This window comes from Lampetra fluviatilis, chromosome 18, assembly GCF_964198595.1.
Source record: "Lampetra fluviatilis chromosome 18, kcLamFluv1.1, whole genome shotgun sequence".
NCBI lineage: Eukaryota > Metazoa > Chordata > Hyperoartia > Petromyzontiformes > Petromyzontidae > Lampetra > Lampetra fluviatilis.
In genome coordinates this window covers 10,599,098-10,838,504 of record NC_136292.1, presented here as the reverse complement: position 1 = coordinate 10,838,504, position 239,407 = coordinate 10,599,098, and the positions used below count along the sequence as shown (strand labels likewise).

Sequence of the window (239,407 nt, the reverse complement as noted above, 5' to 3'; positions counted from 1 at the left end):
GAGCCGGGAGTCCCAGAGTCCCACCACTGGCCCGCACAGCGACCCGGCCCTTGCAAGGACAAGCGGGGCGAGGGGGTCCAGGGTCCGAAACTGGCTGGGCTTCTGGCTTCTGTCTGCGACTTGCCCAGATCGGCTGGGGAGAGGGTGCCCTTTTATGCCCCATGCCCATGTTGGGAGGAGGGCTTAGCTGTGTGGGATCCTGAGCCCCCAGCAGCCCCTCCCCTCTTGGGCTGGCACTGCAGCCCCTCCCCTCGCCCTTGATGGGCCCCGTCCACCATTGCAGGTAAGTGCGGCCCCATCTACGGCGCTACACAGTAAACACATTCCTCCTGCGGAGGGAGCTGGTAGGAACGTTGGGGGGTTGCTCGGTCAATGGCCTGCAGGGTCAACGGCGGCGTGGTGTATTCCGCAAATATGCCCGACTGTGAGGGCGGACACAAGCCGGCGTGAGTCGGTTAAACGTTGAGTTTTATAAGGGCACCACGGGGTGACTTAGCCCCTCCCCACCCAGCCCCTCCCCACCCTCTCCACCCAGCCCCACCCCTCCCATTTTTGGATGCACGACGGACGGACGGACACAATAATCCCCTGTGGGCTGGTGGAACCAGGAGGCTCTTACCAGTACTAAGCAATTGTAGTATGCGCCCCTTTCGACGGAGGAGCATTCGCAAACAATAAACACGCTTCCCGGAGCCCTCTTCGTGGCGAGCAGAGCTCGACGTCGGCATAGAGATCCCACGGCGGCAGCGCCATACGTCAGAGTAGAATTGCTAAATTAATTAGGGGCGTCCATAAATGACGTCACGAGATTTTGGACGATTTTTTACCCCCCCCCCCCCCTTTGTCACACGGCGTCACAAAAAGTCAGACCCCCCCTCAAATATGACGTCACAAAGCTCTGCCCTCCCCCCCAAAATAAAACATGCTTCAAATCGCTTTAAACTATTGTCATTGTAGTGCGTATTTAATGTGACGCTGCACTCTGAAGTTGTAGAAGAAAACAATTATTATAAAGTCTATTTAATGAAGTAGAACGTGTTGTCTATTTTATTTAAAGTTGCGCATTTTTATGTGACGTCACATTTTTCAAACCCCCCCCCCCCCATCGTCACATCGTCACAAATGTCTGACCCCCCCCCCCTACTAGGTGCGTGACGTCATTTATGGACGGCCCCTTATTCTGCTCTTTCTCTGCTACCTACTACCCGCCTTTCACCAGCCCGCTCTGACCAGCCTGGTGCAGTATGATGGTTCAACAGCTCCTCGTGGTCTCGCACAGAGGGTCTTCATCCAGTGGCCCTGCCAAGGCAACCGCAGGCGGGACTCGAAATTCAATAAATCTTTAGGAGCAAACCTGGGCAAGCAGTTGCGAGTAGCAGCAACATCATCAATACCGGCTAACATCACACGCCTCGCCAAAAGAGAAGCAGTTCCAGCCATCGCATTAGGGGCAAGTTAATTAAATATTTGACCAAATTTCACGGGCTAAGTTTTAAGTTGATCATTTTGTATGGCCCGTGAATAATGTTATAAATATCCAAATGGCCCTGGGCAGACAAAAGCTTCCCCGCCCCTGCACTGAGCAGTGGATTGCCGCAAGGAGTTTTTGCAAACGGAATTTTCGCGTGCCAGAGACATCCGCTGCATGTCACGCTGTCGCACGGCAGGTGGCGCTGTTGGCCAACACAATCCCAACACAGACGCCACTCGGAGTTGGCCTACTCTTCCACGAGGACTGTACGGCTCGGAAGAGGCGGGAGGTCCCCACACTTTGCCTCACCACGCGTGGCTTGCCGATCTTCGGCCTCGTGCCAAGTTGCATTATTTGGTGACGCTGCTTGCTGCGTTATCGGTGGTGCACATTTTGTAACACACTCGTCAATAGCAGGAGGCTTCATCTTAAAAGCGAAAATAAACAACTGGCGACGTTTCGGACAATGGCCCTTAATGGATTTGCTATGAAGAAGGGCCATCGCCCGAACCGTCACCTATTAACATAGTAGAGTATCAAGTTGAACGCGTGCTCGGCTTGCCTAATTAACAAACATGAGCCGGCGTCGAACGGTCGGTTCCGATTGGCCGATTTCACACGACCTACTTAATAAACATGAGGCTCTCACTTGGAGCTGTCATCCCATTGGCGTACAACGCGTCGCGGGCGCCCCCATGTCAATATGTTAATAGCTATCTGAAAACCAGCGCTCCTATTGGCTGGCGGTCTCCTCGTAGGCGGGGCTACAGCCTTGGTGGGCGGTGACGATTTTGTTGCGCAATATTGTCGATTTCTCGTGAGACGTATTTATTCCTGCACAGGGAAATTCAGTTTTCAGGTCCATACGGCGTACAGCCGTTTCAATACGGGCAAACAATTATCTATTTGTTTGTGTTTCTGCCTTGCGATGAGATGTTGCAGGATGAACGTTGAGATTTATAAAGGGCACGGGGTGACCAATAAGGTCTGAATTGGTCTGTAATAAAGTGTGGCACTGATAAGGGGTTGACAGGCACGCGCTATCTCGTGTGCTATGGTCTCATTTCTTTTCGCTTCCTTGCTGTTTGGGCCCTGACACCGGAACGACCACCGCCATCGATTTGCGCGGCGGTTTGAACTTACGACGGCTCGAGGTTCCGACAAGGCAACTCGAGATACAGACAGGTTTGTACTGGTAGGAACCACCTGGTTCCACCAGCCCACAGGGGATTATTGTGTCCGTCCGTCCGTCGTGTATCCAAAAATGGGAGGGGTGGGGCTGGGTGGAGAGGGGAGGGTGGGGAGGGTGGGAAGGGGCTGGGTGGAGGGTGGGAGTGGGAGGGGTGGGGCTGGGTGGGGAGGGTGGGGCTGGGTGGGGAGGGAGGGGCTGGGTGGGGAGGGTGGGGCTGGGTGGGGAGGGGTGGGGCTGGGTGGGGAGGGGCTGGTCATCCCGTGGTGCCCTTATAAAACTCAACGTTTAACCTACTCACGCCGGCTTGTGCCCACCCTCATAGTCGGGCATATTTGCGGAATACACCACGCCGCCGTTGACCCTGGCCATTGACCGAGCAACCCAACGTTCCTACCAGCTCCCTCCGCAGGAATGTGTTTCCAGGAAAGGGGGCGGCAACAAAGCGAAACCGCACGAGGAGACAGCTGCCTGCCGAAAAACGCACTTGGCACACACGCGGTACACACACAAGCGGTACACACGTGGCAGTTCGTAAACGAGGAGTCTCTGTATTTGTGCTTTTGCGGTTTCGGTGGCCCGGGTGACTCTCGATTCGGATTGTAACATAGCAGCAGTCTTTGCTCCCTGGCAGAAAAATGCCCCCCCCCTCCAGGTGACTCTTGCAAACGAGACCTGGTCTCTTGAGTTTTCTCACCTGGTGAACACAATCAGACTTGGGGCTATTGTCATCGACGGGACCACACGTGTGACGAGATGTTAACTCCCTCGCCTGGTATGCAGGAGGTCCTGCGAGTTGTTTGCGTAGTCTCCCCGTGTTCCCCCCGTGGTCGCGTGGATTTTTCTTCGCGTCCTCCGGTTTTTCCCCCTCCACATTTAGAATCAACATCACGCGTCCAGTTGATTTGGCTGCTGTAAATTTCGACGTGGTGATAAGCCGCCACATCGTTGAGCAATCAAATTGTGGCCGGGTCGCTTCTGAAAAAAAAGGTAGATAGCTCCAGCGGACCTTACCTGGTAAAATAAAAAAACATGTTTATAGTTTTTCTTTGGGTCTTTCGGCGAAGTCACGTAGATAGGTTCAAAGAAAATAACAAAAAAAATACTAAAAACGACGACGTTTCGGTGGCAACACAAGCGGTCGTCATCAGGACGTCATGCGACCAAAACGTCGTCGTTTTTTTGTTATTTTCTTTGAACCTATCTACGTGACTTTACCGAAAGACCCACAGAATATTAATTCCTGCAATCACGAAAGCTTCAAGTCAATATTTAATTGTTCATAGCTTGAGTAAATGCAGACAGGATCGCAAGGTGGCGCAGTGGTGACACGTGTGCCTCATAGCAAGTCAACCAATGTTCCACACCCCACTCGGCCTTAAATAAAAAAAATTAAATAATAGGTGACGTTCAGAGAAAATGGCCCTTTTGCACAACACATCAATGTTACCGTGGGTATGTTGAACTTCTTTCGCACCGTACGTAGCACAACCGTGCTGATCGGAGGTGCGGGGGAAGGACAACAAACTAAACACAACAACAAGCAGTTCTAAAGACATGAGTTTGCCAATCTAGACGATGATGATTTAAAAGTGAATAGCTCCAGTGGCTTTCTAATATTGGATGGAAGAGCGTTCCAGACGGCCGCAGAAGCGTATCTGAAAGCGCCACGCGACGCGGTGAGACCGTCTTGGTTCGATGGCCAGCCAGAATCCGCTGCTGCGAGGATGACCGCAGTTCGCGTGACGATGGTTTCTTCTTGATTTGAAGCTTTCGTGACTGCAGGATTCTATACTCTTTGGTTCTTTCGGTAAAGCCACGTGGGTAATAAATAAATCAATAAAAATCACGACGTTTCGGGCGCAACACAAGCGTCCGTCATCAGGTGGGACAGCATGGTCTGCTGATTTATTTTGATGATTTGTTTTATTTTATACCTACGTGACTTTAACGATGGTTTATGCTCCTTGACGAGATCAGCAGCGATGTATTGTGGCACATTTGTGGCGAACACTTTGTGTGTCACGAGTGCGACCTCGTTATAATGTATTGGGTTCGACAGCCGCAAGGCAACACAGCACGGCAATGTACTCAACATTTCACAACAATCCCAAGGCGAAGCAAACCTACCTGAAAATCACTCAAATGGCATTATACACAGCAGAAGCAGCGACATCATCCGCCACTGGAAAACAACAACAACAGCAATTAGGATCCGATTGAAATACTAAAATTATAGTGTTGTGACTCGCATACCTGTCAACCCCGTATCACAGACCAACTCAGACCTTGTTGCTCACCCCGTGCCCCTTATAAAAATATCAACGCTCATCACACGAAGCACCATCGCGAGGAGGAAACACAAATCGACAAAAAAAAAACACATTTGCCCGTATTGAAAAGTGCGTATGGACCTAAAAAAAACTCAATTTCCCTGCACAACAATAGGGGTGATCAAACCGCATGGGTTGACACGTTATCACGGACCCGTTAAGGCGTTTCCCGGACAGAGAATCGAATTGGTAGCCACGATTTAAAGCTAAAAAAAATTATTTAAATGATAGTAATAGGTTTTTACCCTTTCAACTGGTACCAAAACTGACACCTTTATACAAGACATCATGTTTGCAATAACCACAACACAAGCAGTCAAAATGCAAACAAAAAGAAACAACTCTGATAATGATTCATTATCAGAGTTGTTTCTTTTGTTTGCTAAATCTGAGTCTGTCTGTGTGAGTCTGTATAAAGGTGTCAGTTTTTGTACCAGTTGAAAGGGTAAACACCCATTACTATATTTTGCCACTGGTAAAGGAGATGTCTCAGTGTACATCTTTAAATTATCCCTTACACCCCCCCCCCCCCCGGAGTGAGGAGGGCGTGGTCACGAGATCGCGGGGGGAGAGGGAGGGAGGAGGAGGGGAGAGGGAGGGAGGAGGAGGGAGGGAGAGGGAGGGAGGAGGAGGGGAGAGGGAGGGAGGAGGAGGGAGGGAGAGGGAGGGAGGAGGAGGGAGGGAGAGGGAGGGAGGAGGAGGGGAGAGGGAGGGAGGAGGAGGGGAGAGGGGAGGGAGGAGGAGGGGAGAGGGAGGGAGGAGGAGGGGAGAGGGAGGGAGGAGGAGGGAGGGAGAGGGAGGGAGGAGGAGGGAGGGAGAGGGAGGGAGGAGGAGGGAGGGAGAGGGAGGGAGGAGGAGGGGAGAGGGAGGGAGGAGGAGGGGAGAGGGGAGGGAGGAGGAGGGGAGAGGGAGGGAGGAGGAGGGGAGAGGGAGGGAGGAGGAGGAGGGGAGAGGGAGGGAGGAGGAGGGAGGGAGAGGGAGGGAGGAGGAGGGGAGAGGGAGGAGGAGGGGAGAGGCAGCGGAGACTCCCGGAGCAGGCGAGCCCGGAGGAGCGACCGGGTCCCGCGACCCCGGGCGCTGTCCCCGTCTTCGTTGTGGGGGGGGGGAGGAGGGGGGGACACGAGCGGGGACATGAACCAGGTTGAGTGCAGCCCGGCACGGCCATGACGAGCGTCAGGGTGGTCGTCAGGGTGAGGCCTCGCAGCAAGAAGTGAGTTGTGGAGGAACACGTGCGTGTGTGTGTCTGTGTGAGTCTGAGTCTGTGTGAGTGCGTGTGTGTCTCGTGTGTGTGAGTGTCTGTGTGTGTCTCGTGTCTGTGTGAGTCTGAGTCTGTGTGGGTCTGTGTGAGTCTGTGCGTGTGTGTTTGTGTGAGTCTGTGGCTGTGAGTCTGTGTGAGTGTATCTGTGTGAGTCTGTTGCTGTCTGTGTGAGTCTGTGTCTGTGTGAGTCTGTGATTCTGAGTCTGTGTGAGTCTGTGTCTGTGTGAGTTTGTGTCTGTGTGAGTCTGTGTGAGTCTGTGTCTGTGTGAGTCTGTGTGGTTCTGTGTCTGTGTGAGTGAGTCTGTGTGAGTCTGTGTCTGTGTGAGTGTGTGTCTGTATGGGTCTGTGTCTGTGTGAGTCTGTGTCTGTGTGAGTCTGTGTCTGTGTGAGTCTGTGTCTGCGTGAGTCTGTGTCTGCGTGAGTCTGTGTGGGTCTGTGTCTGTGTGAGTCTGTGTCTGTGTGAGTCTGTGTCAGTCTGTGGGGGTCTTTGTCTGTGTGAGTCTATGTCTGTGTGAGTCTGTGTCTGTGTGAGTCTGTGTCTGTGTGGGCCTGTGTGGTTCTGTGTCTGTGTGAGTGAGTCTGTGTGAGTCTGTGTCTGTGTGAGTGTGTGTCTGTATGGGTCTGTGTCTGTGTGAGTCTGTGTGAGTCTGTGTCTGTGTGAGTCTGTGTCTGTGTGAGTCTGTGTCTGCGTGAGTCTGTGTCTGCGTGAGTCTGTGTGGGTCTGTGTCTGTGTGAGTCTGTGTCTGTGTGAGTCTGTGTCAGTCTGTGGGGGTCTTTGTCTGTGTGAGTCTGTGTCTACGTGAGTCTGTGTGAGTCTGAGTCTGTGTGTGTCTGTGTCTGTGTAAGTCTGTGTCTGTGTGAGTCTGTGTCTGTGTGAGTCTCTGTCTGTGTGAGTGTGTCTGTATGATTCTGTGGCTGTGTGGGTCTGTGTCTGTGTGAGTCTGTGTCTGTGTGAGTCTGTGTCTGTGTGAGTCTTTGTCTGTGTGGGTCTGGGTCTGCGTGAGACTGTGTGAGTCTGAGTCTGTGTGTGTCTGTGTCTGTGTGAGTCTGTGTCTGTGTGAGTCTGAGTATGTCTGTGTGAGTCTTTGTCTGTGTGAGTCTGTGTCTGTGAGTCTGTGTCTGTGTGCGTCTGTGTGAGTCTGAGACTGCGTGAGTCTGTGTGAGTCTGAGTCTGTGTATGTCTGTGTCTGTGTGAGTCTGTGTCTGTGTGAGTCTGTGTCTACGTGAGTCTGTGTGAGTGTGTCTGTATGATTCTGGGGCTGTGTGGGTCTGTGTCTGTGTGAGTCTGTGTGAGTCTGTGTCTGTGTGAGTCTGTGTCTGTGTGAGTCTTTGTCTGTGTGGGTCTGGGTCTGCGTGAGTCTGTGTGAGTCTGAGTCTGTGTGTGTCTGTGTGAGTCTGTGTCTGTGTAAGTATGTGTCTGTGTGAGTCTGTGTCTGTGTGAGTCTGAGTATGTCTGTGTGAGTCTGTGTCTGTGTGAGTCTGTGTCTGTGTGAGTCTGTGTGAGTCTGTGTCTGTGAGTCTGTGTCTGTGTGCGTCTGTGTGAGTCTGTGTGAGTCTGAGACTGTGTGCGTCTGTGTGAGTCTGTGAGTCTGTGTCTGTGTGCGTCTGTGTGAGTCTGTGTCTGTGTGAGTCTGTGTGAGTCTGTGTCTGTGTGCGTCTGTGTCTGTGTGAGTCTGTGAGTCTGAGTCTGTGTGCGTCTGTGTGAGTCTGTGTCTGTGTGAGTCTGTTTGAGTCTGTGTCTGTGTGAGTCTGTGTCTGTGTAAGTCTGTGTCTGTGTAAGTCTGTGTGAGTCTGAGTCTGTGTGAGTCTGTGTTTGTGTGAGTCTGTGTGAGTCTGTGTCTGTATGTGGGTCTGTGTCTGTGTGAGTCTGTCTGTGTGAGTCTGAGTCTGTATGAGTCTGTGTGAGTCTGTGTCTGTGTGAGTCTGTGTCTGTGTGGGTCTGTGTAAGTGTCTGTGTGAGTCTGTGTCTGTGTGAGTCTGTGTGTGAGTCTGTGTCTGTGTGGGTCTGTGTCTGTGTGAGTCTGTGTGGGTCTGTGTCTGTGTGGGTCTGTGTCTGTGTGAGTCTGTGTCTGTGTGAGTCTGTGTCTGTGTGAGTCTGTGTCTGTGTGAGCGAGTCTGAGTCTGTGTGAGTGAGTCTGTGTGAGTCTGTGTCTGTGTGATTCTGTGTGAGTCTGAGTCTGCGTGAGTCTGTCTGTGTGAGTCTGTGTCTGTGTGTGAGTCTGTGTCTGTATGTGAGTCTGTGAGTCTGTGTCAGTCTGTGTGTGTGAGAGTCTGTGTCTGTGTGAGTCTGTGTGTGTGTGAGTCTGTGTCTGTGTGAGTCTGTGTGTGTGTGAGTCTGTGTCTGTGTGAGTCTGTGTGTGTGTGAGTCTGTGTGTGTGTGAGTCTGTGTCTGTGTGAGTCTTTGTGGGTCTGTGTCTGTGTGAGTCTGTGTCTGTGTGAGTCTGTGTGTGTGTGTGAGTCTGTGTCTGTGTGAGTCTGTGTGTGTGAGTCTGTCTGTGTGAGTCTGTGTCTGTGTGAGTCTGTGTGTGTGAGTCTGTGTGTGTGAGTTTGTGTGTGAGTCTGTGTGAATCTGTGTGTGTGTGAGTCTGTGTGTGTGAGTCTGTGTGTGTGAGTCTGTGTGTGTGAGTCTGTGTGTGTGAGTCTGTGTGTGTGAGTCTGTGTCTGTGTGAGTCTGTGTGTGTGAGTCTGTGTGTGTGTGAGTTTGTGTGTGAGTCTGTGTGAATCTGTGTGTGTGTGTGAGTCTGTGTGTGTGTGAGTCTGTGTGTGTGTGTGAGTTTGTGTCTGTGTGAGTTTGATGCGCGGGGAGCGGCGGTCGCAGCGGTTAGCAGCGCTGCGACCAGGCCCCCCGAGTTCGATTCCCACTCACGGCCAACACCGGTGACGATTATATCTGAGCCTGCCCCTGCTAGGTCGTACCTGGTGTAGCGGTGTGTACAGCAGAGGTGGGACAAAGTCATTGTTATGCAAGTCCAAGTCGAGTCGCAAGTCATCAAATTCATGACTCGAGTCTGACTCGAGTCCAAGTCACATGACTCGAGTCCACATCTCATAGGTGGGACAAAGTCATTGTTATGCAAGTCCAAGTCGAGTCGCAAGTCATCAAATTCATGACTCGAGTCTGACTCGAGTCCAAGTCACATGACTCGAGTCCACACCTCTGGTGTACAGACATCGCCACCGGGGAGACAAAGGCGGCCGGGCGTGCTGCTGGCCACCCACCCTCTTCGTGTGCCTTGCCGGCCTTCATAGATACTCGCTAAAGAGCACCTGCCCCTGCAGTCTGTTAAGGCTATACGGGGATCTTTATCTTCTTTATTTTTTTCGTGAAAGTCACGTCGATCGGTTCAAATCTTCGTCTTTTGTGTGAGTTCGTGATTGTTGGAGTGACTTTAAATTTCGATTTAAAGCTTTCGTGACTGCAGGGATTCATCTTCTTGGTTCTTTCGGTAAAGTCACGTAGAAGGGAAGTAATAAAATAATAAAAACAAAAATAATAAAATAATTATTTTATTATGTTTTGTTTTTATAATAAAATAATGATTTTATTACGTTTTGTTTTTATTATTTTATTACTTTCCTTCTACGTGACTTTACCGAAAGAACCAAGATGTTGGAGTGACGTCACAGTTGGATCTGAGTTGATCGATCGCTTTTCACTCATTGCAGCGATCGATCGTCGTCAGCGGCGCACTTGAAGCCGCGTGGTGAGAGAAATCGTGGTTCCGAAACTCATCATCATCATCGTCATAAAGCGCCATCGAATGCTCGAGCAGCAACAATTTGAGTTGAATTGATTGTTCGAAACTTCACGCTCGTCACCGTCACCCGTTTTCCATCACCATCTTCTGTCGGTTGTTGTAACCAACACAGTTGAGCTGAAATAATGATGATGCTCATCATCATCCCATGTTCCAGACCGCACCATTCATCAGCCGGAGTCGACTGATGATGGTCGGTTGCTCCAGCAGCACATGCTGAGCCTCAATTGACTGTGTTCCAAACTTTATAAGTCACCGTTGTCATCATCATCATCATCCTGAAAATGCTAATTGCTTAATTATGAACAATTTTGCTGGATTGATGAGAATGTTTCAAACTTCCAGACATCACCAGGCAGGCTTGGTGCCTCGTGAAAGGTGTCTGTTTGGTGTTTGAACATCTTTCACGACTGTGTTTCTTGCCGGGAGGGGAAGAAAAAGCAGATTCCATTTCATCTTCTTGGTTCTTTCGGTAAAGTCACGTAGAAGGGAAGTAATAAAATAATAAAAATAAAACATAATAAAATAATTCTCACGACGTTTCGGCCACAACGCAAGCAGCCGTCCTCAGGTTAAGAAACAGACCTGTTCTCAGGTGCGTTGTGGCCGATACGTCGTGAGAATAATTTTATTATGTTTTATTTTAATTATTTTATTATTTCCCTTCTACGTGACTTTACCGAAAGAACCAAGAAGATGAATCCCTGCAGTCACGAAAGCTTTAAATCGAAAGATTCAATTTAATCACACTCATCGGTTTGCTCAAGCGGCGCAGATGAGCTGAGACGATCAGGTTCCAAACTTCGTAATCAGCATCAGCATCATCCAGTTTCCATCATCATTTGTCGAACCAACAGAGTTGAGCTCAATTCATAACTATCATTATGATCTAATCATCAGTTGTTTCAGCAGCACGGATGAGTTGAATCATCATCATCATCGTAGTCGTGGCCATCTGCACGGTTAGTGGTTTGTGTGGTTCGCACGGTTGGTTACGTACGGTGCGAAAGAAGTTCATCATACATACGCGTGTGCGTATCGTGAGAAGCTTTGCAAGTTAACATTGCAGCGATTTCAAACTGTCGGGCGTTGACTCAGCCCATCATCGTCATTCCTCCAGGGCTGATAAAATACTGTCATAAGCATCACTTAGTGATGGGGGGAGTGGTTGTGTTGTTCTGTGGATAGCCTGGCACCCGCCACGGGAACGTGGAATTTCCAGTGATGATGAGCGCCTCCCCAATACTCGCTTGGGCATTTATAATCTGGTATTTGTCCTGCGTTATGGTGCCGCGTCCTATGTATGCCCCCCGCCTTCATCAACGCGCGCTGTGACACACCAGCGTGGTGAAGTATGGTCGGATAACCCCCACGAGTCGTCGGGCGCGGGGAGGCCCTCATCCAGCAGTGGATTGACAAAGGTGCCTGGCATGTTTGCGGAGTGTGCACGATTCCTGTAATATGACATTGGGTCAACATGAAGATCAGGCGAGTTAACCATCGTCGTGTCGATGTTTAGATGTTATTGCTTTGCTCGTCGCCGTGCGCAGTTCCGACGCCGGTTCTGTGGCAGTTGTGGAAATTCCACGTTGCTATGACGGGGGAGTAGGCATGCCACAGAACCACTTTTGACTGAATTCTCACAAGGGGATGCTCTCGGTATTTTATGCGCCCTGGAGAGATGATGAGATGAGTCGACCGCTGATGCTGATTTGAACTTAACAAAGACAAAAGATCCCCCCTGTAGACGTTTTCACACTGTTGGGGCAAGTGCCTGTTGTACCGTGTGTACATTAAACTTCTTTCGCACCGTACGTAGCCAACCGTGCGGGGGAGGGACAACAAACTGAACACAACAAGCAGTTCTAAACAAATTCCTTTTTAATCTAGAATGAGTCTTCAATCTAATTGGTTGTTCCATACATGTAAGCATGTCATACAGTGGCGAGCTGTTGACTGCCTTTCCTGGTATGCAGGAGGTCGTGGGGTTTGATCCCGGCCCTGACGGCTGTATATTTGGAGTTTGCATGTTCTCCCCGTGGTCGCGTGGATATTTCTCTGAGTCCTCCGGTTTTTGCCTCCACATGTAGAATCTACATGAGTTTCGAGTATTTGGCTGTTGTAAATGTACACGCGATAAGCCACTCTATTGGGCTATCATTTGTGATAGCCAGGTCGCTTCTGAAAGAGAGCTATATAGCTCACTGGGCCTTACCTGGTCGAATAAAAAATTGCTTACTTTTTAGTTTAGTATAAATGTGGGGTTTTTACAAAAAAAAATATGTTTAGTTTAAATGTGTTTTCTACTTTTTAGTTTGGTTGAAATGTGTGTTTTTAACTTTTTAGTTTAGTTTAAATGTGTTTTGTTTACTTTTTAGTTTAGTTTAAATGTGTTTTTTTTTACTTTTTAGTTTAATTTAAATGTTTTTTTTTTACTTTTTAGTTGAGTTTAGATTTTTGTTTACTTTTTTTTTACTTTTTAGTTTAGTTTAAATCTGTTTTTTGTACTTTTTTGCTTAGTTTAAACTAGTTTTTTTGTACTTATCCCTGAGAGATGCTGCTGTTGTCCCTTCCCTGTTGTTCCTGTTGACAGGGAGGTGCAGTGCACAGAGGAGGTGATCGTGGACGTGAAAGAGAACGTGCTGTCCATCAGAAATGTCAAGGTACGCCACACTGCTCGCGGACAGTGCGAAGGAGCGGCCACCACTGCTCGCATCACCGCATCTTTCACCACCATCTTTCAACGTGACAAAGGTCGCACTCGGTACACGCAAAGTGCTTGCCGCAAATGAACCACAGCACCTCGCTGATCTCGTCAAGGAGCGTAAAGCATCATCACGCGAACTCCCGGTCAACCTCACAGCAGCGGCGTCTGGCTGACCATCGCCGCATCGCGTCCTTTCAGATGCGCTTCTGTGGCCGTCTGGAACGCTCTTTTGATATTAGGAAGCCACTGGAGCTACACACTTTTACATCGTCCAGATGGAAAACTCATTTGTTCAGAACTGCTTTTTTTGTTTAGTTTGTTGTCCTTCCTCCGCACCCCGATTAGCACAGGTTGGCTACGTATGGTGCGAAAGAAGTTCATCATCACCATCGGTCATGCTCTATCCACTGCTGCATAAAGGCCTCCCCAAAGCTGTCGGCTATCTCGGTCCTGCGATGTGAATAGCTCCCCCACTCCGTATGGCCTTAAACAGACTGCGAGGTAATAATCCATCCTGCACGAGTTAAATTCATCGCTCCAGCTCCACGACGGACGTGCTGCCACGTGCGTTCACGAGCTGGAATCATCGCTCCATCTCCGCGGTGGACATTGTCTCGGGCGTGTTCCGTCCTTTGGCTGCCACTCCATCATTTGTCGCCACGGTGGCGAGATGTTAACCACCTCGCCTGGTACGCAGGAGGTCGTGCGTTCGATCCCGACCCTGACGCCTGCTGTATATTTTGAGTTTGCATGTTCTCCCCGTGGTCGCGTGGATTTTTCTCCGGGTCCTCCAGTTTTCTCCTCCACATTTAGAATGCATTTCGAGTATTTTGCTGCTATAAATTCCCACGTGATAAGCCACTTTTTTGAGCTATCATTTGTGGCCAAGTTGCTTCTAAAAAAGAGCTGTATATCTCGGTGGGCCTTACCTGGTAACATTTAAAAAGTTTAATTTCGTCTCGGCCTTTGCGGGGTCATGCGTTGTGCTTACGCTGCTTCAGCGAGAAGTAAAAAAATGTCGCTCAAACGAGCAATGCGGCGGCACTTGAGCCAGTGGTGGAAATTCCACGTTCTCATCGCGAGGACCAGTACATCCACACAGCACCCGCTGTTTCCTTTAGGGATAGCACAAAAAGTAAGCTCTCGACATAAACAAAGCATTTTATTTGATTTTGAAATCTTGAAGATGCTGGGGATTGTTTTAAGTATTTATTTGGGCACTCGCCGTTGATGATTTGTGTTTGACATTCGGACTTGGAGCAATGGCGCAAAAGTAAACCCCTCGATATGAGCTCAGTTTTATTTGAATATGCTGTGAAGAAGGCATATTAAAAAAAGTATGTAAAATCAGCGACGTTACCCAAAATGTCGCTGATTTTACATACATATTAAGGCCACAGTATTATTGACTCGTGTGTTCAGATTTTTTTTGTCAGTTGTGCTTGTGCACCACTGACAAAGCAGCAACAGCAGGAGCATCACCGACCAATTTGTTCAGCTTTTGTCATGATGTAAAAATTCCGAGATCCCCGCGGCTTATCCTCGTGTTCTTTGCTCTCCCCGCCCGGCGCGTTGCGACCGTCGGCGACCGTGGCTCAGCCTTCCCGGTGGAGCGGCGTCGGCAACGGTGGGAGCCGAGACCTCGTCACTGAGTTCCCCTTCGACCGCTGCTTCTGGTCCGTGGAACCGGCGGCGCCGGACTTCGCCACCCAGCACACGGTAATGATCGGCGGGCGCGCGAGATCGGCACGCGGGTTCCCTCGTGGTGCCGGACCGGGGAAGTTTCCTCTGCTCCCTTTCGCGCCGCTGTAATCGACGCCCTCTTCGCCGCGATGTCTCGAGTGCCGCGATGGGTTTACCCTCGCGCTCTTCACCTGCCCGTCTCGCCGCGCCCTCCGCGGTTATTCGACAGATCTCTTCTATTGAAGGGACTCTCTCCTCCACGCTGGAGGCAGGAGCTTGACTTGAAACCCGTCTCTCTTGAACAAAGTAAGCTGTTGGTCACGCGGATTGGTACGCTGGATCATAATGCGGACTTTTTATTTTCAGCGCCACGGTTGGAATGTTAAGCTGTCCAACCAATATTTTGGTTTTCTGAAATCACCGTTCATTCATTGAAAATAAGCCATGTGAGCCCCTGTGTGCCGAGCATCGTTCATGCTGCCTGTGCACACCTGCGAGTGTTATCCCCTGGTGTTGTTTTGGGACTTGTCCCGTTTCTCCGGTTTCCTCTCGCATACGACAGGCGCCTTACAAAGGGATTGGCCAAACATTGCAGTGCAGGATCCTCTTCAAAATGGGGTTTTTTTTGTTTAAATCACCGCAGCTTTTCTGTAAAAACACAGGACGGTTTGAACTGCTATATATTGTTAAAATGTAGTTTTAAACGTAGAAGCGAGGGGTATGCCGTAAGTTCTTTGCTTGCTGTGTTTCGTTTGCCACGCGCGATGCGGCCACCAAGAGCAGTGAGGACAGAGCCTCTGTCAGTCGAACTGTAAAGCTGTTCCCACGCTGAATAGTGCCTTCCACATTCCCACGACAAGGCCCAGTCTCATCTTCAGAGCCACGCGGTTTATTCCCCCGCTCACCTATCGCAGTTGCGTCGTATGGAACGAGAATCGGAGTCTTTATTTAGACTGGAGGAGGAATCCGATGAGCCGTGAAGCTCTTTACCCACAGATGTCCAGTATGGACGGGACAAAAAGGTTACAACAGCGAACCAATACAAAAACAACGATAGGAGTGCGAAATAGAGAAAATGTTACGCAAGTCACTAAATATGAACAAAAAAAAATCTATTTATTAAATAAGATTGAGCAAGGTAGCAAAAACAACAACAAAACAGTCCCAGACCACACTTTTACAAGTTACGTTGTGTGTATGTACAGTTTACATTCGGCTTTCTTTCGCACAGCGCAGCGGTAAATAACAATGGCAGGCGACGAGGAGCGCCTGGACGCGTGCCACGTTCCCACAATGCTCCCCCGCAGCCCCCACCCCCTCCGCACGGCCCTTCTCCCGAGCGGCTTCACCTTTGGAATGGTTGTTGGCCACCGCCGTGTAAGACCGGGCCTGGTCAGGTGGTGGCCGAGTTTCTGTCTGACCGATGGCGCCGGCCGGCAGTTCTTCGTGTCGGCGGTCGGCTGGCGGGTGGTGGGAGTCGGGATAACCACCCCTGAGGTGCCACAACAACAACAAAATACCTGGGACATTAAACTAAACAATTGTATTTTTATTTTTTACCCGTTAAGCCCCACTGAGCTACACTGTAAAGTTCCTTTGTCAGCTCACAGAAGTGGTTCGCCACGTGGCCAAATACTCCGGATAAAAATGCCACGCGACCACGGGGAGAGAGACACTCAAACTCCAAATATACAGGGTCATCGCGGCGAGGAAGAATGAGTAGAACATCTCGACACCGCCGGATGAGGGCACGACGGTCATTTGACAGTGGGCAAGGCGGCATCATCGTGAGCAAGCCCCGTCTCAGTCATCACTTGATGGTCACCGACTGCACGGCGTCGTTTGGCTGAAGTAAAATAATGTACATGGGACACATCGCGTGATGAAGAAGACCATCTGACGGATAGATACCGGAAGAGGGGAGGAGCTGCATGTAAATGCGTCGTCCGCGGAGTGCTTTATATGCTTTGCACAACTTGCAACAACAACAACGAGAAAAAAACAACCGGTGATCTGTGAATGTCCCGGGACAACTCGCAGACGATGCTGGGTAAAGCAGAGACACAGGTGGCAAGCTCAAGGTCTCCGGAGCCAAGCGCCGGGGCTTCTATTGATGTTTAGCGTCGTCGGGGAGGGGAGGGGGTGGAAGAGGGGGGGGGAGAATGCACCGCTGGGATGAGATTTGTGACGGTTGAGTCCCAGAAGGGGACCGGTCCGTGCCTGCGTTTGAAAAGTGCTTTGTGGTGTTGCCGTTGCCGTTGGAGACGACCATGTGGCCACGGCGGCTGCCGCTGCTGCGCGGATTCCGGCGTGCAACTGCAAAAAAAGAGAGAATTACGCCAGTGTTGCTGCGAATTACATTGAGAGACCAACAAAAACCAACCGCACGTTCAGAGACGTCGCGTGGACGAGTTGGGATTTGTACGCGGGCGACGGCAGGACACCTCGCGAGACGTAGCGACGGGAGCGGCACGCGAAGGAGGGGCGACGCACGCGGCGGGACGTCCACCGCGGAGACGGAGCAATGAAATCAGCTCGTGCCGGATGGATTATTTATTACATCGCAGTCTGTACCGGGCGGGGCGGGGGGGAACTATTCACATCGTAGGAGTGAGAGAGATGGCGACAGCTGTTTGGGAGGCCTTCATCCAGCAGTGGATGGTTCGTGGCTAATGCTCAGAATCATTATATGTATTGACACTGGAGTAATATGTCGAGCTATAGGGGCGGGTAAGAACGTTACGACAACAAACAATACGAAAACACGATAGGAGTGCAAAGTATGGGAAAGGTCAACAAATTACTTAAAAATATACAAGTAAAACTGATCTGATTTTTTATCTTACCAGGTAAAGTCCACTGAGGTATTAACTTATTTTTCAGAAGTGGCCACAAATGATAGCTCAACAAAGTGGCTTATCACGTGGAAATTAACCTCAATGCGTGTTTCTAAATGTGGAGGGAAAAAACCGGAGGACCCGGAGGAAAAAAATCCACGCGACCACGGGGAGAGAGACACGCAAACTCCAAATGTGATGATGACGATGGCGTTGCTTGGGATGACCTGGAGCTTAGTGCCACCTTGCCCCGGTCTGCGAGCAGCAGCGGTGACCGTGTCGGCCCTCTGCGCCGTACACGAGGTTTGTTGCGAGTGGCAGCTGCTGCTTGTCGCCCTCCGACGTCAACGTGAAACTTGACCCTCAACGGGCGACGCGACTGCCCTGCACGTGACCTTGTAGCAACCGTCGAATGTTGCGTAACATCCTCCTCCATTCGACACTGCAACTCTCTGGCTGTCGCTTGATGAGGCTGGTTGTAATTACCGGCGAAACGTCGCGGCGCTCGAATTGTAAATGTTGTGGGTTTACTCTCCAAAGCACCGGTGTGCAGAACTAGTAACTGTTTTGGCATGTTTTGTCTACGTGACAAACCTTACTAAATAGCTGTCGGGTGGTGGCAGGCTTAAAGACACAGTTATATTCATGCGATCTAACCCCAAAAAAACGCATATTATGGATAATATTGGTCATGAACGCCTACTTGTTAAACTGCAACTTTGTTGCTTGTTTTCAGTGCAGTTGTACATTTATCGGGGCGTTAAACTCAGTCGCAGCCCGTGTTGACGTCTAACAAAATGTATTTTTCACGCGTACTGGCGTTAAGCGGCGAGTCGATTGTCGTCGGTGTTTCGGCTCGCCGCCGAGTCGAACGGCAAATTCTCACGGCCACGTTTAGCACTCGGATACGCGACGTTCCACTTGCAACTGCGCCAAGCATCTTCAGGACAGAACCCAGGCAGTAGGAATTCAAATCCAGGAAGTCGGAAAAAAATCCAGGAAGCCAGATCATTTCACGGCCGAACCCTACAATCTCTTACGAGTCGATAAAATATTGTCTGCAAAAACCTACGCGTTAACTTAGGATTGTGTGTGCGTGTACAAGCGCATGCCAAGACTCTCTGTACACCAACCCTGTCATAGACACAGCCTAGGGATGTCACCATGCATTTACATCTAAATTGAAAACATTTATTTAGAACTTGCTTATTGTGTTTCGTTTGTTGTCCTTTCGTCGCACCTCCGATTAGCACGGTTGGCTACGTATGGTGCGAAAGAAGTTCAACACACATACACATCCCATTATTCACGAGAGATGTTTCTATTTATAACCAGGTGAGATTGCACAGGAGCAGCGCGGTGGTGTCACCGCTTGCTTCTTGTCGGCGATCAATACCTCCATTTATATATAACCGTGCTCCAGCTCCAATGAGTCTCTTCTTCTCTAGGGAGACCCGGAGTAAATTACAGGCAGATGGAACATATTACAGAGGGGGAGAGAAAAAAAATCTGATTTAGCAGTGGTGAATGACAACAATGAACACCGGGAACAGAGTCCAGTGCGGATCATAAGCGATCACATCGCCCGAGGTGAAGCGATGTCGGAGTTTAAAAGCAGCTGTCGGCTTACCAGCTGTGAGATGGTCGATGTTTCGCTCGGCATTGCTCCGGAGGAATTTAATGATTCCCCCTTGAGATTTTGATTTTTTAAAAAATGTTGGGGCTCCTGTTGCAATTGAAGAATGCATTCCTTTTTTGTAAATCAAAATTTTGTAATTTCATTTGTATTTTTTGTATGGAGTTTGTTTTATTTATACAGTTTTGTTAGCCTGAATACAGACGGTATCACATCACATCATTAGCAACAGTTCCAGCCCTCTTGTTAATCTAGTTTGGAGGAAGACCTGCCCCATGTCAATTCATTCAGCTGTACTTCACCATGCCCATCAGTGTGAGTTGGTGAATTGGTGAAATGGGGGGACGAAGGGGGGGGGTTACTCATGACGAGTACAGAGAGATGTCACTTGCCACCGATGTGTTAGCCCTGGCAGTGATTCAAACTTGGGCTTGTATGTTTGTCTGTATGTTGAACTTCTTTCGCACCGTACGTAGCCAAGCGTGCTAATTGGAGGTGCGGGGGAAGGAGAACAAACTAAACACCAAAAACTTTTCGAAAGAAATTAGTTTTCAATCTTGATGATTTAAAAGTGTTTAAGCTCCAGTGGCTTCCTCATATCGGAAGGAGCGTTACCAGACGGCCGCAGAAGCGCATCTGAACGTGCCAGATGCAGTGACCGTCTTTGTTCAAAGGCCACTGCTGCAAGGATGGCTGGAGTTCACGTGATGGTTTATGCTTCTTGGCATAGCGCAGTGGATGTCTGTTGAACTTCTTTCGCACAGTACGTAGCCAACCGAGTCTGCGCTAACTACTGTGCCACCGTCCCTCCCTCGGTGAACATCTCGTTCTAACAAGCAAGAGATTCTCGTGTACACGTTACTCTCCTGCATATCGTGAGCATCTTATTTTCTGAGCCACAATTCCCGCTTTTGCCGACTTCCGTTATATATTAGAGTATAACCCCGTCTTTTAAGCCTGGCTGCTTCGGCCCTGACGTCAGGGTCAAGCACGTAATAATTAATTGTTTTTTTTAATTGATCCTTGTCCTGCCACCACGGTCCAAATGTGTATCCAGTATCGGGCACGTGATGATCACAGGGCACGTGATGATCACAAGGCCCGGTCTGTGTCCCTGGCGACGTCCACGAGGTTTTGCCTGGCGACGCTCGCTAGCTAGCTATGCACGCGAGCTGCTGCAATCCTCCGGGTTTCCCCCCTGCATATTTAGCATCAAGGGGCCGTCCATAAATGACGTCACGCACCTAGGGGGGGGGGGTCAGACATTTGTGACGATGTGTGACGAGGGGGGGGGGGGTTTGAGAAATGTGACATCACATCAAAATGCGCAACTTTAAATAAATATAGACAACACGTTCTGCTTAATTAAATAGACTTTTTAATAAATGTTTTTTTCTACAACATCAGAGTGCAGTGCCACATTAAATACGCACTACAATGACAATAGTTTAAAGCGATTTGAAGCATATTTTATTTTTGGGGGGTGGGGGGGGCAGAGCTTTGTGACGTCATATTTGAGGGGGGGGGGTGTCTGACTTTTTGTGACGCCGTGTGACGAAGGGGGGGGGGTCAAAAATCGTCCAAAATCGTGTGACGTCATTTATGGACGGCCCCCAACACGCTTTGAGAGTATTTGGCTGCTGCTATGAATGTCCCACGTGATGAGCCCACTTGTTGATCGCCAGGTCGCGTCTGACAAAGAGCTACGGGAGCTCAGCGGGCCCTTACCTGGCGAAATAACAAAACAAAAAACGTAGTCTTAGTTTTATTTTTGCGAAACTCTCCATCCCGTGGGTGTACGGTGAGGATGCCGCGTGCCCTGGCTCGCCAGCAGAAGGCGGCGGACAGCGAGTGTGGACCCGTCTTCACGTTCGTTCACGCCGCACGGGATCGAGTGTTGCACCCTCGCACGTGCGGATTTTCTCCGCTGCGCTTCATTTTCCTCCACGCAAGTTGTCTTCGTCAGTTAGACGCCGCCGCCGCCTGCCCCACTTTGTTGTCCCTCGCCGCCCGCACCTCCGATGAGCACGGCGGGCCACGTTGCTCGTGCCTCTGAATCGCCCCCCCCTCTCTCTGTGTGCGGGTTCGGGAGAGGGAGATATCGGGGGGATAAAGCAGAGGGGGCATGGGGGGGGTGGACCAGGAGTCTCATGTCGCAGCTGTGATGGTTCGTCGCAGCAGCGGCAGCTGCTTCACGAGCACGCCCCTGAGCAACGGGCGGCACTTGTGGTGGTTGTGGTGGTGGTTATGGTGGTGGTGGTTATGGTGGTGGTGGTGGTTATGGTGGTGGTTGTGGTGGTGGTTATGGTGGTGGTGGTTATGGTGGTGGTGGTTATGGTGGTGGTGATATTTGGTGGTGGTGGTGGTTGGTGGTGGTTATGGTGGTGGTGGTTGGTGGTGGTGGTTATGGTGGTGGTGATATTTGGTGGTGGTGGTGGTTGGTGGTGGTTATGGTGGTAGTGGTGGTGGTTATGGTGGTTGGTGGTGGTGGTTATGGTGGTGGTTGTGGTGGTGGTTGGTGGTGGTGGTTATGGTGGTGGTGGTGGTTATGGTGGTGGTGGTTGGTGGTGGTTATGGTGGTGGTGGTTGGTGGTGGTGGTGGTTGGTGGTGGTGATGTTTGGTGGTGGTGGTTGGTGGTGGTTATGGTGGTGGTTATGGTGATGGTGGTGGTTGGTGGTGGTGGTTATGGTGGTGGTTGGTGGTGGTGGTGGTAGTTGGTGGTGGGTGGTGGTTGGTGATGTTTGGTGGTGGTGGTTGGTGGTGGTTATGGTGGTGGTTATGGTGATGGTGGTGGTTATGGTGATGGTGGTGGTTATGGTGGTGGTTGGTGGTGGTGGTGGTAGTTGGTGGTGGTTGGTGGTGGTTGTTGGTGGTGGTGGGTGGTGCCAGTGGTGCCGCGTCGCTGGCAATGCGGGGCGACAACGCCGTCTTTGTCTGCCCGTGTCGAGGTCGAGGCGGCGATGTTGACTTGGCGCGGGGCGCAGCGGGTGGCGACCGCTCAAGGTGTCGAACCCCCCCCCCTCTAACCCCCCCCCCCCCTGTAACCCCCCCCCCTGTAACCCCCCCCTCTAACCCCCTCCCCCTCTAACCCCCCCCCCCCTCTAGACCCCCTCTCCCCGCCTCTCCTCCCTCTCCCTCCCTCTCCCTCCCTCTCCCCCCCTCCAAGCGTCCGTCTCCAGGTGTGGTGGTGGTGGTGGCGGTGCACTCTGCAGCAAACCCAGCGAACCTGAGTTACATTCCGTCTTCTTCTAACTTACGGCTGCTGATGTTGACGATGCTAGACGCAGAGTGGCGACTCCAATTTGACGTCCAGGGTGGTCAAGCCGAGATAGCTGCGCCAGGAGCCGCTGAGTGGCATCGCTGCGATGTCTCCTTCGCGTTTGCGGATCAATTCCTGACGACGGCGACATCAGTGGCGATCATCTGAACTGGTTCTGCCACTCCCCCCCCTCCCCCGTAGGTCACATCAGTCTCAAATGAGTAGCCCGATGTAAACTGCACCAGATACTCATTCAATCACAGCAGACAGAGCGGTTGAGATGGCCTACAATGAGCTCTTCATGTCCTCAAACACGCAGGACAGCGGCCCTCTTCATGATCTCCGTGAAGGAATTCACACAAAGACAAAGATACACACACAAAGACAAAGATCCCTCGTATAGCCTTAACAAACTGTCGGGGCAAGTGCTGTTAGCGAGCAGCACCTGTGAAGGCCGAAACGGCCCAACAGGGGGTGGGTGGTCAGCACCACGCCCGGCCGCCTTTGTCTCCTCAGTGGCGATGTTTACACACCGCACCAGGTACTCATTTGAGGCTGAGTCGACCTAGGGGAGGCTCAGGACCGGTTCAGATATTCGTTACTGGTGTTGGCCGTGAGTGGGAATCGAACTCCGGTCGCCGGGTTTGTAGCGTAGCGCTCAAACAGCTACACTACCGCTCCCCCCGCACACAACCACATACACAACCCCCGCACATACATACAGACACACATTGCACACAAGTCGACGTAGATCCACATTCTGTCTTGGAGACTGTGAAAGTGATTGCTGTTAGTGAGCACCGGGCGAGGCCTCTGGCACGACGCGTGGTGTGGTTGGTGGGGTGGTTAGCAACACGCCTTTGGCCGCCTTTGTCTCCCACAATGATGATGTGTACACGCCACACCCAATACTCATTTGAGGCTAAGTTGACCTAGAAGCGGCCTGACCTGAAAAGGCTCAACAAACACCACTTGCCAATGATGTTAGTTTTGGCCGGGAGTTCATCTCTTGTTGCAGAGTTTGCAGTGAACTCTAACACACAAAGACAAGGATCGCCTGGTATTATAGCCTTTACAGACCGTTGGGGCAAGTGCTGTTAGAAAGTCTCTATGAAGGCTGATTAGGCACACGAGGGGGAGGGTGGCCAGCACCACGCACGACTAGGCTCTGCAAAAATAGCAAGGAGGAAACCACCGTCTCCGTGTTGGCCCCGTGCTGGCGTGGCTCTGTTGTGCCAGTGGAAAACCACCCATCTCCGTGATGGCCCCGTGCTGGTGTGGCTCTGTTGTGCCAGTGGAAAACCACCCATCTCTGTGTTGGCCCCGTGCTGGTGTGGCTCTGTTGTGCCAGTGGAAAACCACCCATCTCCGTGTTGGCCCCGTGCTGGTGTGGCTCTGTTGTGCCAGTGGAAAACCACCCATCTCCGTGATGGCCCCGTGCTGGCGTGGCTCTGTTGTGCCAGTGGAAAACCACCCATCACCGTGTTGGCCCCGTGCTGGCGTGGCTCAGTTGTGCCAGTGGAAAACCACCCATCTCCTTGTTGGCCCCGTGCTGGTGATGCTCCGGTGTGCCAGTGGAAAACCACCCATCTCCGTGTTGGCCCCGTGCTGGTGTGGCTCTGTTGTGCCAGTGGAATCCACCCATCTCCGTGTTGGCCCCGTGCTGGTGTGGCTCTGTTGTGCCAGTGGAAAGGGAAATATTTGACATCATATCGAGAACCTATCGAAGAACCGGTGCAAGCTGGCTCGTGTGTCTGTTTCGCTTTCATATTTTTTCTTTTTAAAAGTGCGTTTGTTCGCTGCGGCAGCGTGCGGCTGTGAACGAACCCGGTCGACTTCACCGAGAGCGAATGTAGGGCAAAGAAAAATATATAATTAATGGCTCCCCTTGCCTATGCTCATTCCCCACCCCTCCCCCGCCAACTCTGTTTCCAGCCAAGACGACAGCCTTCCTTGGACCCCAACCAGCGCAGGTTTATGCTGTGCGTGGCCGCCTCGCTCCCCCCAACAACACGGGCGACGAAGCAGCGCCCGCGAGTCAGCTCGCTTGAGCTCAGTGCAAACGTTTATTTTGCTTTACGCAGTGGAGACTCGGAGAGGTTTCCTTGTCTCCCGCCTGCAAATGAGACATCGCAAAGCAACGTCGGGTAAACTGTGGGAGTATTGTTATTATTGTTCCGGTCTTGCTGAAGTTCAAGGTGCGCCACGGTGGCGAGATGTTAACTACCTCGCCTGGTGTGCAGGAGGCTGTGGGTTCGATCCTGACCATTTATGCCTGCATATTTGGAGTTTGCATGTTCTCCCCGTGGTCGCATGGATTTTTCTCCAGGTCTTCTGGTTTTTTCCCTCCACCTTTAGAATGAACGTGCATTGAGTATTTGGCTGCTATAAATTTCCACGTGATAAGTCGCTTCGTTGAATTATCATTTGTGATAGCCAGGCCGCTTCTGAAAAATAGCTATATAGCCCAGTGAAGCTTTACTCGGTCAAATAAAACATTTGACCGAGTAAAGCTTAAATTTCGATTTAAAGCTTTCGTGACTGCAGACGCTGTCTTTCCGACAGACCTGTTCTTCACCTGAGGACGGCTGCTTGCATTGTGGCCGAAACGTCGTGAGAATTGTATCTTATTATGTTTTATTTTTATTATTTTATTATTTCCCTTCTACGTGACTTTACCGAAAGAACCAAGAAAACAAGTAAAGCTTGTTTAGTTTATTCTATAAAATTGTTTCTATTTTGTTAAACCAAGTGAGACCTCTAAGACACCAGGATGAGTCTCATTGACAACAATGGGGCGTTAGTTTGCCAGCAGTAGTAGGGGAAGGGGGGTGATTGCTGCTATGCACAATCCCAATTTAGTAATTTGCGGTGTAATTTTAGAATTTGGCAAAAATGTGGACTCTGACGCCGGCACCCAGTATCCGACTCGCGCGAATTACATCAGCGGATCTTTAAAGTTCGCTGAGCAGCAGGCGGTGAGTGAGCATTAAGAGCGGCATTGCGAGCCATATTGCGAGCCATATTGCGAGCCATATTGCGAGCCATATTGCGAGCGGTATTACGCGTGGTATTAGGCGCGGCATTATCGCGGTTGTAACGACCGTGGTAGTACTCTGGGTGGACGCTGACTTTTTCGTTGGAGTTGAGTTTCTCAACCTGATTTCGATTTAAAGCTTTCGTGACTGCAAGGATTCATCTTCTTGGTTCTTTCGGTAAAGTCACGGAGAATGGAAATAATAAAATAATACAAATAAAACATAATAAAATAATTATCACGACGTTTCGGCCACAACGCAAGCAGCCGTCATCAGGTGAAGAACAGGTCTGTCTGGAAGACAGCGTCTGAATGAAACATCCCAGGCTTGGAGCGTATATTTAAGCTGGGTTGGAGGGGGAACGTCGTGAGAATTATTTTATTTTGTTTTATTTTTATTATTTTATTATTTCCATTTTACGTGACTTTACCGAAAGAACCAAGTAGATTTCTCAGCCTGGTTCGCGATGGCGGTTCACGATGACCCTACCTAATTTTCACGGGGTCAGAGGTGTTCATTTGTGAAGGGGGTGGCGGTTGGCCGTTAACGGCGCTGCCCAATGGGAGTCCTGGTCGGTTCTTATGCTTCTGGGTCGCGATATGATTCTGGAGTTGATTCTCTTCAAACCCCGCCCCCCCCCCCATCTTTACTCCACCAGTCTAGATGTCACATTAGCATCTCATTTGCATGTTATGATCACGAATCATAAATAAATCGTCGATTCCCATATGCAGCGCACATATCGTGAACGTGACCCAATGTTTGCACCCTACTATGCTGCCTCGCCTATGCTGTCCACCCTCACAAACCCACCATGACCAGAACGGGGAAGTATAGTCAAACGACCCCCACAGACCAGCACGGTGTGTACGTCGTGAGTAGGCATCGCGTGTACGTTGCTGTTTGTACATCGCGCGTGCCTCGCCATCACAACGACACCGGGACGTGGACTTTGCTATCACCTCTCTCTCTCTGCGCGTGTAAGTGGCGGTTATTTAGTTTCATCGTCGGGAATTGTGAAAACCTGTGCAGGGAGTTGAGTCTGCGCGTCTAAGGTTCTGTGTGCGGCCGTTTGTTTCGGCCTCTGCTGGTTCTTTATTCTTCTGCTGCTTCTTCTCTCCCCGTGCCCCGTAAAACCCCGTGTCTGTAATCTCACAAATTGGCTTGCGAGTCTGCACAGCTGCGGATGCTTCTTCTGGTCGGGGGAGAACTAATAGGGGAGCACTGTGTTACGTGTGTGTGTATCTGTGTGTGTGTGTGGGGAGCGGTGGTGTAGCGGTTAGCGCGCTGCGCTACGAACATGGCGAATGCGGGTTCGATTCCCGCTCACGATTCCCGCTCACGGCCAACAGCGGTGACGGTTATCTGAACCGGTCCTGGGCCGCCCCTAGGTCGACTCAGCCTCAATTGATTACCTGGTGCAGTGTGTAAACATCGCCACTGGGGAGACAAAGGCAGCCGGACGTGGTGCTGGCCACCCACCCCCTCGTGTGCTGTTCTGGCCTTCATCGGTGCTCGCTAACAGCACTTGCCCCAACAGTCTATTACAGGCTATACGGGGGATCTTTGTCTTTGCTGTGTGTAGGGTATAGCGGGGAGCGGTAGTGTCGCAGTTAGCGCACTGCGCAACAAACCTGGCCACCCAAGTTCGATTCCTGCTCACGGCCAACACCACTGAAGATTATCTGAACCGGTCCTGGGCCCCACCTAGGTCGAGTCAGCCTCAAATGAGTACCTGGTGCGGTGTGTAAAAACATCGCCACTTGGGAGACAGCGTGGAGCTGGCGACCCACCCCCTCGTGTGCCGTGCTGGCCTTATAGGTCCTGCTCGCGAACAGCACTTGCCCCAACAGCCTGTTCAGGCTATTCGTGGGATCTTTGTCTTTTTGTGCATGCACGGAGGAGTGGTGGCGCAGCGGTTCAGCTCAGTTCAGCTGGATTAAGGCCTCCCCAAGCCATCGCCACCCCTCACATTCCATCTTCTACTAGCCGGTTGGTTTAATCGTAGCTGATGTGATTCCTAGCCTTGGGCCAGACTCAGGATAGGTTCCAATATCACTCACCACTGATGTGTTAGCCCATGGCCAGGAATCGAACTCAAGGCTCACGTGCGCGTGTTGATATCCCGCTACGCCACCACTTCCCAACCAACACACAACAGAGACTAATACAAAGATGACAAACACTGTTGGGGCAAGTGCTGTTGGCGAGTTCCAAACACCGCACCCACACAGAACACAATCGCACACAAACTAAAATAGATTTGTTTCCAATCAAGCCCCGAGTGCAATGGCCCAGTGCCCTAATTCTGTGACGCGGCCTCTCCACCACGCGCCCGCCTATGGAACGGCTGGAGGCAGCTGTTTCCTGTTAGTGTCAGTGAGGTCTGGGCCCCCCACTCCTCCCGAACTCTCTTATATTCACCTCCCACCCCCCCTTTCACCTCCCCCCACCCGGCTTGCCCAAGCCAGGCGTGGATTTGATCTTCTACCCCAGAGACAACCACACGGCCCCGGATGAATCAACTGAGCATCACACTTAGACTTGGACCTCCATCCGAACTGAACTTCGCAGAATTATCACCGCTGGTGTCGGCGTGCGGTTACAGCACACGGGGGGCGGGGGGGGCAGGCGTGGCACAATTTGTCCGCTAATCATTTTCAGATGGTCTCCGCCGCGTCGACGGCCGGCGCCGTTTGTTTGGAGGCGCAAAACAAAGGGCGTCTTTTGTGATTCCCTCCCCCGTCGGCAGCAGAGGCGATGGACGGTATCTTGTTGCCGAAGGTCGGGCAGTAAAATGAAATGGGGCGGCGGCGTGTGCGCTAGGTCTGCGGTCGGCATGCTCGCCGATGAGCGGTCAGCGGTTCGATCCCCACAACTGGCAGCCGATGAAATTTCGACGGACGTTGCTGGCTGCGATGTAGCTCTAACCATCGATTCACATTTTTTTTTCGTGCGCTCGTGAAACATTCGCCCGATTGTCCTCGCGAGAAATAGTTTCGTCCGGTTTAGGATGCTCATTATTCACAGGGTCCGGATCAGCGAAGCGTCGTGTAAACTTAAGTACATTTTGCTCGCTTTTCTGCAGAAGTGCTTTTTTGCTGTTAAACTAAAATCCGGAGGAACATTTCCCCCTGAGACGACTCGGTTTGTTTGGCCGTGTCGGGTGGTGGAGGGCACATCGCTGCCATTGGCACCTACCCACGCGATGATCTAACCCGAACAGAAACTAATGGTGAACCACGAGGAGGCAATGAATGAATGGATTCATGAATCGAATCGTGCCCGCGGGGGAGGGATGACCTAGAGAGGTGGTAGACTGTCAGGCGAGATCTTGGAGGTGGCTGTGTCCACTCGGCAGCAGATGTGGGATCTGGCGGAGGGTCGGAAGCGTTGGCGGTGATGTGTGGTGGGGGTGGTGGTGGTGGTGGCATCAACGGCGTTGGAAACGGTGACATTGTGATCTTGACTGCTTTCTTGTTGAATTGTCGAATGTTTTGATTGGAGTTCATTTGGAAATTGCGTATTTTGATTTTGTGAGCCTATTGGATTCCGTGTGATACTATTTATCTCTAAGTGGTTGCGTTTCGAGTATTTTGCTGCATTAAATTTCCACGCGATAAGCCACTTCGTTGAGCAATCGTCTGTGGCCAAGTCGCTTGCGAAAAAGAGCTGCATAGCTCAGTGGGCCCTCTGCGTGTGAAGCCACCGCCCGGCGCGTTCCAGTGGGTTAGACCTGCGGTTGAGTTTGTGGCCTCCTCGACCCCCGGAGCCACGGACCCGAACCGCCACCGGTGACCGCAAGCGTTGTTTACGCTCCGTCAAGATCGTGAGACGTCTCCAAGTGGCGCGTTGTCCGACTTGAGCGATGGCCCCACGTCGGTTGTGTGCCGCGAGGTCCGGTGGCTTTGCGCACGGCCAAAATATTTATTTTAAAACACACCTGGCGGCCAGCGTTGGGGGGGTGTAAACACAAGAATATCGGTTTAGAGTTTGCATCTCTCTCTGAGGTCGGGGAGCTCGTCTCGTGAGTCTGGCTTCCTGCGCGTGTTTGGGTTGAGGGGAGGGGGGATTCCTGGCAAAGAGGGGGAGAGAGAGAGAGCACGAGAGCGGAGGGAAGGGACGTGGGAACGAAGGAGAAGCAGAGAGGAAGATGAGGTGTGGATGGAGGGACAGCGAGGATGAGAAGCGAGAACGAGAGAGAGATGTAGAGAGTGATGGAGGAATGGAGAGAGCGATTGAGAGATGTGGAGAAGAATGGGAAGTAACAAGGGAGGGATGTAGAAAGGAGGGAAGGATGGAGGGAGCAGGGAGGGAGGGAGAGACGTGGAGGGGATGGAGGGAGCAGGGAGGGAGGGACGTGGAGTGGATGGAGGGAGCAAGGAGGGAGGGAGAAACGTGGAGGGGATGGAGGGAGCAGGCAGGGAGGGAGAGACGTGGAGGGGATGGAGGGAGCAGGGAGGGAGGGACGTGGAGTGGATGGAGGGAGCAAGGAGGGAGGGAGAGACGTGGAGGGGATGGAGGGAGCAGGCAGGGAGGGAGAGACGTGGAGGGGATGGAGGGAGCAGGGAGGGAGGGAGAGACGTGGAGGGGATGGAGGGAGCAGGGAGGGAGGGAGAGACGTGGAGGGGATGGAGGGAGCAGGCAGGGAGGGAGAGACATGGGGAGGATGGAGGGAGCAGGCAGGGAGGGAGATGATGGAGGGATAGAGAGAGAGAGTGGGCCAGGGAGGGAGTGGGGAGCGTCAGTGGTCGGGGGAGGCCGTTACACAATGGCCGCTTTTTGGCTGGGGGTATCCGGCTTGGAGAGCCCGGAATTTAAACGGCAGCAAGCAGCCAGCCAGCGCCCAACGGGGGAGAGCGAGAAAATGTAACGAAATCCAGGCTTCGCGCACACACACGCACACACACACTCACACACACTCAGACACGCACGGTCACACGCACACTCACACACACTCACACACACGGTCATACGCACGCTCACACACGCACGCTCACGCATGCTCACACACACTCACACACACACGCACACACACGGTCACACGCACACACACGGTCACACGCACACACACTCACACACGCACACACACGGTCACACGCACACACACTCACACACGCACACACGGTCACACGCACACACACGGTCACACGCACGCTCACACTCACACATATGCTCACACACACAAACACGCGTGCTCACCTGGGAGTCACACAGACCACATCACAACAGATGGCATTGTGACATTCCAATAATTGAGCCGGTGCAAGGTCACGCCCGGTGGAACCACGCCTCGCGGTTTCCGGTTTGGGAATGAACTTAAAATAATTCTACGTGGTAATTTTTTTTTCCCCCTTGATAATGTTTATCCAAGGAGGGGTGAGCGGTGGCGCAGCGGTTAGCGCGATGCGCTGTAATCCCGGGACCGGTTCAGATGTCACTCGCCACTAACGTTAGTCGTGAGGCGTTGGCCGGTGATCGAACGTCGTCGGATCGACGGATTCAGGAGCGCAGCGTGGCAACCACCCCCTTACCCCGCATCACGCGGTGGCATTGCCAGATCAATCGTTGTGGCACTTTCACAAGAGAACTTGATGATTATTTGACGCGACTGCGGTTTTTTTTTCGGCTTGTTTGCAAATACGACGGCTCGTAATTCTTTTGGAAATCTATTCAAGTTTTGCGATGAGAGCGGATATGGAACTTGTAGCCCTGACATGCTCCCAGGCTGCTGTATGAGCACAGAAGTTATTTCCTGTTCACATTTTTCAGGCTGGGTTTGTGACGACCCCCCACCCCCCATAATTTAAACTCACTCTCTTCCCCCCTCTCTTTCTCGAAGTCGACTTGCCGCTCGAGAAAAAAAAACGACCGTCATTCTCTTTTTGAAAAATTATTAAGAGCACGCAAAGACCCCCCCCCACCCCCGTGTAGCCTTAACATACTGTTGGGGCAAGTGCTGTTAGCGAGCACCTATGAAGGCCGGCACGGCGCACGAGGGGGTGGGTGGCCAGCACCACGCCCGACCGCCTTTGTCTTCCCAGTGGCGATGTTTACACACCTCAACAGGTACTCATTTAAGGCTGAGTGGACCTAGTGGTGGTCCAGGACTGGTTCAGATAATCGTCACTGGTGTTGGCCGTGTGAGCGGGAATCGAACTCGGGTCGTTGTGTTCATAGCGCAGCGCGCTAACCGCTACACTACCGCTCCCCACACACAATTCACGCACACACACGCTCGCTCGCGTTGACCCACCCACACTACCGCACACACATTCACGTGCACACTGCCTCTCACGAGGTCTCCTCTTGCATCTGCTGCCCACACGCTCACAAAGCGCGAGCTTGTTAGACGCTGCGAGGCCCTCCTCGCTCGCCCGAGCGGCCGATTCGATCCGCGCGGAGCCAGGGAGGGACCCCCGGCTGGTTCGGCTGGGTTGGGTGGGGGGGTGACCGTGGGTGACCATTCGGCCGCACGTCCACTCCACTCCACCCCCCACCACCCCCTTGGACTTGGAATAAACAAAGCGGGTGGCTGTGAACTGGGGCGGCACGAAGCCATGTGCAGTGGTGGTGCTGCAGCTATGGGGGGGGGGGGGGCGGGGGGGGGGGAGCTGCTTCAACTTGTAAATCGAAGGCTGCGTTTGTGGAACGTTCAGAGGCGTGTGGAGTCCCTCGCCCGCTCTCTCTCTCTCACACAGGAGGCGAGCGATGGTGGCGTTGCTCATCGGCTTTAACACGTGGCCCTGAGTCGGTGGTCGAAACTAAATTCCACATTCCCATGATTGGGGGCGGGGGGCAGTCCTCCACCTCTGTAAGATGAGCGCTGTTGGCTGTCCGAGGTAAAGGAAAGTGGTCGCAGTGGAAGTCGTTTTCGATGCCTTCCAAGGAAGGGGGCGGCAACGAAGCGCAGCCGCACGAGGAGACAGCTGCCTGCCGAGTAACGCACTCGGTACACATGTGTGTACCACGTGGTACACACACAGTACACACACAGTACACGTGATACACACACAATACACACACTACACACGTGGTACACACAGGGTACACACACACAATGTTGTACCACGTCCGACTACATAGCCGCACCTCCGATTAGCACGGTTGCCTATGTACGGTGCCAAAGAAGTCCAGCATACCTACTTAGCCGCGTGTGGAGTGAATTCAAACCACATCGTCGAGTGAATTTTGGGTAGAATTAGGTGAGCCCAAAATGGCACAAACCGCACCGGCATAGAGCCAGGGAAAGCTGTACCAATTATATTGGCGCCTAGAGCAGAGGCACGATGAACTTGAGTCGGCTCTTGACTGGGATTGAACTTGTATCCAACCGACTGAGTGCAGTTTATTTTTACGTGATCTCACCCAAAAAAACCCCTTTATTATGAGTGCAGTGTTCCGCCAACAGTACTATTGTGTCATGCAGGTTTTTTTTTTGTTTAAACTTGTATTTCCCGAATACCGGTTTAAAATATTGAACCGTGTAAAATGAAATACCAGTTATCCGGCCCGTGGTACTGCTTTGAGTTCAAATCCCATTGTGTGTGGGGCTACTCATCACCATCATCACCATCATCACCATCATCAGCTCTCCAGGCTTGATAAAAACAAACGAGTACCGCCTTTGTGCAACATCGACAGACAGCGGTGGTTTCATCAGAGGCTCCATCGCCGGAGGAATGGGGAGACCGCCGCGGTGGGTTGTGGGAAAAAAAACTGTCTCAAGCCCCACGAGTCACTGACAATTTAGTTGCTGCAACGTTTTCTCTCTAAAAACAAAACAAAAGTGTGTGTGGGGTGAGCGGCCCCTTCTTCATCTTCTCGTACGCTGGGGACCAAAGGCTTGGAACTCAATTCCCAGCAAACTGCGTGCCGTGCAAAAAAATCTAATATCTTTAAGGAAAAAAAAGCCGTCTGAAATGTTACCTTTTCAACCTGGCTTTGAATTCTCAGAATGAATAAAGTGGCGCGCTGCTGCGGCTCTGTATTGTGAACAGCGCAATGTAAGCGGTGACCGTTGCATTTCCTGTTTCTCGACCCGCAGTCGTGGGTTTCAACGCGGGTGAAGGGGGCGGGGGAGGGGGGAGCAGAGGCTGCGGCGTGGACACTGTGCAGGAGAATCTTTTTTTAACACGCGCTACGGGGAACGTCAGCACTACGTCGGACAGCGCGACCACGCAACGCGAAACAAATGCCCCCTACTAACGCGGAACACGCACGCGCGCGCACACGAGATCAAACAAAATGCCTGACTAACACAAAACGTGCACAGCACGAAACGAATTCCTTTGCCAACGCCGCATTGACTGGAGGTGGAGACGTGTGACTTTCTCCCTGTGTATTGCGGCCTTCCTAACTTGGGATTGGGGGTGTGGGTGCGGGGGAGGTGCGTGGGGAGGCACCTTCACAACAAGGTCGAGAATCACTGCCCCTTGTTCTCGACACGCAACTCTTGTCATTTTATACCGCTCGTGTGACACGCTGCCGAGGCCGCTGCCGAGGCCGCTGACGGCGCGTTTGCCGCCTATCGCTGCCCTCACGTCTTCCCGAGCGCATCGTGAGCCTCTTGGGCTTTGTTTCAGATGTTTCACGCCGTCGCTTTGGCTGTGCGCGGAGTGTGCGCGCGTGTGCGTGGAGTGTGCGTGGAGTGTTTACGCCTCCCTTGGTGGCTGCACATCGCGATGACTCCGGCGACGCGTTCCCTTTAAACTCGGCGCATCTCTCCGCGTTCCCAAAAATGGACGCGCCGATGATTGTTTCTCGTGTGGAAATCACCGTTTCCGCCGATTTCTCTCAGCCGCCCCCCCGACCGACCCCCCCCCCCAACTTCTGAGATCCCGAGAGGGCCCAATTCGTCTATTTGGGAACACAACTCAACTTCAACTCCGGGCAGCACAAATAACAACACGCGAGCTGGAGGCGGAGGTGGACCCGCGGAGTTTGGGAGCAGGAGCCGTGTCGTGTTGTGAGGTCGCCCGTGTGCTCACCTCCGATTAGAGCGGTCGCCCACGTACGGTGCGAAAGAAGTTCAGCACACATACGGTGGATTTATACGGCGTATAAGTACAACCGCGCGTACCAGATTTCGATCATCGGTGTCGCCACCATCCGTTGCGATTCATTAACAGCTGACATTTTAAAATTCCCTTTGGGGCGAAAGCTGAAAGTTCAAGGAGTCCAGCGGAAGGCGATGCTGACGACAAGAAGAAGAAAACCAGTTTTCTACCGAGGTTTACGGAGCCTGATGTTTACGGGCATCTTGGGAGATGGGGAAGGCGGCGATGTAGTGTTGTTGGGGAGGAGAGCGCCGGCCATTTGGGATAGTTACGGAGTGTGCAGGCAGTGCAACTGCACCGAAACCCTCGGGCCGAACGGTTACGAAGAGAGAGAGGGGTGGGGGGGGGAATTGAACAGGGCGATGCCCATTTCATTCCTCGCAAGCAGGACCCGTGCCAAACACGCTGCGCCCCAGGGTATGGGGTGTGAGGGCGCGCGACAAGACGGGGAGAAGAAAAGCCGGCGGTGCTGGGGAGAATGATGCCTCGTGTTGCGCAGTGCAGTCACAGGCGGAGGAGCAGAGGAGGAGGGTCTTGGGCCTGGCCTTAAGTAGGGCGAGTGAGTCGACTGACCACTGTTTCATTGCTTTTATGGCTTTGTTTTGGTGATTTTCGAAAAGTTTTTTGGTTTGGCCATGTTTGTTTGTTGTAGTACAGAGTTAGACTGATGGCCTTAATATAAGTTGTCTCGTGATTGTTGTTGTTTGACTTGCATCCCACTGGGATATTTGCACAGGGTTGGTGTACGGTGATTTTTTCTGCAATATTTTGTTGTCTTTTCTTGGATTTTCTGTTTGCACATAGTCACTATAAGATGTTTTCTTGTTTATGTTTTTGTTTTTTGTTTGTTGCGGTTGCACCAGATTCAAGAGCTATACCTAATAAATGAACTTTGAAACTTTGACTGTGAACGACCACGATGAAGGGAGTTCCAGACGAGAGACGGAACGACTTCCCCTCCTTGGGCAGAGGCTGGCAGCTGCGTGTCACGTGCGCGCACCGCCCGAAGCGCCGTCACGAAATTTTATCCGCGGTTGGATTTTTTGCTTGAAACTCTCTCCTGGAGACGCTCGAGGGCAAGCGGAGGGGGCGTGTGAGGGAAGGGAGAGAGGCAGATGCTGCTGCTGTGCGCGCGGAGGGATTGCGGTTAGGAGTTGGCTGACAGAGACAACCTTTCTTGAAATAATTGAATCGGCGAGATTGTGTGTAAACCACGCAGGTCTGGCCACGAGCGTTGGTTGGAGTTTGAAGCAGTGAGTCTCAGGGTGAGTGGGTGGGTTTAGTAGTTAACATCTCACCACAGTGGAAAGATGTTAACTGCCTTGCCTGGTATACAGGAAGTCGTGGGTTCGATCCTAACCCTGACGCCTGTTGTATATTTGGAGTTTGCATGTTCTTCCCCGTGATCGCGTGGATTTTTCTCCAGGTCCTCCGGTTTTTCCCCTACACATTTAGAATCAACGTGCGATCAGAGTATTCGCCTGCTGCTATACATTTCCACGTGACCATAATCCACTTCGTTAAGCTATCGGTTGTGACAACCACGTCGCTTCTGAAGCACGGTCAACCAATTCCCCCAAGTGACCCCAGGCGGCGCCGGGAGGCCTCGCTCTACGCGACGGGAGCGTGCGTCGTGAAGAAGCGACGGGAGCGTGTGTCGTGCAGAAGCTACGGGAGCGTGCGTCGTGAAGAAGCGACGGGAGCGTGCGTCGTGAAGAAGCGACGGGAGCGTGCGTCGTGAAGAAGCTACGGGAGCGTGCGTCGTGCAGAAGCTACGGGAGCGTGCGTCGTGCAGAAGCGACGGGAGCGTGCGTGGTGAAGAAGCGACGGGAGCGTGCGTCGTGAAGTAGCGACGGAGCGTGCGTCGTGAAGAAGCGACGGGAGCGTGTGTCGTGAAGAAGCGACGGAGCGTGCGTGGTGAAGAAGCGACGGGAGCGTGCGTCGTGAAGTAGCGACGGAGCGTGCGTCGTGAAGTAGCGACGGGAGCCTGCGTCGTGAAGAAGCGACGGGAGCGTGCGTGGTGAAGAAGCGACGGGAGCGTGCGTGGTGAAGAAGCGACGGGAGCGTGCGTGGTGAAGAAGCGACGGGAGCGTGCGTCGTGAAGAAGCGACGGGAGCGTGCGTCGTGAAGAAGTGCGGTCGCCACGGCGCGGGCAGTCCGCTCCGTGCCGCACCAACATCGCCACCAACGCGGGGAGTTGCAAGCAGCAGCAGCGGCTTTTGGAAGACTTCGTCTAGCGGTGGATTGAATATGGCTGATTGATTATGATGTGTGTTGGACTTCTTTCGCACCGTACGTAGCCAACCGCATTAATCGGAGGTGCGGATGAAGATGATGATGATGTGAAGTGACCTCGAATGGACGGACAGGTGGACATAATATTACCCGAGCTTAATAATAATCGCCTCTGGAGTCCGTGAAAAAAATGAAACGATAGCATTTTAGGGTGGTGGTTGTTTTTGTTCCTTTAATCAAAAGGACGTTTACCGGGTAAACCTTCAGCCGGCCACCGTACGAACGGGCGGACTTTTGTGTGGCTTGCCGTGACAATTTGTGTTCAAACGCAGCCTTCCACCCCCACCACCCCCGATCCTTTTAAAAAAACAAACAGGTTCCCTGCGCTCCAGGTCGCCGTGGCGTTGAGCTCGCCGTCACCGCTGCACGCGTGCCCGCGCGCTAATCCCGAGGTTTACAAGAGAAAGACATAAACCCCGTCCGCGTGCGGCGTTCAATCGGTCGTGGAAAACCCTTTGGGCGGCAAACGCAAACGAGCGGAGTTGCTTGTGTGTCAACGACAGCGGGCCGAGCAAATCCGCCCTGCGTTTAATTCCATCGTTGAAACTTTTTTGTTTTGTTTGTTAGGGGGCTCGGGTCACGCACATTTACAGAAGCGCCATCGGCGACGTTACGAAAGGGAAGAAACAATGTTACGGAGGTGCCGTGCGTACGCAGCAGCTGCGGCTGTTATCGTTGCGCGCACGTTCACGGAGATTTGGATTTGAGCTCGTACGGGCTTGTGCTCGTGATCACGCGTTTGGGTCAACACGAGCCACACGAATGGGGGTGGTGGGGCGTTTGCAACGCACATACAGATATTGACTTGCAACTTTCGTGACTGCAGGAATTGATATTCTTTGGTGCTACAGTCTACATTATAGATTGCCAGTACACTCACTCCGATTAAGAACGAGGCTACAGTCTACATTAGTGTTTTATTATTTTTTATTATTTTTGTATTCACTTTTTTTTAATTATAATTTTTCTATCTACGTGATTTTACCGAAAGAACCAAAGAACACACACACACAGATCTACAGAATCATTGTTCCCTGTGTTTAAAGAGACCTGTGGACATGTGTGCATCTCCTTAATATGTGTATAGGGATATGTTCAGAGATATTGGCCTGTATTTGCAAGCTTGTCTGCCTCTGTATGTGCCCGTATGTGAGTGTGTGTAAGTATGTGGGTGTGTGCGTATGGGGAGCGGTAGTGTAGTGGTTAGCTCACTGCGCTATGAACCTGGCGACTCGGGTTCGATTCCCGCTCACGGCCAACACCAGTGACGATTGTCTGAACCGGTCCTGGGCCTCCCCTAGGTCGACTCGGCCTCAAATAAATACCTGGTGTGGTGTGTAAACATTGCCATCAGGGAGACAAAGGCGGCCGGGCGTGGCGTTGGCCACCCACCCCCTCGTGTGCCGTGCCGGCTTTTATAGCTGCTCGCGAACAGCACTTGCCCCTACAGTCTGTTAAGGCTATATGGGGGATCTTTGTCTCTCTGTGCGTGTGGGGAGCGGTGGCGGAGAGGTTAGCGCGCTGCACCTCGAACCCAGCGACCCGAGTTTGATTCCCGTTCATGGGCAACACCAGGGATGACTACCTGAAGCTGTCCTGTGCCTCCCCTAGGTCGACTCAGCCTCAAATGAACACTTGGTTCAATGTATAAATATCGCCACTCGGGAGACAAAAGGCCGAGTGTGGTGCTGGCCACCTACCCCCTCGTGTGCCGTGTCGGCTTTCATAGGTGCTGCTCGCTAACAGCGCTTGTCCCAACAGCCTGTTGAGGCGAGAAGGGGGATCTTTGTTTTTGCTGCGTGCTCGTGGTTTGTGCTCTATGGTAACATCCTGGCGACATGGGTTCAATTCCCGGCCATGCACCGGCAAAGTGGCGTCCAAACGTGCCGTTCGGTGAATGCCGGGCGCGGCGTGCAAACATCAAGCGCTGGGGAGACAAAGGCAGCCGTGGGTGTTGTGCGGCGTTGCCCTCAGTCGGCGGCTCACTAACAGCACCTGCCCGTACCTGCCCACGTGGCGATCGACGGGGGGAGCGTCGTCTGTGTGCGCGTGCACCGTTTGTCCACGCGCCGCTCCCCAGCCCAGCGACACGAGATCGATAATATGATTATTACCAGCCAAGCACTCGGGGAGACAAAACGTGGCTGGTGGCTGTTCCGGGGGGGGGGGGGCAGTGGGGGGGAGGTCGGCAAACCTAAATATTTATTTCGAATTTAATCTTTCAAGAGCGGCAATGCTTTATTCAGAATCACCGAGACGGTGGTGGCCCTTAGGGAGCCGCAAGTTGCCGAAACCTCCTGGGCTACGCCATCTCCGTCGTGTGCCTCGTCGGCGTTAATCGGTGCTCGCCCCAGCGGGGGGGGGAGGGGGTCTCTGCGATGCCTACATTGGGGATCGTCGGCTTCATGCGGAGCGGGGCGTTTGATCGACGGTTGTAGTGTCTGAAGGTCTTCACTCGGCAGTGGATGGCCGACGACGACGACGGTGGTGGCGAGTGGCACAGCGTTGAATGCACCGTGCCACCTTCCTGGCCAGCTGGGTTCAATTCCGGACCCGTGTTTGCGTGTGCATTTTCCGCGGTGGCAACGGCTATCCGAGTCTGATCTGGAGTTTGCCAGTTCAACTATGCCTTTGTACGAGTGCGGCAGCAAAAATTAATAATTTCAGATAAGACAGTATAGGGCCTTTCATAAAATCTCAGGGCGCTTTATATCAATGGCAATGGGGGTGTGGGGTTGGGTAAGAAGAAGTGGCTCAGAGTTAAAATATCAAACGCCGACTGAAAGAGAAATGTCTTTAGGTGGAAGGAGTCTCACAGTGCGGGTGACAAGGGAGAGAAGGCCCAGACAGTCCCACAGTGCGGGTGACAAGGGAGAGAAGGCCCAGAGGGGTTCACAGTGCGGGTGACAAGGGAGAGAAGGCCCAGACAGTCCTACAGTGCGGGTGACAAGGGAGTGAAGGCCCAGAGATCGCGTATGAACTTGAGCTTCAGCGTGGGTGCGAAGATCAGCTCTGGGGAGACAAAGACGGCTGAGCGTGTTTGGCGTTAGCTGCAACTCGCCACCCCCTGCTGCTCTTGCTGCTGTGGCGGCAGCAGCAGCAGTAGCAGCAGGCGCTCTCCAACGCGCCCCGGCCGCGTGCGCTTGCTGAAAGTGAGGCTCTTTGTTTTCTAGTTTTCACAACTGCGTAAAGTACGGACAGCCCGTGGTGCGGCTCCCGTGAAACCCGAACGAAAAGGATCTGCCGCGTTTTCTCTCGCTTCAACAAAAAATACAAGAAAGAGGGTCGGTAGTTGAACTGATTCAGAATCAGAATCTTTATTTTATTCCGGAGAAATCGGATGAGCTGTGAAGCTCTTTATCACAGATGTCCGGCAAGCGGCGGGGGCAGAAAGTTACGACAACGATCAGTGGGAATAAGAAGAAAAAAAACGATCGCAGTGCAAAGTACAGGAAAGGAAAGAAAATCGGTCAAAATAAATCCGTGTGGCCCCCGAGGTGTGGAATTCACTCCAGTCCAATATTATATTGAAATCCCACCCTAGGAATTTTTTTCTCAAAGGCCCTTTCTCCATGTTAATTTGGTTATGGGTTTTGGGAGTGTGCCTGTGGAGGGGGTGGGGGGGTTATTTGTATCCGTGCTTAAATCATGAGCCCGCGTGCTTATGTTAGGTTTGAGATTTACTTTTAGTTATATACTTGCTTGCTTTTAGCTCTGTGCAGTGCCTTGCGACCTGTGGGTGAAACGCGCTTTATAAGTGTAAATTATTATTATTAAAGTAGATAAAGCACGTGGGCTTTAAGTACACCCCATTCAGAAGATTGAGTAAGGCAGCAAAACAACAGCAAGAACACACTCTTTGTTTTTTTCGGTAAAGTCACGTAGGTGAAAACTAAATAAAATAAAACAACTAAAATAAATCACGACGTTTCGGATGACGGATGCTTGTGTTGCTTCCGAAACGTCGTGATTTAATTTAGTTGTTTAAATTTTATTTTATTTAGTTTTCACCTACGTGACTTTACCGAAAAAACCAAAGAATATGGGTCTTTGCAGTCACGAAAACTTCAAATCTAGAACAGCAAGAACAGTCCCAGACCACACCAAGACACCACAACAGTCAGGACAGGTTGGCCAGGAGGGGCAAGGGGAGGCAGAATAGTCTAGATGTCACTCGCCACGGACGTGACAGCTGTGGCCAGGAATCGAACTCGGGTCGCCGGATTAATAGCAGCGCAGTGCGCTAACCACTGCACCACCGCTCCGCAGACCCGTCGGTGCCATCCTGTACAGTACAGATCGTGACAAGTCCACGTGACCGACACCCAGGGTCTCCTGGAGCTGCTGACCCTAGAAAAGAAGCCAAGCATCTCTCCCACCAAGTGTTGTATTCAAGTGTCGTGAAGTGCCTGCCAGGCTAATGCACATGCCCTTTGACTTGAGTGTCAGACATTGGTCCTCGGTAGCAGTTCTACACAAGAGGCCTCGTCAAGTGCCTTATCTTCAATGTATCAAACGCAACGGCGTCCTATGTGTGAGGTTTAAGCACAATTGCTTTATATCGCGAGCAGGTTGTAATTGCCGTCGATAGCCCGGTAGTAAACGCTGCCCAAACGGTCCGTCCCGATCACGTAGAGTAAGTCGTCGCTTGACGCGTGTTCACACAAAGCGTTGTCGCTACAACAACGCGCTTCTTCTATTCGGGAACACTTTTTGTTATAACGGGGAACGCGCGCCGTTATAACGGGGATACGGGACGGAGTGTACCCTCACCTCAGTTCTTCATCCCGCCATCTCGCTGCGTGCGCGTACTTCTTCGTATATTTCTCACGGGGAAATAGCTTTCGCTTAACGCGTTTGCGCTTCACGCGACACTCTTTCAGGAACGCATCTCCCGCCTTAAGCAAGGAATTACGGTGTTTAGCCTGCCGTAGGTACCACTTGGGATGTGCATAACTGAGTTGTTTTCTTTCATGTACAATTTAACAATTAACGTGACGTATGTATGCGATAACTTCCGAACAGGTAGCCTCATCCTAATGGAAGGAAATCAGGACCAGTGACGTCTTGCCATTTCAGGTTATATTCGTTGTTTGTGTGGCCCAGTGGCAGATCCAGCGAGCAAAGCTCGTGCTGCAGCACGGAAACTGTCGCACACTTTTGAAATGAAACCGATGCATTGCGCCTCATTGACTTCCTTACAATGTCATTTTGGGGAACACCGTTTTTAATGTTCAATAAAAATGAGCAACCGCTCGAGGTCAAGGTCGAGAGGGCGCCCACTGGAAAGGTGCAGCGGTGAGGCCAAGTTGAGCGCGAGCTGTGCTCCGTCTTCCTGTGTCACGCTGGACTAGGAAACGTCTCCCCGTCGCGGGCCTGGCCAGCGCGGGTTCCACGCTCCGCACGCGCCACAGGCGGGCTCCTGTGTGGGCGACGATGCGGGCGAAGTGGGGAGGCAGCCGTGCTGTGAAGTGATAGGGCCCTGCCCTACACAGAGCCGGATTGTCTTCTGAATGTCAGCCATTCCTACGGCGTGGGTTGGCGTTGATTTTTTTGGCAAATTTTTATGATTTGTTTCATAGGCCAGGTTCTCTCGGTTGAGCTGCACGCAGCTCATTCATAAGGAGGTCCTTGTGTAGGCCGCACGTGCGTGGAAACCAAATGACATTTATTCCATGAGGTTACGGTCACCTTAAAGGATAATGTTTTGCCATTGACTTGTTTATTAACCCTTTCCCGTTCTGAGAGGTCCGCAAGCTACAGGGTGGATGTCCCGTTTACCACTGAATATCGGTACGCACAAGCGCTTGGGGTTAATTTTATTTAAAGAGGCGTACTGCTCTTGTTTTTAAAGACGTTGTACTCACAGCAGAGAACTGTAGCGACACGACCGCACTCTACGATAGCTGGCGACAGACTGAGCCACACGGCCTCCTGCGCGTGGCCTCTTGTGAGCCTCGGTACTTCTTCCGACGTGAAGACGTACGGATAAAGTTAATTTAGTTTAGCGGAACGGAATCTGAAGAAAAACCGTTGACGTACACGTCCGTCATCAGACTGGGAAAGGATTAAGAAAGACAACGGTGGACTGGTTTCGGTTTACTACGTCTCATCAGCAAGGTGTGTTCTTATAAATAATTTCTACAAGGTAGCTTAATATTCTTGGTTCTTTCGGTAAAGTCATGTAGAAGGGAAATAATAAAATAATAAAAATAAAACAATCAATCGTCATCAGGTGTGGTTTTGACACCTGATGATTAAATTTATTATTTCCCTTCTACGTGACTTTACCGAAAGAACCATGAATATGAATCCCTGCAGTCACGAAAGCTTTACATTGAAATTTAAGGTAGCTTAATGTTATGGATAGGAGGGGTCATAACAATGGCAGATAGCTCTTTACATGCACTTGTGAAGGGTGTTTTAACGAGCAATAAATGAATAAGTGGCTTGGAGTGGTGATGTGGTTGTTAGAGCATTACACTATAAACCCGGTGACCTAAGTTCGATAGCTGACATCAATGGCGAGTGGCGTCTGAACCGTTTCTGACCTCATCCCTTGTCAAACTGCACTCACCAGTGTGGTGAAGTATGATCAAAACTCCCCCATGCCTTAAAGGTGTAGGGAGGCCTGCATCCTTAAGTTATGATTATTATGGACCAAAGTTTTCCTAACCGCGTTATTTTAAGCTGCCAAACTCTGAATCGGTTTAGACTTTCTGAGTCTCATCCGCAGAGGAAAGCCTGTTACACTAATAATAATAATAAAGCACAAAAATATTTCACAGACATAATTTACCCAGGAGCCAAGCTCAGTGTCACTCGAAAGCTTAGGGCGAAAGAGATGTACGCTGAACTTCTTTCGCACCGTACATAGCCAACCGTGGCTAATTGGAGGTGCGGCGGACAGGACAAACAAACTAAACACAAGAAGCAGTTCTGAAGAAATGAGTTTTCAATCGAGATTTGAAAGTGGATCGCTCCAGTGGCTTCCTAATATCGGAAGGAAGAAGAACGTTCCAGACGGCCACAGAAGCGCATCTAAAAGCGCGCGGTGTGGATTGAACGCTGCTGCTGCAAATGTGCAGCAGCAGCAGGAGCATGGCCGGGGGCTGCCACGGAAAAACGACGCCCGGCAGTGACGGGTCCCCGGCCCTTGGTGTGGAGAGGCGGTGGGGAGCGGGTTGTGTGAGCCGCACTGCGACGTTGCCTGCTGCCACGGGCAAGAACCCTCCGCGAAAACCCCGCGGGGCCTTCACGGAGCAGTTGCCGCACGGCACCTTCCACAAACCGCACGGCCCCGTCGTTGCGGCAAGTCGCGCATGGCCGTCACGACCGTGGCTGGAGGAAGCTGTCCGACTTGCAGGCACTGTGCCTGCCTGGCTGCACAGTGTTCCACGACCCCCGTGGGACTTGTGGCGTTTGTCATGCGATACGCGATGACCTCGTCGCGGCTGTGTTGCCGCCGTGTGGGATCTAGCGGATGCGCCGTGCAGTTCTCCGGCGTGTTGTCGGGGCAGTGCCCGCCATGCGGTGTTCAGCACGATGTTCGACGTTTCGCTCCCAAGTGCTGGGAGCTTCTTCAGGAATTGAATCGAGCAGCTCGCTTTCCCACCCCCCCGATTGCTTGCCTCCAACGTTGGAAGTCTCTCCGGGTAGAAATCGGCAACGTTCCATGAACCTCATCCTGTAAACCGCAAACCCCAGGGCCACCACGATCGTGAGCGCACGCGCGCGCTCAAGCGGCGACAACCCTCGACAGGGGAAACAGAACAAAAAAAACCTCCCTAAACGTTTGCAATTTCCTTAATTGTTTTATCTAAATTGTATTTACCTCTCCAGACATCTACTCTTTAGTTTACTTTCGGCGTGGCCCGCGAACCCCTTGGCAGTCCACAAGGCACGGGCGGCGGGGTGCGGTGGGGGGGTGCGGCGGACTTTTTCGAAATGGCCGCTACCGATGTCAGCGGCGCCACTAAATGTCACGGCGGCGATTGTGAGCGGCGATTCACGAGCGGCAGATTTGCGGCGCAAGATGGGGGAGGGGAGGGTTTGGCCACGGCGGGGTCAGCGCAACCGCGAATCGATCTCCCGCTATCCGCCGCCACAAAAACCTTCGCCTTGGGCCACGCTCCCCGCCCACCGCGTTCGCCCGTAAATTAGCCACCGACGCGCACCCCCAGACCCCGCCGCAGAATCCCAGCCCCTCGTTTGTGTTTTTGTTTGGGTCCCGGTCGTTGTGGGCGCATAGCCCGGAGTTGTCGAGGCGACCCCCCCTCCCCGCCCCCCGTCCCCTGATATTCAGGGATTGACGTCAATTTGTTGAAAGGAATAACGCGGGCGCGGCAACGCACGGGAACACAAACACATCTATACGCACGCGTAAATAGAAAACAAATATTTGCAGAAGAAAGATAAAACCGTTTAGGAAAAGTGAATATGAGATGATCCCCGGGGCTATCGCGTGAAGGGCACAATCGAGTAACGCGCAGCGTGTTGAGTTTGAATCGGTTTTGTTTGCGATATTTTTGTTTAAGTTAGAAAAGTTTTCATGATCACTGTAAAAGACATCAAATATTGAAATCGTAAAAAAAAAATGTACAGCTCTCGGTGAATCCACTGCCGGATGAAGGCTTCCCCACGTCACGTTCGGGTGATGGGGGGTTTTATGACCATACTTCACCACTCGGGCCATGGCGAGTTGGGAAGGCGGTGGGTGGGGATTGGGGTGCCCAAGACTGGTTCGGATATCGATCGTCGCTCGCTGGAAATTGAACTCGGGTCACCGGGTTCACAGCACATCGCGCCAACCGCTGCAGTACCGCCACGAGTCTATCTTACGCTCTTGATTTTGCCGTAACTAGATTTAGATCAAGTGAAAACTATTTGGTGGTGCAGCCTTTGGCAGTGGTGCACAAACCCAACTTACAAAAAACTCGAGCAAAAAACCCTTGTCCACAGCGCCACCACTCCCCCCACATACTTAGACGTACGTAAGCAAGTAGTGTAGCTACGAACCTTCCCAGTTGGATTATAATGCGGTTCTGTTCTTGCATGTGGCAGCAGCAATACGGCTCGGGAGCTCGATGCCAATGACGAGAGGGCTTCAGCAGAGAGGGAAAGAGAGTTCGTGTCGTTTTGCTATTCCTCCTCCGTTGAAGGGGCACAGACTACAGCGGTATTCACGAATGTGTTGACGTTTTTAGATGTTAATAAAAATGTACGAAACAAGCTTGTGAAATTGCCACATGTAATCTTTATTATTGTCCACCAGTAAATGTTAAATTTGTGCCCATTTTTTGATTGCCAAGATGTTTAAATTCACTCGCCGAAGCCCTTGCTGTCCTGAGTTAACTACCGCCGGTTTTGAATATCAGGCTCCCCCCCCCGCTCCCTATTCGCTTCATTGAACTTACTTAGCAGCATCCTCATACCTTTGTGTGCGCATGTCGTGCTATAAAACCACAGCGCGTTCCATTTGAGAACAATTTCGGGCTCAATAGGTTCCCCTTAATGCGCCCGCACGCGCGTTTGTGCGGGCGTGCGCGTGTGTGTGCTCGCGACTCCTGCGAGCGGATATCGAGGAATGTGGCAGGAAAACGTTATCGACAAATTCGTCCCTTTTGTTGTGTGAATTTGTCACGGGGCAGAGGTCCCATCGTGATTTTAAATCACCGAGTCGGGGCCGGCAAAGAGAAAGATTGGTGTGGCACTTGAATGCATCTGGGTGGAGCGGTGGCGCAGTGGTTAGCGTCTCGCCACTCGTGAACCTTGACGAGCCGAGTTCGATTCCCGGGTCGTCAGCGAGTGGCGGGGGATATCCGAACTGGTCCCGAGCCACCCATTCACAAATCCACACCCAGTGTGGTGAAGTATGGTCAGATAACCCTCCATGGCAATGCCTTCATCCAGCAGTGGACTAAGAAAATACAAAGTTAGTGACATGCTTTTCTGGTTTTTTTGTTTTAACTCCCGGTGGTGGAAAAAAAAAAACATAGCTCATTTTATTCGATTTAAAGCTTTCGTGACTGCATGGATTCATATTCTTGGTTCTTTCGGTTAAGTCACGTAGAAGGGAAATAATAAGATATGTTTTATTTTTATTATTTTATTATTTCCCTTCTACGTGACTTTACCGAAAGAACCAAGAATATACCTCATTTTATTCGATTAAATGCCATTCGGTGTTCTTCTGCCGCAAACCGTGGTAGATGCGGACGCTTGATGCGTGAATGGAAAGTTAGGAACTCTGTGGCGTCACCCAGAACACACCGCGAGACGTGGAACGACTCGGTGCCCGATTCAAAAGCACGAAGGAGGCATCGTCGTGGCAAATAAACTCTGGCTTAACCACCTCGGTGTATAACTAGAGTTAGTTTAACACGTCGTAGTAGTAGTCGTGGGGCTTTCGCGACCGATATTCTCTATAATAGAGTTTTTTTTGGGTTAGATCGTGAAAATATAAATGTGTCGTGAAACCCGCCACCACCCGACACAGCTGATTAGTAAGGTTTGTCATGTAAATAAAACATGCCAATTGGATACTAGTACAGCACACCGGTGTGTTGGAGAGTAAACCCACAACATGTACTCGAATTGTAAATGTGGGTTTACTGTCCAACACACCACTATGCTGTACTAGTAACGAATCGGCATGTTTTATTTACGTGACAAACCTTACCAATTGGCTGTGTCAGGTGATGGCGGGTTTAACGACACATTTCTATGTTTACGCGATCTAACCCAAAAAACCCTCTCTTGTGGATAAAGGGATAGTTGTTTCTGTACATCAACATTAGCCATACGACGAAGAGGTGTTCCTGTATTCCAGGATTGTGGGCTTCACAATTGAATGTGGGATCTCATAAATTAGAGGCTGTTAAAATTAACGGCCAGACAATTTGTTTCAAAACAGCCACCTGCTATGGAACCTGCGCTTTAACTCGATTCCTCACAACGACTGCACGCCCTCTGCGGCGAATGGCATTTAAGGTATGGCTGTCGGGCTATTCTCTCTCTCTGTCTCTCTCTCCCCCTCTCTTTTGTTAGGATGACATTTTAGGAGCAGGATTCCACCTCAGCTATGAGCTCTTGAATAACCGGATCCGTTGGAATGTCGGATTAGGAGGGAGATTTTTTCCTCTGGGATGTGCGTCCGGCCGTCTGTTCGTTCTGTCCGTCCGTCTGTCCGTTTGTCTGTCCGTCTGTCTGTCCGTCCGTCTGTCCGTCCGTGTATCCGTCCATCCGTTTGTCCGTTCGTCTGTCTGTTTGTCCGTCCGTTCGGCCGTACATTTCGTCCGTCCATCCGTGTGTCCGTTCGTCCATCCGTGTGTCCGTTCGTCCGTCTGTCCGTCCGTGTGTCCGTCCATCCGTTTGACCGTTCGTCCGTCCGTCTGTCTGTCCGTTCGGCCGTACGTTTCGTCCATCCATCCGTGTGTGCGTCTGTCCGTCCGTCCGTGCGTCCTCGCCGCCTTTGTGTTTCTTGCTCGTGAAAGCGCTGGGGCTGGAGGAATGAGACACCGGCCAGCCGAGCCTGTTGAGCCACCTTCATCAATAGCTGACGCACTTTGTAGGGGGGACCACACGAGGAGGAGGTGGTAATGGTGGTGGCGGCGGTGAGGAATCTAACAAAAGGAGGAAGGATAGCGATATAATCCTCCGAGCGTTCACCTTTATAGCGGCTCTGGAGCTCCTCGCTGTGTGTGTACGTGAACGCCAATCCATCTGTCCAGACGTTTAGTTCGTGGCACGAATAAATGCTCTCAAGTCGATTGTAAATACAAGGCATAACCTGCAAGCCACAGCACCACGTTTGATTCCTGGTGAAGGGCATTTAAAACAAATTTCTGATTCCCTTTACCATGGAAATCATCAGCGAGTCTCAACGCGCTCTGTGAGTAAATCGAAGACTCTCTTCCTGTGTGCGACCCGGGGCTATGAACTCCAAACCACGGACCGCATAACCTCGCACTGCCCCAAATATACACGTGTGAGGGTGGTGAGCAGGTGGGTGGGTTGGCACATCTGCCTTTCAAAACTCTCAGACAGAGCAAATTGAATAGCTCAATCGCTGCCAACTCTGTCTCGCGTAGTTGCTCTTCATTGGCCGTACTGAAGGAATAAGCTAAAGGGTCCGGCATTAGGAATGTTTGTCCAATACCCGGAGAAAGCCCACACATCTTTGTATGTACGTATGTACATGTTGAACTTCTTTCGCGCCGTACGTAGCCAGCCATGCTAACCGGGGGTGCGGGGGGGGGGGGAAGGACAACAAACTAAACACATAAAAGCAGTTATAAAGAAATGAGTTTTCAATTTAGTATAGTGGTGTAGTATATAGTGTAGTATATAGTAGTGTAGTGTATAGTATAGTGTATGTATGTTGAACTTCTTTCGCGCCGTACGTAGCCAACCATGCTTATCTGAGGTGCAGGGGAAGGACAACAAACTAAACATAAAAAAGCAGTTCTAAAGAAACGAGCTTTTCAATCTGGATTTAAAAGTGCATAGCTCCAGTGCATGTTTCAGTGTGGGTGGAGCAGTGGTATAGTGGTTAGCGTGCTGTGCTCTGAACCCAGCGAATACAAGTTCGATTCCTGGCCATGGCGCTCCACCTCCTTCACCAAATACGAGTGGATATATTGTGTGATCTGCACGGATAGATTCAATAATCCATTGCTGTATTACCATCTTCTGGTGACCTTTCATCCCAAATACATGTAAGAGTTATGGGCTGAATTCTACTTTGCCACTTCCACTTTGCCTGCTAGCCATCGAGCAAAGACGGTCATGGCATCGCACGCTTTCAGATGCGCTTCTGCGGCCTTCTGGAATATCCAGATTGAAAAACGAATTTCTGAAGAACCGCTTTTTGTGTTTAGTTTGCTGTCCTTCCACCCGCACCTCCGATTAGCACGGTTGGCTCCGTATGGTGCGAAATAAGTTCAACATATCTATACTCCCTGCCTTCACCAACCGGCACTGACCAGGGAAGTATGATAGAATAACCTCCACCATCAATACGGCGTGGGCAGGCGCTCATCCAGCAGTGATCTGGCACAGCGGGCCGTACGTGTGCACGTCTGATGTACGTAACTTGCAACGTTGTACCCGTGGCACCACCACCACGGGACGGGGAGTAGAGTCAAGGATGGGGAAAAGGAGAAAATGGGAAAGGGAAGAGGGAAAAGAACGATTGTGAAATGAGAGGCAAAGGATGGAAAATGAATGGGATAACGGAAGCAAAGGGTCAGGAGAGGTGAGGATGGGGAGGAAGAGGCTCCACAAGCGCCTCGACGCTGCTGCACGGAGGAGTAGCGGCGTCTGTTTTCACAGTGGGCGGCGGGGGGAGGGGGGAGGAGGGGTTTGGATTGGGGGTGGCCTCGCACAAGCCGCGTGGTTTGCGGGAGGCTCCAGCTGGTTCAAGTACAGAGATGGACGCACGTCAGCAGCAAGATGTTTCAGAGGATGATCGATTCTTGAATCTAATTGCAACGCTGAACTGTGACGATTCGCCAAAATCCTCGTGGAGGCGATTGGATCACTCCACCGTTGCTAGCAACACTTGGCCCTGCGGCTACAAGGCTTAAAGTGCATGCGCGTGTGTGTGTGTCTGGTCAACTCAACCTTAAATGGTCGACTCAGCCCTTAAATGGGTACCTGGTGCGGTGTGCGAACGTCAGCACTTGGGGAGGCAAAGGTGGCCAGGATGTTCCATGAGCTGGGCCTGCCCGTGGTGGAGTGTTGGCCACCGACGCCCCTCGTGTGTGACATTGCGGCCTGCACTTGCCACCAACATTGTGTTAACGTCCACCTGGGGGATCTTTGTCTGCGTGTTCGGTGTGCGGGGCAGATGTTCCAGGAGCTGGGCCTACCCGTGGTGGAGGCCGCCGTGACCGGCTACAACGCCAGCCTCTTTGCCTACGGGCAGACGGGTTCCGGGAAGACCTACACCATGATGGGAACACCGGTGAGGTCATCCCTCCAGTCATTCCTCCATTATATTCATTCACACGAAATAATTATCATCATGATCGTGATCAACAAGCATAGCCAAGGCTGCGATTTTGGCATGGTCATTATTTGGCGAGGTTTTTCGGCCGAGGTGTGTGGAAAAAACAATAATAATAATAATCTCGTAATAATGGAATTATTTGTATCGTGCGCAGATTTCGCGAGACAGACACATCGCTGTTTGATAGCTGGATTGCTTAATTACCTCGGCAACTCGAAATGGCCTAGAACTCGCCTCCTCTCAAACATATTAAGGGCGCCCGGTGTGTGTAGGGACAGCCCTAGGCCCCTCCCAGCCTCATCCCCCCCTCACCCCCCACCATCCCCGTGGCACTCACACCGTCCCACATCATGACCTACGGAATGTTTGAAAGGAAGTAAAGAAAGCGCCCACATTTAATGCGTTTCCTAAGCCAGTTCCAAGATTTCTCCGGCAGACTTGATTCAAATCCACGATTTCCGTGACCGTGACCTCCGTTGCGATTTCGTAGCCTCGGCCGTGACGTGATCCATCCACTGCTGGACGAAGGACTCACCGAGCCCTCGCCCGTGGTACACTTCTGCGACGCGGCAATTGCGCCCGGCACCCGCGCACGAGTTGATTCAATCGCTCCGTCTCCGCGGAAGACGTAACCCTCCCCCACGCGGGCACGTTCTCTCTCGCTTGGCTGCGGCTCCATCGTAAATTTGTCGCGCTCCGGCCGCTGTCCCCTTGGGTGGGTAGCTGTGACGTGTCCCCCGCCCGAGCCCCCACACGGAGTTTTCTTGACGGTCAATAATTGTCGTCTCTGACCTGTGTGCACTCCCTGCATCCACGCATTCATCTTCCTGCCTCGCATAAATTAACGCAATTGCGTTATGTCCCGAAAGTAGATACTGGCGGTTTGGAAATTGTTTTCTGTTACTCGGATGTTCCTCGTACGTGGTAACAATATTGAACGTGTCGAATATTTCAAAACAATCCCTGCCCAGTGAGGTTGTAATGTGAAAGTTAGGTTTGTTGCTGGGCCATTATGATTGTAATTGCTATTTCATCAGTGAAAATTATCTTCCTGGAAATTAAGTATTTTTTTTTTATTCACGCTTTGTTATTGTAAAGGCCCACTCGTGGTTAATTTCACGTCAACAGTTTTTGTGTCGCTAGTTTTGTTTCGGGACAGAAATGGATTGCGGATGTTTTATTCATCCATTCTGTGCTCCGTTTATTTTACAGGAGTCGCTGGGCCTGATTCCACGCATTTGCGAGGTGATTGTTTCAATTGTCGAAATTCAACAAACCACTTCATTCGGTCTGACGCGTACGGCTTGAAACGTGGGGCAGCGCGTTCATTGTTGGAGTGTGCCATGTTGGAGTGTGCCACACGTCGGCAAAGATGAATGAGGAAACTCAACGAGAACAAATTATTTGGTGACGCTGCTGCTGCTGCGTTGCTGGTGGTTGTGCACAAGGACAATTAACAAACAACATCAAAACAATTTCTAACAGACAACGTATTTGGGCAATCGGCCTTCTTCATAGCACATGGGAAGGGTCATTGCCTAAAACGTTGCCTATTATATGCTTGTCCTTTCAAGGCCACACGCTGTGTTATTGACGAATGTGTTGGGTTTTTAAAAGAAATCTAAGAGTTCAGTTTGCTAACAATATTCAGAAAAACGTCAACGCCGAAGGTATAATAATCCTGGATTTAGAATTCCCGTAGCGAATGCTATGAATTACAATCGATTATTGTGAATCTTAACACTGCTCCTGCAGTTATATTGAGCACGAATCGAATAATTAGAATAAAAATGACATTTTCGAAAGCACCGTAACAATGCAAGCCGTTGCAAGACCCCTGATCTCATACTGGCCCTATGCATTGAACTACTTAAATAACTGCTATTTGTAATATCGTAACTACCGCTACTACTGATGATGATGATGGGAATACACCTTCCATGGCTATTATTGACATCACTGTGCGATGATATTGCTTCTAAAACTACAGCAATGATTATTATCGTTGGGAGTTGTTTCGTCGGGCCTATGAGGAACCCTGAGCCTAGCTGCGCGGAGCCTCCGAATCGTGACCGGGTATCTGATGATTTGTGAAAACGTGCACGTTATAAATAGTGGCGAGATGTTAACTGCCTCGCCAGGTATACAGGAGGTCATGGGCTCGATCCTGACCCTGATGCCTGTATATCGGAGTTTGCATGTTCTCCTGGTGGTCGCATGGATTTTTTCCGGGTCCTCCGATTTTTTCCTTCCACATTTGGAAACATGCATTTCGAGTATTTGGCTGCTATACATTTCCGCACGATGATAAGCCTCTTCGTTGAGCTACCATTTGTGGCCAGGTGGGTTCGGAAAAAGAGCTACATAGCTCAGTGGGCTTTGCCTGGTAAAATAAAAAAAATTGTTTATACATTATAGCTTATGCATTGTACGGCTTCGAATCGATCTCAGAGCATCTTCCTTTTCCATTGCATTCTGGGCCGTGTTTGTGTCTGTTGACTGCGACCGTCGGTTTAATCGGCATTTGTGATCCCCATGTAGGGCCTCTTCACACGCATCGAGCGCGACACCAGAGCCACAACCACCTACAAAGTGGAAGTGAGGTACTGGGTTTTGTAAATACTGTTTGTGCACACACGCACTCGCACGTATCAAAACGAGACGAAAATCCGCCGTAGAGCCTTATGTGACTGTAAACTATGTTTATTTTACCAGGTAAGCTCCGCTGATCAATATAGCTGTTCTTCAGAAGCGACCTGTCCACAAATGATAGCTCAACGAAGTGGCTTATCGTCATGTGGAAATTTATATCAGCCTAATTCTCTATACGCATGATTCTAAATGTGGACGGAAAAACCGGAGAAATCCACGTGACCACGGGGAGAACATACAAACTCCAAATATACAGGCGTCAATGTCGGGATTGAACCCACAACTTCTTGCATACCAGACGAGGGAGTTAACATCTCGCCACCGTGGCGTCCCCAATAACAACAATATCAACTGGCGCGTTAAGCGCTCGTACGTGTGACGGTGTTAGTTGTTCGTGCTATGTTGGGTCGAAAGATCTCGCGACAGAACTTTGGCCAGATCACTGCGTGGCCTCGCCCAAAAGCTCAGTAATGGATCGCAACGCCGGGCCGCCCTGTTGCGTGAGCGTTGACCGCACGCGTTCTCTCCCCCCGCCCGCGTCTGCGCAACCGCCCCTCAGCTTCGTGGAGATCTACAACGAGGCCGTGCGCGACCTCCTCAAGCGGCCGACGCGGCGGAGAGCGGGGTCGAACCTGCGCGTGCGCGAGCACCCCGAGCGAGGGCCCTACGTGCAGGGTGAGCAGGCCCCCGCGGCCTCACGCCCCTCTCACCTCCCGTCTCTGGCCTCCCGTGTCTGCTGATCATCCTGTCTCCCATCTCATCTCCTCATCAGCAGGTCGCCCATTTTCTGTCTCTGACATATTCTTCTGCGGCCCTCCACTTCTGTCTCCACTTCCCGTCTCCTGTTTCCTCTCACCCATGGTTTTGTCTCTTGTGTCTGTCCCCTGTCCCCTGTCTGCTGTGTTTGTATCCGTCTTCATTCCTCGTCTCCTGTCCCCCGTCTCTCGTCACTCCAAGCTCCTGGGTGGCGTCGCCTTGTCTTTGGCTGTCCGTCGCCTGTCTCCCATCGACGGTCTCCCGTTCCGCTCTCTACGGCCCCCACGCAGCCTTCCGAGCGGCCGCCTGCGTTGCCCGCAGTGGCGCCACGCGCCGCCGACTCGGTCGAAACACGTCGAGTTCTCGGCGATCGTCACCGCTGAGGCTCCTCGCGGTTGTTCTCCACGGTGTTGAGGATGTCCCACGGCCGGCACGAAGGATCCTCACTCACGCTGTTTGTTGGTTTTCCTGTCGTAGAAATTTCGCAATTGATTACAGCGCCTCACAGGCAGTTGCTGACGGCGGTTCAGGTCTTAGCTCATGGTCGACACTAAGCCGCATCCACTGCACAACGTCCAGAACGGAGACCGCACGACGTGTGACAACGCAACGCCCCGACCCGCTGCTTTGAAGCCCCCGCGGGGTTGACGCTGTCCCCCTGCCTCGCTGTGTGCGTGCTGCTCCCTCGCCAGGTCTCTCGCGTCACCTCGTGTCCTCCTACGACCCCGTGGCCAAACTCATCGGCGACGGCAACGCCAACAGGTCAGAGGCGCTCTCCCACGCCTGCCGGTAGTAACCTATAGCACCTGTTATTGTTATTTTAAAAAGCATTTTTTTGTACGGAATTGCTAAACGCAAGCAAAGGACGGCACAATCGAAGTTGGAAGTGACAAGGAGTGTATCACGTGCATTCAATCTATCGCGGTTATTACTATTACTATTGTAAGAGATTGGGGAATGAGAACGATGGGGGCAGCGAATTCCAGAGTGGGGCAGTGTGAGCCAAGAAGCAGAATAGGGAAGTGTTGTGATCTGCGGAGTGGCGAGTGAGTGGACGAGCGGGATGAGTGAGTAGGTGAGGAGTGTGTGCTTGCTACCCGCTGTGTAAGTGGTCGAAAGCGGTGTGGATGTTGTGGCATGGTGGTCGTCTACCCAACCATTGTTAACTTTTTATTTTACCATTTTTATTTGACCAGGTAAGGCCCACTGAGCTGTATGGCCCTTTTTTCAGAAGTCACCCGTCAACAAATGACAGCTCAACAAAGCGGCTTATCACCGTGTGGAAATGTATAGCGGTGGCCAAATAAACGCGTGACGTCGATTCTAAATGTGGAGGGGAAAAACCGGAGGACACGGAGAAAAATCCACACGACCAAGGGGGGCCAACACGCACACTCCAAATATAGATCGTGCAGACTCGTTCCTGCTCGGCTTCCGAGGTGTGGCGAGCTCGGGGGCAATCAAGGGTGGGTTGCTCGCAGGTGGATTGCACGTGAATCAAATAATAAATTTGAATGCCCCCGAGAGAGCGAGAACCATGAACCGTGCACACTGTACACCACGCAGAGCTCCTAACGTGCTGCAGACCGAACGGCACGGACCGTGAGCGTCACACCACGCGCTGTAGAGGAAGGTTATTGAGTGCGTGTGCTTGCTTGTGTGCGCGTGTGGTGCAAGCCACCCACCCCCTCGTGTGCCGTGCCGACCTTCCTAATTTGATGCTCGCCAACAGCACTTCTTTCCCCAAGAAGTCTGCTATGGCTATATGGGGTATCTTTGCCTTTGGGGAGCGGTGGTGTAGTGGTTAGCGTGCGCTGCGCTATGAACCCAGCCACACGAAGTTTGATTCCTGGTCCTGGGCATCCCCCAGGTCGACTTGGCCTCAAATGAGTACCTGGGCTTGATGTGTAAACATCACAACTCAGGATACAAACACAGCCACGCATGATATGGTACCGGTCACCCATACCAACAGTCTGTTAAGGCTATACGGGGGATCTTTGTGTGTGTGTGTGTATATATGGGGAGTGGTAGCGTAATGGTTAGCACGCTGCGCTACGAACTTGGTGACCCGAGTTCAATTCCCGCTCACATCCACCACCAAGGACGATTATCTGAACTGGTCCTGGACCTCACCTACGTTGGCTCAGCCTCAAATGAGTACCCAGTGCAGTGTGTAAATATAACAACTAGGGAGACAAAGGCGGCTGGATGTGGTGTTGGCCACCCACCCCCTCGTGTTGCCGTGCCGGCCTTCATAGGTGCTCGCTAACAGCACTTGCCCCAACAGTCTGTCAAGGCTATACGGGCGATATTTGTCTTTGTGTGCGTGTGTCTGCCTCAGGATGATCGCGAGCACCCACGTGCACGAAGCCAGCAGCCGCTCCCACGCCATCTTCACCCTCCACTTCACCCAGGTTAGCGCGGTTGGCTGCGTACGGTGCGAAAGAAGTTCAGCGTAGGCACAGGCGCGCTCGCTCCTCGCGGGAAGCTTCTGGCGGTGGCTGTCGAGTGTGCAGGCGGCGCGACCGCACCCGGGCCCAACGCTTCGGAGGCACCCGGGCGCCGGGGCTACGAAGTGCAGGGAAGGCCGCGGGGCGAGCGCTGTCGGTGGGGGCCGGAGGTGCCGGCTTTGGCGTAGGCGGCGTAGCAATCTGCCGAGTCCGGTGGCAGGTAAAAGTTGAAACTCTGGAGGGTCGAGTCCTGCGGTCGGGCGGCCGCGATTGGAGGGCGCGCGTCACGCGACTTGCTCACGTGACACAGAGACGCCTCGGCCGTGCGCGCGTGCAGAACGCGCCATCGGCGGCACGCGGAGCCGAGCGGTGAGAAGGCGATAACGGTGGACCAGAGTTGGGGGGGGCGGAGGAGGCCCCCTTTAATTCTTGGAAGCAGGGCCCATGCCAACCGCGCCACCGCCGCGGGTGGCGCTGGGAGACTCTCACGGCGTGGCTTTGTTGCAGCGGCGGTTGAAAGGGTGCCACTGAGACGCGGGCAAGTCTTAGCGGCGGGGACGGATTTGACGACGATGCTGTATCCGTGTCCGCCCCTCCCCCCCGCCTCCGCCTCGTGTGCTGCTTTAGTTTTTCCCATTGCAAGTGGAGACCGCCGATCACCGGGTTCTCGCTCGGACACGTTCACTCGGTCGATGGTCTCAGCCAAGCAGCCAATGACTGCACTAAACAAACCGTCAAATTTTACAACTTATTTTATAGGCTTGGCAAAGATTAAAACAGACAAATCAGATGCGTCGTTGGATTCTTATAGGAGTTTGTTAGAAATGTCCAGAACTCGAACAGCAAACTTAAGCCATGTATAGATAGTATCCTTGGAATTCTGTCGAAATACCCAAAACTCAACATAATTGAAGTGACATTTTCAACATTCTTAGGATTCAGTGGAAACACCCAGGACTCGGATAACCAAAGTGACACCTTTCGGATGTTATGATTAAATTATGAACAAGCAACCACATTTAAATAAGCCCAAGGATTCTACTGGGCGAGTGGAAGGAACGGCTTGCACCAGCTTCCACGGCTGTCTTGTTTTTCTCGCCTCAGACCCAAAAAAACAAAATGATAAACTAAACAATTTTAATATACCAGGTAAGACCCACTGACCTGGCTGCCACAAATGATAGCTCAACGAGGTGGCTTATCGCATGGAAATTTACAGTGGCCGAAATACTCTTAAACACGTGATGTTGATTCGAAATGTGGAGGGAAAAACCGGAGGACCCAGAGAAAAATCCACACGATCACGGAGAGAACCACACCCAAACTCCAATCTATACAGCAGGCGTCAGGGCCGGAATCTAACCCACGACCTCTTGCATACCAGGCGAGGTAGTTAACATCTCGCCACCGTGGCGCCCCTGACTTGCCCAGGATTCATGAAACGTCAAAGGCTCGAGCAACCAAAAACGCAACTGAATAGCATCATCAAGGAATTCGGGGCGGGGGGGGGGGAGAAACGGCTTCCGCCGGCCCCCACAGGATGCCTTGCTTCTCCTCTCCTGGCCGCTGAAGCGCCAGCACGCGGAGCCACGTGAGGTGCGCGGGGGCCTGCCGAGTGCCTGTAGCTGGAGGGGCGCCCTCCACAGTGCCGGCGGCCGCGGCTGTTGAGCTCGCGCCAGGGCGGGCGCGACCGCCCGCAGCTGAGGATTCGTTGCGCTGAGTGGCAACTCGATAAGCGGCGGCTGCTCCCTCTTATCAGTGCCGCCCCACGGCCCCTGACAAGCCCGGGCTTGCACTTCGCGCGCGAGAGAGGGGGGTTTGAGCCCCTTCCTCCCTACTCCCGCCGTTGACCGGGCGCCACTTGCGGGAAACAAGCGTTGGGGTTCGAGGGGGCAGTGTTAAGGTTGATGCGTGTGATTCGTGCGTCGAATCGCCACGCGTTACAATTTATTGTAATTCGTGTAAAGGATATCGCTTATGTGTAGAAGTCACCATTTTAGGCTACTGCAACGAACAGGCCGGAGTACACAAGATGAGAATATATGACACTCTGTTTGGCATTTGACTTGTTTATGGTATGTAAAGCTGGTGAACTGCCATCAGTTAACAAATTAACAACTTAATAAACAGATAATGGGTTGCTTCATTGATAAAAATAATAATGCTTTAGTTCATCGACTTCTGGGCCGTCTGGACCAATGCTTTCCGTAGCATTTCCTTATTAAGCAGCAAAAAAACCCTGCACCGGTTTCAACTTTTAGGTCTCATGGGATCGGTGTTTTTTTGTTTGTTATCGTACTCAAGAATTTTCACTTCGAGCTTTTATCTGGCCCTCCCAGACCCCCTCAATCCCCTTGGGAATGGTCCCATTGCCCTTGTTCGCAATATACGTGCCGGCCTCAGAGGCAGATTGGAGGAGGCACCTGTTGCCAGTAGCCCGAGGCCCTCCGGGTCAGTGCGTAAAGAAGCGTGGATTCAGAGAACCACACGCAGGTTGGATGCAAACAGTATTGACCGTTAAGGATTCGTAGGCGGGTCTGCGGTAGGACACGTCCACAGAGAAGGGATTACGACCAGTGGGTCAGACTCTGAATCGGAATCGGAATCTTTTATTTCTCCTGGAGAAATCCGATGGGCTACGAAACTCTTTTTCACGGACGTCCAGTAGGGACAGGTCAGAAAGTTACAAGAACAAACAGTACAACAACAACAAACAGTACAACAACGAGAACGATCGGAGTGCAAAGTGTAGGAAAGGAAAAAGCAAATCGCTTACTTAAAATAATGGCAGAGTGGTGGCCAAAGAGAGGGTGGAGCGATGAGCTCGGCCTGAGTCCTGGACCGTTCGCGGTGGCGACACCTCGGTTGAGGCCTTCATTCAGCAGGGGATAGACCATGGCCCCGTGGCGATGACGACGATGACGACGATGAAGATCGGTGACCGCCGTCGCTGACTGCCCGTTGCCCTTGCTTGGGCGATGCTGCTGTTGAGCGTAAATGACGATTTTGTCAAAGTAGGGAAATGAGACAGCGGGAGGCACACGGGGCCCCACCCTGTCGGCACACAATGAGGGCGGCCTCAGCAGCGGAGGCACCTGGCACTGGGGCGCCGATAGCCGCCACCCTCGTGCTTTAAAGGGCCCCTGAGAACAAAAGGGCCCACGCCCAGAGGTGTTCACTGCGGTGAATGAGCACATTCCTACGTACATCCCGATGGCTAGAATTGCTTAATATTCTAGGCCGTCTTATCAGTCCATGCGTCCATCAGTCGGTCGGTCTCACGGTCTCAAGATCCTCCACGGACTCGCCCCTGCCTGCCTCTCATCCCGCTCTGTGCTCCCCTCCACACTCTGTCCGCTCCAGCAGCCAAGGTTTTCTCTGTCGGAGTTCCCAGTCAACCTTCATTCAGTGGGGGGTCACTTATGCTCTTATGCTGCCCCCAGGGTCTGGGACATCTTTTCCCCCCGGCCATCCATTCTGCTCCTCCACCGCCCTCCTCTCCCCTGCCCATAAGGATCGTGAATTTAAGAACCGTTCGGTGCCGCAACCTACCCGACTCAATCCGAGACGCATTGTAGAATTCGGCACCAAGCATTTGACGGAAACATCCCCTACTTTATGGGGACAATTTAAGACTAAACTATTGAGTGTCCCTAAGGGCGGCGGAAGTGAACACGACGACCCAGCGTGCCGGGCTGCTTTGTGTCCCATCCCTCGGGCTCATTAAACCGGGCCTGGCCAGACTAGTCCCGAACTCCGTGGAATGCCTCCGTAGCCCTGTTGTGCCCCGTTGTACAATGGGGTCTCCAGCCAAAGGAGCCGTTACTGCCGCAGGTTCCTTTATTTCCTGGGCTGCACGAGAGTGGGGGGCTCCCCCCGGCTGGGTGGCCGGTGTACGGAGCCAATTGGATTGTTAATGAGCGGGGAGTTGGCGACCCTCGGGCTTGGGTGGAGATCCTCTTCATCGGAGCCTAAATGATGGGGATCAGGGAAGTAATGAGCCGAGTGCCCCCCCCACCCACCACCGCCCCCCCACCCCACCACCGCCCCCCCCACCCCCGCCCCCCCACCCCACCACCCCCCCCCACCACCGCCCCCTCCACCCCACCACCGCCCCCCCACCCCACCACCCCACCCACCACCGCCCCCCCACCCCACCACCGCCCCCACCCCACCACCGCCCCCCCCACCCCCGCCCCCCCACTCCACTACCCCCCCCCACCACCGCCCCCTCCACCCCACCACCGCCCCCCAACCTCCGCCCCCCCACCCCACTAACCGCCCCCTTCACCCCACCACCACCCCCCCACCCCACCCCCGCCCCCACCCCCCCCCCCCGTTTGTCCTAATGACAGGATGCGTGGACCAAAACAAAACACGATTTTAATGTAAAAGCTGGCATGCAGTTACAGGGTCTCGGCCGAAGCCTCGCTAATAGCGGGCGTGCGGCGAGTAGCCGAGTAAAAACCGATCCTCGACGCGAACGCTGCAGTACGTGCAGTCGTATCGGGGCTGTGAGAATCGAGTACATCTCCGTGCAAAATCGATGCGACCGTTTTCATTCAGACCAATGTTCGGGATGAATGAGACGACGCAACTGGGGGCAATGAGATGGTTCAGATGAGACGGCGCTTACAAGACGGAATCGATGATGAGGTTTCTGGACTATAGACGAGACGTACCGGTGTCTGATGGAGTCTTCAAGATCTATCACTCCTGCCGTCGAGTTCCAGTGGCTATTCCCCACGTCTCTGTGTGTGCGGCACAGGCGCCGTGGCGATGTCACTTCGTGGCGAATGGCGCCGGGTATTGGTATGGGTCGCTGTCGATATGACGGAGAGGCCAGGACTTCGGGTCTCGCTTTACGTACCTTCGGTCTTCATGCTTGCGGTCGGCAAGGACCTTCACGAGGGTGTGTGCAGGCCTCTGTAAGGCTACTTGTGCAAGGAGCTAAATCCGATACCTGTGCGCCTTTATCGTGTGTTAAGATTGTCTTTAAACTCACGGAGCTTCAGTTTAACAGGGACAATAATCAAGCCAGGCGGCGTCACCTTCAAAATAGCTTGAATGCTGAGTGACACCCAATGTGCGTGTGTATTCAACAAGCATTTCCCATGTAGCCTCTATGGACCGTGGGGGCAAGCGCCGGTAACGAGCGCCTCCTAAGGCCGGCGTGGTGCGGCAACATCGGCTACACCACCACCACCCCCTTGGCTAACGGTGCTTCTCCCCCAGTGTTGCTTAAACTCTGTGCGAGGGGGGGGGGTCGTTGTCTTGGTTGTTAAGTGTGCACGTGTCGACTTGTGAGTGTGTAATTGCAACGGGAAGCGGTTGCGCAATGGTTAGCACGCTGCGCTACGAACCCAGCGACCCGAGTTCGATTCCCGCTCACGGCCAACACCGGTGACGATTATCTGAACCGGTCCTAGGCCTCCCCTAGGTTGACTCAGCCTCAAATGAGTACCTGGTGCGATGTGTAAACATCGCCACTGGGGAGATGAAGGCGGCCGGGCGTGTTGCTGGCCACCCACCCTCTCGTGTGCCGTGCCGGCTTCCAAAGTCGCTCGCTAACAGCACTTGCCCCAACGGTCTGTTAAGGTTATACGGGGGGGACCTTTGTCTTTTGTTTGTGTGTAAATGCAGGCAAGCCTGCACAACAACCTGCCTTCGGAGATCGTCAGCAAGATCAACCTCATTGACCTGGCGGGAAGGTGAGTAAACGGCGTCAAATTCCGATTCCCCTTGCTAGATATGCGACTCATACTCGCGATTGCCGCCTTTCTTACAGGAACATTTTATTTTTATTCTTTTGTTCCAGTCCTTTTAGGCCGTTGGGCCACAATCGTTTTTGTTTCTCTCCGCTTGTTTACCCAGGACAACCTCACTTCTCGGGAGGGTCCTGCCAAGTTTTCACAGTGGGGGAGAGATGGTTGCTGGGTAAACTCCAGTGGAGTAAATTTGCGGCGTCGTTTTCGAATTTGGAGAATGTGGACCCCGACGCCGGCGGCGCGTTGCCCGACTCCCGCGACTTACGTCCGGGGATTGCCAGAAAGGGTAAAACCTATTCCTATATTTGATACTGGCGAGGGAGTTCCCATGATACGTCAGGGGATCTCTAACGCCAGTGGTTATTATTAATATTACGGTATTAATCGGGGTGGCCCCTGGATTCGAACCGTGAACCTCTGCAGCCAGCGGCGTACGTGCTTCCGCCGGGGAGCTTCACGTTCCCTTCACTGCCGTCCCCTGGCAGTGGTCGTCCCACGTCCGATTGTCCGTCCCACGTCCGATTTGTCCGTCGCTGCGTCTATCAACGAGACGGCTGTAACGATACGAACCCGGAGACCCAAGTTAAATTCCCGCTCGCGGGCAAGTCTCAGTGACGATTATCTGAACCGGTTCTGGGCCTCCCCGAAGTCGAATCGGCCTCAAATGAGTACCTGGTGCGGTGTGTAAACATCGTCACCGGGGAGATGAAGGCGACTGGACCTGGTGCTGGCCACCCACCCCCTCGTGTGCCTTGCCGGCCTTCATAGGTGCTCGCTTTCCAGCACTTGCCCCTACAGTCTGTGAAGGCAACGCGGACGCTACATATAAAGCATCCACTTTGTCTGCTACTTTGACCGTCGCTGCGTCTGTCCACTGAGACGGCTGCAACATTACGTCGCTTCCATGGAAAATGTTCCGCATTGCGACGACCATGAAGAAGCTGGAAGTCCCGTAGCTCGTGATTCCGGCCGGACATTGCGCCGGCAGAACTCCTCCATCAGCAAAATGCAGTGCCCAGAAGACGACGGCAAGCGTAAGCCTGAGGTCGATTGATCCTCACACCGGGGCACAACGCTGGCCTTGGTTCAACGTTGCCACAAGCACGATAGGAAAAAAATGCCACATCCAGACTTATATTCTCAGGTTTTTTCGGTAAAGTCACGTAGGTAAAAACATTAAAATTAATGAAAGTAAAATAAAACAAAACAAAAATAAAATTCACGACGTTTCGGAGGCAACACAAGTCTCCGTCATCAGGTGGGACCGTCACAGCCGAATTAGCTGCATCAAGTGAAGCAATGATTCAAGATGTAATCCCTTATAAGCAAGTTGAAGGGAGGTGGAGAGGGGGGGGAGCTTATCAGGCTGTGGTAGCCAATGAATGGAAACGTATCGGGAGGGAGGAGGAGCGGTGATCAAAGACTGCACGCAGTGCTCAACACAATGAATGGAGACGTGTCGGGACGGAGGGCGAGCGGCGATCAAAGACTGCACGCAGTGCTCAACACAATGAATGGAGACGCGCCGGGACGGAGGGCGAGCGGTGATCAAAGACATCACGTAGTGCTCAACACAATGAATGGAAACGTGGCGAGCGGTGATCAAAGAACAATGAAGAGATTACTGTTAAACACTGTGGATGTTAACACTCGGTGAAGTAAATTAAAATAGTGCCTGTCAGATAAGATGGTCCAAAAAGTGTAATTAAGTCTTTTTTGCGTGGTTAATAACATCTTTCCAGTGATTACTGAGTTTGTACCCATCATCACGGTTGAAATTATGTCTGTGTTTGTATATTTGTATGGCTTCGTGTACAAACCTTTGATGGTAGCCCGGAGGTTTGCAGAGAACCTTGGTCTCGGAAAAGACAATTTCATGAGAGCCCGCCGAGTTGTAGCAATGATCGGCAACGGCCGAAGAATCAGTTCTGCCGTGTTTCAGATCTGACTTGTGCTCGCGGACACGATCAGCAACATGACGTTTTGTTTCTCCAATGTAGCAATCACCACAAATGCAACTCAATTTGTAGACTCCAGGATACTGTAAGTCAGGAACGACATTCTTCACAGATGGAATCAGATCACGGATTTTATGCACTGTACTGAATCGGACTTGGATCTTATGTTTGTTTAGAATTTTGGAGATCTTTTTGGTCACGCCTGCTATGTATGGTAACGTGATAGTTTTGGTCGGAGTTTCATGTGGTTGTTTCTGTGTGGTGGGAGAGACAGCTTGGCGGATAGTGCGGTCAGAGTATCCGTTCATCCTGAGGGCCCGATGTACATGTCTTAATTCATCAGTCAGGTGGTGTTGGTCAGAAATGCCATGAGCTCTGTGGTATAGCGTTTTGATGAGAGAATTCTTTTGAGATGGGTGGTGGTGGGAATCCGGTTTCAAGTAGGAATTTGTGTGGGTGGCTTTCCTGTAGACAGAATGTCCCAAGGATCCGTCAAGCCTCCTCTTAAACAGAATATCCAAGAATGGTAGTTTACCGTCTTTCTCCACTTCCATGGTGAATCTGATAGATGGGTGTCTAGAATTGATGTGGTCCAAGAAGTGGTTCAATTCTGGGAGGCCATGTGGCCAGATGACGAAAGTGTCATCCACATATCTCTTCCACAGGGAAGGACGCAGGGTGGATGTCTGGATGGCGTCTGATTCAAACTTTTCCATGAACATGTTGGCTATAACTGGTGACAAGGGGGAGCCCATAGGGGTACCCTCATTCTGTTTGTAGAAGGTGCCATTCCAGGTAAAATAGGTGTTGGTGAGGCAATGCCTAACCAGCACAGGTACATCAGAATTCAATCCATGTTGGACTAAGTCCTCAATTATTGTTAGGGTGTCCGGTACTGGGACTTTGGTAAACAAAGATACTACATCAAAGCTGACGAGGATGTCATCAGGAGATAGTACCATGTCCTTAACCATAGAGACTAATTGGGTTGAGTTGAGTACTGCCGAAGAGGTCTTGCCTGTGAAGGGGAGCAGAGTATCTGATAGAAAACGGGCTAGTTTGTACGTCGGAGAGTTTATCGTCGACACGATGGGTCGTAGCGGGGTGCCTTCTTTATGGATTTTTGGAAGACCATAGAGTCTGGGAGGTCTTGCCGCCGATGGTTTTAGAGAGGGACGTTTGCTTGGTTCGATTAGGGAAGTCGAACTCGTGATGATACTGTTGGTTTTTGTCGTTAGGCTTTTAGTGGGATCATTTTTAATTTTGGAGTAACTCCCATCATTAAGCAGGTCCAGGATTTTGTTGTTGTATGAATCTTTATCCATGATGACCGTGGCATTGCCCTTGTCTGCCGAGAGGATGACTATATCATCTCTCTTTTTTAAATTCGCGAGTTCAGAGCGTTCGTTTTTGCTGATGTTACTAGTGGGTTTCTTAGCATTCTTAAGAATAGTAGCTATTTCAGCTCTTGCTACATCCGCATGGATGTGTCCTATGCCTCTGAGGGCTACATCAATCTGAGAAATCATATCCTCTACTGGTATATATTTAGGGGTGACGGCGAAATTTAGTCCTTTGGCCAGTACCGTTTTTAGATTGTCAGAAATTGGAATGTTACTCTGATTAATCACGGTTTTGTTAACATCCAGCTTTGCGATGTGTGGCTCTGGTTTCTTTTTAGATAGGAGGTTGAATTTAGAAATCAGGTTAGCTTTGCATTTGGCTGACATTGAGTCAGCAGAAGCAGAAGTCATGTTATCAACGTGGTTCCAATCAGAAGGTGACATTTTTTGTGTTAACATTAGATGTGTTTGTAAGAGAGTCTTGTCTAAATTATCGAGTTCAGATCGGAGTAACCTTATTCTCTCCGAGATTAGTGATAGGCTAGCTTTAAATAAGATCTGTTTGGAGTTCGGTGAGGACACAGCAGCGGATGTCAGTGTGAAAGCGATGGGTATTACCTTGTTATCGCGGCATCTCTTGAGGAAGGCCAGCGTCTCGAGAAGCTGTGACTTCTTGTCTCGTTGTCTGTTAAAAACTCTAACAGATAGGTGGAATTCCTCCCCGTAGAGGGCATTAATTCTAGATTTGAAGCTTTCGTGACTGCAATGATTCATATTCTCAGGTTTTTTCGGTAAAGTCACGTAGGTAAAAACATTAAAATTAATGAAAGTAAAATAAAACAAAACAAAAATAAAATTCACGACGTTTCGGAGGCAACACAAGTCTCCGTCATCAGGTGGGACCGTCACAGCCGAATTAGCTGCATCAAGTGAAGCAATGATTCAAGATGTAATCCCTTATAAGCAAGTTGAAGGGAGGTGGAGAGGGGGGGGAGCTTATCAGGCTGTGGTAGCCAATGAATGGAAACGTATCGGGAGGGAGGAGGAGCGGTGATCAAAGACTGCACGCAGTGCTCAACACAATGAATGGAGACGTGTCGGGACGGAGGGCGAGCGGCGATCAAAGACTGCACGCAGTGCTCAACACAATGAATGGAGACGCGCCGGGACGGAGGGCGAGCGGTGATCAAAGACATCACGTAGTGCTCAACACAATGAATGGAAACGTGGCGAGCGGTGATCAAAGAACAATGAAGAGATTACTGTTAAACACTGTGGATGTTAACACTCGGTGAAGTAAATTAAAATAGTGCCTGTCAGATAAGATGGTCCAAAAAGTGTAATTAAGTCTTTTTTGCGTGGTTAATAACATCTTTCCAGTGATTACTGAGTTTGTACCCATCATCACGGTTGAAATTATGTCTGTGTTTGTATATTTGTATGGCTTCGTGTACAAACCTTTGATGGTAGCCCGGAGGTTTGCAGAGAACCTTGGTCTCGGAAAAGACAATTTCATGAGAGCCCGCCGAGTTGTAGCAATGATCGGCAACGGCCGAAGAATCAGTTCTGCCGTGTTTCAGATCTGACTTGTGCTCGCGGACACGATCAGCAACATGACGTTTTGTTTTTCCAATGTAGCAATCACCACAAATGCAACTCAATTTGTAGACTCCAGGATACTGTAAGTCAGGAACGACATCCTTCACAGATGGAATCAGATCACGGATTTTATGCACTGTACTGAATCGGACTTGGATCTTATGTTTGTTTAGAATTTTGGAGATCTTTTTGGTCACGCCTGCTATGTATGGTAACGTGATAGTTTTGGTCGGAGTTTCATGTGGTTGTTTCTGTGTGGTGGGAGAGACAGCTTGGCGGATAGTGCGGTCAGAGTATCCGTTCATCCTGAGGGCCCGATGTACATGTCTTAATTCATCAGTCAGGTGGTGTTGGTCAGAAATGCCATGAGCTCTGTGGTATAGAAAGATGTTATTAACCACGCAAAAAAGACTTAATTACACTTTTTGGACCATCTTATCTGACAGGCACTATTTTAATTTACTTCACCGAGTGTTAACATCCACAGTGTTTAACAGTAATCTCTTCATTGTTCTTTGATCACCGCTCGCCACGTTTCCATTCATTGTGTTGAGCACTACGTGATGTCTTTGATCACCGCTCGCCCTCCGTCCCGGCGCGTCTCCATTCATTGTGTTGAGCACTGCGTGCAGTCTTTGATCGCCGCTCGCCCTCCGTCCCGACACGTCTCCATTCATTGTGTTGAGCACTGCGTGCAGTCTTTGATCACCGCTCCTCCTCCCTCCCGATACGTTTCCATTCATTGGCTACCACAGCCTGATAAGCTCCCCCCCCTCTCCACCTCCCTTCAACTTGCTTATAAGGGATTACATCTTGAATCATTGCTTCACTTGATGCAGCTAATTCGGCTGTGACGGTCCCACCTGATGACGGAGACTTGTGTTGCCTCCGAAACGTCGTGAATTTTATTTTTGTTTTGTTTTATTTTACTTTCATTAATTTTAATGTTTTTACCTACGTGACTTTACCGAAAAAACCTGAGAATATGAATCATTGCAGTCACGAAAGCTTCAAATCTAGAATTAATGCCCTCTACGGGGAGGAATTCCACCTATCTGTTAGAGTTTTTAACAGACAACGAGACAAGAAGTCACAGCTTCTCGAGACGCTGGCCTTCCTCAAGAGATGCCGCGATAACAAGGTAATACCCATCGCTTTCACACTGACATCCGCTGCTGTGTCCTCACCGAACTCCAAACAGATCTTATTTAAAGCTAGCCTATCACTAATCTCGGAGAGAATAAGGTTACTCCGATCTGAACTCGATAATTTAGACAAGACTCTCTTACAAACACATCTAATGTTAACACAAAAAATGTCACCTTCTGATTGGAACCACGTTGATAACATGACTTCTGCTTCTGCTGACTCAATGTCAGCCAAATGCAAAGCTAACCTGATTTCTAAATTCAACCTCCTATCTAAAAAGAAACCAGAGCCACACATCGCAAAGCTGGATGTTAACAAAACCGTGATTAATCAGAGTAACATTCCAATTTCTGACAATCTAAAAACGGTACTGGCCAAAGGACTAAATTTCGCCGTCACCCCTAAATATATACCAGTAGAGGATATGATTTCTCAGATTGATGTAGCCCTCAGAGGCATAGGACACATCCATGCGGATGTAGCAAGAGCTGAAATAGCTACTACTCTTAAGAATGCTAAGAAACCCACTAGTAACATCAGCAAAAACGAACGCTCTGAACTCGCGAATTTAAAAAAGAGAGATGATATAGTCATCCTCTCGGCAGACAAGGGCAATGCCACGGTCATCATGGATAAAGATTCATACAACAACAAAATCCTGGACCTGCTTAATGATGGGAGTTACTCCAAAATTAAAAATGATCCCACTAAAAGCCTAACGACAAAAACCAACAGTATCATCACGAGTTCGACTTCCCTAATCGAACCAAGCAAACGTCCCTCTCTAAAACCATCGGCGGCAAGACCTCCCAGACTCTATGGTCTTCCAAAAATCCATAAAGAAGGCACCCCGCTACGACCCATCGTGTCGACGATAAACTCTCCGACGTACAAACTAGCCCGTTTTCTATCAGATACTCTGCTCCCCTTCACAGGCAAGACCTCTTCGGCAGTACTCAACTCAACCCAATTAGTCTCTATGGTTAAGGACATGGTACTATCTCCTGATGACATCCTCGTCAGCTTTGATGTAGTATCTTTGTTTACCAAAGTCCCAGTACCGGACACCCTAACAATAATTGAGGACTTAGTCCAACATGGATTGAATTCTGATGTACCTGTGCTGGTTAGGCATTGCCTCACCAACACCTATTTTACCTGGAATGGCACCTTCTACAAACAGAATGAGGGTACCCCTATGGGCTCCCCCTTGTCACCAGTTATAGCCAACATGTTCATGGAAAAGTTTGAATCAGACGCCATCCAGACATCCACCCTGCGTCCTTCCCTGTGGAAGAGATATGTGGATGACACTTTCGTCATCTGGCCACATGGCCTCCCAGAATTGAACCACTTCTTGGACCACATCAATTCTAGACACCCATCTATCAGATTCACCATGGAAGTGGAGAAAGACGGTAAACTACCATTCTTGGATATTCTGTTTAAGAGGAGGCTTGACGGATCCTTGGGACATTCTGTCTACAGGAAAGCCACCCACACAAATTCCTACTTGAAACCGGATTCCCACCACCACCCATCTCAAAAGAATTCTCTCATCAAAACGCTATACCACAGAGCTCATGGCATTTCTGACCAACACCACCTGACTGATGAATTAAGACATGTACATCGGGCCCTCAGGATGAACGGATACTCTGACCGCACTATCCGCCAAGCTGTCTCTCCCACCACACAGAAACAACCACATGAAACTCCGACCAAAACTATCACGTTACCATACATAGCAGGCGTGACCAAAAAGATCTCCAAAATTCTAAACAAACATAAGATCCAAGTCCGATTCAGTACAGTGCATAAAATCCGTGATCTGATTCCATCTGTGAAGGATGTCGTTCCTGACTTACAGTATCCTGGAGTCTACAAATTGAGTTGCATTTGTGGTGATTGCTACATTGGAGAAACAAAACGTCATGTTGCTGATCGTGTCCGCGAGCACAAGTCAGATCTGAAACACGGCAGAACTGATTCTTCGGCCGTTGCCGATCATTGCTACAACTCGGCGGGCTCTCATGAAATTGTCTTTTCCGAGACCAAGGTTCTCTGCAAACCTCCGGGCTACCATCAAAGGTTTGTACACGAAGCCATACAAATATACAAACACAGACATAATTTCAACCGTGATGATGGGTACAAACTCAGTAATCACTGGAAAGATGTTATTAACCACGCAAAAAAGACTTAATTACACTTTTTGGACCATCTTATCTGACAGGCACTATTTTAATTTACTTCACCGAGTGTTAACATCCACAGTGTTTAACAGTAATCTCTTCATTGTTCTTTGATCACCGCTCGCCACGTTTCCATTCATTGTGTTGAGCACTACGTGATGTCTTTGATCACCGCTCGCCCTCCGTCCCGGCGCGTCTCCATTCATTGTGTTGAGCACTGCGTGCAGTCTTTGATCGCCGCTCGCCCTCCGTCCCGACACGTCTCCATTCATTGTGTTGAGCACTGCGTGCAGTCTTTGATCACCGCTCCTCCTCCCTCCCGATACGTTTCCATTCATTGGCTACCACAGCCTGATAAGCTCCCCCCCCTCTCCACCTCCCTTCAACTTGCTTATAAGGGATTACATCTTGAATCATTGCTTCACTTGATGCAGCTAATTCGGCTGTGACGGTCCCACCTGATGACGGAGACTTGTGTTGCCTCCGAAACGTCGAGAATTTTATTTTTGTTTTGTTTTATTTTACTTTCATTAATTTTAATGTTTTTACCTACGTGACTTTACCGAAAAAACCTGAGAATATGAATCATTGCAGTCACGAAAGCTTCAAATCTAGAATTAATGCCCTCTACGGGGAGGAATTCCACCTATCTGTTAGAGTTTTTAACAGACAACGAGACAAGAAGTCACAGCTTCTCGAGACGCTGGCCTTCCTCAAGAGATGCCGCGATAACAAGGTAATACCCATCGCTTTCACACTGACATCCGCTGCTGTGTCCTCACCGAACTCCAAACAGATCTTATTTAAAGCTAGCCTATCACTAATCTCGGAGAGAATAAGGTTACTCCGATCTGAACTCGATAATTTAGACAAGACTCTCTTACAAACACATCTAATGTTAACACAAAAAATGTCACCTTCTGATTGGAACCACGTTGATAACATGACTTCTGCTTCTGCTGACTCAATGTCAGCCAAATGCAAAGCTAACCTGATTTCTAAATTCAACCTCCTATCTAAAAAGAAACCAGAGCCACACATCGCAAAGCTGGATGTTAACAAAACCGTGATTAATCAGAGTAACATTCCAATTTCTGACAATCTAAAAACGGTACTGGCCAAAGGACTAAATTTCGCCGTCACCCCTAAATATATACCAGTAGAGGATATGATTTCTCAGATTGATGTAGCCCTCAGAGGCATAGGACACATCCATGCGGATGTAGCAAGAGCTGAAATAGCTACTACTCTTAAGAATGCTAAGAAACCCACTAGTAACATCAGCAAAAACGAACGCTCTGAACTCGCGAATTTAAAAAAGAGAGATGATATAGTCATCCTCTCGGCAGACAAGGGCAATGCCACGGTCATCATGGATAAAGATTCATACAACAACAAAATCCTGGACCTGCTTAATGATGGGAGTTACTCCAAAATTAAAAATGATCCCACTAAAAGCCTAACGACAAAAACCAACAGTATCATCACGAGTTCGACTTCCCTAATCGAACCAAGCAAACGTCCCTCTCTAAAACCATCGGCGGCAAGACCTCCCAGACTCTATGGTCTTCCAAAAATCCATAAAGAAGGCACCCCGCTACGACCCATCGTGTCGACGATAAACTCTCCGACGTACAAACTAGCCCGTTTTCTATCAGATACTCTGCTCCCCTTCACAGGCAAGACCTCTTCGGCAGTACTCAACTCAACCCAATTAGTCTCTATGGTTAAGGACATGGTACTATCTCCTGATGACATCCTCGTCAGCTTTGATGTAGTATCTTTGTTTACCAAAGTCCCAGTACCGGACACCCTAACAATAATTGAGGACTTAGTCCAACATGGATTGAATTCTGATGTACCTGTGCTGGTTAGGCATTGCCTCACCAACACCTATTTTACCTGGAATGGCACCTTCTACAAACAGAATGAGGGTACCCCTATGGGCTCCCCCTTGTCACCAGTTATAGCCAACATGTTCATGGAAAAGTTTGAATCAGACGCCATCCAGACATCCACCCTGCGTCCTTCCCTGTGGAAGAGATATGTGGATGACACTTTCGTCATCTGGCCACATGGCCTCCCAGAATTGAACCACTTCTTGGACCACATCAATTCTAGACACCCATCTATCAGATTCACCATGGAAGTGGAGAAAGACGGTAAACTACCATTCTTGGATATTCTGTTTAAGAGGAGGCTTGACGGATCCTTGGGACATTCTGTCTACAGGAAAGCCACCCACACAAATTCCTACTTGAAACCGGATTCCCACCACCACCCATCTCAAAAGAATTCTCTCATCAAAACGCTATACCACAGAGCTCATGGCATTTCTGACCAACACCACCTGACTGATGAATTAAGACATGTACATCGGGCCCTCAGGATGAACGGATACTCTGACCGCACTATCCGCCAAGCTGTCTCTCCCACCACACAGAAACAACCACATGAAACTCCGACCAAAACTATCACGTTACCATACATAGCAGGCGTGACCAAAAAGATCTCCAAAATTCTAAACAAACATAAGATCCAAGTCCGATTCAGTACAGTGCATAAAATCCGTGATCTGATTCCATCTGTGAAGGATGTCGTTCCTGACTTACAGTATCCTGGAGTCTACAAATTGAGTTGCATTTGTGGTGATTGCTACATTGGAGAAACAAAACGTCATGTTGCTGATCGTGTCCGCGAGCACAAGTCAGATCTGAAACACGGCAGAACTGATTCTTCGGCCGTTGCCGATCATTGCTACAACTCGGCGGGCTCTCATGAAATTGTCTTTTCCGAGACCAAGGTTCTCTGCAAACCTCCGGGCTACCATCAAAGGTTTGTACACGAAGCCATACAAATATACAAACACAGACATAATTTCAACCGTGATGATGGGTACAAACTCAGTAATCACTGGAAAGATGTTATTAACCACGCAAAAAAGACTTAATTACACTTTTTGGACCATCTTATCTGACAGGCACTATTTTAATTTACTTCACCGAGTGTTAACATCCACAGTGTTTAACAGTAATCTCTTCATTGTTCTTTGATCACCGCTCGCCACGTTTCCATTCATTGTGTTGAGCACTACGTGATGTCTTTGATCACCGCTCGCCCTCCGTCCCGGCGCGTCTCCATTCATTGTGTTGAGCACTGCGTGCAGTCTTTGATCGCCGCTCGCCCTCCGTCCCGACACGTCTCCATTCATTGTGTTGAGCACTGCGTGCAGTCTTTGATCACCGCTCCTCCTCCCTCCCGATACGTTTCCATTCATTGGCTACCACAGCCTGATAAGCTCCCCCCCCTCTCCACCTCCCTTCAACTTGCTTATAAGGGATTACATCTTGAATCATTGCTTCACTTGATGCAGCTAATTCGGCTGTGACGGTCCCACCTGATGACGGAGACTTGTGTTGCCTCCGAAACGTCGTGAATTTTATTTTTGTTTTGTTTTATTTTACTTTCATTAATTTTAATGTTTTTACCTACGTGACTTTACCGAAAAAACCTGAGAATATGAATCATTGCAGTCACGAAAGCTTCAAATCTAGAATCCAGACTTATGTTTTCAGAACGGAAAAATATTTATCGGCATCGTCATTCGCAGGCATCGTTATCGTCATCTTCAGCAGCAGCAGCAGCAGCTCCACCACCACCAGTGTCGTGAGCAGTAGTAGTAGGAGAATCATAGTCATCATAGTCATCATTATCAGCAGCAGCAGCAGCAGCAGAATCATCAGCAGTGACAGGATTATAGCAAGTAGGTCATAAGCGGCAGCAGCAGAATTCTCTTCATCCTCATCATCTGCAGCAGCAACAGCGTCATCAGTAGATGCAGCAGCAGCATCTCAGCAGCAGAATAATCAGCAGCAAAAGAATCATCAGCAGCATCATCCCTTTCAGAAATGATTCCGAAGAGCGATTCCCAGTTCACGCAGCCGAAGCACCGCAGTCGCTTGTCCCAGGGACAAGACGTTTCGGAGCGGACAAACCACAGCAATTTAGCAAATCGTGGTGAAATACTTTTCAGAGGTGACAAGAACCCCCCACATCCGAACAACAGAAAGGGCTCTGAAGGCAATGGATGGCCGTGCCTTTGCCAGCGTCCCGGTTGTTATGTGGGATGCATGCCGGTGGGGGAGTGCATCGTAAATTACATCGGCCGACTGGCGTAACAATCAATATTGGTTTGCTTCTTGTTTGTCGAAGGCATTTGCTTACAGACTCGGTAGCGTCCCCCCCCCCACCACCACCTCCTCCTCCTCCACACATCGCGCCTTAGCAACCGAAAGCTTCGTCCCCCAATCGCCGGCACCCACAAACTGTGCAAACAGACGCGGTAATTCTGTTAGGTGCCGGGGCAGTAAAACTTGCCTGGAGTTGAAAGTTCTGGGAGGAGGAGAGGGTGGGAGGGATGAGGAGGGAGGAGGAGGGTGGCTTGGGTTGAGCAATTGCTTGTGTTGGAGAGCTGCACCTGCACTCACTGCCAAGGAGGCCTAGGTTTGAGTCCGGGTTTTCAGCCAGCTGTGGCTGGACCCGGTTCTCTCTCGCGTTCGCGAGGTGGCGATTTCTACCACCGCCACGAGGCTTGCACGGGTAGTCAAGCGTCGATTGGTTCGTCGGTCCAAATGGATTGCCACATTCACAGACACATGCGTCTATTACATCTCCCACTTGGGACAATCGTACAAACGAGACGTGAATGTTCCTGTCAGGCTACTGGAATCGGCAATAATGCCTGTAGAGACAAGATCAATGAAGAAACACTGCAAATGAGATGGTCAAAGCGAGACGGTGCTGAATCTTGAACTAAATTGAATCCAGGCCACAGCTGACGTGGAGAGGGATACCTGTGATCTGGTCTTAAGATGCCCCCTTCGGTAAACCCACACTGGCCTGCGTGGTGAAGTATGGTCGAATAACCAAAGTGACTGTCATGCACTACAAACCCGGGCACCGCGGTGGTGAGATGCTAACTCCCTCACCTGGTATACAGGAGGTCGTGGGTTCTATCCCGATCCTGATGCCTGCTGCTGTATATTTGGAGAATGTCTCCCTGTGGTTGCGTAGATCTTTTCCGAGTCCTCCAGTTTTTTTCTCCACATTTGGAATCCACGTGCGTTTAGAGAGTATTTGACTGCTCTACATTTGCACGTGCTAAGCCACTTCGTTGAGCTATCATTGTGGCCAGGTCACTTCTGAAAAAGAGATAAAAGCTGAGTGGGTCTTACCCGGCAAAATTAACATAGCAGTAGTTAGTACCTCAGTTCGATCCCTGCTCACGGCCAACACCAGTGACGATTATCTGAACCATTCCTGGGCCTCCCCTAGGTCGACTCAACCTCAAGCTAGCACCTGCACATTTGTGATGGACAGGACTCATAAGAGGCGTAAGCGAGTGCGATGTGTTAACATCGCCACGAGGGAGACAAAAGTGGCCCACCTCATCCTGTGCCGACCTTCAGCGGCACTTGCCCCAACAGTCCGTTGAGGCCGAACGGGTGATCTTTGTCTTTGGAGGCCTTCGTCCAGCAGTGGATTGACAAAGGGATGTGATAATTGTTTTTTTACCCTTCTCTCTGGCAACAAAACTGACACCTTTTTTTACAAGGAGTCATGTTTGCATAGACCACAATACCTGCAGTCATAATGCAAATATGACTTTGTAAAAAAAGGTGTCAGTTGTGTTGCCAGATAGAAGGGTAAAAAAACAATTATCATATTTTTTACTGGCAAATGAGGTTCCAATGGTGTAAAGGGATGTGAATGTTTATTTTGTGCTGTATATTCGGCGTGTAACGGCTCGCTCCCCAGCGGTTCGATTGCCATGTGTTTGGAAAGCCGCGATAACAACCCGGCGATCTGTTCTTGCTTCGATGGTGGCCGTCTCATTCGTATAATTTGTCATTATTTACATCTCGTTTTTACATTTTATTTCCTCCTTTTAAGCGGAAAATTTCCACAAAAGCGTGGAGATCCGAAGCGTCTGTCGCGAGTGCGGGAATCGATGATATTTTACAATCGACGTGTCCATACATCGTTGCGTGCCAGATACATAGTCGGTATACAAGTATGCACGCAGCGTACACATAAACTTAACGCACGCGTGCCAGCTCACCAAACCGGCATTTAACGCACATTATTTGACCTCTTGGTGTCAACGATTAATAAACGTTGAGGGCCCGACCGTCTTTACGTTGAAACCTACTGAGAGATGCGACCACCAACCGACCCCCCCCATTGCAAACGCGGCATCGCCGCCACTTCATTGGCATCCGCTCTCAGGGATCCGTCGAGTGTTTGTTGAAAGTACGCGTTCGATCCAGCGTGTCGTTGGAAGGAACTTGCGCAGATTTTTTTAAAACAAATTATTTGCTGCTGCTGCTGTTGCTTTGACAGTGGTGCACAATCACCGATTAATGATAATAAAAAAAAAACTCAACACATTCATCGCTAACGCTGTGGTGCCTTGACATAAGAATATATAATAGGCGACGTTTTTGGCAATGGCTCTTCTTCGTAGCACTTTAATTATCTGCAAAATGAATAATTTATGCACGATGTAGAAGGTACATTTCCCGAAACGTCGCCTATTATATATTTATTGTTCCTTTTCATGCCACACACAGTGTTATTGACCAATGCGTTGAGTGTTTTTTTCTCCCCTTTCAGAGTTAAGGTTCTTTGAGTTGACGGTCCCTGTGTTGCACTGGCCCCTAGTGGTCAATGCTGGGAATTGGTACCAATACCAACACGTGGGTTGAGGTGGCTCCGTTGTCACAACTTGCCTTGCGAATCTCAGCGGTGACAGAGTCGCTCATCAGCTGGTCCAAGTGTCGCTCAATAAATATGCACTCGGAGTGGCCTCTGCGCTGCACGTGGCCTCTCAATGAGACGAGACAAGGGTTCTCTACCGTATCGCACAACCTGTGCACGGGGGCCATGTTCAGAAAGCTGAACTGAGCTCCTGGAGATTGCCCCCCCTCCCCGTTCAACTCGTGACAATGCCCACAGCGGCACATAGCGTAAACACCGTGCTGGCCACCCACCACCTCGTGTGCCGTTCCGGCCTTCGTAGGTGCTGCTCGCTAACAGCACTTGCCCCAACAGTCGGTTAAGGCTACACGGGGGATATTTGTCTTTGTGTGTGCATTGACAGCGAGAGAGCGGACCCCAACTACAACAAGGAGCGCATCACCGAGGGCAGCAACATTAACCGCTCGCTCGTCACCCTGGGCAGCGTCATCTCTGCCCTGGGTCAGCGACTTGTCGCAGCACGCACAACGAGCGCGGAGCCAGCTCCCAAGCACCATCCACCTTCAAGCAGCAGCTCCAGGCCCTCACCTGATCAGGCCCTCACCTGTTCAGTCATCAGTCTCTAGCCCGTCCAGGCCCTCACCCATCCAGACTCTCACCTGTCGAGGCCGTCACCTGTCAAGGCTCTCACCTGTCCAGGCCCTCACCTGTTCAGTCATCAGTCTCTCACCCATCCAGGCCCTCAGCCGTCCACGCTCTCACCTGTACAGGCTCTCATCTGTTCAGGTCCTCACCTGTTCAGGCCAGCACACGAATGACTTTCTTGTACTGTGCACTATTATCGTGTGTTTGTATTGTTGTTGTTGTTGTAACATTCTTACCCACCCCTCCTGGACGTCTGTGAAAAAGAGCTTTATAGCTCATCGGATTCCTCTAGCATAAACAAATATCCTGATTCTAACAGCCCCGCCTCCGCCTCCGTCTCCCCCCACATGCCCTCCCGGTACAGCGGAGAACGCAGCTCTGGGTGGTGGCGGCGGCGCAGCAGCAGCCGACGCGTGGGGGGCGGCGCTGAGCGAGCCGGAGTCGGGCAAGCTGAGGGGGCCGTCCGCCGGTGGGGGGCGGTCCAGGCCGGGGGGCCCCGCGCGGAGGGGGGGCCGCCTGTGCCACGTGCCCTACCGGGACTCGGTGCTCACGCGGCTGCTCAAGGACAGCCTCGGCGGGAACTCGCGCACCGTCATGATCGCCAGTGAGTGGTCGTGGTGTGTGTGTAGTAGTGGAGTGTGTGTAGTAGTGGTGTGTGTGTGTGTGGCAGTGGTGTGCGTGTGTGTGTGGCAATGGTGTGAGTGTGTGTGTGTAGTAGTGGTGTGTGTGTGTAGTAGTGGTGTGTGTGTGTAGTAGTGGTGTGTGTGTGTGTGTAGTAGTGGTGTGTGTGTGTGTTCATGACGGTGCCAGCAGTGGTCCTGGCGGTGGAGGTAGCTGCAGCAGCGGTAGTGGTTTTGTTGCTGTGGTGGCCGTGGCGGTGCTGGTGGTGGCGGTGTTCATGGTGGTGGCGGTGTTCATGGTGGTGGCGGCGGTGTTGGTTGTGGTGGTGTTGGTGGTGGTGGAGGCAGCGGTGGTGGCGTTGATGGTGGTGTTGGTAGTGGTGGTGGCGGTCGTGTTGGTTGTGGCAGTGGTGTTGGTGGTGGCGGCGGCGGCAGTGGTGGTGGCGGCGGCGGCGGCAGTGGTGGTGTTGGTGGTGTTGGCAGTGGTGGTGGTTGTGTACTCCCAGGGCCTCAGTGTCCACCTCTGCTCCTTGCAGCTGTGTCTCCGGCGTGCAGCTCGTACGGGGAGACGATGAGCGTGCTGCGCTACGCAGCGCGCGCCAAGAACATCGTCAACCGACCCAAGATCAACGAGGTGCGATCCCTCTCACCGTGCCAAGCCGGCAACACCGAGATCCTGGGTTCCATTCCGGCGATTCGGCCGCTGCCCACGGCTTAACCGGGTTCTCGCGTGACCCGAGTTGATGGTGCCAGCCCGGTCGTCAACGATGCCACGAACAGCCCACGGCATTCAGTTTGGAGCATTCCTTCATTGAGATAGATTCCATCTCTGAGTAATCGCAGTGGTTGAGCGGGCGGGTGAGAAAGTGTCTCTGCTGCTGCTTGCTGTGTGAACCAGTGCTCACTTGAAGGGACCTCAAGAGGTGGCTCTGTGGTGTCCACTTGTGCAGGCCGTGACATGACACCGGTCGCACAATTGGGACAAAATTCAGGAAAAAGACTACGAAAAAACGTGGAAAACAGCTTTCCTGCCCGCTATTACCTACCTGGGTGACATGGTGGCGAGTGTTTAACTGCCTCGCCAGGTATACAGGAGGTCGTGGGTTTGATCCCGACCCTGACGCCTGCTGTATATTTGGAGTTTGCATGTTCTCCCCGTGGTCGGGTGGATTTTTCTCCGGGTTCTCCGGTTATTCCCTCCTCATTTATCAACAAGCGTTTAGAGTATTTGGCTCCTGCCATACATTTCCACGTGATAAGCCACTTAGTTGAGCTCTCATCTGTGACAGCCAGTTCGCTTCTGAAAAAGAGATATATAGCTCAGTGGGCCTTACTTGGTAAAACAAAAAGAATGTGTTTGTTTGTTTAGTATCTCCTGCTGTGAAGTGAACAGTTGTTTAGCCCCTCCCCGTGCGGTACGGCAGTCGTGGATGTGTGTAAGCTCACCATCGGAAGCGGCGATTTCAAGTTCTGCTTGGCGGTTGATTTGGTGCCCCATTACCCACCTGTCCAAGCGGCACTGATTTGCGGGGAAGTCAGTGGCGGTTGTCCTATGGAAAGAACTTGTATTGGTTCACCGGCCCCTTAAGCCATCATCCAGTCAAGCCCTTGGACCTGAAGTTGCGTATGTGCGTGTGTGCGCGTGTGTGTGCGTGGGGAGCGGTGGTATAGCGGTTCGGCACACTGCGCTATGAACCTGGCGACCGAGTGCGATTCCCACTCGTGGCCAACACCAGAGACGATTATCTGAACCGTCCGTGGGCCTCCCCTAGGTCGACTCAGCCTCAAATGAGTACCTGTGTAAATATCACCACTGGGGAGTCAAAGGCGGCCGGGGATGGTGTTGGCCACTCCACCCCCTTCGTGTGCCGTCCCGCCCTTCATAGGTGCTACTCGCGAACAGCACTTGCCCCAACAGTTTGTTGAGGCTTTACAGGGGATCTTTGTCTTTGTGCGTGTGTAAACGTACGTGGCTGTGACGCGCGTGTGCCCTCGCGCTGTGCAGGACCCCAACGTGCGCATCATCCGCGAGCTCCGACAGGAGGTGGACCGGCTCAAGGCCATGCTGCTGAGTGTGGAACCGGTCAGTGCACGTTTTGGGCACGCATCACCATCATCATTGTCATTGGCGACAGCAGTATGTATGTGTGTATGTTGAACTTCTTTCGCACCGTACGTAGCCAACCGTGCTAATCGGAGGTGCGGGAGTAGGTCAACAAACTAAACACAACAAGCAGTTCTAAAGAAATTAGTTTTCAATCTAAATTATTTAAAAGTGCATAGCTCCAGTGGCTTCCTAATATCGGAGAGAAGAGCGTTCCAGACGGCCGCAGAAGCGCATCTGAAAGCGCGCAATGCAGCATCATCAATATTATAACTATAATAATAACATATTCTTGGTTCTTTCGGTAAAGTCACGTAGAAGGGAAATAATAATAATAAAATAATAGTAATATTGTTTTATACTTATATTATTTTATTATTTCCCTTCTACGTGACTTTACCGAAAGAACCAAGAATATGAATCCCTGCAGTCACGAAAGCTTTAAATCAAGATATAATAATAAGGTTTTATTTAAATATTGCCACGCTCATTGACGCAGGTGGTATCTCGGAGGGCTTCGCACGCGATGAGCGACTCGCATCACATCTCGGCACACTTGACAGGGCCACCCCCAGTGGCAGCTGTCTCTGTGTGGCCCAAGGCGACCCAGCGCCTGGCCTGTGAGTGGCCGTTAGCCTGCCACTCGTGGGCGATGATTGCTGTCTGTAATCCGGAATTTAGTCATTTGTGGTATACAGTATTCCATCGTTATTCGTGAGGGATATGTTCAGGAAATTCTCACAGATAATGATATTTGCCTATGAAAAGCTATCTTTAAAAAAAGAAATGACCTTAAATAAATACGTAAAGAATCACTTGATCTCATCACTTTCTTTCTCTCGCAGTCGTGTGGAGTTCTCCAGATGTTATTCGCAGATAGCTAAAATCGCGGATCTCAAGTTCTTGACTAACGAGGGAATACTGTAACGTTACGAATTGAGAAAGTATGGCCCATGGCACTGGCCCACGGTGGCCTACCCGGTTCGAATGACGTCAGCGGATCTATAACGTCCACGTTGAAGCAGACGACGCGAAGTATTTTACTTGATAATACACACTGCAGTAATAACCAGGGCAGCCTGCTGGATTAGAACCGCGAACCTGTGCAATAAGCGGTGAGCGCGCTGCTGCCACCACTTCTAGCAGCCGCGTTGTTATCGTCATCACCAGTAGCACTGTCATCATCGCTGTCACGAGCAACGGCGGCAAGATCACCATCATGATGATGAGCCGCAGTAGCCATAGTAACTGCATTATCATCATTGGCAACAGCAGCAGCATAATCATCATTATCACCAGCTGCCGCAGTAAATGTTTTCACTTCTTTATTGGAAACAGCAATGAAATCATCATCGGCATCACCATCATCACCATCATCATCGGCTACCGCAGCAGTAGCAGCACGCTGCAGCGTCACGATCGTCGTCACGATCGTCTTCACAATCATCGTCACGATCGTCGTCACGATCGTCTTCACAATCATCGTCACGATCGTCGTGACGATCGTCTTCACAATCGTCGTCACGATGGTCGTCACGATCGTCTTCATGATCATCGTCACGATCGTCGTCACGATCGTCTTCACAATCATCGTCACGATCGTCGTGACGATCGTCTTCACAATCGTCGTCACGATGGTCGTCACGATCGTCTTCATGATCATCGTCACGATCATTGTCACGATCGTCTTCACAATCATCGTCACGATCGTCGTCACGATCGTCTTCACAATCATCGTCACGATCGTCGTGACGATCGTCTTCATGATCATCGTCATGATCATCGTCACGATCGTCTTCACGATCATCGTCATGGTCGTCGTCACGATCGTCTTCACGATCGTCATCGTCACTTGATCAGAGTGGGAGTTTGGACCGGGCCCAGCGGGCTGCCTCTCACTCCCACCATAGCCCAGGGCTCGGCAACCCGCGGCAACCCGGAGCCGCACGCGGCGACTCTGGGGCTGCGTGACCCCATTATTTATTAAGGGACCACCACCGTCACGTGTCCCCCACAGTGCATTGCGGCTCTTGAAATGTGTTCATACCGAACGCGGCTCTCCTCGCGACTTTGGTTTTGCCGACCCCCTTTGCCCTTAGAGGGACCTGGCGCCGTTGCTGAGCGAGGAGCGCGACAGCAGCCTGGCCGAGATGCTGCACGAGAACGAGATGAAGGTGAGCGGGGACGGGGTCCACCCTCCCCCTCCTCCCCCCTCCTCCCCCCCTGTCTGTCTCTCCCGACGAGCCCCCACCACCCCCCCCCCTTGTCACCAGCTCGCCCCACTCGCACGGGGCCCAGTCTGTTTCTGTGCAGCAGCCCCGAATGGAGCTGCGTTGCAACGAGTGAACGGAAGCCTCGTTCCGGCTTCTCGCCGGGGCGCCGCGGTGGCTATGAGATGTTAACTGCCTCGCCTGGTATACAAGAGGTCGTTCGTGGGTTCGGTCCCAATCCTGACGCTGCCTCTATAGTTGGAATGTGGGCATCTCTCTCCCCGTGGTCGCGTGGATTTTCTCTCCGGGTCCTCAGGGTTTTCCCTCCACTTTGAGAATCAACATCACGCGTTTAGAGTATTTAGCTGCTATAAATTTCCACGCGATGAGCCGCTTCGCTGAGCTCTCATTCGTGTTAGTTGGGTAACTTCTGAAAAAGAGCTTCATAGCTCAGTGGGCCTTACCTGGTTAAAAAAAAATAGTTTAATAGTTTATAGGACAAGCTTCCACCGGCTTGCATTAGATTTGTAAACGGTTAAAACGTATGCTGCTCCTGCCCTTTAGCGGTGATCTAATAATAGTAGTCAATTATTAGCCCCTTTGTTAATCCACTGCTGGATGAAGGCCTGGCCCTGTGCAAGCCGCTCTGTACGGTTTTGTGAAGAGGGGAGCACAGGACCAGTCCAGATATCGCGCACCGCTGGGGTTAGCCGTGGCCAGGGATGGAGCTCAATTATTTGGGTTCTTCGCGCAGTGTGATCACTGCTGATATAATGATACTTTATGTTTTTTGTAACCTAGGTCAAACGTTATTGGACGTACAAAGTTTACCATCAACACCATAGGTGGTTGGTTCGACTGATCAGAATGAGCCCTCACGACGAAAATGACAAAAATTCCATAATATATATTTATTTTATAATTTCGCAGCAACCTCGCATCAGAGAATAACTTTGTTAATCCACTGCTGGACGAAGGCCTCTGATTAGCACGGGGTTGGCTACGTATGGTGCGAAAGAAGTTCAACATACAAAAAAAGACAAATATCCCCCGTGTAGCCTTAACAGACTGTTGGGGCAAGTGATGATAGCGAGCACCTATGAAGGTCGGCACAGCACACGAAGGGGGTGGGTGGCCAGCACCACGCCTGGCCGCCTTTGTCTCCCTATTGGCGATGTTTACACACCACACCAGGTTACTCATTTGAGGCTGAGTCGATGTAAGGGAGGCCCAGAACCGGCTCAGATAATCGTCATTGGTGTTGGCCGTGAGCAGGAATCGAACTCGTGTCTCCGGCTTTGTAGCACAACGCGCGAATCACTACACTACCGCTTCCTATACACAACAACAACCAGCATTCGCCACTATGTGGCGGTGACGTCACCACGACGCTTGTGCCAGGCTAGATGCACGTTAAGGCCACGCGAAGTGTCGAACACCCGCTGGCAGGAGGTCACGGGACAGACCCAGGTGCCACGGGTCGACTGACTGAGATGACTGCCCAGAGCTCCCCACGCACGCACGCACGCACGCACATTCAGAAGCCGACGTCATGGAACTATACTCTTAGGTTTTTTTCGGTAAAGTCACGTAGGTAAAAAATAAAATAAAAATTAATAAAAGTAATAATAAAAAAAATCACGACGTTTCGGAGGCAACACAAGTCTCCTTCATCAGGTGGGACCGTCACAGCTAGATTTACTGTATCAAGTGTATCAAGTAGCTGTGACGGTCCCACCTGATGACGGAGACTTGTGTTGCCTCCGAAACGTCGTGATTTATTATTTCATTTCATTTCTATTATTACTTTTATGAATTGTATTTTTTACCCACGTAACTTTACCGAAAAAAAAACCTTAGAGTATGAATCCTTGCAGCCACGAAAGCTTCAAATCTAGAGTCATGGAACTACTTTTCAAAGTCGAATCGCCCCCCTCCGGGGCCGGGCGCAGGTGGAGCGGCTGACGCGCGACTGGTCGGACGGCTGGCGCGACACGCGGGCGCTGCTCGAGGAGCACACGCTGGGGATCAACCGCCTACGCGCCGGCGTCGAGGTGGCGTCCCAGCTGCCGCACCTCCTCTCCACGGACGGGGACGTGCTGAGCACGGGTGTCACCATCAACCGACTGCGGGTGCTCGCACGCACGCACGTGGAAACGCACGCACGAACGCACACGCGCACGCACGCACGCACGCACGTAGAAACGCACGCACGAACGCACATGCGCACGCACGCACGCACGCTCGCACGCATGCACGCACGCACGCGGAAACGCAGAGATAACCCCCCGCGTGTAGCCTCGACGTGCTCCTGGGGGCACGTGCTGTTAGCGAGCACCTATGAAGGCCGGAACGGCACACGAGGGGGTGGGTGGCCAGCACCACACCCCACCAATTTTGTCTCCCCAGTGGCGATGTTTACACACTGCACCAGGTTACTCATTTGAGGCTGAGTCGACCTATGGGAGGCCCGGGATTGGTTCAGATAACATACGACAACAACTGCAGGCTAACTTCGTCACCACAGCGCTCGTCACCGCTGATGTCAGCCAAGGCTGTGAGTCAAACCTCAGATTGCTGGGGTTCAGAGCGCACTGTGCGAATGACTGTGCGAAAGACTCCACTGTCGCCCTGCCCGGAGTACGCATGCCTGTGTGCCAGCGTGCGCGAGTTCGTTGCCGTCCTGTCGGCGTCAGGCGTACGGCACCGCCGCACAAGTCCCTATTCTGTGCATCTCCGATGAGCACCGTTGGCTATGTCGGGCGCGAAAGAAGTTCAACAGACGTACATTACATCTGACCGGCTCGTCGGTGTTGTTTCAGGAGGGAAGGACAACGATCGGGAGGAGCGATGCGCCCACCGAGCAGGACATTGGTAAGACGATGCGTGCAGATGGGCCGCACGCGTACCGCCCGCTGGCCTGTTCGAGAAGAGTGCCCGCCTTGGGAAGGACTGCTCATTCAAAATAGGAAATGCCGTTGTGGTTCGTGCTCCGTTTAAAGGCCACATGCGAGTTCCTCTCACTCGTGGTCATGCACAACTGGCCATATTGCTGGTTTGCTTATTTGCCATGCTTATACTATTTCCCTTGCTGTTGTTCTAAGCAGCCCCTGTAAAACCCTCCCTTCCCATGTCGCGTGCTGGCTACCGTCGTACCAGACGTCCTATGCGGCCCCTGTAAACTCTTCCCATGTAGCGTGCTGGCTACTGCATGAACCATTTTGGCCGGGTCGCCATTGAAAAAGAGCGTTTTATCTCCGTGGGCCCTGCCCGATATCAACTGATGGACTGACTGACTACGCTATGCTGCTATCGTTGCATTCCATAGATATTTGTAGTGCAACCTGGGCAGCTGTGGGAGTCTTACTGGAGTGCTAACTCTTGGGCTACTTTAGATAGATTGTTCCAACAATGTGCTTGTTCCAACAATGTGTGCACGTGCATAGATTCGATTCTCAGCCACAGGTGGAATTTCTGAACCTGTCCTGGCCATTTCGTCGGACGACTCAGCCTGAGATGGGTAACAGTTGCGTTATCCAAACCTCAGGACTGGTGAGACAACGGTGGGGCCACTCATGGTCCCGGCCACACCACACCCTTGTGCGCCATTCCGGCCTTAACCGGTTCTCATTAACCTCAGCAGTCCCAACAGTCTGTGGAAGTGGCAGTGTAGCGGTTAGCACGTTGCACCACGAACCCGGCGGCCCTACTTCGATTCCTGCTCACGGCCAACACTCGTGACAATTATTTGAATTGGTCCAGGGCCTCCCCTCGGTCGACTGGTGCAGTGTGTGCCACGGAGGGCGTGGTGCCGTCCAACCACCCCCTGTACCGTGCCGGCCTTCATTGGTGCTCACTAACAGTCTGTTAAGGCTACATGGGGGATCTTTGTGTGTGTGTGTGTGTGCCACGCAGTGCTGTGCGGGCCCTGGATGGAGCGGGAGCACTGTGTGATCGAGAACACGGGCGGCGACGTGACCCTGCTCCCCATGGCTGGCGCCACGTGCTGCGTCAACGGCCGCGACGTCTCCCAGCCCTGCCGCCTGCACCAGGGTGCGCGACGTCGCTTGGCCCTGCTGGGCCCCAACCCCGCCCTGCTGCGTTGCGCCGCGTCACCTTGCCTTGCCTGGTGGTGCCGTGTTGCATTGTGTGGTGCGCTGTGTTGCCTTGCCTGGTGGTGCGCTGTGTTGCATTGTGTGGTGCGCTGTGTTGCGTTGTGTGTTGTGTTGTGTGGTGTGGTGTGCTGTGTTGTGTTGCGTTGTGTGGTGCGCTGTGTTGTGTTGTGTGGTGCGCTGTGTTGTGTTGTGTGGTGCGCTGTGTTGCGCTGTGTAGTGCGCTGTGTTGCGCTGTGTAGTGCGCTGTGTTGTGCTGTGTAGTGCGCTGTGTTGTGTTGTGTGGTGCGCTGTGTTGCGCTGTGTAGTGCGCTGTGTTGTGTTGTGTGGTGCGCTGTGTTGTGTTGTGTGGTGCGCTGTGTTGTGCTGTGTAGTGCGCTGTGTTGTGTTGTGTGGTGCGCTGTGTTGTGTTGTGTGGTGCGCTGTGTTGTGTTGTGTGGTGCGCTGTGTTGTGCTGTGTAGTGCGCTGTGTTGCGCTGTGTAGTGCGCTGTGTTGTGTTGTGTGGTGCGCTGTGTTGCGCTGTGTAGTGCGCTGTGTTGCGCTGTGTAGTGCGCTGTGTTGTGTTGTGTGGTGCGCTGTGTTGTGTTGTGTGGTGCGCTGTGTTGTGCTGTGTAGTGCGCTGTGTTGCGCTGTGTAGTGCGCTGTGTTGTGTTGTGTGGTGCGCTGTGTTGTGCTGTGTAGTGCGCTGTGTTGCGCTGTGTAGTGCGCTGTGTTGTGTTGTGTGGTGCGCTGTGTTGTGTTGTGTGGTGCGCTGTGTTGTGCTGTGTAGTGCGCTGTGTTGCGCTGTGTAGTGCGCTGTGTTGCGCTGTGTAGTGCGCTGTGTTGCGCTGTGTAGTGCGCTGTGTTGTGCTGTGTAGTGCGCTGTGTTGTGTTGTGTGGTGCGCTGCGTTGCGCTGTGTAGTGCGCTGTGTTGTGTTGTGTGGTGCGCTGTGTTGTGTTGTGTGGTGCGCTGTGTTGCGCTGTGTAGTGCGCTGTGTTGTGTTGTGTAGTGCGCTGTGTTGCGCTGTGTAGTGCGCTGTGTTGCGCTGTGTAGTGCGCTGTGTTGCGCTGTGTAGTGCGCTGTGTTGTGTTGTGTAGTGCGCTGTGCTGCGTTGTGTGGTGCGCTGTGTTGTGTTGTGTGGTGCGCTGTGTTGCGCTGTGTAGTGCGCTGTGTTGTGTTGTGTGGTGCGCTGTGTTGCGCTGTGTAGTGCGCTGTGTTGTGTTGTGTAGTGCGCTGTGTTGCGCTGTGTAGTGCGCTGTGTTGTGTTGTGTGGTGCGCTGTGTTGCGCTGTGTAGTGCGCTGTGCTGCGTTGTGTGGTGCGCTGTGTTGCGCTGTGTAGTGCGCTGTGTTGTGTTGTGTGGTGCGCTGTGTTGTGTTGTGTAGTGCGCTGTGTAGTGCGCTGTGTTGCGCTGTGTAGTGCGCTGTGTTGTGTTGTGTGGTGCGCTGTGTTGTGTTGTGTGGTGCGCTGTGTTGTGTTGTGTGCCGCTGCGAATCGTGCCGCATTGCGTCGCGTCATCTCGTGTCCTTGCTTCGTAATGTCTTGTTGTTGTTGTTGTTGACTCAGGCTCCGTGATCCTGCTGGGCAGGACCCACATGTTCCGCTTCAATCACCCGGCACAAGCAGCCAAGCTGCGGCAGCGTCGCAGCGTGAGCCGCCCCCCCCCACCACACTCCTCGCGGGGGCTGCCGTGGGCCTCGGTCCAATGAGTGAACTGTTGGGCCCCGACTCGAATTCCCCTCCTCTACCTCTTTGTAGCGCGGTGCCTGGGTCCCTCCATCCCGTGGGACCCCCGTTGCATTTGGGCCCAGCGGTGGTGCTGGTTCCTTCTGTGTGTGTTGAACTTCTTTCGCGCCGTACGTAGCCAACCGTGCGAATCGGAGGTGCGGTCAGAACTCGCGGTACCTGTCACGACACGTGCCCTTCCTCGGGGGCCCTGAGCAGAAATACACTTTTAGCGGCTCTTCTTTCACTTTGTAAAGTCCAGTGGTGACTCTGCTGCTGCACGTGGCCTGGAGTCCAGCATTGAGGGCATCGAGGTGCCACGTACCATGGCTCGCCAGCAGAGGGCAGTAGAGCAAACAAAAGTGGATTCCACCTGTCCCATCTGTGTGCGTGGATTTTTTTCCGGTTTCCTCCCACATTCATCATCAAGGTTTTTGGGTTAGATCGCGTGAGAACAAATGTGTCGTAACCCTCCACCACCGGACACAGCCAGTAAGGTTTGTCATTAATTGGTCAATAACACCCCACTATCTAGGGGACTGCAGAGCTTGGTCGAGTGTCGATAGCGCCGGCTCCTCGCGCCTCCTGAGCCGTCGTCTCCCTTCGAGAGGGAAAAAAATGCTGTGCTCATTTCAAATTGAAATTATCATTGCATAGTCTAGAAGATAGGAGATGTGGTGAGACTGAGTGACAAGGGAGATGCAGACAATATAGATATGAGAGACATTCATTGGTTTTTTTAATGACTATCAGCTTGTTTTTTGCGGGATTTGAATTTGAGCCGACGTTTGATGATGCACCCACACATTTGTTTCACGAATCCCCGGGGCCCCCTTGAGCTGCCAGGGAGGGGGGGTGCCCTGCTGCGCTTGGTTCGCTTACGCGTGGCGCTGCCACCGGTCACGCACCGCCTGCACCCTCGATAGCCACCCCACTGACCCCCCCCCCCCCTGCCAGCTTTAAATGCCATGAATATGTCACAAAGACAAAGAACCCTCGTAGAGCTTCAACAGACTGTTGGGACAAGTGCTGTTAGCGAGTAACACTGATGAAGCCCGGCACGGCACACGAGGGGGTGGGTGGCCAGCACCACGCCGGGCCGCCTTTGTCTCCCCAGTCGTGATGTTTAGACACCGCACCAGGTACTCATTTGAGGCCGAATCGACCTAGGGGAGGCCCAGAACCCGTTCAGATAATCGTCACTGGTGTCGGCTGTGAGCGGGTATCGAACTCGGGTCGCCGGGTTCGTAGCGCAACGAGCTAACCGCGACACCACCGCTGCCCACAATAAACAAATCACCACTCGCCCATCCCACTGCGAAGGCCGGGCAGGAAGGGGGCTGTGATCGTGCGTGAGGGTGTGTGACCGGGTCTACAGCAGCATCACTCACTCACCTACGCACTTAACCCCTCCGATTAGCACGCCTGCTCGTTGCAGTCGCCTCAAATGGCGACATCTGCTTAGAAGCGATATCCCTGACACGAATTACAGTCAATTGTGACGCGAGGCGATTCGACGCACGCATCGCACGCATCAATCTTTACGAGCTCCCCCACCCCCCCGGCCCCCTCCCCACACCGCTTGGCTCACATGGCCACCGCTTTGTTTTTATTTAACGGCCGCGTGCAAGCGACACGCGGGCAGTGTTCCACAGTGGATCGCGATCCCAGCCCTCGGAGTGACCTGTCTCTCCGAGAGCTCGGCCCAGCATCTGAAAGGGGGGGGAGGGGGGGTTGCAGGTTCACATCTCGAGCCGACTCGGGTCCATCTTACATTCCGCGGTTGATATTTGACGAGTACCGTTCCATGGACTGTGGTAGGGTCACGATATTTTAGAAACTTCGAGAGAACATTTTTTTTCTGCTCACGTTATTTGTTTTTCTGCAATTTGCTGTCCCGGAAGGCGCCGGAGCCCCGCCGACTAAACTGTTTTTACGCGGAGAAACAAAGTTTGCCTCGCTACCATTATTTCATTAGCCATAGTCCTTCACGATGGGTGGAGCATTGGTGCACTGTGAACTTGCTGGCCTTGAGTTCAATTCCCAGCCACGGCTAACACCAGTGTCCAATGATATCTGAACCGGTCCTGGGAACTTCCCTTCACAAATCCACGCTGACCAGTGTGGTGAAGTATGGTCAAACAACCAACCAGCGACCCAGACGGAGGTCCTGGTCCAGCAGTGGATTGGCAGTGAGATTGCTGCTGTACACGGCGGTGTGTATGCTGTTGCCCACCCCCTGTGGTGCTGTGCCGGCCTTCAGAGGTGCTACTCGCGAACAGCACTTGCCCCAACAGTCTGTTAAGGCTACACGGAGGGTCTTTGTTGTGTGTGTGTGTCGTGGGGAGCGGCAGTGCAGTGGTTTAGCGCAATCCGGTCCAAACCCGTCAACCCGAATTGGATTCCGGCTCAGAGCCAAAATCGGTAACGAATATCTGAACCATTCCTGGGCCCCTCCCCTAGATGGACTAAATATTGTACCTGGTGCGGTGTGTAAACATCGCCAGTGGTGGAGACACGGGCGACAGGGCGTGGATCTGGCGACCCACCCTGTCGCGTGCCGTGCCACCCTGCATATGTGCAACTCGCGAACAACACTTGCCCCAACAGTCTGTTAAGGCTACAGGGGGATCTTTGTCTTCGTGTGCAGGTGGGAGAGTTCCCGCAAGGCAGCTGGCTCTCGCTCATCAGCTCGGGCTCCGGAGACACCTGGGACGGGGGGGACTGGTGGCCGGGTAGCCCCGCTTCAGACTCCAACTTGTCTTCCCCGAGCCTCATCGCCAGGTGTGTGGTACACGATGCGCATGCGTGGCTGTGTGTGTGTGTAGTAAGGTGCACAGGTGGTGCATCAGCCAGTCGTCTAAGTCATCTCAGTCAGTCGACCCGTGGCACCTGGGTCTGCCCCGTGACCTCCTGCCAGCGGGCGTTCGACACTTCACGTGGCCTCAAGGTGCACATGGCCTGGCACAAGCGTCGTGGTGACGTCACCGCCACTTAGTGGCGAATGGCGGTTGTTGTTGTTGTAGTTGTAGTAGTGTAGCGGTTAGCGCGCTGCGCTACGAACCTGGCGACACGGGTTCGATTCCCGCCCACGGCCAACACCAGTGACGATTATTTGAACCGGTCCTGGGCTTCCCCTCGGTCGACTCAGCCTCAAATGAGTACCTGGTGCGATGTGTAAACATCGTCACTGGGGAGACAAAGACGGCCGAGCGTGGTGTTGGCCACCCACCTTCATCGTGTGCCGTGCTCGCCTTCATAGGTGCTCGCTAACAACACTTGCTCTTGTGTGTTCAATGCTATATGGGGAATCTTTGTCTTTGTGCACGCCAATGTTTTAGGGTGAGCGGTCGCGTGGCGCTTAGCACGCTGCGCGATGGGTCCGGCACCCAAAGTTCCATTCCCGGATGCCGTTAACATGGGTGGTGGATATCCGAACCCGTTCTGTGCTTCCCTTAGGTCGACTCGGCACTAAGCGAGTACCTGGTGCGGTGTGTAAACACGAGCACTGGGGAGACAAAGGTGGCCGGCCGGGATCGGTGCTGGCCAACATTGCCCGCCTGTGTGCCGTGCGCCCTTCATAGGCGCTTGCGAACAGCACTTGTCCCAACAGCCCGTTAAAGGCTACACGGGGGATCTTAGTCTGTGTTTGCGTGGGTTACTGGATGTGAAGAGTGCTACAGAATGTGGTGTCTCTGCTTCGGCCGGTGGTTACGGCTGTGTCGGTTCATCGATTATGACCGATTGGCACGCTCGCTAAACGCGTACCCGTCGACTCAGTGGCCATTGCCCGACGATTCGGGCAGTGTCCCTTCTTCATAGCACATAAACAGGCTTCAAGGCAACTCGTCTCACTGAAGGGGCGTAATCGCTGAGTCATTCGGCTGCTTGCTTCGTTTTTTGTTGAGCGCATGGGTGAAAATTCCACATTCTTATGATGGGGGGGGGGGGGGGGTAAAATGTATCCGTAGGACAACCACCGTTGACGTCGCCCACAAAGCAGTAACTATTTTATCAACCTCGCAGGGATGATGGGCTGAGCCAAACCGCTGAGCCACCCAGCCGGATCATTTACCCCGAGTTACTATAAAAGGGTAAAAGAGATGAAAAACGGCTAAATGAAGCACAGCTCTCCGCTGCCAAAGTTAAAAGTTGTTAAACGCCGCTTCGAATGCCGAGCGCGTCTCTCCGGCGTGACTCAATCATACATCTTGGCAAATCTTCCCGAGGGCAGCGAAGAGTTCCCAACGTGCGGTTGCGTGATGCAGGAAGGTTCCACCGCCCCCTGCATCGCCGCCGTTGAAACCGCACGTCCCCGTTGTCTCCGTGTACGGAGCGGGCAGAAGAGCTCGGGCTCGTTCAGAGAGATCGCTTGCGAAGAAGCCTCCCTCGTAAGCCGAAGGCGACCGCGTCCAAATCACCCGGAATACGCCCCGGTCTCATCGCATCTCCAAAGCCGACGTGGGACTGAGCCCGGGTGGCTTCTGGCGTGTACAGCCGGCGGGCCTGAACGGGTGTCGCGGGCTCGCCAGGCTCGGCAGGCTCCGTGTGGTGTATAGCAGATGCCAGTGCAGCCAAATCCTTTGTTGCATTGCGACTGCCAATGCCTGCCGTGTCTCCTGCAACCCGGCCTTCTACCGAGCTACGCGTTGCCAGCGTGGTTTAATTATGGTCAAGCAAGCGCACGTGGCGTGGCGAAACCCCGATCCGGCAGTGTGTTGGACAAAGGGGGGCTGTGTGGTACAGTATGCGGATAAGGTGAAAGCAATAACCTTGAAATGCGCACAAATGTTGAGCTCGGAGGCAGCACGGCTAGGCCAGGGCTGGAATAACCTTGGCACCTCTCTTAGAGTTTTTGTTCAAGGTCCGGCATTGGCATTTGCACGACTCGTTTCCGGGACAAAGCCTTGGCAGAGATTGCAATAAGAAGAGCATCATGGGGGGTAGGCGTCTGGGTGGCTCAGAGAGTCGAGCAGCCCACGCTGAGGCCCCGGGGTCGTATCCAGGCAGCCGCCTGTGAGTAAAATCGGGGTCTCCGGTGCACTGGGTGGAATGGTCTCAGCTCTCGTCACCAATGATTGTACAGCAAATCCCCCCCCCCCCATCACATTAAGCTTGGTTTTGCGCTCAATTTGGCCCGATTCCAGCGCTGAGGCTTACAATATCAGTTTGGCAGTCATGCGACAGATATTGCTGTCCTACGCAGAGCGGGTTGTGGGAAAGTGTTGACCTCTAACTGTGCGGAGCAGGGGTCGCTGTAAGGGATCTCAGAGGTAGCTCTTTGACATCCGCTGCTGTGGGCCATTGTCGAAGACGAAGCATTGTGCTGCTGTGCGAGAGATCCGAGTGGATACTCTGTCCCGTTGTGAGATTGATGGCGATAGCACAACGGGGTAAAAGCGAGCAGAAATTATAAAAAAAAACTAAAAACACAAACTTCTAAAAAAACGTTTAAAAATTTTACCAGGTAAGGCCCACTGAGCTATATAGGTCTTTTTCAGAAGCAACTTCGCCCCAAATCATAGCGCAACGGAGTGAGTTATCATGTCAAGATTATAGCAGCCAAACACCCTGTGCGCATGTTTCTTTATGGGGAGGGAAAAACCGGAGGACCTGGGGAAAAATCCATGCCAGCACAGGGATAGAGACACCACAAACTCCAAAATATTCAGTCATCGTCAGGGTCAGGATAGAACCCACGCCCTCCTGTTTACCAGGCGAGGGAGTTAACATCTCCTAGCCACCGACACGAGCGTCCCACCTGACCAATTAGCGGCGATGCTTGCCGTGCCCTCGTAACGCCACGGCGTTCTCAGCAACAGGCACCACGCCAGCATGGCCGCGTTCGTGCCCGTGAGCGGCGGGACGCCCCCCACTGGAGCGGGGGTCCTGTTCCGGCCCCAGATTAAATGCACCGTTTGCTGGCGAAGCGTTCGCAATGCCAAACGGTTGAACTCCCCCCCTCCCCTCCCCTCCCCCCAGCCCTTCCCGATTTTAATTTGGCCTTTGGACTTTGCGTTGCATTCACGAATGGGGGAGGTTGCTCTAGCCGCCACGGTGGGGGGGCGGCTGTCGTCAGCTTTCATACCTGGGCTGTTTTAATATCCCCCCCCCCCCCCGTTGCCGTTGCTCTTCCCCCGAAGCCCACTGTGGCAATTTTTGCCGAGCTGGTGGCTGCACTAGAAACCTGGCTACCTGATTTGAAGCTTTCGTGACTGCAGGAATCCATACTCTTTGGTTCTTTCGGTAAAGTGACGTAGGTAGAAAATAAAATAAATCACGACGTTTCGGGCGCAACACAAGCGTCCCACCTTATGAGTCTGGCTACCTGAGTTCGATTCCTGGCCACGGCGAACAGTGTACCAACAAGGGATATCTGAACGGGTCCTCGTATCTGCCATCACCAATGCACACTGACCGGCGTGGTGGTGTACGGTCAAATAACCCCCAATAACCCACGCTGTGCTGGGAGACCTCCATCTAGCAGGGGATTGGTAACGGGCAGTACGTACAAATGTGACCTTACGCATTCGCAGGGCGGCGACCCCCAGAGCTACTGAATCGCGGTACGAGCGCGCGGGGGTTTAGTCGCGCGGCATTAACCAGGTAATGTGATGGGCAGAGCCACTAAGCCTCTTAGCGATAAACACCGAGCTACTTTAATTACGACACTGGGAGGCCGACGGCACACACACCACCGCCGCGCGTGTTTCTACGCGCCGAGCGCCCGCTCGCATTTTAACTAATTTCGCCGACGGTGAAAAACACGCGCCGTTTATACACCGATTGAAGCTCTCGCCTGGGAGTACTTTGCCAACCCGCACTGGCCAGCACGGTGAAGTATGGTCAAACAACCACCCCAGGCTTTCATCCGGCCACGAATTTCCACACGACGATATGCCGCTTCGTTGAAGCCATCGTTTGTGACAGCCAGGTCGCTTGTGAAAAAAAAGAGCGATGCAGCTCGGCGGGCGCTTACCTGGTAAAACGAAAAGAGTTGAATTTTAATTTAAAGTTTTCGTGACTGCAGGGATTCATATTCTTGGTTCTTTCGGTAAAGTCACGTAGAAGGGAAACAATAAAATAATAAAAATATAAAACAATACAAATTCTCACGACGTTTCGACTGCAACACAAGCAATCATCTTCTACGTGACTTTAACGAAAGAACCAAAAATAGTTTAATTCAGTTTTAGTTTAATCATTCGGGAGCTGGATCACTGGGGTCATTTAAAGGGGACGTGAAAAGGCAACGCGCCTTGGGTGGAGCTCATCTCCATTGAAGGTCTCCGTGCCGGTGGTGTGAAAGTCCACATTCTCTCCAGAGGACACCCCCCCCCCCCCCCCCACTGTTGGGTTTGGATCGACCCCAGAAGAATAAATGGTCGAGTGAACCTTCCCATCGGGGTTCAACAAATTACTCGGCGACGTTGCTACCGTTGGCGGGTGCTGCGTGAATGTAAATAACAAAAACAACTCAACACGATCGTCAACAGCCTTAAAATTATGTTTTTTTCTCTTAGGTGACGTTTTGGGTAATGGCCCTTGTTCATAGCACGTAAAATCCTTCAAAGCAGATTGTAATGTGTGTCTCTGAAGGAGCGCCATTGCTTAAACTTACAGCCGGTGGGTTGGAGAGCAAATCCACAACATTTACAATCTGAGTACAACGTTTTGCCAGTAATTGATTGTAAATGTTGTGGATTTGTGCTGTACTAGTAATGAACTGGCATGTTCTATTTACGTGACAAACCTTACTAATTGGCTGTGTTGGGTGGTGGAGGGTTTAACGACGCATTCATATTTACGCGATCTGATCTAACACACAAAAACCTCTTATAGATACAGCTGATTGTTTCGTTTCTTGCTCAAACGAGCATTGAGGCAGTGCTCATACTTCATTTTCAGGCGGTGTTATTGGCGAATGTGAGTTTTTTTGTCGGGATGAGTCGAAGCATTAATTGATCTTTCATTTGGAAATCAAGAGGAGCGGTGGCACAGAAGCTCATGCACGGCACTATAGCCCTGGCGACTTGAGTTCTATTCCCAGTTGGTGATCCACAAACTATGAGGCCATCGTCTGAACCAAGTGACCTGTATCTCTGAACGTGATTAAGACGTAAAATCAACACACGTTCAGGGCATGCCGCCGTGGTGTAACGGTGAGCCCTCTCGTCTTGCAATTCAGAGGTAGCCAGTCCCATTTGATTTTCCGGCGTGGTAGTGGAAACAATGGTGCAAGCTTCTTCAGTCCACTCCGCTACCGCTTCTGTCCACCCAGCGGTGTGGTTTCACCACAGTCGATCGGCAGGTCGCGTTCAGTGCGGTTGTGAGGACTCCCACCTGCTCCTAGTCTAACGAGTTGTTAATGATTATTTTTTATTTTACCAGGTAAGGCCCACTCAATACCCCAAATGATGGCTCAACGAAGTGGCTTATCACGTGGAAATTTATAGCAGCCAAACACTCGAAACGCACGCGTCTAAATGTGGAGTGAAAAACCGGAGGACCCGGAGAAAAATTTGCACGACCACGGGGAGAACATGCAAGCTCCAAATATACAGCAGGCGTCAGGGTCGGGATCCAACCCACGACCTCCTTCATACCAGGCGAGGCAGTTAACATCTCGCCAGCGTGTAAGAGTAGGACCGATACTCTTAGAGGGGGGACTCTAATAGCTCCCTCACCCTCCCACCAGCGGTAGCGGGAGGAATCAATCGCAGGTCTGCACCTTTATCTTTAAAAGAAAAGTATATATATTTCTACAATTGGTAATGGCGAACCTCTACTTCTGTCGGGACTCTGACCTGGACGTGCGAGCGCCGATTGTCCCGTGTGCCGGCGAGTGGGTGTGAGGTCACTGCGGTTTTGCCTGTGATCCCCTGTGATGCCGCCCTCTCGCTATTTTAAAGAGAGGATGAAGTTGGTGGAGGGGATGAAGGGGAGGTGGCCAGGGCCCTGTGGGAGGGGTGGACGCCCCAGGACTTAACGCTTCTCAGCACCGCGAAGCCGAAACCGTTCTCCCCAAGCGCAAGGGCCAAGTCACCCTGAACGCGCCCGATGTCCTCGGATCGCCGAAGCGTGGCAGGGTTGAGCCTCGTTGGTACGTGGGTTGGAGATCAGAATCTTTATTTAGACTGGAGGAATCTGATGAGCTATGAAGCTCTTTGTATGTTTGTATGTTGAACTTCTTTCTCACCGTACGTAGCCAATCGTACTAATCGGAGGTGTGGGGGAAGGACAAGAAACTAAACACAAAAAGCAGTTCTGAAGAAATTAATTTAAATTCATATTGAAAAGTGCATAGCTCAAGTGGCTTCCTAATATCGGAAGGAAGAGCGTTCCAGATGGCCGCAGAAGCGCATCTGAAAGCGCGTGATGTAGTGACCGTCTTTGTTCAATGGCCAGCCAAAAGTCACTGCGAGGATGACCGGAGTTCGCGTGATGGTTTATGCTCCTTGATGAGATCAGCAAGGTATTGTGGTTCATTAGTGGCAAGCAGTTTGTGTGTAATGAGTGCGACCTTACAATGTGTTTGTTCGGCAACCCGAAGCCAAAGCAGCTTGGCGGGCACTGGACGGACATGGTCAGATCTTGCAGTAAAATATCTTTCACACATTTTTTCGCAGATGTCCAGTCGGGGCGAGATGGCCTTAGGGGATATCAGGCTGCGAGCTGGCCAGGAGATTAGAGTACACAAAATGATTCATGAATATGGTGCAGAACTTGAAAAAACGTTTGAGTGTCACCCTCACACGTGAGGGTTTTCTCTGGGTATTCTGTTTCCTCGTTCATGGCAATGGCCAAACATCCCAATGCAGGGCCCTCCTGAAAAAAAACAGTCCTGAGACTTGGTCAACTTTATTCCATCCGATGAAGTCGGAGAAGGCAACACGTGGACACAATGGGTGTGAGACATCAATCTGCTGGGCAGTGAGATGAGATGATTCACGTGGCAGTCAGTACAGCAAGTAGGTTGCTAACAAGGCATCTGTGTGAGTGAGGGGTCGAGCGTTCTCCCTTTGCACGCCTGGGGCATCGCAGTTTTCTTCCACATTCAAAACGTCACAATCGGGAATTTGGCCCAATTTCCCAAGTACGACTCGCTCCCTTCAAGTGGTACATAGGGTTACCACTTCTATGGTACATAAAACTGGGACATATCGTAGAAAGATATCGCACAATACCGGAATTGGAGACTGCATGTCAATGCGTCGTCTTGAGCGCTGTATTTTCATGCAAGTGACAAAAACAAACGGGACATTTGATGTCTAGTGGAAGATGTACATATTTCTCAGAACAATCCTGGGAAAACCAGGACAGGCGGGAACCCGTAGTGGTACACACGTCCAGATTATTGTAGAGTGCAATATGAAGTTGCATTGATCCGCACTGTAAAATCAAAGGGAGTTTTAATTTGTGCATTTGGGTTCGATTCGCATTGCGGGGGCATGCAATTCAATGCAGATTCGCATTGCAGCTGCAATTGCAATTGCAAGTGCAATTGCAGATGCAAGTGCAATTGCAGGTCCATCGCAGGTGCAATTTGCTCATTGCATTGCAAGTGCAATGCAGATCGCATTCAAGGTGCAGTTCCGTCTGATGTTTTGTGAATATTACTAAAGCCCACCCCCTCTCCCCCTTGACATTACTGTTACGCGTCATCTGTTCTTTTTAATTATATCATATTAAAAAAAAAACTAAAACAATAATGCTCCGCGTGTCTCCGACGGTAGTCCAGGTTACCTTTCACAGAGTGGGGCTCCGTTCGGTTTTTGTTCGTTTCCAGGGGGGGGGGGGCGGGTTTGTGTTCACGGCGAAATGCTCCGCTCGTCGCACGACTCCCCGATTTGTTTTCCCCGAGTGATTTCACGGCCTAGTGGGCGGCGCGCTTTACCTTGCCTGTGGGGGTGCGGAGGTCGGTGTGCTCGGATACAACCTCGGGAGCGCACGAATAATCGTCGGCGGCTGTGCGCCGCCGGTGTTAGTCGCCGCAAGATTGTTGATGTTTGCGTGCAACTTGCGCGAGAGACGCCGGATTTACTCAGCGGCCGAGTGCGATCGTGCCCCGAGAAGCGGCACAGCAACTGTGGGCGGATGTATTTTGAGTAAAAGAGGCAGTCGCTGGTAGGTAGAGGAGAAGAGGAGGCAGGGGGTCGGTAGCACGCACGGCTGGGGAGGTGACAGTTCCAGGCCACGGGGGCAGCACCGTCGAACGAGCGACGTCGCGCGGACCTCCCGCCGAGGTCGTTCACTCGGGTTTTAACTCAGAACGGTTCAACCCGGTATTGGCGCGTCGGATTAAACGGAACAAACACGCGACCGGGCGGACGGACGCGGGCAAATCTGGCGGCCGTGAATGCGGATCCCGCGCGGGGGAGGGTTAAGCCCGATGCCCCGGGAGGGAGGGAGGGCGGCGAGACCCCCACGGCAGCTGCCACGGCAGCCACGGCACTCGCAGCGGCGGCGGCGGCGGCGTGCGTGCCGCACTCGGTTCGATGAATAACTCGCCGCTGTGTTGTCCCATTGCCCCGGACGACAGCGCGGGGGCCGAGAGGGGAGGAGGAGGCGGAGGAGGAGAGCGTGGGCCGGCGTGCGCGCGGAGCGGAGAGGAGGGCGGGGAAGAGGAGGAGCGGCCGGAGCAGCAAGCGCTGAACGGCGGTGGCAGGTGAGAGAGGGGGAGGAGAGGGCCTCCTCCCGGGGCAGGGGGCTTCTCCGTGCTGCGGGCCCCTTGTTTGTCTCTTGCGTGCGCGGCCCCATGCCGTCATTTCACCCTGCGTTGCCGTAGAGAATCTCTGTCGCGTTGTGCGTGAATGCCGAGCTGCCGTTAGCGGTTGCTCTGTTGTCGTTTACTTTTTCCCCTCGGCCCGGGTGTTTATATCGTGTTGAGTGATAGCTTAGTGATCGCCCGCCTGTCGATGTCGATCCATTAAAACTGTCCTTTATTTAGCCTAGGTGTTATTGGTTTTCTTTTCGATGATTAGCATAGGTGTGTTATGTTTTTTTAAGTAAAGCTAATTTCACGGCGTTCGTATAAAAACAAAGTTTTACGACTCGTATAAGTTTGCGATACGTTGCAGCGACAACTTGGTGAGTTGGTTCATCGCTTGAGAAACGACGGATTAAGCACAGGAGGCATACGCCTCTCAAGAGAAACAGAATGCGGTGCGGAGCGAGTGACAATGAGTTGCAGGCCTAGCGGGGGGGGGGGGGGGGGGTCAGTGGGGGGCCAGAGCGCTAAACGGAGAGAATGCAAATGATGCGGAGCAGTGTAAGGCGCCGACACGGATAGCGACACAAAGACCCGAGCGACGAGAGGGAAAGGCTGCTCAGCGTCGCAGAGCGCGGCACGGAGAGATCGCGACCGCGACGAGAGTTTGACGCGTGGACGATCGGGGACACGGCGTGGGGTCGGACAAGGAGAGAGGCGGGGGAAGGAGACTGTGGGCGCCACTGACGAGTGGCCGACTTAGGGGGGGATGTTCTCGGCCGCGGATGTGACCATGTCTTCTCCGCGGCGGTTCGTAAAGTTGGGATCCAAGTGGCTCATCCCGGGAATGCTGCACTTCCAGGACTGGCTGTCACACTTCAGGTGAATGATCCCCCTTGACCTTCGCGATGCCGCCGCAACGCACGTCGCTGCGGCCTCTCTGCGCGCAGTTGTTCGCTAGCCGCCGGATTTTATCATGAGCTTTGTTTAAACTTGTGATCATCAAAATAATTGTTTCGCCAAACAGTTTAAAGGTCATTGCCCTTATGCATTGTTTCAATAATTGATTCAGTGTGAGATTCTTTTTTTTATTTAACTTGCCCAGATTGTCACTGCCGCCTTGCTATTTGCTTTTCCTTGTATTGATCAGAAGCACAAGGGAGGTTGATTGGTCGATGCGTGGTCGTGTTCAGCCAATCGTGAGCAAGAGCTATTGATGATCTTGTCGACTTTGTTCAGTCTGTTCTTGTGCGTGGCAATCTGTTCTAGAGCTAAATTCCAATGCCCGAGGTCTTCAGGCCACGACGAGAGGGCTTCGGGGGAGAGTTCCCGCAGTTGCTGCTATTCCGTGACTTTCAGATGTTGGGGAAAATGGTTTTCGGTCACATCGTCAGATTGTTGGCCACTACAAATAACTGATTTGTTTTAAGGTCACGGGCTGCTAGTCCGGAGCTATGCAGTGTTGGGTGATCGGCTCTGAAAAGCACGCGGACTCCACGCACACTCCACGCACACTCGCACGCTCACTCGCTCATGCTCCCAGGACATGCACTGGAGGATTTATTGGTATCCAAGTTGCCCTTTTTTTTTCAAGGGAGACCTGTGCTTGTATGTATGTGTGTTGAAGCTCCGTGGGACGCGGAGCTTATCCGTTGGTCACTGGCGTGACAAAGAAGGGTAGATAGAGCCCTTTGAGGCGGCGAGGAGTACATCTTTCAAGGGAGATGAACTTGTGAGTGGGAATAAAACGGTGATCTAATGTGTTATTCTAAAATTAACAAGGATTGTTTGGCATGTTATGAAACGAACAGCCCGAGCGGTTCTCTCCTTAGCCTGTGGTGGTTCCCAATTGAGCCTTTTCCACGTAAAGGTTTCGCTGCATGAGTCACTGCACAAAAAGCAGTTTTAAAGAGATGAGTGTTCAATCTCGATTATTTAAAAAAGCATAGGTGTGGAGTCGCTTCCTAATATCGGAAGAGCGTTCCAGACGGCCGCGGAAGTGCACCCGAGAGCGCGCGACGCTGTGACCGTCTGTGTTCGATGGTGAGCCAAAAGCCGCTGCTGCGAGGATGACCGGTGTACTTGTTTACAGGAGCGGTGGCGCAGTGGTTCACGCACAGCGCTGCGAAACCGACGACCCGAGCTCGATTCCCGCTCAGTGGCAGTGACTATTTAAATCTGTACGAGGCCTTCTCTAGGCTGACTGCTATAAATAAGTAGCTAGTTTTGTTTACGACTGTTTAACACCTCGTTTGTTCGTTATGCAATGTCTCTGAAGGACCCTGCTGTACTCGTGCTCTGCAATGTTGATGTTTTTGTCTTTGTGTTGCTGTGCTCACGCAGCACCACGGATCTCCCGTGTAGAAGAGCCGAAACGTCGTGAGAATTATTTCATTTTATTATGTTTTATTTTTATTATTTTATTACTTCCCTTCTACGTGACTTTACCGAAAGAACCAAGAAGATAGAGCTCGCGTGTTTCGTAAACATCAGCACTGGGGAGACAAAGGTGGCCGGGCGTGGTGCTTGCCACCGTGCTGGGCTTCATAGGTGCTCGCTTAACAGTGCTGGCCCCAACCGTCTGTTGAACGCTATTCAGCCGATCTTTGTGTTTGTGCCGCATTTCATGTCATTCGAGGCTTAAGAATTTTAATTTCAAGATTTTTAAGTAAAAATAAAACTGCAAATGTTCAAGGTGGCCCGCGAGCTCAACGCACCCCGTTTACGAAAGCACTTTGAAAAGTCAGGTGACATTGCATCGTGATGAAGAGGTTGTTGATGACGGACCGTGCCAAGTTCTTGTTATTTTATGCGCTCGTGGCGCCGCGCTGCCAACGCAGTTTGACGACAGAAATTCGTTGCGTTCGTTTATACAACGAAGACCGTGGCGTTGCCGCCTTTCTCCAGCGCAGGTTCAGTGCGGGGCACACGTGGCGGCCAGGTTTGATCGATTCTCTTGCTCCCGTCACGAGGCCGAGTTCTGGTGGCGAGTGCGATGCACGCCAGGGAATCCCGTGGCCGCCACCGCTCATCCCCTCGTGCTTGCTGCGGCAGGCGCTGTGAGCGAACGCCTATTCCAGACCAGCGCAGCCCATCCCAGTAAACGTTGGTTGACGTTGGGGCAACGTTGTTGTTGTTGTTGTTTTTTAGGCGAGCCATAAAACAAAGACGGCTACTGCATTACGCTTTGAGGTGCGCTTCTGTGGCCGTCTGGAACGCTCTTCCTTCCGATATTAGGAAGCCACTGGAGCTTTGCACTTTTAAATCATCATCTCGATTGACAACTCATTTCTGTAGAACAGCTTTTTGTGTTTCGTTCGTTGTCCTTCCCCCGCACCTCTGATGAGCACGGTTGGCTACGTACGGTGCGAAAGAAGTTGAAGGGTTGTTGTGGTCGGCAGAATGCCTGGCCATCTTTGTCTCCCCCGGTGGTTATAGTGACACGTACCGCCCTCGGTGAATCCACTGCTGCATGAAGGCCTCCCCCACGCCGTGTCGTTTGTCGTGCGGGTTGATCCTACTTCTCCGTGCTGGTCAGTGCGGGTTGAAGGTGGGGAGCATAGAATTACAGTAAAGCAATGGGGTTGGCCGAACTTCTCAAAACGTAGCAGCCTGTAACATGATAGTCGCCCATCCGAGCATTATCCAGGCTCAAATTTTTCTTAGCATTCGAGGTCTGATGCGGTCAGCCTGTAACATGATAGTCGCCCATCCGCGCATTATCCAGGCTCAAATTTTTCTTAGCATTCGAGGTCTGATGCGGTCAGCCTGTAACATGATAGTCGCCCATCCGAGCATTATCCAGGCTCAAATTTTTCTTAGCATTCGAGGTCTGATGCGGTCGGATGCATTCTGATATGCAGTTAATAATTATTTAGGGCTGAGTTGACCTATAAAAGGCCCAGTACAGGTTTAAATACCACTTGCCAATGATGCTCTCGGTGGCTGGAAGTCGTACTCTGGTTCCCGGGTTTGTAGTGGGATGTTGTTAATGCACAAACCTCTCTCCACAACTACACAAACACAACAAAGATCCCCCACATAGCCTCAACAGACTGTTGGGGCAAGTACTGTTAGCGAGCACCTCTGAAGGCCGGAACGGCACACGAGGGGATGAGAAGCCAGCACCACGCCCGGCCGCCTTTGTCTCTCCATTGCTGATGTCACACACCGCACCAGGTACTCATTTGAGGCTGAGTCGACCTAGGGGAGGCCCAGGACTGGTTCAGATAATCGTCACCGATGTTGGCCGTGAGCGGCAATCAAACTGGGGTCTCTGAATCAGAATCTGTATTTATACTGGAGGAATCCGATTAGCTATAAAGCTCTTTTTTTACAGATGTCCAGTTGGGACGGGTCAAAACGTTACGATAATATAAAAACAGGATAGGAGTGCTAAGTATAGGTTGGTAAACAAATCACTGAAAACTATATAAATAATTCTAGATTTGAAGCTTTCGTGACTGCAAGGATTCATACTCTGAGGTTTTTTTTCGGTAAAGGCACGTAGGTAAAAAAATAATAATAATAAAATAAAGTAATAATAAATGAAAACACTCACTTTATTATTATTTATTATTATTTTACCTACGTGACCTTACCGAAAAAAACCTATATAAATAAAACTGAACAAAGTTTTATCTTAGCAGGTAAAGCCTGCTGAGCTATTAGCGTATCTGTCAGAAGCCACCTGCCCACAAATGATGATAGCTCAACAAAGTTGGCTTCATCACGTGGAAATGTTTAGCAGCAAATTAATCGCACGAATCTGTACGCATGCTTCTGCCGGTTTCGTAAGCGCAGCACGCGAACCGCTTCACTACCGCTCACACACACACATACAACCAAAACACACACAACAACAATGATTTTTTTTTAAAAGGTCTCTCTTGACTATGCGTTCCAAACCCTGGGGGAGCAACTTCCTCGCATTGTAACCCATTCGTCGGTTTGTGAGCAACTCACCTCTCTGCCGAGACAATAACCTTGGTTGCCAATAGACCCCACGACCCTATCACCCCCCACGGAACCAGAACTAAAACGGACCCACGAACATTATTTTTTTTCTAGATTTGAAGCTTTCGTGACTGCAAGGATTCATACTCTTAGTTTTTTTCGGTAAAGTCACGTAGGTAAAAAAATAAAATTTAAATTAATAAAAGTAAATTAAAATATCACGACGTTTCGGAGGCAACACAAGCTTCCGTCTTCAGGTGGAACCGTCACAGCACGATTTCTGTATCAAGTAAAGAGTGATTTTTTTTATTTTACTTTATTTTACTTTTATTTTACTTTTATTAATTTTACTTTTTTTTTTACCTACGTGACTTTACCGAAAAAACCTAAGAGTAACACTCTTTTTGTTCAACGCCGGACATACAACCGGGCCTCCATAATACGGATGTTTTTTTTTTGGGGGGGGGTTATGTGAATATAAATGTGTCGTTAAACCCGCCACCAACCCAAGCAGCCAATTAGTAAGGTTGTTGCGTAAACAGAACGTGCCAATTTGTCACGAGTAGAGCAAAGCTCACAGCATTTACAATCTGAGTGCGAAGTTTCGCCAGTAATTACAACAGCTTCATTCGGAAGAAAAGTATCCTCCCCATCGAGGTTCGTCAGTTTAACACGCAGTCGGCTTTCGCGACCAATATCATCCATGATAGAGGTGTTTTTTGGGTTAGATCGCGTTATTATTAATATATAATTGTGTCATTAAACCCGCCACAGACGATTAGTAAGGTTTGTCGCGTAAACAGAACGTGCCAATTCGTCACTCGTACAGCAACACCTGTGCGTTGGAGAGCAAAGCCACAACATTTACAATCTGAACTCTTTGATTCTTTCGGTAAAGTCCCGTAGGTATAAAATAAAATAAGTGACTTTACCGAAAGAACCAAAGAGTATCGATTCCTTGCAGTCACGAAAGCTTCAAATCTATATTCACAATCTGAGTACGACGTTTCGCCAGTAATACCTGTCCACCCATCCGGGTTACCCGTATTCTTGTCCAGGGGAATTGAACAGGGAAGTTGAGTTGACAGGTCCACGCGGCAATTTTTTGGTGTTTCTCCCTTGTGATGGGACTTTGTAGGATGAACGTTGAGATTGATAAGGGACACGGGGTGACCAATAAGGTCTGATTTGGTCTGTAATAAGGTAGGGCACCGATAAGGGGTTGACAGGTTTGATAAAAAAAGACAAATACAAAGATCCCCGTTTAGCCTTAACAGATTGTTGGGGCAAGTGCTGTTAGCGAGCACCTACGAAGGCCGGCACGGCACACGAGGGGGTGGGTAGCCAACACCACGCCCGGCCGCCTTTGTGTTCCCAGTTCTCGTTTGAGGCCGAGTAGACCTAGGGGGGAGGCCCTAGGACCCGTTCAGACGATCGTACCCCTTGGTGTTGTTTGGGGCCGTGGGCGCGCTAACCACTACGCCCACCGCATCCCCGGAGCGCACCGCAAGTCGAGACGCTTCCGCGGATTTTTATTGTGTCCTGAGGGGGTCGAATGCTTCCGCGGTTTTCTATTGTGCCCTGTGAGGGGGGGGGGTCGAACGCTTTCGCGGATTTTTATTGTCCTGTGAGGATGTTTCCGCGGATCTCTATTGTGCCTTGGGCGAGGGGGGGGCTCTGGGGGGGCTCTCCCCGGCCGTGACGACGGGTGCCTGCGTTTGTTTTGAGCGCTGTTATCGGGGCAGCCTTCATCATCACCTTGTGATATCGGCCACTCTGCCCCCCCCGCACCGATGGCCCTTGTTGAAAGGGCGCGGCTGTTGGCATGGCTGCGGTCGCCGACAAAAGCGCATTATCGCTCTCCCGCCCGCCCGCCCAAGCGCGCCGTCCACAGCCAAGCCGGTGGCCGCCGCTCGCTGCTGCTGCTGTGCAGTGATTAGCGTCGGCAGCGGTGGGGGGTGGCGAAGTGAAATCCGCGGAAACTCCCCGCACCCCCCAATCCCCCCCACCCGCACCCTCCCACTCTCTCCCCCCCTCCACCCCCCCACCCCCTCCAACCCCCCCACTCCCTGCCCCTCACCCGCTCCCCCCCCACCCGCTCCCTCCCACTCCCTCCCCCCTTATCCGCCTCCTCCGCTATCCCCCCCACCCCTATCCCCACCCCACCCCTCCACACCCCCCCCACTCCCTCCCCCCATCCCTTTTCCTCCGTCCCCTCACGAAGCAAGCGCAGGTGACCCCCCCCTCCCCCCGTGTTATTTCTGCCACCCCCTCCCCTCCCCCTCTGTAGAAATAACGCGGGAAATTGTTAAAAGGGAAGAAGAAAACCAACTCCCATTAGGGGCCATCCATTGAGTAGGCACGCAAACAGCTGCTTGACCCCCCTCCCTCCCTGTACGCACGCGAACTTTTTAAACCCCCCCCCCTCACCTGCGTACGTCAATATGACCCCCCCCCCCCGAATCCTATATAACGGCCGATATTTAATCCACGCAGAAACGATCAATAATTAATAATAATACTAACGTGTTTAAGCAAAGTCCACCGCCGGACGATCTGACTCATTCGAAGGCCAATGTCGACACATTATTGTCGAGGCTTCATCCCCCCGCCCCCCGTTTCCCATGCGTATGTTGTCAGTAGACCCCCCATACGCAAGCTACGCATTTGGGTTAGGGGCCGTCCATAAATGACGTCACGCACCTGGGGGGGAGGGAGTCAGACATTTGTCACGATGTGTGACGAGGGAGGGGGGGTTTGAGAAATGTGACGTCACATCAAAATGCGCAACTTTAAATAAATATAGACAACACGTTCTACTTAATTAAATAGACTTTTTAATAAATGTTTTATCCTTCAACATCAGAATGCAGCGCCACATTAAATACGCACTACAATGACAATAGTTTTAAGCGATTTGAAGCATGTCTTATTTGGGGGGGGGGCAGAGCTTTGTGACGTCATATTTGAGGGGGGGGGGGGTCTGACTTTTTGTGACGCCGTGTGACGAAGGGGTGGGGGGGGGAGTTAAAAATCGTCCAAAATCGCGTGACGTCATTTATGGACGGCCCCTTAACCCCCCCTCCCCCTTCATGGATGGCCCCTTAGTTGAGGACAATAATTCCTCGGTCAACGAAGTGGATGCGTTCCTGGCGCTGCGTTTCCTACATTGAGGCTTCGTACATTGAATCACTTTTCGCGTTGGCACTGTGAGGACGCCTTCTCTGGCTTCGCGACTTACCATGTAATAGTACTCTCAGCACTTAATGACTTTACAATTCATATTGTCAACAAAGACAATTGATGTTGAAATTGCTGTATTTTATACTGCACAGTATTTAAAACTGACGTGAATAAAAGAAACACAGTGAAGAAAGTAAATGTTATTCTTATTTATATTCTTTATCAATATGAATGTAATTACTTATTATTTTACTTACTTTTTTGCTTTCTGTGTTAAAATAATGATACAAATATAATCCAAAGTCTGTTATCTCGCACCTACTATTAGCACGGTTGGCTATGTACGGTGCGAAAGAAGTTAAACATGCACACACATTCATACCGAAACTTCGTTTATTGAATATACGCATATCGAGGTATTCCTGTATATTAAAGGAATTCAATTCGGAGGAGATTCTACACTTTTATATTGAACAGAATAATGTAACAATATCTCGAGTGAGCTATTGAGTGGTCTTTTTCGTGATTATTGTGCTACGCCTAGATTGGTCTCCTGCCATAGAAACGTGGAATTTCCTTCACTCTTCCAGGACCAGCAATGCTGCTGAGCGCCAAGCATGGCTTGGAAATGGAAGTTACACAGATTTACGAATCTGCATGTCCATGATCATATTTGAAAGACAAACTGCCCATCACTGCCCTAGTGTACTGTCAACCCATACGGTTTACCCCGTATTCTTGTGCAGGAAAATTCAGTTTCAGGTCCATACAGCGTCCAGACGTTTCAATACAGAGGGGGAGGGGTGGATTGTCTATTTGTTTGTGATTCTCCCTTGTGATGGGACCAATACGGTTTGAATTGGTCTGTAATAAGGTAGGGCACCGATAAGGGGTGGACAGGTATGGCAAGATCAAGATGTCATCGTGGGTGAGTGAGTGAATGAGTGGGTGAGTGAGCAAGTTAAAAGTTTCACGTTCATCTTATTTAACCAGGTGGACGTTCAAGAGACCAGGATAGACTCACTCACAAGAGTGACCTGGGGCATTCGTCTGTTTGTAGGGGGTGTAATTTTTTTAATTTTGATTATTTGGACCCTAACACCGGCACACAACTGGCACGTAGTAGTAGTGGTATCATCGGTATTACACACCGCAGTATTAACCAGGGCGGCCACCGGAATTGAACCGTGAGCCTCCGCAAACAAGGGGTGAACGCGCTACCGGCTGTGTCACCGTTGATGTTGCCGCAGTTTGCCAGAGCTCCGTACCCTCCGCCAGAACCTCCAAACTCTGCCCCAACAGTGTCTCACCGGACTTGTGGAGACCACTCTAATGCTGGTCTCGGCAATGTGTATGTATGTATGTTGAACTTCTTTCACACCGTGCGTAGCCAATCGTGCTAATCGCAGGTGCGGGGGCAAGGATAAGACACGAAACAAAAGCAGTTCTAAATAAATGAGTTTTCCATCTTGATGATTTAGAAGTGCATAGCTTCAGTGGTTTCCGAATATCGGAAGGAAGAGCATTCCAGACGGTCACAGAAGCGCATCTGAAAGTGCGCAATTCAGTGACCTTTCTGTATGTGCCCTCCTGCATTTTGCACACTTGTCCCAATCCGCAAGCGCCGCCGTTTTTTGCCAATCGTATCTACAACATCACACGTACTACGCTTACCTGGCCGAGTGTAGAGCACTCGATTTTTATTTTTTTATATACACGTTTTTCACTTGTTCATGCTTAGTGCGCAGCAGAGAGACGAGCAGCAGCTGTACTAGTGCCACTCGGGGAAACACGAGGGCCCTCGCTGTGGAGAGCTCTCTGTTCTCCCCGCTGCGTTTGGCCGTCAACTTGACCCCGCCGCGACCTGTCACCGGAGTGATTTCTCGCGTCGCCGAACTGACGCTTCTGTCCGGTCGGCGCAGCTCGAATACTGGTGATGATAATAACAGTGAATACATTTGGTGACCGTGCCGTTCTCGTTGCCGCGAGGCTATATCACGAAGGCGTTGTATTTTTCCAGGCGATGTTGCCGTATGGCTTTTAGCAATTTTTAGTCACGCGCGTGCTTTCTCAAATTTTTATATTTTGGACTGTGACACTCACGCACGTGGCCTGCCCTTTAATAACGGCCACTTGAAGTAGACGGCTCGTGGCCTTTTTCGGTTTATACACCCGCAGTGTTAACCACGGCGGCCGCCGAGCTCAAACCACAATCCCCTACAACGAACGAGCGGCAAATCGCGCTACCCCTCGGCCGTGTCAAACTTCCAGATCGTCGTCGGCCAGCGGCTTCCCGCGGTTCGCTGGGTTCCTAGCGATGAGGCTCGCTCTCGGGCGAATGCTGTCGTCACTCACGTCTTCACCTCCATGAGCCGGGGGGGGGGGGGGGTGCGGAGGGGGGCAGGGGAGGGGGGTAAATACTACAGCTCAGGGAGCCCTTGGCACGAGCGAGTCCTCCGGAGGCTCGAGGGTTTGGACGAGCGGAGAGGGCTGGCAAGCCCAGGCTTGCGCAGGCCGTGCCAGCGAGCGTGTCGGGGCACGGCGCTCATGTGTGTGCACAGCACCGATCCCTCTCTGGGCAAACACCATGGGCGGGTTGACGAGCGCTGCGACTTGGTGCGTTTTGTACGGTCAGGAAAATGTTTTAGTTTTGGGGGGGGAAATGCAAGGTGGGATTTGCGTGGAATGCGCCTTCCGATTGTGACAGGTTGTCAAAGAGGGTTGTGAACGCGGCGTTGCCGTGGTTCGGCGACGCTGCGTTGCATCGGACAAAGTGAGGTCCACGATAGCCGTATCGTCCGTTTTGATAAATACCGTTCTATGTTAGTTATTTGTCGCTCGTTATATTTCTCTTACGCATTTTATCCCTCGTCCCGTGGATAAACTGTCCCACCCCTGCCCCCACGATACAAATGTGGAATTTACACCACTAATTCAGAACCAGCACTGATGAGATGAGTGGCACTTCAGTAGTCATCCGAGGAGGAAGACTTTGACTTTTGCATGTTCTATTTCTGGCGGGAGGGGCAGGGGGAGGGGAGGGCTGGGGGGGTGGGAGGATGCGGCGGCCAAGATAAATTAAATAATAATTTCTTACTCTTTGGTTCTTTCGATAAAGTCACGTAGGTATAAAATAAAATAAATCACGACGTTTCGATCGCAACACAAGCGGTCGTCTTCAGGTGGAAAACATATAATCCAGTAGTGGAACTGCTGAACCAGCGAGAGAGCTGTTACAACAAGAGGTTATATATGTGGCGATGGGCAAGCAGGCGGGGTCTGAGCTGGAAAGGAATTCCACCCCCGGACGCAAGCACGTCAGTTGTGTTAATGAGGGAGATTTCATTTCTTGTTTTAACATTGTGGTGAATGTAGCGGTCTCTCCTGGCTGCAAGGCGCAATGTGAACCTGTGACAGACAAGAACGCTGCGACCCACATTCTGGCGGGCAGATTGCCACGGTGGTGGCCTTTGTGCCTCTCTCATAGGGTTTGATTCCCTCCTCCTGCACATTACTGCGGTGGAGTTTGTATATTCATGCGCCCTCTTAGACATGGGCTTGAAAAAACAACAACAACAACAATGTGCAATGTCACCGGATTTGGCCAAACATCCCAATGTGACAAAATCACCGGCAAATTACCCAATTGGTATTACACGTCACCCCCTTACTGCAACAAAAAAAAATCTCTCCCTCTGAAACTGAATTTTCTGGCACACAATGCTCACGACTGCAAAAGCTTGGCAGGACCCTCCTGAAAAATAGTCTTGAGACTCAGTGATGCTTTTCTGGATAAACGAGCTTAATAATAATAATTATGAAAAAAACATCCATTTTACACGTGTAATTTTCGGTACATTGGTTGGACGTAATTTCCGATCAGCACGGCTGGCTATGTACGGTACGAAAGAAGTTCAACACACATAGATGGCGATGGCTTTGGAGGCCTTCAGCTGAAGAATCGCTATTCATCAATGAGCCCATATTTTATCGCTGCACCCCTAATGACTGTGTTACCATCGTAATGAAGAACAAGTCCAGGTGCTCAGGTTCAAGTTGCTTGAGAGGCGGTGGCTGTCGCTGGGCTCCCAGTCACTCGGAGGTTTAAGCCCAGGTGTTTTGTTGTTTACAGGCGAAGACTTCCAGCAGAGACTTCCGGCAACGAACAAGGTCCGGACCGGAGCCGGAATCCGGATCGAACGGCCGCACAGGATCGCTTGCGCACGGATCGTAGTCGCGCCCCGGAGCAGGTATTATCGCTGCAACGTGAGCCGGTGGGGTCGTGTTTGTTTTGCGTGTGCGTTCACCCGGCGTTGGTGCTTATTATTAAATCTTTCTCGGTTGTCTTTAGAATCAAACATTATTTGGCGATGCTGCTGCGTTGGCAGTGGCGCACACAACAACAACAAACTCTATGAATTATTTAAACTAAACTATGTTTTATTTTACCAGGTAGCCCCCACTGAGCTGTTTAGCTCATTTTCAGAAGCGACCTGGCCGCAAACGACAGCTCAATGAAGTGGCTTATATCACCTGGAAGTTTGTAGCAGCCAAATACTCTAAAACGCACGTTGTTTCTAAATGTGGAGGGAAAAATCTGGAGGACCCGGAGAAAAATCCACACGACCACGGGGAGAGAGAGGGACACGCAAACTCCAAATATACAGCAGGCGTCAGGGCTGGGATTGAAACCCTGTTTGTCAATAACACCGCCCCAATCGAAAAATAAATAAATCCTTAAATCGAAATTTTAATCCTTAATTGATGATGTCTCAGGTAATGGACGAACCCTCATCATGGCATTTTTTCACTTCCCAACAAACTCCTCCCCCCCCCAAACATATGAGAACTCCTTGAACACTTTTCTTGACTGAACATGTAACATACATTTAAAAAATATATAGGACCACGTATTATGATGCGATACAAAGAAATATTCAGCAAACACGCAACCGCAATGTGATCAGCAATCATCTTTCCGATATTAGGAAGCCACTGGAGCTATGTACTTTACATCAAGATTGAAAAGAATTTCTCGAGAACTAGTTTGTTTGTCCTTACACCGCACCTCCGATTAGCACATTGTGCTACATACGGTGCTAAATAAGTTCAACATCATACATACATACATAACCGCGACTCATATCATCCTTTTCGGGTAGTTAAAGCCGGCGTGCCATGCCGCCCGCATGCAGCAGCAGCAGCAGGAGACGTTGGGGTCGGCGACGGGGCTGCCGGAGGGGTTGGTGGGCGCGGTGGGGATGGAGGAGGAGGAAGAGGCGGCCCTGCGCGCGTACGAGCAGGAAGTGGCTCGCCAGCGGCGGCTGCTGGAGCGCCTGCGCCGCGAGAGCGAGGAGGCCGGGCGCCGCGCCGCACGCCAGCTCCGCATCGACGAGGAGCTGCTCCACACGCAGCTGCGCGAGAGTGAGCGGCACACACGCACGCACGCACGCACACACGCACACACGCACGCGGCCACGATGATCGTGACGGTGGCAGCGACAATGGTCAAGATCAGAATCTGAAATCTTTATTTAGACTGGAGGAATCCGATGAGCTGTGGAAGCTCATTTTCACGGATGTCCAGTCGGGGCGGGTCAGCAAGTTACACTCAGGATGCACCTGATCTCATCATCAATTGGAAGCTAAGCAGGGTGGACCCTGGATAGGATGACCAACGCTACCGTGGGGCTACGTTGTGAGCAGCGGAGGCCAGTGATCCAAACTCTGTTATTGTGCTGTATTTGTTTGCTCCCACATCCTGCCTTCAGCAACCCGCACGGCGCTGACGGAATCTTCGTCCAGCAGTCAGACTCGCATGTACAGTGTTGATGACAGTGACGATGATCACGATTATGACAACAAAAATAACGACGACGATGACGACGACGACGATTGATTCGTTGCTCCCCCTAGGCCAGCGCTGCATGGAGGATGAGTCGCATCACCTGCAGCAGCTTGGCTCGCCGGACCGGCGCGAGTCGGCCATCCAGACGGAGCCGCTCACCGACGCGGCCGAGGCCTCCGTGCAGGCCGGGGCGGGCACGGGCGGCCACGGGCGACGCGTGACGACGACGGCGCGAGCGGCGACGATGACGGGGGCGTGCGGCGTCACGGCCGCGGCGACCGGGCCAGCGCTGTACGGAGGGCAGCGGCTCGCAGAGGGCGGCGACGAATCGACAGAGGTCACTACCGGCACGCACGCACGCAAGTGCACGGCTCGGCTTTACCAGATTTTTTCTATCGAAATTTTCTGATGTGGGCGCGAACAGCCCAGTCGGTGTGCAGTTGTATCGATTTGTCCGGTCGAATTCAGAGGACCTGAAAAAAATGTAAAGTCGAGCGTTCCTGTGCGTTGCCAACAACGGGGGGGGGGGGGGGGGGGCAAAGGAGCAGGGCGATGCGTTTCAGCCGTTTAGCCAATATGCCAATCCGGCTCTCACAGAGTGTCCCCCATGCTCCGATGTGTGCGGCGTGTTGCGCCGTCGCTCAAGCTATGATGCCTCGTGTGTTTTTTCTCTGCCATTTTACGCGTAACTCCGGTCAGCCACGCAGCAGCAGCTTCTGGCTGCTGGCCATCGAACAAAGACGGTCGCCGCATCGCGCGTTTTCAGATGCGCTTCCGCGGCCGTCTGGAACGCTCTTCCTTCCGATATTAGGAAGTCACTGGAGCTATTCACTTTTAAATCATCCAGATTGAAAACACATTTCTTTAGAGCTGCTTTTTGTATTTAGTTTGTTGTCCTTCCCTGCACTTCCGAGTAACATGGTTGGCTACGTACGGTGCGAAAAAAGTTCAACATATATACAGCAAGGAATTCACTTATTCCTTTCATCATTATCATTAACCACTGTAGTCTTCGCTCCTTCAAAGGAGGGAACAGAAAAACTGCAGGAACTCTCTCTCTCCTGAAGCCCTCTCGCAGTGGCAAATCAGACCACGGCCTTGGATTTTAGCGCCTGATCATCATTGCTGCCATACGCAATAATGGAACGGAATCATAATACAAGGGAGCAAATCGTTTAGAAATCATTGAGAAAACTCCGGCTGCTCGTTTCGAAGCGCAGTGCACACGCCACAGCATTATCGCTCCACCTTCATGGGCATATTCGGTAAATGCGTTTTTAATAATAATGATGATTCCTGAAGGACACATTTGTTCTCAATTCGTATAATTTCATTCAATATTCTTGAACTAGCCTTTTGCCCGTCTAAGGACGGGTGTATTGCAGTAAATCTGAAACTTGCAAGCGAAAAGCAGACCGCGACGTGATATTCATTGCATGAATGTGTGTGCAATTTGTAAGGGCGCGGTGACACAGACCTATTTCATTTAAAGGTAATAATCCCTTGTTCATCACGACGTCCTTTTTACTTCGATGTCTCAACAGCGTTACGGAGATCACGTGACGTGAGGGTTCTGCCTTTGTAGTGAGGGCTGTGAGTTGACGCCGAGGAGGGGGGAGGAGGCGCCTCGACCCCCCCCCCCCGCATATGGAGTGACGTCACCCGCTAATTATTATTAATGGGGAGGTTGTCCATTTGGAGGACGTCACCTCATAATGATTATTAATGAGGGGGGCTGTTCGATGTGGAGTGGCGTCACTTGTGCATGATTATTAGTGAGGGGGGGGAGTACTCCATCTTGAGTGACGTAACCCGCTCATGATTATTAATGAGGAGGGGTGGGGGGCTGTCCATTTGGAGGACGTCTCCTGCTCATGCATATTAGTGAGAGGGGGGGTGGTCGATGTAGAGTGACGTCACGAGCGCTAAAGACAGACATTCCTGGGTGATTACAGGAGGTATGTTTCCACTGTTTCCACGCGCAGCATGCAACGGCCGGTCAGGGTGGGGTGGACGATGCTTGCACCGACTTCGGCTCAGCCACGACGGAGATTCCTGACGAGGACGCCGACACCGCGATGGGGACAAACGCGGCCGACTGCTCTCGAGCTCGCGGCGGCAGCCTCGCCCCTCCAGACCTTGGAGGCGGCGCCGTGGTGGCGGCGGCAGCAGCAGCGGCGGCCGCTCGCCCTTTGGCTTCGGCCCATGGAGAATGCCGGATGGTTCGCGAGGGGACCGCGCGCGACGAGCGAGAAGGGGCGACCGTTCTCGGCGGCGGCGGCATCGCGGCGACGGCCGAGCGTGCCGTTGGGCCGGCGGACAGCGATGAGGCGTGCGAGCCGGATGTGATGGCGCGGGTGGACGGGGAGGCCCGGCCTGCCGCCGTCTGTGCCACTGTCGGCGCCCGCACGTCGTCGCCAGCGCCACCGGACAAGGAGCAGCAGAGGATGGTGCACCTGGAGTTGCTGCAGCTCGACTCGGCGCAGTGCGTCAAGAGGACCATTGCTCACAGGTGCTGGGTTCGAGTGACCGCGGAGCGTCATCGCGCTCAAAACTAAAAAACGAAGGTGGCTCGAAACGCCTCCATCGCCCGTGTCGAACGAGCGATGGGGTCGGCCGTTCGTCGCCGTCGGCAGTCCTGAGCCAGTGGTGGAAATTCCACATTGCCAAGGCAGATGTCAGCCGAATTCGTAGGATAACCACTTGTTCACTTACCAACTTGTTGAGCTTAGAGTATTTGGCTGCTATAAATTTCCATGTGATAAACCACTTCATTGAGCTATCATTTATGGCCAGGTTGCTTGTGAAAAAGAGCTATACAACTCAGCGGGGTCTCGCCTGGTAAAATAAAAAATAGTTTAGTTTTAGTTATTACAGAGTGGTACTAATTTTAATGAGGATTGGCTGAGTGTTTCGAAGTGCCATGTAAAAATAAGTTGAAATTATGGGTTTGAATGTGGGCAGCTGCTTGTGTGTGGGGAGTTTATGGTCTCAGCCTGGTCACCGATGACTGCACATAAAAACATCATATTAATTTAGTTCTGCATATAATTTGGCTAAATTTGAGCTTCGTCCTTGTCATGCGACAACAAACCTCAAAGGAGAGTGCAAGGGAGCAAAAGGCCACGTGAAGGATTTTTTGAAAGTCCCGTGGAAAATATCTTTCGCCGGTGACTGGCGTTTCAGAATCTACCATCGTCATTCGGCTCCGCGCTTTCCGCGTATGAACACCACGAATCGTCGTTGACATACTCCACATTTTCCGCTCAGACGGGTGCAGTACCGGCTGGACCGCCTGGCCGAGCGCCAGCACATCCTGGAGGAGGAGACGAAGCTGCGGCGGCTGGAGGCGGCGGGGCGGCTCGCACGCAACCGCCTGGCCCGCGCCGCCCGCAGGGGCTCCCCGTGCCGGCCCTCGGGCCCCGCTGGTGCCTCCAAGGGCACGCGGGGCGCTGGCCGCGCGGCCGAAGTGACGGCCCGGCTGTATCCGCACAACTCGCCGTTGCACAGGTATGGAGGGAGGGCGGGTGGGTGCCTGCGCTCGTCTGTAAAAACAAAAATGATGGAGCGCTTTTGACAATGACGGTATTAAAAGGGGTGAACCACAGTTTTATCGATCGGCAGGTCACGTGCGCTGGGGTAACGTGGTGGTGGGTACTCTCTTTCAAGTCGCCTGGTCAGCATGTAAACGGAGGCTGAATTCCCTCTAGAGAGGCTCGCTTGAGCTCCCTCTGGGAGGCCCTTGCGCCAGCAGTGACTTGGGGAAGCAATCACAGGGCTACACCTTTACTGTTGCTGTTTTTCGATTGTCTTCGTGGCTTAAGAAGCGCATGAGTTGAACTAAAGTGCAGTTTTGTGCTGCTATTTTCCCGCTCTGTGCTCACAGCTATTTGAAGAGGAAGTTGCCTCCGGATGCAGCACGCCCGAGCCCGCACTTCACGACTCTCCCGCGAAAAGCTCGCTCCGAGGAATTCCTCCCGAGAGCGGTGTCGCCCGTCCGCGGCCCCAAGGGAAGGCCAGATTCACGGGTGGCGAAGTCCTGGTCCGGCGGACGGGAGCACAGCTTGAAGGAGCGTGGCGAGAGAGAGGCGGAGGCACCGGCCGACGGCGTGCCAAAGAGCCCGTGCGAAGCTCTGGGCAGGGCGCCACTCGTGCCGACGGTCAATCCCAAAATGAGGCCCATGAAGGGCTCGATGAAATCCAGCGAACAAAGGGCCGCGCAGCCACTTAGGGCCGGTGGTTTGGGGAAAGCTTCCGAGCCGAGCAAAGATGACCTTGCGGAGCAGAAGCCGCAAGGGAAGAAGAAGGGGGACACGCGCAAGCTGCTGCCGGGCGAGCGCAGGGGCGGCGACGGGAAGGCCTCCGCGGGGCCCTCCTTGCACAGGAAGCCTCCGTCGGGGAGAAGTGGCCGACTGGTGGGGGTGTCGCCCGCCAGGCCGCCGCGACCGTTTTCACAGAGCGTGGACAGGCTGTGGGACGGCGGGTGTCGCAGCGAGTCCCGTGGCCCGACCGCCCGCGCCGACGCCTTCGCCAAGTTAAGGTCCACGGGAAACCTGGCGGAGCCGATTGCCTCGTCGCCCCGCCGTGGGGCGAAGGTCGCCGGATCGCACGTCATGGCGGCGGCGGTGTCGCTGACAGAGCTGCGCGACCCGGCGAGGAGCGAGCGGCTCATGGAGCCGGCGTGCGCGCTCACCGGCACAGCACAGCTGTGCGCGCTCAAGGCGGCCATCTCCCTGGTGGAGCTGTCGAGTCTCCGCGACACCCGTGCTTCCCAAGAAGACCTCCGCCCCGTCGAGGATTTGGTACCGAGGCCGAGGCGGTGGCAGAGCGCCGATCCGCTGGAGAGCGACGTCCGATCGTCGGTCCTTCTGGAGGACGAGGAGGCACCTGACGACGGCACGGACGACGACAACGACGACGACGAATGTGATTTCTCCGACGACAGCCTCAACTCGGTGGACTCGCTGTCCTCGGCCTACTTGAGGGTGCTAGAGGAGCGGCTGCACGAAGAGGAGAGCGCCCTGTGCGCGGCCGAGCGCCACTCGTGGTCGTGCGACAGAGGCAGCGACAGCGACGGGCCGTTGTCGCCGGATTCGCTGCGCCGTTCGAGCCGGGCGGTGCTGCCGCCCCAGATGCGGGAGGGGCCACGGGTGCGCACCTCATCCCTTCCGGACTGCTTCACGGAGATGGTCGATTTTGAAGTCCCTCACTCGCCGTACGCCCCTCTGGCTGGGGACGGTGCCGACGGACAGCACGGAGATGTGCCCACAGAGTTTTACTGGACGCCGAAGCCGACGGAAGGACAAACGCCTCCGTCCAGCTCGCTTGGCGACCGCGAGCATAACGCCGTGGTCGCTGATCGAGCCACTCAAAGTCCCTCCTTGCCGGCTTTGGCGGCACGGCAACATCTCTATGGCCATGACGACGTGGGTGTGAAGGAAGGAGAGGATGGCTCGTCATGTGCGGAATCTGAAATTGTTCGACAGCTGCCTGCAGATGCTGCGGAGTCGGAAATAATTGAGCCATCCCCTTCAGTGCTTTACGGGCAGACTGACGGCAGCTCTCGGGAAGGTGTAGCGGCCGTAGGCTCTGAGGCCAGTCTCTCTGAGCCAGCTTCAGCAGAGGACATCTCAGTTGCCGTAGATGCCATAGAAGATGCGGATGTCGACGCCGACCCACCACGTGTAACGGTTGAGGTCCATGACCACCAAAGCCCTATTGCCGAGTCATCTGAGACCATTTCGTTAGACTTACTTGAAACCAGCATGCCTCAATCAGACCTACCTAAAGGAAGTGACGCTTGTCGTTCTGCTCGAGCAGGGAGTGGCGCGCTTCCAGGAGGTGGCACAGGAAGTAGTGAAAGTTCAAAAGACAGCCTGCAAGGAGAAATTCCACTTGGCCTCGACGCGACGGCAGATGAGGTTGAAGCAGCAGAATGGGCACACGATGAATCCAACGCAGGTGCCCGACGTGCCACGTCATCGCCAGGGCGTGCAGAACAAGGTGTGATTGAGAGTGACAAATCTACCAAGTGTGTTGCTTCAGGTGGTGGCGATACTGCAACAGGAGGAGTTAACGTCACTGTACAGGAAGCAGATGTTCACGAGCCTGGGCCTAGGTTGGGCGATCAGCGTTTGAATGCGGACTCTGGTGAAGCCGCTGTGCTGCCTGCAAATCAATCAAGCGTACTCACAGACGACGGGGAAGGGGCATCGAATATCCCGCCGCCTTCAGATGAGACAGCACAAGGAGGTGAAGACTCAGCTGTGGCCGTGAGAGGAGAGGTGAGACCGGGCCAGAAAGAAGTTGACAGCACAGCCCTGCCAAGCGCAGACTTGGATGTTCCCCACCACAACATATCTCCCAAAGAATTGAGTGAAATTGACTCGTCTCCTGCAACTTCGCAACAAACAATTGATTTGGGGTCTGCTGAAGTGGCGTGTTTTGTACTCTCGGAAACTATAGCCGAGGCTGATAGTCCAAGACCGGAATCAGCAGTTGTTGCGGAGGTGATAGAAGAGTCGACTGCAATGGCGAAAGGTGAAGAAGAAAAAGAAGGGGAAGAGGGGACGGTGAATTATCAGCATCTGGTCTCAGAAGTGAGTCTTCCACAGCAGTGTAAGTCTGATGGAGGTGACGACGCTGGGCTGGCAGTAAAAGAAACGGATACTGCTGTTACCCACTCGGTGGCAGAAGTAGAGATTGCTCAGCAGGATGAGGCCGGTGAGGAAGCTCACGGAGACTTAAAGTGTTCACCTGAGTTGAGTAATCTCACAGATTCAGGAGACGTCGGCCCAGACCATCCGAGTGAATTGCGAACGTGCGTACCTTCACCTGGAAGCAAATCTGTGTTTTGCCTGGATCCTGAGCAAAATGTTACACCTCGAGGAGACGTGACAGATGTCCAGGTGGCAGGCTCTGACCTCGGAGGTGTTTCCCCAACTCATCGCATACGATCTGTTGACAACCCTTCACAGGCCGAGAGCAATTTAAATTCTCAGGATCCTTCCGAAAGCAGAGCACCACTCTGCACTGAAATCGAAAGTGAACTAATCAAGCTCGGCGAAGAAGCTGGAGGGTTTATAAGCAGTTCAGATGTGACCGTAGGCCAAGAGCTATCGTTGTCTGGCCAGGAATGTGTTACGAATAGTTATCAGGGTGTGGCTGAGGATGTTGCCATGCAAGAAACTGGTCGAGATGATATAAACGTTCTGCCCAACAGTCCTGTGGGAATTAGTGAAGGGCAGTGTAGCATGCAGCGTGATGAGATGAGTAATACTCATTACGATGCAGAGAGAAACATGTACGTGGAAATCGCTAACCCTGAGGTTGAGGAAGCAGTTTTGGACAATAAATCAATTGCGGTCGGCAGTGAGTTTAAAGAGGTTGCCCCTCTGCGCAGTCTGCCTGAGCTCGATGAGACTTCGAATGCGTCATCAGATAAAGTGGACACCACGGAAAGCAGCATTAGTGACACACAAGCTGCAGGGAGTTTTGATCTGCCAGCATTGGAAGCAGAGGATGTTCAGAACAACCGGAGATTTGCTCTTGATTTAGGTGTCCCACAATTTCAGCCAAGATCTCCTGAGATTGTCTCTGCCCGCGATAACACAACACGAACCCTTGACTCCGACGTCTCAGACATTGGACACAATGTTCCCTTAGAAGGGGCAATGGGTGGCTTTGAAGACCCAGCAGTAGCAGCAGTTCCATCAGAGGAAATTACTGTTGGTGGCACCATTACAACAGAGCCATCATGCGACATCACACATGAGAAGACCGCAGAGGATCTTCACGCTTTCCTACCATCAGGACTTGATTTGAGTTCCCAAGAGCATCACGAGAGCAGTGATGCTGAAGTGCAGACATCCCGTACAGCAGCACCTCAAGCAAATGAATCTGATCCTGGTGAATGCAGCCATGCCATACCTTCAGAGCTGAACGCCGATGATTATAAAGACACGGACACTTTTCTATCTCGGAAATCTCTCGTTGAAACTGCTGCAGTAGTAGTAGAGGGACCTAAAGTGACAGAGGATGGGTTCCACGATGCTGTGGGTGGCGTCTCAGGAATTATCAATCTCGTGCGTCACGCTGCACTTTCGGAAAAGGCGATGGAAGACGGAGAAGACTCGGAAGCAGTTTCATCGGCGGCAATGATCGATAGTGATGCCATTACAGAGGAGGAATCGCACGACACCACTCCGTGCATGGGGTTCGATACGAGCTGCCAAGGACGTAAAGAAAGTTGCATTGGCGGACACACACCCGCCGATAGAGACACACACACGCCCTTCTCTGGAGAAATTCTCAGTGAGGCCGCTGCAGTAGAGGAAGCTAAAGTGGCAAAGGGGGAGGTTGACGATGCTTCTGGTGGTGTCTCAGGGATGATTCGTCTGGAGGATCGAGGAACTCTTAAAGATGATCACGGCAGGCTGGCGTCAACAGAGGGTGTTACAGATGTCACTGGTGCGGGAGCACGAGATGTCGCAAATAAGCCAATGTCTCTGCCACAAACTCTTTACATCTACACATGCCGCGAGAGTGAATGCCAGCTACGTGAACCTGGCGATTCGCAAGACTCGTCTCTGAAATCCGAGACGAGGGTTGTGCATGATGAGGAGGCCCCAATCGACGCTGGTGCAACGGAACAAGAAACCAAAGCAACATCTGAGCAAGTGATCGCGTGTGATTTGGGTATCGGCGAGGAATCGGCTATATTGCGACGAATTGAAGCCAACGGAGGTGAGCTCCCGGCGCCAGGTCCAGTAGGTGAAGTGCTCATCCACGCCCGTGCGGTAACAGAAGCGGACGTTGCCGACCAGAAGGCGAAGGGAGAAATTAACTCGGGACAGAGGTCGGGTCTCGAATTGACGAACGCTTCATTATCAACGGAATTCGTCAGCTCATGTCACGCGGATAACTCGCAGATTCGCGAGCTTGTTTCCTTGCGAGTAGGCCGCGTGTCACCTTTAGAATGCGCGACGGAAGATGGAGAGAAAATAAATGATACTGTAGAAGAGGAACCACCAACTAAGTCAGCTTCAGTAAAACACGCACACGAACCGGCAGATGAGGAGGGCGTATGTGACACTGGCTCAGCGCCAGTTCATTCAGAACATCACGCAGAACACCGAAGCGATGAGGATTCTGGAAAGGTGTTAATGGAATACCCTGTTGTTGGGAGCAACATGATAGCACAAACAGATGACGATGCGCAACTTGAAACAGCGGAAGACACTGATGTCAAACAAAGTCTTGACCTTGACACAGGCAGCCCCCAACTTCAGGAAGAGCCCCTTGGAATTTGGCCGACATCTCAATCAGATGAATCTCAACTGCTTGCAGTTGCTACTTCTGAAGAAATGCCTCCTCTGTCTTTAGCAGCTATGGCAGAAGCTTTAAAGGAAAATGACACTTCAAAAGAACATGTCATGGCTACCACCGTAGGTGTGGCAGAAGCAAGTGAGATATCAGACACCGATGTGGTAATAGCAGATGTAGACGTGGACACAGTAACGACACGGTCAGAACATCTCACTGCTGATCAAGATGAAGATGCTGGCACGGTTCCGACAGAGGATGACATTCCTGCTAATGGTTCATTTTCAGAATCAGACAGTATTTCTCAACATGAGGCATCCGAAGGATTTCACAACTACCAGAACCAAAATCGTGAGCCAAATTCAGCACCGGCAGGATGTGTATCATTTGTAGCATCTGCAACAGAAGATGAAGAGAAAATTAAAGAGGAACCACTCATTTATGCTGTCTCAGTGAAACATGTTCACAAATCAACTGACAAGGAGAAGATATTTAATACTGCTGTAGAACAACACGCAGAACACCGTAGCGATGAGGATTCTGGGGCGGTCTTAACGGAAGACCATGTTGTTGGTAGCAACGTGATAACAAAAATAGACGATGCAACGCAACTTGGGACAACAGATGACACCAATTTCAACCAAAGCATTGGTCTTGACACAGGCAACCCCCAACTTCAGATAGAGCCCTTTGGAATATGCTCGACTTCTCAATCAGATGGATCTCAACTGCTTGCAGCTGATACTTCTGAAGAAACGCATTCTCTGTCTTTAGCAGCTATGACAAAAGCTTTAAAAGAAAATTATGCTTCAAAAGAAGACGTGACCTCTACCACTGTAGGTGTAGCAGAAGCAAGTGAGACATCAGACATTGAGGTGGTAACAGCTGATGTAGACATGGGCAGCGCAACCATACGTTCAGAACATCTTACCACTGATAAAGATGAAGATGCTGGGATGATTCGGACAGAGGATGACATTCTTGCAAATGATGCACTTTCAGAATGTGACAGTATTCCTCAATGTGAGACATCCGAAGAACTTCAGAACTACAAGAATGGAGATCAGGAGCTAATGTATTCATTATCTGCAACAGAAGATAAAGAGAATATACAAGAGATTATGAAAGAGGAACCACAAATTGATTATGTGGGAACAGTATATTCAGAACAACACGCTGAAAACCATAGTGATGAGGATTCTGGGACGTTAACAGAAGACCATGTTGTTGGGAGCAACGTGATAACACAAACAGATGATGTCACCACGGAATACACTAATTTCAACCAAAGCCTTGGCCTTGACACAAGCAGCCCCCAACTTCTGGAAGAGCCCCTTGGAATTTGCCCGACATCTCAATCAGATGACTCGCGACTGCTTGCAGCTGCTACTTCGGAGGAAACATATTTTCTGTCTTTAGCAGCCACGACAGAAGCTTTGAAAGAAAACGCTGCTTCAAAAGAAGACGTCACGGATACCACCATAGGTGTAGCAGAAGCAAGTGATACATTAAAGATGGAGGTGGCAACAGCTGATATAGACGTGGACACAGAAACGACGCATTCAGAACATCTCACCGCTGATAAAGATGAAGACATTGGGATGGTTCAGACAGAGGATGAAATTCGTGCTCATGCTGTACTTTCAAAATCACACAGTATTCCTCAACGTGAGACATCTGAAGGACTTGAGAACTACCAGAACGAAAATCGTGAGCTCATTTTTTCACCAGTAGGGCGTGTGTCATTTGTATCATTTGTAGATTCTGCAACAGAAGATGAAGAGATTATGAAAAAGGAATCAGCAACTCATTTTGTCTCAGTGAAGCACACTCATGAATCAGCAGACGAGGAGAAAACATATAATACTACCGTGGAAGCAGTATATTCAGAACAACACGCAGAACACTATGGCGATGAGGATTCTCGAACGGTGTTCACGGAAGACCTTGTTGTTGTTAGGAGGAACGTGATAACGCTAACAGACGATGCCACACAACTTGGGACAGCGGAAGACACCGATGTCAAGAAAAGCCTTGGCCTTGACACCGGCATCCCCCAACTTCAGGAAGAGCCTCTAAGAATTTTTCTGACATCTCAATCAGATGAATCTCAATCAGATGAACCTCAACTTCTTGCAGTTGCTCCTTATGAAAAAACGGCTTCTTTGTTATCGGCCATGGCAGGTATAGCAGAAGCAAGTGAGACATCAGACATTGAGGTGGCAACAGCTGATGTAGACATGGATAGCGTAACCACACGTTCAGAACATCTCACCGCTCATAAAGATAAAGACACTGGGATGGTTCGGACAGAGGATGACCTTTCTGTTCATGGTGCACTTTCCGAATTGGACAGTATTCCTCAACGTGAGGCATCCGAAGTTCTTCAGAACTACCAGAACCTGCATCGTGAGCTAATTTCATCACTGGTAGGGTGTGTGTCATTTGTAGCAGCTGTAACAGAAGATGAAGAGATAATAAAAGAGGAACCACCAATTGATGCTGTCTCAGTGAAACCTGCTCACGAATCAGCTGACAAGGAGAAGCTATTTAATACTGCTGTGGAAACAGTATATTCAGAACAACATGCGGAACACCGTAGCGATGAGGATTCTGGGATGGTGTTAATGGAAGACCCTGAGGCATCTGAAGGACTTCAGAACTACCAAAACAATGATCTTCATTTCGACAACCCACAATCTCAGACCCACCCAGTTGAAACCTGCCAGCCCCACTGCAGTGTATCCCCAGCACCAGATTCTCATTCGGCGGAAAGAGCAAAGGCTCCATCATCGGAAGGTGCAATGGAGGATGACGAAAACGCGAAGGCGAATGTTGGCATTGGCGTAGAGGTGTTTGGCGATGGCACAACAGCAATCGGTGACGTGAACAATCGTGAGACGGCGCGTGGCAATCATGGCTACGGTGTAGAGTGCGGCGGGCTACCGCCGCAGACAGATTCTCTTGGGCTTTCTGCGCCGCGTTCATCGGCGCATCGAACGCGAGATGGCGACGTTGCGGTCAGTCTGACTGTAGACGCCATTGCTGGAAACGAAGAAGCAGAGCCGCTCGCCGGCGGTGAGGCTCGAGTCGGCTTCACCGCAGAAGCAAATGTAGCGGCAGATGGTGAGCGAGGCGCGCGCCTGATACTCGTGTACGCGACCGAGTGTGAGAACGCAGAGGTTAAGGAGTGTGAGGAAATAGTGATCCAGCACGGGACGGCGACGAGAGTGATGCCCGACCTGGAGGGTGTTTCTTCAATCCACCACGCAGAATCTGTCACCGTCCTGCTTCAGTCCGAGAGCGCTGCGGGTCATCCGCCTGCTCCTTCTGAAGGCAAAACACAATCTCTTGGGCTTTCAGTAGCGCTTTCACCAGAATGCCAATCACAGAACCGCGGTGCTGTGCACGGCGTCAGCCTGGAACTTACCGCCGAAGGCAATGGGGAAGCTGAGCTGCTCGCTCCTGGCGATGAGAAAGGCCGGGTCATTTTCACCACCGTCGCGAAAGAAAATGCAGCGACGGACGATGAGTCACACGCACGCTCGGCACTCATGCTCGCCGCCGAGTGTGAGAACACGGGGGTCGAAGAGCGTGGGGAAATAGTGGTCCAGGGTGGGACTGCGATGAGAGCGACGTCCGACCCGGAGACCGCGTTTGCGCGACAGTCTGCAACCCGACCTCAGCCTGAGATCACAAACATTTGCTCACCTGCTCCTCCCGAAGGCAAAACACAATCCCCCGTTGAAATTACCATCCACATTGAGGCGCCTGCCTCATCACGGCGGGAAGCGGGGAGGCCAGGGAGTTTTTCGGGCTTGACCGTGAATGCACAGCTACCATCGCCTCACGAGGACAGTGGAGTCTGCGATGAGTTCGGTGTGATCGGTGTGGGGAGCACCGAGATGCAAAGTGACCAAAGTGGGCGCGTGGATCATCGGACGGACGTTGAAGCAAAGGTCGGCAAGAGCTCGCAGTCGTCGAGGAAGGCTCGGTACCACCTTGCTGTCCATCACAAGCTGGAGACAACGCAGAGCCGTAAGGACAGCGGGTACACCTCGTCTGAAACGCTGCTGGAGAGCCCGGAATGTGGGCCTCACCGAGCCCTCATTGGCACCGGCGAACACAAACATGGGTCAAAGGACGGAGGCGAGGACGAGGAATCGAGACATCTGGATCAAAAACCGTCGCTGCCCGCGGTCGGCCCGGAAGTGTTGCCGCTCGACAGCACCAAACAACCCGAGTGCAGCATCTACGTTGTCGCGGTTCCACCCGAGCCTCGTGGCGTTTATTGCACCCGCTTCGACGATCCCCGCAAAGGGACGAGCGTTGCGACAGAGCTGCCGCACATCGTCGCGAGGGGGGTGCTCAAAAAGGCCCCCTCCATGCACGAGCCGCAGGTGGCCTCCAGCGCAGCCGCGGGGGACGGCGTTTGGGAGCGCAGTCTGCAGACGGTGCCGGAGGAATTCGAGCACATGGCGGACGGCATGGACGGAGATGGCGGTGGCGGCTACGAAGAAGACTATGCAGCCAGCTCCCTTTTTTCCCAGTGCTCGTTCGACCTGAACGACGACTGCGGGCTTTCGTTGTCGTCCGCGAGTGACCTCCGGGGCAGACGTCACGCGTTCGCCGCGGGGTACGACCTCGCAGAAGAGGGCGACCATGGACACGGGTTCGCGGCGGTGAGCGGAGACGAGGAAGACACGCCGAGAGGTTCCGAATACTCGGTGGATTCCTTTCACACGGCGTCCTCGACGGCGGCGGGTGGCGACGGGGCCAGCGAACGAGAGGAGGAGGCGGAGGCGGCGGGGGCAAGCGATTTTCTGGACGAGAGACTCTCGCCGGCGATGACGGCCGCCTTCAAGAAAGCTTTCCATGCCATGTTTGGGATGCCGAGAATCTCGTTTGACGACGGCGCCGAGGAAGGAGACAGTGCGAGAGTCGCCGGCGACGCGGTCCTCGCGAGTAAAAGGGCCAAAGGGACGGACTTCTCAGGCGACGATAAACGACTGAGGCCCGAAGAGGAAGAGGAGGAGGGCTCTGTTGCCGTTGTTGGCACGGAGGGCAGCGCCGAGTTCTTGGACGAAGGGGTAGATACTCAGACCGTGACTGTCGGTGTAGAAACGCAGCACATTTACTCAGCAGAGAGTGAAAAGCGCATTTCTTCAGAGCGTGTCGAACTTAAGCGTGATAATTCGGTGGAAGTTATTGAATATCCATACGATGGGGAAGATGACCTAGATAGCACAGCCGGATCAGATTTTGGATTTTCCCATCGCGAAGCAAGGCACCCATCGGAGATGGATCTCCATGTGGAATACTGCACTGATTGTTCTGAGCAAATTCACACAGAAGCAGCACAATTTCATGATGGCGTCAGTGAAGCGCATGTTGATAAATCAAGCTTCTCACTGGACCTCAGCCTGCTCCAACCTCAGGGTAGTGAAGATGAGAATGTATTGGATGGAACAGAAGATGATGCGACCTCGACATCTTCAGTGCAAGCTCTTAATTTGAGCGGCCTCAAAGACGACACTCCCCGCATTCCCAAGCCCCACGAAGTCGCTGGTGGAGATCTTGAATGTAGCCAAGAGCAGAATTCTGCAGGAGGCGAAAACGTATATCGTGCAGATTTCACCGGCGCAGACGGCCACCGCTACGTCAGCTGTGAATCCCGTCGGCAGGAAAACGTGGCAACGATCGGCACCGCTGAAGCGCGAGGGGCCCAGCATTTACCATCGCCGGTCTCGGTGGACCAGCAGGAAGGAGTCCAGTTCTCACGACAAGTCCCAGGCTCCGAGGACCCCGGCGATAAAAGTCCCGATGCGGGTGGGGAAGTTACGCCAGTGGACAACTTGCCGAGCGGCGAAAATGTTGACGCGCTTCCAAAGAACCCGCCCTTGTCTCCCGGGAAGAGTGAAGGTAGTTTGATAATTTGCGATGACAGTGCCGACGGTGAAACCGCGAGTTGCGGGTGTGAAGCGGTCGCAGGAGAACTCTGTTTTCCGTTTGAGAATGCCGAGGTTCACGTCGGCGAAGGGCAGCAGCAGAGAACGGAAGAGCTTGTCGTTTATGTGGCCGGGGCAGATTCAGATCGTCCACCGTCCAGTGAAGCTCAATCGCGACCAGACGCAGTGCAGCTGGCAGAGATCACCGAAGTGGTCAGAAGCTTGGTCGGTGCTGTTGACGATGCAGATGGCAGTGGTAGCAGAAACGACACCGCCATTCCATCGCAAGGGCCTGCAGGAATCGACGGCAAGGATGACGGTGGTCTCAGAGAGGGGGAAACGTCTGCTCTGGCGTTCAGCGATGAAGCTCAGGGTGGCCGTGCCCCCGATGGTGTTGCAGTGCAGGCGGATGAAAAGTTTAATGCTGCTTCCGACGGGGGTCCTGGATCGGCCTTTGTGTTTACAGATGGCGGGGTCAAGCCTGCGAGTCCACACCTTTCACCGATGGCAAAACAAGAGCAGTGTCGTACAATTAACATTTCTCCAGAGGAATCAGCCTTGGAGAGAGTGCAGGAGGCCGATGATCAATCCATTAACACAGCCCGACAGCAGCCATTGTCAGATCCCGAAGCAGAGGCTAATGCTAATGGGGAGAGGCAGCAAGAGATGTTGCCCTTCAAAGGAACTCGAGGTGTCTTGATGGAATCCATCATCACGAGCTCAGAGCGTGCGGATCAGCAATGCACCGACGTGAAGCAAGAGCTGGGGGAAATTCTGCACGTTCATCCAAGAGACGAGGAAACAACGTTGGCGTTGAGCGACGGCCCCGCTCGGACACTTGCGACGGAATGGAGCTCGGACGCGGCGACGATCTCCACGCAAGCGTCGTTGTTCACGTTCACGCCGGCCACGGCTACACGGTCTTGCGCTGCCGAAGATCCTGCCGAAGACGCCGCTGGTGAAGAAGAGCACCGAGGCCCTAAGGCCGAACGGCGGCTCGACATCATGGCGGACCCGCGGGACGAGGACTTCGCGTCGTCCTCAGGGGAGCTCACGCCCGCCAAGCAAGAGCAGCTGCGCCACCTACTGGAGCAGGCCATCGGGCACCACCAGGGGAGGGCCATCGACCGTGATGAAAGCCCGGCCAGGAAGGAGGAAGATGACGAAGGATGCAGCTCCTCCCTTTCCCTCCCACGCCGGATGGGCGGGCAGTTGTCAAGCAGCCGCAGTGTGACGATCGACTCGTCGATTGACGTCTTAAGCGACGTCGAGATGGTCCCTGATTTGGTCAGCGCGCCGGAAGACGTCGCGGCGAATGCGGGCGGCGCCGGTCCCGCTTCCGTCGTGAGAGCCGCCGGCGGCGGTGGTGAGGGAGCGAATGCGGGCGCTTCGACGGTCGAAGTTGGGGGCCCCCGCCCTGAAGGGTGTTCGGCAGGCGGAGACTCGGGCAGCCAGACCACGCGGAGCTCAGCGGCGAGCCGAAGCGGTGGCCTCCTCTCCGCAGAAAGCAGCGAGAACGATGGAGGGGTGCGGGGGCCGTCGGTGGGATGCCACCGTCTTCCGGACGATGATGCTGGTGGCACGGCCTCGCCCGTAAAGCAGGCGAGGTGGCACCGCGCCTCCGAGTCGACATCGTCCAGCGAGGAGGCCAGGGAGGAGCCGCAAGTCCACAGGAGAAGGCCGTTCTCCGGGCCTCACCACAGGCCCTCCCACGGGGAGCGGTCGCCGGTGGCACAGCCGCGCGCAGACGCGGTGCTCGCGGGCCACGCGGGCCGGGCCGGCGGCGACCGTGAAACCGCCGCGCCCATCGCTGCGGCTCGCGTGCCATATGACACTGCGATGGAGCATCCGAGATTTGGCAAGAGGCATCGGGACGAGTCGAAGCCGCCTTCGGTGCTGAAACAGCGACCGAGGTCAGCCGACGCAAAGGGCAAAGGGAAATTCTTTACCAAGAGCTCCAGACCGAGATCTGCCGAGGCATCCAGGTGCTGCATTCTGCCCGATGGACACGACGAACGAGCGCTGGGCATCGGGCGTCCTCTCGACTACCTTCTGTCGGCGTATCCCCAGGTGTCCGTGGGCTCACCCGCGGGCAGCGAACACTCGAAACGGAGGTCGTACTTGTTTTCAGAGAGTGGGGACGAGATGATCGTGACGCCAGTGTTTGAGCCGAGACTCCACTCGGTGGTGTCCAGCGCCTCGGAAGAAGAAGAAGACGGCAGCACAGAGGCTTTTTGCCAACAGGCGCAACCAAAGTTCGACACGGGGCCAAGGTCCTGTCAAACAGATGCTACGGCAGATGTGGGTTTGACAAGTGAATCTTGCCTCGAGGAGATGAGCCCGGTACTTCCCAACCAAGAGTCACAGGGAGAGAACGGAAACCAGCAGCAGCAGCAGCTTGTTGAAGGTAGTGCCACGCCGAGTCAGACAGCAGGAGATGGTCACATGACACAGAGTCAGGTACCAGTGAAAGAGCAATCGCCCGCGGAAGCAACCGGCGGCGCAAACGGCCAAACGGCCATGGGCGGCGCGGCTTCATGCGGCGGCGTTGACGATGCCCGGAGCTCTGCAGGCGACGATCTCGGCGAGGAATGCGGTCAGCAAGCCGTGACCTTCGTGCCGAGCGACGTCAACCCGTTCGGCCAGCGGTGGCAAAAGGAGCAGCGCGGAAGGCGCAGCGCCGGTCGCAGGCGCGCGTTGTTCGGCAGCTCCTCGGAGGTCACCGCGGCGGGCCGGGACCTCGGGGAGGGAGCCGTGCAACGCTACCGCAGCTCCAGTGTGGACAACGACCTTAACGGCGCGGGCCTGCCCTTTGATTCCCACCTGAGCTCGTACGCCGTGAACCGGGGTGAGCCGTCGAGCAGTTCGGCGGGCAGCACGAGCTGCGGCTCAGGGGAGATTTCCCGGGAACTGCTGAAAACCTTCGGGAGCGGTGACGAGGGGAGCTCGGACGGCGCCTCTTCGCGGCTTTGCAGCCACGACGAGTTGCCCGACGATCGTGGCCGCCGCAAGCACACGTCTCGCTACGGGTTCTACGACCTCACCGCACCATCACGGCATGGCGGGTCGTCGACCGACGCGGTGACGCCGGCAGCGGATGCTGGGACCTCGGACTTCGTCGTCACGGTGGAGAGGTGCACGCAGACGAGGATCGCCGGCGCTGGCGTCACCGACGTCGGATCGGGAGGAGGTCGGGAGAGCGGGCCATCAACTCTGCCATCTGCCGAACTCCTGGGCCGCCATCAGTGGAGAAGCCTTCACAATTTATCTCTCCACCTGTCACAGCTTCTGATCAACACCACTCAACTTCTGGGCAACATTGGCCTTCAGTCACCCCTGTTCAGCCCGTCCGAGTTAGTGGTGAATTCTGCTGACGCCTCGTCTCTCCGTCGCCCACCGAGAGCGAGCGACGCTGGCACGACAACTCACGAGGATGTCAGTACACAGACGGACAAGTGCACTTCGCTTGGCAGTCATGGAGACGGTGGTGGTGGTAGCGGCAGCAGCAGCATGTATGTGGGGGACCGGCAGCTGATGCTCGCCGAGACGTCTCAGAACCAAACCTTCAGTGTCGTCATCAAGGTGACCGGATCGGACGCGGCAGCAGAGCCCCGTGACCCCACGACCTTCAGCGTGCGAGGCCGGGACTGGGTGAGCCGCCCACGAACGCCCGCGAGGGGAGTGGCGGAAAACGTGCAGGTGCCCGACCTCCGCACGTGGACGCATGCAGATGCCATCGCAACCAAAGTCCTCGTCGACCGCGCCACGTCACCCATCTTGGTGGTCAGCGCAAACCAGCGGGGCTGCCCGGTTTCTCGAGAGCGGCAGGGACCAGGGAACCCCGGGGAGACCGACGGCTCCGCGGCCGCACTCGCGGCGGATCCACGCCGGCAGAGGAGGCAGAGCGAGCCCGACGTGTCGCTGACCGAGCGTGTTTCGTCAGGCCGAGAGCCGAGGCAGTCTTCATCGCGCGGTAAATCTGCTTCGCCCAATGATGAGACCGAATGGGACGCGTTGAGCCACGACATCGACGGCAGGCCTGCCCGCAACGCCCGCCGATGCACGGGCCGCGTTTGTCAGCCGGACGCATTTGATCTGGAGCGGGAGGAGTCGCAGGTGACGAGGACGGAAGTCGGAGTAGAAGACGGCGGCTTCGAAGCGCGGCTCGAATTTCCTGCAGCGGGTGACGGACGCTCTTCGGCTGCTGCCGCCGTCGACGGAGAGCCGGGTCGAATGCGTCGTCACGGTGGGGCACCACCGCTCGCCATCCCGCCGCGGCCGCCAGACGAGGTGGCGGAGAGGATGGCTGAAAGTGTTCTTTCCACGGGGTCTTGCGACACCGACGAGCTCCTCAACGCTCGGCCAATCGGCGCCTCTCCACCGCAGGAGCACGAGGCCACAGACGCCGTGGAAGGGGGCGGCGCGAGCAGAGCCGAATCATTCAGCCCGTTACCGTCAGACCTGCCACAGCACGACAAGTTCCACGGTTGGTCGGGCATCCAGGCGAGCCGGCTAGCAGGGCCGGCACAGTCGCCGGATGATGATGATGATGCGAATACCATGATTGCGAAAGTGTACCTTGCTGAAAATGTTGAAGAAGAGGCTCTAGGAAAGCCCGTTCCCCACGAGACTTCGTTGCACCTCAGCGAGCTTTCGTTGGCAACAAAGGTCACAGTCGGGTCAGCTTTAGGTGCCAACGCTGATGCGACAATTCGTGTTGATTCAGGCGAGCCACGTTGGGTGATCTGGACACCAGTTTCTCGGCACTCTGGCGGCGAAGACAAGCTTGCGCAACCGGAAGGTGATTCTGCAAGCCCTGTCATTTTAACTTGTCACAAACAAGAGACACGCTCCTCCGATTCACCAAGTCCCATTCAGAGGGTGCCTCTGTCAGCCGGTGAAGAACCGCGACTCGTGAACACAGAGCTCACGTGGTCGAGAACTGGCCGTGACAACGTAGGATCAAGTCCAGGATTCGAAATCTCGCAGTCCCCGTCCTCCAAATCTACCAACAAATCCGTCCAGAAGTTAAACGTGCCCGACGACAATCCGTCCAGTCAGCCAACCGCAGGGAAGATTGACACTGCGCTTGAACGCGATGCGACACACCAGACGACATCGAGCACCGACCAACGCAACCACCATCAGCAGCAGCAGCAGCACCACCACCAAGACAATCAATCGGCAACAGCGGAGAGGACGGAAGGCAGGGCCGAAGGGCTGGCGACACGGGGGGTGGACGTGGCCTGCGGGAAGCCGGCGGGCGGCGACGGGGGTGACGATGAGATGGCGGCGCGAGCCATGGAGCTGGAGGAACTGAGGCGCGAGCGGAAGATGGTGCTGGCCACGCTGCTCTCGGCGGGGGGCGGCAGCCGTCGGCCGCTCAGCGTCGAGCTGGCCGAGGCGAAACTCAACTACGGCCTGGGCGAGACGGACGCCATGCTGCGCGCGCTGGACGACGGTTCCCCCTCCGAGCGAGCGACGCGGCCCCCAACGGCGTCGGAGGAGCTCCTGCGCAGGCACGCCGCCCGAGTGTCCGGATGTTAACTACCTCGCCCGGTGTGCAGGAGGATATGGGTTCAATCCCAACCCCTGACGCCTGCTGTATATTTGGAGTTTGCCTGTTCTCCCCGCGGTCCGCTTTTTCCCTCCACAATTAGAAACAACATCACGCATTTGGCTTTGGCTGATATTCATTCCCACGTGATGATAAGCCACTTCGTTGAGCTATGATTTGTGGCCAGGGCGATTTTGAATTAGAGCGGTATTAGCTCAGTGGGCCTCACCTGGTTAAAATAAAAATAGTTGAGTTTTATAGTTTAGCTTTTGCCCGTGATGTTTTACGTTTTCCAGCCAAGGTTAAACGTGTTGCAGTATTTGTGAGGAATAGTTCCGGAGATGCTCGTGAATTGCAAATTTCGCGGATAATGTTTCTAAAGCTTCGAGAAGTTCTTTCTCTGTATCTATCTCATCTCTTTATCTCTATTCTCTTTCTTTATCTGCCTCTCTCTCGATGCAGTCGTGTAGAATTCCACATGAAATTCGTGGATAGCCGAAATAGCGAATTGCAAGTTTGTAAATAAGGTGGGAATACTGTAATGCATTACCTCTGTCTGCCAGCCTGACGACTGCATGTTTGTCTATCTGTCTGTAACAAGTGGGCATGGTGACTCTCAGGATGGCGGAATGTGAACAACATTTTTGTATAAAGTCGTGTTGCTATCTGGGACTTACTCTATAGAAAACTGAACAAATTGATCAAACCGATGCCTCAAACCTGGAAGCATAACCTCGTACCAAATGGACCCTTGGTGTCCCGTCTCTGCCGGCTGAGGCGGCAAAGCCCTCTCAGACTGGGCCGCTATCCGAGCCTCGTGGTCTCATTGTGGCCTATGGGCATTACTGGCTCGGGAGGTGGCTTAGAGATTGCGGTATAGCAATGGATCTATCCGTCGGAGTTACGAGTATTATCGCCTAGTATGCGTGGGTATTCTCCAGGTGCTCTAGATATCTCGCAAAAGCCAAATACGCATTCATGGAAATGGCCACACATGCCTGTGTAGAACAAAAGTCTCGGGACCGACCGTGGGTTTTATGGGAAAATCAATAATATTATATTACATGCATTTACTCTTAATAACACAGATCACCTCGACTGTGGAAATGGGGCAACGAGATTAGCTCGTGCGCATGATCTGTGTGGATCGTTATTGAATGTCAAGAAACGTAAACTGGCCCGGGCAGGACCTATCGCTAGAGGAGTCGATGGCCGATGGGGGCGAGACTCATGTCACGGGATGGAATGGTCAGCTAGAGGAGGGGAACGCGCTTGAGGGGCCGCCCGCTGCGGAGGTGTAGCGGCGAGATCGGCCCGTGCGCCGGAGCGAGACGGACTGTGCGGCATCGTGGCAACCTGACGGATGGCGACATCTCAGTTGGGGAGGCCTTTGTCCAACAGCCGACTGTTCGTGGCTGCTGCCACTGCTGCTGCTGCTGGTGATGACGACGATGATGATGATTAACGTAGCGTGGTAAAATAATGGCGGTCGCTCGTGCCCCCCCCCCCCTCCTCCACCGCAGGCACGCGAGCGTCATCGAGGGGCTGCGCTGGGAGCGTGAGGAGCGCCTCCGCCGTTTCCGCCGCTCGCGGAGCCTCAGCCCCTGCAAGCCGAGCCCGCCGCTGGCGCTGCCTCGGCCCGTCACGGCGGAGACCCCGTCCGGCGGTCGTGGCTCCGACGCCGATCGCGCCCAACGCTGGAGCCCGCCCACGAGGATGCCGTCGCCGATCCCCGGGTTGGGCGGCACCGGCACCGGCGGCGGCGACGGTGGCGACGAGATGGTGCCACGCCTTGAAGCCGATGCCTACAGCTCAGCCTGGTAGAGGATGCTCTCTTCACTAGGGCGCCGCAGTGGCGAGATGTTATTTGCCTCGGCTGGTATACAGGAGGTCATGAGTTTGATCCCGACCCTGACGCCTGCTGTATATTTGGAGTTTGCAGTGTCTCTCTCCCCGTGGTCGCATGGAATTTTTTTTGGGTCCTCCGGTTTTTCCCTCCACATTTAGACTTAACATCACGCGTTAAAAGCATTTGGCTCCTATAAATTTGCACATGATATGTCACTTCATTGGGCTATCATTTGTGGCCAGCCCACTTCTCAGAAAGAGCTGTATAGCTCAGTGGGCTTTACCTGGTAAAACTAAAATAGTTCTAGTTTAAATTCGCTGCCTATTGCCCGGCAATGACTTTTATGCCAGAAGTGGCGCTCTGTAGCTGCCTTCTCGTCTTTGCCGCGCTTCTTCTTCCCAGCCCGCCCCTCTTCCTCCCCATCTCTTCATTTGTTTTTCAACCCATCTTTGTCAGAAGAGGCCTTCGCTTGTAGCACCGGCCCCAACAGTCAGTTTAGGCTACACGGGGAATGTATTTGCTGCCACGTGATCGTACGCTGGCTGCAATAGGTGCTCGCAAACAGCACAGGTCTGTACAGCGAATTAAATAACACCTTCCCATAGTTGTAAAAAAAAGTAGTTTTTCTACACGACCCTTTGGCTGTATGGCCTTCCGGGAGTGCACATTATCAGCAGCATTGGTCCAATGCAAGCAAACTGTGGGGCAGTTTTGATATTGACTGTCCACGATGTGGGCTTGTATGAGGCATCTGTGTCTGTTGTCGTTGTCCTGCGATCGCCTGCTCGCGCGCTCCGGTGCGTAATCCTCTCGGCGCTCCGCTTCTGCTGCGCGGTCCGGCGTGGTGCAGTGGCGTGGCCGGCGGGCGAGGCTGGCGCCGATCGTCACGCGGCGCGGCCGAGGTGGAGCAGCTGCTGCGGGGCTACCAGCGCGCGCGCGACGAGGCCTGTGCCCAGATCGAGCGCGCACGCCACCGCCTCCGCGAACGCGCTCTGCAGGAACGCCGCCGGTTGCTGAGCTACCACCGCGCCTCCACGCCCTCCGCCACGGTGAGGGGGTGGGTGGGTGGGGCGCGCGCTCGGTTGGGCGAGCAGCCGACCGGTTGAGCGGGTGAGCGAGTTAGCGGGCGACCTGGGCGAATGGTCGGATGGGCAATTGGGTGATCGGTCAGGTGGGTGAGCAGGTGAGCGGGAGATCGATTGGGTGGGCGGGCAGGCGGGTGAGTGGGCGATCGGTCGTGTGGGTGACCGGACAGACATGGTAGGTGTGCAACAGTGCTCAGAGTCGGCGGTTAAAATCACTTCTGATGCCCATGATACACGTCTTGAATTATTTAGGTGGGAATTGTTTTTTCACGGCTTGTCAAACTTGCACGCATATTACAAGCGAGATACAAAACTCGAGACTCGATGTGAATGAGACAGGGTTTAACAGGCACTGCTCACCGCAAGCGTTCCAATCCATTTTGTCCCTACTACGGACACCGTGTATCACAATTGGAATGTATTATTACACCAGTGACATCACCGCCCGTTGTAGAAGTTTCACGTTTCGAATCCAGCCGGCCGCCCTGGTGAATACCACGGTTGTATTAACTGAAAGAATATGCGGCGTGTGCTTCACGATGGATGTTAAAGTTCCTGTGACGTCATTCGCAAGAGTAGGCCATTGTGTGCCGGTGTGATGGTGCAAATTACTCAATTGGCATTATACATAAACTAACTAAACTATTTACATTAAAAAAATATTTTACCAGGCAAGGCCCACTGGGCTATGTAGCTCTTTTTCAGAAGCGACCTGGCTACAAATGATAGCTCAACGTAGTGGTTTATCGCGTGTAAATTGATCGCAGCCAAATACTCTGAACTCCAAATATCACCGCACACCCCCTGCGGCAGCCTTAATACCTCCCGGTCACTCTCGCAAACGAGACTCTATCCTGGACCCTTGAGTTCTCGCCTGGTTACACAAAATAAACTTGAAACTTGAGCTTGCTCACTCACCCACTCACCCACTTGCCCACTCACTCACTCACCCACTTGCTCACTCACTCACTCTTGCAAATGAGTCTCTTTCCTGGACCGCTGAGTCCTTGCGGGGAAAAAAAACTAAGCAATTGTTTACAAAAAATGTGCTCGCTCGGCCCGACCGGTCCGGCACCGACCGTCGCCGTTCTCGCAGGATCACCATCGCGCGGCGCTCGCCGGCGGCGCCGACGTCAGCGCCAGCACCGCCAGCCTGTGCACCAGCTGCAGCCGCAGCCTCGTCTCGCTGCCCACGTCCGGCTACAGCAGCCGCAGTCCCCCGCTGCAGCACCGTGGCCTCGGCGTGGCGGTGAGTGGCGCCGCGGCTCGGGCCGTCCTTGGCGAATGGCGCCGTGGTGCAGGCGAGGGGGGTTGGCGGAGCGTGGAGCCGGTGGCGGGATGTTAACTACCTCGCCTGGTATACAGGAGGTTGTGGGTTGATTCCCGACCCGGACGCCTGTATATTTGGTGTTTGCGTGTTCTCCCCTTGGTCGTGTGGATTTTTCTCCGGGTGCTCCGGTTTTTTCCCTCCACATTTCAAATCAACGTGTGTTTAGAGTATTTGGCTGCTGCTTTGAATTCCCACGTGATAAGCTAATTTGTTGAGCTATCATTTGTGGCCAGGTCACTTCTGAAAAAGTGCGACATAGCTCAGTGGGCCTTGCCTGGTAAAATAACAGTAGTTTCGTTTAGTTGTAGGTGGAGACTCGCTCAGACTGCACATTGGTGTGATGCCTTTGGGCGGCAGGGTGGCAGGGCAGTCGCTGACGCGTTTGCCTCACGGCTAGAAGAGCCTGTGTTCGATTCTTGACTCGGGCGCCTTTCTGTGTTTTATGTGTTTGTCCCCCCGCTCCCCTCCCGTTCTAAATGGGAATGCTCATGTGAAATGTGGGCTTATGCAGTGAACTATATAAAATTCGACCGAAAAAAAGACAAGATGACAAAACCCCGGCTGATTCTTCGCATCGAATTGACAATTAATTTAATTGCTGGTGGTGGGGTGGGGGGTGCCTGAATTGTTGCATGCCCTACCCTTGACCTCTGAACTATGAACCCGCAGAGTACCCCATCGCCATGGCGACGGAGCTACGAGCGGCTGACGCTGCCGACATCGCCGCCGCCGCCCACGGACGTTGCCGAATACCAAGCGATCGCTCGCGGCGTCTTGAGCACCACCAGGGCGGAGGTCAGCCCTCTCCTGACTGCTCGTGTGATTTGTGAAATCTAGCGCTGCACGCCAATGCGCGCTAAGTAATGTAATGATGCATGCCCGTGTGAATTGTGAAATCTTGCGCTGCATGCCAATGCGCGCTAAGTAATGTAATTTTGCACTGCATGTCTATGTGACTTGTGAAATATAGCGGTGCATGCTTAGGTGCACCGTGTAATGTGTTACGTAATGCGCTGAAGTGCATTATTTAATTTCTGTGCTTATTACCAACTTTTGTACCCATAGAAACTCCACGGGAAGGTGAGTAGAGTCAAGGTTATGATGTAAAAGCACTTGCTCCAACAGCCTGTTCAGGCTATAACGGGCGATATTTGCCTTTATTCCGAACAGCACTTGCCCCAAACAGTCTGTTAAGGCGATACGGGGGATCTATGTCTTTTGCGCAGGTTCTGGCGGCATCAGCTGGAGATGTGGACTGCCTCTTGGAGGGAGTCGCTTCTGCAGGATGGCAGTAAGTCCCACGCACTCGTACTTGCGCTCGCCACTGGAATTGCACTGCAGAGGGCTGCGTGGGCCACTTCACACACAAAGTGCTTGCCACAAATGGACCACAAGACATGAAAAAATAATAATAGATTTTACCCTTTCTGGAAAGATATTCTTGGTTAAGATATTCTTGGTTCTTTCGGTAAAGTCACGTAGAAGGGGTGGATTTCACACCTGATGATGATTGCTTGTGTTGCAGTCGAAACGTCGTGAGAATTTTTATTGTTTTATATTTATATTATTTTATTATTTCCCTTCTACGTGACTTTACCGAAAGAACCAAGAAGATGAATCCCTGCAGTCACGAAAGCTTTAAATCAGGTGGTTAAGATGTTCAAACACCAAATATACACCTTTCAGTTTCAATCAGTTTCAAAGACAATGCATTTTTATAATTGTCAGAGCATGTTTGTTCGCATGTTCACCACAAGTACGCCTGGTTAATGCAGACTTGATTCCTTGAAAAAGGTGTCCATTTGGTGTTTGAACATCTTAGCACCTGTTGTATTGCCAGAAAGGGTAAAACCTATCCTTGTTTTTCATACTTTGAAACTGACAAAAGAGGTCCGATAGAACCGGAAGATCTTGCTGATTTCGTCAAGGAGCACTTCCCATGAGCACGGTTAACTACGTACGGTGCGAAAGAAGTTCAACGTACATACGTAACTATGGTCATCCTCCGGTCATCCTCAGGAGCGATTTTTGGCAAGCCATCAAACAAAGACGGTCACCGCATCGTGCACGTCTGCGGCCGTCTGGAACGCTCTTCCGATATTATTAAGCCATTCGAGCTATGAACTTTTATATCTAGATTGAAAAAACTAATTTCTTTCTTTCTTTAGAACTGCTTTTTGTGTTTAGTTTGGTGTCCTTCCCCCGCACCTCCGATTAGCCAGCCGTGCAAATCGGCGGTGTGGGGGTTGTTGTGACCTCGGAGGCAACTGAAGTTTGTAATTGCTGGCTGGTGATGCGAGTCCCGTTTTTGACCTCCACCATCCTCCCCATCTTCATAATAAATTATGTGGTGATGTTGACGACACGCATTCTCTCCTCTTATAAATTAGAACGGTAAATCTACTGCCACAGTGTGGAATTAAACAATTATTTGGTGATGCTGTTGCTTTTGCGTTGACAGTGATGCACAAGGACAACTAACGAAAAAACTCAACATATTCGTCAATAACGCTGCTTTAAAATTTAAATATCTTTTTTAAATAGGTCACATTTTTGGCAATGGCCCTTCAGCGTAAAGAAGACTCATTTATGTCCGATGAAAAAGGGCTATTATCTGAAACGTCTCCTATTATGCATCTTCATAATAGAAATTAGCATTTGCTCATGGTGTCTTGTGCAATTGCATCGAGTCCACTTTATGCTACTATGGCGACGAACATTTTTCAATATTTAAATGTATTGTGTCGAAAAAAACAGTCACTGGAATTTTGGCATGATGCAGGCATTCATGATCATCATCGATCATCATCGTCATCTTGACTTTTGTTTATCAAGCACCTTATTACAACGCACTTCCAAACAACGCGAGGCAGCGATTTCGTTCAAGAATCTACGACAGAGCAGAACCGTACATCGCACCGCGGACTCAGTGCGCAGTTCGGAATCAGAATCGTTATTTATACTGGAGGAATCTGATGACCTATAAAGCTCTTTTTCACAGATGTCCAGTAGGGGCAGGTCAGAAATTGATAACAAGTAATGCAAAAACATGATAGCAGTGCAAAGTATAAGAAGCGTAAAAAAAAAAAATAAGTGAAAAACATTTTTATTTTACCAGCTAAAGCCCACTCAGCTTTTAGCTTCTTTTTCAGAAGCAACCTGGCCACAAACGTCAGCTCAACGAAGTGGCTTATCATCACGTGGAAATCTATAGCAGCCAAATAATATAAATAATGACTGTGGCGAGGAATCACTGGCAACTCCACGAATCCCCACGGGACTGATGAAGATGATGAAGGTGACGACGTTGATGACGACGACGGCGTGCCTGCACGTGACATTTGCCACAGGCGGGCGAGCGTGGAGTCGGGCGTCCTCGTGTTCGTGAAGCCGCTGGCCTCGGCGACGCGGTGGGGCTTCCTGGTGGCCGCTGTGGTGGCACGGCCGGCCGACGCCGTGTGGGACGTGGTGCGCGACCCGGGACGGCGCAGTTTGTACGACGGGGGAGTGACGCGCGTCACGGTCTGCCGGGACCTGGGTGACGGTGCCCAGCTCGGTAAGGGGAACCAGATTCGTGTTTTTTAAAATATATATATGTAAATGTAATAATAATCAAACTTTATTTTAATATCGCTTCTTGACCCATGCCTTGAACTGTGGAGGGTAGGGGGGGGGAGTTTACACACATTCTTGCCAATGATAACCTCCCCATGAAACAAGAACTCAACAGTGCATCTCACCGTTGCCTCGAGTGCTGATCACCCCCCCCCCCCACCATCCTAGAATCCCACTCAGGTCCGGAATAACGCTGGCGAACAGAGTGGAGCGACGCAGACGTCCAGAATAAACATCTTATTCGAGACCCAAACATTGCACCACCTGGCTTTGAAAATTACTCCCGCATGAGACACTGATGTGCCGTCAACTGCGTAAAAACATCTACAGACCCGATGCGCACATCTCCTTCGTGAATGGAAAATTAAAGACACAAGCCACAGAAGTGCGATCACGGCAACGCAATCCAAACTCGGGACCGTATCGTAAACCACTGTAGCCTGCGCTCCGTCAATGGAGAAAGAACAGCAAAAACTATACCAACTCTTTCCTGAAGCCCTCGTCATGACGAGCAGACCTCGACATTGGCATCCAGCTCCTGAACGTATTGCCATCATTGGCAAGGATAGAATAGATGAAGGAGTTGTCGGGAGCGTACAGAGTGCCTGGGCTTAGCTTAAGAGGCTCACAGCTTGCGCAGCGTGGGCACATGGACCCAGGCTGCACCTCTGGTTATCACGGTTGGCTACGTACGGTGCGAAAGAAGTTCAACTTACATACATACATACACGCCCTGTTGCTGATCCTAGCCCAGAACTGGGCCATTCCTGATCCATCACAATCTGCTTCTGAGTGATTTAGGATAATGAGGCGAAAGGCACGGTTTTATTTTGTTACAGCTCGACACACGCAGTATTTTATATCCTGGTTTACGGTCGCAGAGACGCAACATTTACTGCATCGAAAGTTAACAATGCTTAGGAGCATCCTCTTGGTTATTTGGACATTTAAAAGTGTGTGTCTGTGCTGTGTGTTGTTTGAGTATGCCTCGTTGTTTTGTTTTTACTTTGTTTTCAGTTCACGTTGTTCACGATTCTTCCGCCTGCTACTTGAAGCAGCCGCGTGATTTCTGTTGCCTGGCAGCTGATTTCAAAGAGGTAAAGGAACAATACATTAACTTTGTGCATTTAATTACTGATATATACCGATGTATACTGCGTTTCAAAATCACTATTGGCTGGCTGTAAAATTGTCATTGTTCCTGGAATGTCGTGACACCCACTTTAGAAGCTGGGTCAGGTGACACAGTGACTCCAACTTCCTAGGTGCTGTCCTGAAGTTGCTTTGCGCAGTTTCAAATGAAACGCTGTCATCTACACACGAGCTAAATTTGGTTGCGAGAATTCTTATTGTCAATAATCGTAATACGCACGGATCTGTAACCTCACCCTCTGTACTCTTGGTTCTTTCGGTAAAGTTACGTAGAAGGGAAATAATAAAATACAATTATAAAACAATAAAAATTCTCACGACGTTTCGACTGCAAGAAAATTTGAAAAATGTTGTGGATTTCACACCTGATGATGATTGCTTGTGTTGCAGTCGAAACGTCGGGAGAATTTTTATTGTTTTATATTAGTATTATTTTATGATTTCCCTTCTACGTGACTTTACCGAAAGAACCAAGAATATGAATCGCTGCAGGCACGAAAGCTTTAAATCAAAACTCGCCCTCTGTGTTTGGCTTCCGTGCGCGCGCCCTTCACGCGATGCCTTCGGTGCAGGAGAGCGGCTACGCGAAGGTGGCGCAGTCCGTGTACAACGAGGCGTTCCCCCTCCCGGCGCGTGAGATGGTGCGGGCTGAGCTGCTGCCCAGTGCGTGCTTCGTTCAGCCGTGCAGCAGGCAGGGCCAGGAGCTCACGAGGATCATCACCCTCACACAGGTATCTCACGAGACGACAAGCCTGGGTTATGTTTGCCGACATTGTGTTTGACACAGTGACCCTCCAGGCTTTCAGGGAGCTTCTAGATCTGTCGGTGACTCCAATAGCCTCATGTATGACAGGTGCCATGATCTGACGATTCTGCCTTTGTTCAATCTCGATGTGCCACAAGACCGGCAACGCGAGTCCGGTTCCCAGCCACGACTTAGGGGCCGTTCATAAATGACGTCACACACCTCGGGGGGGAGGGGGGTCAGACATTTGTGACGATGTGTGACGAGGGGGGGAGGGGGGGTTTGAGAAATGTGACGTCACATCAAAATGCGCAACTTTAAATAAATATAAACAATATAATTGTTATAACAACACTAATTTTGATACATTTTCATTATTAACTATTTGATTATTTAAATGTATTTATTCCATCAAGGAGCATTTTGCTTCTCCATGGGAGAATGGAGAAGCATAAATTTTGTACAACTTTTGAATGATTGTTATTAAACATTTTGATTTTAATGATTCTACCAGGGCTTTTCATTCTTTGGAATGAATATGTGACTGTTATAATTGTACTCTCCATTTTGCTTCGTTCTACTACAAAGTTTCAAGTATTTTTTTATAGTTATAATTACGTTTAATATTTTATAACTATAAGAGAATTTCAATATAATATTCTGAACATCTGCAGTTTTAGTTAGACGTTGAATATTTTCAAGTGAATTTTATGCTAAATTTCAGCTTTCCAATGCCTCCTTTTTAATACGTGTTTTCTCCTACAACATCAGAGTGCAAATACGCACTACAATGACAATAGTTTAAAGTGATTTGAAGCATGTTTTATTTTCAAAATGTAACTATGGTTTTGGGGGGGGGGGGCAGAGCTTTGTGACGTCTCACTTTTTGTGACGCCGTGTAACGAGGGGGGGTCAAAAATCGGCCCAAATCGCGTCACGTCATTTATGGACGGCCCCTTACATCAGTGGCGAATATCTGAACCATTGCTGGGCCTCGCCTAGGTCGCCCTTCAATGAGTACCAGGGCACAATGTGTAAATACCAGCATGGGGAAGACAATGGCAGGCAGGAGCAGTGCTGGCCACACCACCTCCATCGAGCACCGTCCTGCCAATTAATAGGTGTTCCCTAACAGCTCTTGCCCCATCAGTCTGCATGACTATTATGGGGGTCTTTGTCTTTGTGTGCGTGTGTGTTCAGGTGGACTTGGGCGCCCCTGCTCTCCCTGCTCACGTCATCAGCCTGGCAGCCAAAGAGCAAGCGGCGTGCATCAGCCGCCTGGCCAGGCTGCTCGGCTGTTAGTCCTGGGGTGGCACCAGCACCTTGTGGAATACATACCAAGATGCACAAAGACAAAGATCTCCCATATAGCCTTGACAGACTTTTGGGGCAAGTGCTGTTAGCGTGTCGCTCCTATGAAGGCTGACATGGCACACGAGGGGGTGGGTGGCCAGCAGCACCCCGGCTTGCCTTTGTCTCCCAAGTGGCGATGTTTACTACACACCGCACCAGGTACTCATTTGAGGCTGAGTCGACCTAGGGGAGGCCCAGGACCGGTTCAGATAATCGTCACCGGTGTTGGCTGTCGCTGGGTTTGTAGCGCACTCACCACTACACTACCGCTCCCCACACCAAGATGCACGTACATATACACACCCACTCACACAGACTTATGCACGCACACTTCTCATACACACACGCACAAGAGTGAGGATCTCTCTTTGAGACTGTCAGGACAGTCATCACGTGACAGTGTGGCCAGTACTGTTCACAATTGACCGCCTTTGTCTTCCCTGTGCTCGTGATGATGATACACCACTGCAGGTCGCCACTTTAGGCCGAGTCAAACCAGTGGAGATGGCGGCTGCTTTCAGACACACATTGGGGGCCGTCCATAAATGACGTCACGCACCTGGGGGGGGGGGGTCAGACATTCGTAACGATGTGTGACGAGGGGGGGGGTTGAGAAATGTGATGTCACATCAAAAATGCGTAACTTTAAATAAATATAGACAACACGTTCTACTTAATTAAATAGACTTTTTAATAAATGTTTTCTCCTACAACATCAGAGTGCAGCGCCACATTAAATACACACTACAATGACAATAGTTTAAAGCGATTTGAAGCAGGTTTTTTTTTTTGGGGGGGGGGGGGGCAGAGCTTTGTGACGTCATATTTGAGGGGGGGTCTGACTTTTTGTGACGCCGTGTGACGATTGGGGTCAAAAATCATCACAAAATCGCGTGACGTCATTTATGGACGGCCCCTTGCCGCACGCACGCACATGCGCACACACGTGTACACGCACGTGCACACGCACTTGTACACGCACGTGCACACGCACGCGCACGTGCACACGCACGTGCACGAGCACACGAATTACATTCCAGCTTTAGTTTTCACCGCTCCGTCGGAGGACCACACACTGCCGCTACGTCGCAGTTGGTTCCGAATTGCGAACACCCGCGAAGGTGACTTTAAAGAGTTAGAGCTCAGGGGATTTATGGGTAAGGACGCAGGGAGACGCGCAAGGGCAAATGCGTTCGCTCTGCCGCCGTTTGCGCTGCCTTGAACCCTTCTCGGGTTGCGTGCCGTTGTCAAAACACTCCTAGAGGTGCCATGCCTGCAGAGCGCAAACGTCCACGCGTAGAAATGTTTACCAACCATCACTGTCATTCCTCTTTGCTTCCAGCAGTCGATAGGTTATTCTTATCATATCCCATCAGCCTGTCATCCCTCTGGTGCTGATAGCACGAGAGCCGCGATGTGAGAAGTTACCGGTGCTTGTCTGAAGGGGATGCTGGGCCCCCCTGCTATGTGAATGTGGAATTTCCACCATTGGCTCAGGGCTGCAGACAAATACGAGTGCCAGCCCCGTTGCTCGTTTCAGCAGGGAGACTCTTTGAGATCATCATCATCAACTCCCAGACCAAGACGTCATCATTGACTAAGCCGTTGGTAAGCCACCACACATTACCATCGCTTTCAAATCCTTGACCAGGTTCCCGCAGCTGCTGCTGCTGCACAGTAGTCATACAACCTCGGAGACCTGTCCATATAGTCTCCCACCAACTGCTGTTAGGTCTTCCCCCCTTAGTCACTGGACTCGTGGAGACGACCACTCCAATGCCTGGCTCAGTAACCGACCCTCCTCCGTCCTTCATCTGTCAGAAGTGGCGTGGAATGAAAGCACAACTGCATGCCGAGTGGCCCCAATAGGTAAGCACAGCGTCTGATCTGCCAAACGGCTGAATAAACTGTTAATGTCTCATCCGCTTGAGACCTGTACCTTAACACTCTTCGACATACCAGAAGAATGGCAATTTTGCAGTGACCTTTTGAAAACAAACTACCTCTATTAAAGGGACATTTGGGAGGTCAAAAAGTCCCTATAGCGACTTTAAAATAAAGCCACGCAAATACTGAAGCTCGCCGTTGTTTTTTATACACTCACATTGTGGATTTTACTTGTGTGCGTTATGACAACCGTAATAGGTGTAATCCAGTTATGACCAGGCTAGAGCCGATGCCACAAGTTGTATTTTCAACACAGGCCCGGGTTAAAATATAATGACCATTGAGACATTGATTCACTTAACAAAGAATAAAAGGTAAACATTTTAATTCACTATTTATATTATTTCATGGACACGTTTGGACGTCCCTCTCCTATTGAGCCCGATTTTAACACGATCCGTTCCAACTTTTGGCAGGCATGACACCTCTAGTTTTATTGTGAGCTGAAGTGGCCCAGTTTATTGCACTGGGTGTTCTATCTTCTAGCTTTGTCTCTCTGCAACTACTGACTGCGGGGATCTCTCTCCATCCTCGTTTCTGTCCACAAATACCTACGCTTTCGTTTTTTATATTTAATGATGATTATTTACATTTTGGCAGATTGCACCTGCTGTGATTTTGTGTACGGTGTAAAGCACTTATTGTTTTTTTTTTACGAATTAACTTTACGGGGTTTTTTATTTTTTAAAGCAGCTGGCATTGTTTTGCATTCAAACCTTTTTTGTGAAAGACAATCTACTGTAGTTGTGTTACCGACATGTAGTTGGCGATTTAATGGACAACACAAGTTGCACAACTCACTTCAAACTTTGTCCGCTAAACCCAGCAAAACTTGTCAAAGATTCATTGGATGAATGCTGACTGCTGAGCCCTTGTCAGTGGTTCATTTAAGTGGACATGCTGGGACGTGTCACCATGGCATATGAGCTTCCATGGGGAGGGGGGAAGGATCTATTTGATTAAGAGGTTACATTGGAGGTAACCACTCGTGGATAAAGGGTAGATGGAGTTCACGAAAGTAGTCATTCCATAGGTTCATATTTGATTAATACCAAATTTCTGTCACAAGACCTTCCACCACCTGACACAGCCAAACGAATGAAATTGTCACGTGGTGTACGAACGTTTAGCACTACACTTATATAATTGTTTCAGGTCACTGGTGAGTTGAATAGAAATCCTCACAATGCAAATGTTGTGATTAAATACAACGTTTCATTTGAAACTATGCCAAGTATTTTCAGGGCAAAATGCAGGACGTCAGAATAAAATCCAGGAAGTCATGAGAATTTTACGGACGGGCATGAGTGCATCCCCGATTATCACGGTTGGCTATGTACGGTGCGAAAGAAGTTCAACATAAATACACACAGTGGGGAGGTGCTTTGTTATATGTGCCTCAAATGAAGACCAGAGGCACTATCTTACGTACGTGTGGATAAATACATGCAACCTTGCTCATAGATTGAATCCATAAGTTGAAAATTAGAATAATTTTAAATACGTAAATGTTATGTTATTTTTATGTACCCTCAGGCGATATTTTGCTAAGCATTCCAAGATATGTTTTTATTGTTACAATTTATACAATTGAAAAAAAAACCAGCACCAGCAATGTAAAGATACAGCATGAATTGGTCAAGCAAGGTCTTTTCCAGATAGTGAGGAGACAGTTTGCATTTGCAATGCAATAAATGTAGAGTTCCTGCTACCTGTGTTAACCAACGAAATTATTATTTTTACAAATGCGGTGCGTTTGAAGTTTTTAGCAGTATGTAGCAATTGTGTGTTTATCTATCGTAGTAATATGACCAAAAAGATTTTTCATTTACTGTATAAACATGCACACTCACATCCATGGGTGTCAATATCATTGACGCAGAATGTTTCGAGGATTTGTGTTAAGCTTGGCTATTTTTAAAGCAATCGTAGCATTTTAAAAAAACAATTGCCTGCAAGCCACACTACTATCCTGCTTCACGTGTATTATTACTATGGTCTCCTGGGAAATCTGCAGCCCCCTGACGACCAGTTATACATAGTGGAACGCTGATCAATCAATCTTTATTTTACGCGCCAATATCGCCCTCAATAAAGCAGGCATCATTATCAGTGCTAATGAGGTCAGACTAGCCTTAATACCTGGCACAGACTTCCACACTGTTAATTGTCCAACTTGGGAAGACATTTCCAGGTGGTCGGTCAAAGTCGGGGAGTGTCCTCATGCTCAACTGAGCTCGACCAAGCTGTGCGCCACTGATTGAAATGTCAGATTCCTTTGGCGGGTCTAAGTCTGCACTTGGCCTCAACCATGGTTGACTTCCCACCAAATGGTGCCTCTCTTTTTCATATAAAATAGTGTGATGATGGGGCTGAGGTACAACCCTGGCTGGGATTTGAACTCTCGTTGCTCATCTTTTGGAGACCTGCCACGCGACTACGTACACCAAGACGAGATGTTGTTTCTTGCAAGGTAGCCACTGTCTCCCTCAATCAAATGTCACGCCTCGCATAAACCCCTGGCTGTGAGTGTGCGCGTGTGTCGATGCAGTGAATACTGAGGTGTGTGTTCAAGTGTTCTTAGGCGAGTTAAATGTAAATCAAGTTATTGTTATATATTTGTTGGCCAATGACTGAGCGTGGTGCCCAAGCCACTGAATCAAATGATAAAATAAATGTTTTTGTACATAAATTATTTTTTTATACTTGCTGAGTTTTCCCCTCTGTAGATTTGTATCATATTTAAATATTGTTTATTCAAATTCGGATGGGCTGTGTGACGTGTTAACGCCTCTTACTGTTTGTGTTTTAATTTTATTCTGAATCAGCGATGCCGTCCTCGTGAGTCAAGGTCTGTGTCCTACACGGAGTGTCAAAAAAAGTTTCAAATAAAAACTTAAACATTGTGTACTTCATTGGCACAACATTGATGATTCGTGACGTTTACTGTTGATACCTCGGAAGGCTAAACTTAATTGTCAAAAGCAACGCATCTAAACAAGAACGCCTTCATATCTGTAGGATCTTGTATTTGTACTCTCCACCCTTGAGGCGTTCTCTGGTGCATCACTGGTGAGACGAGGCCATATATAAGGCTGTCTCTGGTGTAGGCCAATCAGTTTCAAAGAGAATGCATCATATATTATCAGAGCATGTTCACCATAAGTGGTTCATGCAGACTTGATTCCTTGCAAAAGGTTTCTATTTGGTGTTTGAACATCTTAACATCTGTTTAATTGCCAGACATGGGCAAACTTATTCTTAGTTTTCATAAGCCTTTAATCGGGTTACATACAGTGCCTGCTATAACATCGATCAGCACCATTAGACACGTGGACATTAACAAAGAGAATGGAAGAAAATATGAAAAGTCCCCACATGAGTATGGGAGTGGTGCGTACTTGAATGTGCAATTAGAGATAATGAAGAGGAACACGTGGATCAGACAACATGACGCATGTCGTTGGGTAGACGTAACATGTCTTGAGCATTACAGAGAGGTCATTATTAAGTCTGGTCACACGAAAACGCACTGCAATGTCACACATCAATGTGACATTTTACATGTGATGGAGGTCAATAGATGAGGCATCATGCTCATTGCTGACATCTTTTTAATGCATCTTCCCCAATGGCAGTTAGGGGCATTTATTGAAAGGGACTTTTATTTCGGAGGGACAGAATGTCGTCCAGATGTCGTTTCACTCCCCCCTACCGTTGGCTGTAACGCAAGCAGGCTGAGGGCAGCTTGGCAGAGTTGCCTCCTCTCAGCTGTGGGCAACCGTGTTGAGATATCAGTTATACTGGTAGGAACCACCTGGTTCCACCAGCCCACAGGGGATTATTGTGTCCGTCCGTCCGTCGTGCATCCAAAAATGGGAGGGGTGGGGCTGGGTGGAGAGGGTGGGGAGGGGCTGGGTGGGGAGGCGAGGGTGGGGAGGGTGGGCTGGGTGGGGAGGGTGGGCTGGGTGGGGAGGGGCTGGTCACCCCGTGGTGCCCTTATAAAACTCAACGTTTAACCTACTCACGCCGGCTTGTGCCCGCCCTCACAGTCGGGCATATTTGCGGAAAACACCACGCCGCCGTTGACCCTGGCCATTGACCAAACAACCCAACGTTCCTACCAGCTCCCTCCGCAGGAATGTGTTTTTACAGTATTTAATGCTCGCTTTAGAGGGCCTTTCAGTTTAATATTTACATTATCAATCGTGCTCTGGCTTAGATAATTGTGTCTAAATATTTCGGGTTCTGAAAGGCATGATGGATTTTTAATACCGTATATAACGATTGCTTATTTGTGGTATCGTGTACGCTTGTATGGATATGCGGACAGTGTCGAGGTCTGGTGGGGGGGGGGGGGTACACGACCGGCAAAATGTTCGGAATTACTTCTCTCGGGCTCATGCTAGCAATTAAGCTGCCTGCCTAACCAGTCCCGTGTCTCTGTAATCCCAGATTTCAGCTTTTGTTCAACTTTTTTCTACGTCAATCTCCAAGTTTCTGATTCAAGTTCAATTACTCGGGTTTCCTCCCACACGCCCAACTATTATTATCATCTGAGTCCCGAGTGAAGGCCCCTGTTATTACGGCATTAAACACGTGTCGTGGCGATGCTGCTGTTAGAGATGCTGTGTGGGCAGTGGTGCACAAGCGAAATTAACAACATTCTACACATTCGTCAATTCCAGTGCGGCCTTAAAGGAAAACTATATACCAGGCGACGTTTTAGGCAATAGTCCTTCTTCACAGCACCTCGAAATCAGTTTTGTTCAGGACCATTGCCTAAAACGTCACACTTTCCCTTTAAGGGCCACTATACTCTTAGGTTTTTTCGGTAAAGTCACGTAGGTAAAAAAGAATTAAACATAAAATAATAATAAATGAAAATAAATAAATTAAATAAAATAGTGATTTAATAGATGTATTCGCATTATTTATTTATTTATTATTTTTCGCCTACGTGACTTTACCGAAAAAAACCTAAGAGTATGAATCCTTGCAGTCACGAAAGCTTCAAATCTAGAATTAAGGGTCACTGTTTATTGACGAATGTGTTGAGTTTTATGAATAATGTTTGAATCGTTATTCTCAGTTATTTCCTCATTGCCAAACCGCTCTGAGCTGCGTGGTGAAGTATGGTCAAAAAGAGCCCCCACGACCAGCAAAAACATGGAAATGACCTCAGTCCAGCAGTGTATTAATACAGGACTGTGCATGATTCTTGAGGCTTGAGTGGGAAGGCGTAAAGAGAGATTCAACAATTTGGAGAAGCTACTCCGCGAAGGTGAAATGGTGCACAGGAACAATTCAACATCAATATTCAACACATCCGACATTAATGCTGTGGGTCTGAAAAATATACAAATGTATATTTGGGCGACGTTTGGGGGCAATAGCCCTTCATAGCCAGTGATTGGAGAAAATAACATTTTGCGGGAGCTCATAAATGTGTGGCATGATATGTTGCTATTTTAATTCTTTATATATATTTGAAATCCACATTTTCAAACGCACTATTTGTAATTCTCGAAAATTATTAAATGAGTTGTCAATAATTGAGGATATATTAAATCAGTTTATTACGTTATCCTTTTTTTTTAAACAAATATAATCAAACATAATAACAAATATGCCAAGTAAATGCCATCGCCCTGTGCTAGATCCGGACCATACCACCACCACTCCCACCCTCACTCGAGCTGGATCATACCACTACCACCCCCACTAGAGCTGCATCATACCACTACCACCCCCACTAGAGGGGGATCATACCACTACCACCCCCCACTCGAGCTGGATCATACCACTACCACCCCCCACTCGAGCTGGATCATACCACTACCACCCCCACTCGAGCTGGATCATACCACTACCACCCCCACTAGAGGGGGATCATACCACTACCACCCCCACTCGAGCTGCATCATACCACTACCACCCCCACTAGAGCTGGATCATACCACTACCACCCCCACTAGAGCTGGATCATACCACTACCACCCCCACTCGAGGGGGGTCATACCACTACCACCCCACTAGAGCTGGATCATACCACTACCACCCCCCACTCGAGCTGGATCATACCACTACCACCCCCACTAGAGCTGGATCATACCACTACCACCCCCCACTCGAGCTGCATCATACCACTACCACCCCCACTAGAGCTGGATCATACCACTACCACCCCCACTAGAGCTGGATCATACCACTACCACCCCCACTAGAGGGGGTCATACCAACTGAGCTTAAGCATAAGGGGTTCAGAACGCGTATGTTTGGGAGATCCACAGCGTGAACGGCCGTACACTTGCGAAGATGTGTATACTGTATATATATAAATATATGTATTGACTACCTGCCGCTACACTTTGTTGTTAGTTTGTTTTGGGGTTACGCAGTCGGGTTCAAATTTCCACTGCCGACCACCGACCGCTGTGTTCCAGCCCATTTACCTTACGGCGCGTGAACGTCTGAGCGGTATTATAAAGCTCTGGGCATAGTGAGTGACAAGGGGGGCGGGGCACCGTTATAGGAAGGCGGGGCTTCGATAGTTGGGGGGCGGGGCTTGCAGAGTAAACGGTGCCGCTGCGCCCAATGAGCAGGGGCTATTGACTTGGGGGCGGTGCTTAGCTGAGAACGGAGGGGGTGGGGATTCGCCTCTAGGGGCGGGGCTTAGTAAACGAGGGGCGGGGCTAATAAGGGGCGGGGTTAACGTTGCGCGAGATGCAGAGATTGGCTTGGGGGAATGTGTGGGCGGGGCTTAGCTGTGGAGAGGGCGGGGCTAACGTTGCGCGAGATGCAGAGATTGGCTTGGGGGTGTGTAGGCGGGGCTTAGCTGTGGAGAGGGCGGGGCTTGGTATGCCAAGGGGCGTGGCTTAATTGGGGAGGTGCGAAATAGGGGCATGGCTTAAAGGGCGAAGGGGCGGGGCTTGCGGGTCCCGGGGTCACGTGGGTCAGAGTACGCGCGTAATGGCGGCATCGCGGCGGTGTCTGGGGGTGCGTGAGGCCGCCGAAGCGAGGCGGAGTTGAGAGCCGCGGGCCCCGGAGAAAGCGCGGCGACTCCCGAGGAGAACGACGACGAAGAGGACCCAGGCGGCAGCAGCAGCAGCAACCAGCAGCAGCAAGAGAGGCAGCGGCAACACAAGAGTCGATCGAGCCCGCAGTCGTTACAAGTCGTGTTTGGTTGGCTTACTGCTTGTGGCTGTGGACATGAAAGAATAAAACGCCACCATCGTCGTTAGCATCGTCTTATCAGTAACATCATCACGGCATCTTCATCTCTGTCATCACCTCGCATCACCTCCATTGGCATCATCTCCACCTCGAATTAACCCGACCGTTGTCTCTTCATTCTCTCAATCACCGCCGTCGCTGTCATCCCCTCTTATCATCCTACGGCAAGGTTCTGGGCTGCAAGGGGAGGTTGAAGGAGGTGGAGGAGGCGGTGTTTGCCACGGGGCCATGTACGCCGGCTGCGATCTCTGGACTGGGGATTCCTCATAACCCTTTAGTCATCACCGCCGTCATCACCGTCGTCATCACCGTCGTCCCCCCCTGGACGTCTTTGGGCAACTCTTCTCACATTACCTTGAAGTCCGCCACCCTTCCCCGTTAATTGTCGTCCTCGCGAGTTTCCGCGTGTCCCCGAGTCGCCGCTAACGTCAGCAGCCCACAAGCACCAGAGACTCCAACCCTCGCCACATCACCGATTCTCTCTCCAACATCTCAGATCAGCAACGTCCCACAACCTTCTCTATTTGCTCCCCGTCATAGACGAACACCAACGAGAATCTTCAAAGGAGATATCGCGTCCCAATCCACTTCAGACCCTCCTCCGTACTTCCTCTTCGGTCCACTCCACCTCACCTCACCCCCAGCCAGTCAGCCACTGGTTCCTCCACCAGCGCACATTGCCTCTCTCTACCCGCACCTCTCTCCTCCATCTCCCCCCCATCCCCATTTCTCCACCCTCCTCCATCTCGTCCCCTCCTCCATCTCGTCCCCTCTTCCCTTTGATGCCGCGGCCGGGCCGGGTGGCGAGGCCTCCTGGGCGCCCCCCATGCAGGAGGAGGAGGACGACGCGGCGGGGCCCGCGGGGGTCCAGGCTGAGTCCCCGAGCCGGGCCGAGGGCTCCGTGAGACCCCGTGGTGGCACCAACCCCTTCCTGTGGACCGCGGTCTTCGACTACGAGGCGAGCGCCGATGATGAGCTCACCTTGCGGCGGGGCGACCAGGTTGAAGTCCTCTCCAAGGTGGGCCCTCAACCTCACCCCCCCCAGCAACAACAACATCGTTAGGTTTTTTACTGAGTTATTGAGATGACTGCAATGGTGTGGGTGGGGGGGTCATGTCTAATTGCAGGTCGGTCTCCGGCAACATCAGCTGGGTTTGGTGTGGCCGTGGTCACACGCAGCAGATGGGAGACCAGGTGATTGCCCGCTATTTGGTGGAGCCGAATATTGAGGTAGTAGTGCAATGGTGAGAGCAAGAAGGCCCTCTGCAGGTTGGATCTCTAGAGTCATTAAAGGCACACATCAGCTAGGAGACATGGTGAAAGAATGCCTTGAAGGTTTATTTGTTATCTACAAGGGGCCCTAGCATTGCAGCTCGTCGTAATGTTATTACGTTGTCACTGCAGTGTGGTTAGCTGGTGAAGGTGTTTTCTCCAACGTGGCCCCATCAACATCGTCGGATTTTTGTTACATTGTGTTCTATGGTGATCAGTGCATTTGGATAGACCCGTGTGTGAATGTGCTGCCGGTGAAATGTTCCCGGCGTCATAAGCAGCGGTGTATTCGTGTGGTTGGCATGGGTGACCCACACTTCACCCCCTGTTCAATTTAACTTCTTTAAGTCGCCTGTCAACTGGACCATTCTCAGCCCCGGTGCAGTTTCACCGCCTACACACCCGGCAGCTACCGCCACTCGTCCCGTCTTGCGTTTCGCACTGCGGTTCGAGAGTAGCCCCTTGTCTATTGTGGGCCCCCAGCATAAGTCGGTAGAGTTGTATTTGTTTTGTATTATTCTTGTTTGTTGAGATGACAATGGCGTTCACAGACCCAAGTCAGGTTCCTCCTGGAGTTGGGGCCGGGCAATGTCAGCCTAGTTTATGTTTACAGTTTCGTGAGTATGGTGCTGTGGCTCTGCCGTTGGCATCAGGACAATTTTTTGCCATTTGCGTCGTACAATCTCGTTCGTGGGAATGGCAGTGTCATCGTAATTATCATTAACTGTATAGACATGGAGAGCGTTATTTTTTTAATATATATTTAAACAGATTTAGTTTTTCTCAATACATTTTAAACCAACCACACTAAACAAAGGATGGTCGTATTTTGATAATATTTTTTCAAAATTCTATGTTTTGTATTGCCTTTATATTTGATATTTCATATGCAGGAACATATGATATTGAGTAGAGGTTATAGTTTGAACTGTTCTCTTATTTCAGCCGTCTTCTTACTCATACAAGGCTCAACTCCCTTGCCCTAAATTAACTGTGAGAGCAAAACTCACCTGAAGAAGATTGCCTGTGTTGCGATCGAAACGTCGTGATCTATTATTTTTCTATCTACGTGACTTTACCAAATGACCCAAAGAGTATTCCACTTGGCTTTCTGTTCGAAAAACGGAGCCGAGAGATCTTGGCAATTACAATGTTGAATTGGGCCTAAGCTGTAGCACTGCAGCTTCCTTTAAAAATAGAGAAACCAAATAGATAAATTGGTAACAGGAGTAAGCTTACTTAACATTTTGACCTTAACCTGACCCCCAGATCACGGTTTGACCTTTATGCCTTAGCTCCTATCACGAAGTATATTGTGTGCAGTAAATGCGCTCCAAATATACTTTAATTACTAATATTTGGCACCTTTCCATTGTCTTGTTTTTTCGCTTTTTTCCCCTTTGTGTCTCACCCAGGTGTCACATGCCACTACTAGTTTTAAGTGTTATTTCACAGTAATATCAATTGTACGTGCACTCCCGCAACATGTGTGTGTTTATTACAGCTTCCCGCCATATCCGGTTATAAATCTTCCCCCACATGGCTGTTACTGTTGTATGCCACATCTAGCATTGCCTCTTATCTTTTAAACGCCGAACGAGAAAGGTCAATTTGCAGTGCAGTACACGAGGAAGTTATGGGTTCTGATATTTTGCAAGACGTACGTTGTCTGCCGCTCTTTGGCTTGCTTGCAAGCAAAAAAACACGACAAAAATATCAAGGTTAGAGGTACATTGGCAATTGTATTTGGACAGCTATAGAATTGTTGCATATTAGCTGGCCACGTATCAGCAGTGCCATTACATGTACATTTAATAAAGTAATGTACTGTATTGTAAAAACAAATTCCTATAATTGTATATTCAGCAATATACAAGAAACAAGGGTTATGTACTGGAAAGACTGGAATTGTACACAAAGTCATGGAGCCAGCGTTCATGCCTGGACACCTTTAGCCATTTCTGGTGTTCACTTACTGATGTTCGGTTGAGTCAATTTGTGGAAGGCACGGGATCGGTTCAGAGGTTAAGAATTAGTGGTGTCGTACATTGTGGCCCCGAAATTAAACAAGGTAATCGGCAGTGTGATAACCGCTACCCATTCCCCTGACACATACTCGGATAAAAGCACACAGATGCATGCATATGTAGGCACAAAGGCAAAGAACCCCGCATGTAGCTACATCGGCTGTTGAGACAATTGCTGCACTTGCAAAGCCGGCACTGCACAAGTCGGTGGTGTGGCTAGCACCATGCCTGGCCATCTTGGTTTCCCCAGTGCTGATGCTATCATCACACTGCGCCAGGTAGTACTGTAAGGCTGAGTCGGCCAGAACAAATCAAGATACTACCACACAAAGACAAACACGTGGTCCGTGACAAACGTGTGGTCTGGAGAGAGCACACTCAAAGGATATTACGATAGGTATGGGCAACGCCTGCTGTCCACTCAGTCCCAACAGGATACCTTCTTGTGTCAACCAGCCATTAGCGGAGTCCATCACAGTGACTGCTGTCACAGATTGTGACAGGCAGTTGGTTGACTCAAGAGACGGAGTCATCTGTTTTGGGCGCACAGCATTACTGGCAGTATTTGCCACGGCTGCACCGGCTAGTGAAGACAACTACTGTAGAGCATGTCGATACCTTCATATTTTACAACCAATCCCCATGGTAATCATTCAGATGTGATTGCATTTCAGGGCTCGACAAATCCAAATTGTGTTAGTGATTTTGACTCCGTATATAATAAGCCTTTGCTCAATATAGACAGGTTGAAAGGTATGGATTTGTTTAAAAATAAATGATTGATATTGGAATAATACCTGTGAGAGCTATAGGTGCCATTTGTCACAATAGGCCTTAAACCCCGGGATTAAGATCGTCTGTATCGTTTAGGACGAGCTGTGTGTAATATAGGTATTTCTCAACTCCTGGTTTCCACAATTTTGTTTCCTTTTAAAACCATCTAAATTAGTTTTTATATGTTTCAATGAATACACGTGCAATAATCCTTGTTATATTATTAAAGGGCCTTGTCATTTTGAAATTATACATTATTGGCGAATATGGGAATCTGGACAATGATAAGGATATCATGAAGGCTGTAGAAATTACTGTCATGCCCTGTCTGCCAATGGTAATAACTCTTAAGTTGGTTTTCACAATATTGAGTTCTGTCGGTTTATGTATGTGAGCATCCTGTATTGTACATGTCTATTCCTCTGGAGAATTGGAATTGTGATGGCAAGCCCTCTGTTCGCCACACACGTGTCGATAAAGACTGTGGGATATAATTGGCAAGACGTCATTGTGGGCTTATGTCGTTACCAAAATCCCAAATTGAAATTTTTACTTGGAACTAAATTGTAAAAACAACTGTCCCTGCTATTGCTTATCTGTGTGTTTTTTGTAATCTATTTCTTTCTTGTAAAATCTGTAATGAAACCTATTCGGCTTTTATAGGAGAAATTGCAGAAATAAGAGATTCCTGGAATCAAAATTGCATCAACAATAGCCATAATCTAGCCACTGGTGGATGAAGAGCTGTCGCCATCATTTATCTTCCCAGGATGCAACATTCTATCTAACTCCAGTACACTAACCAATCTCATCGCTCCATCTCAGTCGGGCATGCTCCCTCTTTCAGCTGCCACTCCCTCATTAGTCTTGTCCATCAGCCATCACCCCTTGTGGCGGCATGACCTGCCCAAGGCCACACACTCCTTCTGAGCAGTCAAGTTTTTCTCTTGATCCATGAGTTCCTCTTTCTGTCTCAGTGTGATTCCAAGCATGTATATCTTCACGCTAATCTGTGTACTTTCCAAGGCCACACACTCCTTCTGAGCAGTCAAGTTTTTCTCTTGATCCATGAGTTCCTCTTTCTGTCTCAGTGTGATTCCAAGCATGTATATCTTCACGCTAATCTGTGTACTTTCAGCTTCTGTTCTTTTATCTTCATCCATTTCAAGCTATCTGTCATTGCAGGAAACATACACTGATGAAAAACTTTATAGCAAAAAGCGATATACTGTTGTGCCTAAAGGGGAAAGTTTTAAATAATATTACATAAAATGTATGTTGTTAACATGTAACATTAATGCTGGAGAATCATTTCAGATCATTCTTACTATTTTTCCAGAAAAGCCTTCCTGAAATTAACATTTTAAGAAATACATCTATTTTTGGTTTTGTTCCGCATTGGGATATTTGGCCAATTCCAAATTCATCAGCCATGATCTAGCCAGCACTAAAAATAAAAAAAACTCAACACATTTATCAGTAGCACTGCTGTAAAAGGGAAAAATGTAGATGAGGTTTTGGACAACGGCCGTTCTTCCTTGCGCATAAACTGAGGAGATCCTCAAAGATTGGTTCGTGAACGTGGTTGCTATACTGCTGTCATAGTGGATTGGCTTTGAGAATTATACAAATGTGCGTGTGATCCACCAACTCTTGCATTCGGAGTATTGGTTTGGAGGCATGAACCACCACAGTCCTGTTAAACAGTGACGCGGCCAAATTTACCCACTGCTTTTAGCCGTGTATGGGGCAGTGATTCACCTCGGCATATTTTACCACCGATTAAAATTCAGCAGGATTTCGTTTTCTTGTGGCGCGTTGTAGTCAGCCGGCTCTGTGGTGAGAGTGATTGACTCACAATCGGAAGGTTGCGAGTTCAATCCCGGTCAGTGGTTCACCGAGTCCATCATCTCTTTCGGGTCTCTGAAGTGAGTATCGCTTTGTTGGACGTCATCAGTGATCATCCAGTGGATAGGTTTCCCTCTGCCATGCGAAAGTGGAATGTCCACCGCTGACTGGTTCAGGGCAGCTCTTGGAGATAAGCACCATATTCCATGCTCATGTGAAACGTTAAACATTTTGTTAGTTTCTCCTATGGCATGCACCTCGTGCTTATTTATAAATGAGGGGGAACGTTGGTACCTCTGCTCAAAAGAATCATGTGCAATTTGCAGTGCCCCTGTTGACAACCCAGAGGACATTGGTATAAATTCCACATTCTCATGGCGGGGACCTGCTACATAACTTGATGACCGCTTGAACGAATTTCTATTGGCTCCGGGGACATAACAGGCCGAGCCATTGGAGGAGAGTACGGAGATGGTTTAGTTTATCCACGAAATCCTGAATGGTCTGATTCAAACCACAGTAACATTTTGAAGCATGACAGGACTAAAATAGTTGGTCAACTTTTGACCTTCAAGATATAAAGTTTGCGTGAGTGCTTGGCATTAACTAACTGCAGAAGTTTTAACAAAACCCCCACCAATTTTAAGTTATTTATCTGTTTAATAAGGCGTGTAAGAACGGATCATTTGATCAATTCGAATGGATAATTACACTCAACGATGGATGTGCATTGTATTGTACTTGTTAGAATCGAGCACCTGTATTTTTCAATCACTAGAATGTGCATATTGGCATCACGTAGTCCCTGTAGCTGCTGATGACTATTCACCACAAATACATAATCGATTCTTCAATCAATTTGCAACCCTGACATTTGGCCATGAAGGTTTTTTTTTGGGGTTCGATCACAAAAATATAAATGTGTTGTTAAACCTGCCACCACCCGACACAGCCAATTAGTAAGGTTTGTCATGTAAACAAAGCGTGCCAATTAGTTACAACAGCACACCAGTGTGAAGGAGAGTAAACCTACAACATTTACAATTTGAGTACCAGATTTTGCTGGTGCTTACAACCAGCTTCATCAGGCAATTAGCTGGAATTGTGAAATACTCTTCCTGATTTGGTCTTAAATAGAATAAGGGTGAGGTCATCACTGTGAGCCTATCAGGTGCGAAAACCACAGGGGGGTTAATACAACCCAAAAACACCTTTATCATGGCTAATATTGGTCACAAAAGCCTGACAATTTGGACAGTTTATAGAATCACAAGGACGAGTGTAATGGCTTTATGTGACCCCGAAATAACTAAAGGCCGCTATGCTATCGCCAAATATAGAATCGATTTTTGCATCGCATCGTGACCTTGATTCGGTAAAGTTTATTGGATCGTGCGAGTGGCAGGTTGATTCTTAACAGGCCTGCTCGCTACCCCCGATTGTGACTGTTTCAGTTTTTAAGTTTCATTGATTTGATATAGCCCTGTGAGCCATTCGGCTCTTGAATCGGGTGCAACCGCAACAAACAAAAACATGAACAAGAAACATCTTAAAGTGACTACGCGCAAACAAAAAAATCCAGGAAAAAACAGCAAAGTCTTCCAGAAAAAGCACCGTATATCAATGTTGTGTGCCAAAATCCCAGTCGGATGCAAGTCACTGGAGGGTGGGAGGGGGGTTTGGGACACTTTTTGCCGTGACTCCGCAGCTGTCACGGCCGGATGTCTTGTGGCAGCATTGCCAGGTGATGCGCGTGTCTGCCACCGGCGCCAGGTGATGCGCTGGCTGGCGTGCTCGTCCGTGCGTGCCCGTGCACCTGGTAACACATTAACCAGGGTGTGATAAATGGGACACGGTATATAGGCGAGTTTTGCTGCACAGGAATGTAGAATGATGCCGCTAGGAGTGTCCGGCACCCACGCCTTCACTTATATGTTTATTTTAGTGTTCCGCTTACTCGCTTTGTTGCCTTCTACCAAGGTCGCAGCTAGCAAGTTAATTGGTCAGTCTTTGTTACAGTCAAAGTAAAGGAGAGCAAAAAGTCAAATCAACCTGCCACGCATTTTTGTCATTAAACAGAACGAGAGCCCCGCGGTTGTTGAATTGTGACACCGTGTAACTTATTACGTCCTGTACTTTTTACTTGTGCGTGTGCATATTTAAACAGTATATCGCTGTATAATATACCGTGTGCTGTATGGCTCAAGTTATTGCATACCTTGGAATGTGTAATATAGCTTGTATTGCTTGGGGAGTAATGCTCTTTCATATCTGTCAAGGTCATAGCTGTGAGGGCACGTGTGCTGTACGTGTCAATGTACACTCCGCGATGTGTACTTTACGATTATGCTACGTCTTTCTAACTGCGTAATAGGTACAAACCAATCAGAATATCTTGACATGCTGACGGCTGTATGTTATGTGTAGTCGGATATGTGGGTGTCCTGATCATAAAAGTTGTGGGCGTTGAGGTCCTGGAATCGAGACTCCTTCCTTTCCTGTGAGTTTTACTTTGTAAATATCTGGAAATGTAGTGATTGACAAGATTAATTTCCACAGAAGACAATCATTCAAAATAATACAACTCACAGGGAAGGAAAGAGTCTGCAGATGCCAGGAATTCAATGTCCACAACTTTTATGGCCACGCTGCCACCAGTGTAGTTGGCCATTACTTAAATATAGCTGTCGGTGTGTGCCAGACATGATGACGGATTTAACATCTTTTACAAGTATAACCTGGGTTAAAATGTAATGATACTTAACAACCCTTCTTTAATGCACTGGTGAAGCTAAGACTCCCCACTGTGTCATTGGGATTGGTGGAGCATTTTTCATAATGCTGCTCGGTAAGGTAGACTTAGGGTGCAAAAAAAGTATGGTACGAAAAATCTCATCTACCGAGGAAGTACATTGTATAAGCACACAATGGCATTATCTTGTGAATGATCATATCATAAGGTCTTCTGCGACCACTTTATCACAGATGCCATGCACTGATCATTCCCAGCTCAAATGACCAGGTGACTGCAGGAATGTATTTTCTTATACGTTGTTAGCCTCAGGTGCTGTGGAACACAAATGCACGATGTTAGCTCAATGCACAGTGTAACAGGAAGCACTTAAGTGTTTTAAAACAGGGCCTTCCTGAATTTCGTGAAAGCGACAGTGAATTTAACGTGGAATTTTTGCGTAAAAAGAAAAAAACGGTCGCTGTTTAGAGCAGTCCACAATTCAACTTGCCTTCGTTAAACACAATCGCTGCTCGCTTGCTATGATGCACAGGGCCCTTGTGGGAAACTGGCGGAGGGGGGAGATACTTTAGTTGTTCCCATGGCACTGACAAACGAGTCGACAAACCGCACACGCCACCACAGGCCAGGATAGTTTGCAAAGATATATTGCTCGAAGGTGCCACGCGGCTGTCGGGGGAAATGTATAATTGCGCGAGTGGACTGCGGGGGCTTATCATGTGGCTTCTCTCGCCAACCGCGTTTAGTGCTTAAAAAAAACAACTGCAGAAAGCAAGTCCATCTCTTTCCGTTGCAATTCCGAGCGGCCTTGTGAAACATGGCCCTTCCTTGATGTGCACTTTGTGGCATGGCGTATCTGGCCAAACTGGACCGACTGAAGAGACAGAGAAAGTGACAATGGAGTTGCCACCTTTCGACACTTCTTATTTAAACGCACAGCGCATTCCGAGGGATATGACAGGTTGTGGAACACAATACTATAGCTGCAAGGCACGGAGGACTAACCCCCCCTCCGCTATTCAACCGTTAGGGTCACTGCCACAATGAAGATCGTGGGGAAGGTGTGGCCGTCATTGTACTTGGCTACACGAGTTACATTTTTGCAACTGTTGACGATGATACATTTTACATTGATCGGTAATTTCCCCCTATTTTTTGTTTATAGATAAGTGGTAAACGCTAAAAAAGGGGTTAATACTTTTTGCTGAGTCACGATCAAGTAATAGCAAATGAGTATAATTTGTTAAAGTGTTCTACTTCCATTTATATTGCAAATTATTTGATGATGCTACATTAGCAGGTGGTGCACAAGCACAATTAACAAACAGCACTCTTCATTGCACATGAGCCTCGAAGAAGGACAATTGCCTGAAACATCGCCGATTCTCCATTTATATTGCAGGAGTGTATGCACCCAACAGAGTATTCTAATTTTTGAGTTTTACTAAAGACATACTCTTTGGTTCTTTCGAAAAAAAGAATAAATAAATAAAAGCACATTTAATCACGACGTTTCGATTGCAACACAAGCAATCATCAGGTGTGAAAATCACAGCTAGAAAATTTCTAGCCCCGCCCACTCCCCCCCCACAGTCTCATGTCCCAGTCCCTGACGTCCACACTTATAAAAACACCTTAGCCCTGGCATTTCTCCCACTTTAGTAAAAAAAATTCTAGCTGTGATTTTCACACCTGATGATGATTGCTTATGTTGCAATCAAAACGTCGGGATTTAATTTATTTTTTCTATTTTTATCTCGTATTTTTATTTAATTTTGTACCTATGTGACTTTACCGAAAGAACAAGAGAGTATGGATTCTTGCAGTCACGAAAACTTCAAATCTAGAATTTTATTATAGACAGCAACCAAATGTCAACGCACACCATGGAGCCCTATACCTGACATCTCTTCATCGTTTATCTTCCTGTGATCTTGCAACTGCATTGTTTGGCTCTATAAGTGAGTGATGTTTGGCCTATTTACAATATAATTTATATTTACATCGTGTCTAAATTCAACCAATTCTCAAAATTCTGGACGAAATACAATGTTCTGATGAACAAAATACAGTGAACTGAACTGAATGCAAATACATCATTAACTTAGCGCAAATACAGCATGCATATGGACAACGCATGTCTTTAATAGCATGCAGCATTCAAAACATGGTTGGCACACAACCCTCCCTTAGGTAGCAGAACGAGACTCCTGGATGTCAAATCGTGAATTCACATCCTAGCCAAGGCTATTTTATGCGTAATTGTTCGTATAGGGGTCGGTAAAATGACCACAGCCTGGTGATTAGGCACGCAGTGATTCGCCCGCGTCACATTTTGATGAATTGTCACTATTTGGGGGTCACAATTTGATGGACAAAAATTTATTTGGCTCTGGCAGCTGTCCCTATTAAAATCTTGGGTTTGAATCTAGCAGCTCTCTGTGATTAAGCCGGGTTTTCAAGTGCAGTGAGTTGATGGTCACCATTGACTGCATACAAGAAACCCAACCTATATTAAAATTGGCTGAATTCCCCTCCGAGAATGTGAAACTATCTGCTGTTGTGTGACAAGCAATTTAAAACCAGAGTGTGTGAAGGATTAAAAGGCCACTTGAGTGATTTTTCAAGAGTAGTGTAAACATATCCTCTGTAGCCATTCTGACACGTGGGGGCTGCCGTTGTGCGAGGTTTCCGAATGGAATTGCTCCTCTTGACGTGATGCCGACAGCACAATTGGAATACATTGAGGGGGGGGGGGTTAAAGATCAAAAACAAGTAAGTTGAATAAAAATAGCTTTTTGTTATATTGTGGTGTTGGCAGCACTTCGAGTGACTCCAGTGGCCACGTCGAAAAAATGGTAATAAAGATCACATACACACCGAAAATAATCTGTTGTAATGCGTACCATTCAAGAGTGTAAGAATCAACTCGGCCAGATATATCGATGTATATTTTACACGCGTTCCGACGAGGCTGCGTTATTATTTGCTGTGTGAAGTCAACAGTAGGAAAAGACTTGGCCCTGCCATAAGAATGTGAAATTCCCACACGTGGCTCAGGGCCAGCTACAGAGATGGACACCGCCCAGTGCCGTGCGTGGGGGCACTTGGACTTTTTAAAATAATTTACAAGTAAACGCCAAGTGCATATAAACTTTTGCTGGGAACTTTTATTGCCCCTTTATTTCAGGGGGGGGGCTTGTTTGGTGGTGCTCATTTTGTACTGCAGTTGTGCATTCTTGACATTCGTCAGATGTGCGATTCGTGTGTGTGTTTTCATTTTCACCTTTCGGCGTTTTTTCTCCTGTTTTAATCTGATCTGCAAAGGGACTGCATGTCCCATCGAAGTTCCCCCTTCCGGTCCACAACCAATATCGAAACTTCGTGCTGCTCGTTGCCATGAACGATAATCATGAATATAATCGCTCGCAAAGCATGCATGGAAGAATCAAATATTTGCTATGTATGCGAGTTATAGGCAGATGATATACTGTTTACATTTTTGGCTCGTGGAGTAAATGAGATGAAAAATTACAAACAATATAAACGAGGCACTAAAATGTAGCCATTGAGTTGCATAGCGATGCTTGCCTCGTCCCCAGCACCGTTAACGATCTCCTTGTTAATTCAATCCAGAACAAATGGGTGTGTTTGTGTGTGACATTTTGTTGTCACTTGTGGCGAAACATGTTTGTCCGTGGTTCATTTGTTGATACGTCACGTGTTGGTGAAGTGGAGGGGCGCAGAAGTAGGATGAGTTCAGATATCACTTGCACTAATGTTTTAGACCGAGCTGGGAATCGGAACTCAAGTCGCCAAGTCTATAGCGCAGCACTTTAACCGCTGCGCCACCGCTCCCCTTTTGTTTATAATTTAAAACTATTTATATTTTTCCAGGTAAGGCCCACCGAGTTATATAGCTGTTTTTCAGAAGTGACCTGGCCACAAATGATAGCTCAACGAAGTGGCTTATCACATGGAAATTTATAGCAGCCAAATACTCTATAAACGGATGTTTCTAAATGTGGAGGAAAAACCTCCATGGAGAAAAATCCACGCGACCACGGGCAGAACATGCATACTCCAAATATACAGATGTCAGGCTTGGGATCGAACCCGCGACCTCCTGTATACCAGGCAAGGTTGTGAACATCTTGCCACCGTGGCGAGATGTTGTTTAAATAACACAGATGTCTGATTGTGGATATGGTTGTGCCACCGAAGGCATGGACCGAAAATTGCTGATGCACATCTGTGATGCAGTGCTCTGGAGGCAAGGATTAATAAATCACGCGGAGTTGTGAATCTCCTAAACTGGTAGGCTGTCAGGTGGCCAGGAGATTGCATTACAGCAAGTGGATTCATGAACGTATCTGTGTGGAACATTTTTGGATGTGGTCACTGTTTTTTTTGGAGTAGACTTGTTTCCTCTCACAAGTGAAAAACTCATTCAACAAGAAATGGCCTCAACTTCCTTTTTAATGAGAGTTTGGCGACCATGGGGCTTATTTGGACAGATAAATAACATTACCCTTCGAGGTTGTGGTGACTTCGTTGCTGGTGACGATTATGTTGAAAGGCCTGTTGTTGAAGTGAGTCCTGCAATAAAGTGGTGTCTTCCAATGGTAGCAGTGCAATCGGGGATGTAATTTTCACACATTTTCCTAAAATAATATCCAACATATCCTCATAGGTCATGATTTTGGTGAAAATCTTCGGCATCGTGAAAATAATTGTCATTGTTTGGCAACTACGCAGAGCACCTCTTTCATTGAAGTAGTCTTGTGTTTCCATCATACAGTGCCATTTCCAAATGCAAGACAATGCGCTTGCTGATTGCAGACATCTGATAGCACAACTGGAGTATCAAGGCTAAGATGAAGTCCTTAGGTTATCAGGTTATCGCTGCCAATACTGATGATGCCACCTCAGCATCAGTTCCTTATGCACAGTTGACATGACCTACAAAGATTCCGTCTGAACCCTTTCCCATTCCGAGACTTCTGCAAGTTTCAGGGTGTGTCCCGTTCACCGCTCAATCTCGGAACGCTCAAGTGGTTTGGTATTCATCCTATTTAGAGGCATAGTGCTGCTGTTTTTGAAGACATTCTGTTGTGCTCACCGCAGAGAACTATCGTGACACTATCGCACTCTACGATAGGTACCACCAAACTGTGCCATACGCCCTGCCCCATGGCCTTTCACTTCCGCTTCCGTTCGGAATTCCGTACGATTCCCATTTGATTGCGATGACCTAAACGTATGTAATCCAAACGGAATCGGAAAAAAAACTGATGACGTACGCTTACGTCATTGGAACGGGAGAGGGTTAAGGTATTGTAGTATTCCACTATCTGGCCCAATTGATCACTCACGTCTGGAGTGCCACTGAAACGGCTGTCTCTGAAACCCACCGTCCGCCTATGCCAGGGGTCGGCAACCTACGGCTCCGGAGCCGCATGCGGCTCTTTACGGGCTGCTTCTTGACGATATGTACGTATGTACAGTATGTACTCAGATGCATTGCGGCTCTTGAAATACTGAATTTTGTACCGAATTGGAAAGAAATGGCTCTTCTTGTTATTTTGGTTGCCGACCCCTGGCCTATGCTGTGTGTGTCCCACTCGTCACAAACCGGTTTTTTTCTGATTCGTTAATCAATTAAGAGGGGGGGGGTTGGCATGAGCAAATACGAGGTTGACGAGCTTTTTCTGAGAATGTATCATTGCGTAACGTTGTTGAATGTATGTCACACAGCCATATGGACACATGATTAAGGAATAACAAATTGATGACTGATTCATGACTAATTATCCACTAACAATGTGTGTACCTTTATGTAACCCCAAAAAAATCATAATACATGGACACGATTTTCTGATGCAGCTTGTTTTTTAGATATGATAATTATAATGACAGCCCTTTGGCAATCTTTAAGGGGATGATGACCTTCCAGCAACATGTCAATTATTTTGATTTGTTGACCATACTTTACCATGCGGGTCATTGCAAGCTGGTGAAGGAGAGAGGACCCCAAGACTAGTTTAGACTCTGGTTGTTGGGATCATGGCAAATGGTGGTAACCACTGGGCCATTGCCACCCCCATGATTATGCTTTCATATTTCTGCACACAACTAGCTTTTACCAAATTCCAACGTAAAATGTGTGATTCGAAATATTTCCAAATAGTTGCCGTTTGAATCGACGAGGTTTTACCGTGCACTGCGCTTTCTTTAAAAGTTATATTCTAAACGTCAAAGTTGCTTATTTGATACTCTTATAAATGTTGCTCGTTCCCCTGCTGTCCCCATAGTCTGGAGGTCCCTTCCCCTACCTGTTGAACTCCCTGCCCTTGTTTAACTCCAGGGTGAAGACTCTCACTTTTTCCTCTGGCTGTGGCTGAATTACTCTTTTTCTATATTAAAACATACATACTTGCTGTCGTCCTGTACAATGTCATGAAATGTGCTTGCATTTAGGAGCTATATTAAACCAAATTGTTTTGCGTAAAATAAACAAACAAACAAACACATTGTTTCGTGCAAAATTTAAAATGAAAAGCACTGAACGTAAACGCACGCCATGCCTTGTGCCGCTTTCAGGATGCGAAGGTGTCGGGCGACGAGGGCTGGTGGACGGGAAAGATCGAGGATCGAGTTGGCATCTTCCCCAGCAACTACGTCACACGGAAGCCCAGCTTCAACAGGCTGCAGAGGACGAAGCCCTGCGACTACGTGCCCCCCGTGGAGATTCCCTTCACGCAGCTCCTCCTTGAGGAGATCATTGGCGTTGGCGGATTTGGGAAGGTGCCTCCCTTCCTCCTGTATCCACACTACGCCTTCATTCTGACGTATTTCTTCTTTCACCCGTGTTGGGTTTGGTCAGCCTTTATCCACTAACTCCTGTCCTGGCCCATTTCCATGTACACTTGAGTCCTTCACAACCTGGTTGACCACTACAAACCACCTCTCGGCCTGCCTCTCCATTGATGTTTCCACTTTCATCACCTTTTTTCCGCGGCGCTGTTTTCCTTTTGCTTTCAGCCTGTCCGCAATGGTTACCACCGCTCTTATCTTCTTGCTCACATCTTCGTTTTTTTACCCGATCCAGCCTTGTGATCGCTGGAAACCAGTTCGTGTTCCTCATTTCTGCACGGCATCTGCTCCTCTGCACCACAATTGTACTCACTGGGTCAGATTGTAATCTTGACCAAATGACCAAAAATTTAGTTTTTGGCACTTTTCTCCAGTGTTGGTAATGGTGACGTTGGCAATGGTTTTGCCTTAAATTAGATGCACGGAAAAATTGGAGCTTTTCGGCTGCTCAATCAGGAGTCTGCAGGTGTTATTTGGAGGGGTCTGCAAAGTGGCACTGATACATTAAAGCATGGAGGAGGAGGATTTCCATCGGTTGCTTGTCGCATCAAACACCTGAAAGGAAGACACAACCATCAATAACTATTAAGTTACTCTTGGATGTTTGGCCGAAGAGTGTCACTGAATCTCAAGGTTATTTTCAGGAGGGTCCTGATGGGGACTTTTGACTGATATGAAAGACTGATATGAAAGAAGAATGTTCAAACTCTTTCTAGTTAGACGAGTAACCTGCTTTTGATGCACTGCTGTCTGCAGACTCCTCCGTGCCCATATAAATGATCAATTAGTCATCCACCAACTCTGTTCCTAAATCACAGTGCTATGGGCATGTTTTCATACCGCACTGTTTGCTGTGACGGGCTTTACTGGGGAGTCTCAAGGGGACTTGGACAAGGAGTCATGGTGGCGAGATTTTAACTCCCTTGTCTGGTATGTCGGGATTCGTGGGTTTGATTCTGACCCTGACGTTTGAATATTTGGGGTTTCCATGTTCTCACGGTGGTCGTGTGGATTTTTCTCCGGGTCCTCCAGTTTTCCCCTTAACATTTAGAAACAACGTCCGTTTAGAATATTTGCCTGCTATTAATTTCCACATGATAAGCGACTTTATTGGGCTATCATTTGTGGTCAGGTTGCTTCTGAAAAAGAGCTATGTAACTCCGTGGGCCTTACCTGATAAAATAAAAATAGTTTAGCTTAGTTTTAGAGTCCTCAACCTTAGCGTACACGAGTAGAACTCAGCCCATTAGAGGTTGTGGGTCCCTGCTTTAACCTGGCGAAAGCTCGGTGAGAGTGATTATACTTTTTCAAGGGAGTGCTGAATAGTTGTAGTTTCATAGGCATCAATTGTGTAATGATGGATTGATTAACGATGATACTTATGTTTATATTACATGTATCAAATTGTGAGAGTTTGGATGTGTAATTAACGCGATATGCAGATTATATGCCATCTATTCTCTATGTTACATTTAGGCTAATGAAGTTAATGGTGCTCTACAGACGTGATTCAATAAACGAGATCTAATTAAAATGAGACAGTAAGATTGGAGGTGAATATATCTTCATCTAAAACAGTTATCTTTTTAAAGAGTTCTTTATGGATAATTGTTTACATTTATAATACAGGTAGTCCTCTACTTATGATGGAGATGCGTTACGACGACCCCATCGTAAGTCAAAAATATCGTAAGTTGAAGATGGCCTAGCCTACCCAGGAGTCTTAAAGAATGGTGATAATTTAGCAAAACAGAGCAATTTACAGTACCGTACTGTATAAACTATATACTGTATGTACTTATTAATTACAATACTGTATTGCTAACACCGAGACAACTTAACTCCGTCGACTGCTGGTGAGAGTGAGGCATCACACAAGGCGGGAGATGCGTACATCCCGGCAGCGTCCCAACGTACAGTATCGTACCTCGTACGCTGCTGCGTTTGCCTGCCGCGCGAAATGTAAAATATTTTACAATTTTGTCGTATCGCTATCGCCATCGTAAGATCGAAATATCGTAAGTCGGACCATCGTAACTCGGGGACTATCTGTATAGGCATTGCCGAAGGTACACATGTCTCTCCTGAAAATGGCACTCCCTGTCACGGCTCCATCAATATAACTCATGTCTCGAGCCAGTGACGGTTAACCCAAAATTGTACTTGTTTTGAATTGGCCCTCATATGTAACGTGCAACATTTGTTCGGGTAAAAAAACAATAGAACTTTTTTTTTGCCAGTGTCAGGCACTTTATTGCAGCCGTACGCCTGAATCGAAGGACGTTTGTATGTATCTATTTTGAACTTATTTCGCACCGTACGTAGCCAACCGTGCTCATCGGAGGTGCAATTCGAACAGGTGTAACTTATAAGCTGGTGATGATTCGTGGATTGATCAGTTAAAATCAATATGCACATTCACAATCTGTGCACATAACTGCGTGGGAGGATTCTGTTGGGGATTTTTGCATATTTCATACATGTGTTTGGCAAGTATGTAGTGAGCAATGAAGAACAAACGCACAAGGCAGACTACAAATGAGAGAGAAATTAATAGAACTTCACTTTGAAGAATCATAGGGAGGGTGAATCATCCTTTGCCTCGGTTCTATCTTTCACTGAGCCTGCTTTAAAAAGAAGGCGCCAAGCTTATATTTCGGTGATATCTTTGGGTCAAACTGCCACAGGACAGCACTTGACAATGGTGACGTCGATTTGAACGGTGACTTCTCTGCTGAGTAACCTTGTAATTCAATGCCGCTGTGTATTCCGCTGGCATTGATTACCATTCGCCAAAACTCATCACAGCTGCCGGGTGAAAAAAGCATTTGTTAGCGGGGATATGATGAAAAGTGACTACCAAGTCTTGTCACTGCAGTGAGGCTGAGCCCAAGAGTTACAGCACCCATCGTGCGCACCTCCCTGTAGAGATGTGGCATTATTTACTTCTGAATACTTTTCCGTAATCACTCACTTGTTACGGCAGGACTACGGACGCTCTCTACCCATTTTGACGCTTTCCAATCTGTTGTTTTTCAGCACATACTGCCACACAGTGCACACCACAGTTCCAACTGGTGCTTTGGATTTAAGTGCAAAATGCTCACTTAATGAGTTTAACACGTAGGCTTTGGTGACCAATATCATCCATAATAGAGGTTTTTGGGTTCGATCGCGTAAATATATAAATGTGTCGTTAAAACCCGCCACCACCCGACACAGCCAACTAGTAAGGGTTGTCACATAAACAGAACATGCTAATTCGTCACTAGTACAGCAAACCGGTGTGTTGGAGAGCCAAGCCACAACATTTACAAACTGAGTACGACGTTTCTCCAGTAATTGCAACTAGCTTCATCAGGCGACAGCCAGATTAGTGGAGAAGTCTTACTGTTTCGTTCCTTATTTAGAGTTTGAGATGTGTTAACCACCCTTCTGCGCTCTTGCACAATGTGGGGGGGGGGGGGATTACTGAGGCAACGTACATTATGCATGTGCATTTTGCGAGCCCTTTGAACTTGTCCTTCCTGTCTATTGTGTTTATTAAAATAGCCCTACCAATGGTAATCCCAATTAAAGTACGCTGCCCTTTGTAGGCAGCATTTAAATAATGTATTATTTTATGATTCGCTTCCACGCAACTCTAAGGCGGTAGCTATCCGAACGTTAAAGTTATTTTGATTTCTTTCAATTTCGATAGATTCTCTAATTAGTCTTGGCCAGTAGTAGCTTGTTTTGCACAAAACTTCAACATTATCAAAATCAATTGAGTGTCCTTGTTGGCACGTGTGTTCTGCTACTGCTGACAGTTGCATTTGGGAGAATTTTATATTTCTGTTCTTTTCGTCTCGTGTTGATCATTCGTCCTGTTTGCCGAACATAACATTTACCACACGTGCAGTTAATCCTGCACACACCTTCTGTTGACAGTTTCGGTAATGCATCTTTTGTACCAGATATTAAATTCTGTATTTTATGTACCGTGCCAAATCTGACTCGGATGTTTTGTTTTTCCAAACATCTGGCGACTCTTTGGTTCTTTCTGTAAAGTCACGTAGAAAGAGATTAAATAAAATAATAATAGAATACGACGTTTCGATTGCAACACAAGCAACCATCATCAGGTACAATCTGGCTAATTTATCAGTTACTCCTGCAATTATCGTTTTAATTGCTTGGGCAGTTTCAATGCTTGTGTTACTTGATTTGGTTTTGGCATTCAATGCCCTGTTGATTTCTGCATCATTGGAACCGTTCATTTGCAGCACTTCTTTAACATGCACGTGTTCACGAATGGAAAATTAGAGACGAGCCACAACACACAGCAGCAGTAGTGCGACTGTTGCCATGATGTATGATATCTCGCTCCACGTGCCGGGAGCTTTTACAGGAGGTGATTTTGCTGCCATGTGCTGGAAGGGAAATGTTGCTGACGAAACGCCCGGCACGTGGAGACTTTCATTCGGAACAACAATTGCGATAGAACCCGAAAACACATCGAAAAACTAACAGCAAAACCACAAACATTTACATGGCAGTACAGCCTGTTCTCCGTGAACGCGGTTGTTGCATTCCTGAAGAACACCACGTTATAATATAGGAAATAATATATAATATAGGGTAAAGCACAGTCCACGATAACACGTGAGATTTGTATGCAGGCTGAACAAAGACTGGAGCGCGTGGGTAGCATCTAGAAGCATCCAGCAGCATCCCGCCTTGTGTGATGCTGCCCCGAGGCAGTCGTACAACGGCTTATTCCTACTCGTGCAACGTAGTTCTCTTCACTCGATCGCGTTATATCCAATTCTCGTTGTGAAAACACGTCATAGCAGAACCCACTGTACTAGGAAGCCATGCTATTGAAGCAGATGATGGGGTGGCACCCTGAGATTGACGGCCAACGAAAAGCCCTAAAGCCACATGGTGTGGGACGATGTAATCGTGATCCTAGGAGGTCTAGTGTCACCTTCACACAACGACTGCAAGGAGGAGGAGGGATGCACTGGTGGTTAGCAGTGACCAAATGGCCCCGCATGTGTTCGATCTCTTTGACTCTCAGAAGCTAAGTAGGGATTTCAGCCTGGGTTAGTACTTGGATTGGAGACTTCTGGGCATATGCCAGATGTTGTACGCATGGGCTGTGAGGTGGCCAGGAAATGGAAATATAGCAATGGCGTTTTGAATTTATCTATGTGGAGCTTTCAGTGTTATCTCCTCGAAAGTGTGGGTTCTTGAACTAACCGTTGAAGAACTTGTGAGTTGCATCTTCTCCCATGTTCTAAACATGAATGTAAATTTATTTGGTCAAACATCCCAATGCAGGAGCCTCACTCTTGACTTCATTGAAGCCTCATGTAAACAATTAATATCTGTATTATTTAAATTATTGTTATGCAATTGACTCTTGATGACCTTTGACAGTCAACCTGAATTTCTTGATTACCTCAATGACTGCTTGCAAAAAAAATGACTTAGATGTGGCACTCCAAAGCAGTTCGGTTTACAACCCATCTGCATGCGTCAAAAGCGGATAATCTTTTCACTGTGCCGTGTGTGCGTGCACGCGAGAGGCAATACGGGCCGTTCGTAATGACCCTAACTAATACACTGTGGTCGGCAAATGCAGCCGAGACCAAAAAGAGGGGCAGGCATGAGGTTATACGCGTGGGAGGAAGATCGCAGAAGCCGACGGGGAGGGTATACGATGTGCCGTACAGGACATGGTTTTGCACGACCTTTGGAAAAAGGGCTCCTTCTGGGCATTTCTTTTGTCGCCCGCATTGAAAGAGGAGGAGGAGGCGCCCTCAGTACTGTAAAGTGATTATGCTATTTTTAGAGCTGCCAGCCTTCCCTGAAATATCTTAATGAGTAAGCTGGCCCGTCCTCCCTTGCTTTATTGCCACAACAGCCAGGAATGTTCAGTGTGTGCGGGTCGCGGTTTAACGGGCGTGCCCGCATGTCGGCAATTACTTTTTTTGTTTTAAATTTCTCGTTAGATATTGTTTCTCATTCTCTTTCTCTCTCTCGTGTTGTGCACACACTGTCTCGTTCGGTCCTTCAGCCCTTAAACGTAACATCAGAATATAATTCGCGCAAATTGTTAATAATTGAAACTTGAACGCACGATGCAGTGCATGTATCGTGATTGTAAGAATCTTTGTTGAGTTGATAAATCATTGGGTGCCAAGCATATACAAATATTAATTCCTGCAACTTTGCACTTTTACAGGACGAAGTTTATCAGTTAAAGCCACATTAGGGGTAGGCACGTTATCCTTCTGGGTTCGAGTAAAATGATTATTTTTACGTGAAAAGTAAACAATCGTGGTTCCCAGGAATACTGGCCCCTACCATGGGAAGATCAAAGTTTTGTCTCTGCTCCCCGGAGCAGCAGTCGACAGAACTGCTATCCCGTTGTCTGTGTGAGCAATAGGAAATCACATAATGTTATTCGAATGTTTTCTTATTTAAGATGTTTTGTTTGCACTTTTTGTGCTTAATTACTTAAATGTGAATTATGTCATTTTGTTTACATATATATTATGCCTGTGACCAAATCACCTGGAATGTGTTCAATATCAGCAGATCTTGGAAGCTAAGCAAGGTTTTTTAGATTGGTGACCACCATGCAAAACAGATATTACAAGCTATAGGATTGTGTGCTGGGCAGCAGAGGCCTTGTTCAGCAAAGTACATGTTTGTATGGTACTACCATGCTCCCACACCGATATTCTCTCGGCTTTTACCAACCGCACTGAGCAGCATGTTAAAGTATGGTCAATTAATATCAGCTAAGCTAATAATTCTCAACCTGGGGTCTGCTGACCACTGGTGGTTTGCAAGGCTATGGGAAGTGGTCCACAAAACTGTTTGCAATTATCACAAAATACCATATTTTCTACCCCATGGTTGTCCACAAAATATTTTCGAGCACTTGTCAATGGTCGGCGGGCCCAGAGACAGTTTGGGAACCGTTGATCTAAGCCAGCCAGATATTTCCAGTAGTCTTGAGCGGGCAGCTTGAGAATTGGGCAGCGTCTCCTGACATTACATGCGATTCCCCCTGTGCCAGGTTTACCGAGGCCTCTGGCAGGAGGAGGAGGTGGCAGTGAAGGCAGCGCGGCAAGACCCCGACGAGGAAATCAGCGCCACGGCCGAGAGCGTGCGGCAGGAGGCAAAACTCTTCTCCATGCTGCGGCATGACAACATCATCGCGCTGCGCGGTGTCTGCCTGCAGGCATGTCCTGTCCCTGCCGTAGCCTTGCCACCACCGTCACTACAAACTTGCAGCATTATCATCATCGTCATTGTTGTCACAGTGTCATAATCAAGTTAATTTTATGTATGTATGTTGAACTGTTGAACTTATTTTGCACTGTACGTAGCCAACCGTACTAACTGCCAATCATTGTCATCACCACCACCCTCACTACCAATAGCGTTGGCGTCGTTATCATTACATTATCATCGTCAGCACCGCCATCATGTAAAAACATCACTGTCTTTGCCATCATCATGATTGTCATCACCTCATCGTCTTCATCACATCCACAACTATCAACCAAAGTCATCATCATCGCACTGTCATTATCGTTGCCATTATTAATATCACCATCATCACAACCACTACCACCCTCATCATTAGCATCATCATCGCCACCACCATCATCATTGCCACCATCATGACCATTATCAAACAATATTTGTTCAATGAAGGCCCCGTACCTATCTCTGTCTTCACCTGTACCTAATTTAACTCATAAGCTCATGTTTTACTCTACTTCCTTTAAATAATAAAACAAAAGTTAACATATCTTCTTGGTTCTTTCGGTGAAGTCACGTAGAATGGAAACAATAAAATAATGAAAATGAAACATAATAAAATATTAAAGTATGTTTTATTTTTATTATTTTATTATTTCCATTCTACGTGACTTTACCGAAAGAACCAAGAAGATGAATCCCTGCAATCACGAAAGCTTTAAATCGAAAAGTTAACATAGTTTGGTGGCACTCTGTGTGGGGACCCGCAGGAGCCCAACCTATGCCTGATCATGGAGTACGCGCGTGGCGGGCCGCTGAACCGTGCTCTGGCAGGGCGGCGCATCCCGCCGCACATCCTCGTCGACTGGGCGGTGCAGATCGCTCGCGGCATGCTCTACCTGCACGACGAGGCCATTGTTTCCATCATCCACCGCGACCTCAAGTCCAGCAACAGTGAGTGTTTGTGCTCGGGCAGGCATGGCGGGTAGCAAGCAGTCTTCTGCTATGTAAAGTTCCCGACCCAAACCAAGGCACCCCCCCCCACCCCACCACCTTTGTGTTTCCTCTGCGTTCACTGTGTAAGGTGTCCACGCAGTGCGCATATGGATTCGTTAGGCGTGCGACTTTCTGAGCGAGAGAGCGAGGAAGCGAGCGACTGCAGGTCCCATGAAGGCAAATCGAGCTTTCTTTTTTTTGTTGGTAACTTTATTCAGCCTTTTTGGGGATTTTCTTTTCTTTAAACGCAGATGCCTTGGGACCAGCCGGTCTTTAAAAGTGTCACGGCAGCCAACCGTGACCGCCAATCCGCCAATGCTTGGTTGCCCCGGCATGCAATGGCCTTTACTGGGCCGGTCGGTGGCCTGTCTCTCTCTCGTATATTTATTTGGCATGGTAAGTTTATTTAAGTGTGAGTGTAATCCACGCATTTGTCGCGTGACCAGGTTGTGTCTATGTGAAGGAGGGCTTTTACCCTGAGCGTTTGGCTGTGCGTGCACGGCGTGTGCCACTGTGTCCTGGGACGCTCTTAGTGTTGACCACGTTGTTGACCTCTCGTTTTAATGCGTCACATTATGTATTTATGGAATAGTACTCTTCTCACTCTGTACGCAGATTGCTTCCGCAATGGTTCTTGGCAAGGGTCATTGACTTTCTTTATTGAATTGATTTTGTTGTAACAGCTGCTTGAATGTGTTTCAACCGCATGCTAATTTGTAATGAACTATTGTAGGAATCTTGAAATGCATACAATCTTTACAACAAGCCAGTCAAACTGGCTGGCTCAAAATTTGCCCGTGAGCAGTTAATTTTTAGGTCGCCTTTTTAAAATTGAGTTTTGAATGTTTTCATTGCCCCCACTAATTATCCTGCTTAGGCAGTGATCCATGGCTCTCAATCCCACTGGTGATGAAAGTATTGTCTTGTTATTATTAAATATAAACTGCGGTTGTTGTGCTCAAATACCAGAAACTGTTCGTTAGCGTAGCGTGCAGTTCGCATATTCTTAGCCCCTGACTTGTGACCCCTTCATTTGTAAAGGGCTTCATATGGGGAATTTAAATAATTGTTTCATAAAATTCTAGATTTGAAGTTTTCGTGACTGCAAGGATCCATACTCTTTGGTTCTTTCGGTAAAGTCACGTAGGTGAAAAATAAGAATAAGAAAAAAAATTGAAATAACTAAATTAAATCACGACGTTTCGGAAGCAACACAAGCTCCGTCATCAGGTGGGACAATCACAGCAGTAATTTTGTTTTTTGCTGTGGTTGTCCCACCTGATGACGGAAGCTTGTGTTGCTTCCGAAACGTCGTGATTTTATTTAGTTATTTCTATATTTTCTTTTTATTCTCATTTTTATTTTCACCTACGTGACTTTACTGAAAGAACCAAAGAGTATGTTTCATAAAAGTTCTTCATGCGGTCATTTAATTCCGCATTTATAGCTTAATGCCTTTTCGTTATAATTGACCGTACTCGTAAACACTTGGGTAGACCCTCCCATGCATCAGTAATCGCAGGGTTTGCCCGTAGCGTATATTACTATATATATCAGTATGTATCAACCGGTGAACCCCAAGGTGTGCAACATTCCATGGATACCATCCATCACGTACATGCGGTGTGCTATGAATTACTTTGCATATGAATAGAAAATGATTGGCAATTGCGAAAAGGCGGGCATGGATGGTGAGGACTGGAGTTAAGAAACACTGCTGTGTGTGATGTGCTGATTATTGCCTTGTGGCAGTTTGGCCCAAAGTAACCCCATAGCGTGGTGTAGCAGTGAAGCATCAGACCTTTGCAAGCATTTATTAAAAGTTGGCTGTGTTCCAAACACTGGCACACAATTGGTCACTCTTACTCGGAGCAGCGTGGGACACCGAATGGCTATGCTGTTTATAACGAGGTTGAGTTCACAGTGGAAGCAAGGTTGTGGTGGAAGACAACTCCCAAACAATGGACCATGCAACTTCGTACAGCCCCAAATATAAATTTGAAAGCGGTTGGTATGTCTGTGATGCACCAACTCTCAAGGCAAAGCAATTGAATGACTAATTAACTTAAAACTGAATTTATAATCGTTGCTCTTAATTGGCCACACACACGAATAGAAGAAGACTCAATACACACATTTTTATCTCATATCTGTACTCATGGCTATAGTTAATGAGCTGCACCAACAATGCTCCACCAGCACATTTTGGGAATGGTCCGTAGGGGGGTGGGGGTGAATAAGCATGCAAGTCTAAATCTTGCGATGGCATGTAGAAAATGTCACGTAATAAGCAGGCTTATCCTTGCGAAAGTCCCGGGGGCTTAAGGCAGCAGTCGCCAGTGACAGTGATGTGAAATGGAAAGGGGTGGGGTTTTGTACAAACGCTGGACGGTAACCCAGTTCATCATTATCATTATTATTTACTGTTTGTCACTGACAAACGTGTGCCTTGAAACGAAATGTAATTGATTGAATTTAGACCTGTGAAGTGCATTGCTATGCTGAAGTAATAGCGATTTGGCATGTTTAGTTTACGTGAGGAACCTTGCTAATTGGCTGTGTCCCGTGGTGGCGGGTTTAGCGACACATTTATATTTACGCGATCTAACCCCCCAAAAAAACCTTATGGATACATTGCTATATTTACATGTTATCTTCTGAAATAGTTTTCGGGAGCGCTGCCGTGTTGCAAATGCTTACTCGACTGGCCTTCCTGACTTTGATTCATAAATGTAGGGAAAAAGAGTTACCCTGGCCTCTTGCCCCTGTTTGCTCTTTTGGGAATGCTAAGTAGGTGTGGTGCAGGAGAAACCACATGCGAATAAGGAAAAGAGAGGAAAAAACCTATCTCAGTTGTACTCTGATGTGCAGAGTCTTGGCAGAAGGAACGAATGGGCAAACAGCTCGTGCAAACACACGGCAATTCTCTTATGCAAACAGAGCCCCTGTGATTTTCACTGCACACACAAATACAATGAAGGCCCGTTTTTAGCCTAAGCTGGCAGCTGAGGCAAGTAGTTTGTTGGTGAGCACCTATTAAGGCCTGTTTGGCACATGTGACGTGGCATTGTAACCAGCAGCATGTCCTCCCTAGTCACCTTTGACATCCTGTTATTGTTTTTGGCACACGGTTTAGGCTGTGTAAACCGAAGCAAAGCCTCAGTCCAAGGTGGTTTAGATTGCAGTTATTAGTTTGTATGCCGAGGAATCTAGCCTCGGTCTGTTTACTTTCTACGGAGTGTAGCGCTAATCGCTATTCTGCTGTTGCTCAGAACATACGCCCACGCTCATTATATTCCTGCTTTCACACTTGCCGATGCGTTTGGAAAGGTGGCCTTATCCACAGTCAGCTTTGGCATCCGTGTCGATTTTATCGCAAAAAGTGTGTTTGAAACATGCAGGGTACACTCTCTGTTCCCAGGCCACCTTGACTCCTTCAGTTGGGGCCCAAGCTTCACTATAACTATTTACCATCTCAAGCAGTTACATTCGGAAAGGTTGTTTGGGAGAATTTGTTTTTTTCCTTTTAATGTGTGTAGGCCCTTGTTTCACAAACCAGATCACATCGGAACACCTAGGCTGGTATAATGAGGCCTTGTGAAGTTTGTGTGCAGAAGAGATGTGTGTATAAAATGATTACTCTGCACTTAGCCAAAGGTGTACATTCCATGCAGACAGTGTGTGTTCCGTATTTGCACTGTAGTTCATTATAATGAATTGATTACTATAATATCAAAAGCATATGGCCAAAATGCCTCAGCCAATATAGGGCTACGAATTCTGTATGTAATACTTGATACCCTTGTATTTTATGCTTTTATGTTTTCATAGACATTGCGGAGTTCATTTGTACCACTTAAAATTTAACTGAATGGTATCTTTGCCAGTGGTAATATTAGCAAGAATAAAAAATAATAGGTGTCAATCAAGACGCTAAAATACGTAAACAGCACACAGCCATTTGTGCATATGCAAAAGCCGTAAATGTTTCCTGTTGAGCTGCATAAACATTAATGGAGATCTCAGATGAGGATGACAATGCACTTTAGGATTTGCTGAGGGTTTTTGCATAATGCACAAATGGCCATGTGGTTTTTACAAATGTTTGCGTCTTGATTTTTGTCATGGTAGGCCTATCCACTATGCAACACTTACCTTTGACTAAAGCACTGCTGAATAAACCACTCGCACTAAAATTGCGCATGTTATCACGTTTTAAATGATTCGAATTGTTTGTACAATGAAATGACATTGTTTGAAGTGGGCGCACTTTGTTTACCGTAATACTTTCAGTGGCTGTAGGGGGGTGCGAAAGTTTCAGCTGAGGTGATGAATTGCACAATGAGAAGGGCCTTAACAAGCGTCTGGTAGACGCGGAATCATAATTGCTGAGTCCCTGAGGCCACTGCTATTGGCTGAGCACTATACAATTGCGACCACGAGCTTTGTTTCAAACTTCCAATGGCTTTGTTGCCAGGAGGCAATGGCGTTACCGTAGTGCCACGATTGTCTGCGCAGTGCGCAATCTACCAGTGCTAAAACTGTACAGGGGTAACTACCGGTCCAGTAGCTGTAATATGATGAGGTCGAATGCTGGTAAGCCAAACGGTACGCTTGCTTACTTATCCACCAGTTATGTGTTTCTTATTTATTGGATATTTACTTTTGTTACTTATTTACTGCTTTAAGTTTCCGGTTAGTTTGTTTTCTTTGTGCACGTTCTGATTTTAATGTTAACAATTGATAGTGGAATGTATTACAAATGTAAACTTTGTATTAATATGATGGGATTAAGCTGCGGTAACGACGTTAAAGATTTGAATGTATGCGGGGTATATGGAGGTGCAGGCTATCTGAAATTTGTTTTACACAAAACGCTATTTTTGCGGGGTATATGCATCTGCGGGTTATATGCATATGCGGGCTATATGCGGGAAAATACGGTACAGATTTGAATAATAACAATGTAATTTATTAAAGCACGTTTTTGCTGAACACTTATTCAGGAGGGGTTTGCATTGGGAAGTTTGGCTAGTTCCTTATTAAGGGAATGGATTTCCGGTGGAAGAAAACCTCGTGCATATTAGGGACTATCCGCACACGTGTTCGCAAACCCATTTGGTTTCGTGCAGCCCAGTGTGCTTGGATTATTCACACGGTCTGCACCATTTTCCATACCTCCAAAGAACTTGTATACATGCATGGGCTGCGATGAAAATAATAATAAAGAAATATAAACCTGGAACAGCAATCAAATTTACAATTAAAATTGTGCTGTGGCGCACGTGATGCTGATCACTATTGGCAAACTGTAACCGAGGCAGGCACGTAAGTTTTACGTGCCCCTGGAGGGAATCAATAGCGCTAGTGTGTTGACTTATCCCATCCAGCCCCAGCAGCCCTGCCGGCCTGATTTAGTGGCGTGCGGCTCTGCCAAGTGCACAGCATTAGTGCTCGGGCGCACTCCCGGAGATGAGCGGCACATGCCAGCGCTCAAGTCGACTTCGTGAAAGGGAGGCGTCGCCCCGAGAGAGCCGCGGCATAGACGGCGGCGTTGGCGACACTCGCCCCTGAATGGCACGAATTTACGCCGTGTTATTGCTGAAGCAGCGTTTGAGCATGGTTGGTGGCGGTGGTGGCGGCGGCGGTGTTGGCGATAGTGAGGGTGGGGGGAAGGGAGCCGAGGGGTGCAGCGATGCGTACGTTTTCCGCAGCAAGCACTTTATCTGGTGCGGGAGTGATGGGTCCCTGGTGGTGTCGTGCTCGAGCCCCAAGAGGGAGAGGGGGGGGAGCAGGGTATAGGTCAAGGTGTCTCGGTGTGTCTCGCTGATGTTTTTAAAGGCCGTGACGCACCTGGGTGATGTGCCGCTCATGGGGGGACTGGTTGCTCACTTAGATGTCACGCATTGCATCCCCCAGCATAGATATCGCTCATGCGGACTCTTTGTCAGTGCTGAAGTGCACTGCAACAGCAAGCACGTGGGCATAATCGCGTGCCATCCCATTACTAACCCGGTTGCTGTGATTATGGTCTCATCTTGCACTTACTCAACGTGGTAATTAAAGGTATTTCTCAAGGAGAACCTTGTTGCATCTCAACTCTCTTTTTTTTCAGGACAGACTTGCATTGAGATGTTTGGTCAATTCCATGAGTGAGTGTTTGGATTGTGGGGATGAAACAATGCACTTTGCATACAAGCGGTGACAGTGCTGCCATCTCTAGGCCACATTGTTTCTCTTTGTCGAAAACACCTAAAGCAGGCTCTCTACCCTGATTCACATCTGAGATCTGACCAGATCAGGTACATTTATAATGATTTCAGTTGCAGTAATTTCCCCGCTGACTAAAATACAATTTGTATGCCACCTGAATGCAATCGCAAGATGTTTTACAGAACATTTTGGCACTGGCGTCCTGGGACCCTGTGTTAAGTTCTGCAGTACTCGTGTATTTTTGTTATAAAATGCGCATGACCATACCCCCCTCACATTAATCCCTCCTTTAATCAGAACTAATTAATCAGTATACAGACATGACTTGTCATAGGAAAAACCTTCAGAGATTGCAGTCGGAACTTGACAGATGGCGGGCAGGATTCGTTGCGCAATACCCATGTCTGTGCAATTGCTTTTTGCCAGAAGAGCTCTCTACAATTTTACAACTGGGAGCAATGAAGTGACTTGTGGATGATCCAAGAATGCCATCACTAAGTGTAGTGGCCATCACTTATCACCCAAGTGTGGACTGTATTTAAGATGAACAGCAATACATGACTCAACAGCGTGGCAGGCGGGCGGACAGGCGGACGGGGACATGACGGCAAAGATGTAGGCAGGCAACAAGACAAGGAGGCAACCAGACGGGCAGGCAAGTGGATCGGCTAGCAAGCATGGTGGCGAGATGTTAACTACCTCGCCTGGTATACCAGAGGTTGTGGGTTCGATCCCGAGCCTGACATCTGTATACTTGGAATTTGTTTGTCTCTCTCTCCGTGGTTGTGTAGATTTTTATCCGGGTCCTGCGGTTTTTCCCTCCACATTTTTAAACATGCGTTTATAGTATTTGGCTGCTATACATTTGCACATGATAAGCTACTTTGTTGATCTATCATTTTTGACCAGGTAGCTTCTAAAAAAAGAGCTATATAGCTCAGTGGGCCTTACCTGGTAAGATAAAAAATAGTTTAGTTTATTCAAAGATGAAAGGCCACAAATGTACAGCAAGACCCATGTGGATATACTCATTTGTACTCCACCTTTCAGCATGTGTGCAATACTCAATAAACTTCAGTAATGATAATGACATTAAGAATGCGTGTGGGATGGATTCATTGATCAATCTTCCCTGCTGCAGTGTTATTTGTGGATTATCTTTGTGTTGATCAGCTTAGTTAAGTCTCAAACTGCTCACTTTTCTGACTGGTGCGTTTACATTGCAAAGCTGAGAAGGCATCATGTAACATGATGTATGCCCCACCAATGCTCTTGGAGTGGCATGCTGATAGATATGGCTCACCGAGAGATAAATAGATACATGTTGGTGAGATAAAAGCAAGATTAAGAAGGCAGAGAGGAAAGATATGGAAACGAGGTACACATTTGTGGTAACATGTATAGTCTTTAAGACATCATGACAGTGTAACATCGTAACATCTGTACACGTGACATATTACGTAATATGATTTACCAGAACACGCTAATTTTATAATGTGGCATGCCGGAAAACATGATTGAAGATCCATGATGGATGTGAAAGAGAGGGTTTGTGTTTTGAGGTCTTGTCCCATTAATAAAGTGTCGCTGGAACTGTCAAATAAACATTGTGTCGTGTGCATCAGACACTGCTGACTTGTGGATGCACAAGTGCCTTTGACACTATTTGCAAGGGAGGGGCTTTGAGTGCCAGGTTTGTGGTCAATACCCAGGTTGCTGCTCTTGCAAATGAGGCTATTCCTACTCTTTCGAGTTCTCACCTGATTAAACAAAATAAAGTTGAATGTGAAATATTGTATTTGGAAAATACGAATGCTTGCTCAACGACGGACAGACGTAGTCGATCCAAATTGTGGCGCTTCTTATGGATACAGACTCTTTGAAGGAATGACAGTCTTAACAACAGCCCAAATGCATATCGGTATTTTATTGCTACTTTGCCTGAATATCGCAGTCGGGTATTGGGGTCATTTGTATTGTTCAACAGTACAGCACTTGGACAGAAGTAAGCATCGGCACCTCGGATATTGAGTGCCTGTAATCTGTAAGGTTAACGCGCCCCAGTTGTTTCAACGCTGAGTGACGCAAATTACAGAAAGCGCACAGCTGGGCCATAAAAAGGTCAAATGTCCTGGATCCAGAGCATCTGCTGCCGTGCACATCAATTTGTAAACCTTTTGAGAGCGGCGGTGGGGTATGGAGAGGTCTTAAACACGCGAGTGTGTGTCTTCATGCAGGTATATATATACACACACGTGTATATATACTGGACACGTATGCAGTTTTGGCCTTCCTGCTACGACTGTGGCAAGGACATTGAACTTGTGTAATAAAACTAGCCTGGGGAACTTGTCAATTTTGGCACGTACGCAAAGACTGAGAATGACCTACCCATATGTATGGAAATTACTTGAATTAAATTCTGAAGTAACGGAACAAAATTGTTGATGATGTTTGGGAAAAGATGGGATCTGCACATAAATGAAATCTAAACTGATGAAAAGTTATATATTTTTTCTTATATTTTAATGCTTGAGAATCAAATGAGATTCATGATCGACTTTGCAAGTGAGACCTGGGATGTGGTGGCTGTATAAGGATGATATGTTTTTAGTGTGATTTAGATATGGGTATACATTTTAGTGTGCACATTGGCCATGCTACATTTTAAGCAAAATTACATTATTTAGCAAATTACGTTTAAAGTTCACTTTACCGGCATTGGCAATTCCCTGCACAATAATTAACTTGTGGATGCGTGAATTTAATCGGCAATTTCGTGATTAAAAAACGAAGTTCTAAATCTGAACGCAGAGGGATAGATAAACACATTCTTGCGGAGGGAGCTGGTAGGAACGTTGGGTTGCCTGGTCAATGGCCAGGGTCAACGGCGGCGTGGTGTATTCCGCAAATATGGCTGACTGTGAGGGCGGGCACAAGCCGACGCGAGTAGGTTAAACGTTGAGTTTTATAAGGGCACCACGGGGTGACCAGCCCCTCCCCACCCAGCCCCACCCCTCCCAACCCCCACCCAGCCCCACCCTCCCCACCCAGCCCCTCCCCACCCTCCCCACCCAGCCCCTCCCTACCCTCTCCACCCAGCTCCTCAACACCCTCCCTTCCCCACCCAGCCCCACCCTCCCCACCCAGCCCCTCCCCACCCTCCCCACCCAGCCCCTCCCTCCCCACCCAGCCACTCCCTGCACGACGGACGGACACAATAATCCCCTGTGGGCTGGTGTAACCAGGAGGTTCCTACCAGTATAACATAGCAATACCTAGAAAATAATAATTATACTGGTGGTTCTGAAATAACGTATTTCTTTTGCATGTTGGAGGAAACTGGAGTGCACAAAAAATACGGATAGTATTCGTTAAGGAAGGTCCCCAACATTTCACAAACAGGGCTGCACCTTCAGCCACAATCGGCTTATCTCTCTGTATGTCATGCAGATGATTGGACTTGTACCAGCAAAAGGAAAGCGTTAGCGGTGAACCGTGCCAGAACTGGGCTTGTTGGAATTCCACTGGGGGTATTTTGTTTTCACAATGTCAGACTAAAGCTGCTGCCCCAGCATAATAAAGTAGCATAGCTGTTATCATCAGGAGTATTTCAAGCCCTTCTTGAAATGTTTGGCATTGTGAGTTTTGCTGCTACTTTACAAGGGAGGTTTTCAAAGCAGCTGGTGTCTTTCTTTGTTGACCATTTATGCATGGCCTTCCGAGCAGCCTGTCATAACACAGCGACCCGTGCAGCTTCACGCAAATGGCGCGACCATTCAGTCGTTTCTTTTTCAAGCAGGTGAAGATCTTTGCAGCAAGGGAGACCTGGGGAACTGTACGATTGAGTATCGCAATTTGTTTTGTTTATAAAGGGCCGGGTGTAATGGCAGACGTTTGTGGTCCAGCACTTTGGATGCAAGGGTTTTTGTATCGTGCCTGTTTATAAAATGCTGTAAATCAATGAGCTTGTAAGGTCGTTGGATAATAGTATTGCAGCAAGGGAGTGCATGAATTAATCTGTGCGGTGCTTTGAGCGTTATGCCCCTGTATGCATTCGCATGGACTTGGTAAGTTACTTTGGTATTCTTCGACATGCAAAAGCACTTTCTTAAACAGAACTGGCTCCTGAAAAAGTATTTAGACTCCAATACTTTTTAGTGGAATAGATCAATGCTATTTTAGTAAATTCATATAATAATTGTTGGCAGATAAATGTCCCACATATGATGAGTGTACAGCATTTTCTGCCACTCATCATGCAAGTACTCGTATAATCCCATAAGATTTGTTGATTAAACCATGTCAGCCATTATTATTCCACTTTATTATGCAGATGTGCACAATATGAATACGCATATGCGGCTCTACCTCTGTGTGTAAGCGTGGGTGCAAAGTCAAGTGGTGACTCGTGTACCTTTTACCTTTAGACTGGAAGCACCACGGTTAGAAGAACCGTGGGCGATGTATGAACCCTGCCTCCATTCAGGTATCGGCTTCCGCAAATCCAAACATAGAAGGTGGGGGGCCGTTTCGCCCAGACTCGGAACACGAACTGCGTCTGTGGTAAAGAGCAGAAAATGCCTCGTTAATCTGGTCTAGCGTCATCCTCTCGAGGAGCCATACAGAGCTGATGATTTTTGCACCGTTCCCGACCTTACGGGAGCCCTATGCCCACCCACCCCATGCCGCTCCCCTGCCACCCCCGTGTCACCCCCCACAAATGGTCATCATTGATCTAAGTTGGTACGATGGACACAAAATCAATGCACCTTGCAGGCTTGCGTAAACACGTTCGCTTGTCAGCTGCAATGATAAACATAAATCTAATAAAATTGTCCTGACCTTATGTTTGTTTACGCAACGCATACATTGATGCATTTGCTCTAAAATAACCACACTAACAACCCACCACGTTGCATTGCATTATACTTAAAATACAAAGATCAAAGATTTTCCATATAGTCTTAAAGACTGTTGGAGCACGTTCTGTTACCGAGCTAAGGGGTGGTGTCGCTAGCATTACATCCAGCTGACATTGTCTCCCCAGTTCTGATGTCAACACACCATATCAGGTTCTCATTTAAGGCTGAGCTGAACTAGGGGATGTCCAGAACAGATTATCCATGGCAATGGTATGGATCTCAGCTCGCCAGATTCAGAATGAATTGCACAGACTACTGCACGACCGCTCCCCACAAAGCCTGTCTGAACTGTTGTCAAGTACTTTTAGCTAGCACCACACTTTCTGACATTGGATAAATTGAATGCCAAATCAAAGGCTGATTTAACCTCGAGCAATGTCTACAGATACCGACTGCTGTTGTGACCCAGGAATGAACCCCTGCTCTTGGTGCTATCGGTATGCACCGGCCACCATGCTGTCCACTCCTTGTGCATGCCCGACACGAATGGGGAATTGCATTTCACCTCCAGTAAAGTCCGCAAGCAGTTGTATAACCACACTCGTGGTGGAGTCGCATTTCAAGGGCATTGGTGTGAGGCGGTGCCAGCTATCTCGTACGCAGACGTTTACAAGGCCCGTGGATTGCTCTCTCCTCCCTGGATCTGTTATCTGGAGAGTCACCACCGCTGCTGTGTGGGAACTGAGAGCAGCATCGTCTCCCAGTGCACACGGCATGGTGGCCCCCCTGCGTTTGCTGTTGAAAAAAAAAACTCGTTGAGTTTAGCACCTCGTGGCTGCAGGGGGATCATGTCAATCCATGATCTGAAATATCTTCTTTAATAGTTCATTGGCTGCCATCTTCTCCATCCTACATTCTCTGCCCTTTCCTTCATTTCACAATTGCCCTTTCATTCATCACCTCCAGCATCCCAATACTTCGTCTTCCTCTTGATCTTTTCCTTTCCACCCTACACGATATATGAATGAGAAATCATTGATTGTTCGACAGACCATTAGGTGCATGCACTGTCAGCAAAAGAATCTGCGATCACCGATGAATCGGTTTATCATCACACGCGTGACATACGAGCACATTGCTCTTTAAATGAGCAATGGGATGGTGGAGCTAACATCTGTTGGTAACCGAGATGTAAATTCCAAGTTCCTGTGGTCGGGCCCAGTTTGGCTATTCCATTTAATATCGTGCAGCTGTAGTTTATAGTAGAGGAAATAAAGTGAAATTTAAAGTGTAAACTTGTAAAACTTTACATCCTCCATTCATTCACGTATAAGCTACGGCTCTGTCGCTTTTCGGCGTGCCTTATCCCGTGTTGGCCTCATTATAAAGCTCGGCCGATGGTGCACGCTTGGCTTCCGCAAGATCCGGAGAGAATGGCTCGTAAAGTCACCGTGTAAGAAGGGAGTATTTATGGCATCTAGCGCGCGCTTGCCCCGTGCTTGCACCATGCTCGAACGTGAATAGAGATTCTTTTGGGGAAGGAGCGCCGTCGTGACAAAAGCGAGGGAAGTGGAAGCCGTGGCCGTTGCGCCGTTTCACACGCGTTTGTGCGAGTTGTTTGCGAGACCGTGCAGCTGGCAGAGAGAGGGTTTCTGCGCAGGTTTCGGAGAAGAGCCAACCCTAGCGTAGCTGTTACCTTGTAGATATATACCTCGACCGAACATTCCGGGCTGTTCTACAAAGCGTGAAGCTTCCGTTAGGAAAGAAGAACTCTATATATTTTTTTAAAATCGTGGTCACTTGCTCTTTCATCGCAGTGTAGTAACGTCTCCGCATTGACGTGTTAAAATGTTGATTTAAAGCTTTCGTGACTGCAGGGATTCATATTATTGGTTCTTTTGTGACTTTACCGAAAGAACCAAGAATGTGTTAAAATTTATTGGAGAGACGTTGCAGTAACGTTACCAAAGTGTCGTGTTAATTCGCACGACATTCATTGTAATGTTTTTTCCCATTCACCAATCTTCAAACTAATGTAGACACAGTTTGGGATGTGCAGCTTGTGTATTTGTTTGGTTGCATCTTCATGTTTGTTAGCAATGCAAAACCCTGCAAAAAGCATGTGCCCTAAAGCCCTTGCTTAATCTCTGTCTCGGAACAGATTATTGTAAAATCAAAACAGGAAATTGAAACTGACTACAATCTGTTTTCAACTTTTGTTTATGCCCATGAATAAACTGTTTTCCTTTATTTCGTCACATTTACATGCGAGATGTTAACTACCTCGCCTGGTCTCCAGGAGGTCGTGGGTTCGATCCTGACCCTGACACCTGTATATTTGGAGCTTGCATGTTTTTCCTGTGGTCACATGGATTTTTCTCCAGGTCTTTTCCTCCATATTTAGTAACATGCATTTTGAGTATTTGGCTGCTATACATTTACACATTATAAGCCAGTTCGTTGAGCTATCTTTTGTGGCCAGGTTGCTTCTGAAAAAGAGATATATATTTCTCAGTGGTGCCTTGTCTGGTAATATAAAACAATAGTTTAGTTCATAACCTTCCTACACAAAACACTAAATATTTTCATAATTTGGCGGAATGTTCTAACTTATTAAGACTAGTCGATTCCACTGCCTTTTGTTTCCCATTTCATAATATTGTTTTTGTCTGCATTCAAAGCATTTAGTTCCATTCACAAATTCATAATATGCACATAGTTTTAAATGTATTTGGAAATAGCATAGCGTAATTACTGATCACGGCACCATTGTAATGTTTGCTGTGGGTACATGGGTGGAAGCGGTTTTGCAATAGTTAGTGTACTACACTGTGTGGCTAACATCAGTGGCTACTGCGATCTGAGCCAGTGCTAGGTGGCCCCTTCAAAGAGCAGCGTGGGTGAAGCATCATCAAAACAACCCCCTGTGCTCGACTTGGCTTGAGGAACCCTTCAACAGTGGATTGATAAAGAGATGAGAAGAAAAAATGTGTCCTCGAAGGCAGTAGCTCCTCTGGTAGGCCACCCGACATAAAAAGGGCTCAAGTGAAAACTGTCTCTGCACATATATGCATAGCTCCGAAGAACACACAATGGAGGAAACTTTCCCAGCATCACAGGTGATATCCCACAGACCCAGGGCAAACTAGAAAGCAATCTTACTTTATTGCGCTGCTCGTAAACTATGCCTCAGCGACTCCAAATCGTTGGATGTGTGAAGGTGCCGAGTGCTCATTTGGCTTGGGGCTTTTGAAAAGCTGTCGGAACACTTGGGGATGCAAATGGTCGGTAAGCAGGATTGAAAATGCTGCTGGTTAAGACGGAACAGGGCATCCATAAGAGCTCCGTAAATAAAACTAATTCACACTCACGTTTAGTATGAAAATTGTGTTGTGCGAGCCTCATCCCTCTCAACCTCCACATGTTCACCATGGCATTGGCGACATGTGTTGAACTGAGGTACAAGAGAGTCCCAGGTGGTCGCCAACATGTCTTGGTTGCCATTGTATCGAATGTTTCTGGTATTTGCTGGAGAAGATCACTCAAGCTTTTGGGTTATTCGGCAATATATTTGATATTACACATTACCCCAACATTCAACAACAGAGTTAAAATTTCCGTATAATTATAGGTCTTTAATAAGGGATGGTATATTTGTGGACGCTCTGTACATGTACACATTAAACAAACGAGTTGATAATAAACTCCTTTAAAAAAGTGTTTTAAAAACAACGGTTTTAATAACAACTTCATTTAACTCACGGTCGAGAAGTACGTCAATGGCGCCTGAGACACGCGGCGCCTGCTTTTTGTGCGAGCCGATTCCACAGTTCAGGGACTGCGGCGGTTTTGACCTACACAAAAATATATATCTTCTTACCTATAAAAGGCATTTTTTGTCTGTCTGTCTGCATACGCGCGCTTGCGAAGGATTTTGCTCGCGAACTGTAGGGTTCACGGTTAAAAAAAGTAGCCGAGTGCCACGCCGTAAGCCCCGTGGTGAGCCAGCGCTATTCCGTTTTGCCATCCGTTACCTTTAAATTGGTTAAAAGAGCGTTTTTTGCGACATATTTTTTATTTATTTATATTATTTTGCCGCCCGGCGCGGGACAAAGCACGCAATTGCGCATGCGCGAAACGCTGACAGGAGTTGCCCCGTGCAACGCACCCACGATCGCTAAAAAATTTCATTCGCGTTAACAATGCTTAAAAAATATACACACAATGCTGAGATTCATTCTTCACAGTCTTATGTCCTCCCCCCCACCCCAATGCGTGCAGTTACTGATATAAAGTCCGTAGATATTAATATTATTGTGCTTGCATAGCATTTTTGTAGCGCGGGTGGGGAGAGCGGCCCAGCCCCCAGCCTGGCAATGTGTCTCCTCCTCCGGCTGGGCAATCTAGGCGAAGCTGCGGGTTTTGCACGGGACTAGGCCTCACCACAGCAATGTAAAGTACAATTTTATTTAATCTTTCGCTAAGAACTCAGGTTCATTGTTTACAATTATGAAACAAATAAGTTGGCAAATATTACAATAATAATGTTGTGTGCAGAAAACTAATTTTGTATTATTAGGTTGCTAAATATTTCCTTTTTTAGGTGTTTTTTATGACGCTGCGACGGTGTGCTGCCAGTCTGTGCTGTGGCCTGCTGCCTGCTCATTAATTAACGTCAGTGCACTGGCACTCTATTATCTACACTGCTGATTTAGCTTTTGGCCATTGAGTGTATGCCAGTCTATAATCTCTTGCCTGCTTCTTTACCTCACTCAGTGTACTGCCAGCCTTTCATGTCGACTGTATCCTGCTTTTTCAGCTGCTGACCGTATTGCCAGATTTTTGTCGACTGTAGCAATTCTTATGTCATTGATTCGGCGTACTGGCAGTCTATAATCTAGACTGTAGCCTGCTTCTCAACTTACCTGTGCGTACTGCTGCTTTTTAATGTACACTTAATTCAGCTTATTTCTTCAATGCATTTCTATTGTTTCGATTGCTCACGGCACGCTATTTACTGATACGTAGTACTGTGATGCTGATAGCTGTGCCATCATTGGGGATTGCTGTGCACGTCGATGTGTGTGTGTGAGTCGATGTGTGTTTGTGTGCGAGTCTATGTGTGTCAGTCGATGTGTGTGTGACAGTCCGTGTGTGCGTCGATATGTGTGTGTGTACGTCCATATGTGTGTGTGTAGGTCCATGTGTGTGTGAGTCTTTGTCTTTGTATGTGAGTCGATGTGTGTGTTTAAGTGGATGTGTGTGCGTAAGTAGATATGTGTGTGTGTCTTAGTCGATATGTGTGTCTTTGTAAGTTAATATGTGTGTGTAGGTCAATGTGTGTGTGAGTCTATGTATGTGTTTATGAGTCGCTATGTGTGTGTAAGTCTGTGTGTGTGTGAGTTGATGTGTGTGTCTAACTCCATGTGTGTGTGTCTAAAGTCGATGTCTGTCTGTGTGAGTCCATATGTGTGTGTGTGTGCGTGTAAGTCGATGTGCTTCTATGTGTGTGGGTCGATGTCTGTGTGTAAGTCGATGTGTGTGTCTGTCTTTTTCGCCCGGACAACGCCGGGTCCTTACCACTAGTAATCTATAATACGTTGACTTTAGGCATACTTTCATCTTGATGTGGATCCTGAAGTTCAGTCAAATACCTTTGGAGGAGATATTTCATGTGGTGTTTTTCCCCTGTGGGTGTGTGTGTGTGTCAATGAATCTGTCAGTTTCTATGCACGATTCACATACTTGCAGCACAAGACTTAACTGCTGGCCATGTTGTGTTGGTTGATTTGGACGTTGCTGAGGAAAGATGGATTCCATAGAGACAATTCATGTTTTTTCGTCACTCACTGTCACCTCTTTCTGATACAATGGGGTGCACTGCATTGGGAGATTTTCGCATGGATTCTTTGTCTTGATTGAAAGACGAAACAAGTGTAGTGGATGGAGACCCAGTCTTCTCTGGAGGCAACACGTTTATTTATAATAACTGTAACGGTAACACAAGGTCCCTGACACAAAGGGGTATCGGCCCCTTCCACCCGATACCCTGGGGAAGTATAGCCTCCAGGCTAGCGTGTCCTAAGCACTGGGATTACTTCCTCGATATCAACCCTCCAGCTACGGGGGACCTAGGGGAGGCTCGCTGACCCGACCCATCCAAGGTCCTTGGGTCCCGGCCACTGGCCCACTCAGTCCCGGCCCTTAGAAGGACGTTGGGTCCGGGGGTTCCCAGGGTCCTAGTAAATAATGGGGCGTCCATACAAAATGTAAATTGCTTTAAAGTAGCGAATTAATTGATTAATTGATGCCGATTTTGATACCGGCATGCATTGTCACCGGATCCGAGTACATGTGCAAAATGTAGAATTGATTGGACAACGGGAAGTGGGCGAAATTTGGATTACAAGATTTGACCACGACAAACAGGAATCAAGTTAAGTAAAACTGTTGAAAAAAAAAACCCACACTTCTCATTGGAGGGGAATATTCAGCCCATGTCATCCCTCTGTGGTTGATACAATTCGTACTGCTGTCCAACAGGCCAATAGTGGCTGTGCTACAGAGAGTCTGGCTCCCACCACAGAAATGTGGAGTTTACACCGCTGGCTCAGGGACATCCTGTGGAGATGAGCGTGAAGACAAATGTTATATTCGAACATCACAAGAGTGTCATGTGAGTTGCGTGCGATTGCCTTCGCTCCCGGTTGAGCGGACGCATTCACCTTTCAATCGGGCATGCACCAGGAATTAAGCTCAGTTAAAGTCTGGTTCCTCATACAACCCAGCCAGCAGCACTGGCCAGATGGCTTGGGGGGAATTGACACAGTAATCTCTCAGCATTGCTTTGTGTTAGACTTAAGCGCCGTATGATGTCTGCTCCACTGAAACACCATTATAGGTGCACGCGAGAGATTCGCTGAGTTTCAGTGGAACGTAGGTATATTGTTGGCGTTCTCTGAATTGTCGCTGCACTTAAAGCCATTGCTCCCTCATTTACCCCCCACCCCCCCTTATGTTCTGGTCTCTCCTCCATTACCATCCAAAAAAATATACATCCACCCTCTTCTCTCCGGTCTCATAATGCCCATGTCTCACTTCATGGGCAGCCGCTTGAGGTGCGGTTGTGTTTAGGCACATTTTGTAAGCACATTGTGTCGTAACTTTATTTTAATTTGACCGGGAATCCATCCTTCAACTCCGAGCCAAGGCCTGAGACTGCTTGGCGCCTACTGCCGCATGCGAAGCTTTATTGTACCTCCAAAAAGGGGGCACGCCTGCTCAGGGTTTGCGTAATCAGATGCAAGTTTTCATTGCACATTGGTGGGTGATCCTTGCCTTTTTTTTTGCTTCAACCTATCTTGTGATAGGATCATAAAAGTATTGAAGCGTAATGTCAGCAATCTTTGCCCCCGGTGGGGTATGAAGGTTTTATTAAGATGTTGGCACGGCAAACTAACGTGGCACACCGTCCTTTGGTCGAGGCAACCCTTTCCCTCGTGACGTTGATTATTTCGTTATAGTTTTGAAAGTTGGAGGAGGGGCACCCTTGGTATATATATAAAAACAAAACGCATTTGCTCTGGCTAGTGAAGTGAGCTGCCCTGTGCGGCCGTTGCGGCGCCGTGCGTGTGCGCGATTGCTCTTGCCAGCTGCGGCACACTGTCCGCATTCGGCGCACGCACGCGGGCACACGCTTGTGAAAAAAAAGCGCCGGGTGGTAAGCTCTGTGCATGCAAAAAACACTTTCTGCAAGCAAGCAAGCTCCTTGGGCCCAAATGAATAAATGCATTTTTGTTTTATACTTAATTGATTCAAAATTGCAACGTCGCAGGATGGCGAGATATTGACGATGGCTTTGGGGAGACCTTCATCCAGATGTGGATTCATTGGTCATGGTTGATGGTTCAAAAGTAAATGTCTCTAACACAAGTGAGTGTGTGCGGGAGTAGTTGCTCATGTTTTTTGACAGTTTAGAGTCAGTGGTAGAAATTCCACATTCCCATGGTGGAAGTGAGTTGCTTTGTTAGGCTATTACAGTTGCCTTCAATAGGTTTTCATTTTATTTACCCCAAAGGGATGTTAGGCTGAGCTGACATCCAGCCAGGGTTTACTGTTCTTCTTATGAGCAACTGACAGCAAACTGAGATCCATTGAGTTGGTATACATTATTGATTTTTCAAAGGTTAGGAATATGGGATATAGCTCCCTCAAGAAAAATTACCCTTTCTGGCAAATGTTGATGTCCTTCTTTAATCCCACTTGACAATTTGGTGGACTCCTGCATAAATGACTGCGCATCTACAGTGGGAATCAAACCTTCAACTCCATAAAAAGAATTTGGCTCAGTCGTCAATGTGCTAACTACTAAGTGACTTGGCTGCTATGTCGCTGGAATTCCCTTTTTGTGGTGTTTGAGAGCCATTCAAAATTACTAGCGTTACCTTCAAAGCAGCCAAATGCAATTCTAGCACACGAGCAAAACACACACACACACTCGAGTGCTGTGTCTTTGAATCGTGGAATGCCTGGAGGTTTTTGTGTGATTACAGCATAATTTACTGTTTAAATGTTTACATTTTCTTTGCAACCTTTCAGTGAGCCCACTCACAACTCTCAGAGAAATATGATCTGTAATGGGGGATAGGTGTGTGGTTAATGGTTAATGGGATGTATGGAGAACTACAGGAACACAGCTTGCAACCTCCCTTCGCTTCCGCCCCTTGTTTAAACACCACAACTCTTTTAGTGAAACATCTCACTCATGGGGCGAGGAGGGATGTATCGCTCCAGAATATTTGAGCAGTGAGTTAATGGGAGTGACAATTTCAAGAGGTCTTGAGGGTACTGTTGGTGCGGCTCTTGATTGGGGTGGTAATCCCTCCACTTGCTGGAATGAATGCCACGTGGTGACATGTAGAAAACTTTAATTTACCATTTGCGAAACACACATGCACATAAACCTGAGCGTTATTCAATTAAAATGTGAAAAATAACATGTGCGGGAGGTTGTGGGTTCGATCCCGACCCTGTCGTCTGTATATTTGGAGTTTGCATGTTCTTTCTCCCTGTGGTCGCATGGATTTTTTTATCTGGGTCCTCTCGGTTTTCCCCTTCACGTTTAGAAACATGTTTAGATTATTTGGCTGCGATAGATTTGCACATGATAAGGCAGTTAATTCAGCTATTATTTGTGGTAAGGTCACTTTTGAAAAAGAGCTATCTATCTCAGTGGGCTTTACCTGATGAATAAAATAGTTTTAGTTTAGTTCGTGTGGACTGAGCGTGAATAGACACTTGCAGTGACAGTGACTGAGCGCACTGACGTTAGAAACATAGCATTGCAGGGTCGAAATGCCTCCCCCTGTGTACCCGTTACGCAGCTGAGATGCTTGTGGTGACGGATAAGTAATGTTTGTGAGCCATTTCAAATTGGTAGGCTTCATCGTTCTTCTTTTGTTATGGCAAGGTGAAATTTGCAACATTCTGTGTGTGTGTATTGAGGTTATTAATCCATGCATTAGCCTCTGTGGAGGCCTGGTGGATGTCGGTGATAATGCCCGCGAATCGGAGGTGCAGGCAGTATGAGAACGTGTGATCCATGGTGTGTGAATCGGCAGTGTGGGCAATGCTGGCTCTGAATCGATGTACTTGCTTTCAGTGAATTGGCTGTGCAGGGGGCAGTCAGACTGCGATTGATGGTCTGCCTCTCGCGACCGCAGCAGTCACATTGCAGAGGGCTCTTCATTTGCCATGGATTAAGGAGGTGACTGTCTGCCATGCCTCATAGTGGCACGATGAAATGAAACGGATGTAACCAGCCCTTGGGGCATAGATCCCCCCCCGCACCCCGAGTGTGTGCACTGACTCAACCCATGCAAACACACTTCCTCCCCCACGCCCTTTTTCACAGCCTGCTCCTTTTATTGTTGCGGATTTTTGTTGTTGTTTATAGCCCTGCAAGGACATTAGCCTGACCCTGACCCCCAAGACCCATGGGGCTGACTTGCATGAGGCGCATTCACTTTGCAAGCATAGGTGTACTGTCTTCTTTCGTACGGCCTATTAAGAGCAACAATGAGAGATTCAGTTGTATACGATTAAGTCATTCGACTTATTTTGAGAGAGTTTGTGAATTGCAGGTCCACCTAACCACCGCGTTCACATGTGAGGTTTGGGGCATTGCGAGATTGTGTGGTCCATGGTTTGGAGTTTGTAGCCACAGCTCCATATCGGAGAGATAATATTCATTTTACACTTGTGAATTAAGTGTCTGCATCTTCCGTTGTCTGTGCACATTAGTGCTGCCTATTGTTCCCATGAGAGGTCGAAGCCAGGCAGTCTGGGAGTGGGGTCTCTACCGATCGGGTATAAGGCACTGATGGGAAAAGAGTATTGCTGGGAAAGTTAGCGCACAAAGTGTTGTGGGTGGTGCTGCACGGTTGTTTGTTGTATACTTGCTTAGCGTGGCGATCAATACCAAATGGGAATGGTTTCTAGAGGATCATTGTAATCTGTTAGGGTGAGCTTTGTTACAGGATGTAGTTATTGGGCATGCGGCGATTAAGGATTGTATAGCGTGTGGGATGTGTTACATATTATTTGTTAATGCTGGTGATAACCAAACTAAAACAAGGAGCCATTTCATTAGGCAGGCCTAACAGGACAACACGAGTGGTGAAAAACAACATAACAGGATAACGGGGCAGACGGGGGCTGTATGTATGCATGTACGTTGCACTTTTTCCACACAGTACGTAGCCAACCGTGCTTTTAATCGGGCTCCGGATCATGCATGTCCCACACTGCGGCACTGGGGGGGAGGGGGGGTGCTGGCGGGCATAGCGCAGAACTGCGGGTCCGGAATGATGGCTTTGTCTCTGGATTTATTGTTTGACCTGAGTCGCCATAGAGCCAACAATGCATTTGCATCAAGTGTGGCAGAGCCAGCAGCACTGCGTTTGGCAGGATGTTGCATTGCAGTGCTTTTTAATATTTATTGCTTAGTCAGGTGACATCCCGTTGACTTCATTGTCTTATCGGCAAAAGAGGCTAAATATATGTAAGGTATATATAATAAGTTATTGTATTGTGTTTTTTTCTCACAATTTCATTAATGCATACATTTGTAAGGATGCTATTTGCAGGTTTGGTAATTGTATTTAGTGGTCTTCCTTGAGATTGCCGATGTTACATGGGCTTTTAACGTCTGCTTTATTCAGACAGATGGTCTGTTTTGGCAATTTCCTTCAGTATAAAGACCTCAATTTTGTGCAATAAAATTACTTGACACCATGCGTGAATCACTGGGTCGGGTATCATGGTTAGAGCACTTAACTTGCAATGAGAAGGTTCCAAGTTCAAATCCTGGTTGGGGGCTGACGCAGCCCTCAATTGCTCCACGGGCAATAAAATTTAGTGCAGTTTCAGGGAAGTCAATAGTGGCTATCTCATGGATTGCCTTTCCTCCACCATCGTAATGTGGAATTTCTGCCACTGGTTCGGGGCTGTAGACAAGAGATGAGCACCACTGCATGCTCGTTTGGCCACTTGAACTTTATGACGAAAGCTACCTCGCCAGGTATACAGGAGGTTGTGGGTTTGATGGCGACCCTGACACCTGTTGTATAGTTGGAGTTTGCATGTTCTCCCCATGGTCGAGTGGATTTTTCTCAGGGTCCTCCGGTTTTTCCATCCACATTTAGAACCGTGCGTTTAGAGTATTTGGCTGCTATCAATTTCCAAATTATAAGCAACTTCATTGAACTTTAATTTGTTGCGAGGTCGCTTCTGAAAAATAGCTATATAGCTCAGTTGGCCTTACCTGGTAAACTAAAAATAGTTTATTGTTTAGTTTTAAACATGAAGATAAATCTTGCAGCTTTCCTCGAAATAACTTTGTTGCCATCTTTGAATGTTACGCAAAATCCTGCGTTACGCAACACAAATTTATTATTCGGCTGCACTTTACCGAGTCGTTGGAGTCTGTTACCGTTCGTGTCTAATTATTAATATATCATAGGCTGGTAGGCCTGAGGCTCGTGGCTCCGTTGGCCTACCCTCTTGCCCTGCCTGAATGGTTCTTGCAGAGATCAGATTGAGAAAATGTGCCTGTTTTTGTTAAAACAAGAACAACAAATTACAATGCAATTTCGGGAAACTAAAGTGTAAATCAGAAGATACATGTGCTATAAAAAAGGTGACATTCACACGTAGAAATCTGTTGCGTTGAATATTCAGCGTCAGGTTGTTTTATGACGGCTATGAATAAATCGGCTGGAATGTTGCAGCCCATAATAAGCTAAAAAAAACGGACAATTGCTGTTTCAGGTGGTCAAAGCGCAACAGGAAGTCCCAGAATGCTGTGCATGTCAAGGTGACAACAGAATTCCTGTATATGTTCTGCACACAGCATATGATATCCACCATTGCAAGAGGAGAAGTGATAGCTGTTCTCTAACGATGAGTTCTAAACACGTTCCTTCGGAGTGGGCAGGTAGGAACTTGGTTGGACAGCGTATTCGTGCGATCCGTGTCACGCGGCGCAAGCTGCGTGGTGCGGCGCGTCACGTGGTGCTGAGCCCGCCCGAAGCGCTCTATGAAATACAAATCGAGGGCGTGGCTATGCACGACAGACAGACAGACAAATAATCCCTGGTGGGCAGTGTGGAACTGTTGTGCCTACCTGTATAAGAGTTAAATCAGTCCATAGGTGGCTTTCTTATCCTATTGTTGCCTAAAATAAAAGCGCCGTACTTTTAGCTATTGTGCTCGTAGCCATCACAATCTATGCTGTGCAGGATATGATGGTGTCATCTTGACTTGCAAAGCATGCTGGGGCTTCCCAATTCGACTTTTGCCATCTAAAATTTATTTTTGTCATGTACAGTCATTCCCCGATTTACGTCTCCCCCTTATACGTCGTCAGTTTTATTATTAATAGCGTCGCCTCAACCCCATATTTATGTCCTGGGCACGTCTCTTCACCAATCATAAACTGCCCAGTGTGGTGACGTGATCAAGCAACCCCCCCCCCCCCAATCCATGACTGAAACGGCGTGGGGAGGCCTTCAGCCAACAGTGGATTAACAAAGGGCTAGGAAAATATATGTTATGTGTAATGAATTCATTGTGACCTTTGCCCACCACTAATATCCACGTTCAACAAATATCGATTCTTTAATCAAAATTACAACAACAGCAATTCTTCAAATCGCCAGCTAGTGAATAATTACGTGTCTGATACAAAGGGGCACGTTTGTGCCTTTAGAAAGTTGTGCCTGCTTGGGCATTTTTTTGGGGGTGGTTGGTTGCACCTTCCTGTAAGCGCCGATGTGCACATGCGCTGCTGGCGTGAGACTCGTCGCACTCTTTGTTGTGTACAAAGTGGGTGCAGGTCACTGCCGGGACAGGTCATTTCAAACATTGCATCACTGGCACCACTGTTCATTGTGTCACGGTGACCGTTATTGTTGGTGTTCCTTGTTAAAATGTGTTCCTTGTGGGTCATTGTATTTATGAAAGATATCATCCTATATTAGAAAAAACAAGTTTTTCCGGCTGGCTGACCTTCCCTGGCTGGCCTGGATGGCTGGCGTGTGGGCAAGTGCGAGTTTGGCGATGGTGATGTTACCGCGCCTACATCTCAGAGCATTGAGCCGGGTTCGTGCGTCGTGCCAACGTCACGCCTCCCTCTACTCACCCTCCAATCCCAGCTGTGGATCCCGTGCAAATGTACCGGATAAGCTATCGTACGATCATCCTATATCAGAAAAAAGTTTTGTTAGCTGGATGTAGGGAGGGACAGACGGACAGACGGTCACGTCCATAGGACGTGCGGGCTGCTAGTTCTAGTAATTATAATGGCCCTTTGTTGATTAAAATTCATTGATTAAAATAAAATCTTGGCCCACGATATATGCTTCATATCGTGCATTTAAAAAAGCATTAACGATTTGTGCAAATTATTTGTATAAGCTACCTTTAGGCTCATGGGCCAAATGAGATGGCACTTGCAATGCAGACAATACAAATGAACAGTACAAACATAATGTAGAAGAACCAACTGATGGCTTGAATCTTGACCCCGCATTGCACCAGTTGGCCATTTATGTTTTGTGTGATGTACTGACAAGCGATGGAAAGCATTCTCAATGAGTATTTGGCCATCCTCGCGAGAGTCAACTTACCCAACCATTGTGATCCTCACTCCTTCAAAGTCTGTGAAAGGAACGCCACAACTACTGTGGCTGCACCACTTGGTGTGACATAAATATTGATGGGACCGGTCTCTGCCATAGAAATGTGGAGTTTCCACCAGTGTATTTAGCCTCGTAACTGTAGTTGCCACTGCCGAATACTCGTTCAAGCATTAGTGCACTTTGAGATTTGAATTTTATAGATCACTGTAGATCTCTGAAAACATCACAGGAATGCCATCTGTTGTTATAAAGCCACGTTTATCATGGTCGTTTTTTGCAGTGCGATAAAAAAGTCCCTGGGCTTCCAAAGCAGTGGTGCTAGAACAGAGGGAAAGTGAATTTTTGGAACGATGTTATTTTTAAACATGACCCAATATCATATTTGTACATTTACACGTGTTGTAAATAATTGTTAACTGAAAAAAATGTATGTCTGAAAACCCTAAGAAATCTAGAGCAAAAAATCTTATAACATTCAGAGAAATGTGGATAAAACCCATACTAACCAGGTCTGGCTGCCACTGACTTATGTATTCAGATGCATTGCAATGTATATCCTCTTAGGTTCTTTCGATAAAGTCACGAAGAAAGAAATTATATTTAATAATAATAATAAAATACAATTTAATTTATTTCTACGTGACTTTACCGAAAGAACCAAAGAGTAATTCCTACAGTCACGAAAGCTTCAAATCTAGTTTTAATGTATATCCTTCCAACAAACCTAACCATGGTAAAAATGTTCACGTTCTTTATGTTTTAGATTGAATGCGGATGTGACACAGTGAATGGGAAAGGAGGAAAATATTATTGCACGTGAATATTTCGTCCTATCGGCAGCGCACCCGCTCTAATCAAGATGCCGCCTGCAAATACAATGCTTTATTCAACACATTAAACCCCTGCGAGCTGCCATACAAATAAACAGAAACGTGAGCATTTCGATTCAGCGCGGTGGTGATGGCTGTAGTTGAACGCCCTTCGTGTCTCCCCCCCCCGCGCACTCAGTCCTGCTGCTGGAGCGCATCGAGAACGACGACATCAGCAAGAAGACGCTGAAGATCACAGACTTTGGGCTGGCGCGAGAGTGGCACCGCACCACCAAGATGAGCCAGGCCGGCACGTACGCGTGGATGGCGCCCGAGGTCATAAAGTTTTCAATGTTCTCCAAGGGCAGCGACATTTGGAGGTGAGCACGTGCACACTGCTCGCTGGGAATGGCAAGCTTAATTTTTTTATATTTTACCAGGTAAGGCCCACTGAGCTATATAGCTCTTTTCAGAAGCGACTTGGCCCCAGACGATAGCTCAACGAAGTGGCTTATCCCATGGAAATGTATAGCAGTCAAATACTCTTAAACGTATGTTTCTAAATGTGTGGAGGGAGAAACCGGAGGACCCGGAGAAAATTTCACACGACCACTGGGAGAATATGCAAACTCCAAATGTCGAGGCATCAGGGTTGGGATTGAACCCATGACCTCCTGTTTTCCAGGCGAGGTAGTTAACATCTCACTACTACTGGGTCTCACTGATGTTCAAGACTATTTTTGAGGCGGGTGCTGTATTGACATGTTGAGTGAATCCCAATAACGAGGGTTTTGCTTGTGGGATACAGAGGTTGAGTACCTGGTGAATTTCCGTGTGTACAAGAGGATAGCACTCAAAACCCCACATAGACGGATAAATAATTAATTGGTTTACTGTCCTTTCACCACCCTGATGCAGTGTGTACATTATGTACGGTGAGTGCTGTATTCAAGATTGAATGTGAGTTGAAGAATGAGCAAGGATGAATGAGTGCGAATGAGTGTTAACTTGTGAGTAAGAAAGTGTGTACAAGTTGGCACGTGACTGAATGAGAGTCATCTTGTGAGTCAGTTTATGAGTCAGACTTCTTATCGAGTCAATAATTGACTGAACGTGTGAGTGTTCAAGTTTGTTCAAGGAATGTGCGAGTGCAGGGAGCGGTTGTGATAATGGTTAGCGCATTGCGCCAGTGTCAGATTATCCTAGTAGCAAAAGTAGCATATGCTACGGGCCCTGCACTTTCAAGGGCCCCGCGCTAAATGCTTTCGAGCTATCAAATCCGGTTCAGTGATTCTGCACTTGCTCTATTACTATAGTACGATACTGCCTTCAACTTTTATGAACGACCGTGTGTTTAAAGTTAGCGGTTTGTCGTATTAACCGGCTGTATAGCAAATGAAAACATACAATTGCTTTACGATGCGTTTTATTCTTTTTAACATTTGTGTTTTATTTCTTTTTTTAGGGCCCCTTTATAACATATGCTACAGGCCCTCCACTAGCTTAATCCGGCACTGCGTTAAGCTACGAACCAGGTGACCCAAGTTTGATTCCCACCCATGGTCAACGCCAGTGACGAATATTTGAACCGGTCCTGGCCCTCCCTTTGGTCGACTCGGCCTCAAATGAGTACCTGGTGCAGTGTGTAAACATTGCCACCGGGAACACAAAGGCGGCTGGGTGTGGTGCTTACCACCCCACCCCCTCTTGTATCCTACTGGGCTTTATAGGTGCTCGCGAATAGCGCTCGCCCCAAAAAATCTCTGAAGACTATACGCGGGGTTCATTGTCTTGTCAAGGAATGTGTGTGAGTGCGAAAGCAAGCAAGTTGGCGAGCATGCGTATGAGTGAGCGAGGCGATTGTATGTATGGGTGAATGAGCAGCTCCTAACGCATGCCCGACTGCCCCACCTACCCTTCGTCTGCCCGCCTACTCGCGTCACTCCCCCAAGCTACGGTGTGCTGCTGTGGGAGCTGCTGACCGGCGAGGTGCCGTACCGCGGCATCGACGGCCTCACCGTGGCTTACGGCGTCGCCGTGAACAAGCTCACCCTGCCCATCCCCTCCACCTGCCCAGAGCCATTTGCCAAACTCATGGCCGGTAAAGATGGCATTGCAACACAGTACAACACGGCACGTCACTTGGTCACAATACGGATTTTTTCCGTCCGTATTAGCTCCCGCACAACTTTTTTATCCGGTCATTAAATCGGATGCTTTCAGATGCACTCCTGCAGCCGTCTTGAATGGTGTTTCTTTCAGTATTAGGAAGCCACTGGAGCTGTATGCACTTCAAAATAATCTAGATTTAAAATTTATTTCTTTAGAACTGCGTTTTCTTTTTAGTTTCTTGTATTTCCCCCGCACCTCCGATTAACACGGTTGGCTACGTACGGTGCGAAAAAAGTTTATGCGTACATACATTTTAAATTCCTTGCAAGCATGGGCACTGAGTGAAGAGAAGAGTTTATTTTGAAATACCTACTCTGCCCACCAGCTATCACCGCTGTAACCCTCGATTGATTATTCACTTCTCTTCACCTGGACTGCAGTGCAGGGCAGCCTTAGCCACCTAAGAATAATTATAAAGATTATAAATTTCACTCTCAAAGCGCTGAACATATCCAAGTGGGCATGCGTATGTCGGGAAACAATTGAGGTGGCTTTGAGTTGGAAATGTAGCTTCGAAGTAGGAGGACACAAGGCAGTATGGGTGACAAACAAAGATCCCCCTAAACAGACTTTTGGAGCAAGTGCTGTTAGCGATCACCTATGAAGGCTGGCACGGCACACGAGCAGATGGGTGGCCAACACCACGCCCGGCCACCTGTGTCTCCCAAGTGGCGATGTTAACGCACCGCACCAGGTACTCATTTGAGGTCGAGTCCTATACACGTACGTACATAGACACACACACTGAACCCAGGCTGTAGGCACATTCAAAGCCACTCATGCATATAACCCTTTCACCCACATTTCTTACCACATTTCATATCTTACATTTAATACCTTTAATTGCATTAACTTATTGTGTCATAAATTCCCTTGTTCCTTCTGTGTAATGAGGTAGTTCATTGAGTTGACAATGGCCTGGGCTGCACAGTCTGTCCCAAAGGTTATGATGGAGCTTGGCAATAGTTCACATTTTGTACATTACTGTTCTAAGTTGTGCAATGTGTTTACGTGCATTAAGCCAGAAAAACACTCAGAATTCAATGGAAACACGATTGTCTCTCAGCCCTCAATGTTCACCATCAGAGCCATGCCATTAAAATGAGTAACCTTCTAATTTGGCAAAGACCACCAATAACTGCGCAAAAGACTACGCAATTTTTTTTTTATATTCGTCATATTACAGGTCTTGAATATAGTCAAACATATATGTTAAAAAAAAGATTTTCAGAGCTGAAACCTCGCCGAATGAAGTGCAGAACCAAATTTAAAGTGTGTTTTTTTTGTGCGCTGGTTGATTCTGTCTAAAAATCACTCGACTTGAGCACCCAGTTTAATTGCAGGAGGCTGCCTGCATTTTTGTGCCTGTCGCTCTCATCTCTGAGCCAAACAGGGGGGCACTCAGTTGGAGGACATCACAAAGTAAAAGACAAACGAGGACATTGACACATCCGATACAAATGATGTCCATTTATTTGTGACACACCCACGGCAGACTGCTGGAAGGCGGACCCACATGCACGGCCCTCCTTCGCCTCCATCCTGGAGCAGCTCACAGCCATCGAGGAGTCCATTCTGCTCGAGATGCCCCCGGAGTCGTTCCACTCCATGCAGGAGGACTGGAAGGTGGAGATCCAGCACATGTTCGACGACCTCCGAGCCAAAGAGAAGGTGGCTTCCCTGTTCCATTTAATCCCATCGCTTAACTTGTCTGCATGCCTGCCTGCCTCGTGTGGTAACCGAATTTACCCATTTGGTTATTTTGACTGAAAGCTATTCATTATTTCCTGATGGGCCGAGGACAAAAAAAAAAATGTCTTCAATATATATTTTCCACTGGCATCGAGTCAAACTCAATAGGTCCTCACGGCCAGTTCTGCGTCTGCCATCCCACTTCACTTTGTCATCGCTTTTGCCAGACACCTGATTTTCTGAGCCAATATCCAAGTTTGAAGGTCGACTTTTATCATGTACCGCACGTACTGGCGAAGCTGGACTGCCATCTCCCGCCAGGCGTCCACGTATCATAACGTAGCCGTATTTTTCACTCCCGCTGTACACTATGCATTGTGACATAGTTGTAGCGCTGACTTACACCTTGTCATGACATGGGACATGGCTGTAGTGCGACTCGCAGCATGCGCTGCAGTTCGTGATGTTGCTGTGATGCCAGTTCTTGTCGTGCCCTGCGTGTCACAAAAATAAGCATCGTGCCAGCTCCGTGACATGGCTGTGTTTCCAGCTCCCGGCAGTCATGGCAATAGTGTTAACAATAAAGCTGAGATGTCTGGCAAAATCGATGACAAAGCGAGGTAGGATGGCATAAATAGAACTGGCCATTCTCTTTGGTTCTTTCGGTAAAGTCACGTAGGTATAAAATAAAATAAATCACGACGTTTGGGAAGCAATACAAGCGCACATCTTCAGGAGAAAATCGCGATAGCTGCGATGTCTGCTGCGAGCAGCACGATGTCTGCTGCAGACATGTTTCGGGCGCTTGTGTTGCGTCCGAAACGTCATGATCCACCTTGTTCCACTTCTACCTACGTGACTTTACCGAAAGAACCGAAGAGTATAGCTATTCTAATACTGTCCCTCCGTTTATGGTGTGGCCATTGTGACCTCTTGAGTTTTGACCCGTATAGTGTTCGCTCAGTATTCGCTCACTGCCGTAAGGAGGAACTACAGCAGCGACGCGGCGAGGCAGCACCAACAATTGTCCAAGCTCTGCGGTTCTCTAGATAGGAAGGAGTTGTCGGACGATTAATGAGTGTTCATACTTGTGGGAGGAAACAGGAGCGCCTTGAAAAAAACCCACATGCAAGGGGGCAACAGACAGATGGAAGAGGTGAAGTCCACATGTTTCTGTCCTGCCTTCTGGCAAGCCGTAGGGTATGGCACCTCGTCGACGCCCACAGGATGGGAGTTTCACAACATTTGTGCGATCCACCGACCCTCGCTGCCTCCGCGGTGGATTACAGGATCTTTATTTTTACTGGAGGAATCTGATGAGCAATAAAGCTCTTTCACAGATGTTCAATAAATGAAGGAAGGGGAGCAGGGCACAACTGCTACCGCCGTGCACCACGTGAACGTAGTCGCGACGCCGGATCCCACCATTCACAGTCGCTTGCTCGCGCGCCCTCAGGAGCTTCGCAGCTGGGAGGAGGAGCTGACGCGCGCGGCCGTGCAGCAAAAGACGCAGGAGGAGTGCCTGCGTCGGCGCGAGCAGGAGCTGGCGGAGCGCGAGATCGACGTGCTGGAGCGCGAGCTCAACATCCTCATCCACCAGCTTAACCAGGAGAAGCCGCGTGTCAAGAAGCGCAAGGGCAAGTTCAAGCGCAGTCGCCTCAAGCTCAAGGACTGCAACCGCATCAGCCTGCCGTCCGACTTCCAGCACAAGATCACGGTGCAGGCATCGCCCACCGTCGAGAAGCGCCGCAGCCTCATCAATAGCAGCTCGTCGAGCCCGCCAGGCAGCCCCACCATCAAGCCGCGGCTCAGGGCCATACAGCGTGAGTAGTACCCTTGCTTCCACGAACGCATTTTTGTCCTGTCGGGATTCGATAAGATTCGTGAAGCACATTGTTTTCGTCTCTTACTCTGCGATGTAAGTCCCTTGTTTGCACGCCGGGCCTTGCATCCGGAAGCCGCCGGTTGGATTTGATCTTCCGGATTGTGATGGTTAAAAGGAGTGGGATAGTTTCTCTCCCAAAAACTGTTCTCGAGGTGAAATCGATCGATAGGTCGTGAGTGGTGGGGTAAAGTGTGGGTACTCCCAAGTCTTCCAAGACGACTGGTCATTGTGGAAGGGTAGGCCCTTCCACCAGCAGTAATTTAAGGACTGCACCTTTACTTTTTCACTGTCTCTATTGTATTGTTTAATGATTTGCTCAGTCTCATTTTCACCTTTTGGTTCGCTCCATGAGCCTATGATCTGCGAAAATGTAAAAGCGGCGATTCTTTCATACGCGATTCGCTGCTTGTATCAAAATGAATGGATGAACATCAGTACATCCATACATTTCAAGCATATGCATCAATTAACTTACATTGCGTGTACTTTTTTTCTCTTCGTGTCTAATTCCGCACCATTCCCTTCTGCTTTCTCAAGTCACGGGATCTGAGGGGCAGTCAGGGTTCCCCAGCCCCCAGCGCAACAGCTACGTGTACCAGCAGGACGTTGACATCACCAGCGAGTGCGCTCTGTCTGATGGCGCTGCCAAAGGTGAACCCCCCCCACACAGCCATTGGCATGTTGTCCATACCTTCACCCTTTACCGTTCCAAGATGTCTGCAAGTTGCAGGGTGGGTCCCTGAATCTCGGAACGCGCAAGCAGTTTGCTTCAATTTTTTTTGGAGAGGCGTAGCACTGCTGTTTTTATAGACAGTCTACTCTACTCACCGCAGAAAACTGTAGCGACATGATCACACTCGATGATAGCTGGCGCCAAACTGTGCCACACACCCTCCCACATGACCTTTTACTTACGATTTCGTTCAGAATCGATTTGATTTCATTCTGATGGCGTAAATGTTTGTAATCGTGTCTCACGCCTCCTTAGTTGATCGTGCTCACCATGTGAATTCTGTGACGGTTGCATCTTCCCCCCCCGCTCTGGCCACTACTTCTGTGCAGGCATCTCATATTTGAGTCCCAACGACATAAAGTAGAGTCGGTGTGTAGGGCACGTCAGTTCATTAATGATTGGGCTATACAAAAACAAAACTCACTGTAAACAGGTAGGGAAAATTTATTTTTAGTCGAAGAAATAAAGTCACGAGTCTATCAATGAGCGAGTCTGCTGGACCAATGTGTTTTTTTTCCAGCAGCATTTGTTTAATAGAAGATGCAACACAAATAACAAACAGGACTTAGTTAGGTACCTTGGCTCTGCGTCTTGAGAAAATAGACTCCAGAGTTCAATTCAAGCATGTCAGTGGCACTAGTGACATAATTCAGATAGCTTTTATTTAAACTTCATTGCACTCGGGTCAAGAAGGCAAACGTTGGACTGACTTTTATCCAGTAGTGAAATTAGAAAAGTGCTGCATACAATGAAACTCTCCTTCCCCATGTAGTGATTGATATATTCCTTGATTACCCAACAATCCAATGAGATTGGACAATGACAGTTGTCAGTATATTTTTGGTCACGGGAAAATATATACCAGCACCATTCAAGTACCAGGACCATTAAACCCGCACCCCCATCTGTGACATACAGCGATACACCACCTCCTAGTGTGTATGTGTGTGAGAGTGGTAGTGTAGCGGTTAACGCGCCTTGCTACGAACCTGGTGACCCGAGTTTGATTCCCGCTCACGGCCAACACCAGTGACGATTATCTGAACCGTTCCTGTGCTTCCCCTAGGTCAACTCAGTCTCAAATGAGTACCTGGTGTGGTGTGTAAAAATATCGCCACTGGGGGGAAAAAGGCGGTTGTGCGTGTCGCTGGCCACCCACCCCCTCGTGTACCGTGCCATCCTTTATAGGTGCTGCTCGCTAACAGCACTTGCTCCAAACGTCTGTTAAGGCTACACGGGGGATCTTTGTCTGGATGTTTTGTGGCCATGCACAGCAGAATCATAGGTGCCTAGCAGCTCAAGAGTGGGTCCCTGACTCATGTGAAAGAATGAGGCCGTATCAAATATTAGCTCCATCAACATAACGTGATACGGAGGGGGATCTTTGTCTTTTTGCGTGCGTGCGGACGACACAGCCGCGGTGGAGAAGCGCGAGGGGACCAGGACGTGGGCGCGCGGGTCAGTGTGCTCGCGCCCTCGCTCGCAGCATGAGGAGGACGAGGCAGAGCGCAAGGGCCAGCGCAAGAAGGGTCGCACGTGGGGGCCCAGCACCATGCAGCAGCCACGCGAGAGGGGCTCTTGGGAGGACAGGTAAACTATTAAAAATAAACTTTTTTATTTTTATTTAGCCAGTTTAAGGCCTCACTGAGCGAGGCAGCTCTTTTTCAGAAGCAACCTGGCTATCACAAATTATAGCTCACACGGAGTGGCTTATTGTCGTGTGGAAATTTTTTACGGCTAAATACTCGCGTGTTTTTATAAATGTGGAGGGGAAAACACGGAGGACCCGGGGGAAAATTCGCGCGACCACGGGGAGAGAACATGCAAACTTCAAATATACAGCAGGCGTTAGGGTTGGGATCCAACCCACGACCTCCTGCATACCAGGCGAGTTAGTTGACATCTCACCACCGTGGCACCCCAAACGGCGAGACAGGGATTAATCCAGTTTCGAGGTGTGCTGATTTACCCCCTCCACGATTCCATGAGTTTTCGTAATTCGGGGTCACGACCTTGTTCACAAATCAATCGTTGTTTTTCTTTTTATTTCCATGGCTTTCTGTGCTGGTGAATGTAGAATCGACAGTTGTAGCGTAAATCTCTTCTCCTGGTCCGAGCTCGCCCGGATTTTATCTCACAATGGTTTAACCCATCATGTGATTCCCTTGACCCGTCATGATTGTTTATAAAGCCGATAAATAGGGACCCTGTCTCAATCCCTGCGAAAGGTAGCAAGATGTTACAGGCCCCGGCCCAAACCAGTCTGAATTATTAGCAAGTCTGACGCTGCCATTGTGTGCTTCTGTAGTGCCAAGAAGCAGCATACTTTATCATGTTTATATGAACATATATACATTCATTGATTATCCATAACAGGTTTTTTTGGGTTAGATCGCATGAATATAAATATGTCGTTAAACCCGCCACCACCTGACAGCCAATTAGTAAGGTTTGTCAAAGAAACAAAACATGCCGATTAGTTACTAGTTCAGAATTCCGGTGTGTTGGAGAGTAAACCCATAACATTTACAATTCGAGTACGACATTTCGCTGGTAATTGCAACCAGCTTGATTAGGTGATAGCCAGAATTGTGAATGAGTTTTCCTCTTTTGGTCTTAAATAGAATAAAGACGATGTCATCACTGAGCCTATCAGGGGCAAAGACCAGAGGGGGGTTAATGTAACCCAAAATACACCTTTATTATGGATAATATTGGTTACGAAAGCCTGACAATTTTGACAGTTTAAAGAATCGTAAGGACGAGTGTAATGGCTTTGTGTGACCCCTGTAATAACTCAAGGCCACTATGTTACCACCAACAATAGACTAGATTTTTGCATTGCATCGTGACCCTGAATCGGGAAAGTAAGAATATATTTCAATCAGTGAACAGTTACATCCCTAGCTGGAACATATTTGGAGGTATTGATCTTGACGAAATTAAAGTACTATCGACAGGGGCATTCAGACTTATTTCAATGGGAAAAAAGTAGTCGAGTCTCATCAGGCTTGCCCATTCTACTCACACCTATGTGGTGATGAAGGGCAAGCTGGGATTTTAATTTGATGTGCGACATTAATTGGAGCCCTGCTTAGCTATCAACTAACATGCAGCATATCGTGCCCCATTTCATGTTTAGTTTCCTGTTATAATTGTGTGATTTAATTGCAATAGAAGCAAGCACAATGGGTAACTTGTAGTGAAAGTACGATTAGTCGATAGACTGAAATTCCAAAGAATTCCTACACCATAATGATGCCATTATCAGTATTCATTTTCATTGACCGTATATATTTGGCTTTATTTTTTTCTTTTGCAGTCTTTATTGCATTGTCGTTTTGCGCGTGTGTTGTACCGTTGTACGGGTCGTGTGCGTCGGTGCCGGTCGCCATGTGTTTGTAATTCAAGTTTGCTCTGTGTTGTCGTCGTGGTGCTGCCTTGCCCCGGGCTTGCCCCACCATAGGTTTGTTCCGGCTGCCGAACCCCTCATGGTGTCACCCGAGCCCCAACGCCTGAATGGCAGTGACGAAAGGTTGGCCCGGTTAATGTTTTTTTTCCAATTTTTTTCCTCCTTTTCACCTTTATTCTTGCTTCTCTCTGCAGCGGCCGCTTTCCTTTCTGATGCTGCCGTGCTGAGTTGAACAGCTGGCGCGGCCTCCTCACCGAACTTGATTTTGTTGCTTTGTTCCTGCCTCTTATTTCCGGATGGTGTCTCATGTATGTCCTGGTATGTGTCTTTGTGTCTTTGTGACTTAGTGTGTTTGTGTTCGACTTGGCCTCAAATGAGTACCTGGTGTGCGGTGTGTAAACACTGAAGAGATAAAGGTGGCTGGGCGTGGTAATGGCCACCCAACCTCGTCGTGTGTCGTGCAGGCATTCATAGGTGTTCACGAACGGTGCTTGTCCCAACAGTCTGTTAAGGTTATGTGGGGGTTCTTTGTCTTTTGTGTGTGCGGTTAATGTGGGGTGAGATGGCGCATTGGTTATCGATTGCGTTTAGGAGCTCAACAATCTGGGTTCAGTTTCCACCCGTAGACTACATCCATGGCACATGGTATCCAAATCTGACTTGGGTCCTGTTTTGGTGAATTTTGCTTTAAATTAGCACCTTTTACAATGTATGAACGTTATCGCAGGGATATCTGTCTTGGTGCACGCCACACCACTCACTCTTTTGTCTCTTGTTCGCCTTACAAGATGCTCCTTCGCAGACCTTCCCCCAATAGTCTTGTTTAGCTTAAATAAGAATAATTTGTCTGCTTCTGCATTCTTGTGTATTTGCCTAAGTCTAACAAGCACAGATGGGAAACACCTCGACACCACGTTGTGCATTCTGGGTGGAAACTGGTGTATGCCTGAATGATATATTTTATGTACTGAGAGTCTGCAGATAAGCAACAAACTGAATGTAAAGTATTTTTCTTGCTGCTTCTTCACTCGCTAATGTTATATTTGGCGGCAGCGTGGCCTTTCATCTTGAGTTTGTAAGTTCTCCGTCTATTCTGCATGGGTATGCTCTGAGCTCTTCGGTTTCCTCCGATAGCTTAAAAAACACACGCATGCACTACGCGACTGATATTAGGCAAACATCCTAATGCTGAAAAATGACCTGCAAATAACTCAATTAAGATCACACACAGCAACTGTACCCCACCCACCCCCCCACTTGAGAAAACTTGGCAGGACCCTCCTACAAAAGATGCTTGAGACTGAATTTGAATGTGGACATGGGCTATTGTTTTCAGGGACACCCCTCGATACAGGACGTATGATTACCGGTGCTATCACCAGTTTGCTTTTACACACATTATATTTGGATTCCTTCAAAATGTATTAATTCGCAACTGTGTATTCTGCAAATGTATTAACCTATCCATGCATGCCCCTTTGACCCGTGACCATCCCCACTGTTGTCCCGCACACCCCCCTCCTGTCGCCCCCTCATTGCCACCCACCCACAGGCTCACGCCGTTGTCGGATGAGAACAAGCAGTGGTCGTCGAGCACCCCCAACCTGGGCAAGACGCCGCAGCGAGCCGGTCTGCCCGCGGCTGTGGGCTTCTCCTGCCTGCACGAGACGGGTGCGTGCCTCCTTCCCCACCCCGTTCCACGTGTGGAACTGGGCCTTGATTTCGCGTGGCTGAGTGGGAAGCGGCTCCTCAATCTGTCCGCCTTCTTTTGTGTAAAACTCTAGATGATAGTAGATGCCAGGTGGCTCGGTGGTAGAGCGAGCGGCTTACAATGGGAAGGTTGCGAGTTCAAATTCTGTTCGGGGGGGTTGACTCGGCGAATCCACTCCTCCTGGGCACATTGTTTGGCCCTGAAGATGGCCGTTGGCGTGGCTTGTGTTGTTGCTCTGGAGACCAGCAGATCGATGATCGGAAATTGTAGTTGTTGAAATTGTAGTTGTTGCTCTGCATCTACATTGGACATACAAAAGAAGAAGACTCCTCCTGAGTTGATAAAATAGGTGACCTTGTGGGGTAGTCAACAGTTGTTGTCCTTTGCTTCGACCTATCCCCACCATAGAAATGTGGAATTTCCCCCACTGGCTCAGGTGTGTAAACCGGAGACAAGCACTGCCTTTGAATAAGAATATAGATTGGTTTTTGAGAGAGCATCACTGTGTCTGGATATATGTTTAAGAGGCGTGTGTGCCAAATTCTTGTTGATTTATTTTTTTGATAACACTGTAAGGTCCATACAGTAGGATCACAAATTCACTTGCTTGTACTGCCATCTTCTGGCCATCTTTCAGGTCCAGTAGGTTTAGGTATGTCAAATCTACGTGGCTCAATCGAGGGTCCCAGAGGACCCATTCACTTACAAGTCCAGCGAATTCAGGGGATTGGATGTTTATCCTAATTCCAGTCGTAAGTGTTTTGCCTGCGACAGGAAACTGGAGTACCCAGAGAATACCTGCTTATGTGAGTGGGTCGAACTCGAATCAATGCACGGATATATTCAAGAGTCCATTGCTGTTCTGTCATAGCCTGGTCATCTCACAGCTGGAGCCTACAAACTGTTTTATTCCCACAGTCTTCTTCTTTCGTACGGCTGATGTAGTTGCACAGCAACAACTACAATTTCACATTCGGGGCGGTGGTCAAGCCAGATAACTGTGCCAGGAGCAGTGGAGTGTATGGCTGTGATGTCTCCGTCGTAATTGTGTATCGGGCATTTCGTTGTTGTAAGTTGTACGGTCTGTTGTGGATGACCGCAGTCGCACACAACTGGAGAGTTGTTAATTTTCCATTTGTGCATCAGGTATCTGCATCTGTTGCCATGGTTTGTGCAGTGGATTCGATTTAGAGTTCGATCATGAGCTTCATGGAAGATCAAACCCAGGGAGACAGGTTTGATCTTCAAGTCTCCCAGTTACAAGTATTTACCACGCTCAACTCTGTTTAGCCTTTTGAGATCTGACAAACTCTGGTGCGCGCTGTGTGGGCGACGCGACGTGCTGGGACCACAGGCGAGAGTGGCGACGCCGGGCCCTCGCCCGAGCCCCAGGCCAGCTCGGACCCCACGCCTCAGGCGACGGGTGCACAACTCGAGCTCCCGCTCACGGGCGCACGCAACTCGTGGCCTGGGAACGGCGCCATCGCCGTCGTCGCCGCCGCTGCTGTCACCACCGCCTCCCCCGCCATGGCGTGCGGACAAGGGAGCGACACCACCGAGGAGCCCACGCCTGTCAACTCGGCCTCCAGCACGCCGCAGGTTCCCGCTTGGCCTCTCGAAACAAACGTGGCGCGCAGAATTGTTGTCACGCATTCCGTCAAGCGTTTGTCCGCGGAAGTGTATTTAATCAGCGGAACGTAAGCCGATGGGAAGCTGTCGGCCAAAGGCGTCTGCGTATTTGCAATTAGTTCCATCATGCTCTGGTTAGTGTCTCGTTTTGGGAAACCATTGGGTCAGGTTTGACAGTTTTCGATAGGGTAAGGCCCTAAACACCAAGACGTCATCCTAAAGTACCGTTCCTATTGGATTTTGATTTGTGGACAGAGTCGTGCATAAACGTTTTCAACCTTAGTTGCCAGGGTGCGGCTAGAACCGCATACTAATTTTAAGTGGCATATTTATCAGTCTCAAATCGTAATAGCGCGATTGGGATATGGTTGTTTACTTAAACATCTTGTAAAAATGCTTATTATAACCTCACCATCTCCCTACTGTAATGAATACTCAGTGTCCTAACGAAGCTTGGATCACACACTAAGTCTTTCATATTGTTCACAGACACTTTTCTTTGTGTCAATTCACAGGTGACCCCGACAAACAGCCTGAAGCGGCAGCCTACCCAGCGCAAGCGCTGCGAACTGGCGCTGCTGGACTGCACCGCCGTGCTGGCATCGGTGGTGCTGGGCGTGGACATACGTGACGTGTGGAAGCAGCAGGTGCTGGGCGGGCTTCCCGATGACCTTGAACCGGCGGAACGGGACCGCTCGGCGGACCGCGGCGTCGGGGTCGGTGTAGGGGTCGGCGTAGGCTCCACCAAAAAGAAGGAGGGCCTCTTCCAGCGCACGGGCCGCTTCCGCCGCAGCTCCAGCCCGCCGAGCCGCAAGCCCACCAAGAAGGAGGAGGCGGCGGCAGCGGCGCTGGCGGCGGCCGCGTCGGGGGCCGGCGGCGAGCCGCACGCGTCGGTCACGCTCGACTCGCTGTCGTCCATCTCCGAGTGCAACTCGACGCGCTCGCTGCTGCGCTCGGACAGCGACGAGATCGAGACTCCGCCGAGCGTCGACTCTCCGCCGACGCCGGGCGGCGGCGTGGTGCTGCGCGTGACGGCAGCGGCCCCCCGCTCGCCATCTTCGTCGTCGTCGTACGAGGACGTCGGGATGGCCGCGTCGGCGGTGTCGCGCACGCGTAATCCGCTCGTGGACTGCCGCGTGGAGAGCTTCAAGCGCCAGCCTGGCCAGTCGCTCACGCCCACGCACGTGCTGCTCCCCGTGGCGGCCGGCGCCGTGACCAGGAGGCACCGGAGGACTCCGTCGGACGGCGCGCTGCCGGGGCAGAACGGGCCGGCGCACCAGCGCACGCCATCGGACGGCAGCGATGGGGGTTTCCCTCCGACGAGTTAGTGTTGCCCCCTTCCTCCACTCCTTCATCCACAATTCCATTTCCTCTTGCCCACGATCATTTCCAACCTCCCACCAACCCACAATTTCTCTGTCCTGGTAACTTTTTATGCAGTTCCCTGAATATAAATAATTTATTGGCCACTGAAATCCCTCCCTCATCTTAGAGTCCTCTCCTTCCTCTCTCACAAGGAGAGTGTGACCCACAATCCCACGCTCTTTGTAACCCTCAGATCCGTTCGTGCTCCGTTAAATGAGATGTGCGTATCTCTTGTCAGCAGGATGTCTCGAGTGAAGGAACAGATTTCTTTGTGATGTCAATTGTGCAAATTTGAAGAAATACCTTGAAAGGACAATTACAGAATCACCCATGAAATGTGGAATTCCGTAGTATTGGTGCACAGCACAGTGACATAGCAAATGAAAAGCAAATTTGCGCGAGTTTAATTGAAACCATTGCTGTGTAATTTCAGCAGTACAAAGCATTCAGCAAATTTTAACTGCTTAATTCAGGCAATAATTAATGTGATATTCTTTATTCGTAATACTATTCTCGGTGTTGTTTATAAATAAAGTTAAAAGTGACTCCCATAACGCAATTTAGGTTCGGCTCGATGAGGCCCGTGCTGGAAATTCCACATTCCCATGGTTGAGCGCACTCTTTGTTCAAAACATTTATCCCCTCGCAGCAGAAATCCCCCTCCGGCGTCACCGGCACGGTAGCGATCCAGCTCTTTTCGCCGCCCCTTTCCCTGTAGCCAACGGCGTGGGTGAGGGCCCATGCCACGGCCTCCCGCGCCTGCCGGATCCACGGTCGCTGCTGGCGCTGTCCCCGCGGCGCCCCCCATCAGACAACGCTTCTCACGACCCCGCGCTGGAGCGCCCCCGCACGCTGGAGTTCACACCGCGGCCCCGACCCTCGCCCGGCGGCGGCACCGGCGGCTCGGCATCGGGCGGCGCCGGCCCCGCGGCGGCGGGAACGGCACGCAGCCGCATCGACCCCTGGCGCTTCATGTCTCCGGGTGGCCGCCACGACGGCGGCACCGACTCCCCGGCCAGCAACTCCGGGACGGCCACACCGACGGGCAGTGCCGGCGACTTTGGCGCGCCCGCGCACCTCCGCGCCAGCTACTCTTCGCCGGCACACCACGCGCTGCCGCCCACGTTTCGGCAGTCGAGCTTCGACGGCGACGCGCAGCACCACTGCCATCACCAGCAGCACCAGCCGCATTGGCAGTTGGGTGCCGTCGCCGGCAGCGATCACCACTTGGGAGTGGTGTTGCGCCAGCAGCATCATCGCGGGCTAGCGGGCGAAACGGAGGCCGAGGCGCACTCTCCGTTCCGCGCGTTGGGCGCCGTGTCTCCGCAACACCTGCTGCTGGCACGTCGCTCCACCGAGCCGGCGTTTAGTGGCGGCGGTCGTGGCGGCGCCTTATCGCCTGCCGCCGGAGACCCCTTCTGCATGTCGAGCAGCGTGGGCACCCTGCTCGACATGGACGTGGAAGGGCAGAGCCAGGACGGGACGGTGCCGCTGTGCGAGCCGAATTTGTGAATTTTCCCCGCCGGGTGGGCGAAGCGGCGGCAGGAGGGGCCGTCGGGCAAGAACCGTTTGCGCGTGAGTTGCGGTCACTGTGGGGTGAGGGCGAAGTGAGCGGTGAGGTTTTGCCGGCCATGGGGCCGCATCCTGCTAGCATCCCTTGGAAAACTGTGACGGGAACTAAAAACAAAACAAGCGACAAACTCCCTCTGCCGACCCACACGGAAATTACGGAATCGCTCAGTTGCCGCGTTGCCAATGACGCAAAAAATAAAATGATGATAAACCTGATAATACGTCAGTGATATTGATCGCAACTCCATGATAAGCAATGCGCGTGTTCAGTCAATTTTGCAAGAGTGGGTTACGTTATGGCCACAACGTTGGACTGCACTGCCATTCTTTTTGCCTTGAAAGTGCTGCTGCGGCGCCCGCGATCTTTCCGCCCGCGTGGAACGCGGCGAGCGGACCCCCCTCCCGCTTGTCTCGTGTGATGGCGCTTTCTCGCACGCTCACCCCGGGCTAGCTGGCGCAAGCTGCACTCACAGGTAGCTTGATTTGCACTGCTGTTTTGGGTTTTATCCCCTTTTTATTTCTATAAACAGAGGGGGAGCATTTTAGCCGTGGCCATTTTAGAGTTAGCTAAACGTTTTAAACTAAAGTTGCCGAGACCGCTTCCAATGGTAGCATTCCTTGACAGGTTGAGGGGGATAGTTTGCAATTTCTTTTAAGCCCCATGAACCACTCGGGCAATTGCAGGGCGATCGTTGCCAGCAATCATCACCGGCAATACATTAACCATGAGCGACGATGGAAACTTGGGTGGGCAATGGAATGGAGTGACAGAGTTTTCTCTAGCCAATCAAAACAAGCCTAGATAATAAGTGTGTACACTGAACAATGATTGATCTGCTGACTGTAAATGAAACTGTTGATTGTGTATGGGGTAGGCCTAGTACTAGTCGCTAGTTATGTAAACTGGTTATTCAGTAGTTTATGCAGTCCATTATTACTAGTCAGTTTGTTAGTCATTTCGTCAATACAATACAATGCATTACTTACCAGATCAAATCATTTGGTCAGAAAGCGTTCTCTTTCATCTGTCCAAGATCCCACTCATGCTGGGAATTGGAAGCCCCCACCATGTTTTGTCAGGCAAAGAAAGCACGACACTCTTCGGCATTCACGTGTGCTCTTTCTCTCTGATCTGAATGGACATTGCCGCCCCGGCCGCCCGCAGCTTGATCAGAATTGTTCAGATTTTGGGCAATTAGATTTTTACGCTGCGAAATGATTTGGCAACCAGTGCCGGTGGCGATTGCCGGCATCGACTGCCCGAGTGGATCACGGCCTTTAGGCTTTACACCAGACAAAAATCGGGCTATAAATGTTTTTGTTATTATCAATGAACCCATCGCTTAAAGATAAAGTGAAGGTTTCCTCCCATGCAAGGCACAAGGCTTTTCCCACGAATGACAGAAAAGCCTTGCTTCCACACGTGCATTCACGTAACACTGCTCACCCAGTCCCCCCAACTCATTCCAGCACAGCTCCCTTCTAAAGTCTTAAACTGCTCCCCTGGTCGATGCTGAAGGTTTTAAGTTCAAGTGTTAAGTGTTTGTTTTGGGTGGCTTCAGTTTGGATAATTGTCGCATATGTCTCAGATCGTCCTTGTCCCCAACCGCTCCCCCCTCCTGTTTTGGTCACGAACGTAGCAGCACCGTCGTTGGTGGGCCTACAAAACGTCACGTGTCTAACTTTGCACTTGACTGCAGCAGCGTGGACCGTGGATTTATATCTGCTGCCTCGAACCGGACTTTATTGAGCTGAATTATACCACACGCTCTCTCACCATTCAAAGAGGTCACTGTAGCAAAAAGATAGTGAATCTGAACGGGCCCATTTTCGTTGTTGAATGGAACTGCTTGAAATACTAACTTTCGCGATGGGTGATTTGCCTACAACTGTGAACTGTTCCTCTGTGCTTCCCAGATCCCATCAATAGAGTGGTTATTTACAAACTCATGTGTTGAAATGTCTGTTGAGGTAGTTTTCAGCGTTTGTTATTGTCTTTTATCATTTAATCTGTCCGGCAGTGAGATGTAATGCATAGTCGTGTGGCATAGGACAGCGTGTTAAGAAATGGGGCAATGTTTGAACCAACATCGTCACCCATGCTACTCAAGAGTTCTTAAACTGGCCTGAGTCACATCTATGCACTTTGTAGCAGCTTGCGTTCAATTTAATTTAATTTTATCCTGCTCAGATTTTAAACTACTGAAACACTAAATTATTCCTAAAAAGGAACCTGACCGGGTCTGTAGCCTGTGACAAAACGTGTTTGTGCGTAAGATCCTGTCGTAAAAGATAATGTTATTTATTTTTCGTTTTTATTTAATTCCCTTCCCCGCCCACCTATTGGGCCCGTTCAATCCCCCGATGGGTAATGTTTTAACAAGTAAGCGATGGAGTACACCTTGCTGAGAATGCTGAAGAGAGTTTACACCTTCCCGTTAGCGATGCAGCCTCTCTCCCTCCTTCGCAATCCCCGCACTCCGTTGCTTCAGGTGTTGTTGTTCTGAAGGCAAATTTAGAATTGTCACTACTTGCTCGTTTTGCTTGCGTCAAAATTACATTTTCACGTCTTAATGGGTACGACATGAGTTAAAGTAAATATTATGATGCCCACTGATAATTAATAGCTTCGCAAGTAGGTTAAGTTTTACGTATTTCTCTGATAGGCGATGATAATTTTACGAATAAGAGTTGAAGCATGCAAAGGCATTCGTTAAAGGAGAAGATAGGCGACCCACGGGGCATGTGATGTAATACCTTTGTAAGAATGCCGGTTAATTCTGACAGTATCTTTCCTATCGTCGATGTGTTTTTCCGATGGCACTGACTGATGGCTTGATGAACGGGGGTTCTGAAAGACATGGAGCGTAGCACAACTCCGTGTGGTGCGTTTACAGCAGCTCTCTTGCACCCACATGGCCGTCCACCTGTTCCACTTTGACCGTCTGCTCCAGCTTGCCCCCTCCTTACACACCACTCTCACACCGGAAAAAACACGCACACTCCACGACAATTCATGCAGGGAGCGCGACGGAGACCTTTCGGGCGGTTTAAGGACGAGCGTTTGTGTGTCCCGTCGTAATAATCTGTGCCGTCTCCCTTCCAGAAACCCATCACATCTTAATCACTTGGTTGCCTGTGAATAGCGCGGGGATCGCATGTAGTATTATGGATGGACATTGTGGATCCTGTGGCATCGTTTGTGAGAGTAGTCGGCTGTGTAGTTTACAGGCTTTAATCGCACTGCCGTCATTGGTTTTGTTACTGCGTTGCGTTCCTTTGCAACTACATTTTGCTGAGGTGTCTTTTACAAAATAAGTTGCAAATCTCGGAGGGCTTTTTCACCTGGTGAAATTAAGGAACGAATTGAACTTTGAATTGAATTTCGTGTAATTAATTTCATTACAAATAGATCACATTGATGTGATTTGGAAAAGTTGAACAAATGAGCAGATTAGAATTTCTTGCCATTGCTCATAACCCCCAGATAGCACCAAATAGGACATTTTATAACCCTGAAATCTCTCCCCTTTGTTGAGCAAATCACACACCACTCATAGCACGGCATTACACGTGGCCAAATCCGCTTAAGCTGTATTGTTCCTGCGTAGCGCCGTCTGAATTCACTCTACTCAGTGGGATACATCGCAGTATTATCGCACGCAGTACGGCTTGTGAGCTACCGTCCCAGGACGTTCTGTTAGAGTTGTTGTTTAGAACCTGGCTTGACCCACTTTGCAGTGTGTGATCGTGTTGACAGTTTTAATTGGGGACAGGGGCAGACTACAGTCGAAGACCCATTTAAGCAACCATGACCGTGGCAGTGACCTTCCCAGATGGTCGCGCCCGTCACGTCATATTTTACACATTACAATCCCTTGCCTCATTGACAGATTTACAAAACGTAGTAAAAACCACAATTTCAGCTGTTTGTAAGTGCAGTATTACACAGCATTTAAATGAGATAATAGGTTTTTCCCCTTTTTTATGGCAGAAAAACAGCTGTGTTAAGATGTTAAAACACCAAACTGAAACCTTTTACAAGGAACCATGTCTGCATTAACCACAATGCTTGTGGTCAGAATGGAAACAAGAAACGTACTCTGATAATTTTTGCATTGTCCTTGAAACTGATTGTTCCACAGCAGAGACAGCTTTCTTTTGAGCCTCGTCTCAAACGGTGTTAGACCAGAGGACGCCTTTTGACGCCTTTTGGTGCCTTTTGGCGTCCTCTGGTCTAACACCGTTTGAGACGATGCTCAAAAGAAAGCTGTCTCTGGTGTGGACCAATCAGTTTCAAAGACAATGCATATATTATCAGAGTGTTTTTTGGATGCATTCTGACCACAAGTATTGTGGTTAATGCAGACATGGTTCCTTGCAAAAGGTTTCAGTTTGGTGTTTTAACATCTTAACACAGCTGTTTTGTTGCCAGAAAAAAGGGGAAAACCTATTATATTTTGGTACTGGCAAAGGAGGTCCCATGAAGCATTTAAATTATTTCTCTCAAGGGGGAAATATTTTGTCGCCAGCTGGCGGCAATGGTATTGGTTTTGGGTTTTTTAAGATCCCATAGGGTATGGACTTGCGATGATGAGTTTGGGAAAATATCAAGTGTCGTGTTCATTTTTGCTGCATCAGCACATTTTAAGCATTATATATTCAAATACGGTTCATGCCGAAAGAAAACGAGACAAATTCCAACAACAAACAACTCGTATTTACATTGCACTCTGAGATATTTGCCATGGGCACAATGTGAATGGTGCTTGCATGTATGTCGCGCTGTCCCTATATCACGTAATGAAACATCTCGGAGCACGGAACCCCCTTTTGACAGCTGCCCCTGTGTGGTAAAATGTGATTAAGCACCTGGGCTCAGATATGGGTGTGAGTCAGCCCAGTAGGGGGTGGTGGGGGCAAACTATTGGTATGAGAGTCGTTTTTGTCAGTTTTCGCAAGTTTGATTGACATTGCTAGCCGAGAGCCAGTGATGCAGTACTGCCCCTTTGACATTTGCCTGCAGTCATTGACCACACGGGCTGTAAAATGTCATTTTAATGTGGCTCATTAAAATAGTATTGTTTGTGGAACAATTTCAGACGAGTGGATCTAAGGTGTGTTCAGCGGAATTATCTTTTGAATGTCATAGTTGTTTCCCCCATAGTTATTTTTTTTAATGTTAACCGATGCCCTTCATAATGAGGCTCAAGTACACTTAATGGTTCGTCTCAGGCTGGCCGACTAAAGATTTTAACTCTCACTCTGAGCTCTCTCTCTCAGCTGGATTAACGAGTGATGGCTGACAGTGCGCGCTGTGTGTATACGTCCCGTATGTTGGAACCTGATTTGTATCTTGGCATAAATAATTTTCATTCCAATTTGTGGCTGAAAAATTGTAGTAACGCAGTGAGATTGACCATTTTCCACGAAACACATTCCTGCGGAGGGAGCTGGTAGGAACGTTGGGTTGCTCGGTCAATGGCCAGGGTCAACGGCGGCATGGTGTATTCCGCAAATATGCCCGACTGTGAGGGCGGGCACAAGCCTGCATGAGTAGATTAAACGTTGAGTTTCATAAGGGCACCACGGGGTGACCAGCCTCTCCCCACCCAGCCCCACCCCTCCCACCCCCCACCCAGCCCCACACTCCCCACCCAGCCCCTCCCCACCCTCCCCTCCCTACCCAGCCCCTCCCCACCCAGCCCCTCCCCACCCAGCCCTCCACACCCTCCCCTCTCCACCCAGCCCCACCCCTCCCATTTTTGGATGCACGACGGACAGACACAATAATCCCCTGTGGGCTGGTGGAACCAGGTAGTTCCTACCAGTATTATTCGTGGGAAACTGCCTATTCTGCCACAATAAACTAGGGTCCATCTGTGTGCCATAAATATTCCAGACATGCACGGTTTAATAGTAAAAAAAAACTAATGTATTATCTTAGGATGTTCCATGACAGTGAAATTGTTATCATGCCTGATGTTGCCAAAAAATAATCCGGGTTTTTCAGCTTAAAAAAAGAGATGTGTAAGGTATCCGAGTGTACCCTTGCCCGTACATTGTCGCTTAACACTACTATGCAGACCTATTGTGTTTAATGTTTTTTTGTCGTCGTTGCCAGCGTCCACAGCATTTTCCTTATCCCATACGTTAGCATTACTGCACAGGGTCACATTTCCATTTGTTCATTTGTATTCATTCCTCTTGAACTCACTGAGTTACCGATTTGGGTCCAACCAATTGCTAGGTTGCTGGCAGTACCTCGCTTAGCGTGATTCTGGAGAACGCCGATTCGTTTTGGTGCTCTTTGTTCTGGAGAAATTTTGTCAAAAACAACAAAATGTACAAAAAATTTGAAAAAGCCCTTGCGAGTGAGAACATGCAGCGCTGGCTGAGGAAACAAACCCACCCCCCGTCATTCGCTCAGCCGAAGAGAGCGACGTACGGCTCTGAACTATCCAAACCCCCCCCCGCCAGCGATTCAATTATCACGATTCGTCATCACGATTGCGTAAGTAAAAAAACTATTTTGTTAGCTCGGTGAAAGTTCACGAGACCAGGATAGAGTCTCGGGCTCCACGTAAATTAACCTCACCACAGAAATTGAGACCGAGGGCATCGCTAAGATCACTGAGGTTCTAGAGCTTTTTGGTGATAGTGACCCGGATTTGGAGTGCAGCAGCAGCTCCTCCAACCTCATCTCCCACCGCTGCCTTGTCAGAGGAGTACAATAGAAAGCACTCGTCAGTACAGTTACGTAATACTGATGTTATAAATTATTCTTATTTATTAAATAATGGTTACTATCTGTATTCCTATTAGCGCTATTACTGATACCCCAACGAAGCCCACATATATTGCTCATACAAAATAAATAATGCCGCCGGGAACGCATCCCCATATATGCAATGGTATAATGACACCTTTTAGTGCTGCTTCGATTAGCGTTCACTTCTCCAGAAACGCATCTTGAGCTCTAAGCGAGGTCTGCCCTGTACTGTGTGCCAGAGAAAACAGTAGATGTTGTGCCCTTTCTAGGAATCGCCCTACAATTTTCAATGGACACCCTTTCAAGCGGAGATGTTCCATCTGAAGGGGATTTCCCAGGTGAAAATACATTTTGGTAAAAAAAAAATGGAATGAAATTGAACATTCCAAGCCCCACTGCGTTTTGTGCGCCAGGCTTGAAAGTTGCCACTTGGCGCGGCGATACTAAAACACCCACCACCAAAACTATACCCAATTGCATTCCTATTCTTCGCATCACCCGCATATTGCTCCGTAGAATTTTGGAAACGTACGCGTTAGCATTTTAAATGTTGCTCGAGGTTTTTAAAGATGCAAGCCAACACGTGTTCCCCGAACTATTTTTCGCATGGAACAACACCTTATGTCAACTTTTAATTTTGCAGTGGTCGTACATGTGCACATGTACAATTGTATATTTCAGTTGTGTGTATATGTATATACTGTATATACGTACATGCGGAGTATACATGCGTATGCTTTATATCGACACAGACAGCAAAGGGGGTGTCCTCTATATAATCTTAACATTCATACAGCTCTCTTAAAAAGCAAACAATGGTACATATGGTATACAAGTATGGTATATAGGTGTGCGTACATCTGTACACAAGCACGTATGCATTGTATCGATGTTTGGTTGTGTTCTTATTTGTTATCGGATGTAACGATTCACCTCTTACACAAGTCGATGAATTGTGGATAACGCAACTCTACAGTTTTATTTTTGCGTTGATTACATTTTGATGAATCTACGCTCTATGGCGGTTCAGCTATAACAGCGGTATGACATTCCAGAATCTGTAATGGTACGAAGGACGGCACCATTGCAGATTGACATGGCCGAGCGGGGCGTGCGTTGGTAGCTCATAGCAGAGGTTTGTACTTCAAGACTGACAGACTGCCCTGGTTAATACCGCGGGTGTGTTAACCGTACAATACATGGCGTCTGCTTCTCAGTGGATGTTAAAGATCCCGTAACGTCATTTAAATAGAGGAGGCCATTGTGTGCCGGCATCACGGTTCAAATTTTCCGATAAAAAAAAAATTACAGAGCAAATTACTCAATCGGGATCGCGCGTAGCGGCATCGCCCCCTACTGTGAAGCTACTGTTAAACATAGCACCTTCGTGATTGCCTTGCTCTAGGAGAATGGCACGAACACCAAACGTTCTAAAATGTTACCTTTGCAAATCTTTGGTTGGATCAAAATTTGAATAGAACATTATACAAATCCTTATACGCAGGATTTGTTGTGTGTAATGTGAGAATAAGCTTCACCTTTAATCTCTTGAGTCGTTGCATTCGTATGATTTATGCAGTTAATACACACTAGTATACAGCCCATGCGGTCACACCGCAGAGTAATAGCCTTCCTACAATTGAATACTTCTTATACGTTTGCCAAATGTATGCTTTTGTGTAAAAAGCCCTGTAATGCTGAGGCAAAGCTCTCCTTTTTACATGCTTACATTTTAACATTGGCGCAAATGTTTTGTTCTATCGTTTCATCTCGTTTCACTGGTTGACGTGCGGGTTGCCCAATTGACCCCGTGCGATGTCTGCAGTCCTGGCCTCGGCGTTCGCCCGGTTTTACACCACATGGTGGTCAGGCGTTCCCGTTGTCTCGTGCACGCAATACGCATGCCACTATTTGAACACGCGAGGTTTCATCTCAGTCAACAAATTTTGAGCAAGTCCGACAGACGAGGAGGCCGGATGTTGTAATCTCAGTAAATGTGTTTAAATTTGTTTTATTAATTTACAGCATACTGTGCTCAAGGTTACGATGCACGCATTGTATGAATTTGTTACAATCAGACGTGTGCAGGAGAATGATTTGAACATGACCATTGTCTTAACTACACATGGGTATTTAAATAAAGTCCAACTGGTAGCCAATCAGTTTGGTGGGGCAGGTGTTTCAGGACGCTATATAAATATATTATAAATATAACATTTTACTGAGCGGTTTCTCGTTCAGAAACGTAGCTCCTTGCAAGAGTTGGCTACTCTTCAATCATTCCCAATTTGACCGTATAGGACCAACAGTGATACGTTCGCGATTTGGTATTTTCGTTGCCACCGATTTAATAAATGTGTGTGTCTATTTGTGTACGTTCTGATTTACCATAGAACTCAAATTGTTTATTTGTTTTCATCATGAGCGTTATCCAGGACATGCTACAGGAGCCATATTTTGTTGGGCAGGCCTACGTTAATACACCCATAGGCAGAACCATTAGCGGGGGAGCGGTTAAGACAGGGAATTATACAGAGTGGTGGCGGGGTGGGTGGGGTGGCATCAAGAGTGGATTATCAACGCAAACCTTGAAAAAGCAATAAACGTCTACTTTGTAAAATGTTCACTCGGTTAAATTCAACTCTGCGTTGAAGAGTGGGCTGATTTGCAATCCGTGCGTTTTCCTCTTTAGGGCTGTAATCTTCGTGAAACGTCCGAAGTGGAACGGTTAAATTCCCGTCGCGCTTTTACGTTACCCAGAACGGTTCAAGCTCACGCCAAATTTCAGAATACTCTTAATATAAGGCACAGCTGTAGGACTGTACTTTGTGTGTTCCTCGTTGTATATATATATAAAACGGAAGCAGTATATGGAGTATTGTATTTAAATGTATATTGTTGTATATAGTGTGTTTAACATGCGGTTTAGTTGGAAAGTTACATTTTTTTACGCACTGCGGGTCTTTGAACTGTGCTTTTTTTTCCCGCCAGAGGATAAAAAAGTTAACCTCATGTTTATTGTTTCAAAGTTAGAAAGATGCTGTTATCTGTGGGAAACTGGTATTTAAACAGTGGAGTGTGATTGTATGTCACTAGTAACTGGATCCACCTTTAAGCTGTCATCTCAAGTCTGGCATCTGAAACTTTTGGACCGTGATGCGCTCGGGAAATGTCGTGGCAGTTAATGCGAGAAATCTTGACCTTGCAATACATTGACTGGCAACTATGGCAACTTGATATGACAACAGCAGCACAGAGTCATGAAAGTTGTGTCTGGCCAATGAAGACAGTTTGTAGATATTCAGTGAACAACCTTGGGTTGTCACGTGATCCCCACCCCCATCTCTAAGATCTAATTGGAATTTGCCATCCTGTTTGCTTTTAGAGAAAGCAGCAATCGGATTTTTTCAGATTTGTAAAACACATATAAAAAAATAATTTTGCAGCAACTATACCACGTGATAAATGCTGGCCGACGATTGCGCCGCCCCAACATTTCCCGAGTGCGCGATGGACTTCGCACAATTGTGTGTTCACGTAGCATTCGAGCAATGCTTCAGTTGATTATATTGTGTAACATTTTTTTTTCCTGTGTTATTTCCTAAGTGTGCTTATGCCTCAAAAGTACAGAACATGGCTATTATTCCCCACAAACTTGGCTTTTGTTACCAGGACAGTGATATTTTTGAAATTTACCTATTTTCAATGAGAAAACGGGCGAATTTGTGTCTTTTTGTTTACATAAAGTCAGAAAAAACCAACATGAATCAAAATGAACATGTATTTATACTAAAGTAATACAAAAATGACTACAAAATATTTACGCCAAGGCGCACTACCACAGGCGGGACTGGCCACAGCGGACCGAGTTCTCTGTAGGGAGGAACAACATCAAGTGGGGAGCCACTGGTGGACCCCCACAAAATGCTGATGCCACCACTGCACATCAAATTGGGCCTTATGAAACAATTTGTCAGAGCTGTAGATAAGGAGTCGGCAGCCTTCAAGTACCTTCAAGACTTCTTCCCACAGCTGTCTGAGGCAAAGGTCAAAGCCGGTGTCTTCGTCGGACCACAGATAAAGAAGATCCTGGAGTGCAATTAATTCCCCAAGAAGCTCACTAGTAAGGGGAAAGCGGCTTGGAACAGCTTTGTCGCAGTGGTTCGTGGCTTCCTGGGAAATCACAAGGTCGAAAACATGATGGGAGACAACATTTGGGGGCTGATTCGTAAAAGTGATTTACAGTATAATCGTTAATCTCGATAAACTATTCCCTTCTAAATCTTTTGTAGTCATTTTTCTATGCCTTTATAAATACATGCTAATTTAGATTAATATATTTTTTTCTGACTTTGTGTGAACGAAAAGACACAAATTCGTCCGTTTTCTCATTGAAGATACGTACATTTCAAAATATCACTGTCCTGGTCACAGAAGCAAAGTTTTTGGGGAATAATAGCCATTTTCGATACTTTTTAGGCATAAGCAATTACGAAATAACACTACCCAGAAACAAAAATTGTGTTACATAGTGTTACGACTGCGTATGGCTAGGCCTACGTGTAACCGAATGCGTCCAATACACGTAGTTGGCTGCTATTATAAATCTCCGCAGCGGTGTAGCTCCATTAAGCTGCGTACAGCTCGTTTACAATGAGGAGGAGGAATGGGGGAGGGTTGGGGGGTCCTGTTGCGCGCGTTGAGTTGAGTGAGGGTGGAAGGACAGTTGCAAGCGGTACTTCGGTTGTTTAGCACGCGCGCCTGCGATTGCAAAGAGCTCTCCGTGTGCGTTGCGTTGGCCACGTTAGGTTTTGCTTTTTATTTTCAGCAGGTTGCGACGACGGTAACGACGAGAACGAAGATCGCGTTGCGTGCGCTCCCATGCGGGATCGCTGTCTGTTTCCATTGGGAACTTTTGCTTTTGGTGTCTCTGCGTTACGGGTAGTGGTGCTCGTCGATCCAACAACCGTGTTTGGATATTTTGGGGCAAGCCACAGTTGCTGCTGCCGAGCAGACATTAAAGAACACACATTCTCATTGGTACATGTAGGCTACCAAGGTAACGGTGTCCGAGTGACGCTTGTTCGAATTGAAACAAATTACTACGATTACTCGACATACAGCAGCAGCCAACCCACATCTTGTCCAGTTGCAGTGTATGAACTATTTCGCTTTGCAGGTCTGCAGGCCCTCACCTGAAGCAGATCTCCCAAGCAAAATAGTGCCTCGATGGTGGGCTGTCACCTGGTTTTCAGTTCGTCGTCAAATGTTTAAAGAGAATTATAATTGTGAATGATGATTATAATGATAATGCCCATTATCTATCCAAGAAAGCCTGATTTTAGTCTTAAAGTTCAGGGCCCAGCATTTACATTTTTTTTGCCAATTCCATTGATGTGTTTTTGACACGTGTGCTGAAGAAACGGAAGTGCTCGGAAAACATGCACACAGGCGAGGGTGACACTCAACACTCCCCTCTCCTGGCCGCCACACGCCACAGCTCCACGCCTCCAACACGTGGCACAAGCCCTGGCGGTCACCCAACCAATTACTAACCAGGCTCTCACACCTGAGATCTGATGAGAGCGGGTACAATTATTGGTTGATTTGGTTGGAGTTTAGATTTAAAGCTTTCGTGACTGCAGGGATTCATCTTCTTGGTTCTTTCGGTAAAGTCACGTAGAAGGGAAATAATAAAAGTAAAACATCTTTTATTATGTTAAAATAAAGCATTTTATTATTTCTAGATTTGAAGCTTTCGTGACTGCAAGGATTCATATTCTTAGGTTTTTTCGGTAAAGTCACAAATTGAGTTGCATTTGTGGTGATTGCTACATTGGAGAAACGAAACGTCATGTTTCTGATCGTGTCCGCGAGCACAAGTCAGATCTGAAACACGGCAGAACTGATTCTTCGGCCGTTGCCGATTATTGCTACAACTCGGTGGGCTCTCATGAAATTGTCTTTTCCGAGACCAAGGTTCTCTGAAAACGTCCTGGCTACCATCAAAGGTTTGTACACGAAGCCATATAAATATACAAACACAGACATAATTTCAACCGTGATGATGGGTACAAACTTAGTAATCATTGGAAAGATGTTATCAACCACGCAAAAAAGACTTAATTACACATTGTTGGACCATCTTATCTGACAGGCACTATTTTACTTTACTTTACCGAGTGTTAACATCCCCAGTGTTTAACAGTACTCTCTTCATTGTTCAGCCAGCACTGGTATAAACATGGGCATTTTCGTTCTTTTCTATCATGTGTATCAACAGGTGCTTGTACACACACATGTCCACGTACACTTGCACCCCACACTCTCATTTGGCCTCCCCTCCCCCTCTCTGTCCAATGCGTTGGCGTGTGCAGCAGTGGTTGCTTGCGCACAACCACGTCCACGCCGCCGACTCTCGTGTACCACGTCGTGCCGTCTTTGAGCCCCGCCCCCCTCCCTCCCGATACGTTCCATTCATTGGCTACCACATTCTGATGAGCTCCCCCCCCTCTCCTCCCCCTCAACTTGCTTTTAAGGGATTACATCTTGAATCATTGCCTCACTTGATGCAGCAAATCTGGCTGTGACGGTCCCACCTGATGACGGAGACTTGTGTTGCCTCCGAAACGTCGTGATTTTTATTTTACTTTCATTAATTTTAATGTTTTACCTACGTGACTTTACCGAAAAAACCTAAGAATATGAATATTTTATTATGTTTTATGTTTATTATTTTATTATTTCCCTTCTACGTGACTTTACCGAATAAACCAATAAGTTGGTTGGAGTTATCACGTACGTTGAAGCCTTCATCACCATACCATGGACTGTTTTGCAAAAGGCACAATAAAATAAATTCCTTTGATTTATACTTTAGAAATATTTATGGCACTGTACGGTACAAGTCTTAATCAGCAGATACACTATCGACCGATTCTGCGTTAAAGATGCTTTGAGCCCTGCTACGAGATTTCATCAACAAAGTTGATCAACATCCAACAAATGTTAACCTCGGCCAGAATATTGCTGGTTTTTTTGCATTTCTGAAACTCTCTGCTGTCACTTTTCAGCCCTGCTCACCTTGTGGCTCTCTCTCCATGCTGCCTGGCTGCTGCTACTCCCAATCCTCTCCCCTTCCACCAATTTCCTTAAAATCCCCGCTGCACGATGCTATACAACAATATGCATGCCGCATGTTCCTTTTCGATGGGGGAAGTAAGATCAAAGTCCTACAACCTGAGTACGTCATGGCGTGTCGTGGTTACTACCCAATGGGTCCAAGCTCGGCCAGCGGCCGTGCGTGTGTCGCGACTCGATGTGCGTGCTCAGTTTAGGCTTCCGTGAATTTTTGGCAAGCAGCACGCATGGACGCACGCACTTAGGAACGCACGCTCTTACGCACGGACGCACGCTCGTACGCATCGGCTCGTCTCGTTTTACCGCTGCTTGCGCGCTATCACCGGCGTTCCGAAGAACTGGGGCGGTGGTTGGGCGGTGATGCGACATGATGTCATGCGTACAATTTCACTTCTACCACCAGAGACGAGTGAAATTACGAGGGTGCGTTTTTTGTTGCTGCACTGTTAATGCAAATGAGTTACACTGGACTGTCTGCAGTCACTTGTTATTGTGTGCAACGTTATTGTCTTGTTGCCAATGTCAAAGTTACAACTTCCCTTGGGGCCGCGTTGATGTTGTGCGCGCACTGGAAAAAAATCGCGTTGAAGGTGCTTCCATGCCTGTGTGACTTGTCTAATCCAATGCGATGGCCACTCTCACGAGCTCGTCCAAAAAGGGACATGCGGGGACGGGCTGAAAGCACCCCCCCCCCCCCCCATTGTCGCTTGGTATGAGCCATCGGGTATTCCAGGAGCGCACCCATGCGCACCCATACGCACCCATACGCACCCATGCGCACCCATGCGCACCCATGCGCACCCATGCGCACCCATGCGCACCCATACGCACCCATACGCACCCATACGCACCCATACGCACTTGGTGCTTATTGTTGTGGAACGATCCTTTTGCAAAACACATATTTAGGTGTAAGCAAACTAACGGATTTCGTAGTTGAACTGGACTTATTTATTGACGCAAAAATAATGATTATAAACATATATTTACGATATTACAATTGCATGGAGAAAAAAATTGGTTTACAATTTGATGTGGTTTCTCATTACCTCCCCCCCTGCCCCCTTTTAAAGCTGACACAAAACTGGAATGTAACTCTGTGTTTACCGCTGATGAAAAGAGAGGGCGGGGGGGAAATTCTTGAAAAGTCGACATCTTGCTTGGCCAATCGGCTCACGCCGGCATGACGGTGATCGGCGAATTAATTGTTTGGGGAATACATAAAAAAAAACTGCTTCAGTCAGATTTTCGAGCCACTGCGGGTACCTGCTCGATCCTGACGATGCCCAATCCCACCGCTCAGTCCCGAGCAGGATTCAACGTTTCCTCGCTTACTCGGTGAGATCTTGTCCAGGGTGCTGATACTACCACTTCACTGTCTTGAATGTTGTCATCACTGCTGTTTTGTTGTTGTTGTTGTTGCAGGTGCAGTTGTAAAACGACGTCAGTTGTGAGAATATTTTTTTCGATCGTTATTTTTTTAATCTCCACTCCCCCTCCACATGCTGTACAAAGTTTTTAATGTGCGCGTCAGTTGTCGTTGCCCGTACGTTGTAAAATCTACTTTCATCCTGTTGTGGTTTAAAAAAAATGAAAGGAAAAAAAACATAAAGCTATAAGGTGGTGTTCTTTTTTTGTAAACTTCATTTAGTTTCGTTGTTTCAAAAAGAACGCGTCATTTTGTTTTACACTGGAACTCTTGAGCTGATTCGGCTGAACGCGGCAGTCGGTACAATCCGTTTCACTTGACAGCGACAACCACTGGACGGTCATGTGGGTGGTGGGGGATGGGGGTGAAGGTCACTGCACAGGCTGTTTCATTGGTTGAACTCTGGCACAATGTCATGATAAATTCTCGCTCACGGACCGGCCAATCGTTTGTTCCAATATATCACGAGAAATGCAAGGAGCGAATTTGTCATTACAAATTAGGCATCCAATTTACCAGTAAATGGCGGTGGTCGTCCTGTTTTTTTTGTATAAAATGATTCCGTTGCATTAATTGGCCAAACTCTCGTTATTTTTTGCTCATTGTACTTTTTCGTTCAGTGCTTAGTTGAATTATTTCCCTGCACGGCATCCTTGGCTTAGATGCTGCATAACTTAAACTTCGAAGTTATTGCATTCAATATCCCAACTCGTGTCCAGTGTGTGCGTCACTTAATAGTGCACGGATTTTTCCAGCTGCCACTCGGTTGGTGCTCTTAGTCAAATTGTTCTTTGCACGTAAGCGCCGCGGTAAAAAAAATGTTTTCGGTATAAGTGTAAACATTTTATCTTTTTTTTACGTGACCACTTTTTTTTTGGAGCTCTTGTCTTGGCATTTCATTCGGCGTGCACGCGCACGGAGAGATCATTCAAAGCGATGCCGTTCGCTCGCTCGCTCGTGTGTCCGCACGAGCTAGCGGGGACGTTTGTACAATAGACAGGGCGAGAGAGAGCGAGGGAAAGAGGCGAATAAAATGGACAATTTTCATACAAACCTGGATGGCCGCTTGCATCCTTGTACAATTGCTTGATCATCGCGTCAAAGGTGGTTGCGGTTCATAACGGTTGCATAGATGGCTAACTTACGGATGATGTGTGGTGTGTGTTTGTCGATCTTCCTTATTCATAGTTACTCACTAACTATATCTGTAGGTGCTATTAAAGGAAGATGCAGTGTTAAAATGTTTTTTTTTATTGTAGATACATGCCTAGGCCGCGAATCCCGGGCCTTTGAAGCTTCATTATCAAGTATGCTGACGTCGGCAGTGTATACAAGTTGACCTCGCAGATTGCTGTGATGGTTGCATCTCTTCACAATCCCCACACCCATGTTCGAGGAACCAACCAGTCTCGCAGACTGACTGCTTAGTCTCGTCCACACTGTTCAACCACCACGCTGCCAGTCACCTCACTTCTCTTTCTGCTGATTCCCTCGCACCACTCGACTCCAGAATTCTCTCCCCCTATCTCACCCCCCCCCCCCCCAGGTTTATTGTAAGAATAACCGGGATGCATTGAAGAAACATCCCAACTCTTTTTGACTTAAAACTTTCGTGACTGCAGGAATTCATATTCTTTGGTCCTTTCGGTAAAGTCACGTAAATAGAAAAATAAAAAATAAAGTGAAAAAAAATACAAAAACCACAACGTTTCAATCGCAACACAAGTGGTCCTTATCAGGAAAAGGGGGGTTAGCCTCTAAAGGCAAACTGTTTATAAAGGTTTAGAGATGGGCGTAGCCTAAGTGTGTCAGCAGCATGGGCGGGGCAGCTAATGTTAATGTAGGAGAAAACAACGAAACCGGCAGTAGGTCGACACCAATCAAAGCATTGCACCTCGCTCCACACATCCACACTGTTGACGGTGGAGGTTGACAAGAAAACACAAGTCAAGTCATGACCCAAAGTGGTTGACGACATCTTTCCAATGATTCCTGAGCTTATAACCATCCTCTCGGTTGAAATTGTGTCTGTGTCTATATATGGATGGCTTCGAGGAATACATTTCGTGTGAGCCAGCCGCATTAAATCAGCCACGGCAGAAGTATTGGTCCTACCGTGTTTCAAATCTGCCTTATGTTCACGAACACGGTCCGAGACATGTCGCTTAGTTTTCCCAATGTAACTGCTGCCGCAGATACAGCTTAGTTTGTAGACGCCGGGATATTGCATGTCAGGAATCTTGTCCTTCACAGATGGGATCAGATCACGAATTTTATGTACTGTGTTAAATCGGACCTGGATCTTGTGTTTGTTCATGATTTTGGAACTCGTTTTGGTTACCCCTGCTATGTAAGACAAGGTGATGGTTTTGATTGGATCCTCAGATGGCTCCTTTCTCACGGTTCGGGTGATGGCTTTGCGGATTGTGTTGTCAGAATATCCATTCGCCTTGAGAGCTTGGTGTACGTGTTTGAGTTCACTGGTTAGGTGTTCACGGTCGGAGATACATTGAGCTCTATGGTGTAGCGTTTTGATGAGAGAATTCTTCTGGGATGGATGGTGGTGGGAATCAGGTTTTAGGTAGGCGTCCGT

The 239,407-nt window shown here is 49.5% G+C and overlaps 3 protein-coding genes across 4 annotated transcripts; all 3 read left to right on the top strand.

Annotated features, from left to right (window-relative positions):
* The first annotated feature begins 6,118 nt into the window (after positions 1-6,118).
* Positions 6,119-124,203, top strand: LOC144937281 (uncharacterized). Its single transcript, XM_078864689.1, has 28 exons — positions 6,119-6,203; positions 12,603-12,672; positions 14,316-14,435; positions 50,377-50,493; positions 51,751-51,783; positions 53,080-53,141; positions 53,750-53,865; positions 54,639-54,708; positions 56,291-56,363; positions 62,043-62,110; positions 77,574-77,671; positions 78,180-78,419; positions 78,972-79,069; positions 80,441-80,518; positions 82,639-82,713; positions 84,702-84,881; positions 85,572-85,623; positions 86,665-86,802; positions 88,407-88,489; positions 91,216-91,349; positions 100,108-100,233; positions 112,547-112,664; positions 113,610-113,838; positions 114,331-114,599; positions 116,248-116,542; positions 116,593-116,774; positions 117,533-117,772; positions 118,149-124,203. Exons 1-28 carry the CDS (start codon positions 6,157-6,159, stop codon positions 118,491-118,493), a joined length of 3,756 nt encoding a protein of 1,251 aa, XP_078720815.1. The 5' UTR covers positions 6,119-6,156; the 3' UTR covers positions 118,494-124,203.
* A 122-nt stretch (positions 124,204-124,325) lies between these two features.
* On the top strand, positions 124,326-146,976 carry LOC144937219 (uncharacterized). The gene is made up of 10 exons (XM_078864579.1): positions 124,326-135,053; positions 136,615-136,911; positions 137,791-137,989; positions 139,122-139,274; positions 140,025-140,150; positions 140,582-140,646; positions 142,706-142,911; positions 143,988-144,067; positions 144,695-144,853; positions 146,068-146,976. Exons 1-10 carry the CDS (start codon positions 124,366-124,368, stop codon positions 146,167-146,169), a joined length of 12,075 nt encoding a protein of 4,024 aa, XP_078720705.1. The 5' UTR covers positions 124,326-124,365; the 3' UTR covers positions 146,170-146,976.
* Positions 146,977-156,110: 9,134 nt separating this feature from the next.
* LOC144937218 (mitogen-activated protein kinase kinase kinase 9-like) lies at positions 156,111-225,661 on the top strand. 2 transcript variants are annotated; one of them, XM_078864578.1, is made up of 15 exons: positions 156,111-156,421; positions 170,680-170,883; positions 178,028-178,192; positions 178,989-179,172; positions 205,502-205,682; positions 207,255-207,403; positions 208,970-209,145; positions 210,623-210,989; positions 211,589-211,702; positions 213,200-213,374; positions 215,251-215,319; positions 216,749-216,867; positions 218,262-218,506; positions 219,052-219,859; positions 220,620-225,661. In XM_078864578.1, exons 1-15 carry the CDS (start codon positions 156,230-156,232, stop codon positions 221,411-221,413), a joined length of 3,942 nt encoding a protein of 1,313 aa, XP_078720704.1. In that variant the 5' UTR covers positions 156,111-156,229; the 3' UTR covers positions 221,414-225,661. The 2 variants fall into 2 exon arrangements, with proteins under 2 accessions (XP_078720704.1, XP_078720703.1); XM_078864577.1 differs by lacking the exons at positions 156,111-156,421; positions 170,680-170,883; positions 178,028-178,192; positions 215,251-215,319 and having other exon boundaries at positions 178,988-179,172.
* The last annotated feature ends 13,746 nt before the right edge of the window (positions 225,662-239,407 follow it).

Excerpts from the sequence above, each read along its gene's own strand:
- LOC144937281 (XM_078864689.1), top strand. The coding sequence starts at position 6,157 with ATGACGAGCGTCAGGGTGGTCGTCAGGGTGAGGCCTCGCAGCAAGAA. Across the intron at positions 12,673-14,315 it reads TGTCCATCAGAAATGTCAAG|CCTTCCCGGTGGAGCGGCGT; the intron begins GTACGCCACACT and ends ACCGTGGCTCAG. Across the intron at positions 80,519-82,638 it reads TGCTGCTGAGTGTGGAACCG|AGGGACCTGGCGCCGTTGCT; the intron begins GTCAGTGCACGT and ends CTTTGCCCTTAG.
- LOC144937219 (XM_078864579.1), top strand. The coding sequence starts at position 124,366 with ATGACAAAAGCTTTAAAAGAAAATTATGCTTCAAAAGAAGACGTGACC. Across the intron at positions 140,647-142,705 it reads GTCGCTTCTGCAGGATGGCA|GCGGGCGAGCGTGGAGTCGG; the intron begins GTAAGTCCCACG and ends CATTTGCCACAG. Across the intron at positions 144,068-144,694 it reads TGGCAGCTGATTTCAAAGAG|GAGAGCGGCTACGCGAAGGT; the intron begins GTAAAGGAACAA and ends CCTTCGGTGCAG.
- LOC144937218 (XM_078864578.1), top strand. The coding sequence starts at position 156,230 with ATGCAGGAGGAGGAGGACGACGCGGCGGGGCCCGCGGGGGTCCAGGCT. Across the intron at positions 207,404-208,969 it reads ATTTGCCAAACTCATGGCCG|ACTGCTGGAAGGCGGACCCA; the intron begins GTAAAGATGGCA and ends CACCCACGGCAG. Across the intron at positions 211,703-213,199 it reads GTCTGATGGCGCTGCCAAAG|CCGCGGTGGAGAAGCGCGAG; the intron begins GTGAACCCCCCC and ends CGGACGACACAG.